Source organism: Sander vitreus, chromosome 5 (assembly GCF_031162955.1).
Source record: "Sander vitreus isolate 19-12246 chromosome 5, sanVit1, whole genome shotgun sequence".
NCBI lineage: Eukaryota > Metazoa > Chordata > Actinopteri > Perciformes > Percidae > Sander > Sander vitreus.
In genome coordinates, this window is record NC_135859.1 from 24,213,549 (window position 1) to 24,499,337 (window position 285,789).

A 285,789-nucleotide genomic window follows, 5' to 3' on the forward strand; every position below is an offset into this window, starting at 1 on the left:
GTGCCTTAAACCTGCATTCTATCTGATTTCCCCATTTCAGGGGGCAACTCCACTGGTTCCAAAAAAAAAGTCTGTATAGAAGTATATGGGAAAATGACCGTACTTCTCACTTGATTTATTGCCTCGATAAACATTTTCAAAATTAGCTGTTCTCAATCACTACTTTCAAGTCTTCTTCAATACAGCATGATGTTCATTTAGTAAATTACGGTCCCATTTATTTTAAAATAGACGATAAAGCAGGGGATGCTTTAGGGGCGTGGCTACACGCAGACCTGTCAATCAGGACAGAGGCTTAGCTTAATGCGTATCTATGGCACTGGGTCCATTAAAATAGCCGTTAACTTGTTTTTGGGTGTTGTCCATGTTTCCGTCTTAAAGTTTGACCATGAACTGTTAATATTAATGGACAAAGCATCCGGTTCGGCGAAGTGCTGCAAATGTGGAAGTGCCTTAAACCTGCATTCTATCTGAATTCCAGCAGGGGGCGATACGTGCGGTTGCAAAAGGAGGTCGGTTTCTGTCTAGAGTCTATGAGAAAGTGACCCACTTCTCACTTGATTTATTACCTCAGTAAACATTTTCATGATGAGTTTACGGTCTCAATCGCTAGTTTTAAGTCTTCTGCAATACAGAATGATGTTCATTTTTTGAATTATGGTCTCGTTGATTTTAAAATCGACGATAAAGCAGGGGGTGTTTTAGGGCGTGGCTATGATGTGATTGACAGTCCCCGGCCTGTCTTATATGTAATATAACTATGGGACAAAGATATATTTAAAACCTAGCGCACACATGCTCTGTCCATTAATATTAACAGTCTATGAGTTTGACCCTCTCACTGTGTGTTTTTACTTTGTCAAGGTTAATTGGAACAATTGTTCGTCTAAAAACATCTTGTTTAGCGTTATGCCAACCAAGATAGGCAGCTTCCGCTAGCGTTAGCTGTTAACTTAAGCGAAAGTTTGCCGATTTTCTGTACTGGCGTCCATGCAGATTAATAGTGGCAGTAGGCTACCCGGAGGTCCGTGTTTGCCCTCCGGTAAATCTCCACTGGATGACTCGCTTTAGAAGGGTTGAAAATCTGCAACTTTCCTCCTTTGGCGTTTACCTTAGCATCATTGCAACCATAAACAACACTAGCATGGACACGTCATCCTCCCCAGCTCCAACATAAAAAAATCGGCACATCAGGTTGCAAAAAAACAAGATGGCAACGCCCATATCGCCAAAATTGAGGCTTCAAAACAGTCCACAAACCAGTGGGTGATGTCACGGATGCCAAGTCCACTAATTTTTACAGTCTGTGGTTGGGCCATGCCTTCCCCATGCCTTTGCCATCCTAGGGAAAAAAATTGGCTTGCTTTAAGCAGTATTGCTGTCCATGGTGTGTGGTGCTGAATCGGCCTACTTTTAAACAATGGTAATGGAACGCCTCTGATTCACTGACTCCGTCAGAAACTATACTGCAAGGACTCGGTGATTAGGGAGTGTATGAAAATGAATAAATGGGACCGGAATAAATATGAAAGCCGTAAATTTGAAGAAAAAAAAAAAGTCAATATATATGTATGTATATTAAATAATTTTCTTTGCCACATAGTAGCCAATGTTGACTTTGGCAGGTTGTTTCTGATGTTGAACTGCAGTTTGCCTGTCTGAGAATCAAAAATTTTTTGGCCTGCAAATTAATACTGAAAGTTTTCTTTACTAGGCTTAATCAAAATGTTACACACTGTTCATAACTGTACTAATACAGAGAGCCCATGTAAATCCCAATGAAATCGATCTCATTACCGTAAAACAGCCTAAGCAATAAGCTACCTTTAATGTGATAACGGCATTACTGTGCCAGATGCTAAACCGATTGACACTAACCGAATTCAATTCAATTCACTTTTATTTATAGTATCAAATCATAACAAGAGTTATATCAAGACACTTTACAGCTAGAGTAGGTCTAGACCACACTCTATAACATACAAGGACCCAACAATTCTAGTAAATCCCCCAAGAGCAAGCATTTAGTGCGACAGTGGCGAGGAAAAACTCCCTATTAGAAAGAAACCTCACCCAGGCGGTGTCTGACGGTGCCGGTTGGGGGTGTGATGAATAGTGGCAATAACAGTCACAATAAAGATAATGGAACAGTGACTAGAAATAGTAGTTGTAGTAGTTCATGGCATAGCAGGGCACTGCAGGGCGTTACAGGACGTAGCAGGGCACAGCAGAGCATAGCAGGACGTAGCAGGACGTAGAAGGACATAGCAGGACACTGCAGGGCACAGCAGAGCGTAGCAGGGTGTAACAGGGCATAGCAGGGCGTGCATCAGGACCACGTCGACAGCTGCAATCATGATTTTTGTGCCACCCTAATCCAAGGAAACATGCTGGGCGAAAAAAAAAACATAAGGACTCCGGGGAATAAGCTCCCCAGAGCTAGGTTAGTAACAAGCATTTCTGGGACATGGATGCACACAGATGGAAAGAGAGAGGAGAGAGGAGCTCAGTGTGTCAAAGGAAGTCCCCCGGCAGTCTAAAACTATAACAGCATAACTAAGAGAGGCAGGTTAAGGAGAGGAGCCTGGTCGGGCTAGAACTCTCCCCAACCGGATCGGGCTGTACTGGCCTGCCTCCCTCTACTTTTATTATATTATTGATTATATGGTAGATGAATCCGACGACTATGACGAGAAGCAGGTGGGCCGGGCTAGGCGGACGCTGCAACTCCTCACTCCCTAACTATAAGTTTAATCGAAGAGGAGAGTTTTAAGTTTACTCTTAAATGTGGTGACGGTGTCTGCCTGCCGAACCCAGACCGGGAGCTGGTTCCACGAATGACACTAGGTCATTGCGGACAGCTTCTGGTGCTGAAGTTATGACTAATACGTAACCTAATGAATAACATAATAACAACAACATAATATGTGGCATTCTATTAAGTTGTCTTTATCAGGTTCAGTTGAAGCATGGACATATTTTCCAACAAAGATTGTGTTACAGCAATTAGTCAAGGAAACGTATCATATATAGGCTGATTACAACTAGGGCTGCACAATTAATCGCAATTTCATCCGCAGTATGCAGTGCGCAATATTTGTTAAAGGCAAAACATGTGTCAAACCATTCTGAATTAAGTATGGTGGTGCTGCAGACACGTCCCGGCCTACAAATCCTATCCTACAGACTAAAGAAAAAAAATCTTTGTTTGGTACAGATCCTCGCAAAAATCACACTATAATCATTTACATGTTTTTAAATTTAATATTTCTCAATGAAAATGAGAATGATACAAAAATGATCATCCCTTCCAATATCGTGAATCATATCGCAATTGCAATATCAGTCATAATAATCGCAATGAGATGCTTTCCTCATATTGTGTAGCCCTAATTACAACTAATTATTTTTATTTTGTTGCTGCATCAGGATGAAGGCCTATTGTTAAATTACAGCACAACAAAAAGCTGAGTAAACGGCTAATGTGCTGCAGGTGAGAAGAAATAATTAAACATAGGACTGTGTAGCCTAAATGGTCATGTCTTCAAAGGTTAAACTAAATTCCCTCCATGACTTCTGCATGAGGCTGGTGTTAAGGAAAAAAACAAACATTAGATCATAGCATCTCAAGGGATCAAGGATGGTTACTCCACAGTGTAGTTACTGTGTAGGTCTTGAATATAAAATAAGGGTTGCACTTAAGAACCATTTGTGCATGAACAATGCTCCCCTTCAACATCACAGACTCTATGACAGGAGTACCTCTATCGGTGGACTTTAACAATCCTGAAGATTATTTTATCTTTATTTTCCAGATTTTATTTGCAACAACTACTGTTCTCATAGCCGGACCTGTAGTCATTACCATATTGGCCACCAGAGCTCTCCGTCTCCAAAACAGGTTTATTTTCATGCTGAACACTAGCATTTGTGATACGTTTGTTGGGCTTTCTGTGTATTATCTCGGTCTGTTTGATGTTCAGGAGGGATATCCGTCTAGAAATGGAACGTATAACATTTTACCATCACTTCTAGGGGTCAATATTTTGACGTTTTTGTTTGCACAATTTGACCGGTATTTTGCTGTGTGCCATCCATTCATCTACAGTCGCTTCATAACAAGACAGTTTGTCATAGGCATTAACATCTACTGCTGGGTTTACAATGTTGCTCACTTGATCGCCAGGAATTTGTTGCCACTTTCCAAAGCCATACAAATGTATGTATTCAGCATTGTCATCCTTCAGCTAATCGTGCTCACCAAAGTGGTCATGACTATTAAACTGTATGTTATTGCAAGGTACCAGCTTAGCAGAGACCCTCCCAGCGCCAACAAAGACAGCAAGAAGGAGTCATTGAGAATCATTATTTTTGTTGTCATAAGCTTCTTGGTGTTGTGGTGTCCCTCTTTTATTAATATTATCATCAGACTTATGGTAGGAGGAGGGCTAACATTTAGGAACGAGGCCACCAATCTTTTCGCCATCATGGCTCGTTTTAACGCTGTGTGCACACCGTCTGTGTATATCTGGGGGAGTCCGGCTCTGAAGGAAGCCATGGTGAGGACAGTGTGGGGCAGACTGTGCCCAAGATGCAAGAGGAGGTAACGGGCATAAAAATTCAAAACGTAATACCATGTTCAATCTATTTATCCTATTTATTTACATACTGTGATTTCTATCCATTGATGAGGTCATTGCTCATTTAAATTGTCTATAACTCCTTTCTTCAGAGTGGGCTCCTGTCATGGGAAGGGAGATGCCAAAAAGTGATGGAAATACCAAGAACCTAAGGACTCCATACAGCACGTTATTCTTATCAACTGTGTGTTTTTGCCATCTCTCTCTCTCTCTGAATGAGTTTTCATGCAAACACCATTTTCTGAAATGTGTCCATCACTCGATCTTACCAGGTCATCTTAACGTTTCATCTGAATTAGCTGTTGATTCAGTGTCCTGATAATGATCCCACGCCCAAGCAGCTACTCATGTTAAATATCAAACTAGTAGTAGGCTGTACAGTAGCTTTTCTTCACGTGTGTTCGGGCATGGTATATTACCTATACGTTACTTTGTATGTTGCTATAAGCAGTGTCGCTGTCCATGTTGTGTGGTGCTGAATCGGCCTATTTTAAAAGTCAGTTTGAGGGGAAAAGGAATTAGGCATGTCTTGGAGGGTGCTAGCAAAGGTAACTTTTTTTTTTATTTCTTTATTTATGCGTATCATGGCTTTGTCGGAGGTGCCATTGTTCGGTACATGTGATAGTGTCACATCATTTTCTGTTGTGGGTTGGTTCGGGGGGGGCTTGTTTGTGCCTTATAGATACATGTCTGATACATCAGCAGGTCATTTTCTTCCATTTAACTTTAAACTCCAATTGTGCTGAAAATTAACCATGTGGGATATGAAAAAATATATATGAAGTTCCAGATAGAATCATGAAATGTGTCCTTTTTTGTGCTCTATTTTTCCAGATTAAATTTCAAAGAATCTTATTATTAATAGGCATATAGAACTAGGAAAGTGCACTCAGTAGAGTGCAGATCTCTGCAAGCTGTGTGCACATTGCCCGGTCGTGTTGAACAAAACATTACCCAGTGTATCGCCACCATCAATGATGCGTTAACCGACAAAGGCATTTCAGCAGCTGGCTGACATTATTGAAGGCTTTAAACGACCAGTACTGCTGTAATTGTGATTGAATGGATACAAACCACAATTATCTTGCCTTGGCGTGAAAATCTGGACAGGAACAATTTAACTCCAGCAATGTAAAATGCCAATTTAAAAGTGAAAATGCCAACAAAAGAATTTGCCGACACTAATGTGACCGCTATGTACGTTGTCCCTAGTGGAAAGATGATTCCAATCTTAAGCAGTTGTTGATCGCTTGCGGCCCCCACCCGGCCGGTTAAGAGGAGTCAGCAGTCAATGACGGTATAAAACAGAGCAGTCAATAAAGGAGTATCTTTTAAACATTGTGAATCACTGCAACTACATACAGTAAATGTATAAAAAATGTAAAATATGAGGCTGATGGGTCCGGTAGAATGAGAGTTTAGCTGCGTGCACACACACAATAGTAGAAGCAAAAACATAATATGATGGTGTGCAGGTGTATGCCATATACAATCCAAGATTAAGCATCATTTCTTTTTCATTGAATAGCTTCCACTAATGGTTGAAAACATATTGCTAAGGTCTATGCTCCTGCTTGTTCCTTTATTTCTAGCAGACTAGACTCTGACTTTGCTCTTAGATTAGTATATTTGCAATATAGCTGAGCTAAGCTGAGCTGAGCTAGCAGTTGCAATCTTTTCAACCTTCAATACGCAACATTATTTGCATCAAATACATGTTGAAGAGTCAAAGTACAAGAGAGACATGTCCCCTACACTGTGAAGTAGGCATGGGCCGGTATGAGATTCTGACGGTATGATAACCTTTTTATTTTTGAAATGTCTGGGTAAAAAAAAAACACACTGCACACTGGCAGGGAGAGGGATTTCTAAAGTGCACTTTCTGTCCTTGACAACTCATAAAAAACAGCTATACCTTAGGAACGGTTTGACAGAGAATGTTAGTGGTTTTTAAACCGTGGCTTTTTGAAACCGGTAACTGGCCCATGCCTAATGTGAAGTACATTGTGTCAATCCTGTTTATTCAAACTGTGCTTAACACATTTCCTGGATCAGGAGTATTAAAAATGACAGTAGCTATAAAGACAAAGTTAATGGGGGCAACACGTTATACTACTTAAAGTAGTCTGGGTGATTAGGCTTAAGCGGACAGAAAATGTGTGTAGAATCTTTAAAACTGTATAGATGTGTACCTCAGAAAGGCAATAAATGATAGTCTTTTATGCAACATAAATCATTTTACCAAATATTTAATAAACAGTAATTTATTATCATTTTTACAGTGTGATGACATTCCTGGTATTCTGTATTTTAGTGAAGTTAAATAAATGCTGTCAGGCCTTATTCTTCCCCCCCATTGTGGCCTTACGCAACAGCTTGTATTATATGACAAGGCAAAAGAATTGGTGCGCTTCAATCTGCATGTGTTCTATTAATGCATATCCAATTTTCCAGTTTTCCTACTGACTATTGACCAACAAATCATCTGCACCGACGTTCCTGGAGACTACTCAACTAGAAAACAGACTCAATATCTTCAAAATAACTGGCTAATTCATTCAACTTCAGCTGAGCACTGAGAATAAGCATGCATGTTTTTGCTGAGTTTGTCTGTCCTCACCCGGTTAAACGGCTCAGGCAAAGAGTTCATTTAATAACTTTGGCTGTGTGTTTAAGTGTGATATAATCATGCATACACATGTAAATTTGACTGATTCACCACTAGTGTGTGTAAATTTGTTTAACCACCAATGAAGAATTTTCCCGTGAGGCTGTGAGTTTATTCAGCTTGATGGTGTTTTTTGCCCCCAACGACTCCTTCCGAGCAGCGCTGCGACCGCTGCCTCCAAGGCACCTAACCCTAACCATAACCAGTGCCTAATCCTATTGCCTTCCAGGCAGCGCTGTCTGGAAGGAGCCGTTTGGGGCAAAAAACACCGATAAACGTTTTTTCACGGCTGACAGGATATGCAATGACAAAAGAATAATGTTTATTGAGTGGGGAAGTGCATTAAGTTGTGGATGCGTGTCATTTCTACCACAGTGTCCATGGGGGTTGCTTTAGTGGGAACGAGGCCAAAGAGGAAACATTGACAGGAATGGAAATGACAGCCCACGGCAGGGCCTGTCTCTGAAGAGATCGTCTGATCATCATCCTAGAACGCATGGAAAAGGGGGAAAATTGTAATTGTCCCGAGATGTATTGCATTAATGCTTATATAAAATAAAATGTGTGTCTGCGTCTGCCTTACCCATCACGTCCCAGCAGGAATAGAGCAGGAATGCTTGGTTTGGCAGTGCTTCCATCAGTGATCATATCAAGGTACTGACTGTCATTGTCCACTACATTATCAGCAATCAGAACAGCTTTGCCTCCTGCTTCCTCCACGTGTCGGGCCTTTTGTACAAAGGAGCAACCTCTGGAGCACACAGAAAAACAGAGAAAGAAGTGTGAGAAAATACAGTTGTGTTCAGAATAATAGCAGTGTGTTTAAAAAAGTGAATAATGCTCAAAATCCTTAGAATAGCTTTTAATTCCATAATATCAATGCATTGGGAACACTGCACATTCAATTCCAAATCAAAACATGACCAAAATTGATCAAGTTTGTGTTATACCTTTACAGAAAGTGAAGAAAAAGGAATATTAGGCTGTTCTTTACAAACTCAAACATTTACTGTATAAACTGAAAAATGTCTCAAGGGTTTGCTTTACCTTGAATCACTGCACTAATATTTAGTTGCATAACCATTATTTCTGAGAACTGCTTCACATCTGTGTTGCATGGAGTCTTCAGCATAAGGCAACATGACCTCTTCAAGTATTTAGATGTATTGAAACTGATCCATGATCCCTGGTATGCGATAAATAGGCCCAACACCACAGTATGAGAAACATCCCCATAACATGATTTTTGCACCACCATGCTTTACTGTCTTCACAGTGTACTGTGGCTGGAATTCAGTGCATGGGGGTCGTCGGACAAACTGTGGCCCCTAGACCCAAAAAGAACAATTTTGCTCTCAACAGTCCACTGAATGTTGCCCCATTTCTCCTTTGGTCAGTCAATGTGTCCTTTGGCAAATTTCAACCTATTCAGTACATGTCTTTTTTTCAGCAATGGGACTTTGCGGGGGCTTCTTCTGATCGTAACAGTACTCACAGGTAACTTTAAGTCTTCTTTGATTTTCCTGGAGCTGATCATTGGTTGAGCCTTTGCCATTTTGGCTATTCTTCGATCCATTGGAATGTTAGTTGACCGTTTTCTTTATATGTTTTCCCCTCTCCAATAAACTTTTTAATCAAAGTCCGCTGTTCCTCACAACAATATCTGGAACGACCCATTTTGCTGAGTATTTCAGTATGAAATTCACTATAACCAGTATGCACAACATTTGCTTCCTTCCTTCCTTAAATATGGGCCATAATTGACACCTGTTTCTTCACGGAAGCAATCACCTCACAAATTGAAAACAACACTGCTATTATTTTGAACATTCCCCTTTCAATTACAGATTCAATTACACAGAACGAACAGGATGCATGTCATGACTGTTGGTTTTCTATGACTCTACAACACTTACTAGTAAATTATTTGCCATGTAGAAATATCACTTCTACCAAAAAAAATTATTTATGAGGTTACGGATGATGGACTACTATTATTTTGAACAAAATTGTATAAAGGCAGGCACTAAAGACAGTGTGATTAGTTTGCAGTAAAACATTCCAAAAACATAATGGCTTCCCCATAACTTATATGTAGTAATGGTAATTATCTTCACACACAAATGCTGTGTATGACACCTGATACTAAGCACATGTTAAACTTTCTTTTGAACATTCACACCAGGCTATTGCATGTACTAACATGGAGGGAGTGGGGATTATGACCTATACTGCAGCCAGCCACCAGGGGGCGATCCAGATGTTTTGGCTTCACTTTTGGGGAGCTGTCAAGCCGTCCATCTTTATATACAGTCTATGATCTATCATAGTTCTCAACACAGGAGCACTGCAGGGTTGCTGCCTTTGTCCCTTACTCTATAGTCTGTTCACATATGACTGTGTTGTCAAATATCATAATAACAGCGTTGTGAAAGTTGCAGATGACACCACAGTGACTGAACTGATAAATGATAACAATGAGGATGCCTATATTTGAGGGACCTATGCATATGGTGTCAAGACAACAACCTCTCCCTTAATGTTGAAAAAACAAATGAGATAATTGTTAATTTTAGAAAGTCCAAAACAGCTCACGTCAACGATGCCCTTGTTGAAATTGTGAATAACAGATGCTGAGGCATCCAGATCGCAGACTCCCTCTCCTGGGTCTCTAAACACCAGTTGTGTTGTTAAGAAGGCACAGCAGAGACTATACTTTCTGTGATGCCTTAAAAATAGGGATTGCCCACAAAAACCCTGGTCAATTTCTATCAAGGCTATAGAAAGCATCCTTACTAGCATACCAGTGTGCTTTGGCAATCTGACTGTACAAGACTACAAACAACTAAGGACAGTTAAAACAGCTTCAAAACTCATGGGAACATCACTGACACAGATTTAGGACATTTACACCGCCTGCTGCAATGGGAAGTATTATGGAGGACACCAGTACTTGTACTTTTTGTATGACAATAAACTAAACTCGAGCTTGAGGCCTGCAACTGTAATTCTCAACAGATGACTTAATGTACATATTTTAATAGGGGTGTACGATTCAGAAAAGGTCACGATTGGATTCCGATTTTTAGGCTCACGACTTGATTCAATATCGATTTGATTCAAAACCAATTCTCGATTAAAAAAAACGATTTGCAGTATGTACATGTAGTTACTTTTCCCATGTGATTGCAGTAGACATACAATTAAAACACAACAAATTAAATGTAGTTTGATATTACTTTATATGTCTTCATACAAAAATAAAAACTTTTGCAACTAAAAACTGCAAAAGTGCCAAGCTTTTGGTCAGCTTTCAAATACATTTAATTCCTGAACACCTTCTTTAAGCCAAGTACCCCCTGACCAGCGCTAATCATTTTTGGTAGAAAAAAGGTCTATATAAGAGGAACAGTACAGCGCTGTCAGCGATAGATTTACTAAACAACAGCCTTGTAACTGAAAAAAACATTTAAATGCTAATGAGAAAAGGAAACAAAAACTGTAAAAAAAAAAGAAAAAGAAAAAAAAAAGAATAAAAAAGAAAAAAAAAGAAAAAAAAGAATAGAAGACAAAACCTTTGAAAAAAGATGGTAGAAAGAAGGAAGGCAGTAGCCAAAGGCAAGAATAGGTTGAAAATACTCGGAAAAAACCTTCAAAAACAGTGACATAACTTTGAAAAAAGCGAGAAACTTGTAAAAAGTAGGACAGTAGAAGGAAGGAAGGCAACACAAATGTTACATTTTTGGTAGGAAAAAAAGTCTACATAAAGAGGAACAATGTTCTGGACAACAGCCATGTAACTACTAAACAATTTGTTAAATATCTCACGTACCCCCTGCAGTCCTCCAAAGTACCCCTAGGGGTACACGTACCCCCATTTGAGAAACACTGTCTCAGGTTCATTTGCACTTACGTTTGTAGATTTGACAGCCTGAAAACTGTTATTAAAGGCTGTAGAAAGAATGTGAAATGGAAAGAGATCACTGATGCAGTGAACAGTGTTGCCATGGTAAATAGGACTCCAGCTGAAGTTTATTTAATTTATACATCCTTGACATATGTATGCTATAGTCCCCATAGTAATATACAGGCTTATATTGCAATCTCTTAGGCCTACATGGTTTACGTATATTTAAATAAACACACAGTAGTGGAGTTTATGCAGTGTCTATTATTTTACTTGTGTTTTTTTCATGAGTCAGAACCAGGCAACAGCTGTGAGGGAGAGCGCGTGTCCTCCGCCCCCGGTGCTGGACCACCACCCTGACCCTGTCTCCTGACAGCAGAGGGGCTGGAAAAACAAGCCGAAATAACTCGGTCAATGGCAGAAATAAATCGCCATTAACGACACTTTAAAAGAGAAACGAAAACCTGAAGAATAAATAAAAATGTTGTGCATCGTCATGTTTCCTGTATTGAGTAGGCTATCATTGCCAAACATAACACTATACCTTTTAAAAGTGAGGAATAATATCCTCTCTCATTCGTATAGCCCCACTTGGGGCTGTGCTGGACACTGCTCTCTGGGCATCGGTCATCTGGCTCCAGAACCCCACAGGCTAAAATAATGTTTCAGAATTTTTCTGCCGTGTATAGTAGGAACCCCCCGCTGATGCAAGACCATGAGCCATCTGCCCTTAATCAATCCGATGGGGCGCTCCACCGTGGCCCGTGCGCATACGTGTGCACTGTTGTACCGGCGAATAGAGGTCTTTTAAAAGAGCCAGATCTGCCATTGCTGATAAGTGATCAACTGATGACTTCTCCTTCTCCTGTTAAACTTTTTATATGCTGCACCGCAAGTCCACACTGACTCGAAAACTTGCGTACACGAGTTCAGACCAGACGTGAGATTTTATGCAGCCTACGCTCACGTTCAAATTGATAAATCCCTTGCTTTGCGTAGGAATCGGTGTACGCCCGTTTTTGGTCAAATGCACGTTTCATAAATGAGGGCCAGAAGAGCTAATTTTGGTTTCATTGACATTGTTCATACTGCTCAGAGCAATATATTAAAAAACACAAACCTCCGTTGCTTCTCTCCTACGCTGTAAACATTGCCTTACACTATTAATCTCGTACAATATACAGAATAACGATAGCACTGATACTTTACTAACATTAGCTTGCATATGTTTGGGAACCTGATACAAATAACATAACACTATTATTACACTGGAAGGAACACTCACGGACGAAGTCGTACTTCTTGGAATAATACGGCCACCGTAGGAGTTAAAACGCGCTCAGAATGGGAGGGGCTAGAAAGTAATATTCAGTTGGTTGTCATATACAATTTCACCGCTAGATGGGGGTTTGTGTTCACATCCTCTTTAGCGTATACAGGTGATGAGTGATGTGTACATACCCTCTTTCCATCAGGACTATTTGTCCCTGGATGATTGCTCTGTCCTCCAAGTCTGAGCAGCCATCTGCTGGGTCTGCTGGCACAAGGAAAATCTCATCATATGATGACGTCTGGGGACCAAAGGAAAGGAGAGGAATGTGATTAGATGGTGAGTGCACATGAGGCTTGATAATTATTTGGCCAACAAATGGAATCCAGAAAAGGGCAGGTACTAACAAAATCTCCTCCAAAGTCTTTAGCAGGCGCTGCACTGAAGATGTACCCTATGTCTTCTGGACTGATGACCCGGAAATAAAGCAGTTCATTGATCCCCAGACCTAAAGCAGTTCAAAAAAATAAACATTTACACGACTGACGTTAGCTAGCTTATGTTAGAGATGTGAACACCGGCATCATCAGTTTGAGGTCAGTGTTGGTAAACCAAGGCAGCAACAGCAGTCTGCATTGGAAGGAAATTCACAGGAAACATAAAACGGTAAAAACAAAGCCTTAGCAAGCTTCTGAAACACCAACCCGTTAGCTACATTAGCTGTTTACTAGCGTTTGAAAATTGCCTCCGCCCCTTAACGTTAACGTTACTCACCTGATGTGCGATTGAACTGCATTAAAACACTCCAGAGGTATAATATTAAAGCTGTCGTCCGGACAACCTTCGCCATGTTCAAGACATTTGTAGAGCTTCACAACGTTACATACACGATACTTTAGTGTGGCTTTCTATTTGAGAGCAGTATTTGTCCATATGTACTGTATGCTAGCGGCCGTTCTGTCAATAAACAACAGAGCAGCTAGCAATCACTTCCGCGCTTCTTTTAATGCGCATGCGTATGTTGCAAAACCGGATTAATCTGATAGGGTGCCGCGGGGCCATCATGGATGTATTAAGAGAGGCCATGTGGAGCTGTTTAGTTTGCTAATTCCACCCTGCTTTCATGCTACACTGGTTCAGAAAATCAGCCGAGCAAAAATGTCACTTATCTGGTGATAAGAATGTGCTTTCCTACACTGTGACAAAAGACAAACAATGCTAAAAGCAGGTGAAGCTAATCCAGAGTAGGTTGAGATGTTTCTGTTCGGAGGTCTGCACACAGACTTGTCCCAGTCCTGCTTTTCCAACATCTCGTTTTGACTTTAAACCCAGCAGCTTAATGGAATTCAGCCATCATTTATTATTTGTACCTGCGCATTTCCTACTGTGACAAGTCAAACTATCTTCAGTGGAAAAAGGCCAATTTAGAAATATGCACCGTATAAGTAGCCTATAATAATGCAAAGTAATACAGCAGGTCACAGGGATCCTATTCAAGACAGGGCATCAAACTTGGATGATGAACATTGCAAGGCACATATTAAGACAACAATTTATTTGTTACAAACCAGTAAACTCACAGATTAATGAAATGCACTATGAAAAAACAAACTCAACTACAATTATTCCTCTGTTTAGCAATAGTTCCCACTACATTTCAGTTTTCCAGCTGCTAAACATATAATAATGACAACCATGAATTCACCCTCCATGAATGGAATGCATAATTATAGTAATTAAATAAAATACAGTTTTAACAAAAACTGAACAATATTACTTAATGAAGATATAAATATATTGCAAGAGTATATGTGTGTCCTCTGCACCATCTCCAATGTTGAATCAAATGCAGTTTTAATTACTTTATATAAATACATCCAAATATTTCCCCACTGTTTTTAAATAAAAGGTGTTTGTACACAAGCACGATCCCAGTTACAATGCATGTTTGTATTAAGCATTTTCTTTTTAAGATGTCTGGCTCTGCTTAGTATGTATGTTCTTTTTTTTCTTCCGTCTCTTCTTGCAATTGTCCAAGAACCCAGATGGCAACTCTGGGCAGCAAGATCTTGCTGTGTTTTTGCATTTGCATCGGTTCCTTTTCCCTGTTATCACCTGCAATGAGTTAATGCGAGATTAGGGTCTAAAACGATGAGAATAAAATTAAATGAGCAATCCTTTAAGTCTTATAAACATTAATGTGCTAAATTCAATTAGTCTTCCCAAGTCATGGCTATGAATTCCAAGTGAAACTACTATTACAATACTTTAAGAGTAACTGTTTTGTCACTTTCACTGGCATGCAATATTACATTACATTACATTCACAGTGGAGCATGCTATTTCTGTGTATGTGTAATTTATTGCTCAAGTTTCAAGCTCAGCTCCAGGTGTATCTATGTAAGGCTCTCTGGAAAAGATTTTGTTTGCTTGTAACGGAGGTATCAGCAAATTATGATTGATATTACTTTTAGGATTTGGGAGTATCAAAACCAAATGTTGCATTTCTATTGGGCTTTCAGCATGCCCACCAATTTCAGTGAATAATAGATGCCAAAATGTACCTCCTAACCTGACAATGTTATAAACTATAGGAAGAAAAAGGAAATATGGAATTTCAGATATCAACTGATACCATAATTTTTGCTAGGTTTAAATGCATTTGTCATCTATAACAAATCTGGTTAGTAGGTTATGAAGAAATAAGACACACATTATTCTAACTTACTTGAGTATTGTAGTGATGAGTACCTAAAAGTATAGCATCTAATCTTGTTTCTGTTTAACTCAGTGACTTATGTTTCTAATATTTTGTCCACCCCCATGTACATATAGTACATAAATGTGGACACTGCATTACATTCAATGGGGATTTCTAATTTAAGTCAGTAGTTGTACACATGACATGAGCAACACATAAATGAAGAAGGAACATATATCAGGAAGGAAGCACAACGCTCTTTTAATAGCCATTTGTTTAACACAGTGCCAAACCACTAAAATACACAGAAACACCTTTTACGGAAATAAACAGGGCCAAGAAACATACCGTGCCAAAGTCTGTCTAAAGTGCAGACAGAACTAGACTCCTACAGTTATGATTCATGTTAAATTATGTAGATTTCCTTTGAATTTAATGAAAGGATCCTTAAATGGAAAAAACTGCTGGGACCAATTGTATAAGATTTGGTCCTATTAAACCCCTATCAGACATTTTTTGCTGGTAGATAAAACTTCATATTGAATCACCGAACCGTCTGTGTTGTGAGTTGGGAGGTAACTTTACCAATGTCTCTAGTGTCTTTATTTTCTACGGACTTCCATTTGCCCTCACAAGAACCTCTGGTGGTTACCAGACCCCAAATTGGGAAATAGTCCTTATGTTAGCAAGAAAGAATTTGCTTGGAAGTTCTTTTACATTTCACAGTAGGTCTGTAATTGTGTTTTCTTTTCTTCCTTTTTGTGTGTATGATTTTAAATAAGTAATAACTAATGCACAAATAAATAGACATAGTCATAAATAAAAATTAAAGTGTGCTGGATTGATCTATCATAAAGCAAACTCTTGATGTATTACTGAGCTTCTGGTGAGTGCTGTGTTATCTCTTGGCCAGCCAGAAACACATAGTGAAAACTAGCAGGTGAGAGGACATGAGAGGACATTGTAGGCACATAAGCGGAACAAAGAAAGAGTAGGAGCAGACAGTGTTGGGTTCAAATAATGTCATTGGGTTACATTTTTCCAGGGAGTCCACTGGCTCCAGGCTGAGAGCACCAGCGAGTCTCTGGAGCGAACCCTCAGCTTGCTGATCCCCTTCGGTATCAAATCAGATGAAGAACGTCCAGTCTAAAGTCAGACAGGTCGCACAATAAGAAAACCAAATGCAATGGAGAGAATGACAGACATGGAGACATTACCAGACGTGTGCGTACCTTGCCATCATCTTTGAACACGTATTCAATCTCGTGCTCCAGACTGAAGAAGCTGTGAGGAGTTGACCAGCTAGATGGTGCATCAATAATCACTTTCAGGTCATCTTTTCCCTCCTGACACTTGACAATTTGGGGACTATCGGGTTGAACTAGACAGAAGGAAAATCAACAAAACAGGAGTTAACGTGTGTCAGTAGGGAATCATTAAAATATATATGTAAATTAACAAATGTTTTTGCTGAAAAAAGTCCATTGATTTACAAAAAGGATTTACTTATGAGCGATGAAATGACTTTTTGAGTCAAGAATGAATTTTTTTGTACTTGGATTCTAATGTTGCATTTTTTTTGATAATGTGTAGAATATACCTTTTCACTTCGTCAGAAAGGTACTTTACTGAACAATGTATCATTGTTACCAAACACTAATCGTTAGTATTAACTTGTTTGATTTCCATCCTTCAAAATCAATTTCCTATCAACTGAATAATCTATTTTTGTACTTTGTGAACAACTCTGTCAGTGATTTTTTTGCAAAAGATGCTGTTTACTTCAAATCTTGATAACCTTTGGTTAAATGCCTCGTTTCACTCAGCTTACCAATGTTTCTGAGATAAAATCTCTTGGTTTTCCTGAGGATGGCGAAATTAACGATGGCCTCAGCAGTGAGTTCGAGCTTGGTGCTTTCCTCAGCGTAGGGTGAGAGGGAGTGGGACAGCTCAAACTGGAATCTCCCATCTACTAACCGATCACTGCTAACCCAATGACACAACTTCCTATGTTCGCTGCTACAGAGGCAAGCAGTAAAACAAGACAATGAGTAAAATATATGTAACTGAGAAATGTACACATCTGTCTGCTTCTTGGGTCCATCTTACTATAAACTATATGCTATACTTTTGGCTGCTTTACTGTAATTTGTCTTTACCAGTCATGGCCCAGTCCAAGGCGCACGGCTGTTTGTTCACTGTGGATCCAGTTACAGCTGAAGTTACAGTCAAAAGACTTTGCCCAACAACTGAAAGAGAGATTATCTATAAAGATACACAATGTAAGCGATTACAAGTTTAATGGAAAATGTTTGGACTTTGTCACATCAAAATATGGAGAGAAAATATCACTTAATGTAAGACATTTATGTTGAAAGTGCATCACAGAATGGTTCAGTATTTGTTAACTTTCAGTCTTATCCTCTAGAGAAAGAATGATTCACCCAGTCAGAAATGCAGCGAGTTTCAAGACTTTGGCTATTTTGGATGTAGGTTTGCACTGGATACGTTCCTCTATTTGAGAGACTTTTGACTGAATGAATGGAAAATTAAACCAGAGCATCTCACCCAACTCTTCTTCCTCCGCAGACTCCAACAGCAGATAAGTTGATGACAACATTTCTTTTCCTCTCCAGCAGCTGTATTTTCCCAACATGGGTGTATCTACCTCTGACACGGACAGATTTTGACCATTCTGCTGGACATTGTCCTCCAATTCGACATCGCTCTCTTTGTCTTCACCATGAAATTTCCATGTGACAGCTCCATCAGTTGCTGTACGGCAGGTCAGTGTGACTGGATTTGCATCATTCCTTTTTGCCACCACAACTACACAAACATAAATACACACACACACACACACACGTCAAGATGACCAGATTTAGAACCATTCAAGATATAGAAAAATGAATGATACCATAAATAAGACATACAATTTTCTGGAAAGCGGTTGATTCCATGTACTCCGGTGAGGCTGATGAACAGCAGCCCACACATCCACAGTGACAAACTCTTCTGGAGAATTGTGTGACAGCAAGAGGAGATTGTTGAAAATGATCCATTTCTACTTGCATTAAAACCTAAGTAATTACCCCTTTATTTGCTATAATTTTAATATTAGTATTTCCCATTTAATCTTCAATTGAGAAACTATTTTTTTTTTTTATCTGTTCATGGGACATTTCAATTGGCTGAATGATTTTTGTTGAGAATGTGTTATGTTAATGGAAAATGATTGCAGAGTCTATTCTCTAGCTATTCTATCATTTGCCATATACAATCAATTGCAACATTAACTGACCAGATAAGTATAATTTGAAAACACGTATATAAAGCATGTCCAATATTATCGAATAGTTATTTCTTACCATTTGGATGTGTAACTTACACCGAAGTGACGCTATTAGCAGAAGTTCAGTCGTGGTAATCTTGATGATTGTATGCTCCAACTGCTCACTGAGCTTCATTTTTATACCATTGCATACAGCATGCATCATCATCATCATCATCATCATCATTATCATCATCATCATCATCATCATGTCACCTTTGGAGGTGAAAAAGAAACGAACGCGATATAGTGAATTGATAAGAGCATATTGGCAGTGCATTTCCTCTCTACTGTTTTGCATATCAAATTTTGCAAAGAGATAAACTGTGAGTGTCAAATAAGGGACTGTTAAGTGTGGGTGTTCAGTTGGGTGGGGGGTTGCCCTTGGTTTTTAAAGTGAAATACTGCAGGATGACACCACATGTGAGATATACAGTTTCCTATTGCCAATACACACACACACACACACACACACACAAATGCACGCACGCACGCACGCACATGCACACCCACACACACACACACACACACTTTGTCTACAATAAGTGTTTTGAATTGTTGGTCGCACAAAACAAGCACTTTGAATATGTAAACTTGGGCTTTACAGAAATTGGGAGAGGCATTTATTACTATCTCCTCACACTTTATAGACCAAACGATTAATCGTTAATTGATTAATTGAAAAATGAATCATTAGATTCATCCATAACAAAAAATCATTAGTTGCAGCCATACAAGAGAGACTTACAGTAGGCTATATATAGTAAATAGTCTGCGCCTGTGTATCTTTTCATTAATGATAATAATTTTCTTAACCTTCATTCTAGACTTAGATCCCAGAAATAACCCAGTATTACCCTGGCCAAAAAGATGAAAGAAGAAATTTGTCTCCTTTTTCACCCCATCATAACATTATTGTGAGGACATGTGATGATCCCAAAGTTCAAGAGAATGCACACATGCATGTTCACGCACAGAAAAAAGAGAGAGGGAGGAAGACACACCAGGACTTCCCCTGCTCCATTAATCATGGCCCAATTTTGTCTGGCCAAATGTCAGCTATTTCACACTCGAAAAACACATTTTGGTCATGCATTTATCCTCACAGATAGGTAAATCATTAGATCCCGTCATGTGTTAACCTGTATGTGAAGTACTTTCATAGTAAACAAAGTTTTGCATTAGTACTTGGTGTTGTAATTCTTCTTTGTACTCATACAGTTAGGTGAGTACATACTGCATAGTTCATAAAAACTACCATCTACAGTATGACCACATTGTAACCACATTATGACTGAAAATTCTGTGAAACCTGTTTGGACAGCTGAACAGAAAATGTCGGTTTCAGATTTCAGTTCCTTAAAAGCCTAAATAGCATTGTTCATGTATCTGCTGAGAATAATTTAATGTGCTCAAATAACCTATCTCCTTGTCTGTATTGAGAGTCTTTAACTACAGTGACTGTGATAAATTCTCACATTATTGAAAATGTATAGCTCCAAAAAAATAGGTGTTGCAATTTGAAATGTTCACATCTAAAAAATCAGTTATCACAAGTCTTGCAAATGAATGCAGAGCAAGTAAATACATAAGTTGATCTACTTATTTCTCCGCAGCACTTTGGAGGTAGGTCTGGCAATGCAAGACTAACTTATTGAGGACAGAATGTGTCGTAAAGGTCTGATGTATGTGTTGTCAATGCTGGCTTGAAGAGCTGGTCTTGACTTGATGAGAATTGACCAGGAAGAGACACAACTATATATTGGTGGTAAGCACATTAAATATGTTGCTCTACCACTCACAACTTCAGTTAGTTATTTTAAAGTGGTTTCAATTTAAATTAGTAATGAATGTTTATATACTGTAATTTTCAGGTTTTGATTTAAGTGTGGCTGTGAGTACATTTTTCAAGTTCAAAGATAGTTTTTAGTCACCCAACATCTCTATTCCTCAATGTGAACAAAGCCAAAAAGTCCCAGACAGTTCAATGTGTTACTTGCATATGAATCTCAAAACTAAAGAACATTTTCATCTTTGAGTACTTTCAGCAGTATACCAGGCTATGAGGTCACTTCAGTCCAGATAATGAAACAACCCATAAGGCTGCCCAAGAAATGGGTCAACAACAGTTTCAACATCCACCCTACAAAAACACATTTAATCAATGTTATATACAAAGATATGAGTATCTCAGTGTAGATAGTATGACTTATTTTGTGCCCCTGGTTCTGAAACCCTTTTCAGTCTACATGGCCTCCTAATATGCTTGCACTTAGTCTCACATTGCCAGACCTTCCTCCACATCGCTGCAAAGGAAGGTCTGGCTAGTCCACACAGAATTTTGGGATAGGAGAAAAACGTTCTCTGGTTTATTGGGATTTCTATAAACCAATCACAATCGCCTTGGGCGCTAAGCCAGACGCAATAACGGTGCCTCTGCAAAATATGCCTGGGGAAGGAACTTGTTTTGGTGGAACGTGCTCGTTCAAGTTGTTTTAGTCGTGCAATAGAAAACTCAGATTGGACAGACAGTCTAGCTAGCTGTCTGGATTTACCCTGCAGAGATCTGAGGAGCAGTTTACCATAGTCCTCATAAATCTACCGGAGTTTAGAATGCCAGCACAAAGGAAGCAGAAGGTGAGCGACATCCAGTGGCACCGGAGCAATCCCCTAAAGGAATCGTCGTAAATATAGATTACACTACACGTTTAACCCTTGTGTTGACTTCGGGTCACATTGTCCCATTTTAAATTTTTGTTTTATATCAGAAAATATGGGACGTAGAAATAAGCGCTGAAAAAGTATAGAAGAAAAATTAAAAAATTTAAAACGTTGGAAAAAGCAAAAACAAATTGTGAAAAAAAGGCGTCAAAAAACGTTTTTTTCAAGGTTGAAAGGAAGACAACACAAGGGTTAACTGCAACCTGAAGGTTCTTATCAAGCTGCTATTGGTTTTTTCCCCACTTACACTCAAGAATATAAGATTGTGTGTTGGGCTGTGAAGTCTGTCAAATGCTTCTGATGGCACGGCAGTACTGCTGTAATCACAGGTCGACTGTGGCCTACACTCACTGACATGGTGCTTAGCTGCACAGCCAATGATGACAAAGAATTAAATGTTTAGTAGTTATTACTAATGATTTTAATTAGGGCTGCACGATATTGGAAAAAAACTGACATTGCGATATATTTTTTCTTGCAATATATATTGCGATATAAAAAAAGAAGACATTTTTACAAGATGACATAAATAGCTCTATTTGGAAATAAACCATTCTCAACTAATGGGGTGATTTTGTAGGGGACATAACGTCTACATAAAAAAAAATAGAAATGAAAAAGGAACTTTTCTTATGTGAACCAGTCTTTCTTGAACTTGCTTTACAAACACAAAAGCAAGTAGCGCTGCGACTACTCCTCTGAAGTGATTTTGGAGAGGGAAATTAGATAGTTCAATATACTGGTTGACTGACATGACACCATATTCATATAATACTATCAATCAAGGCTAACGTGGATATTAATAATGCATGCATGTTGCTTCCTCTAAATGTCATGTTGTGGTCGACTAACAGTGCCTGCTTTTGTTTGATAAATTGATTAACAATGATTGTGATTGGTGGTTTACTGTGCATGCAGAGCCTGCATGTCACGCACTGGCAACAAACTGTGTACCACTTAAATCAGTGGTAATTACGTTATATCAGACTTCTGTTGTAGATTAGTGTTGTTTCCAGCGTCGTGGCTCCGAACCGTAACGTTAGTTGGGACAGACCCCTTGATTTTTAAGGGGTCTTTAACTATTAGCTTAAGCCTGGCTGGTAGCAGCTTTCTGGCAACTGTGGTAAGAAGAAGGCCGGGAGACATCGTGATAACGTTGCTTTAATCAGGTGATTTACTTCGTCTTTGCAGCCAACATCAAACACTGACTGTACATTACCCATCGAAGAGCATCACTGTGTCTGCGACAGCTGCCGCTTACGGTGCTTTTCTACACACGGGAGAGCCTCACTTCCCATAAAGACAAACAACATTCCCACGTTGCCCACATAGCCACCTGTCTCTTAAAGGGGAAGGGTCGGCCGGTAACAATCATTTAAAGGAAAACGGTTAAAGTTTACATTACTATCAAGCAGCAGAATAATTGTAGCGTTAACATTGCACGTCCTGTGATAGGACTATCGCACATCGCGATGTAGACGATGAAACAAAATATCGTTCAGCCCTAATTTCAATTAGCTAATCCCCTGGGGACATTTAGAAATCTAGGACCATGAGTTTGAATATAATGAAACCAACAAAGTAAACATGTATTTCCATTAATTGTATAAAAAAATAAAAAGAGAAATTTAAATGTAATTTTTATTACATGATTAATTCCACCAATACATGTTTGATGTGTGGGCATCCCAATGCAGGAGAGGCAGCGTGTGAAAGGAAAAGGTTTGCACATTCCATTGAATTAAATAAGTTGACTTGTACTGCAGAATGAGGCAAATCAAACAAAAAGAGTAAGCTATGTGCCATTAAAAGTCAATTTTACTTGTTTTTGCCCAATTGTCAAAGTTACATTTAAAAAGCTACTTTTGTTTGTAGCCACAGAGGAATTAGGGAGATGAACAATTACAAAATGCTGCTGTGTCAAAGTACGGTAAGTCAAGATGACAAAATGTTGCTGGTGATCGTTAGTTTGCCTCGTCCTTTGAAGCCTCGTCAAAGTTTTCAACAAGATCTGAAAACGAAAACCGAGGGTAAGGTGGGGCGGATGACAGAAAACAGTGACAAATAAGGTAAGGACATTTCTCAATGAGCACAAGATTTAGCATACAAATAAAACTTAATTACTAAATATGAATCTAACAAAAAATATCAGCCCTCTGAATTCATCCATAAATATTGTCGTGACAAGAGACTTGTATGATATTCATAAATACACACCCAGATACACTGAAACGTAACTTTTTAGATATAATGAGATCACACGTTCCATGTGACAAGACATACTGTATATGCAAAGGTCAGCCTTTTCTGGACTGTTGATAATGTGAATATTTTAATACTACATTAAAGATTAAGATTAATAATAAACTAATGCAAATCTTGGTTTTAAAAGGGTATGTGTAAATTTGCTTACCTGGAACATCATCATCATCCTCCTCCTCTTCAGCAGCAACCATGGGGCCTTTGTTCTCTCCAGCTATTAGGGGGAAGAAGAACAAACAGCAAATTGTTTAAATACAGTACACAAAACTACTAATACATGCAAACAGATGAGTAAAGAGTGTTGTAGGTACCTGGTTTAGGCAGGGTCTCTGCTAATCTCCTGAGACTGGTAAGACTGTCGGCCCCCAGCTGGTTTAGGATTCCTGGGAGCATCTCTGTGAGCTGCTTGTTCTCAGCGTGTCCTGTGATCGTAAATGTGTTGGCAGCCAAGGAGGCCTGAACCTTTGGGTTATTGAAGTGGATCACTGTTCCCTGGTTTGTGAACATATTCACCTACAGTGAAACACAAACGGGAATTATGGGGGGGGAAAGGGAAGAGAGGTGTTCAAGGTCAGTCTCAGAGGATTATGCAACAAAATGAAACATACGTACTTTTTATGCCGTTTTCTTTGCAAATGAATTAACTTAATGCTTTAAATACATTTAACAGCAATTAAAGAACGCCATTTAATAAGAATCTAATCATTCATCCAGGCGTACTATTGTCAATTTCGGCCTCTTGTTTCATGTAATGTATTACTCAAATTTTGAAGTGCACAATCCAGTCCTAGGAGCATCAATGTCATGAAAACAGACCTGTCTGCGTACTTGTTGCTGTCCATTTCAGAAATAATTTGCTATACCTCCTCGATGCCAGAGATGTTGTTGACTCCCAGTTTCTTGAGGGAGAACTGCAGCTTCTTGTCATCTGCTGTTGCTGTTCTGTGCACCACCTTCTTCTTTCTGCGGGCTGACCCCTACAGTACACAAAAATGAGCTATAATACATAAACCAAAAACCCAATGACAAGAATTGAATAATAGACATTTGCCAGCATTTACCCGAACTCACCTTGCCGCCTATGCGGACCTGCGCCTGCAGTTTGGCGAGCTTCTCCTGGTTCATTATCGACTCCTTCATCTAACACGGGAAACAACACATACACATCATCAAATTTTATGTTTGCTCACAACTTTCAGACATTTGGAAAGTCGGGATCAACAGAAGTACATTTCCCGGATAAAGCAAATTATGTTTAACCATGGCTGCATCTCGTCTCTTATTTGATAGCTCCTCTGCTCAACCAGAAGTTGTTCTGTCCCTCCTCCGTGAAGGCCGTCTCATTTCTACTCTGAGGACCGAGCATCTAGGAGGGATCACCAAGGAGCTATAGGCAAGGATACATGAGAGCGGCCTTCCGGCAGTGCATCTCACTTTCTTTAAATTACATCCCTGACTCCTCCACTTGCCTCCCTTCCTCGCGTCTTAGTCCGTCCCACCGAGGAAGCGCTGGAGAGAGGCGAGGAAATCATGGGAAGAGAGAGGAAACGAGCAAATGGGTTTTAGGGGGATGAGACGTCCTTTCCTCTGATGTGTGACATTAACTTGTCAGCTGTTTGGATGGAGTTAGCAACCCTTTCAGCTGCACGGCTTCCGGGAACTAAGGTTGCTCTCGTGTTTCCTTGCCTATAGCTCCTCGATGCTCCATCCTCGGAGTGGAATTAAGGGCTTTGAGACGGCCTTTACCAACGAGGGACAGAACCCCTTCTGGTTCAACCGAGGATCTATCAAGGGTCATGGGATGTATCCCCACAAGGCGTGCAGCTGAAAGGGTTGCTAACTCTGCTGCATGTCATCCCCCTCTCTCTCTCCCCCCCACACACTTTTCTTACCTTAATCTGTCCTGTTAAATAAAGGCAATAAATCCCCCCTAAAAACTAATTATCACTAGACACAGAACTGGGAGCCATATGAAAGCACTAACAGTCATTACACATTAATTTCACACTCCAATACATCAATCCTGATTCTCATCTACGTGAATAACGTTACTAATAGTTTTGATCTTGCAAACAGAACCAATAATTGAGAAAAATGCAAAATGGTGTAATGTGACATGTCACATTTAATGACTAGCAAATTGGCAAATTATGAAACTGTAGCTAGATGAGTGATTTCAACAGTTTATTAGATACAGAAGTGCCAAAACAAAAAGTCCCCCAAATCCCCCGTCGTTTTGCCTTTTGACACAGCAAACGAGCAAGAATGCACAGCTGCCAGAAGCCCAAAAATAGATGCACACTTTTAAGTCTCGACTCAAGTTCTGCTTAAATCAGACAGAGGTGGTCAGCTAAATTTGGTTGCTAGCAAGGGAGCTCAGTTAGAACACTAACTTTAGAAGCTTACTTTTCCCAGTGTGCCCTTACGAGAAGATGTGCTGTGGGCTGATGTTTGACCTTTCAGCCACCGAAACTGGGAAGTGTATTTTATTAACCCGGGTTCTCAGAAAATATGACAACTGAACTGTCGGTTTGTAGGCTAGCCAAGCTAAATGGCTAGCTCGGGCCTCTTAAAACTGATGTAACGGGAGAATTATATTTGACCTTTTCATCCGCATCACGTAATGTGACTCAGGGAACTGTTCTTTTTTTGCGAACTCAAAATTATATGAGGCTGCGACAGCTTAAAAAGGCTACAGAGACGTGAACTGACCTGGGAGTGTGTAAACACGCGGGTCACACAGTCGATAGAAGCTCAGAGAAAGGAGTGAAGACCGGAAGTGATGTGCTCAGATCGATAACTTTCCGGATGTGCCCGCAGTTTTTCAGAATTTCTGCTTATAAATAAATGCGTCTTAGATCTTAATTTCTAGTGTTTTTCGAAATAATAAAATCTATCCGGTCAGGTGTTTGAAGACGAGCCGCACGAACCTGCTTTTTAAAACTGACTAAAAGTAGTGACCTCTTGAAACTTTTGAAAACAAAAGCATTTTTATTTGTACGGTAATAGCTATAAAAACGTTTTAACAACCACTTAACATATTATTAATAACCTTTTAATAAACTATAACTATTCACGACATAAACACACACAAATAGGTCAAATCAGTAGCATAGTTCAAAAAAGGAAAATAAATTAATGTGAATTTATTTTAAAAAAAAGTAGTTAAATTTATTAAATATATAGTCCTATTAAACATTTTAAATACTAGGATCGCCGCCAGTAGCATTTAAAATATAAAAAAATATGTAAAAAAGGTGTTCCTTTCAGTGAACAATAAAGCTATTCCATTCATAACGGAAGTAGTCACGTTGTAATCATGGCGTCCTCCAGTGCACCGAGAGGCAACGTGATAACTCCTTAAAATGAGAAACTTTTGGTTTACTGGGACGACAAACATCGGTATCATCTAATTTCAACTAATTATACTTTTAAAAAAAATACGTCTGCACTCACGGACGTTTTCGTTCAAAGGTGAGAATCATCAGAATGCACTTAAGTAGAAAATGCTAGGCGGCCAAAGCGTAACGTTAGTATGCTGAACACGTTGACTCAGGTTTCCTTTCTAATAAGCTGCTTTTGTTTTCGGACAAGTAACGTTAACAGTAGTGTAATTTTAACAATTAGGCAAAGGTTAACTAGCTTTCTTATTTTATTTTATTGAGCGCAATAATAAACCTTGGTGAAGAAATCGACTGTCGTGAAGCCGTTAGCTTAACGTTAGCTTTTACGAATTGCATAGTTTGGTGGGTTGTGATGCTGTTAGGTTAAAAAGTGTGAGTGTTGCCACTCAGCCCATGTTGTTGAATTTGATTACCTCTTTTTGCCGGTTGTTGGGATCAAAGCAATCTTGGCTAAGCTATTAACCCCTTAAGATCCATTTTTCCCCCACTGTTATTTTGAATTAAATAGCTTTAATGTTGTAAAAAAAAAAAAATCATCATGTTCTGTGTATGTTTGTTCCAGCTCATTATTGAAGCTATATCATGTTTACACGGAGTTTAATAATCAAAGGGTTGTTTTATCAACAAAAATGAAAAATACATTTGTCTGGGTTTGACCATTGTTGTGCTGCACATCAAGAGTTTGTATAAAAGTACATACCAGCAGGTCAGTAGGGTTAAGAGGTTAACAAGTGTCATATCTCTTGCTATATGGTAATATCCATGTTTTTATTTTCTGTATCTTACCAGACTGATTATTTTGTGATCAGCACAGAAATGGCTTCATTTAAACCTACTAAAGTCCAAGTCTATCCTAAACTTGGAGAGAAAGTCACACAAGACACACTGTACTGGAAAAACTACAAGGTGAGTCTCTTCTACTGTATACTAGGGCTGCACAATATATCTATTTTTTTATTGTCATCGCGATATCAACTGGCGCAATATAGACATCCCAAAAGGCTGCGACATATCGCGAAAAACATTCCCAAGATTTAGTGTTTTAGTTAAAAGAAAAAACTGCACTTAATAATGTAACTGTTATTCTTTTTTTAGTGGTGCCTTTGATATTCAATTCAATGTTCAATGTGTGCAATAGAAGAATGTTGGAAATGTCTTCCTTTCATTTTCTTTTAAATTCAACAAGCAATTTGTTGTATTTTAGCAGAATACTGAAGCAGAACTGAGCACACTTTAATGTCTGTTTATTTATCGCAAGTAATATCGTTATTGCGATATTCGACAAAGTTATCGCATATTTTCATATACTGTCTTAATATTACTGTGAGCTAGAAAAGCACATCCCTAACGTTGTTTCTCAATCTTTAAATCTCCTCTCACAGGCTCCGGTCCAGATAAAAGAATTTGGAGCAATCACAAACATAGACTTCTCCCCAGTGGCTCCGCATAACTTCGCGGTGACAGCATTCACAAGAGTATGTTGCTTTTCCTTGTGTGAATTCAGCATAGTTGTGTTTATTTAAATTGATCCGTGTTAACCTCCTATAAAACAATTCTAGATCCAGTCAGTCCTCTGAATAATTAAAGTGTAAGTATGCCATTTCCCATTCTAATTCTGGTTTCTCTACAGATCCACATTTACGGGCCGTTCTCCCAGGAGCCTGTTAAGACATTTACACGTTTTAAAGATACTGCATACTGTGGGAGGTTCAGGTCAGACGGTCAGCTGCTCGTGGCGGGATGTGAGGACTCTGTGGTCCGGCTGTTTGATGTCAGTGGCAAGGTGGCACTCAGGATGTTTAAAGGACACACAAAGTAGGTATTCCACGTGTCACCATCCGATAGTGTTTTAGTTGTGCTGTCCTGGCCTAATGAAAATAGACTTAATTTGAACATCGGAATTGTTGAATGATGATCTCTTGAGTGATCCATCGACTGAATTTTGTGATGATCTCAAGAATTCTGACAACCTTTAAAGTGGCTTACTGACTTAATGACATCTGGCTGTGAAAGTGCACACTGACGTGTGTGTGTGTGTGTGTGTGTCTCATTTTATTTCTGTTCAGGGCTGTACATATCACAGACTTTACCTCAGACCGTTACCAGATTCTCACAGGGTCCGACGACTACACCTGTCGACTTTGGGACATCCCAAATGCCACTGAGCTCAACGCCTACCAAGAACACACAGATTACATTCGCTGTGGCGTCACAAGCAAACTCAACAGAGATCTCTTCATTACTGGTGAGATGGAGGCAATTTGTGAAGTGAAAGTTAGGACAGTAAATTAACTTTAGCATCAATGTTTGGAGCATGCCATACTTTTTGGATCAGTAAACCTTTTCAATAGAACCACTAGGAACATCATCTGTCCCAGTGACTTTTAGATTAAACTGATTTAACACAGTCAAAATCGACCAACATTAGGCTTTTGACTAGTCTTTTAATTTTCTATTTAATGAATCTTTTTTTTTATTTTATTTTTTTTAAAAGAAGAGTAGAATAACTGAATAATGAATATGTTAAGTCAGTAGTAGTAGTAGTAGTAGTAGTAGTAAACTCCAAATTCTGCTATTGAGTTGTTAGACAGAGTGCCACTGCATATGAAAGTGTGAGGACCAGGATGAAAGTGATCTGTTTTTGCATGACTTGCAATTGATGTTTTTATCCTAGGATCTTATGACCACACGCTGAAACTGTTTGATGCCAGAGCGGATAAGAGTGTGATGACCATGGACCATGGCCAGCCAGTGGAGAGTCTGCTCCTCTATCCTTCTGAGGGACTCCTCGTCTCTGCAGGTAATCAGCCATTCTGATCATCGTGTTCAGTCAGCGCATCCAGAAAATGTGCCCACTGGTTTTCAGACCAAACACAGATTATGTTACTAGTGTTTAATGATTAGAATTTAAAGGTGCTGACACACGAGGAAGACCGTGACCCTAGTTTTTGCGGTGGGTCCCGCATTGTCGACCCTTTTCGGCTTTTTGTTTGTTTTATATAGAAACGGTGAGAAAGTGTTACTTGTTTCAGTCCTATCCATCTGGCAAATCATCTCTCCACAAGTGGACGCCTGGAGTCCCTGACCATTGGCGTCGGAGTCCCTCGGTGAGAGGAACCTCTCTGATTGGCTGTTCAGCTTAAGTGAATCGGTGCACAAGAAGAAAAGCGAAAGTTATGAAAGCAAGCAATCACAGGGCACACACAGAAGGCTCTTGTCATTTTTCATCTTCATCTGATCACTGGCCAAAAAGGATTTTTGAATATTCCTTCTAAAAAAACAGAGGTTCAAACTATTCTAATATCTAACAAAAAAACTACTTGTGTAGGTGTATTTATTTCAACATAAACATGTCTTTTAAAAGATCTACATATCTACACGTTACAAAATAAAGTCATAAAATAATTTACTGTATTGTAAATCTTACCGTACTACTTGAGACCTCTCTTCCTCTCTGCACCGTGGTTGGTGCTAGACTGAGAACTGAGCCCCCTAGCAAGCAAGATAGCTAGTAATAAATACTAGCTACTAATAACATTTAACAACCTAATGTTTTATTCACACACTCTTTTAACAGTGTAGGAAAGCACATTGCTATTGCCAGATAATGACAACTTAGTTTGGCTCATTTTCTGTAAAATGACCCATGCACATGAAGGCATGTTGGATGGAATTAGCAAGCTAGCCAACTAGCCAGCCATCCGCAGAGGGCTGCTCGGTCACAACGCTTCACAGAATGTACGTGCTAGTTAGCTGTCGACTGTAGTCTTTTTCAGTGTGTTCAGAGGCAGCTTTTTGGCCAAGAAACGGGCGCCGCGGGGCGACCTTCGTCACCACTAATTTGTCTAGTGTGTCAGCACTGAAAGGGTCCCTCGTGCCTTGTTCAGGTTGACACCGGTTGTTGTGTAGGACAAAGTCCATTGTATGCTTGGTTGTGACTTCAGTCAGGACAAAAAACACTATTGCCTCTCTGCAAACGACTGCACTCATACACACATGCTACATTATATTTACTAATGTTTATTTAGGACATTTAAAAAAAAATAAATAAATAAATAAAAAAATCTTTTCACTCTCTTTAGGGGGGCGCCATGTGAAAGTATGGGATCTGCTAAAAGGAGGCCAGCCTCTGGTGTCACTGAAGAACCATCACAAAACTGTCACCTGTTTGTGTCTCAGCAGCAGCGGACACAGACTGCTGTCAGCTTCTCTGGACAGGTACGAGGACAGGTGTATGTACAGCATGCGTGTCTGACATAGCACTCATCTGTTAGGACAGTTGCATACTTATTTGATAAGTATTTTTTATATACACCTGATTTTAATGGAGAGCCTCTGTTTGTATTTCAGGCATGTAAAGGTGTACAACACCACAAACTATAAAGTGGTCCACAACTTTGACTACGCTGCCTCCATCCTCAGTCTGGCTTTGGCTGTAAGAAATGACATTTTACCCTTTATCACTATTCTCTGATGTTCTGTGTTTTATTAGGTATAGAAAGGTGGGTTCCGATAAGTGAAGTAACATTTTTAATAATTGCACAATAGCTGATTACATCACCCGAGATGGGAAAACGCCTTATTTGGCTGACCTGGCCTATAAACATGCACATAAAAAAAAAAGAGAGATCAATTATTAGCTTGTATCTGAGGTGCACCATCAGAGGGAGCTGTGATTTGAGAGACCAGCTCTGAGACTGCGAGGTGACAGATTCAGTTTCTGCAGCAGGCAATAGAAATATCTAGTGTTGCCAGAGATTTTAATCGATTTAGAGATTAAACGGTACATCCTCTCCTCGGTAATGGCATGAGGGTGTAGGGTTTCCAGAACACAATGTGCAACCTCAGAGTGCTACACTCCTAAAAGGAAATGCTGTCCCAGCTGTAGCCATGGCCTATAAAAATGATTGTCTTCTGGAGCACTTTTGTATTAAAGGAATTGTTGAATGATGATCTCTTGAGTGATCCATCGACTGAATTTCATGATGATCTCAAGAATTCTGACAACCTTTTTAAACTATATTACAGACTTATCAACATCTAGTCATGAAAGTGAACTTATGTAGATTTTGTCTCATTTTATTTCTGCTCAGGGCTGGAATTCTTGACAGTAAAACTATCAATGTGTCTTTCTCCTCAGCCGGATGATGAGTCCATCGTTGTGGGTATGACCAATAGTATCCTGAGTATCAAACACAGGAAAAGCCTCGAAGAGTCGAAGGAACTCTCCGGCCAACAGAGACGACAGCCGTCATATCGTGTTTTTGTGAAAGGGAAGAACTACGTCCCTAAACAGGTATGTTTACATTTAGTTATCATGCAGTAGCTGAGGTCAACAGTCTGAGACATGATGTGATCATGTGTGATTATTCCCAAAAGAAATGTGCTGACTGAATCATACAAAAGACAATGTAAAACTGACCCTGGCTAACGCCTTTTATTTCTGCACACTGAGTCATTATATAAGGCTTTTCTTTCTCACCACACCATTGTTAATTGATTTCTTGGTTCTCCGTCTTTTCCCAGGATGATTATCTCGTCAGCAAGCCAGTGAAACAGCATTTGGCCAAATATGACAAGCAGCTCAAGAAATTTAATGTATCCAAGGCTTTGGATACAGCTCTGGAGGTATACATTTAATGTATTTATAACATTAGCAATAATAATAAATCAGTTGGCATCATTTTCTTGAGGTTCCTTCTATTTTCAAAGTTGTTCCATTTGCGGTATGATAGCTGTGACACATGCTACTTGTATTTATAGACGTGGACAAGACTGAGAAAGCCAGAGATCACAGTTGCCGTTATAAAGGAGCTGGATCGAAGAGGAACATTGAAGAATGCTCTGGCAGGAAGGGATGAACAGGGGCTCGCTCGGTTGCTCAACTTCCTCATAGGGTAAGAAGCAGATAAAACGGCATTACTCAAGTAGACTTTACCAAGTGTTGATATAAAGTGTTATTGGATGCATTGGATTTGGTAGCTTGTACATCCAAACGTGCAGAAATAGTTTGCAACATAAATACTTAGTTTTTTCTGTTTCTTCTCCAGGAACGTAGTTGACTCCAGGTTTGCTCCTGTCCTCGTAACAGCGGCTGAGATGATCCTGGACATTTATCAATCCGTAATCGGACAGTCGCCAGTTGTGGATCGGCAGCTGCTGCGTCTACAGGAGCTGCTGGAGAGAGAGATTGACTACCAGCAGGACCTCCTGGAGGTGCTGGGCATGTTGGACACGATGTTCGCCTCCTCCCTTCCTAGGAAGGACATGCCATGCCCTGGCGTCAGCAGGGCTAATGGCCTGGCTCAGGGAGAATCGAGTATCTCAAGACCACAGGTTCAGGCCACCTGAGGCTTGTAGCGGGGGGAGCGGCTTTAGACTGGGTTAGAGTGCCTTTACAACTCTAAAAACATCTTTTTGAAACATCAGACACAAACTACCGACATTACCAAACAAACATTTTGGTACAGGTTTTAAGAGACTTACAAACCCATGGGCTCACTCTGGTGTTTTAACTCTGCGTGACCGTAAACACAACAGGCAACACATAGAACATGCTTTACTGTATGAAGAATCTCTGGTTGTGTGAATGTGAAGTGAGGTTGTTTTTATTGGAAGTATTGTCATTACACTTTCAAAAGTAAATGTGGTGTGCATGCTTGTGTGTTTGAATGATTTAACTGTTAATGTCTGCTTTGTGTTTTCATAATATTTGGCATTGGCAAATGTTTTATAACCAGATAAAAATAAATCTTTGTAATACTGAAACTGTCTAATCATAACTGTGTTCAAATCGGCTCAAGTCTCTGATAATAAAACAGATTTCAAGATGTAGGGATGATGATGAAGTTGTATCCCCCTCCACTGGATGTCGCTGTAACCTCAAAGAAACGGTTAACTTTCACATGGAGGAATTTGCATTTGAGCTAGCGGAAGACAGAAAGCATCAACAGACAGAGGATGCTGTGGGTCAGTAGGGACTGCAGCTCAGACTGGAAACAGCAGTGGCACCGACTGAACGCCATTTCTCAACTTGTAGCTTTAAGACTGACACTTGAATTAGCAGTTAGCAAAAGGAGGATGTATGCGAGTTAGGTGTTCTTTTTTGCTAAATTAAAGCGGACTGTCTGGTTTCTTCTGCCGGAGTTTGAGCTCCTGTTAAGGTAGGTTCGTCAATAATCATTAACCTTTTTGTACTAGCTCTTGACTTTTTCAACGTGTCTGTTTCCTATGATATTATTGACAGTTTGCTAACGTGTCAACCCTGGTCAAATGGTAAAATGTAGCCTTGTAAAAAGAGCCTCAAATTTATTCTGCAGCTAAATAGGTCAAGAAGTATGAGTTCAGTTCATTTTAATTATTTAAAAAAAAAAAAAAGCACAAATGTTCCTAAAGCTAGACTGTCGTGTTAACAATAAAAATGCAATCTAGTGCCATTAATACCCCAACTCTTATGAGCACTCATAAAACTAGCACACTTACAAAATTACACTAAGTTCTCTCCTCTTGATTTTTTTTCATGCTTTGCCTTTGATCACTTTAATATTTGGATTATAAATACATAATTATGAATGTAAATGAAACGTATAATGTGACTGCACAGGAAACGATATCTTAAAAAAGGTTATGTCAAGACCTTGCTGTTGTGTCCAATTTAAGAAGTGGCCATTGATAAAGAACAGATCTAAACCCTGCAGCTCTGAAACTCAATCGATTTCCTACTTTAGTCCTCTCTCACACACACACACACACACATTTGGTGTTCTGATATTGTCTCCACTCCAAGGTAGAAAGCATCATTAAAATCATTATTTAAATACTTGATATCAAAAGATGATCCTGTCTCATTGGAGAACCTCTGACTCTGCTAGGCATGGATTAGGTTGGATAATCTCTAGGATCAGAGGAGCAGGCAGAATAACCGAAATAACCAAAAAAGTAATGAGGAGTCACGTGGCTACTGGTGTGTTTTCATTTCTGTTTAATGTCCATCTTTGCCTGCAGTTGCTGTGCAGATGGAGCTGAGCAGGAGGAAAGTGCCTCTGTATGTGAGTATGTGCTCCAGTTTGCAGTCAAGTTTGAGTTCTCCAATTAATGTCGAGTTATTTATCCCTTAGGAAAATCTCTGCAAATTGAGTTTGGAATGCAGTGAGGGATCGGTAGCCTCATTTATAAGAACCAAAAGTCTGTGGCAGAGATGTCATGCTCATGACCAAACCATTATGTGTAATGAAAATACATCAAGTGTATCTAAAAGGATACAGGTGTTTTCTGTTCATGCATCCATACAGTACATGTAATTTGATCAAGTTCACTAACGTCACTAATGTTACTGTACTAAATAGGATGAGGGCACCATGGTGACAGGAGACCGATGTTTTGGACTTTGAATGAAACATCTTTGGGTTTTGCTGTTGGACTATTTGAGCACTGAATCATATTTGGATAAGAAAACCGTAACCTTATCAATCAGCACAACGGCAATAGCAGCCTGGCATTTGTGTGTATAACTAGCAAATCAGTAACTGTGATTCATTCACAGTGATGTTTTTTGTTTACTTACTCAGAGTTGGAAAGGAACTTGTATTTTCTATCAGTTTGCCTTGTGATATCTCTGGTCGTGTTAAACTTTTGAATAAATCTGTTGTCTATGAAGTTAAGATGTAGTCAAACACTGCAGGACTGCGGTCAACTATCATTTTTATTGGTTTCAGTTTGGGAGCTTAACAATTTATGTAAACATTAATGAAAGCTAATGCATTTCTGAAGTTTAAATGGGGGATACATTGCTCACACTATTAATTTGACATGTTTTAATGCTGTTTTCCTTTTACTTGTGGTTAATAAAGGTTACCAAACTTGAAGTAGACGCACCATCTTGCCCGTTTCATGTAATGAAACACCTACTCCTCAGATACTTTGGTGCTTACGATAAAGGCCCACAAATAAATAAATGAACACAAATATGCAACAGCTAAATTTTAAAAGCAGGAAGAAAGAAAGAAAGTTGACCAGTGTTTTCACAAGACTATTCTAGAGCCCATTCCAGTGGCTCTGTGAGGCTTAGAGCAACATTCTAACATCAGCTTGCCAAGATGCTCACAATGACAATTCTCACATGCTGATGTTTAGCAGGGAATGTTTACTATGTTCATCATATTAGCCTGTCAGCATGCTAAAATTTGCTAACTGACACTAAACATAAAGTACAGCTGAATTTAATGGTAATTAGTTTTTGCTGGTATTTGGTCAAAAACCAAAGTTTATTCATGTGTGGTCAACATCTGATCAATCACACAGAGGTGAGGAGAAGCTGTGTAGACATTACAGAATTTGTGGTTAACCTGGTGCTCTCTCTGTCAATAAATAGACAACTGTGGATAAAGAAATGGATAAGTGAACCTGAAAGGGGAATTAGGTGAGACGGAAGGACATGGAGGCATGATTACTCAGTGTCTCTTTCTGAGACAGCGAGAGAAGCAAAGAGAAAAGCCTCCCAGTTTTATAGCGTTAGAAATTAGGTCAACTGTTGAGCTGATTTAATGTTGGTAGATTGGGAGAGAGAGACTACAAAAAAACAAACATCCTTACACTTAAACTCTTATACCATCCAATACTAATCTGTGATGTTCATTGCATTTCAAGTCAAGCCTTATAATTGAAATTTTTAGTGTACCTTTTTTTCTTCAACTTGTCTCCTCTACTCCTGCCTCAGTCAGTGGTTTGATATGTTTCCCAGAATAACCCACACAGTGTTTCTTGTGGCTGCATTGCTGTCTGGTCTATGGAGGCCACTGTAGGTGGACAACTTGATGTCTTCTACAATAGATTTCTTCCCCTGCGACTGGTGGATGTTGGTGGAAAACAGCGGGGTTTTTTTTTAAATTTATTCTGAGGGATTGAAACTATCAAATTCAGTTACAGTTGCATTAGAGATCTTACACACTGTAGCTATTTATCCACAGTAAAAAGTTAACAACCAAACAACACCATGGGCGCAGAAATGTTTAAAGCTGCACTATACATCAATAATGAGTTAAATGAGTTTGTGTTGTGTGAAAGGGGTCACTCATAGTTACACATTCACAGATACTTATTACCCAACACTGCAGTTCTCCTCAGCTCTACAAAGATTTTTATCGTCTTTGTTTTGGTTTTACGGCCTGCAGCTTTATTGTTTTTGGTTGAGGCTCTCATCAACCCCTGCTTTTTCACGAAAAAGCTCCGATAACCCCATAGTACAATCCCTGCCCAGCAACAAACAGCAGACTGGCAAAGTTATCAACCAGCTGTTGAACATAGAGGAGCATTTAGCTGCTGAAGAGCCAGATATTTCCCTCAGGAGTTGGTGGAGACCAAAACAGAGCTAGAGTGAATATTGGACATGTATCAGGTGGACACAAACATAAAAATGAGTGCTTATGTTGCTCCGTATCTGCTTGATGTGTAAATAGGCAACATGTTTGCCATATCAACTTTATAAGGGGATAATATGTTAGTGTTGTATTTACAACCTGTCCCCAAGTGGCCAAAAAAACAATAAATACCGCTTTAAATATTTTAATGTAGATTATCTTCAAAGGTCCAATATCCTGACAATCCTTTTATTGCCTCCTCCGTTGCATTGTTGGCTTACAGTGTAAGGAAAAGTTCATTCTGAAGGGCTGTCAGGTTTGTATTTTTTTGTAGTTTTGTATTTTTTTAATAGCTCAGTAAGGATTTTTATATATAAAACTCTTTTGCATGATATGTCTATGGCTGGGCTAACGATTGAAATATTTCTGTAGTATTGAAAATGTCAATACCAAAAGCATGTTTCACCGGCATCAAAGTGTTCTGGCCTGCTGGGATCAGGGCAGGTATTTGCAGTAGACACGACATTCCTGTTTTTATTGAGTGGGAATGTGTTATTGTACCCTCAAGAGGCATGCTGTCAGGGGATTTGGTGTACTTTACAAAAATGTAGAACACGGCGTCAGAATAGAGACTTACTCTAAAATCAGCCTGTATCTTTAGGAATAGAAATATGTTTTGCTCTCTAGCAGCTGTCTTTTTTATTTCCCCTCTCAACCTCTCTAACATTTCTTCATCTCAGGGCCAGGCAAAGGTATTTGCATTGCTGGAGGGTTTAGACTCGGTGCCTGAGGATGCAGAGGTCTACGTTGTTTTGGAAGGATCCACACTGGTCCATGTCACCATGGCTCAGAGTGATGTAATGCTCTGCTTTATAGTGCCTGGTATGTTCATGTGTATGCCTGTATGATGTGTTATTGTATGTACAGTATTTTGGGGTAATCTGTTATCAAAAAGGGAGAATGTATTTAGAAAACCATGTTCAGACATTAAACTGCATCCTGACAATCCTATGTTTTCCACTGCTGTCTGTGATATACTCCTGAACAGTATATCACTATTTGAATCTTCATGCACGCACACACGCACGCACGCACGCACGCACGCACGCACGCATGCATACACACACCACACGCACACGTACATACACAGTCTGTGACTTGAGGTCTGGAAAGGCACAGAATCTTATCAGCTTCCTCTCAGGAGGGAAACGGCTCCATAAACAATACGTCAACATTACTGAGCCTCTGTGTAGGTTGACACAGACAACAGGCAGTCCTGCAGGCTTGTGCACTCTACAATAGCTGAACTATTAAAAGCAGGTCTCCTTCTCCATCGAAAAAAGAAAAAGATGCCTATATCAGTTTACAAAGTGAAAATCTGAGAAACATTTTTTAACCACACTCGGGTTTTATATTTTTGGCTTGTTACCTACAAACTGTAGCTACAATTTAAATTGTTCTCATTTATTTATCACAGACTTCTTATTTTTAGATTTCTTTGCATGCAGGTGCCCATCAATTTTGGCTCATTTTATTACAGTGATTTGAAACTGCTAACAGTGACTAACCCTAACCCTTTGCGATAGGTGATCAATTATTTAGTTTGCTGTATTTTTGTTGCATGAGAAGGCGGTTGCAGCCAGTGCCTTATCATAGCATTAGGAATAAAATTAGATCTAAAGATGTATACCTGGGTCTCATACTGTATATAACTGCTGTTTTCCATACAAAGAGATCTTCCCTGAGCAAAGTCTGGCTTTTGCCATGTTGTGTCCTTCTTTAGGACATAACCTGGCTGAGGTGGTCTCTGTCCAGGCCTATCTGTGCTCTGAAACCACACCCCTCACCTGGGTGGGCGGAGCTTCATTGGAGTATGTCCAAGATGATGCTCAGGTAGGGAAGATACACAAATATGATCCTATGCAAACATGACCTCCTTGTCGGATGTAATTATCTCATCTCAGTTGCATAGAATTTGTTTTGGAATTGCTGTTTTTTTTTTTTTGCATTGCACACCATTTCTTACAGATTGTATCTTATTGATGACTGCTTTATTCTCAGGACCTGGCGGAGCACCTGGTGATCCACGGACATTGCCTGAGCTCCACAGATCACAAGGAGCTGAGCAGCCTCTTCAACCTGGGCCAGGAGAGCTCTCGCTGGGCTATAGATCATCACGTGGCCCTGGCCATGGCCAATCTGGATATCCCTCCAAACTGGAATGTACTGGGGAGCCACAGTGGAGACGGTGAGAGCAGGATCATCTTATCTTGGTGAACAGGCATTCCTGCAAAGAAATGTTGATCAAAAACACACCACATTTGTTTTTTATTATACAACAGTGTCTGTGAACATTTTGAAATTCTAAAATGTTTAAAACAGTACACATTAGATAGATAAAAGATGAATACATGCAACTTTGCAATGCAAATCAACAGATGAGGAACATTTAGGAACATTTTAATTGGGAGAAATTGGTGTAAAGACGCACATTTTTGTCTAAAGAGGGATTTACTATATTTTATTATTTACGTGTCAGTTCATGAACAAAAAGTCTTGTGGGCAGTTAGTGAGCAGAGATAGTTGACAGGTTTTGTCATAACCTCATCTCTCAGCATCGCACTGGAAACTTGGAGCCAGTGCTACCCAAGGAAGGTGAACTCTTCAACTCCCCTCCACCCCCCTTCTTCTCCACCATCATTCCCATTTTCCCTGCTTACTGAGCTGAAATCGGAAGTGATCCTGGTCACGTGTGCTTCTGTTAAATTCATCAAAGCCAATTAAGCAGCATGTAATGTGGTTAATAGAGCCTTTCCCTCTGGAAGTCGCCCTAGGCAGAGCTTAATAAATCCAAGGGGCAAGTGTGTTTATGGACGTATGTGTGTGTGCTGACCAGCATGTTTACTAGATGCCACCATCTGTTTCTATGGTCCGAGTGTTTGTGTAGGGCCACCTACATAAATAACAAACTAGATTTAGCATTAACATAGTTACGGCAGTCTGTTTCATCGCAGCGTCTCCCTCTAAATGTCTGCAGTTAATTTGATAACACTGCTTATGACATAATTCTACTGCCAATGCTGTATGCGACTGAATTATCAATCCCTTACTTTCCTTTGGTGCTTACCATTTGTTTATAGTACGTTCTGCATTTTCAAAGGGACTGGAAAAACTTAACAAAACCTCATTCTGTCACAACATCTGAGACGGCATTTGAGCGTGGAATCATTATGTTCGCTCTGGACTGAGTGCAGCCATAAACTATTTGAGCATTGACATTTTTAATACAGCTGGTTAAAGTGTTATCTGGTGAAATCTGTCTTTATAGCTCACAAAGGTCTGGACCCTGATGGGTTGTGGATGCAGACTATTCTTGGGCAAATACAAAAACTGAGTACTATAAATTAAACCTTTTGAACATAAAACTGAGTACTATAAAGTAACCTTTTGAATATAAAACTAAATTAATCTCTTTTAAAAGTAAATTAAAGTATTGTTTTGACGCACTGATTACCCTACAGTATGTAGGTGAAACATGCTTTTATTACCTGTCATCCTTAATGTTTGCTAACATTTTCTAATGCCCAGTACAATACAAAGGCAAACAGAAATATAATCTTTAAATAAGTGAAAAAAAATAAGTTAGTTTAGGTTCAATTTGAAAGTTCCCACATTAAGCCCACTTTGTAAAATTGCATCATTTTCAAAATAAACTGACCTACAGCACTTTGCAGTTAAATAGCCCCCTGCAGCAAATATCAATTGTGATGAGAGTTCTGTTTTTTTTATGATATTGACAGAGGTGTTGATTGTGTTTCATATTTGAGCCTATAGTTTGCGGTGCTACTGTTGCTAAGTAATATCCCATTAAAAGTCCTTCAGTCAGTGTTGTCAGTCTAGACCGTATGACCAGTGTTTCCATTTGCTAATGACTCTCTTGCCACATTATTGCAGTGTTAGCAACTGATTCACAATCAGTTCAGACAGCCTCTCTCTGGCCTCTTTGTACCTATGTGAGTTGCCTTGAAAATGTAATAATGAAAATGTTGACTATCAGACACTGCTTATTGTTATTACATTAAATGTGACTCACTTCTGCAGTTGCCTTTTATAATTGTGAATTATTTTTGTCAAAGTCTGAATTGCTGGTGAATCAGTCACAAATGCTGCAATGTTATAGGTGAAAGTCACAAAAATCGTGATGACGCATCCCAAGCACAACAAAACTGCATTAGCAGATAGGAGCAATGGTTACAGTAGACACTCACTTTCACTAAAAGACACTTATCCAGATATTTCATTACTAGTCAAAACAAAACATAAATATGATAAGCTTTACTAAATTGGTTTAGACTACAGAGGTATTATTATTATTATTATTATTATTATTATTATTATTATTATTATTATGTTGTCCAATCAGAGGGAGTTAGTTTGATGAGGATCTAACAAATTTCCCTTGACCAGGCTTTGTTTTCCTTTAAATAAAAATACTGTAAGATTATGGTGAATGTATGCTGCAGTTTAAAAAATGCAACAGTGCATTTCCAAGCTTACTAGCTGCTTGACTGCAGCTAATTTAATGCGGGCTAGTTACCTGGATACAGATCTTGTTGAACTAAGTTGAGTGGTGGGCACAGAAATAAGAAGCTGTCACCACTTTGTTGAAAAGCTTTTATTGCTTGAAAGTGGGTCAGTGGACCAGAGAGATCCTGTGCCGTGCAAGAGAAGAAATCAATTGTTGCCATTTAGGTTAATTTTCACGAAGAAGTGGTTACCAAGAGTAGATTCTTGACATGTTAGTTTCCTGCTGTTTATCTCACATTTCACCGTATACATTCTTATCTTACTGTTAATGTCACCTCCCCAGTCAGCTGCTGTCTCAGATCCCACTGCATCTTTTTATCTCTGCAGTTATATTTTTTATGTTATTATATTTCTCCCCTCATCTCCAGAGCACAGTCTCAGGGAGTCTCCCCTCCACCTGGCCGTGCGATGGGGTCTGTATCGGCTGGCAGAGCTGCTGCTTTGTCAGCCGGGGGGTCTGATGGCTGTCAGTCTGCCAAACGAAGAGGGAGTCACACCGCTGCAGCTGGCTCAGACAGCAGGCAGCACCGAGCTCCTGGAGCTGCTCACACAGTAAGATTATATGATCCATTAGGGAGGAACACAGGCAAATGAATCACTGTTTTGTAGTAACATTATGCGTTCAGTGCAGAGTTTTTCCACATGGCAAGGGAAAGCTTTTTCTTCAAATGAGAGCTAGCCACCCAGTTTTACACATGCTATCTCCCCATTCATCCATTAGTTATACCTGCTTATCCTGGCTTAATGGCTGACACATAGAGACGGACAACCATTTCAAGCTCACATTCACACCTTTGCGGGCAAAGTTAGAGTCACCATTTACATGTCTTTGGACTGTGATAGGAAACCAATAGAGCCAAGGGGAGAGCATGCAAACTCCACAAATTGCATTCTTTAGATCTTTCGAATACTGTAAATATAATGGTTGAAGTGTATTTTATGAACACATAAAATACTCAACACCTGTTAGTATCACCTGTCAAACTCAGGAATGTTTTGTGCTCAATCAGTCGGGCTCAATCTGGATCCATAAATCATTAGCACAGCTTTATACGTAGGCCAGTTTGGCTTGAAAAACTAGAAGACCATCATCTGCACTGAGTATTCTAATGCCTTTCTATCTATATTTTTAATGGTAAAAACGGTGTTCTCTTCGAATATCAACCATAATATTTTTTGTTTGTTTTTTAAAGTTGTGATTAAACTAATCCACCTGTTGTGCTGCAGCCCACCAAACCCTCTAGCCACGCCACCAGCAGGTCTGTCTCAGGTGTGGGCAGACCGGTCCCGCTTGCTGAGGTTCTGTCATGATACGGGGAACCTGACTTTGACCGTCCGACAGAACCTGAGGTGGAGCTCGGAGGAGAGCCGGCACGCTGACATCCTGCTTCTCAGAGACCGGCTCAGAGATGAGGACTTCCTTAGAGAGGTGAGTTTGAGTTATCAGTATTGTCTAGTGCTGGTAAGGCTACTGTATGTAAACACAGGATTAAAACACTGTCAATTGTGATCCGATATTCAAATAAACCTGTAATTTATGCAGTCAAATGATTGGACTTTTCTTGGGCGACCTTGCTCATAAACACAAACAATTCTAAACTGCAACTAATGCACCTGGAAGTGCCATCAAAATAAAGCCAGTTGTAAATTGTATAATTTCACATATGAGCATTCTCTTACCTAAACATCCCCTTTCGTCCCACAGCTCAAAGCTCTAAGGAGGGAACGGGTGGAGACCATCTTAGTGAAGAACGTGGAGAATGGTATCATACCCTTCCTAATCTGTTTTGTGGGATTTGAGAGGTCTGGTTAACCATCCAGTCTTAATCTCTTCTCTTTTATGTTGCAATGGTCTGCCATTTTTTGTTCTAGTGGTTTATGAGGATAGATACTGTGGCTTGAATCAGGCTACAATATTGATAGACTTTGACTGCCCTCCTGTGGGGTTTTGTGGTATTGCAAGTCTGTGAAAAAAGATGATAGTAGGGGATTTTTGTGGAGTAAGCTGTGCAAAGAGACGAAAGATAAAATCAAAAAGAAGTCTAGTATCTTATGTGAATTTGAACAGTACAGTGAAAGAAGGTCAGATGATCACAAGCAACCAAACATTTCTAATCTTTAATTTGAAGTTAAAGTATGAATCACTGTATTAATATAGTGCGCAAAATAGCAGCACAAGCACGCTATATGTTAATAAGTAGTACTAAAACGATGGGTTAAATAATAAAAGACAGGAAATGAATCAGGAAATAACATTTTACAGACAAACGCTTAATCAGAAAATGATTGAAACATGTACCGTCAACAGATAATTGATGATGGAAATAATCATACATTACGGCCCTATCTTGTGACAGTAGATTTTCATGGGTATATATGTTAAGACGTGCAATAAAAATGTGAATAGAAAATCAAGTTCATTCAGGATGAAAGTTGGAAGGTAACATTCTCTTTTGCAAGGTTGTTTCTTTATATCCTTTGTCTCTCTGTCTCGCTCCCTCTTGCTGTGGAGCCAGCTGGCATCACTCTATCAGACTTGAGTCAATGTGTTTTACGGTATCACACTGAGGCACAGAAAGACCTTTGTCAGATTGTTTAGTCTTTTCCTATACGTCACATCTACTCCTTTCTCAGCCTTTGCCGTTTGTTTCGCCTCCTCTCATGTATTTTTTTTGTCTCTGACTTTCTCTCCCAACCTCTATCCTTTATGGGTTGCTGCCACCTCTGTGGCATTCCTATGCCTTTAAATTTTTTACGTGACCCCAGGCTTCGTATCAAACCACCCAAACACTAATTTCTGTGCGTTGCTGCATTGTTTCTGGTAAGCAATCATACACAGTGTCCTTTGATCTGGGATGCACATGGTAGTTAAATGAAAAGAAAGGAGATCAGGGCCACACGGTTAAGATCTCCCCAGGTTATGTAAAATAAGACTTAACATGGTACACATCGTTAAAAAACGGACTAACATCTGTGCTTACTTGAGCCTCTTTTGAAGTTTAATGGCGGCTGTATGTCTGCATCTGAGTATGCTTTTTTTTTTCTTTCAGCAATGTATTCAGATATGAATGGAGCTGCTGTAGAAAAACATGTGAGTATTTGATGCATAATGTTTCACATGCTATGGACTAAAATATCACCAGCATATATTTAACTCTCATACTGTAAAAAACCATGTGTGTTTAAACAGCTTTAGCTGATGAGTTACCTGTTCTTCCAAAACATCCTAGACTAAGTTTGTGCCTTTAACTATTTTGCAACAACAGGTGTCGCTCCTGGATATCAAATTTTAAAACTCAAAGCTCCATTCAATCTCAGTGAACATCTGCATCAACCAGTGGCACTGACTGCCCCTCAATGCGCCACATTGTTTCACTCTTATTGTTCAGGTGTTGGAGTTGGCACCTTGCACACGCCACTGAATAGCCAACTTTGTGAGCGGCCAAGTGTGTATTTCATGTCTTGAGAGGTGTGGCGTGTGCACATGACTCCGGTCATCCAATAGGACCTTTTTTATGTGATACAGATGGTTACCTAATTGATCTTTCTCTGTCACACACCTAGGCACTCGCCAAACACTTGTGTTTTTGTACTTAGTTCTACTCTAGTTTTTGTGGTATGCTTGTAGCCTGATGAGAAAGTCTCACTGAGGAAATGTACGTGTTATTTGGTGAAAGATTCTCTGTTTCTTCAGGACTATGAGGAGCCGCTGATGTTTTGCCTGATTGAAGAGGACGAGGAGGACGATCCATCACAGTCTTACTCTGGTAAAGTATTTTTTAACTTCCCTCAGAGCAAGGTTACTTTCTCAGAAGCCTGTTTTTAGATATGGTTATAATGTTAGAGCTTGCGGTGCCTCAGCTGTAGATCATGTTTTGTGCAGACTGAAACTGATCATTGTTGTTTTAGGTGGCGTTATATTCATAGGAAGTTATCCAAGCTTCTAATCATTAAGTGAGTCCAACTGCAGGAAACGTTTCCTTTCCTGAACAGAACTTGGACGTCTAATCCTCGACAGTGGCTGTCTACCATCCCCACAGACTATAAGATCACATTTCAGCCCCCATGGCTTCTCTTGCCCCCCTCTCTCTGGAGTTTTTGGAGTCTTGTCACTCTGTGTTTACAGTGATTGTGGCACTGAGAAGGAATCTTCTTAATGCGACATGTAGAGAACTATCCTGAGTCACCCTTTTCCTGCCAGCTGTTATAGGGGGGCATCAATTAATCCTAACTATGTGACCGTTAGGTGGCTTCACTCTGATCTTCTTCTGGACGGGAAGGGAAGGATTTGAGAGTGGGAACATCCTGCGGGTAAATAATTGGCTTGTATTGCTGCAGAGCAGACTGATGCCTCAGTGTAAGAATGCTGTGGTTACAAGCTGAGGCTTCAGCCTTTATAACACTTGGCACTGGACATCTGCATTCTGAACTTCCTTTGGCTGGTGTTGTTTCCATGCTATATGCTTTAGCCATTTTGTGCCCTTTGTGCATATGTGTATTTGTGAGTGTGTGTGTTTGTTGGCCGGTTGAGGATTTTAACATTTTCTGGTCTTTGACCACCTGCCTGTGACCTTGATTGGTCGGTTTTCGTGGTTCAGAAAAATAACGCTGGTCACTTAAATCTGATTTTCTCCTCAGTTGCCCCTCAATGTCATGTTTAAAATAAAAATAAAAAGCTCAAATTAATAATGACTCTGGATTACACTGCATATTTGACCTTTGAGGAATTTCAATTCCTCATTAGACATTCCTAAGCTGTCGGGCATAACAAGTGACCGGCAGGTTTTTATTTTTTTTAACAAAGAAGTGAAGCATATAGTGCAATTCCAGTCTGTTTTTATCATTGAGCTAATGCGTCATCAAATAGACAGACTTCTGCAGCCAGAGCTTCAGCAGGGATGAGGAATTTTGAGCCTTGCTGTCATGTTCCCCCTGTCTTCTTGATGTCAGCTCTTTCCTCCCTCTGTAAACTACTGTAACTTCATTGGCATGCCTGTAATTACATACAGTATTGCCACAGCAGGTTGTACAAGGTTTACAAAGTGTAATAGTTAAAAACTTAAAAAAAGACAAGTGTCTCTCATGTCTTCCATCCTTCTGCCCCCCTCCACTTCCCCCCACCTCTGCCCTCCTAATGCCCCCTGAATTCAAATACCCCACCCAAAACACACACTTGCCCCCAAATACCTTTAAACACACACAAACAGACGGACTCATGCACCCATGCCCCTGGGTCCCATCCTCCCAGGTCAGCATTTTAATGTGACTTTAGTGAACAAACAGCAAATGGCACTTCATCCCGAGGAGGTCTGCTCTCCACAGCTGAAGAAAGGAAGAAGGTCGGTGTGTGTGTTGTCAGTGTTTGTGTGCACTCTTGTGTTTGAGAGGGAGATGCAGTGGGGAAGAGAGCTCTGAAGGGGGTATGGGGAAGTGAAAAAAGGCGGTGTTTGTGGCTGAATGGGGGTTGCCAGGGAAGTTTTCCAGCAGCTTGTTGAGATCAGGGAGAGGAGAGTGGAGGAGATTGTGTGTGTGTGTGTGTGTGTGTGTAATAGGGGGAAAAGAGAAGGGATTTATGATATGGATAGTTTGGCAGGGTGACAACAGACGATGAGTGTAACGCCAGGAACGCTAACAAGAATCTCCTACTCCGGCTCAGGGATCTAATTGGAGAACGGAAAAAAGGATTAAACCTCACACAGACCCCACAAAGGCAGCATTAATGTTCACTAGTACAGTGCCAACACCCCTCTACATGCACACACATACACACACACCCTCACCCACACAGAAACTACTTTCTTTAGTCTCAGTGTACCACTGTTTCCCTCCTCTGCATATATTCTGCCTACAAAACCCTCCTCGTCCCCCTTTTCTCTCTTTTTTTTTAATCACATTCCTTCATTTATGTGTATTTATAAACCTGTTTGTGCGCCTTTCCAGAATGCCATTGTCAGATTTGTCTCTTAACCCCTTTTTACCATCCCTTTCTGTCATTTTTACCACCTCTATCCAAACTTACTTTTATCCTTGCTGCTGTAAACGGAGCACTGTACTCCTGCAAGTTGGCAAAAGGAGAAAAGGGGGGGGGGGGAGACGCCATGGAAGAAGAAAACAGCAGCGGCTCTCACTGCTGTCTCCATGGTGAGGCTGCTGACCTGGCAGACTGCTCCCCCCACGCTCCGAACCCCTTTCCCCCTCAGCCTGGCTTTGACATGCTAAAATATAGAGAAAGAGACCTGGAGAATGGAGTGATTGAGAAGGACTCCTCCGACGTGGCATCAGGCATATCAGGGGGTGCATGGTTTATACCTTGGAGTGTGTGGAGTGTGCAGCTCCACAGCCTGGCATATGGCAATCATGAACATACAGGGTTAATGATTTCTCCCGTGTCTGAGACTCACCTCCGCTAAGCTCTCTGCCCTCATGTTTGTCTTTGCTGTAGGTTCTGAAGTCACTCCTATGTTTGACTTTTAGACTTTTGACTGTTTCTCTTTTTTTCTGTTTCTCTCCCTCCTTCAGTCACCCTTTCCGGCAGTCAATATACTCCTCCCCCCTGCTCCTGTCAGCATGTGTTGATCTCTCTCCCTCTCCCCCTGTGCTGTGTGTGGTAGACGAGTGACAGAGAAAGAATTAGAGACCCAAAGTTTGGCACAGATTTGAGAAGAGCAGTCAGAAACACAGGAAAAAGTGTTGAGAAAAGGAGCAGAGTAAGAAGACAGGGTTCGGTCGCGGCTCTCTCGGACAGTTGGTGCAGAGTTATTGAGGGGGAAGGGGAGGATTTTAGGGGGGGGGGTGGCTTGGGGGAGACAGAGGGGAACATGCTGGCTCACTCCTGAAGTGTCAGAGTGTCTACAGTGGGGCTCTGGAAAAAGGAGAGCGAACACTGCAGCTAGTCCGCAGTCTGTTCAGACACTGGAAAATGGATGTAAACTGAGGCACTGTTCATTTATTTATCATACATCTTGAGCTGTTTGGATGAAGATTTTCTTGAAGACAGCAAATCATGGATTCTGACTCGGACTCTCCTTTCAACTACTCCTGGCCCTCTTTTCCTAAGATGAGGATGCGCAAGAAGACGGGCAAAAAAGGTGATACTGAGTGGGACTGTAATTGATAGATTGTGGAGATTATTTATTTATGTATAGAAGCAATGTTTTTCCCACCCTGTCAAACTGACAGTTCTTTCTTGGTTGTATGAAAGTTGACAAGGTCACTTTTAATTTCACAGATAGTCAAATATGGTTGGAAAAGAGTAATAGAGTAGACAAAGTGTTACTGAGATGTTAATTGCTACAGTGTTTCGCATTAGATGCATGTGCTTTAATGTCAGTAAGAAAACTGATAACTTGTGTACACAGACTATTCAGTTTCCCTTTTTCAGTTGCATCTCTTTTCTTAAAGTTACAGCATTTACTGATGGAAAATGGAAGACGTTACCACAAACTGCCCTCCTGGCGCTGTTGACTGTGGAACAATACAGTTAAAATTAGACTGTTTCCATTACACATTCTTATTCACAGGCCTTCTCTGCAGTACAGAGTCAATCAGAGTGAGATAACTGCATGTTTGCCAGTGATGTAACCTGATATCTGACAGTATGTTGGGGAATGTCAGATGTCCACTCGAAGCTGATTGAGTGGTTTTGGGCTTTCGACATCCTCAGTCCAAACTGTTGTGTGTGCATGAATCGTGAACTCGTGTGACTGCTGGGGTCCATGAAGTGCAAAAGGGAGGCCCAATGCTTAATATGTGATTTCATATACTGGGCTCAGGCACCTGCAGTTCATAATCATAATGTCACTGGAGCTGAAGTTTAGTGTTTGTTATAGTTTATTATCAAGTTAATCCTGCTGCTTAAACTTGGCACACAAGTGTGTTGCTTCATCATTCGTTATGGGAGAGCTGAAGTGAATGCTTAAAATAGTGCAAAATCATTAGGTATTGCTTGTTGCCGTATTGCCACTGCCTGTGGAAGTTAGTGTGTGTTTGTGTGTGTGTGTGTGTGTGTGTGTTTGTTGGGAATAGAGAGAGAGAGTGAGAGAGAGAGTCACAGAGGAAGATCAAGTTACTGCCATTTCTGTGCCATGACTCAACTCTAGTCGTCTTTTCCTCATCTTTCACCATTAACCTCTGCAAGATTATCCAAGTTATTATATCCAAATTTTATACAATGCAATGCAGCTGATGAGCAAAAACAGCGGCACTATATAAACGTTTTATAAACTGACCATATATTCTCCAAGTGGATTTAAAAATCTGAAGTACCTGCTAAGTGAAATGTGATTTCAGGTGTGCGGAGCCACACGTTTATTTCTTCACTTTGAAGACTGATTGCTGTTCACTCTGAGTTTACCTCTAACTGGATCTCTTGGGCCGGGTGACGCACTGAAATGTAAACACAACGAGGAACGCACAATGTGATGCTTGGAGTGGGATGTTTGACCGCAGGTGTCATAACTCAGAGTGGGTTTGTGGATTTTGAATTGTTTTAATGATTTAAACGGCCCTCCATGAACACTGAAGTCAAACAATTATCTCTCCCCTCTTATAAGGTAATAACACCCTCTGTTTTGATTCTTTTAAACTTGGCTTGTTATTTTACTCTGCTCCTAATTTCTCCTAGCTCTCTCCAAAGTGACAATTGTTTGATGCGGTGCTTAAAAAGCGACTTACATCATAATAGAAGGGACGGCAGAGGCAAATAACCCCTTTATACTCAAAATAAACAAGCCTTGGTGTTTATGCAATTAACAATTATGATTCTCTGTTTGTCTTGAACATTTTATTCAGCACACCAGCAGCCTCCAAAGAGAATAAACCTTGAGAAAGAGCCCTTGTGACAGCCCTGCCTCCCCCCTCTCCATCCTGCCTTCCTCGATCTCTCTCTCCCAGGGGTGTGCATGGGTTGAAGGGTCACTCTCTGTGTTTAACTGCCCTGGTCTGGAAACCTTGCACTGACTGCTGTCTTTGTCTGGGTCTCTGTAAAGCTATAGTCTCTCTTTTTTCTCTCTGCTGCTGCTCCAGGTACTGCTACTGTATAGGGTTGACTCTCGCTCAGGGACATGCTGTGAATATCACATCACTCCAAATATACCTTCTTTGAGCAAAATCCAATCGCAGTAGCCCCACGCATTGCTCTGCATTCCTTAAAACCTTCTCTGACATGGCAATCTGCGGACAACAATGTCCGTCTCAGCAATAAAAACAGCTTCTCTGGAGAAAGATTGATTTTCTGCGGCACTAACCTGTCAAAAGTATGAACTCCCTGGTTCTCTGTTATTCCCCCAGTTAACTAATGTTAAACACAGATCGCAGCCCCTGACAGTAATGTTCACTGAGGCAGTGTTTATGGGTCAGAGGTGTGTGAATGATCGGGCCTGTGGCAGCCAGCTGTGACTTTGGACCTGGCCCAGAACCTTAACTATTAGGCCTGTCTGTCAAGTTCCTTAAGTGGGCTTGTATGAAACGGTATCTGCTTTCAAACAGTGGTTTGACCCACATCCAGAATCTGACCTCGTCTCTAGATTTAATGTTGGAGTCAAACTAATCCTACCATACATTGTAGAAGGTGGAGGTATTAGGTATCTGGAGTCAGGTTCATAAACAGTATAATGTTTTCAGGTGGAACTAAAAGGATCCAGAAGTTGTTTTTTTTAACCAGAAAACAGATGTTGTAGTTGTAGTATTTATATTTTGTCATTTTTTGCTCATTTCAGAATGTAGTAACTTTAAGTACATTTAAAGGTGCCCTGATTGCGAAGATCCAGGACTTAGCCAAAAAATGTGAACATCGACAACTTCTCAGTCCCTCCCCCCTTTCCGCTAAAGCCCAAAACGATCTCCTAAGCCCCTCCCCCCACAAGGGAGAATGAATGTGTGCAAATCACACTACAGGTTGTAGGTGGTGTCAGAGGAGCCAGATTTTTTTTTTTTTAAATTACCTGCTTCACGTAGTTCTACTCGAATGTAGGTTTCAGCAAATATGACAGAAAGTTAGTTTTATAAGTCTTACCTACTGCACCTTTAAGTTCTGGGAGATGTGATTCATTTTGAGAGATACTTCGTAACTTTAGGATTGATGTGGAGATGGCTCTGTATGTCCTGCAGTGGTTTATCTTGAGTCTATATCTTTACATTGGTTGTGGATGGAACAGGACTCATCTGGTGTCCTCATCAATGTCTGCTTGACTCCCTGTTGCCTCTCAGATTTATTGGACTAACCGCCTACAGGAAGCACAGCCAATTGTTGGTTTGATTTACTCTCTGCTACAAATGCTGGATGTCTGCTCCTACTCTGCGGGGTTGGCAGCTTGGAAACTATGGATAAACTATGTATTCCTTTTTTTAAAGGACTGTTGAGTCTTGGTTTAATATCTGCTTGATGAGTTTAGGTGGAAACAGCGGTGCCAAAGACATGTTTTTGCACCACTGGCATTGTTTCAGGCATGGCTTGGCCAGTGAAAGGTGAGACTGTCATTAGGAACATAATAATTTAACTGAGCAAATGAGGCTGTCTCTTCTGGTTAATGTGACGAGTAATGCATGGTTACCACCGATTACTAATGTGGTTCGAATTTTTTTTTTTTCTCCAGTGAAAGCTTCGCAGATTGTGTGTTTTCTTAGCTGCATTTGCCATGCATAATGCTGTCATACCTGTGAGCCGCTGAATTGTACCACAATCTATTTCTATGTGCTTACTTAGAAGTTCCAGTGGAGCACTAAGGGGGAGTTGTTAGATCTATAAAAGGTTGGGAGGTAAGTTCCTTGTAATTTGGTGGTGAGTTCCTTAGTCCTGTTCATGCTTGAAGGGTCAATGGTAAGCTATTTGAAGTTGGTGTCATTTCCACAAAATCAAAAACCAATGGCTTCTGTCTAGACTGGATCGTCCTACATTGTTTTGTGCAAATGTTCAGCAGTCATACAGCGAGAAAATCATCACTGAAAAGACAGACACACATTTTAACACTGATGTTAGACTCGTAGCAATAAAAAAATAGGAGTCAAAAAGTCAGTTGACCAAAATGCTGGTCCACGTTCAAGTGATTTTTGACAACATTCAAAATCAACCTTGTACAAATAACTAGGTTTCAGATGTAACATGCAGGCCACACAGTGAGTGTGGTGCTGAGATTTGACAAAGTTAGACAGAAAACTCAAACAATGTGATGTACTCTAACACGCAGTGGAAACTACTGCACATCTACAACTTCACATAAGTTTGAGCCTTTGAGTTTCAAAGTTTATACTTGACCTTGAAAACAGAAGTTAACAAAACAATTTCACCTCAAGGTCCATTTAGTAGCTGGTTTTGGAGCTTTCGATTCACATTATCTTCATCAGCAGTTGTCTTGGAAATGTAGATGTTCACATTTCAATTTTTATAAGCACTTAAACAACTTTTCGTCCTTGTTGGCTTTACAGTTCATTGTATCACATGATCCCAAACCTTCATTTTAAGTAGTTATTCCCACCAGTTTAAAGTTTATATTCAATTCAACTTTGTATTTTATTCAGGATTCAACAGGTTATGTACATCATGTACCTATACATATACTGTACACAGACATGCAGTATATACAGCGTGTGTACCATATACTGTATATACATTATGTATGGAATAATGTGGTCATTTTAATGTGTTTATTCATGCTTTACATTGACATTTACATGTTAAAATGCCCATATTATGAAAAAAAATCACTTTTTCTGGGATTTGGGGTGTTATTTTGTGTCTCTGGTGCTTCCACACGCATACAAACTTTGAAAAAAAAACATCCATGCTGTTTTGAGTGAGATACGGGTTTCTGAATGTAACCTGCCTTCAGTCTCCGGGTGAGCTGTTCAAAATCTGCAGGGTCACTAGGCTAGCCCCCTCGTTCTCAATGGCAAAACACTGCTACAACACACATGAGTTTATCATAATCTACAAAAGAACTACCTACATGTCCTTGTTCTGCAGGTATTCCACGCAAAGTTGGAAGTGCACCCTCGTTTAGAAGAAGTCTCCCGGCTAATCCTGCCTTGTACTGACTGAAGTTAGAGAAACAGCTAGCTAGCTGATGTGATCCTTACCTAGCTACTGCGCATGTGCGAATCCCAACAAAGATGGTACAGATGTGAGATGTCTCACTCAGTAGCTAAAACAGAGACCTGAACACACAGGGTGGAAAGAGGAGCTGCAGCAATGTGCAGTACAACAATAAATATGGTGTTTTTTGAAAATTAAACCATGTAGACCTATTCTGGTACAACCTCAAAATACAATTATGAACCTGAAAATGAGCATAATCTGGGCACTTTAATGAGTTGGAAGTTTAGTATATTAGTGTAAGTGTTATAGTGTTTCTTTTCTAATCTCACCTCCACAAATTGTTTCACTGTTTATTTTGTCACGTCTCATTACATTGTGCAAATAAGCTCAAACAATACTTAACTGTGTGGCATTCATGTCTCATCAAAGGTTTGCTTAAGTGAGTTCTGTGGTGAATAACGTTCAGCCTCTTTGTGTTTGTGCATACCTGCAGGTTGTTTTCTAACCAGAAATACTTTCAGAGAAATTGTGTTGTGGAGAAGCTGTGTTTTGTGCAGAGTAGCATCCCAGAGGGGTTGTGTGTGTTTTGAGAGCAGGAGTGTTTTCCCCTGTTTAACATCAGAGCCAGGCTACTGCTCACAGTGACTCTACTGTGTTGAAAGGGTTTCTCTCAATGCAACTGTGTGCTCACCGGGAGTTATTTCCACTCACCCGCTGTATCGAAGGCAGGGTGGGTGAAGAAACATGCCTTCAGATGCCCGGTCGCAACTTCATGCACACCCATTTACGTGTGTGTGCATAGAGCCATTCAGACAGACACGCACCCTCATAAGGGATTCTTGGTCCTGAACAATGACATGCAACTGCCCAGGATGTCTACATCACTTCCAGTGTTTGTGAGAAGTTATTTGGTGTTGCTGTGGAAACCAAATGTAATATTGAAAAAAATCCCCTTTCTCTCTCTCTCTCTCTCTCTCTCTCTCTCTCTGTGGCTCCCTCCCTTTCTGTAGAGAAAAGCCAGTCCATAAGGGAGAACCAGGCCCCATCCCCGACTCTGGCTGCAGCTACCAGACTGTCAGCGATGATACACGGCAAAGACAGAGTGTACGCTAATGCTATGCTGGTGGACCAGGTGAGTCGGCCTGAAATTAGTGTTTCTTTCTGTGTGAAGATATACAACTTACATACACTGTATAGTCAGTCAGAAACAGATTTGGCTCATATGATGTAAAATGTTCCATTACAGGAGTCAGACTGTTGGATCGTTCCTTCTCATCGCCTCCACTTTCTCACTTTTCTGTTCCAGGTGGATGACGCTGACATTAAATACCGCTCTCCAGGGGAGGAGGAGGTGAGCCCTGCACCCCATCTTGGCAGCCATAGCTGGGACTCCTTCTCCATGACTCCCCCTGACTCAGGGAACTGCTCCCACCGGCACCCACCATCACCCTATAATGGGGAGAGGGGAATCCAAGGCCCTGGCCTGGAGAATCACAAGGAGCCATCCCCTTGCATCTCCCCCCCCTCTCCCTTTGCTTCCTCCCCGTCTTTTCCTTCCTCCCCTTTGGCTTCCGCCTTCCGTTTGTTCGAGGGAGCACAGAGGCGTCCGACGCAGCCATTTCTGCCAGTTTCTCCTGCTTTGAACCGCAGAGGATACAGCTTAACTGAGGCGAGCCGGGGCCTGAGGTAGGACGCTATTGCTGTTAATTATTGAATAAAAAATGAAAGGCCCTCAAAGTATGACATATTATATTTAATTGCAGAACTTTTAACGTGACTGCCTCACAGCTGTTTTTTTTTTAAAGTGAGAGAACAGTGTGCTGCATTATGGCCAAGTTGAGTTCCTTGATTTAAAAAAAATAAAATCAGTGCACCAATTTAGAAACTTGTTGTGTGATCTTCCTGTGACTAACCCATTCTTAGACAACAAAGTATCAGTGGTTTGGAATTTCAGCAAAAGCATTTCTTGACATTTTGTTCGGTGATTGTAGTCAGTGAAGGTGCGGAAAGTGACAGGAAGCCTGGTCACAATTGAGCTGTTTGTGTGTTGAAGTCGCTGAACATTCCTTACAGTTTCCTCAGTGCTGCAGGATCTTCTCTGTGAGCACTAAAGCTGGCAAAATGCTACACAGTTTAAAGCCTGATTATAGATTATAGCATAATGACTGTCCATGGTGATTTTTAAGATCAAGATGATCTGCACTCATCTGTGCACAATGGTGGAGGTCGTTATGGATCTGAACACAGTTGTTTTTGTCTACAACTGTGTTGTATGATGCCTAGACCTTTGGCAGTCAATATGTTACCAGCTTAATCTTATCATGTAGACTGAAGAAGCAACAGTCTTTCACTGAATTGTGTGTGTGTGTGTGTGTGTGTGTGTGTGTGTGTGTGTGTGTGTGTGTGTGTGTGTGTGTGTGTGTGTGTGTGTGTGTGTGTGTGTGTAAACAGTCCTAGTCTCGAGTGTGACAGTGGAGAAGAAGACTTACTGGTACGCTCCTACCCCTGCTCATCTGCTCAGAAGCAGTCCATCCTGCGATCCAGCTCAGGAGAGGAGAGGGACTCTTTCGACACGTCACCAGACTTTAACCACACACACTCTGACAGCACGCACACGTCCAGCAAGGTACACCACCATGATACATTGTTGTATTAGATAGCCAACAGAGTTTTTCTCCATGTTTATGGAAACCCATGTGGCCTGAGACAGAACGACTGCAAAACTTCCATTCCTGGTTCTCTCAATAATTTATTCCAAACAATAAAACACTGTCTTTATGACTATATTGCCCTCTAGACAAGAAATGTAAAAGTTTGTGTTTATTCTTACTGATTGCCTACTTTCTATAAACTCATTAAATTGGTCGAGAGGCATACAACAGTTTGACTTGATACTTTAGTTGACAGATAAGCAGGTCACCTTTGTCAAAACTGTTTCCACTGTGAAATGAAGTGCTGAACGGACCTGATGCATCATTTCTTCATTCAATTATCTTTCTCTTTTTTTTAAATGTAGCAGGATTTATACATTACAATACATATGACAAGCACAACAACTCCCTAACAACTCAAAACATTAAATGCAAAGTAAAGCACTACATCAGACACAACCTTCCCTACAATCATCGATTCATAAGCCCAGACTGTCAACAGCTCAATCATGTGAACAGAAAGTGTGTATTGATGTATTGAGTGGATCTGTTGGCAATTTTCCTTTTCACAGAATTGAGCCTGCGAACTTCTGCTTACTGCTCTGCCTGATCTGTTCCTTCTGATCCACTTTCTCACCCAGAACCCAGAGGAAGCCGAGGTTCGCCTGCGCTCCTACTCCTACTCCTCCCCCAAGGCGAAGCCGTCACGGCCACTGCTAAACCGAGACGCAACCATCACTGACCTGGCAGAAGGTGAATAAACTTTGAACCCTTTGCCCCTGTGATCTTTCTGTTCCCAGTAGCCAGCTGAATAGACACATTTTGCCACATGTCTAAAAGGGGGGACGACCAGACAGGTGTCATGAATCAACTGAACCTCTATGAAGTATATGTGTGTTTAGTGTCAGCTCTGCTTTGATACAGCACCACTGGTCATATGCCAGTGTGCAGCATTAAGGCTGTGCTTTGTCCTGTGTAGACGGTGCATTCAGAAGCAGCAGCAGCAGCAGCCGTTCTCTGCTTCAAGCTTTATCTCTCTCTAAATCCCTCTCTCGTCTCAACCAAGTTAGTAAGTACAAAAACAGCTTCAATTAGCAACCTGGTTGGCCGGTGAATATATTTCAGTGTCTCTTTCTGGTGAACCATGGGATAAACTGGTGATTATCAAGAGCTGCACAATTAAATTAAAAAGCATATCTGGTATATTTCAAACGTTTTAGTTTATTTTAAAAGTATATTCATACAAGGTGGAAAAACTGGAGTAAAATTATTGAATTAGCCTTGTTTTAGGAAGAAAACAAATAACGTTGCTGCACATTTTGTTGTAAAAGGATTTTCCCAGATACTTTGATTTCACACAATTTTGCAAAATTCTGTTTCCCAAAGCTTGATGTCAAGACTTTTTTCTTAGTAATAAAACAACAGTCATCTAAACTCCACTCATTTACTGTATATGATAACGAATATGATGAAGTAGAGGTCTGAATCTTTAGGACTGTGCATTTTTTAATATTCCGAGGCTAGATCATTTGAAGGAGGAGTTGTTTCTACCCTGAGGGTTCTGTTCTGCTTCCATTTTTGTACATATTTTGTTTCCCTCTTGGTTTTGATTTTTCCATCTTTGGTGTCATCTGTTTTTTTTTTCAAAACAAAACTCTTGTCCTTGAAAACACTCTTGTGTTTGGTATTTCTCTAAAGGGGTTTGATGGATCCAGACTGTTTCGGGGATTCTTGTATTTGCTGCTAACTCAATTCCGATTGGGGATGATGGCTATTAACGCCCTGATTCACTGGCTGATTCACTTACAATCGGTTATAATGTCTTTAATTTTATTTACATTTATTTCTGGCTTACTCATTTGCCTGTCCTTGTTACTCTACTTTACAGAGCAGAGAGCATTCAGCCCGACTGAGTCTACCAGAGAAAAGAGGTAAAGCCAGCGTGTCATTTCATGAGCTCAGGAGCAATCCCCCCATTGCTCAGACGTTCCTCCCTTTTTAGACATCAGTCAGTACGTTTACATGCACACCAATATTCCACTATTATTCTGAAAATGACAATATTCCGAATTTGATACAGGTCATGTAAACAGCATATTCCTGTTGGATATATGGAAGAAGGCCTTTTTCCGAATATAGCATTTTCCGATCAAGATGTGGGATATTCCAGTATTATTCGCGTTTTAGAGGCATTGTGTGGACATGTATACAGCGCATTCGGAATATACTTCTCAATCGGGGGTTTTTACTGCAGGCTTATGGTCAGCTCTGTGCGTTGCTATGGTTTCTGTACACAAACCAACCAGCCATCAGTTTGCAAGGCTGGTGCCCCGATAAGAAGGAGAAACACAGCTACTTTTAAACATTATCAAAGACTTGGATATCAACAGGTTTTTGGATATGGGCACACATCGCTACGCTGACCTTTTCAAGAAGCTGGTTGAAGGAATGAAAGAAGGACGCTGTGTGCGCACGGTCCAAAAAGTCCGCCGCCGCTTGTAAACTTTGAAACAATCCTGTTTTTCACGGCTACATGTAAACGGGAATATTAGTGGAATACTCACTTTCATTAGCCATGTAAACAGCTTAGTCGGAATATCGTCTTTTTCGGAATTAGGGCAAAAACCAGAATTTTATGTGCATGTAACCCTACTGAGTGTTGACCAGTGGTTAGAGATTTGGCTTAAATATGCCAACATATGTGTGCGTTTTCATGTGTATATGTATCTCCTGTATTAAACCTGTGGTTGAGGTTTGAGTGTGCAGGATGCGACATACTTCCTGTTGCAAGACAGAGGCCAGAATACGCTCTGATTGCAACCTCAAAATAACCCTGAATGAACAGCAAAACTTTCCCGGACCTCAGAAACATCTTAGCTAATGTCTAGAACACATAAACGATACTTGTAGCATGTACATATTGTAGTATGTAGTTTGTATGTATTTTTTAACAGGCATACTTAATTGTCCTACCGTGACATTTTTTTTATTCATTTCATAAATCCCAAAATCCATATTAATTTTATAGTTTATTTCATCTCACTGCCTCATGAATGTATCATGCGCTAATACATTTAGTTTGATAATAACCATGCATTGCTAAAAGAGGAAACATTTTAGAAGATCATATTAGGCAATTAGATTATCTTATTACATCATAGGATTATTGTATTAGAATAGATCATATTAATACTACAATATTAACAACACCAGCCTTCATCAGAGTCACTAACCATTTATGTTCTTCATAATATCAGTATCCATCCATGTTAACAAAATATGGATGTTAGCTAATACATTATGTGGTGTACTAAATCACTATGTAGCACAAATACTGTATCCACGTGTAGTCATCTTACTTTTCCCTACACGGTTTATTAGGCCCAGAAATAGTTTGCAGTCTCTAATCTTAGACACCACATAGATTATTAACATTTTGAGTCTCCTGATGAGCCGAAACACAACAACCTGGTCTGAGGTGTGTTATATCCATGCAGGGTTTTGGGTTTCCGTAAGCGGGCCCAGTCAGCAGAGGAGGAGAGCAGCCCATTGCTCCAACACCTCACCCTCACAGAGTTCCTCAAAGAGTATGTTTTCACCAAAACGGCCTCACAGTCATGCATGTGTGGCTTAACTCAACCTAACCCCTTCATAAAACCATTCCCCGACTCATCCATTAACCACATGGATTCTTTGCAGCTGTCTGTGATCATATGTGAATCCTCAGAATTATATTAACACTTTTTATGTCAGGTCACAGTATATGTTTGTTGTGACATTGCATGTCTCTCTTCTTTACGTTGTGTAGCCTTTCGCCTAGAATGTGTAGTGTAAATAGCATAAGTTGCTGTAAATAGTTGACACATTATTAATTGCATCTTGCCAAGGTTGAACTATAAATAGCATCCACTAGAGTCCATAGTGACTTCCAAGCATGCTAAGCATGTTGTTATGAGTAATAGTCTGTAGACCAGGGGTCCTGGAAGACTGTCTGGACATTCTTTCATTCCAGCATGACACCAATGTACCTGGTTATTTAACTCTCCTTACTATATTATAGTGTATATAAGTACTTAAATAATGATGAGTTTTCTAAAGAGTATGCATGTTGGGCTTGAATGCTGCAGTCTTCCACTAGCCAAAATGATGGTATGAGTTGTGATGGTTGCTGACTGAAATGTTCACACTAAAACAGGATCGAGGATGAGGAGTTGGATAAATACATAATCCCGTCTAAGGTCGAATCAGAGAAGTACAAAGTCAGCCGGACCTTCAGCTTCCTCAAGAGCAGGATGTCCAGCACTCGCAACAAGACCAAGGTGAGGATGCACAGTGGAAAATATGATTCTTGCTGGCACCTACATGTGTTTAAAACATGATTGAGAAATCCCTATAGTTGAACTTTATATGTAAAAAGTCAGAGCTGAAAGGCCTCCCAAAGTAGTGCAGTAAAAGTTTTACCACCTCTCAGACAGGCCAGGTCAGAATTCCTGTGCTGGGGAGCCATTGTCTGTGTGCGATGCCTTTATTTGGCGGGGTGGGGGGGGGAATTCCCTCTCCTCAGGTCTTAGCAACGGGACACAGTGAAAATATCCTCTTACATAATGCGTAGACCCCGCCACCACACAGTGTGAGAAGCCAAAACACATTCCATAGTACACTCTCAGTCTCATAAACACGCGTGCATGTTTTCAAGAACATGCTTCCAAATATGTACACACACACACAATGCATATGAACAGTCAAAAAACAAACATACACTCTCTGACTTCCTTGTAAAGTTTGATAAGAAAATAAACATTGCATTATCACACACATGCACAGAGGAATCCCCCTAATGTCCCCCTAAGGATAAAGCCGTCCCCATGGACCTTAACAAAGTAAACAGAAAAGCTCACTCAGAGGACTCTTTATCTCAACTAACTCCACTTTAACAGGTGTGTTTCAGCAAGAAGATGACCGCTATATGCCTCTTTGTGCCTGCTGCTCAGAGTCATGTTATTTCTACTTTGGTGTTTTACATGATATTGTGGCATTAGCTGCAGTAAATGTCAGCTGAAGGAGTATGTTTAAAATATTTATGACTTTTGTTTCAGGTGAAGGGGAAAGAGGTGAAGGAGGGAAAGGAGAAGTCAGGAGCTGCTAATGGACACCAGTTTGTTCCTGTGTCTCCATCTGGTCTTGCTCTCTGTGTGGCATGCGATAAGTCAGTTTCTGGGAAGGAGCTGTTGCAGTGCTCCAGTAAGTATTATACTGTCAGTACTGTTGTTGTTTTATGTCCTGTGGTGGATGAACTGTTTAAATGTCTTTGCACGTGCTGCCTTGATGTTTTGTTTAGCACAAGACATGAAGTCAGTTTTCTTCCTTTCACAAAGTCAACATCGATTTTGAGGAGCAGGGTAGTTTTAAAGCCATCTGGACACTGAATCCAGAGATGTGGTCATTTTGTTTATTGTCAGTTAACTGATGAAATTAACTGGGATTTTTTTCTTTTTTTGTCTGCAGACTGTTTCCTGAATGTCCATAAAAACTGCAGAGAGTCTGTTACAGCCTGTGGAAAGGTAACCACCATCACCACGCGCTTAATTTAATCTAAAAACCAACAATTTATTTCAAAATTGTCATAATTATTTCAAATAATATTTTAAAGGACGAATTCCCTCCCTCAGAAAACAACCTAGATACAAACAATGTGGTGTCATATTAAAATATTTGCTAGAATGTCAAGAGTTTTTTTTTTTTAATCTTGCATGATTTCATGAGCCAAACAATCTCTCTGGGAGAAACTCTTTTTCCGCCATTAAAGGGCCTCTCCACCAATTATACACATATAGGTCAGAGTGAGCTCCACTCAGCCTAGAGACTATACATTTGTAACAAATATGCTATAGATGGCATTATGGGAAATGTGGGGGTCTAGCATTATTGTGTTGAGTGCATTTCCTTCCTCATAAAACATTTGCTAAGCTTGCAGTCTTCTTTTTCACTGCCTTTGCCTTTTATTGGCGCGTTTGTAAGTTTCTTGGCGCGATACCAACAGAATAGCATCAAACCACCACCTGCACACGCTCGCTCAATTGCATAGGCGTCTCTGTGCGTGTGCATGATGCAAACAAAATGGGGACACACTTGTAGAAACATTGCTCCATAGTGCTACCAGAGGTAAACAAAATTCAGGTTGCCTTTAAGTACACAATTAACACTTTCTGAACTAAAAATCGGTCACTCTAGCTCTATTAACTCTAGCTATTACTTTTGTTAATCAAACTCTCCACTCAGTGTTCTGAATCCAATGGGTTTACATATGATCTCAAAATCCATCTCTGGGAAATGATTGAAATTTGTAATTGTCAACCGACTATTTCCATTGGTCTGAGACGCGTGCTGTGTGGCAGCAACATCCCCAGTTCAAATCCAGCTTTTGTTGCAGGTCTTTCCCTCTGTCTCTCCCTGTGTTTCCTGTCACACTCGGCTGTGCTGTCTCATAAAGGCAAAATGCCAAAAAAAAAGAAATGAATCAGTTACTGAAGTAGAGGCAGGCTAAGAGGAAGCAACGGGAAGAGTAAATTCCAACACTTGGTGACAAAGGAACTCCTGGAATGTGTTGAACACAAACTGATGATGTATAACTAGAGTATCTGAGGGGTTCTCTTTAAAGTTTTTGTTTAGGCATACATTGACTCCAGTATTGACTTAACTTGTTGTGTTACAACCACAAGAAGTTAATATTTAAAACACAAACACTATGATTTACAGCTGAAGCTTGAAGTTGATATGATTTTGTGTTTCCTCAGAAGCCGCAGGAGAGGAATGCATTGCTGACTAAAAGCAAGACCTTGTCTCTCCCACACAGTGAGTCAGAAATTACAGCGTGTCCCCCCTGCTGTGGTATCCTCCTTTGGTCTTTGATTAAGTTTTTACCTGTCCTCCCTTGTTTCTCCTGTAGTAGTCATTGCCCCCACTCTCCCCTCTTCCCTGTTGTTCTTTCCCTGGTAAAAAAAAAAAGAAGAAGTTACATTTTAATCCATCTCAGTGGGGGATCTGGCCTGGGTTGTGTTTATGTGTGTTTGTGCATGCATACAGAGGTTGAGTGTTTCTCTTGCATAGACAGGATCATTTTTATTTCTTAATTTCTTCACTTAGTGTTTGACAAAGGTGTCAATCAGCTTTGATTACTGCCACATATTGTCACAACTGTATGCTGCATGCCCAGTTTACCAATGAACGATATCAACTGCAGACCTACTCACAGCTTTATTAGTTGGTTACTGTTACATTCAATGACTACGTAGATATAAACAAACCATGATGACAATTGAAGTATTTATTTGTGGAATGGGAAAGCCTCCACGGTGTGAGTGATTCCTCTTCCTGCTCCCTGTCCTGGTCTCTCTTCCAGACTTTGTGAAAGACAACTCTCCAGCCTCCATTTTCTCCTCTTCGTCTACACTCCCCACGACGACCAGAGAGAAGAGAGAAACAGTCGCCCCTCTCTCCAAAAGCCTCTCCATCTCGATAGACAGCAGGTAGCATGGCAGTGTTACCATCACAGTGTATACAGTATCAACCAATACATCCATTCCATCCATCAATCTTTAGGTGGTAGTGGCCCAGCAAAATTGATTTAATTAATCTGGAGTTCAGTAAGCTTTTGTATCTATGAATTCCGACTAAAACGCACGATACTCAAAAAACTTAAATATTGGCACAAAATATTAGCCAAATGCAACTTCAGTCTGCAAATACTGGATTATTTTTTGTACCGTGTTCAGATCAAACTTATTTTGTTTCCGTACAGACGGCTGAGTGATGCAGCAGGGGTCGACAGTGAGTGCAGTGCGACAGCTTGCGCTAACAGCTCATTGTCTGATGAGGGAACAGCGGTCTCAGCGACTCCCCCTTCAGCCGAGCCGCCAATCACCACACAGGGTGAGAAAGACAAGCTTGCATCATAATTTGTCACACCTACACACACATAACTCTGAGAATTACTGCAGAGTAAATCGGGATTCAGAAGAAAGACATTATTTCTGACTCTACAGATGCTGTTGATGCTCCTCTAATGAGCGACCTGTCAGCTGACCTGCTGGGACTTGAGGTGGAGTCATGGAGTCTGGCGGTCAGTCCAGAGTTTTGCAGGCAACACGACAGGCGCACCATTAAACGACAGGATGTTATTTATGGTGGGACAATTGTTCATAATACAGTAATTTATACACGTTTTGAAGGAAGTTGTTGAAATGAGTTACTGAAGCAGCTGTTCCACTGGAATTTAGCCAAATATTAGTTTGCCTTTATAGTAATACCATTATCCACTCTCAATGCCCGCATATAGAGCTGATGCAGACAGAGCTTCACCACATCCAAACCCTGACGGTCATGTCGGAGGTGTTCAGGAGAGGCATGCTGGAGGAGCTGCAGCTCGACTGGGACTGTGTGGCCCGGATCTTCCCCTGCTTGGACCCCCTGCTGCTGTTTCACAGAAACCTCTTTGGAGCACTGCAGGAACGCCGACAGGCTTCGACCCAACCGGAGAACCCCCGGAATTACCTCATCCATCAGATTGGAGATATTCTGCTTCAGCAGGTAAGTGGAGATTCATGCACATAAACACACACATATACATGTCTCTATAGACTTAATTCTAAATGGCACCAAGTAGGGCTGGGCGATATGGAGGAAATCAAATATCACGATATTTTTGACCAAACACCTCAATGTCGATATTGCAACGATATTGTAAGGTTGACTATTGGTGCTTTCACAAAATATCTTCCACATTTAGATTTTAGATAAATAACCATCATAATGTGGATATAATGACTAAGTGGTTAAAGGCAAATAATAGAACAGCTAGAACAGTCTGGTAAGTTCAGAAAATGACATCACTTTACTGTAATGAGGCCTTTAAAACCAGGAAAAGACTAAACTTACCATGTAACGATATTACAATTCTTCAAAATCTAAGACGATATCTAGTCTCATATCATGATATCAATATAATATTGATATATTGCCCAGCCCTAGCACCAAGTTGATTTCCTGTTTCAGTGTATGCGAATACCATCAACTGACAGGAAGTTAACAAGGGGCCAGGTTGTTGCATAGCAATGGAATTTCTCTTCTTATGGACTCTTCATCAGTTCTCAGATGAACATGCTGAGAAGATGAAGCAGGTGTATGGAGAGTTCTGCAGCCATCACACTGAGGCCGTCAATGTCTTCAAAGAGCTGCAGCAACAAAACAAAAAACTGCAAAATTTTGTCAAAGTAAGCTCCTGCTTTCTGTCTCTTGTGCTTTTTAATAATGGGTTTACAGTAAGATGTCTTAATTGAGCAGGTACTCATTTTGATGTTAACCTCTCTGCTCACAGCAACAGAGCAATAACACTCTGGTCAGACGGAGAGAGGTACCCGAATTTATCCTGCTGGTCACTCAGCGCATCACCAAGTACCCAGTGCTGCTAGAGAGGATATTACATTACACTCAGGGTACGTCAGCTCTACTGTAAACATATGCAACTCGTTTTTGTGTTGTTATAGCAACATGTTGGTAAAAATAGTTTCTAATCTAAATTTAGATCTAAATATTTGCTGCTGCAACAACAATGCATATTTTAGGCCAGACTGTTGCATGAAAAGTACTATCAAAGAATTTCTAATAAGGGAAGAAGTTCCACTCCCTCGTTACTTCCGGCTTCTGAACTGGTTGCAGTTCCACCAGAGTTCCATATAGGGGGCGCTCACAGGCCAGTGCAGAATGAATGGGACTCTATGGAGCTATACTCCTCAAAATCCACTTTTCTCAGGGTATCATTTTTTGTCTAGTAATTTGAATGTTGCATTCGAAAGGGGAGGCTAAGAAAATACACACTGCTGGGTGTTTTTAAAGTGGCTTTTTTGTTCTAAAAAGCCTTTTAAAATGTCAATGACGTCACATACACATATACGGCCAGAGATACTGCTTTACGGCAAGCTCTGAGTCGCTTCCTTTGTTCTCTCGAAGCATCGACAACACAGCTGACAGGTTAGGCTCTCCCTGTCAATACACGTGCTAGAAAGAGGTTTGCTAATGTTTTCAAGACCACGCCGAAATATTCACTCTGACATTCTGGTTCTGCTTTGGATGCCGTCAAGCGGGATCTCCGATCGTAATCAGTCCTTCACTGACCAATCAGCATTCATTAGCAGAATGCTAGCGTGTTATGGGCAACAACGACTCAACCTGTAAGAAATCAAAAGGACACAAGTACTCGTTCATTCAACTTTTGACCTATAATCCATGTTGAACTTGCAAAAACTACAATCAAGTCTGAGATTTCTCAACGACAATCAGGTGAAAGAGACACATTTAGCCGTCTAGCTCCATAGAGTCCCATTCATTTAGCACTGGACCGCGATCACCCCCAGTGGAACTCTGGTGGAACTGCAACCAAATTCGGTACAATGGGGCTGAATAGGGAGTGGAACGGCTTTCCGTAGACGGGCTTTGGTACTACTTTGCAATTAGATACTATATTAACTACAAATGAAGAAGTTATTCCCTGTGTCCACCATCAGAGGTCATACTAACTAAAATATTTTGTGCAAAGTGAGAGGATATTATACCTTTTGCATTCTTTTCTTTTTTTCCAGTGGTGGATGATGTTGCTGGTTTTAAATAGCCTGTTTCAGAATATTTTTATGACTAGCAGTTAATGGATCAAGAAAGCCAATTTGTTTTTGAACTGATATGTAAGCAGCTTTGGGTACCAGTGCTTTGTGTGGAATATATAAAGAGCCTAAATGTCTGAACTTTTTATTTTAACCTTGAGTCCGGTCTTATTGAAAAACAGTTTTGTACAGGCTAAAACATGATTTTAATGTGACCTCTCTGTTACCGCTTTACCCGCACAGAGGGAAGTCAGGAACACTCTGACCTGTCAAGTGCTGTGGCTCAGATCCGTGACGTCATTGCTGCTGTGGACCTGACTGTGAATAAGTATGAGAGGTGTCAGGAGATGCAGGAAGTGCTGGCCCGGCTGGAGAACAAGAGCTTTGCCAAGCTAAAAAACGACAAGGTGTTTCGCAAACAGGATCTGCATAGCAAACACAGGGAGCTGCATTATAAAGGGCTTGTCTACTGGAAGACTGCCACAGGACGTCTGAAAGGTGTGCATTAGATCATCTGTGCCTCAAGATCTTTTGAGTTTATAAGACAACCAATCTACATGTATTTCTACTCTTCTGTTTTCAGATACTTTGGCTCTCCTGCTTACAGATGTTCTGGTTTTCCTACAAGAGAAAGATCAACGCTTTGTATTTGCTGCTGTGGTAAGCCTTGGCCTGAAGAGCACTTTGAATTCAAACACATCTTGTCCAGCTGTCTATCCATTTCTCTCCATCATTTAACCCATCTTCATGGGTTTTATCTGCTTATTCAGGACCAGAAGCCTCCTGTAATCCCTCTACAGAAGCTCATTGTTAGAGAGGTAGCCAATGAGGAAAGAGGGATGTTCCTTATCTCCGCCTCCTCATTGGGACCAGAAATGTATGAAGTTCACACCACCACTAGAGACGAGAGGAATGCGTGGATGAGACACATACGTCAAGCTGTAGAGAGGTGTGTGTGCGCGTATGAGTGTCAATTCCATTCTACAGTTGTTTTTTTTCTGTGCAGGTATGCAAATGTCAGGGCTTCTACTTAGAATCTGTGTGTGTGTGTCTGTGTCTGTGTGTGTGTCTGTGTCTATGTGTGCCTGGTTAATTTGTGTGTGTCTGTTACTGATTACCCAACCTACTGGTCTACCTGGCAGTTGTCCTGAGGAAGAGGAGGAGGAGGAGCAGCGAAATGCTGAGACAGAGGAGGCCAGGAGAGTGGCAGAAGTGAGAGTTCAGAAGATCACCAAGTTCCAAGGTGAAAACATTTGTGGGCCCACATTCCAATTCTATCTGTTACCTGTTCTTCTTCGTGAAACATTGCATCATTCTCTGAAAGAACCATAAACAACAAGTCCTAATCTTAGTGTTTGTTTTGTATAGAGACACTGTTGGGTCAGGACCAGCAAATCTGCAACAGCCTTGAGGAGAAGTTACAGCTTTATGCAGAGCTTACAGAGTTAACTCTCCGTTCACCAGAACCTGTACCACATCGCCATCTGCTGGTACAAGCAGACACCGACAGTGAGACGCCACAGCAGGCCTCCTCACTGCTCACAGCTGCAGTCAGAGAAGGTAAAGAAAAGCTGCCATGAAGCTACTGAATGGTGAGGGCTGCATGATGCTGCAGTCATGCTGCATTTAGTTCCAGAACATATTTGACAAGCCTAATAATTGCTAATGATTATGACTAGTGACTAACGTCATAAAATGAATGCAGCATTGTGGCAGACTTTTCAGTCAATTATCACTTTCAACAGCATTTTCACAATTATTTTAAAATACAAAAAATTTATTTTGGGTGGGGGCAATTCTATTTTGGTGGGCAGCTTAAATAAAATCCATATGTGGGAAACACTTTGTCAAACACTTAATCTAATATAGCATTTTATACACAGGGGCTGACCCCTTGCTGAAAGGGGGGGGGGGGAGCTCTAAAAAGCCTGTTTTTATACTTATCCATGCATTTTTATTAATCTTAAACTAATTGTGTCCTTTTCTTAAAGCGCCTGGTACATAGCCATGGTACACCAACACTGGTATTTTTACTTATTTGGGGTGATTTTCAGGACTGTGTTCCCATGTGCAGATCATACTTCCTCACTCTCCTGTCCTAAATACCTTTTTCACAGCATACATGTTGACATGTCATGGCAGATAAAGCACCACTATAATTAGGAAAGCTAATGGTGGATGCAATCCATTGAGTTTTGCCATTTTCAGGTGCCTGTTCATCGGAAGGAATACTAACCATGTATGGCTTCCCGGGACACTTAAATAATGCCATCATAGCTTTAGTTAATTCTATTAGGCCTTTCCTGCTATAACAAAGTCAAAATGTCTGCAATAAAAACTTGCACCTTCATAATTTTTATCTCTATATTGACTTTGGTCATCAGTACTGCATTGGAACAAATAGATATTTATATATAGATATTTGTTTTAATTAGAATTGTGTATTAGATTTACAAATGTAATAGAATTACTCTGCAAATATCAATATGAATAAGACAGTCACATACAATATCGTAACAACATGAAAGTGCAACTAAATAATTAAACAAATGATTAAAAGTATACTTTATCACTTTATTGTATACTGTAGGTTTATGTTATTGTCACTGTTGGTTGGCATTTGGATAACAGAATAATCATGAGTTTTGCTACTGTGCAGCGGAGAACCTGATCACCATTCTGCAGGCTCGTGATGGCCTTACTGTAAAAGGTCCGAGCTCTCCGGTCCAAGGACCAGAGTGCTGCAGCTACAACAGCCACGGCAGCAGCATTCAGGAGTCTCCCTCTGAGCGTGAGTCACAGATATACGCTGGAATTCTGAATGTCATTTTGTGATGATTGTCCTTCAGTTAACACACTACTTGACCTTTAACGATGTGAGTGAATCACTTATTTTTTTGTTGCTACAGCAGATTATCTGAGCACGCTCAGTATGAGCTCCACCTCTCTTGGGTCAGACAGCGAGCTGACGGGGCTAGACAGCGTGTTGTGGAGCTCTGCTGTGGAGCTGAGACGAGGAGACACCAAAGGGACACTGTTAAAGGTCCAACCACCATAGTTTCCCATGAGTCGTGTTTGTTAATAAAATACATGTGCATTATTGTTCCCCTTTAATAACACCGTTTTCTGTAGGTGGCAGAGAGCGTTCAGAGTCTGACTCAGCTTCTCTATAGTCTGCAGGTGAGAAAAGACACAAGTTTCAGTATCTGTTGCTGAATGCATGAGTGAAAGTTAGGCTTTGTGAAAGGACAGGATTAGTAACTGGAGTGTGATCAGAGGCCTGTACTACGAAGCGAGATTTGGCGTTAACGAGCTAACTTCAGGTTCAACCCAGGGTTTTCTGTACTACGAAGGTGGATCACTTGTGATCGGGTTCAATCGCCGTGGTAACTTATGCTGAACGCCTAACCTGGTCGGGAGCAAGTTAAGTTGGAGATCAGAGATCAACTGGAGTAAAAGCACCTACTGACCAATCAATACTCGATTGATAACGGCGTCACGGTTCTTAGAAGATCAGGCGGAGCTCGGTGCGCAGAGAGAGAGAGAGAGAGAGAGAGAAAGAAAGAAAGGGGTGCGCACATAAAAGTTAAAACATTTAGAGACCGACAACCCCGTTAGCATTCCCTGATGTGTATATTTATGAAATATATAGATTGTAATGGGAGGGAATTACATATCGGCTCGGCTTCTTGAGCCGTGTGTTGCCAATCAGTTTGAATTATGTTTTTATATTTTTTATTTGCTCTTACGATCGCTTCCCACTGCCAGGGTTGCAACTGAAATACTAGGCTAAAGCAACGACAGTTTATGGAAAGTGCACAAGTGTAATTATGGTCAGATCTTGGTCCTGACTGATGGGGAAGTGATATTAATAAGCGTTGTGATTTACGCATCTACAGCGTTTCAGCTATTTTTTTTGCCAGCTTTCCTTCCTGCTTTAGGAAGCAGCGACTGTATTGCGTTTTGCCTGCAAAACCGTGTCTGTGTTATTCATATTTATGTAGAATTATAATTTCCTCTTCTTATGTAAAATATGCGGCTCTGGTAGATGTTTGCGATTGGTCGTGCTGTGCAAACAGCGCCTCTTTTATGTGAACGCGCGCGCCGCTGGACTGGGAAACCCTGGGTTGATTGAACTAGTTGTTAACCAGCGTCGTGACACAGGTTATGCGGGACCGCGGGTGTTAGGTTAGGTGAAGCCGGGTAACTGAAAGAAATCCAGGACATGTTGATCTCGCTTCGTAGTACAGGCCTCAGGTGTCTCCTCCTTGTGTTGGCAGGCTGCTGTGACCCTCCAGGACAGCTGCTATGAAGTCCAGAAACTCCTTCTTCAGGAGGGAGAAAGACCTCCGCTCCGAACCCTCACTTCTCTTCAAAACAGTCTGGTATGAGTTACATGATATTCATGTTAAAATAAATTATTTTTTGCAACATGCATACCAGTGGTCAATGTTTTAGGAAGTTAGACTAGAATTCCGTTGTTTCTTTTTGAAATAATGAAAGAAAATATTAAACCAGTTTCCGTTTTTTATCCAGGAGCAGGAGAAGCAGAGGAGCATCGATAAGAAGAAAGAGGAAGTAGAAAAGAAGGGTTTAGAGAGTAAGAAAGATAAGGTGGATGAGATGAAGAAACTCCATGTGAAGCTGAGACAGGAGCAGCAACGCTGGGACAAAGAGTGTCTGGCCAGAGAGAAACAACAAGTAAGCCTCATGCTGATGTTCTGAGTTAAATGGACTCTCATTTGTCTCACTTCTTTGGCTCTCCTGTCTCTTTCTGTTGTTCTCATCTGACAGCAGTTTGGCTTTAAACAAAAGAAAATGTTAGGTTAGGTTAGCATTGTGCACATTGAGGCCTCACCCATATCTTTCATCTGTTCCAGTTTCTGATCATATCACATCTCATAACCTTTTTACTTGTACCAAAGCGAGTCAAAAAGTCAAAAACACTACCAGTTGATATACTCTGCCTTTGACTAAATAATGAAATTAATAGAAACAGTCAGATTATAATTTAATTTCATCAACATGAAAAGTGAAGGCTGTCACATATAACAAACTCTATGAATTCGCCTCTCCCTGATCAGATGTTTTCAGATAGCCTGATCAGCACATTATGTGCAATGCTGTTCAGATGTTATTTTGTTGTGAAATGTTGTAACGTCCCTTGTTACAACCATTTTCGGATTGGGCAACACCAAAATGTGATGTTTTAGATTGTTGCAACATTTTCTATCAAGAGCTATTAATTGTGCTGTCATTACTTTTGCTTGTGTTTAACTAAGTGCAGGTTCAAGAAAAATACACAAACAAATAATACAAGTAACCCAGAAATAAAACATATATATCACTAAAAGCTGTTAAAATGTTCTTACCCTAATGTACTTACCCTAACCTTGTACAACCCTGTCCTAACTAACCCTGCATATCTAACACCCACTTTCCACATGAAGTTGCAGTAATTGTAGCAACTCTATTGTATCCACAGAAAAAGAGAGTGCCTCAACTTTCCGATGTGAATGTGCCCTATGTGTTTCCAGTGTGAACAGGACAGTGTGCTGGAGCAGCGGGAGCAGCAGTGTCTCCTGGAGGCCGAGCGTCTGCGCTGTGAGCGTGAGGAGCTGGACGCTCAGCTGCTGGAGTATCAGCAAAATCTGGACCGACTGAGGGAGGGCCAGAGGAGTGTTGAGAGGGAGAAGGAGAAGATCGAAGCACAGCAGCGGCTACTGCAGACCTGGAGACACAACCGCCAGAGCAGCCTGCCTGTTACGATACCAATGGATGGATACAAGGTAAGAAAGGGAAGAGGGGAGACAGGAAGGTGAAGGTACAGTAATGAAGAGAAAGATGAGAACCAGTGGAGTGGAGATGATAATGTTTGTGTGGATCTGATCAATCAAAAAGCAAAGATATGGGCACCTGGGTAGCTCCGCTGGTAGAGCATGCGCCCGTATACAGAGGCTCAGTCTTCAGTGCAGCGGCCGCGAGATTGGTTCCAACCTGCGGCCCTTTGCTGCATGTCATTCTCCTTTTTCTCTAGATATAAAACACTGCAACACTGCTAAGCAAACCATTTCACCTCTGCTTTTTCTGGGGTTGTTTCAATTTCCCAGGTGTCCAGCCACAGCCGCTCAGGCAGCCTGGATGCTAACTGTTCAGTGTACAAGAACGAGGTGGCTTTACTTGCCTCCCTCCAGCAGAACCACCGCCACCAGCCCGCCAACAACAACCAGCACCAGCCTCTACTCTCTGCTCCGATTAACAACCATGACAGCCCTCTGAACAGCTCCAGCTACACCGCTAACATCGGCCTTAGTGCCAGCCTCTACAACAGCCTCAACACCCTGCTGAGCCAGGCACACAGCAAACAGCCTCGGGATGGTCTGACATACCCAAACTACAGCAACAACCACGGCTGCCCCCGGCCTCTGAATGACACCATCCACCCCTTCAGCAGCAGGGTCACTGCACAGCCACAAAAGACCAACAACAGTAGGTGTACTTATATTCCTTCCAATGTATAGTAATGGACAGCAAACAACATGCAGCCATTTGTCAACGCCTCATATAGTATACTGTACTGTATGTCCATAATTTTTGCTGTAGGTTGGTCTCGCATTGCCAGACGTATCTCCACAGTGCTGCAAAGGAAGGTCTGGCTAGTTCAAACAACATTCCTGTATAGTAGAATAAACGGTCAGGGGTTGTTAGCATTTCTTTAAACCAATCACAATCGTCTTGGGCGGCGCTAAGCTCCAGATGCAGCGATGGTGACTCTGCAAAATGTTCTCGGAAAGGAACTCGATTTGGTGGAACATTTGCACCCTGCAAAAGAAAGCGCCTTATACAATACTAAATTAAGTTAACTGTTCACACAATACAGTAACGTGAGCTATTTTAAATTAGCTGAACACATGGTTAAACGTAATTTGCCGTGTGTTTTTTGTCCAAAGCAAATCCCCGCCAATTGGTCCCTAAACGTCCCAGTTAGATAGTAAATGCTGTAAACATATTCTTTGTAAATCTTTACAATCATTCCCCGAACGAACCAAGCAGGCCTGCCTTGTTGCACAAATCACGATCCAAATTTTCCTTAAAACTTGTTATTTTCAGCCTGTAACGTTGCTCTGAGGTTCCGGTTAATGTTGCTCGATGCGCCAGAGATTAAAGTTAACTCAAAGAAAGCGGAAATTGAGGGACATCCAGCTGAGTGTCCGGCGTCACCGAAACTATTCCGTAAATGAACCGTCATCGATATAGACTAGCTGTAGGTTAGTTTCAGCGAAAAAAACGTATCTCCCTGCAAAACATGATCTTCTTCTTAAGCATTTCTGTTGTTCTTCTAGCAGACTTCAGCCCGCCGTTGGACAGGCGATCCCTAGGTCCCTGGAGGTCAGAGGTCACAGGTCACAGACTTTATGAGAATGAGGATGTCTACTCCTCGTCTCTCTCTCTTACACCCCTCCTTCCCCCGCAGGCCTACCTCTCTCTTGAAGGACAGAACGGGGAGGAGGGAAGCGAGGAGAACATTGTTTATCTCTGAGAACCTTTACAGAGAAACGAACAATGCAAGCTGCCCGACATATAACTGGACCCAAAATAATATATCTGTTTCTTATATGTGTTTGTGTATATGTGTGTGTTTTTTTTCATTTTGAAAAACCTGATTAATCAAATAAGAGAATAGTTGCACGGAGGAAGTATACACAGATATATGTGCCTTTATCAGTGTGTCTGGTGGCCATTCATCATTCTCTTCCTGCATCATGAAGCCATTGTGCCTTTTTGCAAACAAATTCTTTGTAAATCAGCTTCGATACTGGTAGCCCAAGTTTTTACTTCTACCATGGTTGCACTTGTTTGATGGCTTGAAGTTTGAAGTTCATTTGTACCCCAAATACTGGGACCTAAAGTACCAGGATATCAGGACAAAATATTTATGTTATTTTCCCCTTAGCACTTAAAATGGAAATATTTGACAAGCCAATTGAGCCCTTCCCCAAACTATGTATGGATTTCTCCATGTTATCTTTTAATAATATTTATAGGGGATCTTGATCTAAAAGACAATAAAGGTCACTGACATTATTGTATAAATATTAAATATATGTATAGTTTTATGGAAAGGCTACCTATGCACACTATGTTGAAAGAGGAACTTATATTCCAATTGTTATTTTTCTCACTCAAGTGCCAAATATCTTGCTATCTGATACTGTAAGTGATTTCTGCAAAGAATTCCTGTATGTTTTCTGTTCATCTCCTTTTCTGATAATTTATTGTGTGTAAATTGCTTCATTTACTGTCCACATTAATAATATTTTTGTTTGATATGTGTTCTCTTGTAATCTCTGTAATCAGAATTGTGTTGTGCCATATTAATATTGTGCTGACTATAAAACTATTGGCAAACATCTGTGTGTTTAGTGTATTTAGATTTTTCCTTCCATAAAACACAACAAAGCAACATCAGTTTGACATTTACACACCTCCCATGGCTTCCGATGTTACATCATGACTCTTACAGTATGTGTAGGCAGGATGTATTTAACCATTGACTCATGGGATTTGCAGTTAGTACGTGCAGTGAATGGCCAGCATGTCACTCTGATTTTTCTGTATTAACAAGATGATAAGTTTCAGAATATCCTTGATTAACCTGGTTAGGTTCTATCTAATATTTTCTGAGGATTACAGTGGATGCTGCGAGGACACTGGTGAGTTTGGTTTATTTAAATATTAAAACTCCTCAAATATGTCCTGTAACTGTGTCATGTCCTGTGTGCCAGTTTGGCAGCCGCCATGTCCGAGCACCATTCATTTGCAGGCTATCAGTGACAAGCAAAGCCTCTTGGTGAGCTGGCGGGTTAACCACAGCAGCTTCCTGGGCGACATTTATGAGATCCAGATCAGCCGCACTGAAAACTATAACGTCATTTACAATGTGAGTACTGAAGGATTTGTGGTCTGGGTTTTGTGTTGTTTAGGCTCTCTATAGTTGCATCCTGGTATTATCCTACATGTAAGAGCATTTACTGTTGTGATATTATGCATAAACACAAGTTCGTGTGCAATTAATGTACAATGTTTCCCTGTTTTTGTTATTCTAGAGAAATCTGAGTTTAATCTCTGTGGATTCAGGTGAATACACATGGACATGGACCTCTGATGTGCCTCTGGAATGCGTCGATCACTCAGTCAGAATACGATATTTCTATAATCAGTCTGTCCCGAGTCCCTGGAGCGACTGGATAACCAACCATGGTGAGATGATGCTATGGTTTTGAATTGTACATGAGTAAAGCTAACATAAAAGTTTCTTGTGTGCACGGTTCCACTGATAAAATCATGACATTAAATAAGCAATAGTTTCTGTCTCTTCCGTTTCACCAATCTTTATATCAGTGTTTCTCAACTGTTGCAGTTATTGCAAATGTCTGTTTCAATGCACTACTACTCAAAGCCTTTTCACAATAAACTTGGATTGGTTACTTTTTTGTTGTTTATATTTTGTGGAGGTGATACAGTAGTGTAATTTTCTGCTTTTGCTTTAATGATATATAAGGTTTTTCACTGGGGGGGTGATGAGAGTCCCTACCAGGGATTATAGAAACATCACCCCTGCTTGTACACACTGCTGTGCTAGATGCTCATGAGACTGTGCTAGAACTCTGCTCTGTGACCGGTAGGAGCCCGGGAGAAGGTTAAGACCAAGATCTTCCCCCTCCAGCGGCTGATGAAAGAGCACACCAGTGCCATGTTCTGCTGTGTTCCCCCAAGAGGAGTCAATATTACTAGCATGATCTTCAACAACAACAACTACCCTCTTATCAGCATTGGAGCCGGAGTCAAGGCTATCGCTGTAGATAACCTGACCATCCCAACAGCATACATTAAACGTCTTTCACTCTCTTGCAATAATGCAACAGGCAAGATCGCTCATGCCTGGAACTACATCAGTTGTAAGTTTGTATTATTATTTTTTTTATTTACATTCTTGACATTTCTTCAACGTTATTTTTCCAAAGAACATTTACATATATGTATGACTGTGTGGCTGCTGTAGTTCCTCCCCAGAAGCCCAGAAACCTCAGCTGTGTGACCTCAGACATGACAACTGTCATTTGCACCTGGGAATCAGGCAGAAAACGAGACACGTTCGATCGCAACAAGCAAACACACACTGTCCACATAGAGTAAGTGCACACATTACCAAAAATTTTTTTCCACCTCCCTCTTTCACATGTGTATGAACTCAAATGTTTACCACATTTCTATGTTGCTCTGCTATGAAGTTAAATAGGAAATAAATCATAATTAGACTGTTGCTCGTTCTGTAAACAGATGAAAAGGCAACACTATATATAGGACAGAGCTTCTCAGCATCATGGTGGGACACACTGTGCAGACAGGCCCAAAGGAGATTTCTTTGATACAGCATGTTGATATATTTAATAAAGGTAAACGATGAGATTTCAAGTATAAAATGGATGTTTAATTCATTTGGAGCTGCCCTTAAAACAAGACTACAAACATATACCATACCATCTGCTTGACAACACTCCAGAAAAGGTTGGTTGTTCTTTAACCAATCCCAAAACAAACAGTTCTGGTGGATGTCTCATAAGTCTCTTCCCATTCCCTTCTTTGCTGTTGAAAACACAGGAACTCCGACCAGGCTCCCATCAACTGCGAGCCGTCATCTTGTACTTTCCCGGCCGTCCCGCAGTTGGAAGAGTACAACATCAGTTTGGTGGTGAAGGACCAGCTGGGAGAGGAGACAGAGAGCTATAGCTTCAACATCTCTGACAGAGGTCAGAAGTGACTCAAACATATAAACTGAATATGGAATATACAGTATATGCCCTCAACAATGTAGTGAAATTAGTGCTGGTTTCGTCGTGTTGTTTCAATGTTCACTGCACAACCACCTTGAGATGAACTTTGATCATATCACCTGTGAATTGTATGTATGTGTGTGTGTGTGTGTGTGTGTGTGTGTGTGTGTGTGTGTGTGTGTGTGTGTTACCGTTAGTGTTTCCTGTTGTGGAGGTGAACAGAGTGAGCCCTGGGTCGACACACACCACTGTTTCCTGGATCGTCCCGGGAAACTTGACCCAACTGAACCTCCACTGTCAAGTCACTACAGACTCAGACAGCACCACTGAGGTGACTTTAATCCGGTTTAACTAAAATATTCACACTGCAAAATTGAAAGTTGAAAATGCATTTTCTTTTTTTTCTTTTTTTTACCTTCCGTCTGTGTATTTGTAACAGCTGAGTTGCAGTAATGCGAGTGGTCTCTGCCAAGTCAAACTGGAACATCTGCTTCCCAACACGCACTACTCTACCAGGGTACGCTGCTCTGCCAATGGCAGGCTCTGGGGAGATTGGACACAGCCCATATCCTTCATAACCTGTGAGTACAAAAAGGGTGTATTACCTGGAAAGTGTGGTGTATACAAGGGTGTGGTCAAGTCCGAGTTCAATTAAGTTTGAGTCAAGACCATGCTCAGACCAAGTTAAAATTAAAATGTCATCCTATTTCAGGCTAGGACTAAATCAGGCAATAAATGAACCTGAACATTTATGAACCCTGACATCCTGGTTGCATGATATCCAACTTTGCTCACACAACCACAAGGAAAGTTAATTTTCCTCAGCCAATTCTTTTTTTTCTTCTTTATATACACTTTGTTTTAATCAGACAATAAACAGTTGAGCCAAGGTCAGGTTATTAACTACTGGTAGTACTATAGTCTTAGGACATACAAGTAGTATACTGGTATTGAACACATAATGTTCATGTGATCTCCTCAGATCCGTTGGTGACCATGGATGTATGGAGGAGAATAAAGCAGCTGTCCGACCCGATGAGTCGTCAAGTTACTCTATTGTGGACTCCAGTAAGACTCTATGCTCGTCTATTATTTTATTTTTTTGGCACAAATACTGGCGTAATAGCACACAAACTCTTTGTCTGGTTTAGGGCATATATGTCACGACAGCATGAACTTTTACCAACTTCCATGACCACCTTTGTTCCCAGCATGTTCCTGGGTCAGCAGTCACAGTGAACATCCAAGGCTACGTAGTTCAGTGGTCGCAGGAAGGCCAAAACTGGACCGAGTGGAAGGACAGTGGACAAACCCAGGCAGAGGTCTCCATCGATCTGGGACAGTATGACTTCAGTGTCCAGGCTGTTCTCCACACCGGCTCCACCATCCCTGCTCACATCACCATCCCACAGGGGGACGATGGAGGTAAGCAACGCATGTGGAATCAGCTGAGATTCTCTTAGTTCAGTGTTGGTGGTTTTCAGTCCGAGTCTACAAGTGTCCCAAAGTAGATTTTTAGTTTAATATTGTTTTTTGAATTTACCCTCACTAATACCTGGCAATTCTGGCAAATGCCAGAGCGGTCAGATTTTTTTTTTGAAATATACAAATACATTGTCTTTATAGGCCGACAGCGCATAGGACGGGTTTTTATCGCCTCCACTATTTCACTATGGTCATATTAATAATAATTATATTAATAATAATAATAATAATAATAATAATAATAATAAATATTAAGCATTTGGCAAGTCGGCAACGGTCGGCCTGGTCCCGAGATGGGCCAACCGACCCATCAAGAGGTACTCAAACTGGGACGTTCAGTCAAAATCTAGCACGTCACCTTCAAACGGAATCTCCGTTTACAGGGTTCAGGCTGTACCGGACTCTCCCGGTGATCATGCTGCTCTGGGGGACCGGCTGCGCAGCGAGAAGCCGCTGCTGACGGGCGCAGAGCTTCGCCGGAGCTCCGACTGCGGTCTGTCCGCGCGGCCGTCTGACGGTATCCGTATTAAATTGAGACAGTTTCATTACCGGTTAACAACGTCTCGTTGTCGCGTTAAATAGTAGTCTAATTCTATGTTTTGGTACAGTTGGTTTTAACGCCTGATGCGAAGTGTAGGCCTTTAGGAGTACACATGACAACCCTGAACCAGCAGCGTCGTTCTGCTCCGTCTTTCTGCTGTGCCCCATTCACGTAGTGTTTAGTTTTACACTATGTAGGTTAACCTCTGCAATTAATCCGCGGTTCACATGTAGGCCTATGCATGAACTGTGATGGTCCGTTACACTGTAGGCTATATTCAACATCACTGATCATTTTTGATCAATAGAATGTAGAAAACATTACACTAACATGATTGTGCCTATGTAAGTCAATCCTACATTTTTCAACTTGGGAGCAAAACGTGCTCCTTGGGGGGGGGGAAAAAAAGTGACCATAAAGCCCTGTTCATGCTATTTTAAACAACTGGACTTTGGGGTCAAGTGTTGTTGTACGGCCCATGTCCCAGATGTGAAAGCCCCCTTACTGGACTACTGAATATAATAATATTCTATTATATTTTGTATTTTGAATTGTTACCTGCCACCAGAATTTTGTGATTTCCTTGCCATAAATATAGACGTTTTTACCATAAATTGGTGCCTAAAAATGTATCAGAATGCAGGAATGGAAGTCTTTTATCCTCAAAATTTCCAAAAGGCCAATTCGGAGCAAGGAAAAGCCCTAAAGTATAATCACAGACAGCCATGAAAACATTTAAATTGCAGAGTTAGAGAGTTAAAAACAGATGAAAAGATGGAGAACCAGACAGACAATATGTACAGTGTCAACGGAGAGATACACAGACAATCGAACAGACAGACAGTGACAACAAAGAACATACTGTACAGAATAACAGCAACAGCATACAAACGGCATAAACAGGCAGTGTGTGTAAATTTGTTATAAACGTGTGCTCTTTAAAAAGTAGTAAGCATTGTTTGCCAGTTACATTAAATGTTTAAAAATCTGTTACATAAGGTACTGCCTATATTATTTCACCATCTGTACACAAATGTAATTAGGTAATGCACGTGTCCGTGGGTGGGGCTGCATGGGCGTGGTGATGTGGGCTGCTGTGGCTACAGTACCAGGGCTGAATTTTTGTCCCAGTCCGCCCCTGCCCTTTGGGTTGCAACATCACAGTCTGAAATTTGTGTCTCTGTCCAGAAATCCTCCCAGTAAAGAAGCGGTTGAGCAGCAGCACAGCTGCTGGTTTTAATCTGTCCTGGGTGGAGCAGGACTCTGCCATCTGTGGCTATACAGTGGAGTGGTGCATCCTGGGAAACACAGTGCCTTGCACTCTGCAATGGCTGAAGGTGCCAGAGGGAAACAACACATTGTTCCTTCCTGCTAGTAAGTTTCTGTTTTGTTGTTTTCCTTTAGTGTAAATGCACCCTTTAAGTTTTTCCTATGTTGGCATTGAATGTCATACACTTTTATTTTGCAGGAAATTTCAAAGCAGGTTGTAGGTATACATTTAAAATCTACGGATGCACAGAAAATGGACACCGACTACTTGAGGTACAGACTGGATACTCACAAGAGCTCAGTGAGTGGTATTACTGATTAATCATTTGTACTGGAAATGTGTGTGGCTGTGTTCTTGTATTTGTGTGGATCTGTCAACAGTATTTCTTCAAGAGGTTAATCAGGTGTTTTGCTGGTTGAGTAGAGGGGTTTCAGGTATGTTCCAGAGGACGGTAAGACATACTGCAGAAGAGATGAGGTCTGGAGCACATGGTTGAAAATGAAATATTAAATAAGGTGTAACAGCTAGTTTTGACACCGGATATTTTGATCAGAGACTCTAATGAGGACAGTCTCCAGATATCATCTTTACACAAACACCATCTTACCAGATATGCAGAGAGGTGGAAGAAGGGACAAGAAGGTGTGCAAATTAAAGTGCGATCAAACCGAAGCTTTTGCAGCAGATTCTGACAGATAAAAAGTCTCTGTAGCTTAATATGATTTGGAAGTTGCATTATTGTCTAAATTCTGTTGCTTTAACACTACTTCCGTCCTCAAAACCCCCTTTTCCATAGAATCTGTACAGTCCCCGAGTCTGGTTGAACCTTTTCAGAGTACTAGCTCATCTGTGACGCTGGAGTGGAGTTACGATGAGGACGATCCGGCTCATTCTGCATTTATCACTGGTTACCTGGTTACAACACAGACAGTAGGATCTGGTACGCTGCTAGGTCATGCTGCAAGTAGGTGCAGATGAAAGCTTCCGCTGTTAATAATTCTTGATGAAAATGTGCAAAATATGACTGTAAAACAACACACACAAAAACAGAAACGAGTCTTTGATAATCTTGTGTGAATCTAGATCTGTTTAACGTGTCGGTGGCAGACCCTCGGAGGAAGTCTGTGACCATAGAGGGTCTGGAGCAGAACCAAGAGTATGCTTTCTCTGTGAGCGCTCTCACTAAGGAGGGGCCTGGACAACCAACCAACATCACTATCAGGACCAGAACCAACTGTGAGCTCCATAACATCCCGTGCAATCATAGAGATACAACATCATTTATTTATTTTACTTTTTTGTTTTTTTCTCTTTCTTTAAAAGTTGTCAGATTCCAGTACACAGACTTGGATTTTACTGGTTGATTGTGTAAACTCCTCACCTTCTGTTCTGGTAGACTCTGCTCACCTGGCCAAGATACTGACTCCCATCTTGTTACTGCTGGGCTGCATCATTCTACTGTGGCCTCAAAGAAAAATGTGAGCAACTTTATCTTTAAAGTGCTCATATTATGCTCAATTGTATTTAGAGGTTGTACCAGGATAGGTTTACATGGTTTAATTGTCAAAAAACACCATATTTTTGTTGTACTGCACATTGCTGCAGCTCCTCTTTTCACCCTGTGTGTTGAGCTCTCTGTTTTAGCTACAAAGTGAGGCATCTCACTTCTGTTCCATCTTTGTTGGGAGTCGTACATGCGCAGTAGCTAGGTAAGGACTACTGTACTAACTAGCCATTGCAGAGTATGAGGGCGTGCCATGCTAGCAGCTAGGCGAGCATTATAACGTGTGTTACAAAGTGACGCACGTTCGTCACGGAAGTAAAGGCTGGACTACAATAGAGCTGTTTGGAGCAGTTTGTGAACAGTGTTTTCTGTTGGAGATGGTAAGGCCCTTTGGGGTGGACTTTGGGCTTTTTCACTTTGTAAACCTACAACATGCACAAAAAAGATATATAACACAATAAAGGAAAGGGAAAAAGCCAAAAAGCATAATATGAGCACTTTACTTAAACATTCATTCCTGCAGAAGGTGACCTGGGGCTCCTCTCTCGTCCATCTTCTTTGTTGTTCTGTTTCTCTTCCAGACTGAAGAGTGTGCTGAAGGAGATCTTTACTTATCCTGCTGGTATGAACATCAAAACTCCTGAGTTTGACAGCTTCCTGCATGAGGTATGGACAAACCAAAATAGTCAAATCATAGAGAGGAAACAACTGCTATGTGCTAACCATAACGTGTTTAATACGTAAATATGTTTTATTCTTTTTGGAGAGCATGTAAATAATAAACTATTTTAACAAACTGAATTTGATCAGGTCCTCCCTCCAGTGGTTTCAAAAAGGGATTCATTGTTTGTTTTGAGTTTATAATAGATTTAACACTTGTTCAAAGGGATTCAGGTGACCCACATTACTTGCGTTTTAATCAATAATTGTCTTATTTCACTTCATAAGCAAATTACATCCAATAACTGAATTTCCTGCTTAGTGTTTTGCAGATTAATTCAAATATGCACACACACCATTCCGTGCACATTAGGCCCTCTGCTTTTATTATCTGAAATCATGTGTGGTTATGTGCCTTACATCATTATAATCCCCTCTGAATGTTCGTACAGATAGGTGAGCGGCTGCAGTCTCAGAAGGTGGAGGAGTGCAGCTGCTGTGACATTGAGATCCTGAATACCAGACCTCTTCTGGATGAAACAACGGCACTGAGAGATGCTGAACCCATGAACACACTGCCCTCTCCTGGTTCCCAGCCCTTTCCTTCAGCCTTGTCACTCTCCTGTGTGCCACTCCAAACAGAATACTGTCCACAGTCAGTCAAACAAACATGCATCTCAAACAAGACTTATTTGCACACCAATGAGGAGGATTTGTCTGAGGCACAACAAGTCATGTTAACTGACATCAAATCAAGTTTGGAATCTTCTGAAAGTCTTCAGGAATCAAGTTGTGTTATATATGGTTATATCGTCAGTGAGACTTTATAAAGTCAAAGACCAGGCCCAAAACATCTGTCATATGTTTTCAATAGTTAAATTTCTGTAAATAGATGCTTTGTTTATTAGACATAATGTGAATCTGCAGCTTTCTAATGTAAATACGTGAAGCTTTTGTATTTATGCCACACTTTAACATACTACTGTATATGCAAAACACACATCAGACAGACAATCTGGAGAGTATTTTAGACCTAATACAAAACTTAACTTAAACTACTTATGAAGCTCAGCGCAAATTCTTTCAGGAAGACTTCTAATAACTTCAATCACCGCTCTCTCTTACTAAAACTATTCAGCTGTTTAGAGGCGTTTACTTTTCAGTAAACCAACCAGAATTGGCCACGAAATTCATGATCCAATCACAGCATGACATCCCTGCTTTAAATCTGTTTTTCTCTCTGCTGCTGTCAGCTGTCATTTCAGGCAAAGCGTGCAACCCTCCTCCCCATTCACCTCCAGTCACCATCACACGTGTGTCTAGACTCCATTGGGGGAATATGTCTTGGCTTCTCTACCCCTTTAAAAAAAATGATTTTATAACGACGGAGCCTAATCCCCAAAGACTCTGTACATTTCATATTATGCATATGTACAATAAATCTTTGCATATCTGCAACGAAGTCTCTCCTGATTTGAAATAGCTTCTGCAGCAATACAGTCCAAAGTGAAAGTGTATACAATATCAGAAGAGGAAGTGAAGTGTGAAGCAACTAGACATGTTATCTGGATGAAACTGATAGCACGGACAGCTGAACATCTAAAAACACCTGCATCTTTTTTTAACTTTGTTTTATATTACTTGTATGGCATTATCAAAATGTATTATTGATTATCAAACACTGTATTGAATGATCCGGTAGGAGGTAGTATACCATATTGATGTAATAGCTAAAAGAAGATAGAAGGAAGAAAGAAAAATAAGAGGAAAGAGTTATTGGTCAGTATTTGTTTCTGCAGCTGCCCATCAGTGACTAGTGGGTAAGAAGTCTGTTTTTACTGTGATGAGCGTCTGACTCAAATATCAAAACTTACTGGACTCTTACACGTAAACTCTCTCTACATGTTAAAACAGGCCACCCAGTAATTTCTGACTGTGTCCATTTATTCAGGCTGTGTCCATCTGGCACGGGTGAAAGACGCATGTCTTTCCTCAGTCCATGCTTAAGGTAAATAAGAAATACACCATGAAACTAAAGGAAGAACAAGGGATTAAGTCTGATTTGAAGTTTGACCTAATTGTGACTCAGTCATAGATCTTAGCATTTATTCATTTTCACATTCCACTTAAAAAGTCACAGGTTATTTTAGAGTCAAAAGTCATACAGTAGTTACAACATCCATGAATTTCAAAGAAGACAACAGAGGACAAATAGAAAATAAAATCCATTTTGGATTTCCACAGCAAATACTGTCCAAATACTCGGAGCAGAGGTGATTGGCTGATTGTCCTGAACACCCTGGCAGCTTTAGGAATTTCCCCTAAAAATCTTTAAAAAGCGGGGACAGAAATTTGACGTAAATGGAACCAACTGATGCCATTATGTACTGTAAAATAAAATATATAAAGAAATACAATGCCAGAAGAGAGGACATGCTTAAAATACAACTGTCAATTTGGTGCAGGTATAAAACATGCACACAAAGATCTATCTCTCAGACACACAGCTTATTGGTGCTGTGTCGTCCCTCAGTAGTGCAGAGTTCACAGAAAAAAGCAGCATGATCCGACCTGCCAAACAAGTGCTATACCTCAACATGGAGCTTTGAGTCAACAGGAGCACAAGCAGGCAGTAGAGCTGAAACAGGTGACACATCCACTCAGTTAAATCCGTTTTTTTGTGGTTTGATCTTTGGATCTATTAGGAGGATGTTCTTCAGTGGCATATTGTTTCTCGGGTGCTTTTCTCTGACTGGGAGCAAAGTCTTTAGTGCACACCATTGAGATCCAAAATGACCTGCTGAACAGGTGCAAGACATTCTCAACCTGGAAGCCATTCTTCACACAGACGTCCTCTGTTTTACTCTCATCCTCACCTTGCTGCGCTTTCTGAAAGGGAAACAAGAGTTTGTTCACATGGCAACTACAAGAAAAACAGTAACACAATTCAAAATGAAGTGGAAAAGTGCAGTGAGGTGATTTGTCTCTCTTTAATGAGCTAGGATACAAAGTTCAGACATGTGACGCTAAAAGGCAGCTGAATGAATGGCTGTTTGCAAGATCGCTGTGTCAACAAAATGAAATTGAAGCTCCAGCAAAGTCAAGTTGGGGCTTGCGTTTGTCCTTTACCGTTGTGGTGGCGACACCATGCACTTCCAGAGGACAGCGTAGAGAGCAAGTAAAAAGGCAATGAACACTGTCGCTGCAATTGCACCTAAAAGCACAAAAATATACACACATGTATGTTAAAGCACAACTACATGTGCCAATACATGAGGACACACGCATGCACCAAGTTCAGTATAGCACAATCCACTGTTGCATCTAGAGCTGCAAAGATGAATCAATTAGTTGTCAACTACTAAATGAATCAGCAACTATTTTGATAATCAATTCATTTAAAAAAAAAAGAAAAACAAAATTCTGATTCCAGCTTCCTAAACGTGAATTATTTTCTAGTTTCTTCACACTGATCAACATTTTTCACCATTTTATGGAAAAACAACTAATCTATTAATCACAAAAACAGATTAATCAAGTCAGTTGCATCCCTTTTTTTTTTTTTTTATTAAAACCTCTATATCCATATATATCTATATCCAGGTAAGTCGATTGAGAACAAATTCTCATTTGCAATGACGACCTGTCACATTCACACAGTTACACATTCATACCTGGAAGCTGCCCAGTACAACCAGTCTGATCGGCTGGCCACTGAGCAGCTCGACTGGAGCAGTTGGGGTTAAGGGCCTTGCTCAAGGGCACCTTAGCGGTGGTAATGTTGTAGTGGTGGGACAAACGCTGCTCTTTCACTTTCCCCACCAAGATTTTTTTCCTGTCAGAACCGACGACCTCCCGGTCCCAAGCTCGCTTCTTAACCTCTAGGCCACCACTGCCCTATCTTCTGTAGGGAGTACTCATCCTATTAACCTGAATAAACCTCTTCCTCCACATAAACAAAAACTGTTTTATGACTGTGTCTGCTCATATGCAAGTGTGTGCTCCTCATTTTCCTATCCATCTTCACATAAAATAATAATAATTTACATTGCGCTTTATCATAGACACTCTTATCAAGGACTACTCTCTAACACCACCAATGTGTAGCACCCACCTGGGTGATGCACGGCAGCCTTACGATGCCAGACGCTCACCACACATCTGCTTGGTAAAGAGGGAGGGGAACATATTTTTAGTGGTGGGGAAAACCGGAGCACCCGAAGAAAACCCACGCAGACACGGGGAGAACATGCAAACTCCACACAGAAAGGCCCAGGATGACCAGGGTTCAAACCCAGTACCTTCTTGCTATGAGGCCACAGTGCTAACCATTGGGCCACCATGCTGCACGTCATACGTATCATATATCAAGAGAACTACTGGAATATCTTTTCGGGGATTTTGGAATTTCTTCCTTCCTGTGAGAGGCTTGTAAATGTCATCTTTCAGAGCTCTGCAGACTGTCATCCCGCATTCGTAATATAACTGAGACCCGAGGAATTTCACTGCCCTTTACAAGTTTCTAGTCTGGTGAACTGACACTGTTATGTGAGCGTTATATTTTTCAATGTGTATGACAAAAACCACCAGTCTCAGCAGTAGGTATTTTTGGAAAATAATAAAAATTAAAAAAATAAAACCCAGCAATTTGATGAATGACAAGACGTCCGTTGTTTTGCAGTGATATTCCAAAAAGAACTACCATATAAAAGTTTTTTTTTTTTTTTTTTTATTAAAAAGCTCGCTGACTGTTGTTGCAACTTCATTTCCCTTTATTTGTGGGTCTTGGCCCTCTGAGTAGAAAATATTTGTTGTTAGCTGTTGACTTAGGGTGGTACATCTTACACACAGATGGTTTTTCCCTGAAACAGATCTTACAGGGCCTGCAAAGATTTTAGTCAAAGTGGGGCTCACCAGGGATGATTCCACTGCTGCTGGTTAAAGAGTCCTCTGTGAGAGCAGGATGAGTGGCAGCTGCAGTTGAACCTTCACGGGTAAAAAATAAATACTTGACAATGCTAATATTAAAATGTGTGTGTGTGATACAGTTGCCTACATAACTGATTCATTAATGAGACCATATGGTATTTAAATTTTAAACAAAACTATCCCCTTTTTCCTCCCCTCTCTGGTAAACTAATTTGAATGTATGTAAAACATTCATCAACACCCATTTCCTCAGTTGCAGTTAGTGGTTTTGTCTGCAGCAACTACAGTGTTTCATATAATATGTTTGAAAATGTTCCCCTTGCCAAATTGAATCAATTGCATGTTTGTGATCACTGCACCTTCATTTTGGACGGAGACTACTCAGCCTCTTTGCTATTTATCATGTGTTGCTCTGAATTATAAATAGTATTGGTTGCAAATCATCTAGTAAGTGGACATATTACTTTAGTGGATTTCCCCATTTATCTGACACTTTAAATCTGATTTAGGTTGTGGGAGTGGACATACAAGTAGTTCAGGTTTTCACTATAATAATAAAAAAATTAAAGAAAAAAAAAAAAAAAGAGAGAAAAAGCTCACCGTTTCTCTGTTGAACAGTGTGTGAAAGCTGTCGTGTCAGATCTAGGTCACCCATCTGAAAATGCAACAAAACATCGGTTGCACGCACAAAAATGTGGAGCATAGGACACACAGCCACTCCAGCTCGGATACTTGTCTTGTGCACGTTAAAAATAAGTCACTTAATACAATTACAAGTGAGGTGCAGGCTGGATCTGAAACTTGCTGCAGGAAGTCCAACAATGTGGAGAAATCAGACCGCGTCGCGCAACGCCACAGCAAAGATAAGAAAACGTGCAAGATAAGTAACTATAAGAAACCCCCACATATTTCCAAAACATTTGGGTCAAGACACTTCCTGAAACTGGGTGTAAAACAGCTTCCAGTCGAGCATTGCTAAAACACTACTCACTGATGGCGTGTACATAAGTAGACTAAATCAGTTATGGCAGATTTTAACCGTCGTAAAGTAGAACGAGAGAGGCTAACTTTTGGATCAACAGACTTGTTTTGGAACATTGCTCTCTTCAGAAAGAGACAAAACAGTGCGTTTCCCCGTTTAGCTTCTTACCTTCGAGCTGTTCCCGTTGCCGATGATAGTCTTGCTCTTGTTTTTCACCTCCGTCCACATTTTTGAGGTTGTGCGGCCAGACTTCTTCAGTTTGTTTTGTTTTCTTCTCACCTGAGATGTGCGCTGAGGCGGTGCGCCTCTCGTGCTGCATTCAAGTGCCTGTTTTGAACTCGTACTTCATAATTAGCATAAACAAGAACTCCGGGCCATGTTGTGGGCTATTACCCTTCCTCCCATCGAAAAACGTAATAGTAAAATGTTAATTTAGTTGTTTAAATTATATATTTTAAGATCAGTCTTTCAGGCGTGTACTCAATGTATAGGCCTATTCCAGAGGGTAAAATCGATTTTTGAAAATTAATGCTTTTTGTTTACATTTGTTGAATAGGCCTCCATGGTAGCCAATTCTTATTTGGATAATTTACTAATTGTATTACCTAAGTACACTTTGGGGTATTTTATGGATTCCGTTCCTATCAAGAAATGACATTTCCCACTACACTTAAAAGGGTGCATCCGCACCCCACAGCCCCAGTTTGCTGATTTCAGATATGGATATTAGAGATAGGACTGTTGATTTTCAGACACTGCACATGACAAGTTTACTTCACATTGTTTTACAGGATTTCCTGAGACATCTCAACGCCACCTCGAAAGATACTTCCAGGATGTCCTAAAATACCACTAGAACACCAGAATCAATCGTTTGTGTTTATCTAAGCAAGATTTCATGTTCCGTAAACAATCAGCGTTCCGAAAACAAAATGTTAATACAGACAGAAGAGAACAGTTTATTATCTGAAGTCTTTGTTCTAAGTTTGAAGACCACATCTGGATCAGAATGTTTTTAACGCAGCCTGTTTCACACACCCATTTTCAAATTTAGCACATGACTTGGAAATTTTGAAAAGAAGAAATTAAAATAATCTCAGAAACAACCCTTGACACACTTCGCATGGGAATTAGTCATAAGAGTAGTATTATACAAAAGGTCAATTTACGGTCCTTTGAGAAATATTTCCATTTATTCTCTCCATTATAAAGAGAGACATACACCAACAGTCTGCAGAGATATTGCACAAAAGTTTACACTGTAAAAGCAGAAAGAGCAATTTGAATCACACACACACACGTCCTCCAACACAGGCACTCAACATTAATGCAGCCTGCATATGTTGTAAATGAGCAAATCATACACTCATACAGCGAAAAGAGAGCAGAGAAACCTCTAAAATACACAACCAAAGGCATCTCTTTATCTTAAACTGATCAACCGTTCTTGGTGAAAGACATGTCTGCATACAAAGCAAACCGTGCTGACAGTTAAAAATAAATAAAGACAGCCGTGGAGTGTCTTAAAATAAGAGTGGGATGTGAGATCACTCAATTTAGGTCTGTCCTCTTTTCAAACGTTAAACACATTTTAGGAGAAACTTGACTAGCGCAAAAAGAAGCCAGAATTGCAACAGCGCCTGAGGTTTCACAGAATCACCTCAGTCACAATAAATGATGAGAGGTACAGATGAGCCCCTGACTGCAGAGGTCTGTGTGAGCTTTTGGACTCTAAAAACCTGCTTAAGTGTCACGTATGTTGGCTACCAGAGTGAAAAACATGGCTACAATACATAAAGTAAAAGAGAATAGCTTACAAGTCCTGTCCTTCATATAAGACGACGTCATCTCTAAACAGGACAGGGGGTTACATGTTAGCCACACTGCAATAAGGCTGCGTCTATGAAGAAACATCTCTCTACATTTCACATCTATTCTCCCACTTCTCATCAGCTTTAAGATCACTCAACAACACACTCACCAAAAGTGGGAATGTTTAAGGTTTCATTTAACACTATAAGACAGAGAAGAAAAAGAAAAAAAATCAAATAAGTCATGTAACCAGTCTAGCAAAGACGTTTCAAAATAATTGTAAAATTTGGTGAGATTTTTAAATCACGCGCCCAAGAAGCCACTTGCAGTCTTGGCTCACAGAGTTTTTACATTTGCCTCAATGCTGAGGCTCATTGGAGCAATAAAGTAAATAAACAGGGCCACCTAGTGGGCAACAAAGGTTACACCTGCAAGAAAAACAGTTTGGGTTTTGAAGAATTGAACCGAAACGCTGAAATCACAAGATAAGACTGTGAGATTGTCAGAGTTGCCTTGAAGCAGAAGCATCATTGTGGTTAATACTCTTTTGAGAATGTTAAGAGCTGAAATCAAACTATCAAGATCTGATTCAATCTGAATAACATTAAATGGTTTGAAGACGTTTCAACAACACATCACCGATACACAACGTCACACTATTATGTTTGCAGCTGGTATTGAAACACCACACAGATGTTTACCCTTTGAAAGGTTAAAAATAAATCAAATGTTACTTCTTCCCCCGACCAAACCCCATCACTCCTTCAGCCCCCATCAGTCACAATCCGGACAGGTCACACTTAAGACTGGCCACCACCTTCCACCCTCTGTGCTCTCATCCCGGCACGCCATCCCGGATTAGACAGCGTCTGTTCTGTCCTTTGTGTTGAGAGCTGGTGGCTGGTGCGTGATGGGAGTTGTAGGAAAAGCAGAAAGGCAGAGAGAGGCGTGTCCACGAGGACAAGGCAGCGGCATCACATGATTTCACAGCATGAGTTCTGTTTTCGTGCCTGCAGAGTTGACATGAACACACATGTCATGCGCACAGTCAGGCATTTAAACAGTGAATGGCCATTATAGACTTTCAGTCCGGTGTTAACAAGGCGAGTACTCACAGTCTTGTAGAAGGCTTTGGACTGGTTTCCCAGGTGCTCTGACTTTGCCACAAGATCATCCAGTTTCTCTCCTCTCTCCAACAGACTTTCCATGGTGTTGTGCTACAGAAACAATATTTGTTCATGAAATATTGTGCAGTGTAAAGATTTTGACTCGACAAACGCTCTGGAATAGCAACATATTTCCATACAATTTGGTCAATAAGAGCGATGGACAGGGTTCCTACACCTCCTTAAAGCCGCTGAACACCCACACAGGCGTTTTCAGTTATTCTGGCTGATCTTTTCAGGTTGAAGGTGGGCCGGAGCTTTGATGGGAACTTATTAGGTCACAAATTCTTTTACCAATAAGGACGACAAAGGTGTCATTTGTCCCGCCCTTACAGGTGCAACAACACTGATGGCGCGTTCATGCCACCTCGGAATAACAGGGACCGCCCCCGTGATTACGTCGTTTTTCCGACTACCAGCGTTCACATGGTTAGGATGGTCGGGATGCGTGTTCTTCTTCTTCTGTTATATTGGCGTTTGGCATAACAACTTGTTGCATGACTGCCACCAACTGTTGGCCGTAGCCTAGAGCATCAGGTGTGTGAAAACATAAGAGGCCACAATAATTTGCTGCCGTTTTCTTATGCGAGCATACAAACAGCACATCGTCAGGCGTTTGCAAACGGGAAAGGACACGGATAGTGTTTTTTTTATTTTATATACATAGACCTATTTATGACTAATTTGAAACATATTATGTCTGTGTATGTTTCTCAGCAGAGGCGTTTGTCCACAATAAATAAGTTTGTCATTGAAATATGTTCAGTGAACCAAATTCGCCTACATCAAACGTCAGTTGTCAACAACGCGTCACCAACTGGGAAACTCGGTTAGCGAAATCTGGCCAGAGTTTTCCACCTCCGATTCCCACAGGAAGGGACGTGAATGATGACATTTTCACTCGGAAAAACGTTTTTCCGATGTCCATGAACGCACGGTAACAGTGGACTCAGGAAGATGTCAATCGCTCAGTCTAACCACACCCACACAGTCCTGAAAAAGGTCCAATCAGCCACATTGACTATAAACACCTGTGTGGGTGTTCAGGGCCTTTATGGACTTTACATACTCTTGGACATATTTTCACATCACTCACTTATATTTGAGGCAATCGGGCAAGGAAAGTCCTTGTATTGAGTCTCAGCTTAGGGAGTTATCTTACCAAAATGATCTTTGTCTCATCCAGCTCTGCCTGCACTTTGGTCATTGCATCTGCTTCCCTGGGGTTCTGGAAAAACAAACCAAAAAAACAACAAGGTGTCACGTACACTGCTATTGCATGGTAATCATTTAGCAACATTTCATAAAGAAGAAAAAAAGAAAGAAAAAAAGCCCTTTAATCAGCCAAATTTCATATCCATGCATCCATCTATAGGTTTCAATACTATCTAGCAAACAGTGTAAAATGACATAAGAAATTTGGCAACTATTAAGGCACCCAAGGGAATCCGATATTGTTCTCAGTACACAATCATAGTCTAGTCATACTCATAGGCTATCACAGGGTTTTTCTTGCATGGAGGAATTTTTGGCACGACCCAGAGGTTTTAGCCAGCGGCAAAGGAAAATCTCCAGCGTCAAAAACGTCTTTGACTTCCAGCAGTCAACTCCCTTCTCATCCACAGCCGATATGTTTTTCACACGCAGCTGGTGCTGATAAGCTAGCTAAACTGCATTGTTTTTGACTGGATCTGAACGCTCCGCTGTGAAGCTAGCGCTAACGGGACATCAGTTTTACCGTCCAGAGTCAGGCTGTACCGGACCCCGGTGACGCAGCGAGGTGAAGCTCTGCTCCTGGCCAGGGGAGGAGCCACCGCTGTCGGACGCAGAGCTCTCAGCCCCCCGCCGGAGCTCCAACTGCAGGTCCAAGGTGGCAGCGAAGCCGGATGTGGGTCTGTCCGAGGGAGGCTGCACTGCCGCCGGATATAGTGGCATCAGTATCAAACTGAGATGGTTTCATAACCGGTTAAAAACTCCTCGTAGTCAGGGTGCCAGGTAAGCTCACCTGGTTGAGTGTGCGGCCCCATGTACAGAGGCTCAGTCCTTGTCGCAGCGGCCGCGGGTTCACTTCTGACCTGCGGCCCTTTGCTGCATGTCATTGCCAATCTCTCTCCCACTTTCCTGTCTTAATCTGTCCTATCAATAAAAGGCAATAAAGGCCAAACAAATAATTTTGTCATGTCATCATGTCACCTGTCTCCTGAATTTTGTGTTTTTCTTCACATACATAAAAGACATTTCCAACATAACTTGGTGCATAAAGATGAATTAGAATGCAGGAAATGAAGTGTTTAATCAAAATGTCCTGGGGGAGGACAACCAGACCCCCTGCTATGTGTCCCCCAAACATATTTTTATGACACATTCTGATAAACAGATAACAAACTGACCTGGTATTTAGAAAGGTGAATGTCCAGGGCTTTGTAGTTTATGGTTTCAGGATTACCAGAGGGCCAGTCTATACTGTCCACTTGCCTGGAGAACTCCTCTAATACCTAAAAACAACCAGACAGCAATCTCAGTATTGACGTTGACAGCAAAGTGCAATAAATGTGTGTCATTTTTTACATGTTTTTGCACCCACCTTGTCTAGCAATGTGAAACAGACTCTCTGTGGGTATTCAGTGTCTGCAATGACTACAGCGCTCAGGTTGTCATTTCGTACATACACGTGGCACAGGTACTCTAAAAGAAAGAGAAACCATGTATGGTATGATCAAAACAGAACTGTGATTAAAAAAAAAATGGCAGTTCCTGGTCTTATGGTACGGGTTAACCCAAAGCAAGTTGCCACATGTCACTTTGTTAAAAAAAGCGATTTTAAAAGTGATAGCTTTTCAAACAAATGTTTGGAACAGCACAGCCACAATGCATGATGTTTGCATATCAGTCATCGTACATTGTGCTGACCATAGGCTTTATGAAACGTGTTGGTGCACATTTTTATTATTTTGATGAGTATGACTTGTAATACGCTGTACATCTTAACCACTCGGCCACCAGCATGCCCCTTGTATTGTAAATGTTATGCATCTGCTTCACACCAAACACAAAGTTGGTACTGTCATATAGGCTGGGTGGCACCAGACCTAGTGAGAACTAGATAAGTGTTGATCGACACTGAAACAGTTATGACAATTTTAAATTAAATTATTAGATTGGGCTGAACCTGCTCATTTTTACCTTGTTCTTTGACAGAGGCACGACTTCCTTGTGATGTCCGTTCAACAATCAAGGCACTGGTGAAGGTCATGAACTCCTGAACACTAAAAAAACCAAAACAATAATAGTCACTGGTGGAAGCACAGTATGGTCAGGCAACATTATTTAGACTAAACACTGTCAATCATTTTAATGTCAAAATATCATGTTGTGTTTGGTGCAGTGACCATCTAATGTAAACACGCCCCTGCAAAACATGGGGTGACATCATTATACTGAAGATGTCATTGTGCTGTACCAGAAACAAAGATTTATTTTGTCACCAAGACTGTATTGTGGCTTGTGATCAACTATAACATATCCTACAAAACCAAACCAACTAACTTAAGACAGATCACAATGTTACTAATTGCACACCCTCTGCGATCTACACATAGAAAATTAAAAACAACACATAACATTTTTTTTTTTTACTCAGTCAGATACTGGTTATATCGAGTCGACCCACCTGGATCGCTGAAAGAAGCTGAAGGATGAGAGGTCATAGGCCGATTTAAGGAGGTTGGCTTTGGTCGCTCCTTTATGGTGGATACTGAGGCTGTAGAGCTTCATGCTGCCGCCGTGTGAGTTCTGGTCAGTCAGTCACAGCAGATACGATCCCACAGCCCTGAGGATCTAATTTGAAGGATGACACAATCAGAATCACATGAGAGCAATAGTTCTTATCGAGCTCAGCCCGCTAGCTTCTCTGCTAACAATAACGCAGCTAAATAAACTTGAGTAACGTTAGCACAGCTGACAAGTGCTAGCCGCCTTATTATTAGCTACCAAGCTAACCAACTATTGTTGTATTAGTCATGCTCCGCTTGAGTAAATCTTTTTTCTACAGGCCATTGGTTAACTGAAATTAAGTAGTACAAACTTATCAAATGCTAGTATTTATGTAAATGCCATTTAAAACCTGCAAAGCTATGTTACATTTCTGAAATCAAATCAAGCATACTGCTAGCTAGCTACAGATGCTATCTGGTCTTCGTGAGGCCTCAGCTTACTTACCAGACAAATCAGCAGGAAATTGTTTTATTCCCGTCAAAACAACCTAATAAACTTTTTATTCCAGAAAAACTAAAACTCGTTAATGTATATAGCAGACGTCCAGCGGCTTAATCACAATGTAGTTACCGCTAACTAGCTAGCTAAGTAGTTTTCAATATACAGTTAAGTGACCAATCACCACGTCACAAGATCCTCAGACGATTCAACGGGATATTTGCTCCGGAGGAAACAAACACGCCGGTATGGTCATAGTTCCGACTGGATACAAGATACATTTTGTTTAAAGTATGTAATGCTAGAGTCAATCAGTGGAGGATCTTGCACTTTTAAATAATTTTCAAATTGAGACGGATAATATTAACTTTTCCTCAAACGTACAATAAAATAAAATACATGTTTTAACTGTCGGCTGCAGCGAGACCTCAGCATAACAACGTAGGGGAGAGCCGCACTTTTTAATTAAACGTAATTTACAAAGCGATCGTATCGCACTGAAAGATAATATTGTGTCACTAGCAACCTACACCTGTCATTTGTCAAATACAGTTACATTTTCAGCTTTGAACAAAACCGTTCACGAATTATTACAGCAAAAGTGCCATTTGTATAGCTAGAACAGTACGTTTTCCCATTTATATCATGTTTCTATTGTGGAAAATGTCGTTTCACTAGGTTTTTACGTGGGTTAGGCCACTGCACATCCAAATAAGTGCCCTTAACGACCCACAGCCCGTCAGTCCCCATAGGATAACATGGGAAAACTCGACCCCCTACCTGGTGGGCCCAAATATATTTATATATATCTTTCTAAAACTGATTTTCCATGTCTCACCTCCATAAAATATTTTATAAACACAGATATTTGTGCATTTACTTAAAATACATGCAGTTACAGCCTGGTCATAGACATATGTATAGCCTGTTTTGCTTTCCATGTAAGCATGCAATATGAAAGTCTGGGATTGTGGAGAACACTAAATGGTCTACTGAATAAGCATGTAGTCGAACCTTTAAATGAAAAACACTCATTAATAATCGAAAAAATATAACCGCTAATGAAGTTTACTTTCGACCATCAAAACTTGTTTATCGCTTTTAACTCCGTGATAAAAGGAAATAACAGGAAGATATTTGGCTGATAGAAGGAACATGCTTTATGTTTTGACCAAAGGAAGTCTGTCTGTCATCAATGCACTCAGAGAAAACTGGAATGTTTCATTCGTCCCGCGTTTCAATCGTCCCGGCTTTCCTCTAGTTTTCTTTTAAGCACAGCCTTCATTCATTATTCTTTATTTTTTTGATGACAATCTGTAGCCTACACTATGGGGTGCCGAATGTAAAAGTTCGGTTACAATCTTTTAGCTGATACATTTTCAACATTTAGCTCACTTTCCTCACATTTAAGACAGAAATTATATATATATATATATATATATATATATATATATATATATATATATATATATAATCTAAATGTTAAATGTTAAATCTAAATGTTATATCTAAATCTAAATCTTAAATATTACATTACCATATTTTATTAACCTGAATTATGTTGCTATATTAGCTTGTGAAGGAGCTATCCGTTGCTAACGCTACTTTATCTCAAAAAGCAGAAACGTTAGCTAACTACTGCCAAGATATGATTTCACTAGAGACCAGAGAGGTGTTGTAAGACTCGTCAAGTGTTGTCATGTGTTTACACTGTCTTACAATGAAACCATATCTTGCAGTAACATTAGTTAGCTACTGCTTTTTGACATAAATTAACTAGCTAACGTTAGCGTTAGCAAGGGATAGCTACTTTGCAAGCCAATAAAATATAGCCTTGGCAAACAGAATTAAGGTTAATAAAACACGATAACTAGCTATGTAACCAGTATTACAAACTTCTTACAAGTGGCTGGATTGTGACATTTTAGTTGTGTTCGGATGAATATGTTGGATGCATAGCTGGACTTTATCCATGCTGGGCTAATGTTAGATTGCTTGGGAAGGATGACGTTAGTCACACACGGAGATATGTAATTCAAACAACGGTATTGTGATTAACACAACTATTAAGGCATGTCTGTAATATACCGGTCGGTCAATAATATAAAATACTGTAGATCAGTGCTTTCCAACCCTTCTGGTCTGAGGTTCCCCCCACAGCCCTGTCATATAAACTCACATACCCCGCCCTATCAATTCCCAATGTGTTCACACTATTTATCATATTAAAGTGAATATTCTGACATTTTCATGCAATTGAACTGTAAACATTTAGGTTGGTTTGGTCAGAAATTCTACTAACTAGACCTTTTACTTGAAGTGTGGTTAATGTTTCAAAAGTCATCCATTACTTTTAGCTAATCATTTCAACTGTTAGCTAAGTCAGTAGGCCACTTTTAGCTATTTTTTTCTACCATTGATTACTTCGCTATATGTTTTAACATATGTGTTGAGCTGTTTTAGCTGATATATTGTTTTAAATCAATCATAATTCAATTATTATTTTGATTAGTTAAGCCGCTCCACAATCTTTCCAAGTACCCACTGGCTACAGCAGAGATACCCCTTGCTGGGGAATCACTGGGTGCAGCCACCGCAGTGGGCGTGGTTTCCTTGGGGATTTGAATATTTTCTAAATATTTAGCTTTACACTTGGCAACACATTTAGATATAACATTTAGATTTAACATTTAACATGTGGGGGGACTTTCTTCCTTGGGGATAATACCATTAGCCATTTAGATGAGCTGCGCGCTGATTGGTTTGAGCAAATCCCATAGAAACACATTGGAGACGAGGCAGCAGGTCTCATATTTCAGACACTGCAAAGTTATACATTGTTTGTCAGGCTATTTCGTTGTTAAATTCTGAGACTTTTTTAAGCGAGAAATCAACTATATAAAGCTCAAATATGGGCTGTTTTATGAAAATTGGCTAATTGCAAATTTGGTAAGACGTGTCGGACTTTAGCTAGGAGCTCCACACAGTCTGACGAGAAAGCGGCAACCTCCATACCTAGTGAAAGTCACTGTTTCCCTGGGTACTGGACTACTGGAATACTCCTGGCTGGCTGCCAGCTGCCGGCATAACTAGAGTAGCTATATTTACAGTTTGAATTTTGTCACGCCACTTATATAACATCTACCCCAAGGTCTTATAAAGATAACAATGGTGTCCGATTTCAATTTAATGATTTTTTGTGAACATTAGGGGTTTCATTAGCTGCGACTGTCCCTTCAATCCTATGTGTACAGATCGCAGCTAGTTAGCTTCATTTTCGGTGTAATTAGAGTATATTTTCAGTTTGAATTTAATCACGCCACTTATATAACATCTACCCCAAGGTCTTATAAAGCTAACAATGGTGTCCGATTTCAATTTAATGCATTTATGTGAATTTCAGAGGAATTCTAAGAGGAGGCTAGCTAGCTCTCATTGATAGAGCTCCATCCAGCCGCAGGCTCTATCAATGAGACTCGCGGACAAGAGGCGTTTATTTCCCCGATCGTTTGTTTAAATAACTCAACACATTATAATTACACACATTATAAGATTAACTGGAACCTGTGGTAAGAGATTGCTGGCGTAACAAGCTCACTGACCGTGGGCTGCCGTGAGTGCCGTGGGCTGCCAGCCGTGACAGAGCTCCATCTACCTCACAGCAGGCCGGGGTCTGTGAAGGAAGGCAGGCCGCTGAACTCCGACAAACAGTCGGACAAAATTTGCAATTAGACATCAATTTTCGTAAAACAACCCATATTTGACCTCTACATAGTTGATTTCTTGCATAAAAAAGTATCAGAAGTGAATTTAGTGGTAAAATAGCAGATGAACAATGTGTACAATTTCTGAGATCTGCGCGACCTATTCAGAAGACTAAGCTGACCTCAGATCAGTGGTGTAGCCTACGTTTGGGCATGACAAAGACAGAGACTAGAGCCAAATGAGGAGGAGCCGCCGAGTCAACTCGGCTCGTTGAGATATGCCAAGGGGGTAAGCGTCTCCTCACAACCCGAACCTCCTATGGTGCCATTTTGATGGTAATAAGCACTCACGCCCCCCGTTAGCATTCCATTGACTGCCATTCATTTTGACGTCACTTTGACAGCGAATAACTTTACATCTGAAGCGTTTAAAGACTTTATTTGTCCATTGTTTATTTCTAAAGAAACACAACAATGTATGAAAAAGGCTCCATTACCTTGTACCTCACGTTATGGCTCCATAGCAGACGTTTTTGTAAAAATAGGCTAACGATTGTGTCATAACCACGGGACTTACTGTCGCATAGCAGAGGAAATAACGTATAGTACAGGAGAAGCTCGCAGACAGTTTCGACTTACATTAGCTGTTTAAGTTTAATTACTAATGTTAACTAGCATTTTAGTTAGCAATAATTAGCCTGTGTCTATGTTATCTCCTTACATATACCTACGCTCTCCGTCTCTTCAAGATTCAGAATGATTGAGATTTCTCTTGGCACAGTTACCAGAAGACTTACAACTTTCAGACAGGTTGCTCACGTCACATTTACGTCGTGTCTCTCAGTTGGAGGCTGCGCAGTAACGCTCGGCGCTCACGGGAAAAGTGCTTCTAATGGCCTTCACTGGTCTCCGTCCAGAGCAACGGGATCTATTGGTCCATTCTTATATACTGTCTATGAGATTTGCCCGTTTTCAGAGGCAGTTTCAAATTGTGAGATTTGCATAGGAAAGAGGTGTCAATGGGATTTTGAGGTTCTATGTATGTCCTAGTTACCCACTAAACTGTCATTATTCAACTATGACAAGGTACAATCGGTTTTGCATTCAATCACCCCTTTAAAGCCAGACAATGAAAGCCTTTCAATAAAATTAGGATCTTGGAAATACTGGACCTATGTAGGCTATAAGATATTGATATGGATCTGATGATGATGAATCACTGTCACTATATATATTGCTCAAAAATGTAATTCAAAAAGTTTGACTCATTTCAATGTGATTTTGTATCATTTTAGATCTTTGTCGATAATAATAATAATAATAATAATAATAATAATAATAATAATAATAATGATAATAATAATAATAATTATAATGATAATGGGTTTAAAGTTTTAAACAGCTTGGTGGCCCTGCGAGTCTAAGTTTTTACCAAAAACGTGGCACCCCCAATTGATGTTTTCTCTGGTGATCTTGCTCCATTTAACAATTTCCTCCTGGCTACTTAACTCAGTGGTAAGTGTTTTCCATGGCAGAAGTGTGCCGGTAATTCATTTCCAAGGCAACGCATTGAAATCATTTTGGCATAGAAACCGCTAAGCCTTTAGGTGCATACGTTGACAGGACAGCTGCACCAGCCAGGCATCCTTTCCTGGAACTAGTTTTGGTTGCGTTAAGATATTGCGGTAACATGGTCATTAAGCCCAGCTTACTGGAGGTTTGCCTAATATTTTTCTGCTCTAAATTGTAAGGCTTACATCTCTGGAATGAAGTTTTGGAGAGGAAATCCAATGTTTTAATCTATTTTTCTTTTTGCATGCCTGTTGGAGCAGATGGCACATCCAGTGCGCCGATCCGGATGTTAACTGGACCTGTTAACTGCAAGAATGAAGACAAATCCAAAGGTTTTTACATAATAGGGGGAAGAAGGTTATCTATAGCTCTTCTACACTGCTTTCCCAAAGATCTACACTGCTTTCCCAAAGATTTCCTTTCACTGTTCACTAGATAGGCCTTGAAAATACTGCAGATATGTAAATGTGTTTGAGACTAGCTGCTGAACATTATGTAGATCAGACGTGCTGGAAATATAATAACGTTTCCCATAAAAGGATAACATTTTCTTTGCACGGACGGGCAGTTAAAACACCATAACAGCAGAAACTTGGGAATCTCCAAAACTGGGACGAACAACGGAATTTCCACTGCAGACCACTGATGGTCGGTGGGCCATTTAGGATTTAATCCTCGTCGTGGTACGATGGATAAGGTAAATTAGTTAATGATATGATTTTTTTAATCATTGTTATTATTTTAATTGTCAGGTTTTTGTCACAGGTTAACGTGATACAGGCTTTGACTTTGACAGGATATCTAGCCAAGGCTAATTTGCAACACCTGTGCCTGGTTAGGCTTTTTCTACTTAAAAAGGTCATAACATATTACCAAAAGAGCAATAGTTAAATTGAGCAAACATTATAAATAGTGGCATTCTTATAGGCTTGTATAGGCTACAATTACAATATTTACATCAGATTACAATAATTGTACATAGTGCATGTGTGTAGGCTATGTTCCCTCATTCCTGGCAATAGCCTATGTGCACGCAAAGTCTTTATGAGAAGGTATGTTTATCTATGTGTATCTCTGTGTGTAGCCTATACGTGACCAGGTCTGGTGTTGTTTCACCTTTTCTTTAAACATTTTCAGATCAGTTTGTGTCTTTATTTCCGATGGTAGAGCATTCCAAAAATGTATTTCTTTTACTTAAAAAGATGTCTGACTGAAAGTAGTTTTGCGCTGTGTCACCCTGCAGTTGCCATATGCTAATTCCCTAGTAGCTATTGCTATTTGTTTTTGTGACATTTGGACAAAGTACAGCTGGGGCAAGATTGTTCAGACATTTAAAAACCAGATCTATAAAAGTAATCTTGATAAAGCTCTCAAACTGTAACAGAGCAACTTGTACTTTTTAGAATTATACTATATATATAATATACAACTGCAAAAAAAAGCAATTGCATCAGTAAAAGACATGGCATCTTCTGTTTAAAGATTTTATTCATTATTACAGTAAGTGACATGAAGCTTGATGTGATGTTGTCAAAAGAATCAAAACATTTTTTTTCTCCAAACAAGCTACTTAAGAGGTAATTTACACATTTAAGCGGTATATTACATGCTAGAGTGTATACATTATGAGCAGTATATTGAATTCTTTTACATAATGTATGTGTCTTTAGCCCAGTGTGACTTAGAAATCCTACTATCAGGGCACTGGGGGAGAAGGTCACTGTCACCCCACAGCCAGAGGTCAGAGCTAAAAAAAGCTCTGGCCTCTGGTCAGGTAAACTACTGGAGCTGATAAGCACAGGCAGCCTTCACCTGCAGCATGCTATTGTTAGTTTTAGAGGTCATTCATCTCTTACTGATGCTAATTTTAGACATGTTACTAATTTTACAAATATATAACTCTTTTAGACCTCTGAGGTTCCCTGATTGAGCAACCTTGTGGCATTGGATTGGATTAGACTGCTCTTCTAAATAAAAAGAGCTAAATTCACAGGGTTCATGTTCAAGTTTATTTGATTTGTCTTAAGTGAGCACTGGGTCACAGGTTATACCTTGCCACATGAAAGCAAAGAATGATTTACCAAATGTATCTGAACTCTTCATTGCTAGGTTAAAATGCCATCTGAGATACCCTAACAGTAATTGGTATTCAGTTCTTCACACTGCGAAATCAAAGTGATTTTTTGAGATTATGATGTTGTGTTTTTTTTGTTCATATAACCTTAAAACCAACATAACCTCACTGGGCTGAAAAGTTTCTTTTTCAAGAGTTGTCCTGGCAAAATTGCAGTAATTAAACTGAATAACAGACAAACAACCTAAGGTAGGGTACATAAACCATATATCACAAGATCAAGAATATTTAGCAAAAGGTTTAATGGTCAACATTTGTAAAACTATTAAGAATGTCAAATCATATAGTTCAGAATGTAATTTATTGTGAGTATAGAGCATGCATTTAATAGGTCAGCATATTTCTTAGTTATTAACATTTGTTTTATCAAGAAAGGATAGGGAATAATTGTGTATATTCAATCATGATAGAGCTTCATGATTTTTGAACAGAGGCTATACTTCTGTGTGTGTGTGTGTGTGTGTGTGTGTGTGTGTGTGTGTGTGTGTGTGTGTGTGTGTGTGTGTGTGTGTGTGTGTGTGTGTGTGTGTGTTTGATTCCTGATGGCCAGATGGGGTGAGTCTGGGAAAGGATTGGCATTTACGTCTGGTGTGGCCAGCCCACTTCAGCTGAGCATAAAAACAGCTGAGGTTCTCATTGAGTGCTACCCACACTTCACTGACTCTGCACACACACAGGGAGGACACACTCACCACACACCTAGAAACACACACAGAGGCTCATTTAGTTAAACCTGTGAAGATGCTTTGTGTCAGCTCTCATCTTGACCAGATGGTGAAGATGCCTTGTAGCTACAGCTCAGTGGTTGATAAGATCCTCATGGTAAGATTCACTTCTCTGTCCAGTAAGACTTTGTCGAGGTTTAAGTAATTTGTAACTTTAGTATTGCTGTGGATGATTGCTTTCATCCCATGTGACTGTTACAAGAATTAACCATAGTCTTTACATACAGACTGTGCCATGTTGTTTCAAAAGAAACTCTGGGTGAGGAGCTTGATTGTATTAGATGTTCAGATGCTACTTTGTTCTGTACTTTACTGAAAATATGGTTGTATGTGGGAAGTCTGAAGCAGAACATAGAGTCCTCTGCACTTTCATTTCATCATTTTGTATTGTAAAGAAGTGTTTTTTTTTATTTCTGTAGCATTTCATTTGTCTGTGCTCTGATTCCTTTTTTTTATTTTGCTGTTACTTCTTCTGATTTTCCTTATTGTTTTCAAAAGTGAAACCTCACTTCTCTTTTTCTTTGTAGTTACCCTACATAATAAGTCCCTGTGCAGCTCCTGACCTGCTCTTCTCTCCTCTCGTTGCAGGTTGATCAGATCCTGTCAGAGTTCAGGCTGAATAAGGAGGAGCTAAAAGAAGTCATGAAGAGGATGCAGCGCGAGATGGACAGAGGACTGCGTTTAGAGACGCATGAAGAGGCCAGTGTCAAAATGCTTCCAACTTATGTCTGCTCCACCCCTGAAGGATCAGGTAGATACTCATTCTTCCATCCTAAGATTATCAATTTTTTTTTTTGGTAAAGTCACACAGACGTCACCAAGATGTAATGTAATGATTATCACCTGTGCAGGTAAAGCCAGTACGTGCACGTTCAGATGTAGTGTGTGTTTTGACAGAGGTGGGAGATTTCCTGGCTCTGGACCTGGGGGGGACAAACTTCCGTGTGATGCTTGTGAAGGTGGGTGAAGATGAGGAGAGGAGCTGGAAGGTGGAGACCAAGAACCAGATGTACTCCATTCCTGAAGATGCCATGACAGGCACTGCTGAAATGGTAAGCTGTTCATCTTTTATTTACAAAGCAATTTGTTTTGCGATATCAGTGCTTTTATTTGTAGTTTCACTTGTATGTGACTGTTCAAAACTATCTTAGAGTAGCAAAGAAAATTCTTTGTGTTTTTCTGTAAACAATGTTGTAGCGTTCTCGGAATAAAATTAGCACTAATTATAGTGCAGTTCCTCCACATCTCATATCATCTCTTTCACTCTCTCTGCAGCTATTTGACTACATAGCAGAGTGTATGTCAGACTTTTTGGACAAACATCATATCAAGCACAAGAAGCTTCCTCTGGGTTTTACCTTCTCCTTTCCTGTACGGCATGAGGACATTGACAAGGTAGGAAGTCATACTTTACACTGGACATACTAAGATCGCTCAAGATGGCTCTTTTTGATTCACTTTATTTGCCAGATTTATACAAGTTTTGTTTGTATTATAAGGTTTATATATTTAAGGTTTGTATTTTTTCTTTCCACAGGGTATCCTGCTTAACTGGACCAAAGGCTTCAAGGCTTCTGGGGCAGAAGGGAACAATGTTGTGGGTTTACTCAGGGATGCTATCAAGAGACGAGGGGTGAGTTACTGCATATTAGAATCTCTGCTTTCTTAATAGACAACACAAGACTCATTTGTAACACCTGGTTACAGCTGGATGACTCTAAATGCATTCTGATTTGGCGTTTTCATTTAGGAATTTGAGATGGATGTGGTTGCCATGGTGAATGACACAGTAGCCACCATGATTTCCTGCTATTATGAGGATCGTAGCTGCGAAGTCGGGATGATTGTTGGTAAGTAGTTATAAACACACACAAGCATGAAGGTGCTACTGAAATGCACTCGTGTCTGTGCAGAGACATGCGGACTTAAGCACACCTAAGGTGCATATTTTTGCTTTTTGTTTACCAGGCACTGGTTGTAATGCGTGTTACATGGAGGAGATGAGGACTGTGGAGCTGGTAGAAGGGGAGGAGGGCCGCATGTGTGTGAACACAGAGTGGGGGGCGTTCGGAAACAACGGGGAGCTGGAGGAGTTCAGACTGGAGTACGACAGAGTGGTGGACGAGACCTCGATTAACCCTGGAAAGCAGCTGTAAGTGCATGCAGTCCAATTCACACATAGGAAAGCTTTTTCTGACCCAACTCTATATGTCTTTCAACTTCATCTACTGTATGCACTCAAGTGTTCGAGTTTATCGTAGTATGTTATTAAAGGTGCTGGGAGTGAGAGATTCACACTGTAATTTAAAAATGTGCCACACACTCCCTCCCTTATTCTTTTATTATTGTTTTTATGAATTAATCATCCTTCTGTGGCAATGCTCTCACCTGAGGTCTTTGTGTAGTTGCTAGGCTACCAGTTGTTTTTCCTGAAGATGTTTGTAAATGGCTAGAGCCCTCTTAACGTCAGTGGTCAGTCAGCGTGTAGGGGTGTCAGATTAATGACCCCTCTCCGCTGCTTGCCATAGTGCCTGTCAGCCTAATGACTGTTTATCTTTTGCACTGGCAGCCCCTTAACACAGACAACTGCTGGGCCCAGCCTCATTGAGCCTCTTTAGCATTGACGTTGGCATCCTTGTCTTCTCTCCTTCTTTGAAAGAAGAGAAAGTTGTTTGCTCATGTGTTTTGTGACGTACATATCCTTACTGTTTCTTTCGCCATTTAAACATCCTCTCTTGAGATCATGTTTCTCCTTCCCATGTGCCCTTCCTTTGACTTTGACAGTCCTCTCCTTCCTCAATATTTATTTAAAGTTACTCGTCACGTCTTTTGTTCTTGCCTCCTATACTGTAGATATGAGAAGCTGATCAGTGGGAAGTATATGGGTGAGCTGGTCAGACTTGTTCTGATGAAGCTGGTGAATGAAGACCTTCTGTTTAACGGTGAAGCCTCAGAGCTGCTGAAGACACGCGGCAGCTTTGAGACACGCTACGTCTCACAGATGGAGAGGTGAGAACCATTGAATCTTAACCTGGCTGCAGTTGTCCACCCACTTAAGAGACAACAATTCTTGTTTAAATATATGTTGCCTATAGACAATCAGACAAAAGATGACTAATGATGAAATTGATAGACATTATTCATGTATATATACAATCATTGCATTTTCATAAGCACAGAGGGGGAAAAGCACAAAAACAAATAATAATGTAAAGCCTGTTGTGCTATGTGCATGCTGATGACATAAGCTTATATAACTGGGTTGATGGGGAATATGGGGAAGCAATTTGGTTACCTACCTGCAGTAACAAGGTACTTCTATTATATATCAACATAGTAGTAATATCAGTATTTATGTATTATGAACATAGTGGGTCTAGAAACTATGGCTCTTTTTAATTTTGCCATTTGCCATTTTGTCTTCAGTGACACTGGGGACAGAAAACAAATCTACAACATCCTGTCCTCACTGGGTGTTCTGCCATCAGAGCTAGACTGTGACATTGTGCGTCTGGTCTGTGAGAGTGTTTCCACTCGCTCTGCTCATATGTGCGGCGCAGGGCTTGCTGGTGTGATCAACCTGATGCGGGAGCGACGCAGCCAGGAAGCCCTGAAGATCACAGTGGGGGTTGATGGATCTGTCTACAAGCTGCACCCATGGTGAGTAATGCTCCATGTTTTAGAATATCTTAGATTTCTGAATATATGTAAGTACTTAGCAAAGGAAATACATGCTTATGTGGTAAGATTTGCCCAAAATGCAGTGCTTTGAAATTTTCTTAACTGTGGGACAGATGGAGATTTGACTTATTCTGTACATTAAACATGTTGTTTCTCTATCTCAGTTTCCGTGACAGGTTCCACAAAATAGTCAGGGACCTCACACCTCACAGTGAAATCACCTTCATCCAGTCGGAGGAGGGGAGCGGTCGTGGAGCCGCCCTTATCTCAGCAGTGGCCTGTAAGATGGCAGCATGCATGCTGACACAGTAAAGGGAGCTGTGTGAACTGAGCTGTCTCCCGGCAGAAGAGCGGTGAAGCAAGCCTGAACTCTAATCTGAGAACATTGATGACATGTTCGGCAGCTTTGGCCTTTTTCGGGCTCTGAAGGATGTGTGTCAGCAAACTGGATGGCTGGAAGATGTACAGACAAGAAAGCAACTTGTATTATACTGTATTTGGTAAACTGTAACAAGAAAACTGTGAAATTTACAGAAACTTGCTGGCAGCAATTAGCAAGCAAGTTGCTGTAGTCCATTTCACAGTATGCTTACTGTAAATTTAATCACCGTATGTACAATACTGTAATTGTTATTACAATAATAATCTTAATACTGCAACTCTTATCACAGTAATAAGGTTATTTTTACTGTAACAGGTGTTAATGCATTCATTTTAGTACTGTAAATATGTAACGGTAAAATAATTACATACTGTAAAATGAAGTTTTTCACACTCAAAAAATAATTTATTGTATCACTTCATTCAACATTCATTCATCATTTGAATTTACATTTATTTTGTATTTTTCATTTTGTAAACATGTTTCATTTTGTAAACAACAAAATTACTTTCCTCAAGATACAACTCTTTCCTCTTTGTTCAAGTCACCCTGACTGTAAACTGGAAGCCCTGGAATTATTTTGTTTATCTTGAATGCATATTTCAAGAGTTTCAACATGATTAATGTATTGTTTTATTATTTGAGGAGATATACTTAATTTGACTGCACTTGTAGAGACACATAAAAAAAGAAAAATAGTAATAATAACGGAGTTGTTAATCATAAAGATGTGTGCAAGTCCTCTATTGCTTTACATTTGCTTTCTGAGACTTGTTTCCCAGTAATATTGATTAAATGTGAAAAAACACAAAAGCATCACATTGTACTAAACTGTGACACAAGATATTTTCAAGTATTTCTTTTACAAACAAAAGAGTAAATCCAAGCACTGGAAGCAATTAAAATGTTCAGTTAAAAGTGGAAATGTATAAAAACATGGAAATGAAATACACACCAAAAACAATAGAATTTTAAACAATAAAATGTATAAGACTTAATGTATTGTTTCTGAACTGGATACTTCTGCCTGGGCTGGGTTCTTCTTCTCTGCAGTGGAAAGAGAAAAAGGAATTATTTACAGATGTAGACATTTTTAGACTGATGGCCCTATGACCATTTTTGTTGACAACACTAAATAAAGTATAGTAGCATAGTGCAAAATGTATCATAATTAAAGGCAGATTACTGTTTCTGTTGCTGAAAAAAATATCCCGTTAAAATGACTGAATTTCGATTCACAGGAAAAAGATATTTACTGTTTAATTCACCCGCCAATGAATTTTGACCATGATGCTTTGCAAATCTACATGCTGTATACATGTTCTATATACAGTATATACAGTAATAATGCTGTAAAAACTACATAGATTTGTTACAGTGTAGCAACAGACCAACCTGAGCAATTTCAATGTTTCTGAACTTGTGTATCACTGCCTGTTGATAGTGTTTGGGTAAGAACTGGCCCATTTCAAAAATGGCTGATGTATTATTGATGATATATTATAATAGCTGTGCAAACTTGTTCATACATAACACAAGGATTTTTTTGTGAATGCTGTTGTAAACTATGACTAAATCAAATTCATTGCGTTGTTGTGTAGTATTTTCAGGTTTGTGAGCAATGAAATATTTCTTGGTATTGTATATTTAAATGTTATGTTTACAACTCTGTGTTTTAGCCAGTAGGTTGAAGTTTTTCATATATGATGAAATGTGCTTTGGATGTGAATAAGCTTAACTGTAAATTACATTGTTTAATTAAACTAAACTAAAACACTTTACATTTATGTTATTGTTTTTATCAATTGCCATATGACTGAGAATGGATTAGCAAATGTGTTTTAGGTTATGTGAACCTGTAAACAAATCTTGAAGTTGTGGTTCATTGTCACATCTATATAATGGAACATGAAACTGCAGTCCAAAGTAAATCGATAGAGTTTTAAGAGAAGTGTTATTTCACTTATAACACACCAGCTGCTATATTGTTAAGCTGGTTTTATTTGATCACAATCTTTTCATTTTCATTTAAACTGATTTTAAAATCAGAGTTATAACATAAGAATAGAATTTAGAAAAATATAAATAGAACTTTATTTGATTGAGTGCCTGTCAAACGTCAGAGGTCACGTTCCCCTGTCTCCTCTCTCCCTCTCTGCTCTTCGTATCTCCATTTTCTAGCCCAGAGGAATCCTGTCTGCTTTACCTCTTATCAGCTACCTTCAGCCATGGCCATGTAAGGGGCTGTGCTGCCCACCACAGGCTATTACAGGAAGGAAGAAGATAAGCTGGGCCATATATAAAAACCCACCCCAGCATCACACCTCGACTGGGAGTCCACGTACGATCATTCAGACATGGTAAGTCAGTCAGCGGTTTTGGTCTTTCCATACTTTGAGTCAGTGATGAAGAAAACCCACTTAAGGATTACTACTATTCTATCATATTGAGGTTGCTGTGTATTTAAGAGCACATTTTGTTATTGTCTATTGCAGTTGTTTTGTATACTTCTGCAGTCCAAACATATCAGTGTGTAAACCGAATGAGTTTGTGTCCTTGTATCTTCTCAGGCAAGTAAGAAGGCCTCCAATAAGAGACAGAGGGGAGCACAGAAGTCTTGCTCCAATGTCTTCTCCATGTTTGAGCAGTCCCAGATTCAGGAGTTCAAGGAGGTACAGTACTGCATCTTGCCCTGCCTCCAAACAGCTCCCTTTAAAACATCTCTTGGAGGAAATTTGCACAGTAACCTGTGATTTTTGATTTTCAAATCCATGCGAGGGAAGGGAAATGGATAGATTTAGGTTTAGATTTAGATAGGGTATTTTGAGTTAATAGCTTGATTCTTTAAAGCAGTTGTTCATTTTTGCACAACCTACATTTTGTAAATTTCAACAAAGAACAATGAAAATAGAATGAATGTTTCAAATTTTAAAGTTAATGTATGCCATAATTACCCAGGCTATTTTTTGTTGTTGAAAACAGCTCCTTGTACAAGAAGACTTATAAAAGATCAATGCAACAATTCCTTATTTTAATTTTCAAAAATTGTGAATGATGTAGAAGTTCCCTTGGAGATGCACAGATTGGAAAGAGCAAAAAAATGTTTACTATTCACTAATAATGCCTTTTATGAATAGTTTCACCTCTTTTGACCCTTGTCATTGAGAAGAAAGAAAAGCCTGAAATGCAACTCGAAGTACATTCTTACATCTGGTTATAAAATAAATGATTATTGTAAACTGTGCAGGGTGAAATATCTCCTTTTTAGTATTTCTAGCATTTTTAATCAGCCTGTCGCACTTGTGAAACCTTAATTCTGTATCATTATTATTTTTTGGACTTTGTCCCACAGGCTTTTGGCTGCATTGACCAAGACCGAGATGGTGTTATCAAAAAGCAGGACCTGAAGGAGACCTATGGACAGCTGGGTATTTTCTTTACCTTTATGTACAACTAAAAATAAAAAGGCTCCACTGATGTAACCTACTTATGTTATTATGTATGTGTGTGTGTGTGTGTGTGTGTGTGTGTGTGTGTGTGTGTGTGTGTGTGTGTGTGTGTGTGCATTTGTGCGTGCGTGCGTGTGTGTTTGATTCCTGATTGTGTACCAGGGAAACTTAATGTTAACGATGAGGAGCTGGATGCGATGTTGAATGAGGGGAAGGGTCCCATCAACTTCACCGTGTTTCTGTCTCTTTTTGGGGAGAAACTCAACGGTGAGAGCTTTTCACAGATTTTCAAACACACCTTTGAATTTTTTTTTTTTTTGATGAACTTTTAGAAGATGCTCGATGATGGTTTGTTTTCCTCCAGGCACCGATCCTGAAGACACCATACTTGCTGCCTTCAAACTTTTTGACCCCAATGGGACCGGCTTTGTTAATAAGGATGAGTGAGATAGATTTTATGAATTCTTTTTCATATTTTCCATAGCTGTAAAATTACAGTATCTTATTTAATCTCTCCTTTTACATTATTTGTGTCTTGTTTATCCAGGTTTAAACGGTTACTGATGAACCAGGCAGATAAATTCACAGCAGAGGAGGTTCGTGTTTTCTATCTTAACACAGACTCTCAAACCATTCTTTAAGACAATCATTTTCATTAGAAAAATTGTCATCTCATGAACCTCTAGGTGGATCAGGCCTTCGCTCTCGCCCCCATTGACCCAACTGGCAACATCGACTACAAGTCCCTCTGCTACACCATCACACATGGAGATGAGAAGGAAGAATCCTAACCAGGACTGTAGTCAGGTCATACAGGTCATCTAAACATGCAGATAGCTGTTTTTACACTGGCTGGTTATCATTCAGAAACACTAATTATTGATGGAATAATGTTGAAATATCTGATTCATTCAACCTCAACTAACGGTTATAAATGCTGCAGTTCTGTCGGTATAAACATTGCCTAATTTGTTTGTATGCTGTTGAGAATAAAGTGTTCCTCAAAAGCTTCTTTGTTGATTACAAATGCACATTTTGTGAAGCAACGCTGTATATGGAATAAGACTAAAAACACCTTACCATTGCTGTGATGCCAATGGAAAAAACATGAACATCACACAGAGAAAAAGTCCTATCTGTGATTATTTAACAAAGAAAAATAAATACGTTTAACTCAACTCATCAAAATATATGTTTAATAAGAATCATATTCACAGTGTACACAATGAATAACAAATAAATGAATAAAAAGTAAAGGAAAATGGCATAAAGACAGGAGAGAATTACATAATGGGTTTAACTCAAATGTTGTTGATTTTAATATTTTCACTTCAGTTTACAAATAATTGTTTTTGTAGTAATTACTTCCTTTCAGAGGCAAGTGGATGAGCCGACCAAGACAAAGGCTATTTTTCCTGGTTGGTAAACAGTTAAAAGGCATATTTACTATCAGGGACGTCACTAGGATTTAAAGACAGGGGGGGCTTAGCCCCCAGGGTATTTGTAACTTGCGTTTGCAAAATCTTTGCACTCACATCTTTCGTTACTGTATTAGAACTACACTTATGTCAACCACCAGTCAAGAAACCAATTTGTTAACAAGTCAAAAGTGACAGACATATCCTCTTCTTCCATTTCTACTCTGTTCCTTCTGTCTTATCCTTTAAGATAAAACAAAACCCTGATGCTAATTTCATGACTTCAAAATGAAAATTGGTCACATGAAACAACATCCAAAATGTCCAAAAACAGACAAACAGAGGCCAGACAGTTAATACGTTGGTAAGTTAAAGAAATATGACAAATAGCAGTACAAGAAAAAGAAAAAAATAGGCATCACATCATAGCGAGTTCAGACCAAAGAGTAGCGACGAGACGAGATGCAACGCGCCGGTCTGCAACGCTCTAAAAGCTGCCAGTTCACACCAATGCAACGAGACGCTGCGGTGCATCATCTTGATAGCACAACGACTCTCTACTTCTGTCTAACTTCCGACTTTTCGGCTATTTTTTTGTAGCTATATATATCATTTGTTGCGTCTAAATATCAATGAGGATGAATCAAATTGTTATTGTTGTTCTTATTATTATTTAGGGGGGCTTAGGAACATTTTGGGGTAGCTTCAGCCCCCCTAAAATAGGCCTAACGAAAGTAAAGTAAAGAAGATGTCAGTGGTTCCATCTATGGTTCCATCACATTCACAATGGCTTCATTGATGTTCCATTTTTTGGGAAAACTGTTGCCATGGATACAACAACAAACACCACCATAAACTCCCCGGCCACATTTCCCTGCTCACACAGCAAACAGCCAGTCAACAACAAGAGGACTAGGAAAATACTGCACGGCAAGCTCCACTTTCAGCCCATTTGCAACAGCAGAGTTCACCCAAATGATTGTGACTTTATTTTGGATTTCCTGAAATTTGTAATTTGTAGTTGTAACAGGCAGATATGCCTATTGCTTCTGGAGCTGCAGGCAGGGTGGGTGTAGTAACGCTAGTAGATACGAGTACGACACGGACATCAGATGGACTGAGGAGGAAGACCGAACCTGCCAACAGGAACTGTGACTCCTATCTGCAACGGTGGGTAGATCTAAGCAGCACAATTCAATTGTTTGCACTCAAACAGAAATTCTAAATCAACCAGGACTGAAATCATAAGGATTGCCACTTTAAATGATAAAATGGCGAATAAGTGATGGAAACTAACAAAATAACTAGCTACATTTAAAATCATAGTCTAAAATAAACACAATACATATAGTGTGATGAATCTAGGACTGCTCTGACCGTAGAAACCATCGTATTCAGTAAGGTAAAACCATAGGCGATTTGCCATGGAGCGGCTTTATTGGCTTTTATTACTAAGAGATACAAGCAGCTTAGTTTAAACACTGCCTGTCTGAATCAACAGCAACCTGTTTGTCATTTCAACTGTGCAGGACACAGATGCCAGATGTGAGGCACTATTTAGGCTCATACAATATTACACTATGTCATTTGTTTCTCCTGGCTGGAAGACACAGGAAGCCCCATTTTAAAGACACATTGGCTGTTCTCCACAACACAGTATTGTAAATAAATTACACTCAGCTGAGTTTCTTGGCAATCACGTGTAAACCTATTTTTGTTGTTGATATTTGCAGATATCAGGAACTCAAACAGAGAAAGAACAACAAAAGTAACTTGTTGCAGGTGAGTACTGTCATCAAGTAGAGGCTTGCAATTGATTGATTCAGAGGCTGTCACTGTGACTGTTGTTCACGTGATTAAGTGATGTTTGTTTTTACACAGGGCATCGAGGACAACACAGATCCGAGTGATAATGAGAATGATGGTGAGGACGCTAACAATTTGAAACAAAAGAAATATCAGGATTACGTCAAAATTCACAGTTACAGTGAGTGAGCTTTTTTTTTTTTTTTTTTAAACCTTCTTTAATTTGCTTTAAGGAGCCAAAGAGGAAACCCGAGAGGAAAATGGCAGCAGTGGGATTCCCTCTCCAGTACAACTACCAAGTGGAGAGAGATCCAGAAAGTCTAAGCTGTGTGTTATCCTCTAAGGCCGTCACATGTCATGCGGTCATTTAATGAACTATCTTTCACACTCAATATTATCAAGTATTATTTAAGTGCCAAACCATTGTGTCTCTTGCGCTAATGCTTTACCTTTGCAGTAATGTGAAAAAATGTGAGGGGGTCAAAGGTTACCAAAAACACTGCAAGTAGTTTCCTTTTTTGAATAACTATCAGTGTATCATGTCTATCAGTGTTAAATGCAATAACAGATGATTGTTCATCTTTTAAGTGAAAACTATGTTATAAATGTGCTTATCAGTGTTCATTATTTTGCAGTACATCACTGTAAGATCTACATAAAACCAATATTTAAATGTTTAATTCACAATGATCACAGTTTTTATCTCTTCAAATTGTTTATATTTTTAAAACACTGTCATGTTATGTTATAAAACAGCAAATCTACATAATACCTCCAAGTTATTTTTGCCATTGCATAATCAACAATGGGTATTCAAATTGTAAACTAAAACTTATCTTAAAAAACATCGAACAGCACATTGATGAGTCGACATGTCTGTGATACATTCATGAATCCAGTTTTTACAAGTGGCTTGTGCTGCAATCAGACATTTCATTCTAAGCTATTTTCTCAGCATTAACATTCAATTACAGCAGTAGCTACAGTATCTTCAGCAGCAGTAAAAACAGAGAGCTTTCCCTTCTCACAGTCACAGTCTGCTCCTCATAAAGTTCAATATTGCACTTTTCTGTGAATCACTGAGACTCTCCTTTTAGCTTTAACTGAGGTTTCATGGTGTGTCCACTTGGAAGTATTCCCTGTCAGGTCCAGCTAATGGGAACATACTCAAGGAGAGAGGCCTGTTTCCAGTGTATATTCTCTAGAACCATGGCAGGAATTTGTACAGCATACTGGTTGGGGATCTCAGTCACTGTTGCTGCTGCTGTCTTCTCCCACCACCATGCTGCTGTACTGCTTCTGCTGCTCCTCTTTAAATGACTCCTTCACCTTTGCTCTCTTCAGGCCTCCATCCCTGCAGAGGCAGCCAGGTGGAGACAGAACAAACTGAGAGTGGTGCTAATCATATGACAACATCTGTTCAATGTCAGTGAATATCACTGTCAAGCTAAAAATGACTATTCTCTGGTGTTTTTCATGTTTGACATTGACTTAAAGGAATGCATGTTCTTCTGTGGATTAAAAAACATTATATTTTCTTTGGAAACCTTTTCAAAAAGCCATTAAGTTGTTGTGATATAATGGTACAATTAAGAATGTGTGTGTGTTAAAACCATAGACTGTATATAATATGGATGTAGTCTCCGTGACGTCACCCATAGGTCTCTGAAGAACAAAAAAAAAATGCTTAAAGTGGGCGGCTTCCGGTAACTCCGGCCGCCACCATCTTGACAGTGCCTGACATCAGCTAATCCAAAAATGGGCAAGAGGTGGAGGCTGGAGCGTAAATGGAGATGAGGTGGGCTCAATAAAGCCTACAGTCTACGCTCGCTCCTGTGATGGCACTCAAAACAGAATGTCCTTAATTATGCATAACTTTATACCTGAATATAATTACGTAAAACAGGTGAGTTATATAAGAACCCCTCCACACACACACACACACACACACACACACACACACACACACACACACACACACACACACACACACACACACACACACACACACACACACACACACACACACACACACACACTTGTCATAAAGAGGGAACTTAGCTACAGAGACCAAAACTGTTTTTGTTTTTTTACCAGGCTTTAAACATGTTTATTTCTGCTGTAACGTTGGGGATTTTAACATGGGGGTTTATGGGGATTGACTCCCTTTTGGGGCTAGCCTCAAGATGGCACTTCATCATTGGCTTCATTTTTCAGCACCGGAGGTTTTTCGCTTGGGTAAAACACTATTCTTAGTCACAGATTGAGCCCTGACCAAACTTCATATATAAACGAGAAGAAAAATACTCCAGAACAAAGAAATAGCAATCAACTGAAGAAAGTAAAGAGGTTGAATCTTACCACTGTAGATCTACCAGTCCTCCCTGGTGAGCGATGGCCGATTTAACTCTGTTGGCAAAATGGACAGCATCTTCCCCCTCCTGTCATTTTTGAATGAACAATCTCAACTCAACAACTCAACATCTCAACAACTCTATCTACTGTTATGTGTGTGTGTGTGTGTGTGTGTGTGTGTGTGTGTGTGTGTGTGTGTGTGTGTATAATGTGGAGGGGTAGGGATGGCACACGTGGCTTTAAGCCGCCTACACATGATCTGCGGTAAAACCGCTCTGTGCTGGCCGTTCCATTGTTTTGCTATAGGGAGAGCAGTGCCGCCCAACTAGGTGCAGCGCTAACCCTGGCGCACCGCTCGGAATTGCCGCAGAGAGCTGCTCTCAAAGTTCAAATTATTTACACTTGCACCTCGTTGCCGCTGACCTTTCAAGGCGCAATCAATTCCAGAAGCAATGATGACGTACGTATACATGTGCTTTGTCTCTGTGCTCTGCTGCGCCCAACCTTGCAGTTTGCCGCGGATCATGTGTAGACAACTTAATGCATGTGTCTGCTCACGTGCTTCGGCACGTCATACACACCTGTTGGTGCATGGCTGGCAGGTACCAGACGTTACAGACGAGGGCCCAGCTGGTCATCATCCTCAGCAAGTAACTGACCATGCTATACTTGGAACTGTTCCAGAAAGCGTCGCCAAACTTTGGGTCGTACTGAGAAAAGTAAAAAAAATAAATAAATACATAGACGTGCAGTAAGGAACTGTACTTTAAAATATATGTGAGCCAGTAGGCCAGAAAACATCTGAATGAGGGATGACGATTGACAGACAGGACTGAAGTACCTTAATGGCTACTGGATATATCGTTGCTCCAATTTCAAAACTTCCCTTTTTAAACATCATGACAGATGTGTTGTTGACACAGGTTCCTGTGGAAACCAGACATCAGGAGATTAAAGGGGACAGAGTTGTGTGAGCTCTGTCCAAACCCACATGAAATAGCTGCTCATTTGTCACAGCTGAGTGGCCAGACTGCCATCAGGCACTGGGCTAAAATAACAACACTTACTGAGTCTTATCTTTGATGTTACAAAGACAAACATACAACTGCTGTGGATAACGTAACTATCTCTTTACATGGTCACACTTACCCTCAGGAAATATCAATATGGGAAGCTTTGTCTTGTCATTCACATGATCCTGCAATCTGGAATCAACACAAAGAGGTAATGGAAACCATTTCCTGTCTATAAAAATATCTACATATTGCACCTTTGAAGAGTGTTTTTTTCACATTTGGGACAATACATCAAACATCTGGAAGGAGTGTCTGGGTAAAGATGTGATATTATGAGATACTGGAATCCAAACTGTATGAGTCACTGTACAGGATACACTTTCCAAAACCTGTTCTTGTTTGGATAATAAGAGATTTTACTGCCAGGAAAATGCCAACCTCTCTGAAAGCCAGAGCAGCCTCTAAAAGAAAATACAGGCGAGAAAGACAAGCAATGACAAGCCTGCAAAGAGTGTTGGAGTTAAGGAGTGGAAAACTGACCTTTTGGTCACTAGGTGGCGATCTCTCATCTCTGCTCTCTCAAACCAGACATGAGGACAAGACCTCACCATGGCTCTCTGGAGGACTCCCATCAAACCTCCATGTACCTGACCCACCTGATAAACACATTTTGACAGTTTATGGCAGCATGTCAGAATTAAAAAAATGTTAAAATAAAAGAAGTTTTTGTACCATAGCATAACACCCATCGTTGCAGAGAATCACAACATCAATAGGAGAGGTGTGATTGGCCACACAGATTCCTCCTTTTTGGGGTTTATTTTCCCTGTTGTTGCAAGGTGAAGACATGGAGTCATTATCAGATGATAGTCCCGATCTGATTGTTAGAAAGTTAAATGGTGAGGAGGCTCACTTACCGGTTGTGATAGTGGATGGTGGCAGAGAGTCCTCGAGCACAGATCCTGTAGCACATCACATGGACCAATTCACTGAGCCAGAACTTTATCCTGAAAACACACATAGGCAAAGAAGCACACATGAGGAGGGAACCATCTCCATAGGAAAAAAGTTAGATATGGAATATGACTATTATTTGGATTGCTATAGTTTGTGGTCACCTCCAATTTGGAAGTAATCCAACTGCAGATGTTCCTATGACCAACCAGGTGAGGCCAATGAGGGCCAGCGTTATCCTTGAGAAAGTGGAACACATTTATTCCTCAATTATTCAGCAGAAAAAATAAAAACTCATGCACATAATAAAATACTGAATAGTTAGACACAAATTAAATAGGTGTATGAAGTTTTAGGTTTTTTTATTTGTAACTTAAATGAAAAATAAAAAATGCAAATTGAAACTAGCCTTCACAAAATACACAAGTAAGGTCTGATAGCAGGTTGTTAGAAAAATGGCGGGTTTTAATGTGCCAACAATGCTATTTATGAAGTTGAATCCAATAGCCAAACATCCAAAAATGTTGGTATAGGTCAAGCTTTAAAGGCACAGTAGGATTTTCCTAAAAAAACAATGTTTAGACTAATACAAAAAGAATCCCTATCAATCGTCACTTATAAGACCCTGCCCTCGGCCTGTGTTCTCTTATTTTGCTGTGTTTGGAACGTTTCTGGCTGTCAACCTCTATAAAAATGTAGTGACCAGGAGCCAGATAGTAAGCATGCATCCATGTGGAAGCTGCGAAAATGGCGGACACAGCGCCGAAAAAATGCAAATATAGCAAGGCAAAACGCCAAGCGGGCAAAGCTTGTTCCAAAACAAGAGTGAATCTGATTTTGATTTTGTATTTCCATGACTTGCATTTTTCAATGGGCTTCTATGTCAGCTTATACATCATATTTACCAGAACAAATGGTTCCACCCACTAAGGTTTGACTCAACCTCTGAGAATTATTTCTGTCTGGATGGCAACACTGCATTTGTATCACTACAGCTTAATTTTGCAGTCTCAGTATTGGTGTACCTGAGCGGGGCAAGGATGCAGTATCTCACAAAGATGCCGAGGCCATAGACAAGTGTTATCTTCAGACTGATGTACTGGAAATCTTTGTGGGAGCGAGTCAGTAAGTTCCAGGACACCAGCTCCTCTGAAGTGAACCGCTGGGTCACCTAAATTTAGAACTGAATGTAAAATAAGGCTAGCAAAACAAGGCCACTTATTACCATTTACATAATAAATTGTGTTCTTGCTAATAAAGTAAAAATTTACCTCATCCTCTACAATGCTCTCAATTCCTCTCCGGGTGAAGTAGAAACAGTCACTAAGTGTAAAATCACCGCCCACTGGTGGTTTGGGTCGACTGCGTCTAAGTTCCTCTAACTCTTTCTCCATAGAGCCATCTTCCCTCTGGATGAGACCTGACACACATACACACAGATTATTATTTTCTTAGTAGCAATCTGGAAAATGAGTCAGCCTTGCAATATCTTTTAAGATTGTGTTGATAGGGTCAGAAGATGAAATAGTTTCAGCCAACTAAGAAAATTTATCAAAGTTCATTCAGCAATGTGTTTCTTGGAAGGACATTGGATACTGTACTTGACAAGAATGACATAAAAATACAAAACTACAATAAATGATGACAATAAATCAAAACATTAAACCATTTCTAAAGCATGCAGAAAAAGAAAAATCAACAGCAACTTTGCTTCACATAAAGATGTACAACGTGTCATTTGGCATAATGAAGCGGATTTATCTCCAAATTTCAACATGAAATACTGGCACTGATAGATTAAGAGCCCTGAAGAGGTATTTCTTGGTAAGTCACAGCAGCGACTTACCAAGAAAAGTCACCTTAACCAACATCATGTGTCAACAAGCAAAACCTACATTTTGACCTGAAATACACAATAATAACAAGATAACTGAGTTATCCAGAGAGTTGTCTTAAATTGTACTGCATGGTATCTAACACTATCTACCTAACATTGTCAGAACAGTTAAGAGTTGGCCTCAGCTCAAACTCCACATTATCAGAAAACTCAGCAGGCAAAGTCCAAAACCTAGAGTAACAAACTCTTTCTTAAATATTCAATCCACAATTTCAGAACAATGTATGCCTTATCTTTGTTTATGATGCACTTTAACTTTTTGTATTCATCATCCATATTTTAAAAATGTACCACTGACATACTCCGGACTTTGCAGAAGCCATATTTAGCTGACATTACTATTGTCTTTATGTGTTGCAGTGGGGGATATCTCCCTCTGCAGCTTAGTCACCGATAAAGAGTTGAGTAATTGCTTCTTGTGAGACAGGCAGTTTCCAGTGCAACTTCACCTTGTTGCCTATCATACAAGTTCTCGATAACACTTTATAATACAGGGTAAGTCCTCTTAACTTATAGTTCAATATTGACGTATGAATCAGTACATACTTTCTACTGGTACTCTAATGTATCGGTACAGCGGAACAAAGGAGTAACAATTGGGACTTTTAGAGGAAAAGAGAAATTACTTATACTATAAATATTTATAGTATATAAATATAATAAGTATTTTAGTAAGTACTGGGTAGTTTTGAGGTATTTCAGAGAGTAAAGGAATAGTGACTTAATGTAAATATTTTAGTAAGTACTGGGTATGGGGTATTTTGGGGGTAAAGGATAAATTTACTTATTGCCAACTGTAGCCTCCAAGAAATAAAAAAAACACTGTAAATAATAAGACTCTCCACTGTAGCAGTCCTGTGTACATATTGACTTTAGACACAGGGGGATATAGTATCACCATCTCCGCTTGCTCAGAGGTCAAAGGGCAGAGGAAATACAGGAAGTAAACACATTGCGTTATTTTGCTGAGAACCACCACGATGGTTTTATTATAATGTTACATCCATGGGAACGACGATTGTGGCAGACCGTGAGAGGATTAATGCCTATTCACATATTGGTTAAGTGTTATTAAGCACAATACTTCAATTTGTTAGTTGAATATTATGTAATTGTTGAGTTTAGGTTTGGCGGTGGAATGAAAAGAATGTGTGCTTCTGGAGCTCGTTAGTTAGCTCTGCTAGCCACTAGGCTAATTTATGCTATGCAAGATGCATTGGGCTTATGCTTATAACGTTAGCATGTTGTATAGGGAAAACGTGACTAGGTAATTACAATTGTTTAGTCTGTGAACCCTGTGATTTATAATGTAGCAAATTTTGTAACGTAACTCTTAAAAGTTGTGAATCAATTTAAAGTAAACTTTACTGCACAAGTAAGCTTTTTCAGTTGTTTAGCCTCCCAGCTAACTCCAAGTATCATTAGCAGCACTTTCTAATTGCATAGATACATTTTATGTGTTGTATGTAAAACTAGTTATTTGTGAAGCAGCAAAATACTGTACTATGAAGTAGTGTTAAGGAAATCACATCTGAAAACTAAAATTATTCATTTGTTCTTCTTTTTTTGTCATGGCCAAAAGCCATACTGTAACAAAAAAGCCTTGACCTCTTCATCACTCACATCTTGGATGAGAAAAAGAAGAAGAGCAACAAAACAACAATAAAAAAGCAAGACCTAAGTATTATTTAATGGAAATAAATAATTATTAGGAAATGAATAACAGTTTAATTTCAATAATAGTGCTGGGATGATATGCTTTTGTCCCGATTTGATTCTTTCACAAAACATGGGTGCCGATTTGATTTATATTGCGATTTTCCTTTATTCTTTCCTTTATATTTCGATAGTATTGAGTATTGTGATTTTCTTTTCTTTAAATAAAAAAAAGTTGAATAATGCACTTCTAGAGAATCACATGTCAGTCAGACAGTTAGAACTGTGGATACTTCATAATCCAGCCGGCTCCGTTGATTTTACAGGGTACTACATGGTAAGAAGAACACAACAGTGCATACTCTGTTGTTACTGTGTACAGTACTGTGTTTTTACTGTATTGTGTTTTTGTCCTTCAATGACAATACAAGCCTTTCATAGCTGTGCACTTGAAAAAGGTAAGTTTGTTTTCTATTTCAGCCTAACTGATATGAGCTGCTACAGTAATGGATGAACATGCCTGCTACTGTAGGAACAATTTTTTTTAAATATAGACCCATTACAAAGTTCTTGGCTCATTATTATTCCAAATGAAGTAGAAGACAATAAAGAGTGCAGTAAACTGCCCTGAAAAGGGAAACATTTGTGTGTATTGTAGTTTATCCATTAGTATAATGTTTTGGTAGCACATTACAACTGTGAAAAAAATGATACCAAGATTACTTAAGATGTACCCTGTAGGTACCCAGTACCTACAATCAGGTTACTCTTTCAAAACTGGGCAATATAATTGCAACATGCTTGCCCAGACTTGTAAAGTGTCTTGTGAAATCCAGCATTGTCACTAAACTTCCATCTTTCACAATAAAGGATAGTATCAATGTTTCATTAGAAGAGTGCCCTTACACAATCTACTTATTAGTGAACATTTCCATACACATTTTTTTTTCTACTCACCATTAGATGCAGAGGCTTCCAGTTTTTCATTTGCATATCCCTTCTGTATCTTCAGAGTGGCCCACTGTGGAGGACAGACATGGCCATGTCTTTTATGTGGAGCACTGTATGAGAAGTATCTGTATTTCTTAAAAGCATGTACATCTGCGAGGAACAAAACGATATATAACAACAGTACCTCTAAGGTTTTCACCAGGATGGTCATGTAGGTCTCAGAGATGCCCAGTGAGAAGCCAAACATGGCTGGGATCATGATGAGGCTGATCACGAGGTACAGCCAAATCCTTAGTGCCCAAAGGGCAAATGCCCAGAAATCCTCCATCTCTACCTTATTCCGTAAGGTGTACAGTAGCCCTTTGGCTCGGATGTAGTGCAGTCCTGTATGTGGGGAAAACGTTCAAAACAACAAAACATTTTGTTGCCAAATACAGTAAATTCAACATTGTCACCTAAGTACAGACAAAAGATCCATCCTGTCAACAACAACAACCACAATGAGAAGGGGAGCTAACAAATGTAAATACAACGTTGACAGTTGAGTTAATCAGGAGTAGGCTAAAGCCGCAAGAAGTAACGTAGGCTACACTTTACAAAAACACAGCGCACAGACACACTGACGATCTGTGAATAACTGAGAGGACTTCTCTATATTTAGACTAGAAGACTGTAAAGGACTGTATTATATCTATTCTTTTCCTACAGTAACCAGCATTATTTTCAAGTTGCACTAGCTCATCTTACCTGTCACAGTCCTTCCTGAGGAATAACCGAAAAACTCAAAAGTCTGAGCACCGAGAGCAAACACGCCTATTTACTACTAGAACAAAGTTCACGGAGCAGCCATATGGTGCAGAGCCCAACAGCGCCCCGTGTGGACAGTAATGGGAGTGCATACACATGGCTAAGTACTCATGGTTGGTAGGGAAATAGCCTACTTGTTATTGTTTGTTCAAATTTAATTTTGTGATTGTTTCTGATGCTGTTTGTGTTTTATCTCAGTTCGTCTTCTGCTGTACTCAGGTCTCTCTTACAAGCTTAATCTTAATGAGATTACCTTTTTAAATACAGTTTATAATTATAGAATACAAGGAAATAAATACAAAATGTGAACTAGCTGGTTTATTCTTGACCTTGGAAATGGCAGAATAGCAAAATTATTATTACAAGGTCCAAATATTAGTTTTTTCTGGAGTTTTCCGTGGAAGCAATTTGCTCTGAGTTAACTCTGTCCACTGAGAAGACCACAGAATATGACTGAAAGCTCCGGAAATAGCTCAGGAACAACAACTATTACTATACTATTTCTGTAGAACATTTGTATATATATATATATATATATCATTGATCAACTTTATGTAGTGGGTTACACTGATGCATCAACTTTTCAATTTCATTGATTTTTTTTTTTTGAGTGATAGGATGATTACTGACCTGAACTGATGCATTTTGGGAAACAATAGATCTACTACATTGAAATGCCGCCGATCTCTCAGACATGTTGTCACCATAACACAGGGAAGCCTTGATGAGGAATGTGGCCAAAGTTTCTCTGTGTAAATTAAAAGCCTCTCTCTCCCACCTAAGACAAAACAAAACAAAAGGTCCTGATTAGTTTTCCAGGTTGGACATTTCACAGTCTGTTGCACATTACTGTAACAGGGGACTGGGGAGGGGGGTTCAGTTAGGGTAATGTCTGTGGGAATGATAAGAAGGTGGATACTTGGATACTTGGCAAAGATGCATTTTGTTTAAGATTATTTTTTGGGCATTTTAAGCCTTTATCCTGATAGGACAGCAGAAGACGTGAAAGGGTAGAGAGAGGGGGGAATGACATGCAGCAAAGGGCCGCTGCGTCGAAGAGTAAAGATGCATTTTCAAAAGAAAACTGCCTGCCAAGGTAACATACTTTGTGAGTTTGTGAGCAATTAAGTGTTATATCTTCATCCATTGTTGATCAATCAGGCAAAATGCCCAGAGCCTGCAATTTTACTCCAGGTAGACGTTCCAGATGTGTACTAAAACACACAACACACTATTTGTCCTTTACTGTTAGAGTGTGTTCTCTCCAGTAAGGCAATGCGTGTTAGTTCTAAAATAACGGGTTTTTTTTTTATCTTAACACCTTAACACAAACACAACAACTCATACAACAGCATACAACACTGCTTCTATCCCATGCTTTTATTGAGCCCAGTTGGGGGAAAACCCCAAGTGTGGCCTATTAGTGTTGTTATTGTTGCTGTATCGTCGACTGAAGCCAACTCAAAGCTCAATTGTCATAATCTGTGTGGAACTGTGTGCAATCAGTGGTTTACTAAGTTATTTTTAGCATTGGCCCTTCATGTTCAAAAATGATCTTCCCTGTTCTCCAAAAAAATTCTGAGAGATTGAGAAAATCTAACAAACACTTCACCGTTTAAAAGCCACTGCCCCATTATCCAGCAACTTCTAGCTAAATCCTTTGTATGAAAAATAATTATAAATCTCAGGTGCCATTAAACTCCACAGTTTAATGAGCTCACTGCATTGTCTACCTCAGTGTCTCTAATGGACCGAGACAATGAAGGAGGGACACACATTAATCTGCTCACGGGATAAATATTAGACAACTGAACCCCAGCAGTATTTACCAAGAGGGGTTACAGCTATCAGAGGATAGGCTTCAGAAAAGCATTTTACGCTGAGCTACAGATGTATGTCATGGTTCATAGGGGCTTTAAATCTTCTCTGGAAATAATAATTAATGTCCTACAGGGGGGTATTCCACAGTGCACCACTAATATCAGACCTGCTTGTCTACTTTAATAGTGGAACTCAATGGAGGCTGTATAGCCAATATAAGGTATTGAAGTGAAGGTCCTAGTGTCCAGTTTCTCTGAACCCAAACACTCCAGCACACTGGAATCTAATTCCTGGGTAATGCAAACGGATATCAACCCTGTTAGCAAAAAGGCATGTCTCTATAGAAATCATTGTTGGAAAGCATTAGCAGCAATATGGAATGAACAAATATGTATCCCTTTACCTCAACTAAAACTAAAGAATGCATGTGTTTGCACAGAATTGGTCTATTGTTTGACTTAATACCATTTCATCTTCATCGAACTAAGAGATTTAATAAACCCTTTTTCCCCTGACCCTCACTTGATGCCTGAGACTTTTGCCCCCCCTCAACCTCCCCTGATCCCCCTTAGCCCTCTTGCCCCACCCTTTAAAAATATCCTGTGCAAAGGGAAGAACTGCAAGCAATATTACTTGTGAATTTGAAAGGGATGTGTAGAAAGGTGCATTATACATATATGAAAAAGCCCACATAACGCACACATAACGAAAAAAAAAACCCACAGATGACAATTTAAAATAAGTCAAAAATATATTGGAAAGTATGTTGTTGTGTGTCATTGCGCATTTTTAAGTGGCTTTATGGAAATCCTGGAGCTTACACGCAGTAGCCTACTTATACTTGCGTATCACGTAGACTACACCACTGCTCTAGTCTCCCGTTCCTGCAAGGAAAGTAGACGCTGGCCCAAAGTACACTCCTCCCCTCCTTCCTCCACAGAGTCGGAGCTTTCTCTCCCAATAACCGTGATCAGGCTCCCAGTCTTCCCTCGGTGCATGTTTGCCTTCGTGAAAGGAGATTTGTGAGCGTGTTCATGTCATGACACAGTGCAGCTCAGGATCGAAGTGGTCGCCTCTAACTGAAACCCAATGTCCAGGACTCTTTTGCAGTGGTTTGTGTTTGGTTACATGAAATATGCGATGTTCGCAGGACTGCCCGGTTCTTTTTCTGCTACACTTTGTTTTCATTTTGGCAGCCGGCCACAAAGAGCTCTCCGACTCTGGCAGACTCTTCTCCCTCATTGCAGAACAAGGTCAGTGTGGTGCAGTTATGATAAAAACTGCCTTTCTGTGCATGTGTGAATTAAATGCATGACTGGAAACGTTTGTATGGTTAAGTGCATAGTAATATCAATATACTCTAAAGGTAAAACAAAATCTCTGTAATCACAACCCTGTTTCAATTGTGTTGTATTTTATTCTGCAGGTCAGTTGTCCCAGTCAGATCTGTCCACTGTCCACCCAGTGAAAACCAACGCTAATGGAGAGTTTATCTCCCACTCTCTGGCTCACCACTTTAAGGGTGGACGAGTCAGGCGTGACCTACGACCACTTGGTTTGGATGGACAGGTTTATTACAAGGTCAACTACAAGGGTCGCACTTTAATGTTTAATTTGACTGCAAACAATCACTTGGTTTCAAGTGACTACATCCTAGAGAGGAGGAACGGCAGTGCCAACAGGACTGAGCATCGTCGCTCTGAGGGGAACTCTTGTCACCTCATTGGCACTGTGGAAGCCTCTGATGTACGAGGAGCTGCTGCCATCAGCTCCTGTAAAGGACTGGTAAGGAATCACATTGTTTTACATACATAACAGGGCATAAAGGTCAATTTAAACCTCTGTCTCATTCATAAATTGAATCCTCCCTATTCCCTCCCTGTCATATCTCTTTGAGAAAATCTAGTTGCTTTTGGCAGGCAGATTTTTTTTTAATAGGGGGAAGGGGAGCATCACTCTGGGGGAGCTGGTATGTGGTTTAGGCAGTCATAGGCTGTTGAGCAAACCCTTCCATCTGACAGTGCCCTGTGTGTTAGTTTGCCCTTCAAAGACTTCCTGACACTATTTGAAGAACGACTGTGCTGCCGACTGGCTGACGGCTGCTGCTTCTCGGCCAACCATGACATCTTTTCCGTCTTCATTGTCTTTCAGATGGTTTCCTCTGTACTTTCACTCTCACTCATTCATTCACTCACATTGCTGTCTGTTCCTGCAGAAACTCTCTGCAACCCCCACCCTTGGACTAGCAGTGTTACTTTGTTCTACGCTGAGATAGAGCTTCAGTGATAGATTTTGGCACATTTTTTTTATACTGGAACAATAGAGTTTGACAGATGGAGAGACAGGAAATAGGGCCATATGTTTTGTTCAGAGAATTTGTACTTTTTTTTATTTATTTTTTTTGGCTGAAATGTTTCTAATCAAATCAATAGTTCCACTACAAAGGCTAGAAGACAGCTGGACCACATATAGACAAGGGAGCAGCTCAACATATGAAGGATTTTATTTCAGAAGTGATATGTGCCATATGAACATTTCTGGAGAATACTATGGTTGCTCATTGCTAAGAATTTGAGTTTTTAAGTCCTTTATTCACCAAAAAAATACTTCAGCATTTGTGAAATCATAACTGATTCATTTGATTAACACCAATATTTTGATACAACCAAATAGGAAGAGGTGGTGGAAAAAGAGGATCTCTCCAGCTCTGAAATGTCACAGCTGGAATGCCTCTCCTGCAGGGTCATGCCTCCTGTTTCTCTGTTATGTTTGTGTGGGTTGCACTGCCTCTTCCTGCCAAATCTTGTAAATGCAGTTTATTTGAAAAGTGTTAGGTCACTCTAAAGAGTGAGCAATATTTACTTTAGAAGTGATCATGTCTTTACAAAGTTCAGCTTACCTTTCACCTTTACTATTTACTGTACACATGAAACCATGAGGACCAGAGTAATTGGATGGAGGTTGCTGTCTGTGTCCCTTTTTTTGTTTCCCTGAGAAAACTGTATATTGGTATTTTTCTCACTTAAATGCATGTTTCCTCGCATATGCAGATGAAAAATGATAATGTCTTTGACCTCTGAGAAAGAAGTTAGCTCACAGGCAGAATTATCCTGTGAAGTAAACACAGTAACAACATAAAGGCAAGTAAGTGTAGTGAAACCGGTAATGATCAAGAAACAGTTTTGTAAGAATAAATGCACGTTTGTTATGCAGAAAATTGTTGTGATTGATCATATTGCAGTAATGAGCACCATCCGCTCCCACCTCTCCTTGTGTCCCACTAATCACTGCTGAGGCCACAGGCTGTATAACAGCAAAGACTTTATTCCAGACCCAGTTGGCCAGCACTACAAAACCCACAGAAGCAGGAAACAGAAGTAAAGCAGTTCCACATGGCCAATGTATTTAGAACACAGACCTGTGTTATGGTAACCTCCCCTGGCTCTGGCACCTCACACCCAAACACGCTTCCTTTAGGTCAGAGGAGGGGGATTAATGGAGAGGAGGAGGAGGAGAAGGGCAGGAGGTGGCAGAGGGAGAAGAGGTGGCGAAAGTGAACTTCTGACCAACTCTGTTTTAGCTGGCGGAGCATTTGGGATTTAGAGCAAAAACTGTTGCAGAATAATCCCCCAGTTTTGCTCAAATGGAAAACAAAGTCCTAGTTGGTATCCTTATAAGATGTCTTTGTCTATTGAGTACCTACATCACACAGGATCTGTACATGGTCATTTAAGGATCACAAGTAATACCATAACCACACTGTACAAGCCAAGCCTTGCCGGCTGCGTTGCAGGACTGCAATTGGTATGTAGATCATACTGATCATGTTGGCAAGGGTCTGAATGTTTGGATGGGCCTCACTGTAGCATTCCTTCCTGGATGATCTGCACTCCACCACCTGCTTCTCGCTGCTGGGACTCACTTGGAAGTTTAACGCTCAGGAAAACATATAGGAGATGGCAGGGAGGCATAATAACAAGAATCCGTCCTTATGCGTATCATACACCTTTGTATTTGTTTTGTTTTGCAGTGGCAAATGCAAAAACAAATCTTAATCTAGTAATATGTTAATCTGGGCAAATATAGTGTGTGGGTGAGATCCAGAGCATTGGTGAAATGTGTGTTTTCTGCACTAGGAAGCTTTCTCAGCTGACCACAGACATACTGTATATCAGCCTGCATGCTTTTTGGATGAGACATCACAACTTAGGGACCCCTGGCTGAAGGCCACACACTGAGTCAGTGGAAAACCCTTTCTCAATACTTTATTTAATCTGTTTAAAAAAAAAAGAACTTGCAACGTTATTGTTATTCCTCTGGTGGTTTTACATGAACAAAATAAGCCTGAGCAGCTTAGTTGTGTCCTACAAAGTTTCTGTTCCAGTTTGTGGACACTCTATCCTATGTTACAAGGTTCAGTGTAACAGGTGGAGTAATATAGTCTTAGAGTGCTTCTCTAGATTTGTACTTTTGAAATTAGATACTCAGTCAGAGCTCTGCAGACTGCTGAATGAATGTAGTTGAAACGCATGTCCCAAGAAACACATAAAAACATATCAGGATGACCCAGAAGGCTGAATAGTGAGTAACTGCAGTAAACAGCAGGGTAGAACCTTGGGACCACAACTGGCCGAACCTAATTTTCCACATCTGCCTTTGGCTCCTCAAACTCTGAGAAGAGATACAAGAATCAGATGCAACAATCATTTTCTTTCGTTTCTTTCGTTGGTCTTGTTGGACTCAATACATGTGCATGTCAAGTTTTTTTTAATATCCTTGATAGATTTATTCATGTGCATGCACATTTTAACATGTAAAATAATGTGTTTGGCTCTTGAAAGAATTATGCATCCCTCTCTCATTCTGTCAATTTCGAAGTTGGTTTAGGGTTAAAGGGAGGGGTTCAGCCGGGAACAGCCTGGGCTTGTTTTGGCACACACACACACACACACACACACACACACACACACACACACACACATACACATACACATACACACACACACACACACGCACGCGCACACACACAATCAACTTAATGATGAGAACTTGCAAACAGTTAGTGGGAGGGAAAACATTCATATTGCGTGTTTACAAGGAAAATTCAAGATTTGACAGAAGCGTCTTTTGTGTGTTTTCATGTAGGTGTGTTTGTGTGTGTGGGGGGGTGTGTATCTATGTCAGTCTCAACAGCAGACCTCACCGATCAGCAAATGAATAGTCTGCACCAGTAAGAACATGCATGGCATACTTAGGAAAAAGTCTTTGTGTTGCTGCTGCAGCAGACAGAGAATGTGCCTCAGGGAAGGAGAAAGGTTCATATTCAGATCTGTTGACTAATGATGGATTCTAACCAGATAGAAATTACTGAGTAATGGCCCTTTCAGCATGCTTTCTCACGTTTGTCTTCTCATGTTTAATTTATTTGGTGATTTGTTGTTGCACTCGTAAAAGTTATAAAACAAAAGCATGCTAGGTACTAGGCTGTAACTTTTCTGTTTAAGTCACAGTCTGAGAATGCATTACATTACAAAAGAGACTTAAAACTGCATTAGGCAAGATTTTGGGATAAAATAAATAATCTTTTTAATCTTAATTAACAGTTGGGAGCTGTGACAGCAGTGAGCATAACTAATACTTGAGATAATAGATTTGCTCTATTTTCAGATTTGGGTATCTATAACTTTTCTGTGCACAGGAAGTATTTGACCAAAATCTTAACTTCCTCACTCATTTCTACTCAATGCATCTTCATCAATGTCATTTTTCTTTTCCTCAGAGAGGCTTCTTTTCCCTGCCAGAGGGACACTACTTTATCGAACCTTTCCAGAAATCTCCTGATAGTCCTGCAGGGACTCCAGAGCCCCATATTGTCTATCCAAGATTTACAACAGAAAGCCAGAGAAAAAAACGCAGTTTTGAGTCCAAAGAGACACCCAGCCCCTGTGGAGTTCAAGGTGTGTATCTGAATGTGTGTGTATGTGTATGGAACGGCAGATGTTTGTGTAAATATACATACTGTAAATGAGCATTTTCTTCTCTGTCTGCGCCTGTGTCAAGCAAGGATAAGTCACAAGTGTACTGCAAGTGAAGTCTTCCATTATCCACGCTTTAGATGCTCCAAGTGACTCTGTCCAGGTGGAGAGAGAGAGGGAGGAATGGGAGAGGGAGCAGCAGAGGGGGGAGGATCAGGCTCAGTCCCGCTCGCAGCGCTCAGTCAGCAGAGAGCGGTGGGTCGAGACCATGGTGGTAGCTGACGCCAAACTTATAGAATACCACGGCACTGATAATGTGGAGTCCTACATCTTCACCATCATGAACATGGTGAGGAGTTAGAATTTGATTATACTGTTTACATACAAGTTTACGCACAGACTACGGTTACGTTTTTATGTCATTTTAGTGGTGAATGATCTCTATGTTAACAGGTGGCAGGGATCTTTCATGATGCCAGTATTGGGAATGCCATCCATGTAATCTTGGTTCGCCTCATTCTACTCCAGGGAGAAGAGGTAACACTTGCCCAAACAAGTTTTGTTAAGAAACTTTAATGTGATTTCTTTCTTTGACAATGCATATATTAAAGTTGGAACAAGAAAACCACATGTACATCTATGAAGCATTCCTCAGTGGGGTAGTTAGGAGGTGAAAGCTTTAGTAAGTAACTTTTTGATATTGTAGAACGTCCGTTACATTCAAGCCATTGCCAAATTAGTTGCTACAAAGCTAATTAAGACTATCAGCTCCACACAACTCTCTCTGTATTTCTCAGTATGGCTATGTTCAGAAGATTGTGGTGTCCGGTGATTTCACGCGCAGAAACTCGAGTGAAGATAATTATGCCTTTTCTGAAGAGTCCATCATGTGTTTTTAATCCTCTGTGTCCTCCTTGGCTATTAGCAACTGCATGGAGGAGGGGGAGGTTGGTGCGCAGTCATGGAAGGCTTGTATCATGTGGACGTGCCGACAGTTTTGTTGTCATTACTTAGAATTCCTCATGGGGGCAGCAGAAACTACGCTCTGTAGTTTGAAGTAAACTGGAAGACTCCTTCATTTGGCTGTGGTTCAAACTCCATGCACACTGAGTATCTACCTGAAGATTCAAGACCCATTGAACAGCATGTACTCACCTTGGTTTACATCAGACCTCCACATATAGCTACAAATGTGAAAAACTGAAAAACCAATTCAAACTAAATTCAACAAGAACCTGGACCGATCACGAAAAACAATCAAAATCATGTTTGTTCAGCAGAAACTTCTTGGCTTCCATTGGAAAAAAAATCCCTGTTATCGCTAGTGTAATACAGAACTGTTTAGAAAATAAAGTGAATGAAGGTGAGCTAGTTAAAGTAAAGTTATGTCCATTAAAAAATATAAACTACCTCTACAGGTTACTGCTCTGCAACTGACACTGCACCAGTGTTAATTTTGACAGCAAATTCTGATTTAGTCTTAGTCTTTTGAATAACACACCATTTAGTTTTAGTCTTATTTTAGTCATCTGAACTCTTTTAGTCTTAGTCTAGTTTTAGTCGACTAAATATCATAAGAGTTTTAGTCTTAGTCTAGTCTTAAGTCTTTTAGTCTTAGTCTAGTTTTAGTAGACCAAATATTAGCAGATTTTAGTCGACTAAATCTACAGTGGATTTAGTTGACTAAATGTTTCTCCAGAATTTTTGGTCATTGGAAGTATCCATCAGTCTGTTATGGAATGGTATTAAGGTTTGAATATGCAATACAGACACAGATTTAACGGTTCGTCCTAGACCTAGCTCTGACATTTCTGTTGTTCATGAGACATGTCGTTGCCCTCGGACCGGGTGCACTGCAAAACGTTAGCATGTTGCTAACGAGCGAAGTCAACTGAAATCAGCCAAAGCTGTGTAACTAAGACTGTGCAACTAAACACAACTAAGTATAATGTAAACAACCTAACTGTTGTGAAAACGTCCTCGAAACTGTGCAAAGTTCTGCAAACTCATCCTCCTGTGTAACTGCTGCTGCGTTTGTTTAGCTGTTGCGCCTGCATTTGCCGTGGCTTTTTAAAATGGCTCTGCTGCTTCCGCATAAATCCACCTACCCTCAAAGATTTGCTCTGATTGGATTTCTTCCCAACCTGTCCCACAAAAAAGAGTGGTTCTGATTGGATCTCTTCTCCATTCGTCCCTCCCTAACATTTTTGTCTCATTTTTATTTGTTGACTAAAGTGTCTGTTATATTTCTTCACAGTCTTCGTCATCATATCTGACTTTTTATTTAGTTTTTATTTCGTTTTCGTCTGTGAAAAAGGTTCATTGACGAATATTTTTTGTCATAGTCTTCGTCAACGAAATGAACACTGCACTGCACTCTGTAAATTTCCTGTGAAAAGATGGAAACAAACATTTTTCTTCAGGGTCAAAATATAATTAAATGTTTTATGTTTTCAAATGACAAGATGTAAAAAAAAAAGAAAAAAAAAAAGAAAGCCAAATGATGACAAACGTGCATTTGTGCGTTTGTTGCAGAAAGAGTTGAAGATTGTTCACCATGCAGACGCCACTTTGTCCAGTTTCTGTGCTTGGCAGAAAAACCTCAATCCCCAGAGTGACACACATCCAGCCCATCATGATGTGGCTGTGTTGGTCACTAGGCAAGTGACACACACATATACATTTGTAGGTCAGCTATATCAATAGATAACTTAAACAAAATGAATAAATGATATGCTCTGATGCTAGGCCCGCTTATGATGGAGATATGACATCTACATAATGTGCCTGTGTTTCGCCCCCCAGGAAAGACATCTGTGCTGGAATGAACCAGCCCTGTGAGACCCTGGGTCTGTCTCATCTGTCTGGGATGTGTCAACCGCACCGCAGCTGCAACATCAATGAGGATTCAGGACTACCAGTTGCCTTCACCATCGCTCATGAAATGGGCCACAGGTCTGTGTGTGTTTGATTGTGTGTGTGTGTGTGTGTGTGTGTGTGTGTTGATTTGTAATTGTTGTGAAACCCTGAATAATAGAGTATGATAACAATGGGCCGTGTGACAAATAAAGCATCTTGTTCCCATGATCGGTTACTAAAGAGGAATATACAGTTGCATCATTAGGGAATGGGCTAATGCAAATAATGGTTAGTATCTGGTAAACGGACAAAAGATTGATACCTGAGATTGATGTGATTTGGGCGGAGATCATTTAGTAACAGTAAAAAGAAAAGGGCAGAAAAGTTTGAGTTGTTTTCATTTTTGGATTACTGTGACACAGAAAACCACAATTATCTTTAATCCCAGTTGGCGCCACTGTGTTCAGTTAACATCTGATCATGAGGACTGTATGAATGAAGTGGATGTAGGGAAGAGTGGTCCTTCAAATTTGAAATAGAGGATAGCAGGAAAAATATGTAAGAGCCAAGAGGCATATGGTTTAAAGGTTCAGTAGGTTCAGTAGGTTTTTTTAAATAACGTTTTGTCATATTTGCTCAAACTGTCACTGAATCCTTACAGTAGCACATTAGGCAGACAATCTGTAAAACAAAATTCATGTTCCTCTGCCTCCCCCTAGTTCTCCTATTGGCATATGCAAGTTTCCACCGCGCCCAAAAGTTAACAACCATTAAGAGCAGAGGAGTCTCTACGCAGTGTCAATCACTGCTCATGAACTGTGATTCACGTGATCTTGCCTCAAATGTTTTCAGAAACATATTTTAGTGTACCTGTTGAGCTGAAAACTGAGAATGTTTGTGACCAAGTCGAGCCAAAACCAAGCACCGCCCACCGGCCAGAGCAAACATTTTTCATTTTTCAGCTAAAGTTAACGTTTACACCTGAGCTGAGATTAAATTCCACACTGTATGTGCTATTATAATGTATACATTTTGTACAAATCTTTACAGTATTCTATTTGGGCAATAAATGAATGTGTTTTATTGCTTTGTACTAACAGGAAATGATGTTGCGCAAACAAAAGTTATCAAATGACTTTGGATTGGATTTCAAATTTTAAAACAAATGTGTTATTTGCATGTATCACAGGACTGGGACACATCACTGTAGAAATCTATTGAGATTAGAAAGTTGTTCAGGGGCACAATCATGTTTTTGCAGATCCAAGAGCTGAAGCTCATGTATTCTTGTGAAACATTTATTTGCGTAAAGATAATATCATAATTGTTCGTGTTGGTTGTGTTTGAACGCAGCTTTGGAATTCATCATGACGGTCAGGGGAATGACTGTGAGCTGGAAGGGAGGCACCCATTCATCATGTCCAGACAGCTGATGTACGACAGCTCGCCTCTCACTTGGTCCTCCTGCTCCAAAGAATATATCACACGCTTCCTCGAGTAAGGCTGAATTTATACCTTATTCTGAAGCAATTAATCATAAAATTATAACATGATTCACTCAGTTTTAGTACTGTTTTTGTCTGTGGGGAACACACAAGAGGTCTGCAAATTGTGTGAATCGCCAGAGTTATGAAATCATTGTGAAAATGCGACTAAAACAGTCACTCTTCCTGGATGCAGATAAAGTGAATATGCTGGTGCAGATTTGAAGGGAGGCAGTGGAAAGCCTAAGGGTCATTAGAGGGCGGTCACACTTGCACAAATGACTCAACCACCACACCTTGTGCACTCTTTTTCTTTTTCATCTTTTTCAAAAGATCACACATTCAATATCAAATCTTTGTTTGTTTCAGTCGAGGCTGGGGTTTCTGTCTTGATGACCGCCCTTCCAAGAGGGACCTAACCACCCCGCTGGCTCGCCTCGGTGTCCGTTACACCACACACCACCAGTGCCAGCTCCAGTATGGCCCAAATGCTACCTTCTGCCATGAGGTTGATGTGAGTACTGTGCATCTAAGCACCAACAAAAAATGTCAGAAATCTTAGTAAAAAGTCTCATTGTTTGTGGATTACGTCTTTCTTTCAGAACATTTGCCAGATTCTTTGGTGTTCAGTCAACGGCTCCTGTCGTTCCAAACTGGACTCGCCTATAGATGGCACTCGCTGTGGACCAGAGAAGGTGGGTGGTGCTAGAGACATAGAGTGCCAGTTGCTTTGTCTTGTTAGGGTGTGGATTTCATTAGCCTGAGGATGAGGATAGTTAGCACTACAGATATGAGGGTGATTCTGGTGCAGAGCCTTGAGTATTAATTGTGTCATATTACTAGTGTTATTTGTGACATTTTCTCCTGCAGTGGTGTATCTCAGGAGAGTGTGTGATTGTGGGTAAACTGCCAGAGACGGTGAACGGAGGCTGGGGACAGTGGAGTACCTGGTCTCACTGCTCCAGGACCTGTGGAACTGGAGTTCAGTCAGCAGAGAGGGAATGTAACAACCCCAAGTAAGATCTGACTCCAGATCTGCCATTGAAATATTTCTCACACTCTTTTTAGAATCAAACTTGTCTTGGTTCTTCAAAAAGAAATGACACGCTGAAACTGGTCACATGGTTGATTTAAAGTGTGCTACTGTGTTTCCACAGACCAGAGTTCGGGGGCAAGTACTGCACTGGGGAAAGGAAGCGTTATCGGACCTGTAATACCAAACCCTGTCAGAAGAATAAACCAACCTTTCGAGAGATGCTGTGCAGTGAGTTTGACACTGTGTCCTACCACAATGAGCTTTACAAGTGGATTCCTGTGGCTAACCCAGGTAAGTGATCAAAGCCTCAAAATGTGATTAGATACTACAGATAGACAGATACACATACAGTATGCTAGTAGCCCTCTGTTCATATCACAGAAGAGCTGTAGCTGCGATTTTGTATGTCACCCAACAGAGGGCAGCATTACACTAGAAAGCCCTCAGTGATGTAGCTACCCCATCTACTGTATCTTAGCAGGGGCATACAATGTTACAGTACAGTTCAGTGCAGTAATTGTCCGTGCTAAAGTATGCACGCATTCTTTTTTTGTGCTTTGTGTCATTTCCTAAATTCAAATCACTGTTTCTGCATAATAAATGTAATTTTTATTGGGCTCGTGAGGTTGTATGTTTGTTAGAAAAGATCCAAAAATGTCTTGTCATCAATGAAAAGTATGCTTCATCAACCGTTCCTGATAGTTGGGCTTGACATTAGTAGACTGGACTCAAGAGTCGGCAATTCACTGGAATTAAACTAAATTAAACTCCTCTTTCCCCTACCTTCATCCATCTTTAGTAAACCCCTGTGAGCTGCACTGTCGACCAGTCATTGAGTATTTTTCGGAGAAGATGCTCGACGCCGTGACAGACGGGACACCGTGCTTCATGAACAACAAGTCCAGAAACATCTGCGTCAACGGAGTGTGCAAGGTAGTGTGGCTGGGTAAGAGACTAAAAAAGACAGGGGGGGGGGGATTGTAGTGGAGCCGGATGAGACAAGCTGCAGTGTAATGATAGTACACGATAGGAGGGTGGAGTTTTTCTGTGCAAACACATCTTATGTGATTCTGTAATGTGTCTCGTTGTATATTAATGGGTTTGTGCATGTGTTTCTTCTGTAGGCAGTTGGCTGTGACTATGGCATTGACTCAAACGCTGTGGAGGATCGTTGTGGAGTCTGTTTGGGTGATGGCACAAGCTGTGAGACAGTCTATAAGTCTTTTGATGAAGGAGATGGCTTTGGTGAGTTTAACACAAAGGATATTTGAGCAGCTGGAAACAAATTGAATTATCCAGACATAAGAATTGATCCAATTATAAAATTGTACTAACACAAAACAGACAACCTATAAATGAGGAGAAGCTTTGATGTACCCACCAGAAGAGTGTGAAAAAGCACAGAATTTAAATTGATGTCTACAGGCAGAAAGTCATTTCAGGACAGTTCATTAGCATTACGCCATTGTGTTGATACTTTGTTGTCATGGCAGCCTTCTTGTCCACACTGTGCAGCTGTTTGTCCTGCTGTACTAGGCTGATGTGTGTGTGTGTGTGTGTGTGTGTGTGTGTGTGTGTGTGTGTGTGTGTGTATGTGTGTGCGCCTGCAGCCCCATGTTTGTATTTGTCTAAAGACAGACATGTCTTTGGCGTATTTTACTGTGCTTGGAAAAGTATAACTCACATGCAGAGTCACGGCAAAGACAGATTAATAGAGAAAGAGGCTCTCTGTCTGTGTGTGTTTGCCCCGCACAGCATCCTTTCCAGATAACCAGCCCAGATGTGTTAGACTTCAAAAGGCTTAGACCAAGGGCAGACCTCCCCCTCCTTTGCACAAACACAGAAACACACACACCTTCCCACAAACATCATTAAACTCCAGAAACCTACTCATAGCTGCTTTAGTCCCCATCCAGCCCCCCCATCCACACACAATAAAAAACAGAGACAGGGCAGTGCCCCCCACGCAGAATACACACACGTACGCTCACACACACACATGCCAACCACCCCCACAGACTGAACCCACCCTCTATTAAAGATCAGAGAGAAACTGTCTGGTAGTCTGGATGTGAGTGTGGCAGCAGCCATGGTGGGCCATCCATTACTTCGCTGTGACTCTGACTCCCCTCTCGACTCTCCCAGGGTACGTGGACGTGGGTGTGATACCTGAGGGGGCGCGGGACATCCTGGTAAAGGAAGTGGAGGAGGCAGGTAACTTCCTGGCTCTAAAGAGCGAGACGTCGGAGGAGTACTTCCTCAACGGCAACTTCATCATCCAGTGGAACGGGGAGTACGAGGCCGGCGGGACGACGTTCTACTACGAACGCAGCGGGAACATGGAGAACCTCACCGCTCCTGGACCCACCAAACAGCCAGTCATGCTGCAGGTAGGCCATCATAATATACAGAGTTTTAATGTGTTTGAAAGGATTTTACAGTTTTTTAAAATGTTTTCAGTATTCTGAGATGTATAGAAGTAATCAGTAATTTACATTTTTACCCAGTGTCTGTGTAGGGGGATTTCAACCAATAAGGGATAGAGAAAAGCGACTTTAAAGATAGCCAACCAATCACAGCATGCAAACGTTACATGTTTTCCAAAGCGGCCTACACATTTCTGAGTGAATGAAAAGATAATAATAAAATGTCTCTAAGCAATTGTTTTCTCATCTGTTTAAAGACACCATATACTGGAAACAAATTGATTTAGAAATTGAAAATGTGTTTTTTTATATATGTCAACTATTTAATGTTAAAATGATGCATCATAATTCATGTGGCTGTCCAGTTACTATTTCAGGAGAAGAACCTAGGTATAAAGTATGAGTACACCATCAAGAAGACCAAAGAGACAGGAAATGAGGTCATTGAACCCATTTACAGTTGGAGGCATGGGGCATGGACAGACTGCAGCACCACCTGTGGCTTAGGTTGGTTTTGCATTTAACAAGGACAAATATTATTCCATAAATGTATGGTAGTTGGAGGATTTCAGTGACATTTTAAGTTATGACCTGGTCATCTGCTTTCTGACTTCCTGGCTGTTTTAGGGGAGCAGTACCAGCCTGTGCGGTGTTTTGAAATGGACGTGGGTGTAGTGGATGAGTCTTTGTGTGACCCAGACAGCCGTCCAGAAGGGAGATACCGAAAATGCAAGAATATGGATTGTCCTGCAAGGTCCTTAACTCTCAAGCGCTCTTTAACTGTTTTTCTGTCACTGTCAGTATTATTGTGCCTTGAAACATATTGTACTGTGGTTTTAGTTATATAACTATTGTTTGATGAACATTGCATTCATAATATTGGAGAGTCTGAAAGTAAAGTAAAAGGCAGTATTTCACTGCCTAATCTAGATTTTTTAGGATTTTAGGATTACTTAGTCGCATGAAATAATATTGTGTTCTCTCCCCCTTGCCCCTGGGTTTCACTGTAATAACAAACAATTTAGAAATTCAACCAATGGAACGAATTATTTTAATAACTGATATTTTCATCTTTAAGGCTGGTTATGGAACAATAATACATTTTTTGGTAACAAATAAAATGTGTTTGTAGAACATATTTAAAACTGTCGAGTAGGCTACTAAAAGTTGGCATCAATGGCCTAGTTAGATTTATAGTCTTGTTTACTTATTCTAAAATCAATATTTGCCTGTTTTGAACTGTATTTTAATAAGTCAAAGTTCTTGCACAGTTGCTTATGTTTTGAGAATATATAAAAGAAAATGTGTAGAAAAATGTGTTTTCCTTAAAGCAAGGTATTTAAAAAAAAGTTTTAGTTTCAGTACCAAAACTCTGGCAATAGTATCAAACATTTTCAATTGATACCCAGGCCTGTTCATTATAAGAAGATGACAAAGTTGTCTGCATGCCATATGCTCCTCATGTATTGTTTTTGAATGCCATCAAATCAGTTCTATCAGCAGTCTCTTTTTTTAACCTCTTTTCCTGTCTATCCCCTCTTCTTCAGGTGGTGGGTGGGCGGCTGGCAGCAGTGTTCAGCCACCTGTGGATTAGAAGGGGCACGCAAGCGAACAGTTCTCTGTGTTCGGACAGTTTCAGGGGAGGAAAGGGTGCTCCACCCTGTTGAATGCAAGCATCTGCTTAAACCCAAACCTGTGGTGCCATGCAACAGAGATGTACCCTGTGGACAGGACTGGGCTGTTGGCAACTGGGAAGAGGCACATTCATTTCCATTTTACTTCCATTTTGCTTCTCTGTAGCTTTTCTCTTTCTGACTTTGATCTTACAGATCACTACCTTGTCTTTAATGTGTCATTTGTGTTCTTCCTCTTCTGCAGTGCCCAGTTACATGTGGAGGAGGTGTTCGCTCACGTACAGTCACATGTGCACTATTACCCAAGAAGACTTGCAACCTCTCAACCAAACCTCGGTCGAGATCACTGTGTGCCCTTCAGAGCTGCCCTAAGTCAAGTCTTCGTAGACGACCTGGGCCTCCTCCTAAGTACCGCAGCATCTACCCACCTAAGAGCCACCCCAACAAGCATCCTACACCTACACCTTACTGGGCTCCCACGAGCACCACAGCCACAGCTGCACCCACCCCTGCTATCACTGTGAGAAAGAAAACAACCACCAAAGAAACTACAACTGCTTTCATCCCAACCACCACTTCCCTTTTAACCCCTAAAACCACAATCCCTGAAAGCATAGGCACAGATGAGTTAGAGTTCAATGTTAAAGTGAGGAAAAATGAGTTTAAGAGAGGCAAGGTTTTCCCATCTAAAGCCAATTCTGCTGAAAAGGACAGAAATTCAACTGGCGTGGAAAAGGTAGAAGAGAGGGAGGAGGGAGAGGAGGGAAGCACGCCAAATGTGGTGATGTACACTCCAGGATATGATTATGTTGTTAAGGATAGGAAAACAGAGCAGGAGGGGATTATTGACCTGGATGTTACCACATCTACATCCCTCAAAAATCCTCTTAAATTAACCACACTAACACCACATATACTCATTACACCCACTTTACAAACAAGTCCACCTACAATGCATACAACCAGCACCCACCGCCAAGCACCCACGGCCACCTACTCCACCCTACACACCAGTACTAAAACATGGGCAAAGACCAATCACCACTATCCCTTCTCCAACCCCCACACCACCCCTCGTATCAATCCATACTGGCCCTGGACACACAGGGTTCCCCTTACCACTCCCATGTACAATGCAGTCCCATCGAAAGCTGGCTTTCACACCACACAAGCTCCTCCCACAACTGCAAGACAGCCATTCACCACTGCAGCATCACCCCAGTCCACAGTGAATATCATAAAACTAAAGAAGCCTGCGGTGACACCCAAAAGAAACAGTTCTGTATCTCGTGCTAAAAAGCCCTCTTCCTGGTCCAAAGGCAGTCCCTCCAACAATCAAAACCAGCGACTAGAACATCCCACGAGTAGCTCCGTCAGTGACCAAAGCAACCTGAAGGCCAGAGAGCCGGTCAGCAAGGATATATTCTGGGTTGTAGGAAACTGGAGCGAGGTGGGTACAGACATTTTATGACCGTTTTATCCACAAGAACTAAAAGAAAGTAGTACATTTGTAGCCCAAATACAAGACATGAAAGCTGTGGTAGACACTTTATTTTGGCGTTGTTGGGCGACAATTCCATAATAATCTTTCAGCATATTGTAATTCAAGTGGTCTGAGAGAAAACTAGACTTCTGCACCTCCTCTTGGCTCTGTAATCAGGCTTTAGATAAACTAGATGTGACCGTCAATCACAGGTTATTTCAAAGAGAGAGAGCGTTTCTATTGGCTGTTCTGAACATGCATTGCCTGTGCAACAAAGAGGGGAGTGGGAGAGCTGCAGGAAGCTCACTCTTCTACAAATTCTGGAGTTTTTTTGCTTTCTACCCACTGCAGCTTTAATGCTGTCCATTTTCCATGGCATACCTTATAACTTATGGATCCTCCTTTCCAGACATGCGATGACTGCTATGAAATTGAAAGTTCTGTAAATTGACCTCCAGGGACTTAAAATGTAAATAATCTATCACAGTGAACATTTAGTTGCCTTCTTTTTAAATTGTTTAAACGAGACATTTCATGAAAAACTCACTTTTTCAGTGCTTGTGCACATAGATTTGAGTATCTGGAGTGCCTACCAACCTACAAACTGAAATAAGACAACCAGTCGTTTTTTTGAAGAGTTTCTTTTTTTTAAACATGCTGCTTGCAACTGCAAGGAAGGTGGTTTAAAAGCAACAGACAACTGGTTGGTGGGTTAGCTAGCTGCACTTTAATGTTCATGGTCTAGTGAAAAGTTATTTCCAATGGCTTTTGGTGTTAGCAATAGGAAATCAAATAATGTAAGATTTAGAAAATGGTTAAAGGATTTGCTTCTGGCTAGAACATGTACAACCTCAGGCACAGAATTTAACTGGGTGGTTGTTGTTTCTCAGCTTCTTAAAATGTCTACTTTACAATATTATTGCCTGGCATGTCACTTTAATCAGTTTGTCACAAGTATACGCATAAACTCAAGCGAGTTTTAATCAGAAAATACCTCTTTCTCCCCAGTGTTCAACAACATGTGGGATTGGAGCAATATGGAGGATGGTAGAGTGCAGCTCCCAGAATGATGAGGACTGTGCCAAAATGAAGAGACCTGAGCCTGCACGCACATGTCACTTGCAGCCTTGCGCCACCTGGCACAGTGGCAGCTGGAGCAAGGTGAGTAACGTTAGATTTCCTCCAGTCACTGAATTTGATAATTACACTCAATACTTAATTATAATTCCACTTATTATCCATTTCTTTTCCATATGATGAAATGGGTTTGTTTCTGTCGCAGTTCTCACTTGCCATGCCTGAGCCATTTATTGCACTGTGATGTTCTCCACAGTGTCCAGATTACTGTACAGGGGTGGGAAGGAGGTACCGTGATGTCCAGTGTGTCGATTCTCAGAGTAAACGTCCCCTCAGACCTTTCCATTGTCAAGATGTGTCCAGCAGACCCCTCAGCACCTTGACATGCCCCCACAAACCCTGTATGAACTGGAGTATATCACCCTGGGGACCGGTAGGAGCATTATACACATCAAATCTCTATATGTTCAATTTTGGGCATCATTTGGTATAGCTTTAAAGAATTATACATGTTTATTTGGGGGAAGTGACCCTTTAATGTTGAAAATTATAAATCACTGTTTAGGGCTGTAACGATACACCAAACCCACGATTCGGTTCATATCACGATTTGTGACCCACGATTCGATACAAACCTAAATTCTTTTGGGGGGGGTTGGAGGAGAGTTATACTCAGTAAACGTAATACAACTTTTTTTCTGCCACATGGCATCATTTTGTCATTGATTACATGCCACTTTGCAACACAGTAATACAACAGAGACCATATTTATTGATATTGATTGATTTCAATATTGATCGATCCAACACCAAAGATTCTTTTGTACCTTAAAATAATGTTTCCAAAATCGTTTCAGTGATTCCTTAACTCGTTCGAATGAGACATAAGAATAATGGTAACAGTAATGGACAATTCCGCTTCCAACCTGTAGGGGGACCGAAGAGGAAAAGTGCTTTGGTGCCTACCAAGGGGGTAAGCTTCTTCTCGGAACGCGTAGCTCCTATAGCGCCATTTTGATGCTAACAAGCCATCACCTCCCGTTAGCATTCCATTGACTGCCATTCATTTTGGCGCCACTTTGACAGCGAATAACTTTACATCTGAAGCGTTTAAAGACTTTATTTGTCCATTGTTTATTTCTAAAGAAACACGACAATGTATAAAATGCTCCATTACCTTGTACCTCACATTATGGCTCTGTAGCAGGCGTTTTTGTAAAAATAGGCTAAGGATTGTGTCAAAACCACACGACTTACTGTCGCACAGTAGAGAAATTACCGTACAGTACAGGAGAAGCTCGCAGGCAGTTTCGACTTACATTAGCTGTTTAAGTTTAATTACTAATGTTAACTAGCATTTTAGTTAGCAATAATTAGCCTGTGCCTATGTTATCTCCTTACATATACCTACGCTCTCCGTCTCTGCAAGATTCGGAATGATTGAGATTTCTCTTGGCACAGCTACCAGAAGACTTACAACTTTCAGACAGGTTGCTCACGTCACATCTACGTCTTCGAGCTCAGTTGGAGGCTGCACAGTATTGCTCAGCCATCACTGGAAAAGTGCTTCTAGTATCCTTCACTGGTCTCCGTCCAGAGCAACGGGATCTGTTGGTCCATTTTATATATGTCAATGGTACCTACTGTAAAGGTGCTGTTGACAAGTAGCTAATGCTAATGCTTACGCAAGTTGGTTCAACCGGACGGTCGTAGGTTGGCCTACCGAGTTAATAGATTCGGTCACCGGTTTGTGTGCCCGGGGGGTAGGGGGCAGTGATCGCGCGTTTACTTCCCCCGCCAGGAACCAAGACGTCCACTTGATTACATAATGCCGCGTTCCATCGATAATGTAGCCTATGAATTTCTATGTACACAAGCATCTAAGATGCACGAGAAATAAAGGCTTCTGGGATCAGTTGATAACTCAAACTTGCCGAGAACCTAGACACCCGTTTGAATATAGACTCATGCAGTACCCTCGGTTACGGTCCTTATGGTCTCGTTCAGTAGTCTGGTGTGCGGTCTAGGCCATTTCCTGATTGATTCTACCACCACTCCAGTGGAGGCGCTAATGAGCTAGATTACTACACACACAGTAGCAGAAGAATACTAGCTACACATACACATTCGCTACGCACGAATGAGGTAAAAAAACAGGAGTGAGTCGGTTCACTGACGTATGGTACTCGATTCTCCCGGTTCAGTGACACGAGTCGGGTTAATTAACCTGCTCTTCGGTCAATTCGTCAACACTAGTAACATACGATTATGACATCGTTCAACACGCTCAGTTATTTTCAGTATGATTGTTTTGACCACGGTCAACAACTCTGGGCTAACTCACGAATTCATCAGTAACGTTAACTGTATAGATAGACGACTAATCTAATGGTAATTTAGCCAGCTAGCACACCCCTGTCTGTCTGCCTCAGTCTCCCGGCGCTGCAAGGCTTCAGTCGGGATGAGAGCTGACAACAGCCCCTGGGGACACATACACAGTCAGCCCCCAGCCAGCTAGCAGCCAGCCAGCCACTATTATTACAGCAATCCAAACCCGGTCAGCACCCGTAACTCTAGTTTTCACAACCTTCTGCCTGTGAAAGTGCCCTGGAACGGCAGTCAAACCCGTAACTTGCTAAAGAAAGTAAATAAAGAAAAACAAAATATGTCCCAATATATGTTAATAGGGGATAAGTTATCCCCCTTTTGTCAGCTAAATTTAGTAAGGCACCAAAACGACTAATACTAATAGTAATTTAAAGATGTGGTAGCATTGGATCTGGACAGGAAGGATAACTCTGGGAGTTGGAAGGGGTGTGTCGCGATTCTGCCTTCTCACTTCGTGAAACAGGTTCGTGGATCTGAGTGTTGCGATTTTGGTTTCATGTTGCATATCGTTACAGCCCTATCACTGTTAAATGTTACAAAAATTGCCTTTTTTTTTTTTTTAAACCTTTTGATAACTAATCTGCTGTATGCGAATAATTGGTTATTTAGATGGATTTCATCCCATTTTCTAGTAACCATTTCCACCAAGGTTTACAATTATTGCTGTTCTATTGCAAGACGTAGCCTCTACTATATCGCATTGAGGATTTAGGATTTCACCTGTGTAGTCACACCCAGCTCCACAAATTTGTGAATATTGTCACATTCATGTCCCATATTATACAAGTGTAGGGAGATTGAATTTCTCCTCCAATTCGATATGCCCTAATCTATATCCACAACATTCCACTTCCGGGATTGTTCAGGTTCTGCTGGAAATTCTGCAGTATGTCTTTCAGGAGACAGCTAGCTCTATCGACTCTGAGTTTTCTGTTGCATGACTAAAACACCCTTTGAACGTACACATGTTCCACCCAAACAAGTTCCTTCCAGAGGTTATTTTGCAGAGGCGCCGTTGCTTTTTCTCCTATCCCGGAATGTTGTGTGGACTCGGCAGACCCTCCTCCGCAGGAAGGTCTGGCAATGCGAGACTAGTTACCCCCCTAAATCCTTGTGTTTTCTTCAGTGCTCTGGCAGCTGTGGTGAAGGTGTCAGGGAGAGGCTGGTGTCCTGCCCCGAGCCTCATCGCTGTAGCGCCACACTGAGGCCAAACAGCACAGAGCCGTGCAGTCTAAAGCCCTGCACTCGCTGGAAGGCTAAGGACTGGGAGGAGGTCAGTCACATGTGATTGACATTTCCTCAAAGCATTGAGGGCATTTCTAAATGTTGTTTTGCAATACAAAGTTGTAGGAGAGCTATTAGTGGTCTAAATTATCACTCTGTTTGTGTATGACTTTGCAGTGCCATGTGAGTTGTGGTGGGGGTCAGCAGCAGCGTGAAGTCAACTGTGTGAGTGAGCAGGATTTGGCCGTGCTGCCAAACAGTCTCTGTGAGAATATTTCCAAACCAGAAACACTCAGGAAGTGCAATATGCAGGAATGCAAGACCAACACAGGTTTGTATGCAACGCTCAATCTGTATGTCTGTTAGTCTGGCCTTGCAGATTCAATATCAACACACAAACGCAATGTCTATGGCATTACAGTATGTCTGTTGTTTTTTGGTGACAAACCTCTTGGTTAAAAATCACTCTTAATAAACAAAATATTATCTGTACTGCCGTGTTTCATGGCATTTGACCTCTGTGTTGTGTTCCCTCTTATGCAGGTCCAGTTTGCAGGAAGAACACCATGTCTTCTTTCTTCTGTGACAAGCTGAAGCTGTTGGGTCGCTGCTCTCTCAGGTCGGTCCAAAGACAGTGTTGTGTCGCCTGTGGGTCATAGCTAGGGTTATACACACACTTAAATTACAATGGACACATCCCAACTACAGTAATACTTACTGTATCCTCTTGCAATACTGACAAAAGCCATGCTATCCACAAACTGACACGTCCAAACCAAAGTGTGTATGACCACAACCAGCACATATTAATAATCAGCACAACCAAACCTGGGTTTATAATATATAATATATATATATATATATATATATATATATATATATATATATATATATATATATATTAGGGCTGTCAAAATAACGCGTTAATTTCGATTAATTAATCTGAGGAAAAATAACGCGTTAATACGCAGATTAATCCATTCCATATTGACGTTTGCATACAGACGAAAATCTGGTGCCACTGATATGTCTGCGCTTCTCTCTGATGCTCTGAAACGTTACAGGAAACACAAACCCCGCTGCATGTGACGCTAGTTAACACTACACTCAACAGCAGCTAACGTTAGCCTACCGCTAGCTAGTAGCTGGATTAAACACGGTTACAATGCTGACAGCTAACGCTAAACGGTGTAAAGTTTGACTGTGTTTTACTGTAGAGGATTCAACACCGGTATGTAACAATCTGTAGCTGCCATCGGAGAAACAACACAGACGGTGCGTTCAATGAAACTGGTAAACTACAGCCTCGTGGTGCATTTGAAGTTATTGTAAATGTCCCTTTCCTATCTGGTTGTTGTTTTTGTCGTTCAACAGCAATTTACTAGTGAAATAAGTTATTGTTATACATTATTATTAAATCATTTAATTTTGACCATATGGCCTTAGCAACAAACAAGCCGTTCTTTAATGTCACCAACTGTTGTTTAGTACCCTTTTTTTTCTTTTCTTTTTTTACTTTCTTAAAAAGTATCGGTTCAGGCACCGTTAATTATGTATGCGATTCATTTCGATTAATTAATCACAGAGTATGTAATTAATTAGATTACATTTTTTAATTGATTGACAGCCCTAATATAAATATATATATATATAAAGATTATTATTATTATTATTATTATTATTATTATTATTATATATATATATATATATATATATATAATTCTTTTTTTTTTTTTTTTTTAAGTCTTTGTAACTTTTTTCAAATGAACAGCCTAAACACTGATGATGAATACACATGTGGACTGTTACAAATGTTAGAGCTTAATGTTCATGGAGCCATGTTAAGGTGGGAAGAAATGCTTATCAGAATTAAAATATTTCTTTTGTTAAAAAAATGTTTAATGATGTTTAAGGACAGCATGCAAAATCCTCCATATATAAAAGTATAGTCAGATTACTAATTAAAAAAATAATCAAGAAGCACAATTCAAAAGTTACAAAAGCTCAAGCCAGTACAACAGTGACGCCAGTTGTGATAAATTAATTAATAACACAAGCATACAGTACAGTGTGCACCTTCTTTATTAGTAAACAAATTCACTTATGACCTGCAATACAGTACATATCTTTCTGGTCCAAAGATGCTTTTATAATCATGGTGCTGATGATTTACAGCTCAACAGTCGAGTTACCAGTTATATTTTTATATCAAAGTGAACTGGTAAAAACAGAATGTAAATAAAGATTTTTTTGAGACTTCTATTAAATTGTTTATAGTTATAATAATCTGTTTTTTAAACTCATATATTTTGCTTTTTTCTGCTTCAATTGTGGTTTTGTCCTCAGAGCTGGCACTGTGTGTTTACATTTTCCTGGGTACAAGTTCCTGCTTTAGTCATTTTTGTTTCGATTGTCAATAATAATTAAATCGGCTGCAGAACGTGTACAGTTCTGTAGTCGAACCTGTGGTGCTCCTCCTCTGGTGTGAGATTGACCAATGAGAAAGAGGTGTTGCAGGTCATCCCTCTCAGGTCCCTCTAAAGATGGCTGCTGTGTTTGTATGATATTGTACAGGGCAGGCATTACCATTGTACATGCATATGGTATATCACCTTGACTGATTTGTACTTCACATGTCTCCATCAGTAATGTGACGATAAAAGATGTTCTTGACAAAACTGCTTTGTAACTTAGACATGAAATTAAAAAAATCTTAAGTATCTTTAATATGTGTGTATTATGCATGAAGGCTAGTCTGGGTGATTTCCATCCATCCCAACATTTAAAGTAAAATCCAGTATCCTATTCAGGTTTGAAGCCAGGTACACATTGAATGTACACTTGTTCAAAACAAGAAACAAAGTTCCTTCCCGAGGCTATTTTGCAGCGGCACCGCGGCTTTTCCCGGGGTGCATAGCGCCGCCCAAGATGATTGTGATTGGTTTAAAGAAATGCCAATAAACCAATAATCCTCCGCAGCGCTGTGGAGGTCTGGCAAAGTGAGACTACAACAGTAATAACCCTCCATTGCATCATTGTCTTCTGCGTTATGACCTTTTATGTCAACAAGGTCCTTCTCGCCTGAGAGTGCCAGATGCTGCTGGATGTGTATTGTAACACCAGAATCAGCAGCACCAGGCTCTGTTTCAGGGATCGGGTTCAGCTGGCCCAAATTTCCCAGGCTCCTTTGTGCCAAATAACTTGACACGGACGGACGCTGCCCTGCTCCATGCACCCTGCTGCTATCATTCAAGCTAGAGACCAAGAGTTAGTCAGCAGTAATGGAACGAGTAACACAATACTGGGTCAATGTGGAGCATGATATCCTAAAAAACCAGCAGTGTGTGTATGTGTTTGTGTGTTATCATGACGAGGCAAACACCATCCGCATGTATTACCTAACCACATCTCTCATTCTGTTACATCACTGTGTGTTGCTTCATTTGAAGAGTTGCACAATGGAAAGAAAAGATTGAGCTCATATCAGGAAATGCCTGAACATATCAGATTCTGACTTCACAGTGGCTTTAGCCTTCTTAGTACATTTTTTTTAAAGCTTATTTAAGATTTAGAAATTTACTTACCAGTGTTCTAGATATCTTTCCTAACTGAATCCTGGATGGTTAACAGTAGATATACTGTGGAGCAGAGCAAACTAAACAAAAGTCAGTGAGCAAGTCATGTGTATAAAAGAATGAAATAATAGTTCATTCACATTTAAAAAAATATTGTCATCTTTACTCATCAAAAACAAATCACTAAAGTGCAGATGTCAGTGTAACAAACAGTGAATTACCTGGCACAGCTCATTTCAGCTGTAAACAACATTATCATACAGTAAGTGGCTCATGACAAAAAGGTCAAGAATGGCCATAAAAAATATTTTTAACAGCTTGTGCAACACATTGCAAGTCTTCTAAAGCCAAACAATTGTGGTTTTGGATTCAATAGTTAAGGGTCTACTTCATTGTTTGTGATGTTCAGACTTTCTCTGCACAATGTAGTAAACAGGTATTGCATTTAAGGTTTGGGGCACATTATAATAATGGTTAGAGCATGCCCGATTGGCAGGTAAGTAGTAAATGCTAAATCTAACTGTTAAGGTGTGTAATTCTGTTGTTGCAGCAACGAGTGTGTTCCATTTTTTTTTTTTTTTTAAACAAGTATGAAGAAAATTGCTTGTGTTTGTTTCTTTTTATTTCTGACAAAAAAGTACATTGCAACCAAACCAATATCAAATAGATAACATCACTAGACAGGATTGTCTTCTTTTTAAATTAAATACCTGATAACATGCAAAAAAATACTAGAAATCCTCTTTTTCCATAAAGCAGTCCTGCTCATTAATTCACCTAATACACCCAGACATATCAAAGGGACAGCTGCCACAGTATAAACAGTATGGCTAAATTGTTGACAAATATAGTACATTCCCTCATAGTATATATTGTCATATTTCCTATAATTATACTAGCAAAGTTTTGTGGTAAAATGTCACCTCATATTGCACCGAGAAAGACAAGACAGTTCAGTGCACATCAGTTGATCCAGTGTCTGACCTGTAAATAAATTCCTCTGCCCTGCTGAAATGGACACTCAGCAGAGGAGGATGATGTAAGTGCCTGTTCAGGACGGGGAAGATAACATGACAAACATCTACTGATTGCCGTAAAGGAGGAAACAGCAACCTCATCTTGTAGGTTACCAGACACTCCCCAACACAACGGCCAGGAACACATTAAATATTTACATTTGATGACCAACAGAAGAAAAGAGGCCTCCAGCGTGAGCCGAGCATATGTTTGCATGTTATGTATTTTTGGAACATGAGGTAACACATTTTCCTGTGATCTATGAAGAACTTTAAAGTACCATTAAAGGAGAATGTTACTTTAATCTGGTGGTTTACCCCACAAATCCCAATGTAAACCGAGAGAGAGGCTTGAAGAAGAAGGCAGTGGAACGTAATCCATGCACCAACTGGCTGTTGGTTTGGAGGAAGAAGTCCGGTCTGGTGGCTCTCATCTGGACCCCATCAGGTTGCATGTCCCCAGGCAGTCAGACTGGCATCCCTGTACCAGGCCTGTTCCTTTATTAAAGCCTCGGCCTCCTCTGACCCAGCACACACAGAGCGGGCCCCAGGGAACGCAGACAGACACACACATGGTTCCCATAGGTCAGTTTGGTTGTTTGTGAGTTGTGCGTTTGACTCCCTCATAGGCCACATATGGATTTGTGTTTAAGTGACTGGGAGTGAGGTGCTGTTCTTCGTAAAACATCTGCTTAATGATAGTGTACCAAAAGGGAGGGGGCATTATACTCACAATGAGGCCAAGCAAAATCAGAGACACATGACATGAATAACATGAATTTCCACAGTTCAACTTGCTAATGCGATACAGTATGTTCAGCAGACAGAACAGCAGATTGCATGGTACTCGGTGCTGGATCCACCTGCTGCCACAAGGATCAAGATTTAACAAACAAGCCAAAATGTAACTTTAGAAACAAACCAAAACTAAGTTGGATGTGGATCAGTGCCTGAATTGGACCAAAAAAATGGCAGTACCCTAATCCTCATCCGCAGTTGCATGACGTGATCATTGCATGCATGTTGGATATATTTAAATTCATATGTATTTCTTGTAGGGGTGACCCCGAATAGTCGACTATTCAATCTAAGGAGCCTGATTCGACTGCCAATCTCATAGTCAAATCATTGCAGTGTCTGAAAATGTGGTTATGAAACAAAGGATCATTCACTGGGCTATATCGGGGTTACTTGGTTTCTCCCAATAAATCATGATATATAGTATGTACTGTGTATACAGTCTATGATATCAGCCTATTAATAATACTGTTTATAACAATTAGAAGTATGGATACTCAAAAATCAAAAGTGCTGATACTCTGTACTGATGAGTACTGGCCCATTTCAGGCACTGATGTGGATTCACTTTGTATGTCACATTTAAAGGAGAGCTTGTATGTTGGAATAAATGCAAAGTTTCAGTAATAATCAGACATTTTCATGTATGGCTTTGGTTAATATATTGACTGATTCAACCTAATCCCAGTTCATGAAACTCTTTGTAAACATTTGAGGACAAGCAGGTCTTTATCAAGAAAATAGGGCAGAAGTTAAAAAAGAACAAGTTTGTCTGAGCAACAATGCAATCATGGCTTTACAGGAAGAGAAAGTAATGCCAACCAAAGAAAATTCCCCAACAGATATCACAGTTAGTAGGTTGTGTGATAGATCACACAATTACGGTATGTATGCTTTCAAAATAAAAAACAATCAACAACATTGATAATAAGTAATTTTATTTTTATAGTGCATTTTATAAACCGGGGTTAAAAGGTGCCTCACAGGTGCACACCAAATATAATACCATAAAACACAAGACTTTCAGTGAATGGTATAACTGTCCTAAAATGTGGTCTTTGCACTGATAACATAAGTATTGAGTTAAGGTCATTGTAAAAGTCTACTAATCTGAATACAACAAAACCAACACCTGATGGTTTTACTATTTTGTCAAAGACAAATGTGGAAAAATCGAGTTTGCTTTTGTGAAACTTACTGACATTACACACTAAAAGGAAAAAAGGGAATCTTTCCATGTGTTTCGCCTTGATTCATTTTTCTTTTTGGCAATTGGTACTGTGTGAAATCAAATCTCCACTGACGCGTATAAATTTCCGGTATTTGACTTTTCATTGGCTTTATTGTAATTATGTTTCTTAGAGTAGCATAAGAACCCAGCTAGAGCCACAGCCTGTAGGGATGGATCAGAAGCACATTGTCTGTTCTATTGCCTATTGTTTTGCTTTGAAATGCAATTCAAGGAGATAGATCTATAAAGATACACTAAATGCTGAAGCTGTAGAGCAGGGAGGGAGATGAGACTCCAGACCTTGCAAATCTCACTTATATTGCGTTTAGAAGAAAAAACAAAGGCATGGTTACGTTTACAAAGAATTTGCTCCTTGGACTCTACAGAAATCCTGCAAATCTTGCAAGTCTGTCAGCATCATTGCAGGTTTACATCCCTCTGAGGCACTTCAGAGGACATTACTGTCTTAGTGGAAAGAACACTAAGAGCTGAGGGTATATCTGCACAGTTTTAGACTCTTCAGTCTCTGAACCGTGATCTGAAAATCTGACACATGGCTTCAATGTGAAATCATTTCAAATGCAAATCTGATTTATTGAACTGAGTGCAACACTCTGGTCCGAGCTGTCCCTTGAGCCATGTTACGGTATAAAGTATAGGGTTTGTATCCAAAACATTATTTTAATTTTTTTAAACATGGTTATTTACTTTAAAAAATCAAAGTGCACTGGGAATTGGCATAAATAAAGTATTTAACCTCAGTGGGAATTTTTTAAAGAAGAGAAATAAAATACAATTACTTCCCTAGATTTAAGTACTTAAAACAGACATTTGTGCATTTGGTACTAATGTGTTTAGTGTTTATTTTCACAGTATAACTAGAGGTGTTGCAGACAAATGGCAGACTGTAAAATTTGAAAAAAACATATTGTTCTTATTTAACAAAAATAAGTTATAAACCTTGAATATAGTTCAAGAAATCTACATTCAAATTCAAATTTAGATTCAATAATTCATAGTGGACAAGTCCAATACCATTTAGGTTACGTGGAGGCTATTTTAGGTACTGTAATGCAAGTAAATCTAAAAAGACTTACTCCACTATTATTGCTGCAACAATAATCAATATGAATGATGCATGCTCCTCCCAGCTCTGTTTCCTCTGCACTGATTCAGGTTATCACAGTGGGAAGGGACACCACAAAGGAAGCGATGATAAGATAGCTTTGTTTGTATCCCCAGATGCCATGCCAAGACCAGAGTTAAGACCGGACTGCTCTGGCCGTAGATCGTTGACAGACATTAAAGCAGGCACTAAAACCAGGACTTAGGAGAAGGAAAGCAAAGAACAGGACAGACCCCAACATTAAAGACACAAGGATCACGGAGGATAGATAAGACCGCCAGCACATGCTATGTTTATCACAGTGGATTGGTAGAAATGTCACTCTATGGCCCTTGATCATTGTTAACATCTTAATAAGCCTCTAAATAACTTACTGGTGTCGGTTTTTTCGAACTTCTTGTGTGTATCAGTGTTGATTTAATAAGGAAAATCAGTTAAACCAATAAGAGATAAAGATTTAATCTGGCTTTGCCTCGTCATTGTACTTCGTGAGAACAGTGACTATTCGTAATATTTTGCACATTCACTGCACATACTGTACATTGCTGTCTAGTCACTATGACATTGTCCATCCTGTGCCTGCCTTGCCTTGAGGAGCAAATTATGCATGGTTCGTAAAAGAGAGTCTCATGGGCCAAGAGACACCTGAGTCACAGAGGAAGGCAGAGGTCTGGTGAGTGAAACTGGAGAGCTTCATTGCATTACAGCGCTGCAGGAAAGATAACACATGATAAAGTGCCATGAGGGAAAGAGAGAGGACAGAAGATGGCCATGATAAGGCAACTTCCAGACTGGAACCGGCAATAGTAACTCAATATGATTTTTATCTGAAGAGATAGAGGAAGATGCCCACTTGTCAGGATTATCACATCGTAATGAGTAATAAGTGGATCCATTTCAATATGTCACACTTATTCCCTTCATGCTCAACCATACAGGCACGTTTATGTACTGGAAAACATGACATATACTGCGTGGAAAATACAATTAGACACAATTTTTAGCAACCATAGACAGTAAAAACAAAACCACTCTTTGATAATTCAATACAGCAATCATCAGTACAATCTGTAGCCATAGGGACCGATCCAATACTACCAAACAGCTTCCTCTTGCTCTGCTGCATCTACTTAGATAAACCCTGCTATCACCTCTCACACACTCTCATACAATGTGCTTGTATGTAGGCACACACACACACACACACACACACACACACACACACACACACACACACACACACACACACACACACACACACACACACACATACACATGTAGAACAGTACTTGCTCCCATATGTGAGAGGGGAAGTTGAGTAGAGGAGGGTGGGATCAAATAACTAACAGAGTCACACAGCTACACACAACACACCACAGTCATTTTCTGTGATCACCATTCAGGTGAGGAGATCACACCAGGACTCCTCATATCAAGGACCTAATGAACAGGAGGCGAACAAATCTAAATTAACCCTGAGAAAGAGAGAAAGACCTCCTCAGACCGTTACCTCGATGCTGCATGAAGGTGGAGTCTTTTGGGGGTAAAGAGAGAAAGAGAGAGAAAAAGAGAGAGAGAGAGAGAGAGAGAGAGAGAGAGAGAGAGAGAGAGAGAGAGATGAGGAGAGAGAGAGAGGAGCAGAGCAACAGAAGAAGACAGATGGATTATCTGACATGCGCCTGGATTGACCAGCGTTCTTCTTTAAGTCTTGATTCCTGTTTTTCCACCTCAGAGGGAAATCTGAAAATGCTTTCCTGCACATGTGGAGTGTAGCAGCTATCGGACAGGTAGATTGTGTGATGCACCTTTTTTAATTTCCACTGGAACTAAGGAATTTTACACATGGCAAACTTTCTACCTGGACATCAGTGAACTTCATATTTTTTTCTTTTCTTTCCTTTTGTTCTTAAATTGAGCAACTGCCTGGAAATACTAGGGGCACACTGGAGCAGCCAAGAACAATAGTCAGAATTTCACAAACAATTTATAATGAATTAGAAAACAGAAGATAAGTGGAAAAACAGATTTTGTTACTGGAATACTAGTTACTAGAAAATAGTAATTGGTGTGTCGTTTTTTTTTTTACGTAATCTTTGTTCATTCAGACCGATTTTTTTTCCAAAACAGACTTTCTGATCATCAGCCTAAAACAGTGGAGAAGAGAACTCAGTGGAATATCAGCTTGAGACACAGTGACTTGTTGAACAGTCATTACACTGTCAAACATTATTCAGAGGGACATCTAAGAATTTCATCCAGGTGCTAAATAATTTGGATTCTGCAGGAGAACCATCTCACCCAGTCTGGACTGTGGAGGGCTCCCCTCCCTGCCCTCCCAGCCTATCCTCGCCCCCAGCAGCATGTCCCAGGCTCTGAGGCTGCCTCTAGTCCTCCACACAGCACACTACCATGATCAGATGGGCTGCTGGAGGGAGTAAGGCTGCCTCTGCCTCGTACTGCTCCAGGGCTGGGTTCGGGGCTCTTTTTGGAAGTGCAACCAGCTCCAGACTAAGGCCATCATCAACACTGCTTTCCTCCCTGTCTTTGCCTCTCCTGCTTGCCCTGGTGTTTTTTTCCTTCTCCCTACCCGAGGCGGCCTGCCATCAGCTCCGCAGAGACAGACTGAGGCTCGCCAACCCACGGACTCTCAGGCTTCCACTGAACATTTCTGAGACTGAGGTCGTCTCAAGGCCCAGGGCCACTGGGGTCCCCCTGGGTCGGACTGGGGGGCCGCAGGGTAGGCATGTGCGCAGCTACAATCATCTCCAAGGGGACATGCGGAGGAGGAAGCTCTTCTCCTTCCAGAAGTTTTTCCTGAGGATCGATAAGAACGGAAAGGTCAATGGAACCAAGAGCAAGGATGACCCCCTCAGTAAGTAACTCACTGTGTTGATTAATCTACAAAAGTAGACAAAAAAAGAAGGAATCAGAATACAAATAGTGATCTGAGCCTGTGATGGCTGCAAAATGAAATGGGACCTACAGTAAATCAATGCTCATTTGAGCTAAAACACCAGTTTTAACCTTTCAAATTGCCAGTGTAAAATCAAAGCTTTTCACCTCTGCAACCAGCAGAATTTCTGACTTTGTCTGGATTTCAAGGCATTAGTATATTACGCATAACAAAAAGCACCTGTTGATTGCTTTAAGTCAGGGACATTTCTGGCACCAAGAAACCCTAAATGTTTGGTTTTGATAAATCAAGTGTTCATTCTTTTAGGGAAAAAAAAGCTTGTCTTACCCCCAAAAAAGTTACAGAGCACCAACACAAATATATTAACTGATGTATATCTTGCCGTAAACATGATATGAATTTAAATTAAAAAAAGAGACTGCCAGCCTGCCCATTGGTTGGTAGTTTGAATGAAAAAATCCCCAATTAGAGTCGTATTTGTGTTTTAAACCAGACATCCCACTGATATCTCTCCTGTCCAAACACTCAGCACAATGATGGTAGCTCTCAGATGGCTTAAAAAGGAGCAGGGGCAGATAACCAGGCCAGTATCAGGCAGTCTTCACAGCCCTGGGTAAACAGCACTGATAACAACCACAGAAGAACAGGGCTTGGAGGGGGGGGGGTGAAGGATATAGATGTCTGTCTCACTGATGCTTTTAGACCCTCATGCTGCCTCTCCATGTCTGTGTCTCTCTCACTCTCCCACTCAGATTGCCCGCCTGCCAGCTAACGTCGAGCAAATTACATACCCTCAGTGACAGATCAGACGTTTGTTTAAAGCAGTTTGACGTGCTCACTCGGAGAAACAAGTCTTTAAAGTGATTACATGTTGTATGTTTTGGGATATCAGTCAGTATTCTCATTAGTCTCCCAGCATTCCCACCGAGCTACGTGTGTGTGCCTATCAGCCAGTGGGCACTCACATGCTCCAGTGGGTGTGTGATCATATAGCAGCCGACGTAGACACATGTGCTCGCTTATTACTGAGACACATACACACACACACACACACACACACACACACACACACACACACACACACACACACACACACACACACACACATATGCATCTCTCACTTGCTCTTTTTCTCCCTCTCTCTCCCTCTCTCTATCTCTCTCTCTTTCTCTATCTATCTCTCTCTCTCTGTGTCCCACAACCCCATAGCGAGTCAGTGTATGTGGAACCTTTTAATGTTCCTCTTGGGAGAGCTAAACCACACATTCAATCAAAGTGACTTAGGGGAAATGGCACGGGGAGGCAGAGTGTCAGGGGAGATGTTTGTTTTGACAAGGTCATGACAGAGGCAACTTTATTTACTGACCGTATTACATCGTGATGCCTTTACAGCCACCTTTGATAGTAGCAGTAGTAGTTTCTTTTAAGATGTAAAACTGAAGTGGCGAAAGGAAGTCTGACTCCATTTATCATAATAGTGGTGTGTTAATTCACCTTAAACTTTATGTATGTTTGGAGGATGATTTACCCCGCTGTCTTGTTTTTTTATTGACTCGCAACGTCTCATTTTTAAGAGTGTGTTGCCTTTTTCAAAAGTCAGTTTGAGTCAGTGCAGATTGAGAATTGGGGAGGGAGGTGAAAGGGAGCACAGGGGACTCTCTAGAGGTACAAGTTCATGAATGACATGGCTGAACATCATTGTGGCCACATCAAAGCCGCGCTTCTTCTGTATCAATGGTGGTGCCATCAAAAAGCTGTGTCCTGAGGGGGTCTGAGGACACTGTGTGTGGATTATGTACCCTTATATCAGGTTCTCACGGTAAAGGATACTACACAACAGCAGCTTCAGTCTTTGCTCTGGCCCCTAGGGCTAGACATGATCCGAGGGCTGACGTCCTTTGTAGACCCTCGATGGTCCCTTGAAGTAATAAAATATCAAGTTTTTTTTGGCTTGCCTTTTCCTGAGCCAGAAGTTTCAGGGCAAAGTCACACTTCATTTACATTTTACAATGGATGAATTTATATATTTATAATGCGTTGTCAAAGAGGTGTATAGGACGGGTAGGCTTTGGTTTTGGGTGCTGCCTGTGGTCCTGCGAGGACCCGGCTCACTGTCTGTTAAAAAGCCAGTATCCAGCCTCCCACAGATTTATGGGGATGCCAGCGCAAAACTGTCCCACATGGCTTTCCAACCCGCTGGGAGCCTGTGCTGAGGTTACAGAGAGACAGAGAGAAAGGGAGGGAGATTATGTTAAAGTCAGCTAAGTAGCCATCTGCATGGTCTAATTAAAATATCTATGATTCTCAGCTGAGTTCTCTTGAATTTATAGACAACTAGTAGCTCTGAGTGAAACATTGCTAAATAACACTAAAGACAAAAGCTTTGTGGTAAAAGAGTTTGGGTAATTATCCACGGCTGTGATGGTGTGAGAGGTTGAGCCTGTCAAGATCATGTGTGTAAATGTGTGTGTGTGTATTTGTGTCGGGCCACCAGTTGTGTTTCTGTGCTGTAGGGGCCATGCCATGTGTGCAAGATGCTTCTGGACATGGCTCAAGACGTACATGCGTACATGTACAGAGTATGTGAATGTGTGTGTTGGTGTGTATCTTTGTGCACATTCATCTCCTTTACAGTTTTTCTTTCGATTGCTAAACGACAGTGGGCACAACTGGAGTAACGTGCAAAACTCTAACTACAGTCTGCACAACAGCAGTTCATGTGGACCAAACTATAGTTCATTTTTCATTGATTGAACACAGTTTTCAAAACTCTACACACTTATCCCATGACTTTAACCACAACATGCACAACACTGTAGATTTACATACATGCACAAATGCTAACACACTGCTGTCAAAACTGTTAACCACACATTCAAAACAGAATAGATTTCAGTCTGGTGCCTATCAAACACTGCTGATTGCAATTTTAGTTGAAAGCCTAAGCAGGTGTCTTGTTTTAGACTAGTTAGTGAACATATACAGTATTTATACAGAGGAAGCTCAGAAAGCCTTTTTTTTGTATACAAACACCAAATAAGAATGAAACAATTATACACTGTACCATTTGAGAGAAACGGGTAAAAGAGCAAAGATACCAATATGTCCAGGTAAGATGTCTGAGGTTACATACACAGTTATAAAAAAAAATTGTGAAAAACACTATATCTTCATGATAGTAAAACTGCATTCTGTTTTTTCAGAAAGTAATGGAGGTGAAAGCAATGGAAACTCCACATTCATTTGTATTTAGAGATGATGCAGACATCCAATGTGATGACAACTCTTTGTTACTGTTATGTACCTTCAGTTTTTTTTCCAGTAATTCCATAAATTACAAGAGACAAAATACTATATTGAAGCAAATTGCTGATTTTAATTCCTTCTTGTTTACCTTACATAAAAATTGGTATATTATAAAATCTATATCTTTTCTTTAAAGAAACTATTGAGTAGTGTGAAGTCACTCAAACTGTAAAGATGAAAAGTTTGTGATTTCTGTACTGGTGTTTGACGCTAGTGTTTGTACTCTCAGTGTGTTCTGAGTGACAGTGTGTGTTATCTCAGTGAGGATTGTTCATAGTGTTTGGCTGCACTGAGCCTGTTTTGAGACGTGTGTTAAGAGTTGTGTTGCTTGGAATGAGTTTTGCAGGTGATGTGAACTGTTTAGCTCAGGTGACTGTTGGTAGTGCAGACTGTAGTTTGAGTTTTGCACATGTGGCTTCAGTTGTGCCCACTGTCGTTTAGCAATCAAAAAAAACTGTAATCAAAGCAACAGCCTTTTGCGTGGGCAAATAAAACAGATGGTGCTCTTATGGAGGTTTGAGGAGAGATGTATAACTTTTCTCTGAGGTGGGGAAGAGGATGGATATCCCTTCTGTGTAAATACACTCAGTGTGGTCCTTATCAAGTGTTATTACTATATATCCTGATTTACGCCTCGCTCCACACCATTTTTCTGCATGGGAATTGCACCAATCGACATTAACATTATAATTTATCTGTCCAAAGGTTATTTTGTCGGGCTGCTGAACATTAATTTAAAAAAAGGGGTGAAGTAAGAGTGAGAAAAAATAACAATGCAAGCTGCAAAGCACATGGTTTTTGGCATCCCACTGTGGAAAATCCACCTTTAATTCTCACTGGCATTGTCTGCTTCCATTCCACAACCAACGCACCATTTACTGTTGTAACTCCAAACAGAGCGTATCAAATAAGCCACACAAAAAAAGCAAACAGCATGCAAAGGAAAAACGGCTGTCTCCCCACATAAATCGCTGAACTTGGCTGACTTAAGACTACATTTTTCATATGTGGTTTGTAAGAAATGTACCCCATACAAAGCATTGGTGTCACATTTAAGACCTAATGTTGTAATCTAGATGACGCTAATGGCTTTTTCCTATACTCGCAGCCGTAAACTCATTACTTTTCACTTGTGGGCCAAGCTGAGCATTCATCAGAGAGCAGTGAATGGAGATTTTGTAGTTTCACAGCCAGGTAGCGTTTGCAAGTTGTGTGCAAGTGCACATTCACCTGTTACAATATCATCTCTGTATATGTGTGTGTGTATGCACGTGTGTGTGTTTGCGTGCGTGTGTGTGTGTGTGTGTGTGTGTGTGTGTGTGTGTGTGCGCACATGTGTGTATATACAACCTGTCTCGCCCCTGCCTCCGGTGGCTGACTTTGATCAGTGATCATTACAGTCTTACTAATCCTCACTCCACCCCCAGTCTCACTGTCATGGCTCCTCTGTCCTCCTCTGTTCTCCTTCCTTTCATCCCTCCCATGTTTACAGAGCAGCCAGAGACTGCCATAGATTGTCTTACATCCTCACTCCATACCTGACACTCGATCCCATAGAGAAACCAGCTCCTCTCAGATCTTCAATGGCCGTTGTGTCGCAGTCACCACCACCGCCTTGCCACTTCAGGCCTCACTGCCCTGAGGTGCCACTGTTTGAACTAGAAACTGATACAGTCAAGACCTCATGGACGAGGAGAGAAGCTGCTGTGTTTTTAGGAGGGGGATTGTTCTTTGGGGGCACACCTGCATCCTCCACTGGCCCCCCCAGCCACCGGAGAGTGGGTCTGACAGTGGAGCAGGCTGCCACACAAACAGTCATCAGACAGAGGGGGGCTGCTGATCTGATCAAAGGATGTCGTCGACTCTCTGGAGTTCACACCCCACGCTGAAGTGTGTGTCTGAATGTATGTGTGCATACAAACCGTGTGTGCTTATCGGGATAAAATAACGACAGCTCACAGGAAGTGGGGAAAGGAAGTCAGGGAGGGAGGCATGAAATAAAACATGTCATGGGAACAGGGGAGGTTAACACACACATCAGCATAAGACAAGACAAGTGGGTTCTGTGGTCAAAGGACACATTAGGAAGTTATATCTCTCTGACCTCTGATACTTAGACTACACAAGTAACGACAGCTGTCTGCGGCAAAAGCAAGCCTTTGTTAACTTGGGTATAAATTAGCCACTCAAATAGCCTATAAGAAACCTGAATTGCTTGCATAGGGACTTGGAAACCTAAATTCCAAACAGAACATAAACAACCTAAGAATCTCTGTGGTACACACCTATTAATTTTCAAACTAAATGGCCTGTGCAGCTGGAATCTGTTACACAGGTGTAGGTTGTAAAGTAACTTTATAATATCACTGAAATGATAAATGTGCTCAAGGAATAATTGTGGCCTCACGCAAAATTCCCACACTGTGTGTTCTTACATGTCCTGGAATGAGCATGCAATCTTTTTATCCATTAGTTACTCTCACTGATGTCTGTTAAACTTTATGTATTTATCCCAGAGTATAAATTCTTCTTTAATCTTATCTACAGTAACTATGAGTCGGGAAAACATGTTATCACTTTCACTTCCTCTGTTTTCTATTTGTTTCTCTGAACTAAAAACATTTTAAAGGTTGTTTTTTCTCTGTCAGTTCAGCTCAAACTGCTTAGAAACACATGCCTGGAAAATCACTTTACTTGCACAAATGATGGAAGATCTTATGCTCACTCCGAATGTTGACACATATTGATATAACCATCTTTTTGCTGAATCCTAGGTATTCTGGAAATCACATCGGTGGACGTGGGAGTGGTGGCCATCAAAGGGCTAAACAGCAACTACTATCTGGCTATCAGCAGGAAGGGAGAGCTGTACGGAGCGGTTAGTATCTGGGTCAGGGGTCAATCTAAAAGCTCCAGAGAGAGAGAGATAGATAGTTTTCGATTTTTCTGTCCTTATCAAAAGAGGCCTTATCGTTACTTCCCTAACTGCTGGGTCAACTCTGAATCACAACCAGGCCAGTGCACACATGTTAACCTCTAACTGTACAATTTTCAAAGTGCACACTAGTTTCTACACAGGCACACAAAGCAAAAAAATGTGATGTAGATTAAGGAGTAGTAAATAAACAAGGTGCCATGAGCAACCACAATGGATTTGCACAAGAAAATGATCTGTGTTTTGCCTTAACTTCATATGCTGGGGTTATAACAGTGAAACATGATACCTACTGTTTTTCCAGAGAGAGTTTGGTGTCGACTGCACCCTGAAGGAGCGGATTGAGGAGAATGGCTACAACACGTATGCATCAGCTGAGTGGAGGAACAAGAAGAGGCAGATGTTTGTGGGTCTGAATGTCCACGGGAAGCCACTGAGAGGGAAGAAAACCCGCAGGAAGAACACGGCCACCCACTTCCTTCCAATTATGGTGTGAACTGGAGGACTCAACTGGAGAAGGAGGATATGCAGCACTGGACAGAGAGGTTCTCAATACTGAAAAAGCTGTAAAATAAAGACATTTAGTGAGAAATCTCTCATTTGGAAACAAGGCACTAACACTGTTACACACAAATATGGTCTCTGCTCCTGACTTTGACTGAAATCATGTATTTTATTTAGTGGGAGAAGATGATATCTGTGTTTTCTGTGGCACGGGAGGCAATATCTATCCTTTTTTTCTGTGCCAAACAGTTTGCAACTGGAGGATTTGTGTAATGTGGACAACACAGAAGATACTGTCCCAGCTAATGTAGATGCAGACAATGTTATTTATAATGCATATTCTCCTCTGAGACACCAGATAATCTGCAACATAAAGGTGAGCAATAGAAATGGATAAGGTGAGGGAAATAATCAGTCAGTTTATCACGACAGCATTAAATAATAGAGGATACAACACATTTAAAGCAAATGTTTGATACTTAACCACTGTGTTTTGACTGCATTGTATTGATTTATTTATTTTGTGAAATATTTAACTGGAGGGGAACACTTACAAGGCAAGCATTCCTTTGCATTCTTTACTTTTTATAGGAACTCTATTATGTGAAAATAAAATACCACTTTCTCCTCTGCAATGCTGTTGTCTTACTCCCTCAATTTACAAAAACTGACTTTACTGATGGGGAACTGCAAATAGTGAGAAACCCTGGTGAACGTTCAGGTCACGGTAAGTCTATTCTTATCTGGCCCTCTGAGGTAGGAAGGGACAAAAAGCAACCATTAATGCCTAGCCAGATATTCCATGTGGCAACCATTGCACTAATGATTAGTTCCCAAACAAACGGGAAACATACAGACCAACCACAACAAAATGGGAGGGAGGTAACTTCCGTGGCATGGCCTGTAGATGCTGACATCATTTCCTAATATCACCCCATTACTCTAGAGCTGCAACATTCCCAGATAGCAGGAGGGCTTGAAAAGTAAAGTTGCTGATAATACTAGCAGAAAATATGAACGTTGTCATGTTGGTCTTCATCACTACTGCCAATAGATTTCTGGAGGATTTGAATGTGTGTGGAGGCAGAAATGTGAATGAGAGAGAAAGAGAGATATGACCTGTGTCTGACCACCCACTTCCCTCAGTAATCATCTACAAACACACTAATCAATGACAGCTGCCCTGATGCCAGATCAAAAGACCACGGGGAGAACATTAGCACCACAGGCTTCCGGGCCTCATGTTCTCTTATCCCGCCTCTCTGAACATCCATCTCAGCAAAGGCATGAAAAATTGGGAGAGTTGACAAATTTATCCAAGTTGGCCCGTGACTGTGACTCCAGATTGGAAACAACAAAAGTAATGTGAACTATAGGAATACAGAGTCCAGGAAACCATCAGCTTTAGGCTACAGTATATTGTCTTTTAATGGTCGTTTAAGGAATAACCGTGATGAATGATTAATACCGAGGAACGCTGCAGTGCATTCCATCATGACAGTCAGGGCCAATGGCAACATATGGAACACTATTTCATGACCATCTCTGCACCATACACAGGCTACACAGTACTGTATTACATTTTCTCCGCTCTCTTTAGGGTAAGGAAGTTTAACTCAGGGGCTACTGGGTGCAATTCCTGCATGAATTCAAATGAAATCATTAAGAAGTATGTCTTTGGACTAAACTTTTTTGTTTTCCTTTACTTAAATTTCTAAACTAAAGTTACAAGAAAAAGAAAACACAACAGGGCGTTTATTTTGGTCTCTTGAAACTACACCATATCCAGTAGCACTGTATTTTCCTAGAATTGTCTTTAATATGTATGTATGTAACCTCATGATGGAGTCAATAAATCACATGAGATATTATCTACATAATGTGCACTTTTTTACATTTAAAACGTGCAGTGATGTGGTGATGAGTATGCATATGATCCCCCCTCAACACCAATCCTAGTCATTTGTCACCTTGTGCATTCCAGAGATTTGTGAATGTTTGGACTCCCTCCAAGACACTGGGGGGAGCAATAACAGCAAATAGGGTCAGTAATCACTTTATCAAAGTGGGTCTCCACAATTCTGGCACAGGAATTCTCTGTGGCATAATGCGATCCAGCTTTGAGAAACAAGTGGAAAATGACTGGAGGCTAAAACAACTAATGAATACTTACACTGAGAGGTCTGGTGCAACACATGTTTGTAGTGGGCAGCTACTGAGAGAATTTGGGGAGAAAGGCACAGGTCCAGAATCTGCTCTGTGAATCAGTTAAATATCATTTTAATTTAATTTTAATTTTGCTTTGGCAAATATTTAACCCATTCAACTACACATTACGCACTCATGTTGTGCAGACAACCACTGCCTATAAACCCACAAACAGAGCAGTAGCTAACACTGCAGTGCAGACCCTGAAGTCAGGTCCTCAATATATATTTTTTTTTAAAGTACACAGCCTAACCAGGAGTTTACATCAAATCAAAAATTTTACACAGGGATTTTAGGGCAAAACCAGACCATTGTTTTTCAATAAATGTGACTGTGACAGAAGGCAAAACAAGTTAAAATAAAATCAAGAGATCCAGAATTCCTTAGACAGATCATGTTACAGATAACATGTATAATTAAAACTGAACAGTTGAATCAATAAATATCATGTGAACAAATTTCTTTTTTTCCCCAATGTTTTTAAATTATTAAAAAATTTAAATTTTCATGTCAAGTGACATACAGCACAGGCCATGGTGAACAAAGCATAGTGAAAAACAGTGTGTCACTTCCCTTTAATTCCCCTACCCACCCATAAACCAACCCAGTTCAGGTCCAAAACAGATGGGGACACACAATACAGACCCACGCACACTGACAAACACATACCAGTAAGGGCACACAACATCTGGCGTCAAGAGGAGCAGTCCAGAAGGAGCTCAGTCCTCCAAGTCAGGAGATAAGCTGAGGGAGTCAACAAGTTCTAGGAAATGGTTCCATGTCTCTGGGAATGTCGAGATAGAGAGTTTCAGTGAAGATCTAAGCTTCTCAAGCTTAAATTTGTTGAGACCCTCTTTAATCCAACGGTTGTGTGTAGGGGGGCGGGAGAGCCTCCAGTTGAGCAAGATCAGTCTCCGAGCTAGCAGAGATCTAAACGCCAGGGCCTGCCTTAGTGCAACAGGGAGGTCAACGTCAGTGGAAAGTTTGGAAAGTGGGGAAATGTCTTCTTGACAAAGTCCCTAATCTGGAAAAAGTGAAAGAGGTGTAACTTTGGCAAATCATAAAGGGAAGCGAGCTCTGTGAAGGATGCAAATATGCCATCTTTATATAGGTCTTTGATGCAGATGACAGCATTATTGTGCCAGGCCCTGAATGCAAGGTCTGAACTTGAGTCTGAACTTAAAGACATGGTTTTTAAGCAGTGGGGTCAAGACGGAAGGGCCCTGTAAACCAAAGTTTTTCCTAACTTGACTCCAGATCTTGAGCGAGAGGGATACAATCGGGCATGCGCCCACAGATGTTAAAGGCAGAGGGAGCTGAGAGCAGAAGACCAACCGCAGCGGAAGGCGCAATCGAGACCTTTTCCAAATGTACCCAGATGGGTAGAGAGGCACAGTCGTCGCTCATCCAGTACAGGAGTTTTTGCAAGTTAGCTGCCCAGTAGTATCGCCTGAAGTTAGGGAGCGCCAGACCCCCCTCAGCCTTCGGAGACTGTAATATAGCCTTTTGAATCCTAGCAGGTTTGCTGCCCCATAGAAATTTAGATATTTCCCTGTCCAGCTTGTCGAAAAAAGATTTAACGATAGGTACAGGGATGTGCTGGAAAAGATAAAGAAATTTGGGGAGGACCACCATCTTAATCAAATTTATCCGGCCCACGAGGGAGAGTGGTAGGACCGACCAGCGGTCAAATCACTTTCAATTTTTTCAACCAGAGGTAAGAAGTTTTTGCGGAACATGTCTGATACGGCCCAAGTAGCGAAATCCGTCCTCTGCCCAATTAAATGACGATAAAGAGTGAAGGAGCTGCATAGCCAGAGAATTTATCAGTAGGAGTTCGCTTTTCTGATAGTTGAGCTTGTAGCCCGGAACACGCACCGAACCGTTCCAGAATGTTTAAAATCATAGGGAGCGAGACGGCTGGGTTAGAAATGTAAAGAAGCAGGTTGTCCGCATACAGTGAGACTTTATGAGTTGTGCCAGATCATGTGATGCCTTCGAAACCTTCTCCAAGCGAAGCCAAACGGCCAGAGCTTCTATCACGATGGCGAACAGAAGTGGCGACAGAGGGCAGCCCTGCCTGGTACCTCTCCGGAGTGAGAAAAGGGGTGACAACTAACTAAAGTTAGTTTGAACTGAGGCCATCAGGGAGGAATATAATAATCTGACCCAGAGGATAAAATTGCCGCCCAGGCCGAACCTGGCCATTGCCTGATATAGGTATCCCCATTCGACCCTGTCGAAGGCCTTTTCAGCATCGAGGGACACCACGATTTCCGGGGTATAATTTCTTGACGAGTCAGTGATGTTAAGTAGGCGTTTAGTGTTGTGGGAAGACTGTCAGCATGGCATGAACCCTGTCTGATCTAGCGAGATAATGGAGGGCATCACCTGTTGAAGACAGAGTGCACGAACCTTTGAGAGAATTTTGAGGTACACATTGAGGAGTGAGATTGGTCTATAACTGCCGCAAAAGCAGGGGATCTTACCCCTTCTTAAGAATTAGGGAGATAGTGGCATTCGACAGGGTGTCCGGCAGTCGACGAAAGGCCTTGTTGTACACATCTCTTAGAACTGGCGCGAGGAGAGCGGAAAATGTTTTGTAGTACTCTACAGTGAAGCCATCCTGCCCCAGGGATTTATCGCTCTCTAACGAGTTAATGGCTACTTGAACCTCGGCAGTGGTTATAAGACCACCCAAGTCATTTGCGGATTCGGTGTCTATTTGGGGGAAGATTATATCATTAAGCGTGTCGTCTGCAATAGGAGGGCAGTCGGAGGTATACAGTTCAACATAGAATTTGGCAAATATTTCATTAATGATGACAGGATCAGTTTGGCTCTCGCCTGAGTTAGCTTTAATGGCAGGGATTAACTGTGAGGTTGCCTCAGCTCTGGCCTGATGAGCCAGAAGCTTCCCAGCTTTATCCCCTGACTCAAAAAAGCGCTGTCTAGATTTGAGCAGACGAAGTTTAGATTTATTCGTAGATAAGAGGTCAAAGTCTGTTTGCAGCCTAAGACGTTCTATGTAAAGGGTTTTTGATTTACAGATGTTCATAGGGAGCTGGGATTTTGCTGGAGGAATTTGGACTCATGACCCCTGTATTTCTAAAATCCCACCAACAGCAGCTTAAATTGAATAATAGTCAGGAACCACACACACTTGAGTATTCCAATTGTACGCTGCTTTATACTTCTATTCCACTACATTTCAGGGTGAAATATTGTACTTTTTACTCTATTGCATCTGACATTAAACATTTTATAACATGAACTAACTTAGTTAAAATTAGCACTAACACCTACAGTAAAATGCTATACTTACACATGTAAGCATCAGTAATAATGATCCAATAATCCAATGTTTAATAATAACACTCAGGGGCATTTTTTTGCGGCGAGTGACACTTTCCTGCTAATACTTCATTATATAATTCATTCATTGGACCCTCCCCTACTTTAATCCATTTTTTTTCACAATCATTTTTAAAAGGAAAGATAAATCTGGGAGTAAACCTAACAATTTGTGTACAGTACTGGAGTAAAATGATGAATGCGGGACGTTTACTTATAAAATAATGTCTTACGTGCAGTTTAGTGTTATGGTTATGGTTATGGTTATGGTTAGGGTAGGCACAGGTGGTTTAGCAGGTTCATAATTAATTAAGGACATTGTATGGGGAATTTGGGACACTAAACTGCACGTATACCTAAAATAATAATATGTATGCATATTTAATTGTGATATGTCTAAAATTACTTAAGAATCTGAATAATCTTACAATCACTGATAATACCGTGCTGTATTCTGAATTTGCACCATGCACCATTTATGGCTGAGCTTCCACTCCAAGCCACTAGAGGGAGACCGTTTTCTTCCACATCACACACTGTTATGGATAGCGACAGCGAGTTTGTTGTTAAAGGAAGTGGCCAAAAAAAAAGTTGTGTATGATACTAGCCCATAGAGAAAAAAGCCATCATGAAAGAGAGATAGGTTGTGTTTTGTTGTGATAAAACATAAGCAAGCAATTGCTGCTACGCAAAACAAAAAGCAGTGGACAGCATTTCTTCTTTTAATGCTGCTTTGAGAGTCAAGAGAGCAGACATGAACGACAGTTTCGACCGAGCTCCCGGAGCAGGGAGAACCCGAAATCTACCCGCGGACCCCGGGCTTGCGGAAAGCGCCGCCGGGGATTGTGACACCAAAACAACGCTTTTCAACCAAAGGGAACCATTGAGACAGCCGCGAACATCCCCGCCTTTTGCCGAGAGCAACATTAGCACGGCCAACGTCGTGGGTGGTGGAGGTAAGGAGCTGTCAATTAACGTTAGCTAACGACAACTGAGCTAATTTAGCTAGCTACTTTTAGATTCGAGTTCATGTAAATGAAACTCGCATAGCTACATGATCACGGAAGGCCAGAACTGTGTTTGCATATATTTAATAGTAGCCACACAAATTACCTCCGACTTGAAAGTTCCTCTGAGAAGCCTATGGGGGTTAAGTTACTCGTTTAACATGGTATTAATCTTGTGCTGTAACGTTAATTAGCTAGCTAGCTGCTAAATACCATTAATGTTCGCTAGCCTCATTTTGGCGTTGCGAAATGCACCTGTTAGATTGTTCTTTCACGTGAAGCAACGCAGCGTCTAAATAAAGCTCCCACTCAGATGTCACGTAGTTGATTAGTTACGTGCCACATGTAAAGCTGTCTACCCAGCTAACACTTCGAAGAGCAAACGTTATAATAGTCATATAAAAATATAATAGTTATGTTCTAGCTATACTATACTGACGTTACACTAATGTGCCTCCCTCACTTTATCATAATGTACATATTATACTACATTATGTTATTATGTTACGTTGACTCTTGCACTATATTCTAATATATTAATGCAGACAAACACTTGAGTTCCATTACTTAACCACATCAGTCTGATGTACTCTGTTTACGGAGACCGGTTTACTCTGCTGCTATTAATCACACCACTGTCACTTTATTATATAATTTGTCCCCAAATACTCTTGGATAGTTTTTATTCTCTTTTAGTTTTTGTACCTATAGATGTAACCTTATTCTTTGTGTTTTAGCTATAAAACGCTGTATTGGAATGAGTACTATGTTGGACAATTGGATGCCCTATTGTGATCTTTTTCTAAAGGACTCTGTATGGTCATGATGACATAGGCAGGTCTGAAAAGCACAACCTGTGTTAAACTGCATGCATATTGAAAGTCTCTTAAAAGTGCATTATTATCAACCAGTATGGTGAAAATGTGTTTGTATTTCCTTCTGAAAAAAATGATTGAAATGAAATATCACTTCATCACTACAGTTCATAGCCAGCATGATCCAGTACTAATTTCTGGGATGACAGCCAGCCAACCAACTACAGATATTGCTTCACTATGTTGATGTGCACTGTACTTTAGCAGCCCTTACAGTATAAACTGTAACAGATAAGTCTGGGAGACAGGGCCTGCGACCAGCACACATGCATCAGTTGCAGCACTGGTGGGCGGGTGTACACACACACTATCTTGCCATTAGTCCGCATGAAACTCTTATTACTGACACAGCAGCACTATCATACATATTAGAAAGTAATAGTAAGTGATGCGTCTTTGCACTCAACATAAGTTTATAAGCACACAACTGTATAAGCACTTCATTACAGTGTTACAGTCTTTTATGTCCTGTTTATTGTTTTGTTTTTACTGTGTGTATCTTTTTATTGTGTTTTACATTTTGTGCCCACATTGCAAATCAATTTCCATCTGGGATAATGTCACCCATGAAAAGACTAAAACCAACAAATAATTATCCAAGGACTGATATAGCATAGCAAGGTTTGCTAAATAAGTCAGTCTTTTTACAAAAGGAAATATATATTTATTTGGACACCCGTTTTGAAGGATTAACATTTTTTGAATTAATAGATCACAACAGTAACAATGGGATGAATAGTGTCACATATAACAAAGACTGAAAACATCTTTCTTCTTCCTCTTTCAGATTTTAAAAGACAGAGCAAACCCCAACAAAGTACAAATGCCAACAGCACGTCTGCCTTCCCAGGTTGTAATGAAGTGGATTCTTTGGTCAAGTCATCAAAGCTTTCAGCCAGTGCCCCAGAGTTTGTCCCCTCTGGAATCAACCCATATGAAGTAAGAGGAATTTTCACACCATCACTGCCTTTATTCTGACACTATTATCCCTATTTTTTATAGTGTTTTTTTTTTTTTTTCTTTCTTCCAAGTAGGAGTCGGGAAGTGTGTCAGTAGCGCATCCAGCATTACTATCTTGTGAATTTTGAGTTTTTTTTATTTGAATATGCTAGGCTACTCAATTATTTTGCATTGGTGTTTTTTATTTCGTTTGTATTGTGATTTTTGTGTAGGACCCCTCTTTTTATGATGACGACGACAGCTATTACGGTGAACCAACCTTGGCTGATACAGTCACAGACTTCCTGGCCCACCTGAGCTCCTCACCAGGATCCTTTGAGTCGGATGTTGAACACATAACTGGCATGCTCAATTCCTGGGTTACTACTGAAGAGTTGTTGAAGGAGCTGGTGGAACTGATCTACACACAGGTTTGGAGAGACACATTCAGTCTTCATTTTGCTTTGTATACATTTGAAATATTATGATTTTACACCAAACCTGCCTAAACACAGCATACACATTAAATATAAATGCATGTTTCTGACAAAACAAACAATTGTATAAGGTACCTTACTGAGTATTAAGTTTTCTTTTCATTGCAGTCTACTGCCATTCCAAACTTCTCTTACACGGGTGCCAGGCTCTGTAACTACCTGTCCCATCACCTCATTGTCAGTCCACCAAGTGGCAACTATCGTCAGCTGCTCCTGCAAAGGTGATTTATTTCAGTTTTTATTGTATTTACTGTGGGTTCATATCAGGGGTAGTAGATCTTATGGTTAAAAAAAACCCCTTTCATTCAATACAATTTCTTGATAATTAGATTGATTAAAAAGGATCTTTTTTTTTATTAGACGATGTCGAAGCAGCAACAAATGTTTGTATCACAAAAGCGGTACTAGAAGTTGAAGTATTTTTACTGACTAGCTATTGGGCGAGAATTAATAAGGGCAATATGGAAAGCAACTGTCATTGTTCAGTCAAATTAACATTAAAAGGGAAGAACGTTTTCTTCCGTAGATGTCGAAAAGAGTATGAACAGAGGGATGTAGCGGTTCAAGGAGACCCAGAGACTCAGAAGAAATTCCACTCCTTTGTGCTCTTTCTTGGAGAGCTCTATCTTAACCTGGAGGTAAGACAGCGTTATATTATCATTCCTAAAGTGGTGTAAATGCATGTATTAAATCACTCTGTTTCAAGTTACACGACACTATGTTGACTTGAATGCTTATACTGCATGTTGTGAGCTTGTTGGGGGGGCCTACATGCTCCCGAATGGCACTGGGGAACACTTTGCTTCGACTTGCTAAGTGTACTTGCTAATTTGTCAGAAAGCAATTCATTCATATAAAAAAACAGACCAAGCTAAATACACTTGTATTATGCATATTTGTATCAACTTGTCACTCATGCCCTGTTTGAATTGCTGCCAGACATTTAGGATGTCTGGTGCTGCTGCTGCTGCTGGCACATTCCGTTGTATTGTGGTCAACTTTATAAATGTTGTAGATCTTAGGCGAGGGGTCAACTTTGCAAGTTGGGTTCATAAGCTACCAACACCAGAATACTACTTGGCATGCCTTCAATCTTCTCATTGCGTCAGTCATGCGTTATTTGTGCCAATCTTCTTTTGTTTGTTTAGATAAAGAAAGCAAAAGGACCTCCAAATCGAGCAAATATCCTCCTCACTGCGCTGAAAGACCTGTTAATCAGTCTGTTCTCCAAGCCTGTGGATGCAAATCTCATCTGCGCTGTCAAACTGCTTAAGGTTTCAAATGTCAATGAGATATGTTTACAGATTTGTATCAAAAGCTTTCCAGGTAGTTCTACTGTGTGGGACGGTAATAAGAATGTGTTTTAAATTTACAGCTGACAGGCTCGGTCCTGGATGACGCGTGGAAAGAGAGTGGAAAACCACACATGGAGGAATTGATCCAAAGAATAGAAACTATTCTACTGGATGCCACCTGCAGCAGGTGTGTATATCAATGTGGTCTTTTGTGCGCAGCTGCTACTCAACGCCTACGCTTAAGATAACCTTAGATATAAAAAGCTTGAAATATGCCTAGACATCTGAGATGCTGCAGACTTGCAGGGATATTCGCAGAGGTGTCTGCCAACATAGTTGCACCTAATGATCATGTGTGTCCCAGGTGGCAGTGTTGAAGACAGTCATCCATAATCAAACACTTTGGAAGAATAGATATTCTGTCACAAAAAATGAAGTCATCGAGTATATCATGTTTTTATTAAGTTTCAGAAACAACCAAAGAAACCAGCGTGTACCAAAGAGTTTTAGCTTTTTAACACACACACACATGGCACTGGGAACATGTAGCATCATTCAGAAGTCAGCCATAAACTGGCAAAAGGCTGAAGTGCCAAAAAGAAGAACATTTCCGAGTTAAACCCTCATAGACACTGTGTAAAACTTTCTGATATGAGCATGTCTGTCCTCAGGGATGTCAGACAGATGCTTCTTAAACTAGTGGAGTTGAGATCTAGTGATTGGGGCAGAGTCCGTGCTGCCGCAGCAGCCAGCAACGCCACGCCAGACAACGACCCTAACTACTTCATGGTGAGCGTCCACTGTACTATACTCCCCATTTTTCTTTTCTTTTTAATTCTACATTTCTTTCTCCACATTTCTGTTTTTCATGGATTTGTTTTTCTCCTCTCAGAATGAACCTACATTCTACACAGAAGATGGTACTCCTTTTACAGCAGCAGACCCAGGTGAGACTATGTACACGTTTGTGATAGATCAGGAGCGGGCAACACAGGTTTGCCGTCTACCAGGTTTTCATTTGTGTTCAGTCAATCACAGGCACAGTGGACATGTAAGATCTGGTCGGTTACGGAGATATAAAAACCCACAAGAATAATGTTAAGTGGTTTCTGTATAGTTTATGCACACAAATGAAAAGTCTAGAAGACAAAAAAAAATTTCACAAGGCAACGTTTCTTCAATTTTTAAAGATTATATTTTTTGGGCATTTTTAGACCTTTTATTTTTCATAGGACAGATGAAGACATGAAAGGGGAGAGAGAGGGGGAATGACAGGTCGGCAAGGGGCCGCAGGTCGGAGTCGAACCCGCGGCCACTGCGTTGAGGAGTAAACCTCTTTATATGTGCGCCTGCTCTACCCACTGATTCAACCCGGCTACATTTCTTCAATTTTTAAATTACACGCTCAAGCTTCTGATATCTAATTTTAGATACAAATAGTTGTAATAAATATGCATCTTGGCTTAACTCATCCTGGTTACTCTCCTCAGCCTAATCATTGAATAAGTCCTTTAAATGGTAGAAAGACGCAGTCCTTCCTAATTTAAATAGAAAAAAAATGTAATTGTGTTGCTTCCTCTTATGTGCCTTAACGTCGGCCTCTCTGTTTTTACAGAATATGCTGAGAAATACCAAGAGATCCTGGACAGGCAGGACTATTTCCATGATCTTGATGGAGAAAATGGAAATGAAATGTAAGTACATCTCATAGGGATGAAAACATATAGATGGGTCATGCACACCTTTCTTTTACGTCACAGCCACCTACTTTACTGTGGGCCTGAATGTACCATTCAAAGAAATAACTATCACATCCTAAGCCATAATCAGAATACCTTAAATCAATGCCAGTCACAGCTTTGTGATGTTTTTTTTTAGATTGGTTGTATAGTGGAAACTCTGAGCAGGCAGCTACAATAAATTCAGTGCAAGGTATTCCAAATAGAGACATAATTATGTGATTCAAAAAGAAAGTCAATTGTGTTGTGTAAATTGAAACAAAGTGATTGAATACATGCGTTTACACCACTTTAGGAATGATAGTATAATGCTGTTCTACCTAATGCATAACATTAGTTAAGATTAACCAATTAATTATCTCCACCTGCTGCGTACAATGACTAGTATGTAGAATTTAGGGCAATCTATTGGCAGAAACGGAATATAATATTAATAACTATGTTCATTAGTGCATGATAACCTGAAAATAAGAATCATGTTTCCGTTACCTTAGAATGGGCTGTTTTTATCTACATACAGAGCGGATTGTCTTCCACAGAGTCCGCCATGTTGCACCGCCATGTTTCTTCAGTAGCCCAGAACGGACAAACCGAACTCCGGTTCTAGGTCGGGCCATTCGCGTTTTCGCGTCGGCCACTGTAGCTCTCCCACACGCTGGCACACAGGAGAAGTTTCAGTTGGTTGCAATCTGCAACCTCACCACTAGATGGCACTAAATCTTACACACTGAACCTTTAACCCTTGTGTTGTCTTCCCTTCAACCTTGAAAAAACGTTTTTGACGCCTTTTTTCACAGTTTGTTTTTGCTTTTTCCAACGTTTTAAATTTTTTAATTTTTCTTCTACACATTTTCAGCGCTGATTTCTACGTCCCATATTTTCTGATATAAAACAAAAATTTAAAACGGGTCAATGTGACCCGGAGTCAACACAAGGGTTAAGGTTGTCAAAAGAATACTTTGGTACTTCTTCGATACCACGTGTTTAAAACGATGTGATCTACGTTCATTTTACATTTGATAGTATCGAAAGTACCAAAGCTCTTAAAAAAAATAATAAAAAAAACAGATGTGCAATCAGAAACAACGGGGAAGAAAATCAACTGGTCCTCAACCTGTGGCTGTTACGGCATTCTCTACAGCAATGAACCCAGCGCGTGTCAGAGCAGCCAGCCACCTGTCATTGGTATTCAAAAAGCAAGCTAGAGTTAGCTGTGGCAACTGACTTTTTTTTTTTGCATCGGTATCGAAAGAGACATTGAGTAACTAGAATTGTATCTAAGTTGAAAATTCTGGTATCGTGACAACCGTTATATTCAGTGAACGAACAAGTTACTGACGTGGCTTAATTATTTTTCTTGTTTATTTCAATATATTCTATTGGTTTTGTAGGCAAACAGGCATCTAAAGTACAAATAACGTGGATGTCATCAAAGTAATGAGTTGGGATCATTTTAGTACTCGCATTGCATTTTTTAAATGAGATGTTCTGGTAACTGATGCTACAGTAATTATCTGGGTTATTCAACACTAGATCATGGTTCTATTTAGACCCAAATCTTTAAAAGTTCAACAGTAGCACCGTGCTGCTGGCACATCTTCGTTTATGTGTCTGCATAATGGCTTCACACAGGTCATATGACCACGACTGACCTGTGGGCCCCTGAGCTTGGTGAATGTGTTTGACTGGCCCACAATGCAACATGGTCAACCATTGCCTCAGATTCAGTTTAGTCAGCAGTTAGGTATGAAAGAGGGCTTAGTTCGCGCCTATCCTCTCTCTCAGAACTGTGTTAGTGTTTGGCTGTGAGCTTGTGTTTTTGTGTCATTTAAATGTCAGTTTCTTACACAAATTGTTGGTAATGTAATATTAGTTACACACACCATTATATATTAAATAGCACATTTGTCTTGAAGATCTAAAAAAAAAAAAAAAAATCACTTGTTTTGTTGTGTTTACAGATACGACTCTGAAGATGAGATGGAGCCTGAGATAGAAGAAGCTTTTGAGAATTTTTGTTTAGAAGCAGAGAGGAAACGACAGCAATGACGCAAGAGTGAGAATCTGTAAGACTCAACAGGCACATACTGTACTTTTCCCACTCAGCTTTCTGGAATGTTGAAAAGCAAAGGAAACTAGAATCAGATAGGTTCAAATTTTCATTTTACTGCAAACAAGCATTTTAAAATAAGAGCTGTTCATAGTTGCACTTCTGACACTTTTTTCCGTCAGTGTTGATTAGGAAATGGGGACAATCAACAGGGTTAATTGTTCGAAATATTGAGGTATTACGTGTTTTTTTTTTTTTTTGGACATGAAAGTTCTTTCTTTGTTATTTTGAATAATTTCATGAACGTATTTCCTAAATGCCTAAACTAAAATGCCAAGAGGGAAATAGTTTGCTGTGGATTTTTTTGGAGTTCTTTTCTGAAAGGCAGATACGTTTCATCAGAGGTGTGCATACTTTTTTAAATACTAATTAATGCCCCATGCATTACGTATAGGCCAAAAAGTTGTGCACTTTGGAAAATGCATTATAGCTCTAAAAAAAATTATAATTCACAAATTGGAAAGTGAGTATAGATAAAACTTTTTTACATATATATATCTCTGGGGCTAAAGACAGCATTTAAAAAAAATACTAAGTAAAATATTAAACATTTTGAGAATCAGCGGTCAGTGTGACATAAAAAGGAAGAATTGTTATCCCAAGACTGAAAGACTGTTTACCAGCCATCCATGGAGCCCCCAAGGAATGTTGTTCTGTAGTTTGTAAATATTATTTATGGTATTGTTTGCCTGCAATAAACTCTTTATAATGTGAGATTTTATTTGCTTGATTTGTCTTTGAGCCTTTTTGAGGTTGAAGAAGATAAACGCAGATATGCATCATCTATTTGGTACGCCTACATTAATGTTTGGTGTTTCAAAGAAAGCACCAATACCCTCTGTATAGATGTTACCTATAAGTTGTCCCTCTAGTCTAAGACTCCATCACTCCATACTAAATATCTAGTATAATCTAGATTATTTTTGATCGTAACCTCTCCTACTCTCCTTCTCTCTCCTGTGTAATGATTACAGAAATATTTCCCAACTAGAGTCAGTCTGAACCAACTCTGCCATCATCTGGTGACTTTGTGTTTGATGAGACCTACGAACATCACCTCACCTCATAGTCAAATTACATCTGATTGTTTAAGTCATTGCTATCGGGACAGCAAAGTATTTGCTTTGGAAGTGTATTCTGTGTCATTACCGTATCTGTCGGTCAGATGACAGAATTTACAGTTCTGTGGGAGATATGTGCAGAGATACTCTGGCGTGCTGATTTACAGTTGACTAGTAAGTGGAATGAGAAGGCTGATTAAATTCACAGGTTTCAGACTGGCAAATGGCCCTGTGAGCTATTGTTTTGTGCATTATGCAAACCTTAATGTATCTGGTTCATCAGGAACAATAACAATTGGAATATTGATAGTTATTGATGATATGTGATTGACATGAATACAAGTTAGTTGCTTTATATTTGAAGAGTGAATTAGTCATAGCTCACCACTTGTTTCAGCCAGACATTCAGGGTTTGGAGACACAACAAAACACCATCCCACTCTAATAATTTCATCTTCGTGTTGACTTGATTTTAATGTATGGCAGTTTGTAATTTTGTGTATTAAGTTGTTCATAATTGATTGTGAGGAGTATGTGTAAATATACATTGCTTATGTACATACAGTACAGTCATTTTTTATTGCTGAATACTAGGGGTGCTCAATTCAGAAAATGTCACGATTCAATTCAATATTGATTTTTAGGCTCAAGATTTGATTCAAAATCGATTTTTGATTCAAAAATGATTCTCGATTAACAGTATGTAAATGTAGAATGTAGATGTAGAATCGCGATATGACTGTGAATCGATTTTTGCACACCCCTACTGAATACATTATTTTCTTGATTGCACATACTATTTTGGTTTTACACTTAACTTTATCCATGTTTGCAGCATTTCCACTGCATAGTGGGTGAACATTGACAGTGTTTAAATGAAATTGTAATATTCAGGTTTAAAGTGCTTTAGGCTCACAAAGACCCATTTTACCAAAGGGTTAAAAAAAAAGGATCAAGATACAGAATAAGATGACGATGGTTACTGGGAATCTAATACAAATTCTGACAAATGAACACCAGTTACTAAGGAAGATCATGTTAAAATCGGTCTACGTGCACATTTGCACCACCTGGTGACCAAGTTGAGTAACGTTATAACAATTTGCACAAGTCGTCGCAAGTTATTTAACTCAGGACTTATGGTACCAAGTAAAATTCTGGAGAAAAAAATACTTTAAATTGAGCATTATTTTCACAGTGCTGATGTTAGGTTAGTGTAAATAAAGTCTTGCCATCAACACTTGAAGCAACACCATATACACCATACTTCACACGCTCTATTACAACTGAGACAATCACATCATGTACAGTAGGTCAGTTGCAGGAAGCATATGATGGTAAACCCCAGAGATTTAAACATTCAAGATTACACCCTCCTAGTCTCAAGCCCTTCAAGTTTTTCTTACCAGCACATCTTCTAATCGTCACACCATTAATATTGTTCAAATTATGCAAGCTTCTGCCCTTTCTTTGGCTCATACAGGCACCTTTATCGTACAAAGAAAAGATAAGGAACATATTGCCATGTCAGAAATTTGTCGTATGTGTTCATATTGGCCTGGAAAATTCTTAGTGGTGGCCTGAGCTCAGAGGAAAATGACAAACAGACATACCATGACATTGCCTTACCCTCAATGACACACCACAGCTATTTTCCTTGCTACAATAAAGTAGCTCTTTTGTACTTTGTAACTCCCAGCACCAAGCATGCATGTATGTTGAAATTATAAGACTCACATCTTGGATTACATCTAAGAATATTGCATTTTTCTCTGTGATACAGTCTATGTTTCTTTCATGTCTGTCAGGGGTACAGTATACTGAGGCATCCTGGTGACACAGCAGTGTAAGATGATGCATGCCATATAACCACAACAATTCTGGTTCCAGCATTGCTTGTGGTGTTTGTTGCATGTCACCCCCTCTTACACCGGGTGTCAAAAACAAAAATCAGTCATGGGACATCGCTTGAAGCTAGGTAGCATACTTTAATGTGGTTGTCCCATCATATTTTAAATGCAAGATATTGTTTTTAAAGCATTTTGTTTCACTGTACTGTTTTTGTACTGTATCAACGATGCCTCACAGCGAGTTTATGTAAATTGTTAGCATCTGCCAATTGTTACTACTGTAGACCTTTGTTCAAATTGAAACACTCTCCCACAAGTCTGTCTCCAATTTATTACCAACAAGCCGTTGTGGCACTTAAATAGACCAAGGACAGATCATTGCACGCTGTTTTACTGTAAATGTTTTATACTGTATCTGGTCGTTTCATTATCTGGGAAAACAAAAATAATATAATGAATTTGCATGAGAGTGCATTTTTAATGTGTGTGAGGCTGTTGAGGAAGCACATTGCACACAGCTGATATCTTAATCTGCAAAACACTGACTGCCAACGCATGATTTGGCATAAAATAATGCATCATCTTGCTCAGATGAACTGCATTCATCACTTTTTTGCTTCTCTTGAGGATTGTTGAAAATGCACCTGTACAAATCTAAAGAAAAAAAGAATAATTTTTTGGTCATGTGAAAGGACGGTAGCTTCACCCACAAGTCACATTACCACAGTGTCTGTGTGCGGTCATTGACTCGTGAGCCCTCTGAGCCTGCTGGATGTGACTGTCTGGCTCACAATGGAAACAGGGAAAACTGGGTCCTTAAATTCCCATTGGTCAGCAGACGGGCGTGAAAGAGGGATTAGCTTTGTACGACAGTCCACTCACCCAGACCTCTCTCTGTGTGTGTTTCTGTATTTGTATTAATTTCTCTGCATACTGTATGTTGCATAATGTGGTTTTAAAACAGGAATTGGTGACAAAATCACTAAAACAGCAATGTTTTTCTTCCTGGGTATTTGCCTGAGAGCTATCCTATGTTGCCTGAGATGGAGTCTAGGGCTAAAGTCTGAATATCTGTAAAATGTAATGCCATAGCCCTGCAATGACCAACACCTTTGTAAGCCTTGTGTTTTGACAATGTAAGAGAGGTGTTGATTCAACTTGGAAACAAGTTTAGACAAATTGCCTTACGCAAAACCACACACTACCAAAGTAAAGACCTCTCCATGAACAGTTTTCATCGGTACTATTTCTCTGGTAGAAAGTAGCTCCAATGAAAAATGTTGACAGCGTTTGTTTGTTTTTTGTGTGGATTATCCAGAGTAGTGTTTGAGCAACACAAATAAAAATTTAAAATGGTCTCCAGACATCCAGGCTAACTTCAAATGATTCATGGTCTTCCTCAGTGGGGATTTTTAATGACATGCCACGCGACATGTCCACACTGCTCTATTATGACGGGGCCTTGACAGGAAAATAAACCACCTGCTTTGCTGTTTAATATCCTTCCTTTGATTGTTCAACATAATTTAACAGAGTAAGCTGCCTAAAACTCTGCACTGTTGTCTGAAATAATGTATACAAATGAAGGAATGCAGTATCCTGTTAAAGGGAGAAAGATATAACAGATGTAGTTTGCTTTGTGTAAAATCACAACTTTTTTTCCACTTCTGTGAAAAGGTAATGGTCCAGTTTGTCAAAGTCTTGGCAACATAACAAATCTGAAAGGAAGATTAGCCTTTCCAGGAACCGTGTCGTGTCACTACCCCACAAATGATTGAACTGGATCATTTTGAATTCTCAAAGTGCTCCGGCTCACCAGATGACTAACACACGAGGCATGACTGTAACCAACAGGATGAGTGTAGGGGTTCAGCTTCTGAATAAGGTTGTACATTGCGTCTTCCAGGCTACAGGAACCTGTTGAATTGACTTAACTGAATCACAGGGTCGTTGCCTCCCCAAAGACGACATTGAATTCTGATACATTGTATCAGGAATTCCAGAAAACTGTATTTTTCAGTATTTTTATCCAATTTAATTTGCCTCCTAACTCTCTGCGCTGCTTGTGTGAAATAAAGAAGTTGGCAGGCTGATTTTGAAGACCAGAGTGAGAGCCTTTAACACATTTTTGTGGTTGATGATATGAAAGCCTAAAGTTTGACAACTTATAGGGTACGCCTAAGTTCATAACTGTGATTTAAGATTTGACCGAAGGGTGGAGATAGCTAATGATGTTGAACTTTGTTATTAGTCAGTAATTTCATTGGTCTAAGCAAGGACAGCAACACAGAAGCACCAAAACGCATCTAGGCAAAAGAAAGAGGGTAGGGTAATACTATTAGCCTACTGTATGGAATAAGTTCAATGTAATTAGACAACCTAATTAAGTCTTTAAGTTGCCTTGGACTCCCTGTATGTATTTTACACCAAAAACTGTTGCTGTGCTTCTTTGCTCTGACTGTCATCACTTTTCCAACTAGCTGTGTCCAAGTCAAGGGGAGGTAATAAGACTTTGATTAGTAGAACTGTTAGCCTATTAGGACACCAGTGACCTTTCAAAGCAATACCACACTGTGTTCAATAACTAAATGGCATCATTATAACCACTAGTGTTGTCCTGTAAAAGGAGTGTTGCATGATGTTAAAAATGGTTGAACAGGGGATTTAAAGAGGCCTTTTACTCCCAACTGCTCTAGTCGAACTGCTCAGTGGCCAACAGATCAGACTGTAGTGGGCAGCTTCCTGGTGTAACTGTGTGAGTGTGATTCCTGCAAGACAGCTTGACTCTCTGTGAAGTAAGTGAAGGTTACATTTTAAAAATCGTATAGCAGTTGAGGCCGAGATATCCAGAATGTTACTCCCTTTTATGTGTCAAGCTCAAAAAGTGCTGGATCCTATATTTCCCATAATGCAACCAATTTAGCATCTTTTAGTTTGACCCTTCCTGCCTGCTAAGTGCCCACATCTTTCAAATTCCACAACCCCATTTCACAATGCAGGCTTTCTGTTAAAAAGCTGTAGCTGAGATGATGATGTCATCATCAGGGTCTTTTTTTTCAGACTTCCTCCAGAGCCACAGAAACCATCATACAATAGTTTTCACAGGCTGAGTCCCACCTCCAATGACTAAACTTTATGTCTAGAATCAGTGGAGTTTCCCTTTTAATGATAATATTGAATTGAAAACTACATCTTAAATTATTTGCTAACCAAACAATATGACGTCAGATGGTGTAATAATTATTAAGTATTAAGCAACAAACACCAGCTATTCTTTCCAAAATGCATTCATTGAAAATGAAATATACTTCAACTCATTCACCATCCTGCCCATTTCCTTTACACTCTTTTTGAGCACATATGAAAGGTCTTACATCATTGTTTTCCAGTGAAGGAAAAAGGCTTTGGTCATTCTTCTAACATCTCTCATAATAGACTTTCTATTGTTTGGGCTTCAGTTTATAGTTTCTTCATATTCTAAATGTGTTATTATTCTTGTCTCAACCATAAGTCTCTGCTCTGCAATGAGTTGTAAATACAGAAAGTAGGCTATAGGGTTCAGGATGATTAGAGATGAGACAACTAGTCTCGAATTGTTGAACGTTACTTGATGATGTGTATTTTTTATTTGACATCTGTTGATTTAAGTGTTGTTTGGCCACTCGTGATGTGGCTTTGGAATGACGATTAAAAGAGATTTAAATTAAGGCTGATGGGTGTGGACTTCTTATTATTTTTTGCTTCAATTTTAATTTAGATTAGAGTTTACCTTAAGCAGTAACATTACATGATTTGGACTTTAAACTTGACAGATGATGACATTCATCTGTCTGAGGCTCTTTTTCAGTTCTGATCTTAACTGGATTTCAAGCTACAGGATGTGTCCCAATCGCCTTTGCCCAGTTAGACGTTATTACACACGTCACTTCACACCCTATGACAATATTGGGTCAAAGTTTGGATCAGCAGGTAAGAGGCAGAGCCCGCAAGTCCTTATTTAGAAAGCGTGTCCGGTGCGTCATCGCTGAGTCTCCGCGCTGCGCAGCCACAACTTCAACAAGTGCGGCGGCTTCATTTAATCACCTCATACAAATGGAATAAAGACAACGATGGAGATCTTCTGGGGGCATTTCTTCTTCACTATAGTAGTCATTAGTAAGTATTGAACATGTTATTTGGACTTTGAACGTGTTAGTTCTTTTACCATTCTCTCACGCAAAGAGTAAAACGATATATCTTTTCGCCACAAATAGCGAGAGTTTTATATCGTTTTCATAAGAGTGGAGTAGGTAAGGTTTATAAGTCGTTCGTTATAGCTTTTAATGTTATTGTTAAATGTTTTCTTACACCTTAAACACGCCCGAAGAGCAGCAGATAGAGTGTTTTACTTAATGAATCTGCCAGAAGTGCTTTTGTTTTGAAATAGATTTCTCATCACCCTGCAGCGTTTCTTCCTCTGCCAACGATGCATGATCCAAAGTCGACCCACATGGATTAAATAGGACCAGATAGATTGTTTTACTGTGCATCACAGGTTTCTGCTCAGTAACCTGTGGAAGCTTTTAAACAGCAGCCAGCCAGAGACTTTGAATTATTCTCCTACAGCATATGCACATTTACCCCATTTTTGAAATGTTAATGTGTTCTGGGATTTGCAAAGCCCAAGAGGAGGCAAATTGCTACTTTGTGCTGCAGGTAAACAGGCGTGGCAGCAGGAGGCTGTGCAAGTGAATGTCTGTCGAATCCAGTACCTATCCACATTCCTCTGCCTGCTAATAGAGGTTCCCCTCAGGCTCGGCCTGTATGGGCTTGTGGCTCTGATTCTGCAGGAAGACAAGCAAATTCCATGTCCTGAGGGGACTCAAAAGGACTGTGTTTGAGGGTGGATTGTGGATAAACAGTGTTTCGGGAGCAATGACTATTAACTTTGTGAATAGAATGACCTTCATGTACTGTAAAGCTTTTTAGTGAGTTGCCTTGACTTCATGAGTCAAGCTGATGTGGTTTATAAACGTATATGATTCAGCCACAAAAAAACACCCAGTTGACTCGAAGAAGGAAGTCAGGATGGCTTAAATTGTTACTGGAGATAAAATATCGAACCCCTCTCCCATAAACAAGCAGAGTCAGGATAATAATTTTAGATACACAAATAAAAAAAATGCAAAACAAAGATGATATAATTGGAAGTGTTTATAGTAGGTATAGTAGGTACAACTGTTTGATTATCGATTATTATCAGTAAAGAGATTTATATGACGTTGATCAGTGTCACTGTCATGCAACTTCATCTTTCTCCTTCACCAGCTGACAGAATCTGTAACTCACAGGCCTTCAACGTCGGCACTGCAGGTGCCAAGATTTTCAGCGGACCAGCTGCGGAAGAGTTTGGCTACACAGTCCAGCAAGCGACAAACCATGAAGGCAAATGGTATTGATTTAAGTGTTTCATTGTCTTAGAGTCCTAGACTACATTGTTTGTATCATGTCTCCATCACAAACTGTGTCCTGTCCGTTCAGGTGCTGTAGCTTTCAAGTGGTGTCATTTATTTAGTTGATATTTCTTTGCCACCTCTTTAAAATAGCAATACATTTGAGGAAGATAATGACATAACATCCCCAGCATATTTACATATGATGCAGAGAGCAGTTAACTCTAGAGGAAATAAGCTGCAGATACACATTCAGTGGGCCACTTTTATAGATACACTTCCTTAGTACAAGCCTGTACACCAGAACGGGCTGAATTCCAGGTTCAATAAGGTGCCTGACATGCTCGATCTTGGTCCATACTGACTGAGTTTCAAACAGTTGTGTGCATGACAGCTGAGCTGTGTAGCCTACACCAACTGTCATATTACTGAATTTTTTAAATGATATGTGCATTTGTGTCACGTCAGGGAGAATTTTCCTGAAGTATCAATAGTGCAAATGAAGGCCTGTTGCTGTATAGAGATGACGCTGATTATCAGTAGTGTCTAGGTATTCTGTGGCATGTAATCAACTGTCCTTACTGTTACACTACCACCACTACCAGCCTGTGCTGTTTACAACATAGAGCCCAGGTTTCATTCTCTTTCCAAATTGTGACCTAGTCACTGGTTTGTTGCAACAGACACCATGATTAAACAAACCCATCACACTTCATTCGTGGCCAATTCAGCTGTATCATTTTGTGTTTTTACTGAAGGGAATGAAAATTGCATGGGTTTTTGCTTGATGTGTCTGCTAAACACTGTTGTACACCACCTGTTTTTAGCTGGCTCTGGGGATAGCAATGTTGATCTGTCAGTCGGCTGCTCAGTCCACATTGGTCCAGACAGGAACAGATATATCATCCATTGCCTTTTCCTCTAGCACTACCACGAGGTTGACATTTGTGGTTTTTACTGAATTGTGAACATGTTAGCATACCGTTGTTAGCATTTACTGTACGTCAAAGCACCAGTGTGCCTGAGTACAGCCTCACAGAGCCGCTAGCATGGCATGCAAAGTCCTCCAACCTCTCTCATTTACAAGACTGTCAGGAAATGGATTTAGTCCGTTAAATCAGTTAAGTTTAGCACAACCAATACTAATATTTAGGAGTTTAAAAAAAAAATCTATTTTATCTAGCTCTACTGACAAGTTGATAATGCAATACATTGTTGAATCTTCTAACACCATCCTGGGTAAATTGTAGAAACTGTAGTCTTAAAAATCCCTTGGTGCTCATTTTTTTGAGGTTCTACACTCTGCATGATTGTGTCACACAAAAAATCCTGTCCTGTTTAGAGCCTCTTAGCCATTTGTAACATGTAGTTAAATAGTAACTAGGCTTCTCAGTGATGTCTGGATGTTATGCACTCTGAGTCACAGTAGAGTTGACATAGAGTAACATGGAGTTACTCACTGTCCTGTCTGGAGGAGTTTCCCGTTTGCGTAACTGGAGGAAGTGATCTGATAGTGGTATCTGACTTTATATTCCACATTACTAGAGGAAGAAACACTGATTCATCCTGTGTCCTGTGCCTTAACTAATGAAGAACAATGTTGTGTCCCACTTCTCGTGCCTTGTTTGACACTGTGGGGGAAATGACACTGTCTTGAAGTTGGGTCGAAGTCCGGGGTCAGCCTTATAGCAGTACTGGGATTTACATATTTATATTACTGCTGGTTCTGGTTTTAACAGCTTCAAGCATCTGAATTCTATTAATTGGGAAAAGGTGTTTGAAGTTTTATTTGATCTGTGTGAACTCGTAGAATCTTGTTTGCTGTTTCTTAAAACGTTAGAGGAATGACTCTACTGTCTTGTTGGCACTTGCTCAGAAGAACAAGACCACACAAATGTATACTGTTACAGACTGATGTGTATTTTGTATTGCTTTTGTATTACAATTCACCCATAGATTACTGAAGTAAAGTTTGGTTCCTATATTATTTTAACATTTACATAAAGTTGTAGAATTACTTTTGTTTTTGTTATTACAACAAGTTAAAATATAGAGAGAGCATCAAACTAATTGGATGAGTCTCATTTAACTACTGTATGTAAAGCTGGTCCTGCACTTTACACCAACACATTTAGAGATGACTCTTATTCCATGTGTATGAGAATGGGGAAGAGATGGATATTATTGTTTTCTGTAGGCTCCTCGTTAGTGCCCCATGGAGTGGTTTCAGTGGAAACAGGAAGGGGGATGTTTACAAGTGTCCAGTCTCAGGGTCCAGAAACAGCTGTGACAAGCTCAATCTTCAAGGTAAGGTTTGGTGTTTTATTGTTTAACTGTTGACCTATCTGCCAAACATTGGCCATGTACTTAAAATTCCTAAACAGAACTGAAAAGATGTGTCGTCTTAAAACATCCAGGAGATCTCCAGACATTTAGCTTTTTTCTGTTTTGAAAATTAAATTGTAGATACAAATGATAGCAGTGTACAGCAAAGCATTTATTTTATTCATACATTGAGCTTAGGAGAATTGTATCAACAATAGTAACACAAGTAAAAAGTAACAACTAATATCAGAACTTTAATGTACAGTAAGCGCTCATTTGTTTTCTTTGCCACTTTATCCACAGATTCTGTTAGTATTCCAGATGTTAAAAACATCAATGACAACATGTGCCTGGGTTTGACTCTTACCCGGATGCCTACAGGTTTGATGGTATGTGTGTTTGCGTGTTGCGTGGGTTTTTATACTAAGGGTAGAAAGGAAATCATGCTATTTCAGAGACTTGCAGATTACATCTTTGCTTTTTAACCTGAAATAGTACATATTTCTCATAAATCTATTTCTTGTCTTTATTTTTGGTAATTTATTATGTTACTTGCATTAATGGAGTCTTCATAATGTTATATAATAGTCATATTCATAAAAATACATGTTTAGTAACACAGCCTTAAAGTCCTGTCTGAAATATTGTAATCAAAAGATGAGCATACTTTGATTAGTTAGTAACCGGTGAAGTCCTATTTTCCTTTGAAATTTACATACAAATCTTATATATAGGTGGAAGGAAGTGTGTCAGTGGCTTAGCTACGGTAAATTAATTACTGCAGCAGGAAGTAGTGCCAATCCACTGAACAACTACTTGTGTTGCAGGTTTCACATTTTTGTTTTTTAACACTACAAACAGTTTAATATGAGTTAAATTTAATTCATAATTAGTTATTAACAACAATTTCATTCACTATTAAACTCAGACATAAGTCTTTATTGGGAGCTTTTAAAGGCAGTGACAAACTTTCCATGAAGTCTCCTCTCATCTGATACAGATGTGCGGTCCTCTTTGGGGACAGCTCTGTGGCGATCAGGACTTCTACCCAGGAATATGTGCAAAAATGAGCCCCCTCTTTCAACCTCAACCTGCCTTCTCTCCTGCCGTCCAGAGTAAGATCTGTCTTCTTTTTTTTAATACAATAGCAAATATATATCAAATATATTTTGAGCTGTATATAGTAAGATATCTTTCATGACAGGCTTCAGTTCATATCAGAATAGTATAAATCACAGTGACTTACAGTCAGTTACAGTTACAATGTATATGTGTTCATGCCATCATGCCACCATCATTAGAGTTGGCTTAGAAACAGCAACAATTCTAATGCAAGACCTGGCCAAGTTTGAATTATTCTTTCCAATTTTAGTTATTATATGTCTGCTGAGTGTAGATTGTTTTAATAACATGGCTCATCAATGCTCTGCCTTTCATCAGCATTCTTTTAATTCCTAAATGTTGGAGCTTTCTTGAACCCACCAAGAAGAAAGTGTCTCTGCTTGCAGCCATTTTACCATATGATAATCTAATTTTAACAAAAGAAAAAGGCAACTAACTAAAATGCTATATATGTCCTATTTTAGGCAAGATTTAAGACTGCAAAATTGTAAAAATGTATTTCTGTGCTACAGGGAAGGGAGGAAATATACTGACATCAGTTCTATTCATAACTTCTGCTTAAATGTATAATTATGTCCACTCTCATGACATTTCTAGCATGTGGAGGGCCTATGGACATCGTGATTGTTTTGGACGGCTCCAACAGCATTTATCCTTGGGATCCAATGGTCTCCTTCCTCAAGAAATTAATACCTGCACTTGACATCGGGCCCAAAAACACACAGGTGACAACATGTTTCAAAAGCCAAAAAAGGAAATGAAAGCAGAGATAAAGCAGGGGATGATCTTGTGGTCATTACTGACAGCTTTCTGCTTTATCACTCCATTTCTTGTGCCAGGTCAGCGTCATTCAGTATGCTGTTGATCCCAAGATTCAAATCAGACTAAACGAGTATAAAACCAAAGCTACGTTGATCGATGCAACGTCCAGAATCACACAAATGTATGGTCAGTCTACCAATACCTTCCATGCGATCCAATATGCCAGGTTGGTGTTATAGTAAAACTGCCTTTTATGCATATCTGTTTATTTATTTACTTATATGTTTGATGTTTTGATTGATAGCTTTATTATTAAGGCCCGAGCACCAACATCATTTGTTATTATTGTTAACCCAAATGAATGAATGAAGGAACCCATTTTTGAGGGGCTAAACATGCTCAAACAGTTATGAGACTTTGCACACTTATCAGAAGTGATGGAAATTTACATATCATGGGGGTCTTGGGTGTGGCAAATTAGCTTGATAGCGCCCCCTACAAAATTTAAATAAGGTAGCCCCTGCTGTTAGTTTGACCTAGATGTAAGAGATTTGGCATATGTATCATGACTAGTCTTACAAAAAAGCTTCTTGGAGCCATACCCTACTTCCAACAGGAAGTCAGCCATTTTGAATTGAAAATGCATTTTGTTGGACGTTTTTGACCATTTGCAGGCCTTGTACTTAAAAAAAAAACAAATGTTCAGTACATAAGTTTTTCTTATAATTTGTCTGTTACTCTGTCTGTCTGTTTCATTATTACCTGATTGAAGTTATACTGATGTTTTATTATAAAACCACAAACAGTACTGTGTCTGCTCGCTTCAGTCAGTGGGGATTCCATCAAAGTAACGGCGGTCGATCAGGTGCTGCCAAGGTGTTGGTGGTCGTCACTGATGGGGAGTCTCACGACGAGGATATCCGAGATACAGTTATTGGCGAATGTGAGAGACAAGGCATCACCCGTTTCGGTATCGCTGTAAGTAATGATCTGCCACTTACTACCAATTACTTACTATTTCATAATTTTTAGTTATCATTGTAGATGTGAATGATGCCTGCTGATTGCATACAGTAGCATTGGATGGCCTTGTTAAATTCTCACATGCTCTCAAATTTAGAGATTTGGTGGACTTTAAAACTGCACAATAAATGTATAAAGAAAAATAAGATGCTTCCAGACTGTATTCAGAATTTTTTCCAAATTAGAATGAGTCAGTATGAACTAGGAGGATTTTGCATGTTTACAATAAAAAATATTAAAACCAATGCAAAATAAATAACATTCGTCAAAGGACGTAATTTGTGGAATAGTTTAAAAAAGTAACAGAAAATGTGTAATACAAAAATATGATGATTAACAAATATTCAACTGAGGTATGAACACTAGTATGTAAATTAATCCTTGATTGGGGCTTTTGTGGTATGTATAATATACATGTATTTTTGTATAAATCTAAAGGGAGCTGTACAAACTTATTGTAATAAAAATATAATGTAAAAAGGGTAGGGATAATAAGCTAAAGGCTGATTTATGGTTCTGCGGAAGCTCCACGTAGAGCTTTCGCCGTAGCCTACGAAAGTGGACTGAAGTTTATATTTGTGAGTTGGTGTGTGCGCTGATCTCTTTAAGAGAAAAGCGGGGCCGGCATGTGTTTGTGCATGGGGAGTGTGTGGTAGAGCAAGTGAGAGAGTGATTAGCTCAACTAAAATGACTATGCCTAAAGCTTATATTGCATACATTTCTGATTGAGTTGCAGTTTGATGTGCCAGTGTAATTACCTAGACCTCTTTTTCCTCTTTGCAATCCTGATTTTGTGGTGTTTTCTAGGTCCTGGGTTATTATACCAGAAACAACATCAACACAGACAACCTGATAAAAGAAATCAAATCCATTGCCAGTCTGCCCACAGAGAAATACTTCTTCAATGTGTCGGAAGAGGCGGCCCTCTCCACCATTGCTGGAACACTGGGGAGCCGCATCTTCAACATAGAAGGTGCATATTATTCTTTTTCCCTTCATGTTGTTGCACAGGCTGTATGTGTAATTTACTTGACACTACATGTTCATTCATACACTCTTTCCAACAAACGTATTCAAGCTTGTCACAACTTGTCTGTCATAGCTGAAGATCCCAAGAGAGATCAAAGAGAAAATGTGTTTTTTTATACACATCTTGTGTTTTGTGTGATTCTTGATCTGCTCCATTGTTTTTTATTCTTGTTTTAACATGATGCTCTGTTCCCACACAGGCACTGGAAAAGGGATGGGCAACTTCGAGATGGAGATGTCCCAGGTTGGATTCAGTGCTCACTACTCCAGCAAACAGGTAGCAAGCACTGTCTTATACTGTCTTTTCAATTGTGACAAAGCAAGTTGACATGTTTTTTTACACTCAAACTTGCAAAATACTGCAGCAGAACATGTAATGGTTGTGTGTTGCTTGTGGCAGTGTGAAATAAGATAAAGGAAATCCAGGTTGAAGGCTCATCCGATGGTACTTCTTTGAGAGAATTTTTACAAATCTGGAAAGATATTACAGCAGCAATATTCTTGCTAAATGGTATTCTACAGTACAGTGCCTGCTTTGTGCGCTCGCATGTACTGTCTTTGGCCAAAGCAGTGTGTTGATGGATGGCCACCAGTTTCAACTATCAAAGCTATGAATATATTTATGATAATAACTAAATGCAGTAAAGTAGCCCTTATTCATAACAGCTATCAAAATACCATATGTGAACATAGTTTGAAGTGACAATGGTGACTGGTGAATAATAGGAACCAACAACCCCTTCACCACAGCCTTCCTGCTGTGCCAACGCAGCGTGCTCACTAAAAAGAAAGCAGAAGCTGCATTTTTCTATACCAGTCTGATTTGGTAACTTAGGCGGTTGCCTTTTTCGACATTTAGAATCTGTTCTGTTCTCAGACAAAATATGAATGCTGTGATCTACAGTAGTATTTGGTATCTGTTGACTGGTCTTTGACCTGTGCTTTTTAAGGATGTGATGATGCTGGGAGCAGTGGGAGCCTACGCTTGGAGCGGGACTGTCGTCCATCAAACAGGGTCAAAAGTAGACATTCTCCCTTTCTCAGCCTTTGAGGGAACCCTTCAAGACAGAAACCACAGCTCATTACTGGGTATGAGTTTACAGTTGTCCTCTGCATTTATCTGACCAAGTTTTGATTCTGTTACTTTAAATCTTTGCATGAAACAATTCATGAATAGGAGTAAAGGATGTTGATCATTCTATACTGAGTAGCAGATGCTACATAGTTAAAGGCAGTATGTTTCCTTTGCCCTGATAACTGAAATTTAGAAATAAGTCGACCTTATCAGATAGTTCACATTTAGAGTACTTTTAACATCACACCATATCTCCCTTTCCTGTCCTGATATATTTAATGATTTTAGTATTTTAGTAATTATACCTTTCAAATAAATGTATGGAGTAAAAAGTAAAATATTTCCTTCTGAAATAGTAAAAGTAGCAAAAAATAATCAAATACTCTACAGCAGAGTACAGTTCTTGAGTAAGTCAAGGCGCCAAAGTCAAAGCATTTATTGTCACTTTCACGGTTAAAAACAAGTTTCCTTGTACAATGAAATTAAATGTACTTAGTTCAGATGTATGTCAACTAGTGAAATGCGTTATTTGTTGTCATTTCCAGGTTATTCTGTCACCACACTGAGCGATGGGCCTACAGAATACTTTGTGGCTGGTGCACCTCGCTCCAACCACTCTGGACAAGTTATCGTGTACACCGTCAATGCCCAGAAGCAATCTGCCATCATAGACTCAGAAAGAGGAAAACAGGTAGTGATATTAGATTATGTGGTATTCACATTTTCCCCAGAAACACATGTAGAAACAAATTTAACTCGTCATCAGTAAACAGCTGGCAATTGTCCTAGATTGGGTCATACTTTGGAAGTGTCCTGTGCCCCCTGGACGTGGACAGAGACGGGGTGACGGACCTCCTGCTGGTTGGTGCGCCCATGTTCATGAGCGATCTGAAGAGAGAGGAAGGCAGGGTCTTCCTCTTCTCTGTCACCAAGGTAAACATGAGGAACATGTTACACACTGACGGTACTGTAAGAAAAGTTAAAGAGATATTCTCAAAACTGGATTACATTTGTAGTTTTCATGAATTTAAAGGAAGTGTAGCATGACGTGTAGCTCCACCAGCCACATATGTTCCCTGTCTTATGATCTGAAGGGTATACTGAATGAGCAAGGATTCCTCAACGGTCCGCCCCCAACTGAGAACGCACGTTTTGGGATGGCCATCTCTGCCGTTCCTGACCTGGACCTCGACGGTTACAATGATGTTGTAGTAGGAGCCCCACTAGAAGACACAGGAAAAGGTGTCATCTACATCTACAACGGGCAGCTGAAGGCATTAAACAAACAGTTCTCACAGGTACGGAGAGAAATGAATAACTGACTGTCTCTCAATAATGAATGTATATCAATTAGTTCATTAAACTCTGTAATAATGAGAGTGATCATCATTGTTGATCATCTGTTTCAGAGAATCTCTGGCTCCAAACTGGATCCTCAATTGCAGTATTTTGGAAGGTCCCTGGATAGCTACATGGATCTGAATGATGATACTCTCCCTGATATTTCCATTGGTGCATATGGCAAAGTGGTGCAGCTCTGGTAAGTAAGGCAATGTGTAATAAATTGTGAATGATTAAACATTATGTAATGATTTACCACATTGTATTATTTTTATCAAGTTCAGTAAATTACCCCATTATTTATAGAATCTGCAAGGCTGGTGATAATTTAAAGTTCCACTTGGTTTCCAGGTCCAGAGGTGTGGCGTCTGTCTCGGCTAAAGCTTCTTTCAACCCCAATAAAATCAACATTTTCAACAAACCCTGTGACATTAATGGACGCAAGCTTTCATGTTTCAGCACTAGCCTCTGTTTCAGTGCTGCATTCAGGCCCAAGAACCCTGTTGGACCCATTGGTAAATCTGATTAGCTGTTAGGCTTCTCAAGAATAAGTACATTCCTGTTACTTAAAGTAATAGTTTTTGGGAAATGCGCTTTGCTTTGTTTGCTTTCTTGCAGTGAGTTGATGAGAAGACCAATACCACTCTCATGCCTGGGAGGGGTATCAATCTTCTCATCTAACTCTCGACAAGAAATATTTTTTTCCCCAAAATGTCATACTATTCCTGAAAGATGTTCAAAAACACTCTTAATAGTTCTTACAAAAAAAAAAAAAAAAAAAGTTGTACTCTTCTTCTTTTAGATATATCCTACACTTTGACTCTGGATGCGGACTTGCAGGCTTCACGAGTGACGTCAAGAGGACTGTTCACTAAAAACAACGAACGCTTCCTCACAGAAAAGGCAAAAATATCATCTGTGTCCCTGTGTCGGGACTACCAGATTTATGTTCAGGTAATGGATGAAAATCATTTGTTTTGCAGTCTTCAATGATGAGGCTTGTAGAGAAATTACTTCATATTTACGTATTTTTCCATGTGTTGGTTTTTCAACAGGAGGCACCAGACTTTGTCAATTCCCTCAGTCTGAAAGTAGAAATCGAGCAGCAGAATGCAGATGTGAACCCCGTCCTCAATGTGTTTTCTGAAAGTGCCTGGGAATTCTTTGTAAGTGACTGATACAATACATGGTATCTCTGAATCTGGGTTTATTGGTTTATAGTCTTTTTCCTTCAAAGATCTACAGGAAACAGATTAGGTGACGCAAGCTCTCAGATTTACACACTGTGTGGTTTTCACCAACAAGATTAAAGTTCACCAAATGCAGTAAAATATAATACATTTCCTTTATGTATAGATATTCTAGAAGAATAGGCATCTGCTGAAAATACAGCCTTTAAAGAATGTTATGTTTTTGTACAATGTCAACATAATTATAGTATATAGATAGTATAGTATAGTAATGTTATTGTTTCAGATCCCCTTCACAAAAGACTGCGGCTCTGATGACGTGTGTGTCAGTGATCTGGTGCTGAGTGTGAAGACAGACACAAAGGCGTCCAGGTGAGAATCACTGACCTGTTTGTGTGTAGAACAAGATGTAACATGTCATACCTGCTGTCCGTTACACATACAACATACAGTTTATATGTATAATATACTCTTTAGAAGATATGCTCTGTTTCATGGTTTCACTTAACGTGTGATGGTATCCTCAGGATAAAGAATGTTGTTGTTGTTCATTCAGGGATAATGTTGAGAGTAGAAATAATGATGTGCGTGAGAGAATAAGCTCTGGCAAGACAATGTCTTTCTATACTATGAGTCATTTGTGAAACCAGGATAGGCGTTTATCTTACAGGCCCTGAGGACCTATTTTCTCAATCTGCTTCTTACTCTAAGCAATGAGGCCTTAAAAACCAGTCTTTTGATTCTTTTACATGATATATTTCTGTATTTATGTTTTAATCTGTGCTATTCTCACAAGTTTGAGCTGGGTAGAGCTCTTTTGATGAAAGGTGAAGTTATGTTGTACGTCCGTCAACCAGTAAGAATGTAATAATATTTTAATCAGAAGCTGACGACAGTTGGGTGGTGCAGCTCTGAAAAAGACAATGAAGTAACCAAGGTTTTATGTGTTAAACTCTTGATATATAAAACTAGAGAGAATAAAGTATGTTTTTTTCTGAACTTTAACTTTTGATTGTTGGACCTGAATATGTAATGTTATGAAGACTTACCTTTCTGGGGCTTGAATCTTTTGATGTGAAGTTGTGAAACTGATTCTTACAGTCAAAGTCAATGACTATAATGATAATTCTCATCTATTTGTTTCTATCACATGTGTTTAAACAGGACTATGTACCTCTAGCCCCTCTAGCAGCTTGTGGGGGCTGTACTCAGCACTACCGTCTACACTACCATCCTCAAAGCCCTGTATTTTCCTAGCAGGGCTATAAATCATGACGACAAGTGTGAAATTGTTATAGTGTCACATAAAGGCAGCGTGTAAATAAAGGCAGGCATAGTGTACACATTTATATAACAGAGAGAAAGGAATTGTGTGAAGACAAAATTGGCTAAATATATCTATATAATATTATGCCCTGGTAACTCCTAACAACCATTACACTATTTTCTATTTTCTCTGTTTTATGAGTCTCTCTTAATTGCCAATAGCTGCAAAAAATTAGAGTTTTTCAGTTTACACAGGAACTTTATAGCCCATAAAATGGTCGGGTCAGAATTGTGAGCTTGGAAAGAACTTATAAGTTTAGGTGATATGTGCCTAAAGAATGAACTTAGATGAAAGGATATGAACAAGCACTTTTCAGAGACTTTAAACACTTTCACACACATTTGATCTTTTGTGGTTTTGCAGCTGCTATTAATTTTCACATTTGTAGACTTGGGGGTATGCTTCTGTTTTTGCTTCTCAATCTTAAGGAATGCCATGTGATCCATTCCTATATAAAGACTGTATTGTGCATTTTAAGGTGGAGGTAGATTCAATAGTGTTTATCTAGATAACTTCACATTGAGGTACTGTATGCCTTTACTGTATTTGTAGATGTTACGGGGAAAAAAAGAGAAAGATCTTTTAAACAATATAAATAAATTCCTCTTTTCATTAGACAACACTCCTACTGTGAGTATGCACCTTTAATCTGTGACACACACAAATGAAATTATGTGAATGCAGAGTACAGTAATTTGAGCTCTTGTGTTACAGCTCAGCTCCCGTTCTGGTCAGCGCTAATAACCGAGAACTGTCATTTGAAGTCGTCGTGAAGAACAAAAAGGAGAACGCGTACAACACTCAGGTCTTGGCCACTTACTCCGGCAACCTCTACTACTCCTCCGTCTTTCCTCCTGTGAGTAAAAGAGTCTTCAATGAAAACTGTTTAAGTTGACATGATGCTAATGATAATAGAGTTTTTAGGCAGTTTGCAACATAACAGTCACCAAATCACACTTACACTAAATAAATGCATCATTATCATATCATTAAACAATTTTAATTAATCCAACCCGTTATTACTTACTAAAACGAGTTTCTGTACTTTTCTGTTATTATTTGAATAACACTAAAAGATGTTCAGCGTTATGGTAATGTATTGTTAGTGTAATAAAGCCATATAGCAGTTATGTACTATTCTGAATTGTGACATTTACAGACGGATGATGTCAAATGCACTTCAACACAAACACAAGCCGTCACCTGCCAAGTGGGATACCCAGTAATAAAACAAAACCAAGAGGTAAGTGCAAAAAAAAAAAAGATCTTCACGCATATCATCTATTTTGGACTGATTTGCCTATACAAAATTCTTTGTTTGACTAATTATGGTAAATAATGCAAACATCCTATTATTTATTTCCAGGTGAATTTTCGGATTAATTTTGATTACAATCTTGATCAGTTGCAAAACCGAGCTGAGGTGAAGTTTGAGGCCAAGAGGTACACTGAATGAATTAGAAATTCAATGAAAAATTGTGGCTCTTAATGAAATGATCGAGATGTAATAACGTTCTGTACCTTTTTTTTCTTTACAGTGATGGTAAAGAGGAAATACCTGCAGACAACAAAGTGGACATATCCATTCCTGTTCAATATGATGCAGGGATTGTTTTATCTAGGTGATTTTATTATTTTGTCACCTTAACATAATTTTTTCAAATTTTAATCGCACTCTAAAATTGACAATTGAAGATGGCAAATGCGTTAAAGTGTTGATTTTTATGGTGTCTTTGTCCTAGGCAGTCAAATATCGATTTCTACGTGGCAGATGCTGCAGTTCCTGTGGTAACAACGGTGGCGCGTCTAGATGACATCGGCCCAGAGTTTAACTTTACAGTGAAGGTGCAATACATAAGAGATTAGAAAAGATAAAACTTCATTGTCTGTTCACACCAAACATTTTCTTGCATCATCTGCAACAATCAACAAATAACTATAATAATTAAAAATCACAAAAACAAAAAAACATCTGTATGGTCACCCTACAAACATCTGACACACCTTTCCGTCTCACACACACACACACACACACACACACACACACACACACACACACACACACACACACACACACACACACGCACGCACATGAACACACTATTTATGATTGTCCCGCAATAATAACACAGATCATGTGGGGAGAAAGGGGTGGATTAAATCTGCCTTAAAGAAATCATCATCTAATTTCTTATTATATATATATTTAAAACGTATTAAAACAAATTGTATTTAAAGGTTTCAACGAGTAACTTCCCCGTCAACCTCGTGTATCTGAACATTGCTCTGCCAGTGACCACTAAACGTGGAAATCAGCTCCTCTATGTTACTAGTGTGGACACACAAACTGTGAGTACTCAGTTGCTTTTTACTGTATGATTCAGAGTGTGTCAATTATCGATAGAATAAATGACCCAAGGCTTCTCCACCTGTAGGGAGGTGCTGTCAGCTGTGATTCCAGCGGCTTGGTTGATCCTCTGAAGATCGGAGAGAAGAGCCACAAAGTGTCCTTCTCTGAGGAGAGTCTCAGAGGCATGGAGAAACTGGTCAGTCATTTAATGTTTTGCATATTTTTCTCTTTATACATGTCAACTTTCTGAGATGTTTCTTTGGAGACAGCTTCCCGTGTAACATTTTAACATGCATCTTAGAGAAGCTAGTCATGCACTAGTCTCACATTGCCAGTCCTATCTCCACAGCGCTGTGGAGTAAAGTCTGGTTCCACCACACATACATTCTGAGATAGGAGAAATGTTTTTTTTAAACCAATCACAATCGTCTTGGGCGGTGCTAAGCTCCGGACGCAACGACGATGGCTCTGCAAGGACCTTGTTTTGGTGGAACATTTGCACCCCGTTAGAGAAAACGCCACATAAAAAAATAAGTGAAGTTTTACTGTTTACACAATACAATAACGTCAGCTATTTAAATTAACTGGATACATTGTTAATCGTAATTTGCTCTTACCAGTGTATTGCCGTGTGTACGTCGTCCACAACAGTTCCCACCAATCGGTCCCAAAACGTCCCAGTTAGAGACTAAATGCCGTAAACACATTCATTGTAAATCTTTACAATCATTCCCCGAAAGAACCAAGCAGGCCTGCCATTTTCAGCGTATAGCGCGAAGTTTGTTGTTGTTTCCCGAAGCAAACGGAGTTTGAGAACAGCAACACACAGAGATGGGAAAGTGAGGGACATTCCTGCGCCTGAAACACGCATTGGATGTTAGGCAATTATCCTGGAAATGTACTTCTGTTGATCCAGACTAGTGATGCACTAATCTAAATCTCCACAATGAGGTACCTAATATAGCCTAGATTATTCAGCATATAATATAATAACGTAATAAATAGTTTCATTTTCTCATGTATTTGTGATTTGATGCATAATTCATGTAGTTTTATATTTTTTATAAAGCTACAAACTGCATAAACAGATGTTAACTTTTTTGTGTGTTAAATAGAACATAACAACTTGAATGTATATTGTACTGTACTTTGTACCTCTAAATCAGCTAACTCATATCATTTTGACTATCTATAGCAGAATATAATTGTTTTGTTTGTTTTCAAATATCCCAAATGCAGAAGAAATTTTAAGTAATTTAAATATTAAATATATACATTTATTCCTTTTGTTTATGTTGTTTTTTTAACTGACAGGACTGCAAGAGCGCAAAATGCGAGTATATAAAATGCATCCTCAAGGACACTGAAGTCAAAAGTGACTACTTTGTGAAAGTTAAAACAAGGATCTGGAGTGGCACATTTATTTCGGTAAATATGTTCACTAATAATTCATTTTATAATACTGGTCTGCTGGTTTTGTCTGCTTTTATTACCATTAATTCTCTTATATGTTGCTGATGAATGAATTCACACCGATGCTTTTCATTTGTATAAATCTGTCATGATAGGCCACCTATCAGACCATCGAGCTGACCTCCACTGTTGATGTCGAGACCGCCGACCCCGACCTGCTCATTATCAGCCTCAAACACTTGCCAGTAAGATTTGGATTTAATGTCTCACATAAATTAATTGAAGAAGGAAGAGACTTGTGATATTGAACACATTTGATCTGTAACGTTCACCATTGTGATATTTCAGTTTTTTCTGAAAACTTATTGTGACTGCATCAAAAGTATGACCTGTTTTTTTTCCAAATTCATTTGGCATAGTCTGAAGTGTCTGTTTATTTTTTGTTAATCATGCCATATCTGAGTGGGACAGACCATGTAATGACCTCTACTGTCCCGCTGCTGCTGTCCAGGTGGTGGTGACAGTCAGTAAACCTGGAGAGAAAGGTGACGTTCCAGTGGGAGTGGTAGTTGGCAGCGTCATTGCTGGACTGCTGCTGTTGGCTCTGGCTGTTGGACTGCTGTGGAAGGTAACTGTCTGTTTACAATATGGTGAAAGTAAGAGCAACATGGAGAGGAACATCAGTAGATACTTTTTTATAGCTTAGGCATGAACAGTTTACCTCTGCCAAGTTGAGAAAGGGGAATAAACCTGATTTGTTATCATAGAAATGTGCATCTGGATAGATTGACAGGATAACTTGATTTGCTTATCACCTACTATGCAACATAATGTATATACAGTATGCATTTTGGATACAAGAAAATAGGCTACGTAATGTGCATTATGGATATATTCTTACAGAAAATTGACAATATACTGGAATCTCTTGTAAAATACTTGCACATGTTTTATTGATTATGTTTTTTTTTTTTTTTTTTATAAAACTACTATAAATGTGTCTAAACTGAATCTGTTTACTTTCTAGTTTGGGTTTTTCAAAAGAAAGTACCAGCAGCTTCAGAGGGAGGCCGATGACGACGCGCAGAGCCACGCACATGTTGACGAAGTGCTGTGAACTGAAGCGAAAACCTGCTGCCTTTTCTCTTCACTGGAATGTTTCCAGTGTGGATACTGGTACTTGTCACTGGTTCTCGTAAAGTAAAAATGGACTACAGTTCAATCACTGGAAGTTGGACATTTGAATAAAATGGAAGCTGTTCAGTTTGAGGATAACTGGGATTCGATATTTTTAGAGAGGATTATTGTTGTTAGTCTTTATTTTTAAGCTTTGTGCCCTGTACATTGACTACTTGCTGTTATGCACTGACTTTGAATAATTGTAAGAACTGTATTTTTTCCTAACATGACAGAACCATATACAATACCTGTTCTGAAATTGATTTTGAGTTTTACACTGTAAAGCGATCTAATTCATCCATTGCTTTTTGTTTTGACAACTTCTGGGCAAAATGATCGAACGATCTTGTATTGAATATAGCTCATTTGTCAAAACATTGACCTTTTATCAGACAGTCTGTAGCATAAACTGCCTTGAGATTAACTGTCACTTCTGGCCCTTTCTTGCATTAAGACTATTGCTAACAGGAAACAATAACTATCCTGGAAAGAGTGAAATCTGTCATTCCTCTGTTCCATTGTGTTTGTACTGTATATACTGTAATATAAAATGATCTTTCATTTTGGGTTTAATACATGAAAAGATTAGGCGATATGGGTCCATGGACTAGCTAATTGTGTTGTTGTTGTTGTTATTGTTATTGATGATTTTTGTGATATTGATGATATTTTTTTTACCACTAGTGGAACAGTTTGTCAGGTATGAATATTTTAGTAGCATATTGTGTTTTTTATAATATGCTGGTTATTTGTTGAGTCATCGATTTATGGTTTTGCCCATTCAATTTCACAAAATAGTTTTTTAAAAATCAGTTTCCTGGTTCCAAAGTGAATTATTTCAAATTGGTTGTTGTTTGTTGTCCAAACCCTACATTACTGCCATATTGCCAATTGATGATCAAAATAGTTGCAGATACATTTTCTGTTAATCAACTAATTGATTCAGTTCTAATAATGTTTATCTGTAGGCCAAAAGGACACAGTGCCCCATTTGCAAGTATTGTTCACTACAGAGAAAAAGAGTCATAGATGGTGCATGATGGTTGCCAAAACACCAACCAGGTTAATTTACTCCCTAAAAACACCTAATCTGTACCTTTGTTTCTTTCTTACAGTAGGCAGTTTGAGAGAGTGAAGTGAATCCTGCAGGATCTAAATGTGTATTGGCACAGCTTTGCCACTAGATGGTAGCATGATATAGATGACATGTTGGCACTGTTGAGTATTTTCTCACTGCTCTGTTGATGACTTAAACACTACATACCCCTATCAATTAATGCACCCGAATTTATGACCCATTTTGGATTGTGTTTCTCCTCTTCTCTCCTCTCTGGTCCCCTCTCCTAACCTGACCCAGCAAGGAACCCTACTTGGACCACTTCCTTCCAAACGTCAGTACAATTGAAGTTTTCCCTCAAAGTTGATTAATTTCCTCTCACATTTTTGACTGTCATGTTCTCCCACAGTCAGGTTAGTTTTTCCCTTGACTATGTTGGAATGTGTTTCTGAATATTTTTTCTTTGAATGAGCCAAGTAGCTCCAGCACCCAGCAGAGTCTTTAGCATTCATTTCTCTGGATCTGGCGAGGTGGAATATGCTATTTGTCTCTCATAAGTAGCATATTTTTTGGGGAGCCTGGGCTCGAGCTTTTCTTGTTGGAGGGAATATAGAATTTGATGATTGAAATGCTCTATTTCACAATTACTGATGCACTACGGTGTTGTGAAATAGCCTTTTGATTATATATATATATATATATATATGTATGTATATGTGCAGGGAGCTTTGTGGAAATGGTCGATGAAATGTGATACAATGGAAGTGTTTGAACACATTTGTAGATTCATCCGTCTTGGGTTCCAGCTAAACAACTGACCCATGCCACAATGGGATGATTGCTCACAAATTGCTGCAATGTTGTTGTAAATCAAAAATGATGTCATAGCAAATTATTTTATATCTGTTTGCCTTGTTTTGCACTTTGAAAGACCTTTGGTGTTACCTATCGGTTTCATTGTAACTACTTTTAAGACTTTTTACTTTTCCTTCTATTGTCATTAACTTGACAGGTCCTGAATTTTACATTTGTTTGATTTGATAATAAAAACTTGGAACATTTTGTTACGCATGTTCGGAGTCGATTGGAGTAGCTACAGCCTAAACCTTTTTTTAGACTTTTTTAATACAACAAATCTGTTTCAAAGTAAAACAAAACAATTGTCATTCCCAATGGCATCAGGGGTGTGTGCAACCAATCAGTGCTGTATTATAATCTGTGACAGTGATTTTACTTATAGTTGGGAACAGATCCTATCAGTGCTAATCATTCGCTGCATGGATAGGTTTCAACCAAATTCAGCTCAGAGCCTGGGACAGGGAGCACTGGTTGTCCCCCTGCTGATGCCATTAATGGCTTCAGGAGAACAGCCAGCACTTTAAAGTTGATACAGCAGGGCAGAAATGTTCTCGCATGTCAGGAAGTATTTTGGAAGCTTCTGCTCTTCAAAGACTCTGATATCACAAATCACACACACCACACGCTGAAGGATTTGCCAAACATAACTCAACATCAAATAAACATTTTCAGATTTGTTGAAAGAAGTAATCGCCAGAAAAACAAGTGACATGAAAACTTGCAGGTTTATGCAGCTTTCGGTTGGCTCAGAAATGGTCATGTTCACTAATTTGAGAGACATTCAATTGTTGTGACATTAGTGAGATTCTTAATTCACTATAAGGGATTAATGGGCAACATGGAAAAAAACATAGTGGTTTACTCTGCTTGATAAGATAATGAAAAAATTAGCTTAATAAAGGAGTAGACATCCTCAAGTGTGGCATTTAAGTATGAGTCTAGTGAAGATGTGCCCCTCAGACAGATACATTTACGGACTGGCTTCTCACATCAAAACACTGTTTAGTCTAAATCCGGAAATGTGAAATTTCTTAAATTGTATAATGTCTAATTGATTCATAAAATAATGTTAATAGGCATGTTCTGCTGTCAAAAGATCACTCCAGATACTTTGGAAGTACAGTATAGCTGCAATTTACCACTAAGAAAGGAGGGCAAAATGTAAAACATATTCGCCACAAAGAATCAAAAAAGTAGCTGGTAAGTACTGGAGAGAATGTGTGTTAATAGTTTCATATTCTGGGTATTTAAGACCTTTAAAAAAAAGATTGCATCCTTGATTTGAGCCAACTGACTGCTGTTTGAGGTTATATGTGATATGATAGCTGTCCTGTAATTTGAGGATTAATGCATCTTCTTTCTCTTCTGTTTCTTCTTCTTGAGCACAGCTGTCTGTCTGAATCACTGGATCACAAAAAAAGGACACGCCATAAATAATACTGCAAGAACTTCTTTTTTATAGCCATAAAATTAGTCACTATCACTTCAAATCAAACATTCTCCCTTTGGTGTTGAAAGTGGGTGGTCTGAATGAACAATATGTAACAGGAGAATATGATTGCAACATGTATTAGACTGTCTGATTATCTTTATATTTGTAAATAATGTGTGTTTTTGTAGAATTGACATTTTTATTGTAAAACCACTTTCTTTCCTGTTTCAGTTATGGCTTTTACAGTAATCCTCTGTGTTAATGATCATTTGTAATAACATCAATAGGCCTAATAAAACGTTAAAAAAAAAAAAAAAAAAGTTATTGCCTAGGGCTGTAGTAATATTTTAGGATCATATTGATGGTTGTAGGACATACATTTATAAAGCATACTGTTTTCAGTAAAGCTCCACTTCTGCTCATCTTGCGCCTCTTTCCAGGCCCACAGTAAACATTACAGCTCTGGATGTATGGGAATATTGTAGAGTTTGTATTGCATGTATTCTCATTTTGTGGATCAACGACACCTAAGTGGTATTGAATAATAAAAAAAAAAAAGGATTACAGTGTCTTCTTCCTGGCCGACAGATAATGAACTCTCTGGTGTCTGATTCCCACAGCAGACACTTTGCTCTGGAGAGCGGTAACCAGAGTTCCGCTGAAGAGGTCGCGCAAGGACTTCTGACGGAGTCCAGCCTGTGCGTCAGTGAGTGGAGAGCTGTGTGTGTGTGTGTGTGTGTGTGTGTGTGTGTGTGTGTGTGTGTGTGTGTGTGTGTGTGTGTGTGTGTGTGTGTGTGTGTGTGTGTGTGTGTGTGTTTCATTCAATGAAATGCAACACCCCGCTCCTCTGTCTGAAGCCTCTTCGGAAACAGGTTTGATTATATTTAAAAGCTTGACCCGGGAGAAACCCAAACAACTGTCTGTTCTAATATTAGCAGTGTGGCTGCAGACTACATATATGAATTCTATTATTGTCTGGGCTCGGATATATTCCAAAAGGCAACTCTCACCAAAAGATTAACACGTTTGTCTGCAGTTGGTGGAAAATATATCAATTACCAACAAGTAGTACCCTTAATTTGAAAGACTGATTGTATGCCCGGATAGGCATGTTGGCTGTGGGCCTGTTTGATTATGTACAGTGATAAAGACCTTGATTTATGACTAGCATGACCTTTATTATTATTATTATTATTATTATTATTATTATTATTATTATTATTATTATTATTATTATTATTATTATTATTATATTGTTTTTTATTATTATTATTGTTATTATTATTTTTATAGCTCTAACTATGCATACCCCTAGCCATGCGTAAAACAGAGCTGTCGGCATCATAATGATATAATGTGATGAAAAAACTAAAACCATTCAAATTAAACAATAATAATATTATTCTTCATCATCAATACACAAATTCATATCAGATGAAACATTTTGCCTGATCTGCTGTGTTTTGCGTTTGTTTCGTGGTGTGGTGTTTGCACAAATTCAGACATATCTTTATATTCTTTGATTTTTCTGGCAAGGGAAAGTTGCTTGTAACCATGTCACCTGATTAGGATTGAAAGAACTTTGGTAAGAAAAAAAAATCTCCCCACCCCCACAGAAGAGGAGACCGCCCACCAGAGACAGTCAACCCGAGACCCCTTATAGATTTAAAAAGAGAGGCTGCATTCTCAGACTGACACTTATTCAACACTGCCACCTTAAGCAGATTACTTTTGCGCTGCCTGTGTCAAATACGTAGTTCACTTTGCCTCTCCATCATGTTTAGGATGCTGAAACACCACCTTCACCCGGGCTTTTTTCTCTTGTTCATATGGCTTTGTCACCTCATGGAACATCAAAAAGTTCAAGGTAAGCTCCCTTCATCAGTTTTCTTTTATTCTTTCCGTTTTTGATCAACTTCAGCATGCTGTCAGCCACAAAACGCGCCCGAGTGTCCGATACTTGCTGCAACAGAGAAACTTTTCAAAGTGAGTTTGCTTTTTTCCCCGCTGATAAAACTCTCTCTGCATCAGACAGTGCTCGCGTAAAGCGTCCATAAAACAGGTGCCATATGGGTCACTTCAAAGTGCGACTATATGGCAAGTTTTGCAGCCCTCGCCAGGCGCAAAGCCGCAACGCCGTGCTACTGGCAGCGCCAGCTTTCCATAATACCTGAACATATTCTAATACTTTTGTATGAGCGTTTAGTGTCTCACGATGGTGTCAAACCTGTAAAAAAAACTTCAGAATATGCCCCGTGAGTTAATGTGCGTGTTATTTAGCCTAGGCTATATATTTTCCGTACACATCCACTCAGCATTGTGTGCAAAAATGGATTTGTTTGGTCGCAATTTGACATATTTAGTTCTGACAGATGAATAAAGCTGGAGACATTTGCAATAATTTGATTCGGGAGCTTATAGTTGAAATCAGTCTTCAATTTAAGAAAAAACACCAGTTCATAAACACTTCATGTCATGATTGCCTGTGTCGGTTTAAAGGATATTTTTGTTCCACAATAATAGGATAACTATTCTGCCTTTATATTTGGATATGTTTGGGGGGAAAAGCATTAGGCTACACTGGTTTGTTAATAAGCAAGGCATAGTCTGGTGGGTCTGGGATATTGTTCTGAGGCGTTGGTGTGACGGTGGTTTGTTTGGCTAATGACCGTGGTTTTCTGAAGGAGATTGGCTGCTATTTAACGCTGTCTAGACGCCTCACTTCATGTCCACTGATAACAAGAAGGCTATAGGAATAAAGGACAACCCCCCCTCCAAAGATTCTTCTTACTTTTTTGGTTTGTGGCAAGATTGGAAGGGTTGTCAGTCACAGACGGGATAGGCAAGTGTTAACAGTCTCGCAAAAAAACAAAAAAACAAAACAGACAAAATACTGCCATGAGGTCGAAAGGGAGGGAGAGAGCGTCTCGGATAATACGGGCTGCGTGTGTGTCTAGTGCGTCTGGGTCAGCGGTTTCAGACATTCAACATGCGACGTTTGAGCTTTTTTTTTGTTTTCCTGTTTACAGCTGGGAACTGCTGGTTGCAGCAGGGGAAGAACGGTAGGTGCCAGGTGCTCTACATGCCCGGGATGAGCAGGGAGGAGTGCTGTCGGAGTGGAAGACTGGGGACGTCCTGGACTGAGGAGGACGTCCCCAACAGCACGCTCTTTAGGTGGATGATCTTCAATGGCGGAGCTCCCAATTGCATACCTTGCAAAGGTGGAGGTGCACTCATTTCCCTTGGTTTTCTCATAATTCACATCATCAGCCATTTCGTTTAATAAATCCTCGTGATGATCTGATTTACGCCTACAAAAGTGCGTACACTATAGTGTGTACTTTATGCACATGAGTAGGTTTACGCACAAGGCCAAAATCCTCACCAGCATCACCTAACACAGACCTTTTATTTTAGAAACCTGCGATAATGTTGACTGTGGGCCTGGAAAGAGATGCAAGATGAACAGAAGAAGCAAGCCGCGCTGCGTGTGCGCACCAGACTGCTCCAACATCACCTGGAAAGGACCAGTGTGTGGCTCAGATGGGAAGACCTACAAAGACGAATGCGCATTGCTGAAGGCTAAATGTAAAGGCCACCCCGACCTGGACGTGCAGTACCAGGGAAAGTGCAAGAGTAAGTAAATATTATTTTTATATTCTGCCCACTTATGAGATTCTGCATTCCTTAAAGTGCATGTGCCGATAATCCAACGATTTGCTCTTATTGTTATTATATTTCGTGTCATGTCTCGACATGTCATGTCTTTGTCTCGACAGAAACGTGCCGTGACGTCTTGTGCCCCGGCAGCTCCACATGCGTCGTGGACCAGACAAATAACGCATATTGTGTCACGTGTAATCGGATTTGCCCCGAACTGACGTCGCCTGAGCAGTACCTGTGTGGAAACGACGGGATCATGTACGCCAGTGCGTGTCACCTGAGAAGAGCTACGTGTCTCCTCGGCAGATCTATTGGAGTGGCATATGAGGGAAAATGCATCAGTAAGTCTGCAACTAGAGACGTGAGAGTGCGAGACCTTACTCCCTGAAAGCGCCTCCAGCCACTGACTTTGAATATAGTTTGAGTGCATTTTCATCCAGGCCAGCTCTGCAGTTATTCACTGTTCGTTTTTGCCAACATTCCATTGAGGAGGGGGTCTTAGAGAGCGAGTATGTTTGGTAGTTGCTTGTGTTTGCTCAAGAAATGATAGACATCTTATTATTTCCTGATGTTGGCAGCACTATCCCATATGGGAGAGAGGGAAATAGAGGGGGAGGGAGAAATAGAGCCAAACAGGAGAGTGCTGGGGGCCATGAAGACATGCTTCAAGTTAATATTTGAGTCAGATGGATTCTTATCCAGAAAGCAGTCAATCTGAGTCTTGAATGAAAACTAAAACATGACTTTAATGTTCCCCGCCCCAAGACCCTAACCTTATAAAACAGGATTTAATTTTTATTCCTAGCTTAGTTCTCCAAAAAACTCAGCAGTCATCTGATCCTGCTTGAAAGACATTCATGATAATCCAACTAATCAAAGATTTCCCCTGTGCTAACTTCTTCTTCTCTCCTATTAGAGGCCAAGTCATGTGAGGACATCCAGTGCAGCACAGGGAAAAAGTGTCTGTGGGATGCTCGGATGAGTCGGGGACGCTGCTCGCTGTGTGATGAGACCTGTCCAGAGAGCAGGACGGATGAAGCGGTGTGTGCCAGCGACAACACCACATATTCCAGTGAATGTGCCATGAAGCAAGCTGCTTGTTCTATGGGGGTGCTGCTGGAAGTCAAGCACTCGGGATCTTGCAACTGTAAGTAAATAACAAAAGCAAAATATGAAAAAAAAACACCCTCCCCCCCTCACCAAACAAAAGACAATATTCCATGTTGCTTTCCCAACAAGAATCTCCCCTGAACGTGCCCCCCATCCCAACTTTCCCCAAACTCCCACCCCAGCCACACCACCAAGCACAGCTTAAGCAAGCAGAAAGGACTTGGGAATAGAAGAACTTGCATGACGTCTTTGTCGCTGGCTTTTGTTCTTGTGTTCTTGTTGGTTTTTTTAATTTTACTTATTTTCAATTTTTCTGCAAAACAAAATAACAGAGAGGTGAATGAAAAAAACATAGCTATATATCAGCAGACTCCATGTAAGAGTCTTGAAAAAGCTAACTCCATTAAACTAACACAAATAATAAAGGAGACTAATTTTGTTTGCAGTGGAACAATCCTGATATTTAAAGTCTAAGTTTATGCAGGAGCAGGTTGCCTGAAATCTCATGCAGTTTTTTTTTGTTTTTTTTCAGTAATGGTTTATTTTTATGATAGTGTTTATATATTTACAGCTTGTAAATTCCATGGTCACATTGCTAATTTCATGGTAATGGTGTATCTGTTTTTTGTATTTTCTTTTCTTTTTGTTGCTTTTGGCTGTAATCAATCAATTCAAAATGCACTGCCTCTTGTGACATACACCACACTGCCAACATGTCAATAAGAACAGAATACTTTTGAATATACTCATATGATGTGCATAAGGTGATTGTAATATTGGTGCCATGTTAGTGATAATGACAATGGGTTTTAACTTTAACTATCTGTAGACCAGAGTGAGCCATTCACACGCTCACAAATCTGGAGGTAAACCATCAAATTGAACAATAGCCTCACGGGAGTATCAGATTTACATTCCAAGTTGCTCTGTTAAAGAGTGTCTCCTTGTTAGTTTCTCTTTCCTGACTGAGTACCTTAATGGGATGTGCCTAAGGTATGCAATGGAATCCGGGGACCAACTTTATGATCACCTCATGAGCTAAATCTAAATGTGATACTTTACAGTGTGCAGGTTAAACATCAGAAGCTTGTAGAACCACGCTCTCTACTTCTCATCTCATCCTTAGAAAAAAAGTTAACATTTACCAGCTAACTTTTATTGTACATTCTGTTTCCAGTGAATGTGTTGTCTACCAAAATATGTATCAGAAATGACAAATCTATTTGGATTAATGAGGGACTGTCTGTTTTTGTGTTTTTGTTGTTGTTGTATCGTCACTCTTGCTCTCGCTTGTGTGCTTTTTTTTAACATGTCCGATGTAAATCTCTTCTGTAAAAAGAAAAGAAAATACCTCAGAACTGTATTGATGATCTCTGACCTGCTTGCTAAGGCCAGGCTGTGACACAGAGTCCTCCCTCCCTGTATGTTTGAGCCAGAAAATAATAATCAGAAAACTCGCAAATCCGAGGAACACAAGAGCACTTTTCTGTGTTATGTGTGTCTCCTTGCAGGAATCTGACCAAAAGAGACCCGAGCCACTGGAACAATCAGCCCTCAGCCCCAGTGCCCCCATGCCCACCACCCAGCCCCCCTAACCCACCTTGTGCCCCCCCCCAACCTCAAATGCACCTCTCTTTTCCATCATCCCACTTTATTCTCTTGTTGCAGCCCTGACTTGCTAGATTATGTAAATGGCAGTTGCATAATTGAGGATGCCACAGTGATTATTTATGCCAAGTCACACACACACACACACACACACACACACACACACACACACACACACACACACACACACACACACACACACACACACACACACACACACACACACACACACACACACACACACACACACACACACACACACACAGATGCATACACACAAACATAAACATGTACACACAAAATAAGAAACAAAAGGGAGGCTGTGTGCCAGTGGCTTTGATGTGAGCTTTTATCAGTGATATTCTGCGCTGTTGTGGTCCATATTCATACAACAGCTACTATATATTCTCTCATATAGCCATTACAGAAGACCAGGAGGAGGATGAGGAAGATGAGGACTCAGACTACATGGCCTATGTCCATATTTCTTCTATACTGGATGGATAGGCCCCCATCACTAGGGGAACAGTCCTAGGGCATGGAATCATGTCCATACTGTACATTATGTGTATGCTTATTTATTTTTTAAAGAAAAAGGAAGTATACATATAGTTCAGTCTGCTAGATGTTTATTTATACTTTTTTGTGTTTTATAATTTATACATTTACAATGTCAGGCTTACTATCTACCATGATATATTGTGTTACCACACCATTTCCCCCTTTTTTGTTGTTGTCCCTTTTACTTTCTTTTTTTTTTTTATCATGAAGAACTATATTTGTCCAAAGAGAAGCAGTGTTATTTATTTGTCATGTTACCGTGTAAGTATAAGTCCTCTACAAGCTGTAAATTGCATTCCCTGAGCTGTAAAAATCTGCTTGTTTCTGTCAAATCTCTATCACAGATGTTTATGTCACACATACGTAAATGCATGTTTAGGCTGTGTGTTTATTTATTGGGAATATATCAATCATTTTATGTACAGAAGTGTTTCTGGTTTGTTTACAACTCATATACTCTCATCAATAACTGACCAAAGGGATTATCTCAATGGTTTTTCAAAAGAGCACTGTAAAAGTTGCAACACAGCAGTGATGTAATAGAAGAGAAAAAAAAGAGCCATTTGTTTTTCTTTTCTTGGTTACTCATTTTAGCCCTTTAGATTTGTTTCCACACAGAGACAACAACTTTAGACATCATTCAATAGCATTTATTTTGTCTCACCACATTAGAGCAGAGATAACTTTTGGACGATACTTGATTATTTTGGAAACAATGTGCCATTAACATTTGTGTACTGTCTTCTTGCCAATGTGCTCCATATTGCTCTCGCAGAGCTAAAATAGGACTAACGTACTGCGGTTCTTGACAATATCAGACTTCATCACTTTGTTTCTTTTTGTTTTTCTCAGAATGCATTTTTATTTTCAAACATCACAAGAGAAATACAAAATTCTGTTATGAATATATAGTTTTGTATTTTTTATGTAAATGTCATATGTACATACAAAGTTTGATGGTATTTGTACAGATATGAAGAGTGAAACAATAAAAGTTTTTTTTCCTTATACTTTTCCTGATTCTGCTGCATTATTGATTTGTAAATAACAGTTAAACATGTCAAAATGTCAATGCATCTGTTTACTTCAAAGGAAAAGTTGAACCTAAATCACACTTTTAGACTACAGTACATACAGTATTGGGTTGAGCGATGTGATTATATACCGTATACTGTGAGATAAGATACATTTATCTAGCATGAGAGATTTTACAAATCCTATGTATACTGTGGAATCAATCCTTTTATATATATGGGTGTATTAGGGTATTGTGGGAATAGATTCACATCAACATGATAAAGTATTTAATTAATTGGGATGAGCCAAAAACAGACATTGCTAACAATTCGGTGGTTTTGTTCATAAACAGTTTCTCAACTGATATGCCAGAAACTTTACTATATCATCAATATTGTTACAGAAAATTACATATGCCTTAATAAAGGATTTTTATTTGTATGTTCCAATAAAAACACTGATTAAACAGCCTACACAAATGATCTTGCATGTTGTACTGCAGAATGTTTAGTACATTAAATAATAGACAGTCAATCATTCCATAAACTGTGAATATGCATTTAAAATGTCATAAGGTAGTTACAAAACCAGATGGAAGAACCCGTTCATTTAATTAAACTCGATTAAAACCAATGAAATAGGAATAACAATATGGTAAAGCTCATATTTCTTTTGAAAATGAACCATGTTTCACAGTTTGGCTAATTAATGATCTTATCAAGCAAACGGAAGAAAATAATAAAAAGAAGGGAAACGACTTTCTAGAAGTATGAAGCAAATTGTATTCCTCTGGCTGTGCTGAGTTTCTTTCCATTAACACCATCCCCATCGTTATTTGTGATATGAAACAAACATCCGCGGCGTAAATAGACGCTAGATATGCCTGGACATGTCTCGCTGTATGTAACGCATCCATATAAAGTAATTTTAGCCGCTGGCATCAGTCCTCCATCTCTTTGCCAGCTGTCTTCGTCACCAGCTCCTCGTACTGTTTGTTCCTTCGCGGACTCCGTACGTCATTGTTGACAACAATCATGGCGTCCTCAATGTCACTTCTCGGCTTGGGGCGTTTATCTGCGGTCAATGCAGCTTATAAATTGGTGTTAAATCCTATCAGGTAATTTCATATATATTGTTCATGCTCGCATATTTAGCCTTTGAAGTGATTAGGGTGTTAGCTGATGTCAATGATATCCCGTGTCCTTCCAGCACTCGGCTAGCCAGCTAACTAGCTAGCTAACGTTAATGCTAGGTCTAGCTAGAAATCAGTTTAAGAGCTAACGCAATTAAACGTTGCTCATTGTTCCACACGTGCTGCATACCAGAACGAATATATTCAGCGAGACAGGAATTTTATTTGAAAAACAGACCTCACTGGAAAGGTCAATGTCTCTGGCTGTTTTACTACAGCTAACTTCAACTCAACAGCTAACCTTACAGTCAAATGTAGGATGTTGCAAGGAAGCTAACAACTAGCATCAAAATAACACGACACAGTCAACGCTTGTTATGTTTAGACACAATGCGTGTTCTTATAATACATCCATGGTTTTTTGCAGTAAGAGACACGCCCCTGCATTATTTGTCACAGTTAGTTTTATATAATATATAACATTACTGGGCATATTCTGTTCCTTTCTATGTTATTCATTGTGTAATGTGCACTTAAAATGACAGTACACTACTGTACAAATAATAATGCTCCAGCAAAATGCTTGAAATTACATCTGTTCATAGTAATGTTTCCTGTACAAATGTATCCAGTGCTGCTTCAAAAAATGTACCCACAGTAATCAAAAAAGTCTTATCTAATATAAAATTTTATATAAAAAAAACGTTATTTAATCAAAAGTTATGCCAACCACCCAGAAGTCAGCTGCAGTAAATGAGTTGGTGACAAGAATAAAAACTTGCCTTTAAATTTTTTTTAGGTACATTATAGGAATGTGCGTTATCTGGGGTTGGTGTAGAGTAGGGAAATACACCCTATAACATTTGATACAATTATATGACAGTAGATATTGTCTGTGACTTTGGGAAACAGATGTTATGTGTTTTCCTGGCAGCAAGGCCAGTTAAATGATGGTTTTCTAATCAGATTTGACTCATTTTACAAGCTTAATGAGATAATCAGTGATTGCTTGGCTATCATATCAACACAGATTTAGTTTGCAGTCCACATTATAATTCTTTAATCTAAACAAAATATTGGAGAACCACTAGCACCAATAGCAATAACATTAGCCACAATATTCTCATATTATATTAAGGTATTGAATGAAGAATATTAACAATATTTTATTTTGTCAGTATATCTCAGCTCAAAGCATGTGGCCTGGCAGACATCCGTTGGTGTCAGCTGACATATACCTTCATGGATTATAAACCTGCCTGCCACTGTTGAATTATTAAGGCCCTGTTTATACGACAACGCTCGCGGGTGAAAACGACAAAATATTTTATCAGATGTGCCTTTCGTTTAGACGACGACGGCATTTTTGGGGCTTAAAAACGCAAAAAAAGTGAAACCACCCTCCAGAGTGGAAATCTTAAAAACGCTCCACCGTCGCGTTCCCGTCTAAAGGGTAAAAAGAGGGAGAGAAGTAGAAGGAAGGTTCTACGCAGGCACGTGGACTTTGTGCTGTTGTGTGGCAGTGCTTCAGACTACCACCTAGCCGCCTGGTGTGCATACTACATCGAATTTCACACGCTTTTGCGTCACCATATGCATGCAGATTTCCCCCCCAAAACGCTCTTCTAAACGCGGAATAAAAAGTGAGAACGCCACTTTTGCATTTTCTCTTCAGATCGTTTCCATCTAAACATAGGCTTATACTAATTGTATTATATTATAATAAGTTCTATATTTTTTAAACATTTCAAGCTTAAAGTGGCTCTTCGTCATGTACAGAGCTTCCTTAAATAGTGAACATTTAGGCAGGGCAGTTTTTGTTACTTTTAGGGTTTGTTTTGCCTCACAGAATGAAACGGAACAGAATGTGAGGCTTTCTCTTTACACAGCTTTTTTTTTTTTTTTTTACCTCAGCTTTTATAATTAGACATTGACCTCCTCTTGCACAAAATGAGGTAGGCTAATTGAATAATAGATGCCAGGTTTAATTGCATTGCTTAACCAAAAGATACATGGTGTTGTCCAATGGTTGTCATGGCCTTAATGTGAGTTCATAAAGATACTCATGGTAAGAAATGGATGCCTTTATTTGATGAGACAGTTTGTTGGCTAAGAAAGTTGGCTTTTGAAACAAAATGTCTTTAGTGAAGTAAGGCCAAAGGCAGATCAATAGAAAATATTTTAACAAACTGTTGCATGTGGTCCCTATTTAAAGAGTAATACAACTAAAAACTATTTTCATGACTGACTGATCAGTCAATTCTTCTTTGACCTTTGAACAGTTGCTTTGTAAAATATTAAGTAACCATGTATAATGATACACTTCATCCTATCATCAGCCAAAAGCTCCAAGCATTTAATTTATAAAAGAAGTAGACCACCGCTCAAATTGTTTTCTTCATGTTTTAATTGAAATATGAGATTATGTAGAGGTGATTCTAAATGTTAAAGTCATACATTTGAAATAAATGTAAAATTGCAATTATCAAGGCATTATCTGGAATGTGATTATCTGGAATAGCCCTTCGCTGTCTGAGCTTTGACCGCACGTTGCCGTGACAGGACACGACTGCACATTCACAAAGAGCTGCACAGTCCTCGCCTGACAGTTGACCACAGCCAACATTAAGCACGTCCTGTCATTAGGATGAGAGCGAGAGTCTGCCAGAGATTCACCAGACAGAACTAATAGGTGGCGGGGGGGTTCCCTTCTTGTCTTGTCTCTTCCTTTTCACTGTATCCGCACCCCACCACTTTCTCTAAGATAGTCAATGATTGCAGAGTACAACTTGTTTGTGTAATTTACTTCTTTGTTTCTTGTCTGCCTTTGGCGGTTTGTGCTCTGCGTGTAACGTCTATCTAATGGTTTTCAGGTCTACAAGCACATCGACATCGAGGCTGGCAGGGAAACCAGGACAAGACACGCAACTTATTACCGTTGATGAGAAATTGGTAAGGATCCCTCCATGGTCAACGTGACACAGAGATTGATGTTTGTCTGGAAAAATTGTAACAACCCCCCCGCTCCTAATCCGCTGCCAAAATGAGCTCGTATTAGACAGTAGGCTTTTGTAACAATAAGATGGTAATGGCATAAGTTATCGTTTTGTTTTTTTTGTGTTCTCGCCAGCTCCAGTTTATCCTCTCTTCGCACTCCTCCCAACTTTTGATGTTGATGTTGAAGTTATTAAAGAAGTTACTCCAACTACTAAACAGTTTACTAAATGTAGTTCAGGTAAAAAACTAGTTTAATATGATGGTTTTGGGGCCACTGAAATTCAGATCAGCTTTAATTTAAATTCAAAAAGCAACATAATTTGCGGTATGGACCAACATAACCGTTTCATTATCAGTAACGAATGCATACCCATATTGTACATTTTATGGCTCCACTGGCCAAAGACCACCAGTTACGTACCAATATACACAATCAGGTTACAGTGTTTATGATGGTTTTTGTTTTCTTATATTTATTCCCCCCCATCTGAGGATACACTTAATGTTATAAAACACCCGTCTATGTAATGCAATACTTTTTAACAATACCCCAAACTACAGCCTCCAAAATGATCATGAAGTTGAACCATCCCCAAAACATTTTCAACAAAAACTAAAAAAAAATGAATCTTGTGTAACCTTCAGCATTTGGTTTGGAATTTTTAATTACCGTATTGGTCCGAATATAAGACGGTTGCTATGGTTCCGACGGGCTCTGGGCTGCCTTCAGCAGCTAGCTGGCTTTTCAGACAATGTACTGTAAAGTTACTGACACAACAATGGCTTCTCCTCAAAGTGGTACGCACAGTTTTCTTGGTTGGAATACAGCGTAAATAAGGACGCGCTTTTCCGCAGCATGTGCAGACATTTCCACAGCGGAGCTGACAGCCCATCAGCGAGAGAGGAGTTTGTGTTCTTTCTTAATTCAAAGAAAACAAAAACCCCGGCACTCACAGGTAAGTAAGTAATCTTCCTGTTTAGTAAGAAAAATCGTGAACGCTGATGACGGTTTCTAACTGAAACACCACATTAAATAAGAAGATAACTTATCTGTGAGTGACAGAGTTTTTGTTTTCTTTGATCCTTGTCACTGCCGTGCAGCAAATACACTGTCTAAGATTTGGAGCTGTGCGGGCTACTTTTCATTATATCTTTCTTAATGCAAACAATGCTCGGCGGGAAGTTTTCATTCTTTGATTTGCTTTTACTGCTTTTACACTGATTTGTGTAAAAAGCTGTAAGCACATTTGCTGCTTGTGAGCTGACCATAGTACTGAACCAACAATGCTGTAATGAATGCACGAGGGATATCTTACAGGTGCGATTTCTGTCTGATGTATGCTATGTCATGCAGTATGTTAACACCTCGGCTGTTTGGGTTTATGTTTAGTTGCCACTTTGTGGAATAAAATGGTTAATTATCAACAGTGCTGTGCACTGTAAAGAAGATGCTACTGGTTCTGCCAGTCTAAATATATTTTAGCCTGAATAGGATATAATAGACAAGTCTTTTTTTAAGAGTTAAGATGTATTTGTTTGATTAGGACAATGCACATTAATCAACATTTCTGTAAATGTTGTAAGCCAGCTAATTTTCAACTGTAGTCCCAGTTACCTAGCATGCATGCATGTCCGGAGGAAACCCACGCAAACACAAGAAGAAATGCAAACTCCACACAGAAAGGCCCTGCCCGGACGGGGATCGAACTCTGCCCAGATCGGTGATCGAACTCTGCGGTGCCAACTTGCTGTGAGGCAGACGTGCTAACCACTGAGCCACCGTGCTGCTTTTCTGGGAAAAGATGGCCCACTCACTTTGTACTGGCCCACCCAAATTACAATTTCTGCATATGCCATTGGTCTGATAGCCGGTTAACGTTACATGATTTCCCACAGCGGGTTGACGTTGGGTTGCTTTTTTTCCAAAAGTTGAATCAGACTCAACTTTCTGCCGCAGGCATTCAAAACAAACGTAAATACCTGCGTTTTTGCCGGACTGTCTGACAAGTGACAACTGACGCAGTGTGTGTGAATGAATGCTAAGCCAGCCAGTGCCTGACTATATTGGCATTATGCACAGCCATACTATCTTTATCTTTTTATTAAATCGCCTAAAAAAAGACACCAGGCTGCTACAGTATAACCATACAGACCTCTACAAACTTCAGACTGCTTGCTTGAAAGTCAACATTCCTCCGTTCTTGGCTGAGATGGATGACATAGTGCTGCATAAATTAGGCAGCAGCTAGCGTGCATTTAAGAAGCAGCTTAATCCTGACAAAACACCACAGTATAACTCTTTTAAAAAAAAAAAAGAATATTCAAATCCCAAAATTGAAAATCAAATACCCATTGAACAAATATTCGGATCCAGCCCTAGACATAGCTTGCATACTGTACAGGTCTTATCCAGCTGGGTTTTGTCCCCTTCATAAAATTACATAGGGTCCACAATGTCACTTTTACAGTAAATTAGACCGCACAGATTGGAATTAGTTATCTGCTCCATTGTCCTTGAGGCAGCATACATTTTTTAGCTTAATCTTACATTTGGGGCTCTTATTATCTAGTTTACTTGGTGATTTTGTCCAGAATTATTAGTTATATTTCGTATAGGCTTCGCCCTCTAAGCTACGCTACTGGGTTTATCCCTTCGCGCATGCACAGTCGTGAAGATTTCTTTCCCGCCCTTGCGTCCAGCACGGGCTTTCAACTATGTCCTCAGAAACTGTATATAAACAGAGCGGACCCGTTGATCATCTCCCACTTTCGACTTCCAGCGGTGTTCGCCTCTGCCCCACCTGCCGGACCGGCTACATCCTGCCGCCGGACCTCCATCCCCGCTGCGAGACCTGCCTTGGCGCCGCTCACACCAGCCTGGCTCTCACCCCCGACGTCTCCTGCCAGTTCTGCGCCCGCCTGCCATCTAAAGAGCTTAACCGGCGGGCGGAAGCTTTTCTGGAGTGTCAGGCTAGCGGGGAAGGGGATGGCAGCTGGGCAGACAGACGGCAATCGGACGGATAATGATTTAGCTCCGTCTACAGTCAAAGCCTACGCGGCAGCTATCTCGTCCTGCCACGAAGGCTATGGAGAGAGGACGGTTTTTGCACACCCCCCGGTGAAGCGTTTTCTGAAGGGGGTCAGGCGTCAGAAACCCGCCGTGCGCTCTCTCACACCCCAATGGGCTCTAGCCCTGGTGCTTTGGGGAAGCCTCCTTTCGAGCCTCTGGCACAAGCCTCTCTCAGGTTGCTATCACTAAAAACGGCACTTCTCCTTGCCCTGACGTCAGCCAAGAGAGTGAGCGACTTATGTGTGCTGTCAGTCTCGCCGTCCTGCCTCTCCATTAGAGGGGACAGGAGCACAGCCACCTTACACCCTAACCCCTCATTCACACCGAAAGTTCTGACAAATTCCTTTCGGTCAAGAATGTTTTCCCTCGAAGGGTTTTTCCCCCTGCCTCATAACAACGGTGCGGAGGCAGCTTCTCACCGCTTGTGTCCGGTGCGTGCGCTATCACAGTACATTTTACGCACGGCGGACATAAGACACAGCAGCTGTTTGTACATTATAGGGAACACTCCCAAGGAGCGGCCCTTTCAAAACAGCGTCTGTCTCACTGGCTGTGCGAGGCTATCATCCAGGCTTATAACACGGAGGGGGCGGAGCCCCCCTAGGGCATCCGGGCACATTCTACGAGGGCATTGTCGGCGTCCGCCGCCTTATTCAGAGGCATGACCGTAGCCGACATCTGCACAGCGGTCTCCTGGGCATCCCCATGCCCATTCATCTGTTTCTATCTGCGTGATATGTCTGAGCCCTCCATGACCCACTCGATCCTGTCCACACTCAACGACAAATGATGCGCCGTTGAATGTGTGTTTTTCCTTGCTGTCCTCACCCCGCCTGCACTGGGTGCTGGGTGGAACATGGGTGTCCCCATAATTATCAGTCATGATACAATTCTCACTAACCATGCACGCCTTCAATCTGGAATGATGTGCCGCTGCATGTGTACTCGTCTACGGTCCTCACCCCCCCCACCACCACGTTGGGTGTCTGGGAGGAACACGGGCGCCCCATATTTGTCAATCATGTACTTTTCGCACTAATCATGCATGCCTACACTCATGGCTTGGGCCTTGCAGCCAGCTAGGCCAAGTCATTGCCATGGCAGGCTCTCTTATCAGAATAACGGTTTATCTGATACAATCTCCTGTCAGTGCATTAGTGAAAGAAGTTAGTCTATGTTCTGCTTGTGGGCTCTGTGTCGCAGGTGGCATAGACTACATCAGCTTCGCCCTAACCCAGTAGCTGGTTGGGAGATGATCAACGGGTCCGCTCTGTTTATATACAGTTTTTGCGGACGTAGTTGAAAAGGGCGGGAAAGAAATCTTCACGACTGCGCTTTCACGAAGGGATAAACCCAGTAGTGTAGCTTAGAGGGCTGCGCCTATACTCATAGAATCTGGAGTTACAATAACGTAACTATCGTTCTCCTTATCTTTAGTATCGTAGCTATTCTTTTGATTTGTGTACACTCAATGATGAAATATGATCAAAAGAGTACTCCACGGCACTTCTATGAAATTGTTGGTCTCACGGTTAACTTGACTGTTGACATTTTGGTCAGAGGTTCAGGTGAGTAATGCTATTAGCCTCAAGCTGCTAGCGTCAAGCAGAGATGAGAGCGGGCTACAGAAGTCTGGTAACCTCACTTTTTGAAAATTAGTTTAATTTTCAAACTTGTGGTCTTCAGCCCCAACCGAAGTTACATCACTTGAAGCAATTTCTCAGACTTAACACAGCTCCCTCTGTAGCCACAAAAGGCTTTACACAACTTTTTTTTCACATATGTGGTTGAACTACCCAAGACAGTGATTTGTATATTGATGCTAAATTGTTATAAAAATATTTTTCCCCACCCATATCAAAAAGGGTTACCATTTTTATACCCATCTTGTGAGGGCAGATAAATTTGTGTGTTACACAGGATATTGGGTAATGTGTTTACATGCACTGTAGTAACCTGGTTAACCTGGTTTTAATGTGGGTATTTCCTGCTTTTCTCTCTTATATCATATTAAACTGAATATCTTTAGTTTTGGGACTGACAAAATAAGTTATGTAAAGACATCACATTGGACCTTGACAAAGTGGGATGGACATTTTTCCGAAGTTTTATAAATAAATAAAGATTTTTTTTAAAGCAGCGGCGCTAATCCTCTAGTTGAATGCATATAGGGGAAACACTGTTATGTGTATGAAAATAACTGGATAAAGCCGACTGTCACCACTTATTTAAGTCCATGTAAATGTACCGAATGATAACATTTTTGATTTTGACACAAATTCCTATGAAGCTAAAATTCTGTATTTTTGTCCATTTACATAGCAGTTGGAGACAACATCTGTGGCTTTGTTTCATGACTTTCGGAGAGTAGTCTTACAACTGGTATGGCTTGGGCACAGCGTAGCTCCAAAAGCACTTGAGGCACAAGTTTCAATTAAAAATGTGTAATCAAAGCTATTTCACACGTCAATGGGTGACTATGAAGCCATTGTTCTGAAATACCTTTCAAATGAATTATGTGGCACAGCTGTATTTAGCTTTATTTTTCATTTCCTTGGTGCCTCTTTTCATTAGAGGAAGCGCTAAAGCACAGCCTTAACAGCAATAAGCATGCATTTGAAGTGACCATGGTTAGCAATGTACCAACTGCACAAAACAAAGAAGGATCTTTGAAGTGAATGCTTTGTCATTAAAAGAAGACGGAGATAGGAGATAACAGAGAAAAAGGGAGTTTGGGGAGAATGTGGGAGTCTGTTGTGGACTTGTTTGGGGGGGTTTGCTGTGTGTGGGCAGCGTCAGTGCGCTTTTGTTCCAGAGCAAAGCTGACCATACTGGCAGACAAACCTTTGGCTGGGCGGAGTGTCTGTCTCTGTCCTCTCAGTAGGGGCCACTGAGAGGAACAGCAGAGGAAAGGAAAAAAAGGGCCTCTAAAAAATGGGGAGGGGGTGAAAGAAAAGAAGCTTGCATGGAAAAAAGTTTGTGAGACACCCTGAGACTCACGAAAAAGACAGTGGCCACTTCAGTGTTGTCGGCCACAGAGGTTCCTTTGTGGCATGCTGTTGCTGGCGACGGCGGGAAGTACTCTAATTCTCACCCGGACAGACCAATAAGAGAGGCCCTCAGCTGTTTACAGTACAGTGGTCTCCGTCTCACATGGAAGAGGGCAATGAGAGCACTCTCCCTTTTGGGAATTCAGCGTATGTCGGCACGCTAGTCATTCATCAGGCTGTCAATAAGTGTAAATTGCTTTCTGGTTAGACCAATCAAAGATCTCGATCCACTGAGATAGGTAATGCTCAAGCAGCACGAGGAGAATGTGGTGTGCTGCTTGTTGTACAGTGAACATTTCTAAATAACCTAATTTAGATGAGGTTGCATTTTGGCCTGGGTAAATTATATTTTGAATTCACTCCAAAAAAAACTGTCTGAATGTTTGTGTGTCACTAATATTGGTGTCCTTATTTCTCGTCTGTCCCAAAAAATGCAAACCTTGCAGGAACTTGCGTCTCTACAGTTTGTTTGGTCCTCTCTATTACAGGCAAATTTAGGCTATGGAGGGCAAGAATCTCCTGTAGGTCAAAAATGTGAACAAATCAAGTGAAGAGGATTTTAATGGAATTTGTGAACAATATTTCAGGAGGCTACAGACACAATGGGCAACTGTTGTCATTAAAGGGTCTTTACATGTTTTTATATTAGCAATAGATGAAATGACTGTTGCTCGTAGTGATATAAATACAGAGAAGTATCACCCAACTCAAACAGCGTCAAAGAAACAGATTTATAACGTGAAACCGCTTCATTCCGTGTTCTTAACGTTTTAAATCACTGGGTGTGTTTGTTTCGGAAAGGAGGAGACCTCTGCGCATAGTTCAGCTCCCAGTAAAAACCTCCTGAACGATGACCACTAAAGGATTCTAACTGGGAGAGAAACTGACTGCAATGGGGGCATTGCTCTGTCTTTTTGTATTTGATTGAGAGACCCCTAGCAGCAGAAAATTATTTAAGTATCTTTGGGTTTTGGACTGTTTGTCAGAAAAAAAACACACAACTTGATGATGTCACCATAGACTTTAGTGATGACCATTTTTTACTATTTCCTGACATTTTATTGACAGAACAATTGATAGATTATTAACATCGCAGACAGCAGATAAAAATAACAACAATGGGACAATCGTTTATAGCAGCCCTACTGCGGTTCTCAACAGTTTTTTTCTCCCTTGTTAAAGCTCACACGAATGACAAACCCATCTTAAGTTTGATATTTGTCTGAGCAAAACTTTAAAGGCATTATCTCAATTTCAGATATAATCCTGAATAAAAATACCTGCGTGATGGAGCTCCACTGCCTAAAGCGGTTCCCTACAGTGCCCACTACTTTCATTTGTAATTACTGTTTGATTAAGCATGCTGGGCAGCTCCCAGGGTCCGGCTGGCTGGCCACTGATACACGGCTTTACACGGAATGTCTGCGACCTCCTTCAATTAGAGTCAGGCCTTCGCCTTACTCTCTGGCCTTTTGCAGAAACAACTGCGGTTAAAACCTTAGCAGCTGCTTCAATATGCGATAATAAAACATCTCCCACTTATGCCTGAACATCTACTCCTGCTTCAGCTGTGGCCAAGTGCACTCCCTCTCTCGACATAAAGACAACACCATAATCTTAAAGGGCTTGTGAAGCCTTGTTATAGAGTTCTCTAAAGGCACTAGGGTTTTACGAGACAGAGGAGGACAGTTATTAGACTGCGGGGAAGGAGGGAGGTAGACGGGGGAGAGGAAGAGAGTATTACATTTGTAGGACCATTTGATCCTTGGCATGTTAAATTTGCTAATCTGAAATCTTTGTTTTTGTGCATATTTAGAGCACAATGCTTGCTTGACGAGTAACATCACATCTGGACAAAAGATGTCGGGTTTGATTGTGGTAACGTCGTGGAGTTTGAAGCCAGGTTGTTGTTGTTTGTTGTTTTTAAAGACCTAAATTGAAATCAGATTAAAAGAGCCTGACTTTGTCAGTCAAGATTTATCATGCAAAGGTATCAGAAACTTCCCTGATACAGAAGTCACTCAAAGGAAGCTGGTAAACATAAGATCATCTCCCTCTTAGAGCTATTCAGTTGGATTTGCAGTTTGCTTAGTGACACTCAATTTCAGCAGAATTAAATGTGTTTTTAGAGTGTCATTGGGCAAAGCACCCTCAACCACTGCCACTTCTGACAGGTATTTGCTTTCACTTTTGGCAATTGCAATAAAATAAGCATGTAGGACAACGAAGACACAGAACCACAATAAAATCCAGCTATCCCAACTATGAGGATATATTTAGCACAAGCAGTTTAAGTCTGCACTACCGGAGTGTATATTCTCTAAGCCTGTCTAGCCTCAGACACAGAGTGACCTACAGTGGAGCAGACCACATTCACCACCCCACCCCCTTTCCCTCTCATCCTCCTCCCACCCTTTCTCCCTCCTTCGCACATAGACAACTTAAGTGTCTGTTTTGTCTGGTTGCCCTCTTATACGGCGCTTGTGCAAAAAATCTCCCGGCTCAAGTTTGGAGTAGTGGGTCAGAGGATGTTGGTCTTTGAAGAGTGCCAGACAAGAGGCTTTATTATGTATCATCCACTAAATAGTATTTCATTCATTAACACTCTCTTCCATAGAGATTAAGCCTCTTAAGAGGACTCTAGCCCTGTCAACGCTGGGTAGTTTTAGGAAGTGTCTAGCTGTTAAGTGTTGTGTTTGCAGAGCAGATAAAGGAAGGCTTGCTACTTCAGTTTGCCTACATTTCCATTTATTCATGCTAGTGGTGTAAACTGGTTTCTAATGTTTCTAAAGTAAACTTTTTATTGTAGGTTATCATAACAACAAAAAGCTAATGTAATAATTCCTTACAATACAGATATTTAATTTCACAACATAACAAGTGTACTAAAGCTAGAACAATTAGCCAATGCATTGATTAGTTGTAAGGGGATTTTGTTGTCTGTGATATTACACTAAATATCTTTTTGGTTTTGTACCGTTGGTCAGACAACAAAAAAGACACCATCATGGGCTCTGGGAACTTGAGATGTATTGATGTTTTGCTATTTGCTGTCATTCTATAGCACAAAGAATTAATTGACAAATTGGTAGAATAGTTGGTAGATTAATGAACAAAGAGAATAATTGTTAGTAACAGCCTTAATGTGCACTACTAAGTAAATGTGTACTATCATTGCACTGCTATCCAATGCTTATTTTCATTATCAATTATTATGTCAACTATTTCTTTTAATTAATCATTTAGAAAATAAAATGTAAAAATAAAGTGACAAATCTTTATATTGCTTGCTTTGTCTGACTAACAGTCCAAAACTCAAAGATATTCAGCTTACAATGATATAAAACGGAGAAAAGCAGCACATCCTCAATTTTGAAAAGCTGAACCCTGAGAATGTTTGGCATTTTTGCTTGATACGTTATGATAGTTTGGGGTTATTTATAAAGCATTTTATAAAAAATAAAAAAAAAGAAGACATAACTGGTGTCTTTTGCAATGCTGTACAACACACAAACAAACAAGTGTGTCTGCATCCAACATATTCATAAATGACCCCCTTCTCTGTCCTTTCCGATCCTCGCTGGTATGTGTAATGTGAGATTCGAGATGACCCTCATGCCAGCTGCTTCTCGTTCTCCAGTGTTGAACCACTCCCACACATGAGGAAGCAACATAATATTTGTTTCTATTAGAGACGCCGCCTCTGTCCAATCAGTAATTGGCACGCTTTCTCCACTTCAAAGATGTCTGAAGGTGGGAACTGGCGGAGGCTGATGAGTGAGCCTCTTGGTCTGGTTATTGCCTGGACAGTGGGGGGGTTAAGGGTGATGTGTTTGGGCTTTCACCACATGCTGACTCAACATGATTCAGCTCGGCTGACCTTATGACCCTTCCTGGCTGCCGAGCTGCAGTTTTGGCATACGGGTGTTTGTGCTAAGATAGGCTACACTGTACTTGTGTCACAGCTGTCGCGGTGTTCACCATTACCCAAAACAATGTGGTAGTAGTTTTGTCTGAACCAGTCATGCACAGACATCCTTTGTTTGTTTATTTGTAGTACTGTTTGGTTACTGTACTAACAGGGAAATACACTCTGTACCTCAGTTTAGATTTGTAAACTCTCAAAAATAGGACCACCTGTACCAATGAGTAGACAATTTCACCCTGTATCTGGGCTATACTTCTATAACTAACGATTGCTTTCATTATTATATAGATTAATCTGTTGATTATGTTTTCAATTCATTGATTATTTGGTTTGTCTAAAAAAAGAAAAGAAATTGTGATAAAACGTCGCCTTAACCCATGGTGATGTCTTTTAAAAGTTTTCTTCTGCCCTAACAGCAGTCCAAAACCCAAAGATATTTGTTTCCAACAATATGAAATCAGCAAACCCTCACATTGGAGAAGCTGTAACCAGAGAATGTTTTTGCTTCATGAACTGACTTAAACAATTAATGAGTTAATAAAAGTAAATAAAGTAACTTAATGTCTGCCTCACACAGTCTCACTTCTCTGGTTTATTGGGGAGTTAATCATAGTTGAGCCGTCCAGGATCATTGAAAGAACAGATGTGAATTTTCTTTTTAATGGTTTATTTTAGGTTTGAAATGATCCTCTTTTTCTAAATAGGCGCAAAGGGAATATCAGGTGATTGACTGAAAAAGACAGGGCTATTCAATTCACTAAGTGAATGAACAGTAATGTATTCAGAAGACCAGGTCCTGATATCCGCCTTTTTTCAAGTCCTCGTCTACGTTTTGCCAAACCCCAGGATGCTCAAGTACCCCGGTATGAACCGTTATCCTCACCTCTCCATGCAATCAATATTTTCAGCAAAATTGTCTGGTTGAAACGCTCATGGGATTTCTTTCAATGATGCATCATTATTTAGGGACATGTTTTTACTGGCAAACCACTTTTTAACTGCAGCAAATGTAAATATTCACCTGCAAATCATCTGAATTTGACCAGATGTATTAAACGATTTGGGTACAGTAGTGGCTAGAAGACACATACAGTTCTAGAGGAAGATGATTTCTATTTGCCTGGTTTCAGCCCAATTTGGTCGTGTGTTGTGCTCACTGACAGCTGTTTCTCTGGTTTGACAAACAAGAGCCAATGAGGTTTGTAGGCGGGGTTAAGAATAGAGATGTCACCCTCCTGTGCCCCCTATTTTTGTCCAGCATGGATGAGATTGACGCAGCTATACAGGTTGTTGGTTGACTTAGTGAAACAACAGTGGGTTGCCTGGCAACCTCACTATGACAACTAGACTCCTTACCAGAAGTTACTGCTCCCAGCCGAGAAATAGCCCAACACAAAACTCCCTGTGGAACCACAACCTGTTGTTTTTATGCGAGCCGTCGTTTGGTTTTAATAACTAAGATGTAACATGTTAATTATTGAGCTTTAAAGCTGTATTTTTTAAACTTTGCATAGAGCTGTTTCCAGTCTCTATACAGCTTAGCTAACCGTTTCCTGGCTGTAGTTTCATATTTAACGGTATCAGTGATATTAATCATCTCATCTAACTCTAGCCTAGAAAGCCAACAAATGCATTTCACAAAATGTATATCAGCATATTTCTTTTACTGATGTGATGGGAAATATTCGTCATCCACTACTTATTGGTAACAACCCAAACAGAAAAAAGCTAGGACGTTATGCTGAATAATTAAGTGAAACAAAATAGTAATTTTGTCTGATTATAGCATTATAGCTTTCTCTTATGGTTTTTCAAATATTTTAAATGGATTCTACCAAGTGGAATAAGATGGATATCACATATTGTAATCAGTTTAATTGATTTTCCTGATCTACACCAGAGCTTATATGAAGGAAACTTCTGTAAGTGGAGAAATTAATACCAAGATGGAAAAGTTGAAAAAGTTCTGTTTCATTCACATTATTCCGAATACAGTTCCTTCCACAAATGTTTTGATTTAGAGGCAACCAAGCAAAAGAAAAATATTCCCTATACTTTCCTTTCTTTTTGATATCTTGTTATTTCCTTCAGTTTTCACCACTTAAGCATATCGAGGTCTTTGAATCTTGTTTACACCGAAATCTTCTGTCCCAGGTCTCTGTTGGAGCATTAGGGGTACCAGCTTTCAGCATTCTGGTGGGCCCAGCGGCCCCGCAGCGACAAGCCCCTATGCTCTTTATTTGGCACGTAGCCTGGAGGTGTCAGAAATATCGACACGCTTTCACGTGACGGAGACTTTGCCAGCCTTTTTCCCCCCCTTTCTTAAGCCCAGCATTCTGCCTGCCCAGCCAGGTATTGTAGGGCCCCGTGAAGGCCCTGTGAATAGTGTCAAACTTGATAGTTCTCATTTTGCTTCCTGTACATGGCAGAAGAAAAAGTGCCCACCGAGTGGGTTTTCCTTTTGTGATGGCCCTCTCTAGTCTTCCTGGGAACACACCACATTCCAGCCCCAATCATTCCCTTTGTGAATCCGGGTATTGTGGGTGAGTCTGTTATGCCGATAACCCTCCTAGCTTTCAGTGTAATGCATGCAAGTATCATAGAAGTCTAGACTCGTATTTTTGCAAACAATGCCAGATAATGAGCAGAGTGTTTTCAGTTTTCAGAGCTTTTGTTTTGACACATCCTCTCTCATTCATGAGGAACCTTTTGTGCTCATCCACGCCTAAGATGTGATTTAAGGTCTGCTACATCTGGACAAATTATTGCGGCAGTTTACCATACATGGGCCTCATGTGTCAGTTATGGTTTATGTAACGTACATACGCGTAACCATAGTCTGGCCTGCTAATCCCAAGGGTATAATTTCTAATGTGTCTCGGAGAGGGGATTTTCATGCATATATCCCCCAGAACACACCAGACCACAGAACTGTTGAATGTTTCTGACTGCAAATTTGATTTACCTAAACTCAAACGGTCCTTTTGGTACATGATCTTTTCCCCCTCCAATAGTGTTATGGTTCACTGTCTACAAAGTATTTTAATTGTTCTTGTCTTTTTCTCCAAAACTCTCCAGGAAGTTTTTTCTTACCTCTCAAGTACAGATCTTTTTAACATTATCCATTAAAAATAAAAACTTATATCCTGCAGAAAGTAATGTTTCAAAACATTTTTGGTCACCTGCTGCACCTCCAAGATGAACACCCTTTGATTTAGTTGCTCTCTCACACTGTCCTGTGTGTTATTGTGTCATGAACCGTCCACCATTACCCCCTTTGGGTGAAGAGAGCATGTTTTCCTCCTCTCTGTGACAAGAAGGAATTGTTAAGGTTAAGTAGATAGGGCAGCCGGAAATAATTACCAAGCACTTGTGAAGTTTCCCCCCCCTCTTTGTTCGTCTTTTCCCTTTCATTTTAACAGTCTTTTCAATGTGCAGATCTTGTTTATGATTAAATTCAGTCTGGTCTTACCTCTGAGCATGGCAAAAGAGGTTTCAGTGAAACAAGCAGTAGTTTAGCAGTTGGACCTGTAATTTACTAGGCTTAAATAGCAGTGGAAGCTCCTTTGCCAAAGGAAAGGTGGGCTTTTGTGTGGAGTTCATGCAAAACGACCCCCTTTCTACAAATCAACTGGCAGATGACAGACAATGATGAAAATTTGATTCTTTGAAGTTGTAATGGCCATTGAAATGTGTAAAATTCTTGTATTGAAAGGAGAGCGCCCTGGAAAGCCCTCAGTCTTGGGTGGCTGGTGCCTGCGTGCTGGGAGGTTGGTCTGTGTTTTGTCGCCGACTTCCCATTGCTTGTTTGCTAATTCCCTGAAGAATTGGACCAGATCCTTGATAGGAGCCTGAAGGGGCTCCAGTTGCTCAGGAATATGCATTTAGTATGCCCGAAGGCCCCTCCTCCTTCTCTTGCCGCGTTGGCCTACTTTCTGATGGTCTGGAATAAATCACCTCAAGTATTAGGCATTAATTTCATCCACCTCGATGCAAGACAGTATGAATAACGGCATAAAGATGGCTATTATGTTATATTTGTTTTCTGAATCCAGTATCAACCCTTTCACATATGTAATCTATGATTCTTAACTTGGGTTTCAGTTATACTAAAATTGTAAACTAAAAACTAAACTAAATCATAGCAAAATTCTGACAGGTTAAAAAAAGCACAGGAAAGTATTTGTACTATACTAGTATATTTATTTGTATTTGTAGTTGCAACAGTTGTGTTGGCAGTGACAAAAATTAACACCAGATCTCAAAAACAATAAAAATACAATCCAAGCTCTTAGTGTATTTTAAAGTACCCATAAAAAGTACTTCTCTAAGATGTATTAGAGCTATTTTTGACCCCTACAGATTGATGTGAAGTACAAAAATATAAAATATAAAGTACTTTTTATAGCCACTAAACATTTTCCTAACTCCATTTTTCTACACTGAGAACCTGTCGCCAGAGCTTCAAGTTGTATTTTGTAACACCTGCAAGCTGTCAGATGACCTTTCTCAACAAACACACACATATATCTTTACATGAACTCTTTGTAGAGGAAGAAAAAGACCAAGATCAGTCACAAAGTCAAATGAAAGTCTGAATGGTTCTGAAAGACCGCCGGCTGCTCTGCAACCAAAAACATGTCAATTTGTTATTTTCATACACATGGTAGCATAAATAGGATGCTTTGACTGCTTTTGGTTTTTGTTTTGTTTTTGAGTTAAATTCCATGTTTTATTGCTTACAAAGGGGTGGCACTGATTAATTCTCCGTAAATCATTTACTTAATATACATTTTATAATCATTATTCTCTGTAGTGTTAATGATCTTTACTGGACAATAATATCTTTACTTGCATAGTAGGGCTGGGCAATATATCAATATTATATCTATCGTGATATGAGACTAGCTATCGTCTTAGATTTTGGATATCCTGATATGACATAAGTGTTGTCGTTTACTGGTTTTAAAGGCTGCATTACAGTACAGTGATGTACTTTTCTGAACCTACCAGTACTAGCTGTTTTAATATTTGCCTTTATTATTATTATCTAAATTATTTATTTATCTAAAATCTAAGTGTGAAGATATTTTGTTAAAGCACCAATTGTCAACCCTAGAATGTTGCCGCAATATCGATATTGAGGTATTTGGTCAATAATATCGTGATATCTGATTTCCTCCGTATCACCCAGCCTTATTGCATAGCACCTTTAAAAACGTTTACTTTGCTTTGACAGAAGAAAGAAAAGCACATACAAATCAATACACATACTGTATATACACATCATTGTAATAGTGAAAATAGAGGATGGGGCAGCTTTAAAGGACAAAAACGACAATTAATGAAATGAAATTAACAGGTGATAGGGTAAATGGACAATTATTAGTATTAATTAGTTTTTAAAGTTTTCATTCAGTCCTTTGTCCGCATGTTTGCGACTCCGTAGCTGGACTCACATCGCATCAGCATGAACGTGTTTGTAGCATTAAAGTGCTCATATTATGCTCATTTTCAGGTTCATAATTGTAGTTAGAGGTTGTACCAGAATAGGTTTATGTGGTTTAATTTTCAGAAAAAAACATATTTGTTGTACTGCACGTTGCTGCAGCTCCTCTTTTCACCCTGTGTGTTGAGCTCTCTGTTTTAGCTACAGAGTGAGACATCTCACTTCCATACTATCTTAGTTGGGAGTCGCACATGCGCAGTAAGTACTGCTAGCTTGTCAGTTGCAGAGTATGAGGGCGTGCCACGCTAGCAGCTAGGCGAGCATTATAACGTGTGTTACAAAGTGACGTACGTTCGTCACGGAAATAAAGGCTGGACTACAATAGAGCTGTTTGCGAACAGTGTTTTCTGTTGGAGATGGTAAGTCCCTTTGGGGTGGACTTTGGGCTTTTTTACTTTGTAAACCTACAACATGCACAAAAAGATATATAACACAATAAAGGAAAAGGGAAAAGCCCAAAGCATAATATGAGCACTTTAAGTGCGATCGAATGAGGTCACACTTGGTTCTAGGTCCTTTCTATAAATGAGGTAATTCCCATCAGCTCTGTTACTGACAGTACGGTGTTCTTTGTTCCTGTCTGTCCCTCAGGACATCACAAGTCTGACAGGAGTCCCAGAGGAGCACATCAAAACACGCAAGGTCCACATCTTTGTTCCCACCAAAACAGCCATGCAGTCAGGAGTCAATGGCACCAAAAAGTGGAAGATGGACTTTGACACCAGAGAGCGCTGGGAGAACCCGCTGATGGGCTGGGCCTCAACGTAAGAACTACCTGCACCTGACAACTTCTACAGCACATACGCTGAAATGAGATTATTTCTCTTTTCTGTGCCTTTCTGTGTTCTTTTTTTTCATCATACTTTTACCAAATGATTTTTGTTATCAAGTCAAGTTTAGTTATATTGCCCAAACTCTCAAATTAACCTCAACGCGTTTTACAATCTACAACATACGACAGCCTCTATCCTTAGACCCTCTGTATAAAGTCTGTACATTTATAAAACATTTCTAATGATATTTGCCTCCAAATATTTCCTTTGTGTGGTTAACAGCTCTTTCTGCCTTTCAGGGCGGATCCCTTATCCAACATGATGCTCTCCTTCTCCTCCAAGGAAGATGCCATTGCTTTCGCTGAGAAAAATGGTAAAATTAATTTTCTTCTTCCAATATTTTACATGGAAAAGCATGCCTTTTGTATAAAACAAAATATAACCGTGAATGCAATGCCTTCAATAATAATGGCTAATCGGTTCAGTATAAAAAAACGACACACACAATAATGACACGCACGCACGCACGCACACACTCACTCCTTGGACTTCAGTGGAAAGATAGACTGTTAGCCAGACAGTAAGTAAACGTTTAAATAAACACAATTTAAGGTATTTTAAAGATTTTTAATTAAAATGAGTTGTATTAGTAGTACTATAAGAAGTAGTCGTAGGAGGTACCATTGTTAGTAGGAGGATTGGGATGCTGATAAGTTTTTTCACATTGACTGCATCAGAGAGTGACTTGGTTGGTGCAGGAGACTAGATTTAATCTGGATTAATGTGCACTTTGATCCCATCGTACATCATTCATAATCTTCCATCCATTTTATTATTTATATATATATATATATATATATATATATATATACATACATACAGTATTTCAACGGTCAAGCTTACATTATTGTTTATAAAAATTATATACATATAATATATGCATACAATATAAGAATGTTTACAATGTATTTGTATATATCAATGGATAAACGTATAATTGAAAATGGAAGAAATTCAGTTTTGGAAACCAGGTATGTGATTCTGGAAAACAGAATCTATCTTTTAACCCTCTAAATGATGAAGTTTATTCTCAGGAAAGATACATGCGTATCTGATTTTTTTGGGGGCCTTTCCACCTTTTAATTGACAGGACAGCTAGATGAGAAAGGGGGGAGAGAGGGGGAAGACATGCAGGAAATAATCACAGGTCGGACTCGAACCCTGGACCTCTGTGTCAAGGCATAAACCTCTAAGTATATGTTCGCCTGCTCTACCCACTGACCCAACCCGGCCACACGTAATCAGATTCTTGAAGATAAACTCAACTCTTTTTGCCAGAGACTAGCAGAGACCATCATACTCTTAAGATATTGATTGATATTATTTTTTCCACAGCTTATTAAGTCTTTCAAACCAGCATTGACATCAGGTGATGGTGATAAAATACCTTTATTGCAACCAAGATGTCTGATGACAGCGTGTGGGCCTCACAAGAACTCAAGTAACAAAACATTAAGAGATCAAGATCATAAGACCATTCTAAACAGTCCTCTTGCGTTAGGAAAAGTTTAGAACAGTTGATGTAGTTTTCAGTCTTGCATATCGAACAGAAAGTTCACTTTGACTCAGAGAACTGAACCATCTGGGAAAGTTTGTTGAAACTAAGCAAAGGAAAACTGGCTTACTCTGTTGATTGCACCATGAAAGTGATTAGTGCAGTTCTGACTACACACAGCCTGTTGATGTCTACAAAACACCTCATCGTGTTTGGAACTCATCCAAAGTGAATATACGTGACATTCTCTCCCCCATCACCTACTCTGATGTTTTTCCTTCAGGTTGGAGCTACGATATAACGGAGAAGAGGAGCGCAAAGCCCCGGGTCAAATCCTACGGAGCAAACTTCTCCTGGAACAAGAGGACCAGGAGGTCTGCTAAGTAAACTGAAGACACCCATCTGTTAGTTGGCTTGACCTCAGTTTGTCCCACAGCAGATCTGTATCATTATTGTCAATAAATTAATAATTGTATACGTGTAAACCAAACTTTTGGGTCATTATTGTTTTATTCGTCAAACATTCACCTCATTACTGACTACCAAATGTAGTCTACCAAATTAATGAAGTGTTTGTTCTCTGAGTCGAGTTGTGCAACAGCAAAACAAAGGGGAACATATTACAATTAGAACGTGTTTAAACACAGGGATACATATATCTGGAGGCCAAAACCAATGAGTGTTTGTTTCCATCCGGTTACCTGAATTGTTTCAGTGTTTTGAGAGCTGCATAACTGGAATTATTATTCGTCGCTACCTTTTTTTAACTTCCGACATTAACATTTTGATTTCTTTGGTATTGCTGGAACTATAATGCCTATGATTAACAATTACTTTCACTATAGATTAATCTGCTGATTATTTTCTTGAATAATGTATTGTTTGGTCTATAAAATGTCAATAAATAAGAAAAAAAAAGTTTCATAAAGCCCAACGTGACATCTTCAAATTAGTTTTGTTTTCCGACCAACAGTTCAAAATCCCAATATATTCAGTTATAGATAGATAGATAGATAGATAGATAGATAGATACTTTATTGATCCCCAAGGGGAAATTCATGGTCTTGAGACATCACACACAACATTCACATACATCACAAACAGGATGATAAAAAAGCAAATCCACATGAATAGCATGGACAATAAAATAAAAAAAATAAAAAATAAAATAAAAAATCTACATGAATGTACTAAGGGATGTATGCATGAGACGCCTGCAGTGACAGGGCAGGGACTGACCCTGTGATTCAGTATGAGAGTGTGTGTCGTGGTGGTAGTGCAAATAGGTCCAATAGTGCAAGGATAAAGTCTAGAGACCAGCATTAAATATGGACAATATAAAAGAATAATGTAGACATGGTAATATTAAAAACTATAGCAGTGCTAAGTTAAAAAAAGACAGCATTAAATATGGGCATTATAAGCATTAAGCATTAAATATGGGAATTAATGTCACGTATGACAAAGAAAAGCAACATTTTGCTTAAAAAATAACAATCTTTGCCAATTAATTTTCTGCCACTCAGCTGATGCTAAAACATATTTTCTGGAGCTCTACATTATACCATCAAATGAAATAAAAAAAACAGTTAATTTAAGCTATATTGGTCAGGTCAGGTTCAAAGTGACTCCAACCACCCTTTTTCACATACAGTATTTCAGGTTTATTGCCAAATTCCTAATGGTGAAGAAAATAGTAAGATTTGTAATACAGGATAATGCATCTTTTATATGAAGCACATACTGATTTCCATTCTCAGTTTGAAACAAAAAAGAAAAAAACTAACTTTGTCAATAAGCAAATAAAAGTTAACTATGTTCCTCTCCCTATTGACATCAAGTTGAGATCTTTGGGAAAGCCATACATTCTTTGAAATGCCCAGCTATTCACACATGGCAGTGTACTTGCTGCCAGCGCTTGTTTACGGTCTTTGTGTTCAGTAAACAGTGGTGTTACTCTGCGCCGAGTCCCAAACTGCGTGACTGAACTGATATTCACACACCAATCATGGGCGCCTAATTGGTATAGCCCTTCGTTAATTAACACACTGCATTGCAAAGCTTTCACAGACTTGCGCTCGCTATTTATTTTGTTCTGTCACTCGGCACATCAAAAGCTCCGATCCATTTGAATGGCAGGACATGAATGACAGCATGTGTTGCTTTTCCCTTTGAAATCCCTTTGGAGAGAAGCAGTGGGGAAAAAACGCTCTTGGCACAACTTTGTATCATAAAAGTTGAAAGCATTCCGCCCATCTTGGCCTATAAGCACAATCATGTATGTGAAATGAGAATAGTGGAGCAGTGGCATTGTTCAAAATCATCATTACAACGCAAACATCAGCGATACAACTGCTCTGATCAGTCAGGACATAAACATTGGCTTAAAGTGTTAAGCGCTACACAGTCCTAATAGTTTAATAGTCATGGAAGCAATGTGATCCAGTGTTGGCAGGGAATTAGACAAGATTTCATGTCTAATTTATTTGTAATAAATTCAGAATCACCATACGTAAAGGGTGAAAATTGTGGGCTCATACCATCATTTTATTTGTCTAGAGTTTTAGATATCTGTCTCCGACATTTCTGCTGCCACCCCAATACAATGAAGGCGGAAGTCATTGTTTGTGGCACTCACAGCATTGAAAAAATTACATTTAAAAACAAATAAACAGCAACATCTTTTTCCAGAATCAGTGTTAATGTTACTTTGGATAATCCACAGACCTCGCTATGAGCAGTTTTCAGTTTCAGTTATAAAAATAAAAACAGTTGACAGCCTGTTCAGTGGATCATCCAGAGAAACAACGGTTTCTGACCACATGTGCAAGAGCTAATAGTTTGTGAAGGTAGAGCGCAACATGAAGAGCAGCACATAATCCAACTAAGCAGCAGGAATTCAGAGTTCTGGACAGTTTAATTGTGAATGCATAACTACCGCCTACTGTCACTTACAGAATCCCATCCCAAGAGATGTTACTGATACATTTTTTTAATGTAATTTTTTCTACGCTGTGAGCACCACCAACAATATCCTGTTAACTTGCACTGAGAAGAAGTGGCAATTGTATGTAACCTGCCAGCTAATCAACACATATGAACAAGATTAAAGAAGACAGTTAATTCATGTTTGATATATTTACAATTGGCACATAGATTGCATATATGCTGGATGCAACCTACACTATAGCATACACTGTAATGACACCTGCTCGTTATAACAGTGTTTTCAGTCACTAACAGTGTCATAAGTGCTTTATTGTTTTATGAGTTAGGTAAGAATTGGCCTCACCAGCTGGAAGATACAATAAAAAAAACTATGCAGCGGGTGATGCTGGAGCAAATTACAATCTGTGTTACACTTCATTCCCTCATGCGTTCAGATTTTATAGCGCTGACAGTGAAATGTGGCTCACAGACGGTAAATGTTTCTGCAAAAAGTCACTTAAAAAACAAAAAAGTAAAAACCAGATAGTAAGCAAAGGGATTCCTGCATAACAATGGTGTTTTCTATTAGGGACGAAATCCTTATCAGTCATGAATTGTTTTTATTTCTGTCCTCAAGAGAGTTCAGCCTACTGTCATTAAAAAAACACAAGCCAAAAGCATGCAGGCCATTATCGAGCTGTGCATCCTGATTTGCCTCTGCAGCTGGACAGAAAACCTGATGTGAAAGTTTGAACGTGTGCCAAGAAGTTATTTGTTAAAAAGAGCTTCTCTAAATAACACAGACACCTTCACTCATGCACACCGCTCACTGGCCCACGATGACCCAATGATCACTGCTGCCTGTGGTCGCTCACTACTGAGAACTCCCCAACCCTGGCGATGAGGCACGCAACCCTCGTCTGCAGCCAAAGACCTGCTTGTGTGTGTGTGTGTGTGTGTGTGTGTGTGTGTGTGTGTGTGTGTGTGTGTGTGTGTGTGTGTGTGTGTGTTTGTTTTCAGCACACTGTGTGGACTGCTTGTTTTGAAGGGCACAGATCACAGATTAATGATGACTTCTAGTTATCCAAACAAAAGCTCATAGCAAGCAACGCTGAAAAGAACCTGTTTACCCAAAGTGTACTGTTTACTATTATTGCATCATTTATTATCCTCTGTACAGTGAGACAACAAAAACAGCGAAGCCATATTATCTTTTCAGATTTTAATGTCATGTTTTTTTTCATTTTTATTTCATAAACTGAATTTTCTCCAAAACTAATCACAGCGCGCTTTCCGACTTTGTTAAAGGGTCAATATGATGATTTATAATATACTTTTTTTTTTTTTTTACCAGAAGAGATTTTGCCATAGTGTTTACTGGTACCATTTACTTTAATATCTCTGGGTGCACAAGGTCTTTGCCGGCAACAATACAAATCAATAAGCTGGACTGCTTTATGGCTTTTTGGATGATTTTTACATCAATGTGATGATGTATCTAACTTGATAGGTATTTAATTCAATTAGATAAAAAGAAACATACACTCATTGCTGGTTATTTTATCAAACATTTTCTCAATAGATTTTCCAGAAACTTGTCATTGGATGTATTAATATAAAAGTCAGTATAACCATGATATTCCCCACCCCTAAGTGGTGTCAATCCATGAAGATTTGATTCGCTACATTCACTTCTTAGATTTTTTCTTAGACGTTAAAGGTCATTTAAAAAATAAATAAACAACTTTCATCGGACAGTTTTTATAAGAACAGTTTCTACAGTTGACAGTGGTCTGGATTATCCTAAAAAAATTGGGACATTGTTTATGAAAGAGATTAAAGAGATATTCATTTTGAATTTTAAAGAGTTTTTGGATGGTGTGGGCACAACAAAACAAAATTCCTTTCACCTCCACTGTGTTGGAGAAACCTCAGAGACAGATCCCTAAAATCCTGGGCTAATAAAAAATAAAACAAAATAATCTGCATAGCTAGATATGAAAGAAAGTCAGAAAATAAAATAAAAGTTTTGATATTTGTAAAAAGACCAAAACCAACATGTTAGTCCACTCTTAATGCTTTCTGACTTCCCTGTCCGTCTGTGTTACTCATCCCCATAGCCAATAGTTCATACTGAAGACGTACATTTAACAAAAGGGGTACCTGAACTAAAACAAGATGATTTTTAATGTTTTTTTAAAGCTGGGTGCTGTAGTTTTTATCAAACAGGAGTAAATAGTGCATTTGTTGGGGACTATTTTCAGATGTGGATTAATACACATTTGGTGCTAGTGAGTATTAACGGCAGCAGGACGATGTTTGTGGGATTGAATTAAAAAAAAACAACTGCAGGGCCCATGTTCATCGTAATGAAGAAACATGTCACCTCGTGCAGCAGCGTGGCTCACTGATGTGTTTTTAATAGTGTCTACAGCACTGAGGGTTAAGATATGTTAGGCTTCGGCTACTTAAAATAGAACCAGACTTATCTTTAAAAGTGGATATATTCCAATAGATTGGGTTTCCAGCCATGTGCAAAGAGTCTCACCGAAAACTAGCAGAAAGTATTTGAGGCATGCTGCTGGATTTCAGCACTGCTCTATTCAAAGGAACACTCTTAGATGGCGTGACTTCCCCCTTTGCTTCTCAGGTCTCGGGCCGAAGAAAGGTTGAGGTTAGGAAGGCCCTCTCCTGGGACTGAAGGCATCCACAGCATAACACACAAGTGTTCCGCTATTTATCCACTGCTGTATTCATCTTTTCTGTTTTCAGGATAACTCCCACCACACACAAACACACCATAGAGTTGTTAGGGTTAGCTGAGATTGTTAAAGTAGCTCAGTTAGTGTGCTGATCCCTCAATGTCTATTTCAGCAGCCCTCTGATGTTCAAGAAAAATTCCATTGCTGAATATTGTTGAACATCTTGGTAATGGGTGAAACAGACCAAAAATTGTCTCTACAGCCCTCGACAGACAAGTTAAATTTAGTTTTCTCAGGCATAAATCCCTTTAAAGCAGAATTTTTAGTGCAATTTCTGCCTCATATGTCTTTTTGGAGGACTTTGGGTCGATTACGAATTGAACTTATGTCGACACTAATCTCCTTGTTGCCAAATTAAAGGCAAGTTTTTTTTTTTTTTAAATGTCTGGAAAAGTAATTCATTTTGCAAGTGTTTAAAGTTGTCTGGCACATGGCGGGTGACGATGAATTGTCCCTCAAAGAGTTAATTGATGGAGAGGAGAAATCCTTCAGGGAGGGAAAAGTTCAGTTTTGTACCTCCCTGTCCTGTTTGAAGGAGATGTGAGTTGGCAGTGCAGGAGAGGCTTGAAGATTAATGTTGCAAAAGGGGGCTCTGACAGCCTCTCCACTGGTTGCGGTTCTCTTGGGTGGCCCGATTGGTCTTGGATGTCACTTTTGCTACTTAATCTTGTGTATGTGAACCAGGCAGATTCAGAGGGTCTGGGGGTGGGGGTGGCGAAGGGGAATGCAAGAATATCACTCCTTTAACTTTCAGCAGCTCATTTCTGTTTACTTTGTCCAGGTGAAAGAAATAACGCCATCAAAGTATTAAATTCAATTTCCAAATTTTGATTCTTCATTGTGCTAGCTTGTTGCGCATTTATAACAGATTTTACAGTTGTGATTTGTTATTCATTTTTGTTGCTGATATGGCAGACAGGTTGTTAATGACTGTTTCAAGTATAATTCAATGATATAAGTTATATAAATAGCCTTTAAGGATTTATGGAACTAAATGATGGCAAATGTAATTAATTTGTTTGTATTGACAAAAATATAATGTACACAACACTGTATCCATGTTACTTTTTTGCTAATTAGTGGTGGAAGAAATATTCAGATCCTCTGCATAAGTAAAGGTAGCGATACCATACTGTGAAAATACTCCTGTAGTGGAGTAAAAAGTACAATATTTCCCTCTGAAATGTAGTGGAGTAAAAGTAGAAAGTGGCATGAAAAGAAAAGACTCAAGTAAAGTACAAATACCTCAAATTTTTACTTAAGTACAGCACTTGAGTAAATATACTTAGTTACATTCCACCACTGGTAGTGATAGTGATGCACCGTGTGAGTGTTTTACAGTGCTATTATGTGTTATATTATTGTATCATTATTAGTGATGTAGTTGGCCGAGATTTATATTTTTGTTGGTATTCTTTTTACCCACTTAAATCCCACTATTGGTCTGAATTTTAAAATGTGTATAAATTGATGCACAAAACATCAAGAATAGTATTTGATGGAATGATGCAGCCAATTGGGTTTGAGTATTTCAATCAGTGATAGTATCCGGAAGTGTGGAGTAATTTGATTTCTTTCAACCTTAAAGCTAGCCTGACAAACCAGACCCACATCAAGATGTTGGGTCTGGGAACTCACCATTGGCAGGGCTCAATCCGAGGGGTGGGATAAACGGTCGTCATTTCAAATTCCCTGTGCACTCATAGCCAACCAGAGCAACGCTAGTTGATAGATTAAACTTTTGTCATAGCCGATCGGCAAAACTCCGAACAAATCTTCCTTTTTTAAGAATGACTTCAGTGTTTAACTCCAAGTCTTCCAGAGTCACGGCTAAAGCCTGTTTCGAAAGACCGTTGTTCGCCAGCAGCAGCAGCCATCTTCTTTGTTTTCAAGTAGCAAGCAAGGAATTCACGCGGAACCGTCGCAACTGTGCCATCCTTATGTTAAGCCTGCCCACCGACTCTATACACGATGTGATTTGCCTGACCAGAATTTGGGTTTTCCAGCTCGCAAGCCAACGGAGAGTTTCTAGACTAACCCTGGCTGCAAATTACATTTGCTGCCGCTAGGGTGCATCTAGATTTCTAGGCTACCTTAAAGCTACCTAAAGGGGAAATTAAAGGCCTTGAAAACTTGTTTTTCTCTTGTTTTCCCCCAGAAAGGGGCGTGGTGATGAGAGCCTCCCCCGAGTGACGTATTGCCAATTTGATGTTCTAAAGCACTGGTTCCCAATTTTTTTCACATCAAGGACCCCTAAACCGACAGAAATTAGACCACCGCCCCCATTTGATAAGATTTTTGCTTTTCAGGTGGTTTATTATAGAAAGTGTATGAAACCTATGACAGCTCAATTTTGTCATTGTTTTACTTATGGATGGATTTATAGTGAAAATAAATGATTCCCCTTTTTGCTGATGACCCCCTGGAACCCCCTCAAGGACTGCTGGGGGTCCCCGGCCCCCACTTTGGGAACCACTGTATTAGAGGATGTTTAGGCTCAATCCTCAGAACAACAGTAAACAGAGAGGACGCAGTGCCAAAAACATTTAAGAACTGATGTCATGTGGAGAATGTTTTTTTACTATACATTTGCTTCATCTGTTTTGGTAAAATAACTAATATGTTTAATACAGATCTGTGGGCTTTATCGCTGTGGATTTTTCTTTACATTAAGTCAAAATGAAATGTTTCAGAATGAATGAATTGTCCCTACATTTTCACATCCGTTTACGAACGGCTACACTGAGATTTATTTGGGAATGAATTTGTTTAAAACAAAGGAGGCAGGGATCAGGTTAGTCAACATTATATGGTAAACACACTGCATACCATTGGTTACTGTAAAAGTATAGAAAGACACTCTAATGGCCCGTTGACCAATTGTTCAGCAAGCTCCTTCCAGCTAACCTCTCTTAAGACCATCTAAACTGGTCTCTTACTTGACCTTTCTGACATTTAACCCTAATCCTCAACACCTTAAACCCTATTTCTGGCTTTAGCTCTAAGCTTATTCCCACTATCTAACCCGTTTGTGTCTGCAGCCTGCAGAGCTGAATCATCTCAGCCCCATGCTGTGCACCTTCTCCTGTTTCTGTTGTTCACTCAGATCTTATTTGTGAATGACTTTGCAGTTTCCTGCCTGAGTCAGGATGCGTTCTGTCATCGCTGTAAGGGCAACATTAAATTTGCACTCGACCAAATATGGCTCCCGGCAGTGAACAAACTGCTCCGTGCCAAAACTTTGGTAAAACACAGGTGTTCTCTCTCTGCGCAGCGACCGTGTTTACTAGATTGTTCCTGTGAAAGACTCACTTTTTCTCCTTTTTTCGCTTTCACACGGAACGTTTGTTTTTTGAGAGCTGCAAGCTGCCCACATAGTGTCGTCACTGGAACTGCTTTCGCCATAAACTGTTTGGATTCAATGAGCTAATCCACCTACGGTGTTTGGCCTGGTGCCATGCAGCACACCAAACAGACCATAATGTATAAAAAAGCTAAATTTATAGGCAACAATTAAATATTTACGAAGTATTAGCGACTGATTAATCACCTGTGGCTTCTTATGAAACATTCCCAGTGTCAGCTCATTATGGGAGTTGTCAGAGGCCAAGGCTCATAAAAACTATGATTAAAGACAGTGAATAAAGTAAATGCTACTTGTTTTAATGTAAATAATGTCACTCAGGGCAAAACTCTTACTTAGTATCAGCTGGTCTCATTTCAACATTCCCTTTAACAACTTTTCAGCCAGATCAGCCCTTCCTCCTGCTGGTACTTCATGTTGATATTTATTTTAAGCTGGCATCTGCACATCAGGATAGCCTCACCACCTTCTCAGAGTGCAGCCAAACCACAGCTGTACTCTGCACGTTCATCTGACTCTCCTGCTGAGAGAGGCAGTGCATGTCAGAACCCTCCTCTTGGTTATTCTGTTTTTCAGAGCCGTGACAGTAAATTCTACAAAGTCCACAAAAAGGATGGTCAAAGCGTCACGCCTGTCCTTCTTCAAAGAGTTATGACAAGAGAGAATCACTAGTCAAAAGTGAAAAGTCTGATAGCCATCAGTGGGAAGGGGACTCTAGTAAACGGAGCACTGAGTCTAGACCACTCGAGACGGGCATGTTAAGGTCACGCTCATAAAAGTCCCTTAGACACAGGCTCCTTATAGGCCTGGAGGGGACGAGCCGGAGCAGGAATCACCTGCACAGATGGGTCAGGAGCTGCTCCGCTGCGAGCTGCTACTGGGACCCCATCACACGGCCTGAGAGAGCAATAGGTTTCATATGCGGCACGTCGTGAATCAGGCACAGCGTCAAATAACTCACAGTAGACTAAACTGGGCTGTGTGCGGTAGATATGCAGAGAGGACAGGGCAGTTATCTTCAAAACATGGACTGCAACGTGACAGAGGTGTCATCATCAGAGGGATTTAAAACGGAGAAGAAGAATTACCCGAGGAGGAAGAACATAAATCTGTAACTGGATTGAAAAGAAGATTTTTAAATAGTCTTCTTCTTAACAGATCCTTCAGTGGCCACCACTAATTGACCTCTTGAAGGAATGCAACGCCTTCTCCTTGACTGACATTTGCTTTTAGCGGCTCCTGTGGGATGGGGCGGTGAGCTGGTGGAAGGCGATAGCGGGGGAGATCCTCTGGAGATAAACCGCCATGCCCCCTGTCCCTCAGACAACAAAGAAAGTGAGTGATGTTTGTCTGAAAACCAAGAGCCGCGATCCCTCTTGTTTTGATGTGTGGGCCACCTGGGATGCGGGTCTCCATCAGCACTCGGGCCGAGGAGAGAGGAAGAGAAACAGGACTCACACAGATCTCGTCCCCAGGACAAACAATCTGAGTGACAAGCCTGCTGGAATCCCACGGAAGTCACCCAACAGACGAGGCATTCAAACAGAAAAAACAAGAGGCGTTTAGGTGGCCACAAAGGGAAGGAGTAGAATTGCACAGCGTGATTTCCTCAATTTTTCGAAGACAAAAGTTTAAGTCCTTTAGTATCCAAACATATGCAGGAAACCTATGAGGATCGTATTAATTTAATTTAAATTGTGTTAATGTTAATTACTAATGTGTTTCCTTTTCATGCCATTTTATGCCAGTTAATACTGCAACAATTCAGAGGCAATTTTTGTACCCACTAGTCCACAACATTTATTTGAGAACTATATATACAAGTTAGATAAAGGTCAATGTTTTACATACAAACTATATGACACCTCATAAAATATGATGCATTGTTGTAGATTAAACCACCCAACACAATATTGAGTAGTTTAAATGAACTGATTAAACCAGCTACAACATAAAATACTGCATACACAATAATAATCCAATAACATAACTCTTCAGTACTTCAGCGTAAGTAAGACTTTGAAAGCAAGACTTTTACTTTGTTAGAGGAAGAGAGTTAGAGTAATTCTACCTTGAGGTATTGTTACTTCTACTGAAGTACAAACTCTGTATATTTCTTCCACCACTGTTTAAAGGTAGACATCTTCAGTCAGTTTATTTGTTGAGGGACCAACAAGTCAATCGAAGCCCAGCTGATTTATTTGTTTTTACAGCAGTGATCATGCAGAACTACATGCTATCGTTTAATTATTATTATTATTTATTTTTTTTTTCATTATTCAAATGGATGATCAGAAGTAGCAAACAGATGCAGAAGTTCTACACCACATAAAAAGACTTAGGTCACTGTCATCTGTGAAACGTCACATCTTCTAAGATTTACCTGCTGTGGATCAGCTGCAGAGGGAGGTTTTCAGACTTTGTGAATCTGTGAAGATCCTGATTCACAAATCTGAGGCAGTGAATGAAGGCAGAACTCACAAGTTTCAGCAGGCCAAATCTGTTCCAAAAATAGACACATTTGTGAGGGTTTATGCATTCTCACATTAAGAAAAATCTAATGTAAAGTGATGATGAGTAGGTCTGAGCTACGTCCTATCCTAGACTAGTGTGAATAAGGCCTTCCTTGTCCAAATAAGATTGACAGGAAAAAAAAATGACTGTGGCAGCTGTCCAATATCCTCAATTTCCTTTCTTTTTTTTTTTTTTTTAGATATATTTAGACTAATATAATATACTCATGATCTTTACATCAGATGGAATGAAACGGAAAAAGTCTGCAGGGACAAGTATAGTGACTCATAAAGCACCATAAAGTAAAAATCCAATTGAATATTAATTAGTGGTAATAATGGTTGTGGCATGTTGCTGCAAAGTGCGCTCACTCCCTGCTTGGCAGGGGTGTAACTCGTTAAGATTCTATCAGCTTTGAGCCGTTCATTAGTTTTACAGCTCAACCACAAACCTGCAATTCCTGCGCCTTAACATTCAGCGCCAGGGACGTCAGCTCTGAGGAATCTCCTGCTGCACATCTGAAAACACAAAGCTGGTTAAAATAAAAATCAAACACCTGTGGGTCACTTGCAAATCATTGAATATTTTCAACGTTTTGCCAAAGTAAAACAAAAAGTGAAGCCGTTTTTTTTTTTTTTGCTTTGGTAAAGAAGAAAAAAGTCCATATCAGGCAAGTTTTTAATTCATTTCACAAATATTTTACTGGATTTTGCTTAGTTACTGAAAGCACTATACATGTTTTGAGCTCCTGTGAATGTTTCTTTTTTTATATAATTGTATAACTGTCTAATAACCTTTAGATTCTACAAAAGTAGATTCATATTAATTTAAAATAATCAAAATCCCTCATCTTGGCTCAAGAGGTAGGTCCTAACCATGTGGTGCTCCATTACTGTTTCACACCAATATGGTTTGGCCACTTAGAAATGCAACTATTTATCCTGTCTATTAATTCATCAAATTAAAATAAAATTGACATGTGACGTTGACACAAACTGCACAACTTGGCTCTCACACCTTTAGCATTGACAAAACTACCGGTTTCCTGTCAATTTAACTAATTAAAAATATGTTGAGTGACGCCAGTCCGAATGTCACAGTGCTGCACATTTTGTGACTCTTTGAAAACATCTTCTCACGTATCTGGAAATGATTATTTGGTCCAGGGAACATTTCCTCACTAGCTTACATCATGTTGATGCATTTCCGTCATTTGTGTTTGTTTTTCAAAGGGGTGTGTGTGTGTGTGAGAGAGAGTCATGAAGACAGGAGAGTGTTGAAACAAAGAGGAAACACCTCTAATGAACTCAGAGGTCCTGTCTGATAACTGACACACACACACACACACACACACACACGTACCATGAATGAAAGCAGCTTAAAGACTGATCTCTGTGCTGTGTCACTGCTCGAGGATCCCGAGGAGGGGAGCAGCCCTCTCACTGTGAAGGGGCCGGGAATGTGGGGTGTCCTGAGTGGAGCATCGGCTGTGGGAGGAAGAGCAGGGGTACAAGGCCCAGATGGATGTCAGGGCAACATCTGTTCCACCTCCTAGCAGGGTCTTATCAGTAGAAATGCTGCCACACACACTGGACACGAGAAGGGAGAAGACAGAGAAAAGAGCATTCTTTGCAGAGTTTAAGAAAACATGCATTTTGTTTGTCTTGTAAACGAAAGTTAGGTTCCCTGTCGGGTCGCGCATTTGCATTTCACTAAGCTCACAGGGTTCATTTTGTTGTGTGTGACTGCATTTGTTTATACTTCTGGTAGGTCGTTATAATGTATGTGGCACATTTCTGCCCTTATATACTATACCGAACGTCAAACTATATAAAAATACAATGAATCGTATTTACATGAATGCTTCCCAACCAAAGGGGCCAATACAATTTTAAGCTCTGTCACTTAAATTCTTTGCTCTAAAAAGCTTTAATCACTGTATTCTGTCACAAGGTTGGATTAAACCTTTTTGTCAAGTAAAAATAAATACAAATTCACAGTATTGGTACATGCGATTTCACTCACTCACAGCTGAAACTCCAGCTGTTCATATATTTAATTACATATATTGCAGATACTTTTGTTTTGTTGATATTTTACTTCTGTTTTTTACCTTGAGTGATCAACAGATGCTACTTGAAATACAGATAGCAGATAATACATGATGCTTACTTTATCCCGTTTAAAAAGCATTTGTGATTATTTGAGGGAAGAAAAGTGAACAGTAGTAAAAACACTCAGGCAGCTACTTCACTGTTTACGAAGTTGTGCTGAAAAAGACATGTAAGGATATTTAAAACTTAAAATGTAATATTAAACCTCCATGGCTTCATTCATTCTGTGGTCGGTATACACTGTAAGACCATAACGGTTCATTTTCAGCCCATGTTTAAATCCAATCCACACTCGATGGAAGACTTCCGGTGATCTCACTGACTGTAATGTGTTTGTACTGTTCACAATGTAACCAAGCTGTTAATGCAAAGAAGACTAGTAATGGCATGAATGTAGCAGAGCTCTTTGTGTCAGAAAATCCAAACCAAAACGACAAATGATAAGTAAACTATGCTGGAGGCTGCAGCTTTGCACGTTGGGAGAAATGTTTCTGGTAAGTGCTTTTGTGTGGTGTCTTGCTCAGTCATTCTTTACATGCAAAATCTTAAAAGCATCCCTCTGGCATTTCTGTATGTTTCACCCTTTTGTTACAAATCGCACCTTCACTTTATATGACTGCCAACAATTAGGCTTGCTATAGTTTGTCAGTGTTTTTCCTCCCTTCCAGGCAGCCATAAATCACCATTCATTTGAGTGAATTATAAAAATCAACTTGCAGAGACTTGAGATACTGTATCCATCACAGTAAACATCATGTCTCCGTTATTGTTGCTTGGTAATGCACAGACCGATTCAAAAAGGCTGGACTGCATTACCACACAACAACAATAATAACACTTTACAGGTTCTTATCTGTAAGCCACACTGAAGGTCGGCTGTCAACAAGGACGAGAAAAAACTCTTAACAGAACAGCCAGACACCAGCAATTAAACAGGTAGAGCAGGTAAAGGTTCAGTGTGGGAGGAGAAGGTAGACCGCGTCTTTTTCAGCAGAATAAAATCAACTGTGCAGACAGAAAGAGATTGAGGAGGAGTGGAAGAGAGAGAGGTCTCCCTGTCTCTCTTTTTTTTTTTCCTCCCGGGAGGGCTGCTTCGCTGAGGTCCTGGCCTCTTCCCTTCTCCTGGATGCCCATGCTGAGGGAGGGCTGCTTTGGCGTGACCAAAGGGAAGCAGAGCGAGTAAGAGAAAGACAGAGAGATGGAGAGAACCTGAGAGAGAGAAAAAAACAGTAAGGAGAGAGAGATAGTGAGGACTCAAAAAACAGAGAGAAAGTGAGAGCGATAGGAAGAAAAGGGGGGAGCGAGACGAGCGCCGCAGCCCATGGTTTGTCTCAGGGCTGCAGCAGCTTCCAGAGCTGGTGTGCAGCAGACTGAAGAGAAGCACGTCTGCCCCAGAGGCAGAGACTGGAAAACAGGATCAAAGAGTCGCCAGGGCAACCTGCATGACACACATTGTATTAAAGCCACACGGTTAATTTGAAAGAGAGGGAAGAAGGGCAAAAGGAGAAGAAAAGGGGAGGCAGAGGTAGCAGAGTAGATTATATTTATTAGGAACTCCTGTCTCACTCAGTTAACTTTCCACTCAAAACTTTCTTCAACTGCACCACTTTGACGGATTTTTTTATTTTTATTTTTAAACTTTGGCTCGACCTCAACCGGCTCATCTGCGTTCTCCCAATTATCTTCCAGTGTCTCAGATTTCCACAGGTCACCTTAAATCACAAATCAAAGACATTGTGAAGAAAATGTTTTCAGATACTTACGCAAACATTCAACTCATTACACTTTTCATCCTGATACATGAAGTACGAATGTTAAATTGTACGAACAGACCTAAGGATCTAGTCTCCAAATTCATACCTGGTCTTTCACAAACAGAAAAAACATTACAATCATGTGCTACACAGTTCAGTTAGTATTCTGTGAAAGCAGAATGCAGAAATATTTATACTGCTTAACAAACCTAGAAACTGTCATCCATAGTCCCATTATAAGGTTACACATTAAAAATAAAGAGACATTTATGTGACACTCAGAGGTGTAAAATATCAAATATTTCACTTTGACATTTTAACAAGCAAAAGTAATCAAAAAGTAAATAACAACTAAGACGTTATTTCAATTTTTAAAACTTTAATTACCATTTTAGACAAAACCCATGATTGGAAAAACAGACTGCAGTGAAGACTTTGAAAACTAGGTGTGATCAGATGGTATGCAAAGTCCAATTCATTTTGCATTCAAGAGATTGAATGCACCAATCCATCCAGATTGTAAAAAAAACTACCTGGCAGATCTCACAAAGTCTGGTACAAAAAGTGATTCAATCTCCTAAAGCCTGACAAAATACTTAATGAACAGCAATGGAAATACAAAGCATGCAGGAAGGAGGTGTGAACATTACTGAGGCAAACACCTGTGGCACAATGAATACGACTCATTCTGGAGGTGTGTAGTCCACACAAGGGCAGCCGGGCTGAAAAACAAACAAACAGAGAGCAGTAATGGGGACAGGGAGCAGAGCTGGAGTGGAGGGGTAGTGTTGGTTAGAACGGGTTGGGATGAGGTGGGGCGGGGGTCCACGATAAACAGCAGACAGGGAGGGGTCTTCACAGACAGTTGGAAGGCATTAGGGTGTCGGACAGGGACTTGTCAGATGCAGCTGTTGCTGTGGCTGATTGATAGAGTTTGTATTTCACCCTGATGGGAGACTGGAGTCGCTAGCCAGTGTTGAGAGGGATTATGTCAAATTCAAAAGGAAAAAGAAAAACTGTAAAAATGTAGAAAAACTAAAACAAACATGACATTTGCTAAACACTGAAATGAAACTAAATCCATCACATTTCTCTACCAGCCCTGTCAATCATGGTGGTTGTTTTGTTGTCTTTTTTTTTCCTTTGATTTGAAAGAATTCATAAGTGTGGTATGACATATAAAAAATGTGATTCTGATTTATAAAAGCATTCAGACTTGTTCCCGCTTCCTCCAAATGGTCTATAAAAGGTCACCTAGCACTTAGTTACATAATTAGTAGTACCTGTGTATGGCTGCACAGGAGGGTACACAGCAATATGCCTGTTGCATGTACATAATACTCAGACTACACTATTCGGATTAGATATTTAGACACGGTGTGACACACTGATATGTAACTACCATACATAACACAAGGCTTTGGACTCCAATCACACAACGGCATTCGTTGTTACCGAGTCAAACAGAAAAGCACACTTGACAGCCATACAGTACTTCTCAGTGGAAAGAACATCAACCGAGCCCACCCAAACATCCTGTAAAGTAATTACTGGAGATGTTAAACATATCTACAGACAACCTGGGCTCCACTTTGTGTGTGGCAGCATGTGTTTGTGTAAGAGTGAGAATGTGTGTGTTGATGTCCAATGATGACTGAAGGAATGCCATATGTCCCACATGCCATTGGTTTAATCACAATGGCACAGACAGTAGTAAACAAGATTTCCATTTCTGACAAAGTTCAATGAGTTTTCTTGACAAACTGCTTTACATTGGGTGGGTTTAATGGCAGCTTTCCTCTGTTGGGTTGTAGTGGCTGACTTGTGCACACACTCTTCCAATTTGAAAAATGAGAGCGCAGGGAAGGGAGGATAACATACAATCCACTTCTCAAAGAGAGAGGCCAACAGCTGCTGCATTTTCTTGTGTGTGCATGTTTGTGTCTCTGCATGAGTGTATGTACATGGGCACCAGCAGGATGCGGTGTTTCTTTGTCGTTAACCGCTAATGTCTCTTAGCATTAGCAGTGTTAGCATCATATCCTTGCAGGCTCTGTGTCTTTGTCCTCCAACAGGCTAATGAACTGCCCAAAGCTGTCCTTCACCGCCTCCAAGTTGTCGGTGGTGCTGCCCTCCAGGATCCAGCGCTTCCCTCTGGCCAGTGGCTCCAACTCAAAGTACTTCTTGACCTGCCGGCAGAAACAGAATGTGGTCAGCCAAAACATTCAGTATTTTCAATAACTAAAAACACCTCCACACATGTTGGGGAAAGTAGCCAATATTATCGTGTGCTTTAGTAAGGAGTGGGACTGAAAACCTGCACATTCGTTGCCTTCCATTGTAAAGCTTTGGGATGTTTTTAGTCCAGTGTATGGTCAGTTCATGACTCAGCTAGAAGTAAGGACTAATGATAAAGTATGACAAAGACTAATGATAAAGTAAGGATTATCATTTTGTATGTATATTCACAGTGTACGAAAAATCTGGGTTTAACAGTTGGATTACTGTTTTCAGAGGCCACACTCTTTGTTTTCTGAGGCTAAGAACATTAATAGGGAAAAACAAGAGCCCAGAGAATCATTTCTATCCACACAACCACTGGTTTTCCATGCAAGTGCATTTTCTTCACATAAGCACTCACAAATACATGAAGGCACAACTATGAAACTTCCCAAACACAGCTATGCATCCATAATGAACCCAAAGTTAATAATAAGATAAAGTAAAATATAATATAATAAAACTAAATAATATTAAAATATTTTCTCTAGGAAATATGTTGGCTTGGCAATGCTCTTTGTAAGAGTTGATTATAAAGTTCGTATGTTGGCTTTTGGCTGCTCATGACAGTGGGGGGTTGGGAGGAGAACCACAACCAGCTGTTATGTAAAAACAAATCTCAACAGAGGGAAACAATGTCTTAGACCTCCACTCGAGGTACTGCAGGTTGTTAGGGTTTCTGACATTTTCAAGCTGAGAGTAATGGAAGCAATTTTGTTTGCCCGATGAGAACAAAGTTCAGCCATCTCCTCCCGGTTGTCTGATAGCCAGTGAAGAACATACAAAGACAAATGTGTATCGTCAGCAGCTCTCAGATTTCTTTGAAATGCTATTAATGTCACTGATGCAATTAAACTACATTTTCCACCATGTCAGTTTCATGTTTAGTTTGACACTTTTATGTTTGTTTAAAGAAACATGTCTCTCACACTTATCAAGTTACAACATGTATCATCATCCGTAGTATTCATAACTCCTTTAAAAATGTAATAGAAAAATAATCTAAAAGGCTTTTTCCTCAGTTACATTTACTTGTTAAAATATGAGAGCTTGACTATACTATACAGTAAAGAAGAAAAAATAGTTTTTCTTGGTTTCTTGTATGAATTATTGTTTATTGTCTAGCCATTATGATTTTAATCACAATCTGTTCAGATACTATTTGTAAATTTCTGCAAATATGAAACAAAGATTGACGATTGAACAAATTCTTACAATCAAAATAGCAGATAACCTCAGTATTTTCCAATACAAAAAGAGAAATACATATGTGCACCCTGTAAACTGCACCAAATCCACACAGGTGCCCGTCACACAGTCAAATGACTTTTCAACTTCAAGTGAAATTGCTTTTGTCTAGACTGTGCTGGGCTGTCTAGCTGTGCCATGGTGTGTGGCATGAAGAGGATAGGGAGGGGGGTATTCTTTGTGTCTGCTCAAATCCAGCCAGCCATGCCAGTGAGTAGGAGAGTGAGCGCTGTCTCTGCCCCTGAGCTGAGTCTCTGTCCGGGTGTAATGTGAGTTTAATGACAGATTAAGTCACCTCAGCCGCGTTTGGCTCAGAGGCCTGGCTAGAAAGCCGAGCGGACCCAAACAGTGTTAACAAATCTGTCTGGGTAACTTGAGCTGCCGTAGTCCAGGCTCTAGCCCCAGACCTAGACTACAGACGATGCGGCTGGCTGCCTGTCTGGCTGGCTGGCTCACTTGTCTGCCTGTGGCCAAGGCCCTCTTCTGGAAGACTCTGGCCCCTGCACTGGAAGACAGTCAAAAGGCCAGCAGTGACCTGTGTGCAAGTGCAGACAGGCTCAGCTTCTCTCACTTCACCTTGTTGTCTTGCAGGCCAACAGAACACGCCCAGGGGCATCTCACAGTGCGGCAAATGCCTTCTATCCTTAGAATGATCAGACAACTGATCTTACCAATGATACCAGATGGCTGATTAAGTTTTCAGTGCAGCTTTACAGTTAAAACACGAGTATTCTGAGATAGCAAATAATCCCCCATTTACTTAATACCTAGGTGGTATGAACACCTTCATACGGGCCACATTTCATTGAAAGGGCACATCCAATCCAGAGATTTCAATCATGAAACAGGCAGATGGGATATATTGCCAAAAACACTGCCTCAGGGTTACATGACTGTACATGACTGGGGTGGCAGTACTTGGGGACTTGTTTAAAAATCGAAGGGTTGCTGGTTCAAATCCCCGTACAGACCAAGTACGGAGTGTAGACTGGAAGCTGGAGAGATGCCAGTTCACCTCCTGGGCACTGCCAAGGTGCCCTTGAGCAAGGCACTGATCCCCCAACCACTCTGGGTGTCTGTCCATGGGCAGCTCCCTCGCTCTGACATCTATCTATTAATGCATGTGTATAGGTCATGTTTGTGTGTGTGTATATTTTGGGCCTGTGTCTCTAATATGTAAAAAAACAAAAAACAGAGTGAAAACTTTTTATTTCCCCTCAGGGATCAATAAAGTATGTCTTCTTCTTGTGAAGGAACCCCATGACCTAACGGTGCACCCACACTGGCAGTTAACAGTGTGGCACAAACCAGTTACTCTGAGATTAAGTCCTCCTAAGCACACTTATGCTTGCTTAAGGAATTGCGTGAGGCAGTGGGAAGGGTAAGCCACACAAGACATGGGTTGCCAGATGGCTCCTAGGATGACCACTGGGTCATCCAGTCTAGCTTCTTCTAGGTCATACAGACCGGGGGCCTGGCCTTGTGCATGGGAGAAAGCGGCTTATAGATGCATAAGGGTGTCAAAAAATATTTAATCACCTGTGTCTGTGTCAACGGAATTTCTGCTGCTGGAATCCAGCCATGTTAACCACCAGGGTATTCTGTTGTGGGGAGAGCCATAAAACTTCTGAGCCTGACTAGTTGCGGAGTGGACGGTGCAATGATTGAGAACATGCATGAGCTGGATTTTATATTTTATTCTTAGGAAATGATTTATTACAGACAGTTATATTTAGAATTACTGTAGTATTCTATTTTTAAAATAATCGATTAACATGAAATTTATAACCAATTTTTGCAAGGTGGAAGAGTGGTCAATTTCTCCTACCCAGCATACTGTATCGTGTTTAAAACAGCCAAAGCATGGTGATTTGCTGATAGCTATTGGTCCATCTTCCTTTTCAAAAAGCCACAACTCTGTATTAGATGGCCCGATTATCTTTGTGTAACAAATGGTCATGTTATGGTCATTAAAAAAAATACAAAAATAAAGATCTGACACATTCTTGCACAAAGAAGGTAATATTTTAGTAGAAAACAGTTCTATAAATAATGGCTTGCAGTTGTTTTTAACATTTACTTAGATTCAGAAATATGTAAGTAAAGTTTGATGATAGATTGATTGATGATGAAAAACAAATTAGTCTTCAAGTATGCAACTGATTTAATGATTAAATGAGGGAGAGGTGATGGACAATTAAGTATCTATTGGAAATCAGTATCTAGGCTATTTGTGGGACAGAAAGCAAAATAAACTTGGCCAACAAGACTAAGCTTCCTCTAGACAGAATCAATGTTTTCTAACTTTCAGCTTAAATTGCACATGTTGATTAGAAGAGACAATTTGGCTATTCATTTTTTGGAAAATAAGTTTAGAGGAAGTGTAATGTAAATGGACTGTTCTTATATAGCGCTTTTCTAGTCTTAACGACTACTCAAAGCGCTTTAACATAGTACAGGAACCATTCACACACACTGTGGCCGAGGCTGCCGTACAAGGTGCCACCTGCTCATCAGATAAATGTTCACACACATTTACACTTGGGGTTCAGTGTCTTGCCCAAGGACACAGGGAGTGCCAGGGATCGAACCACCAACCAACCGATTGGCAGGCGACCGCTCTACCACTGAGCCACAGCTGCCCACTTCATTGTCACCTCATCAAAGATAGATCGTTAGGTTTGACAATTTTTGACAGTGTCTGCAGGGAGTGGATGCACAGCTAGTCAGCTAAGATTAAGCTCCAACCCTAGCAACCCTACTTCAGGCTCATTTTACAATGCATGGGCATGCATGGCACACGCATCCAGCTGCTCCCTGACCAAAGCCAGATTTTCTAAATGTGATGGTCACTGTTGGCATCATGTCATGTAAAGAGGATATCCTGGTAGAATAAAAAGAGCTTTGGCGGCTGTCTACTGCCAGCAGAGCCCTACTCTGACCAACTAAACACACCAGGGAAGCAGAGGCAAAAACAAAAAAAGACTAACTGGACAAGAGAGAAGAGAAAGATGCCTGAGGCCAAGTTCTAGTCATGGAGGTGCATAATGTTGGCTGCTTAGAATATATCTGAGAACCCCCCTGACACATCTGTAGCCCTCACAAATTTCTATACTAAACAAATATAGGATTCAAACTAGAAAGCAGGTGGTATTGTTCTTAAATGCCTATCTTCTTAAATACTAGGTTGTACTGAAAAACCAAACAAAAGAATCAATCTCTGCTTCTCTATCAAGGTGCCCAGCAGTCCAGCTACTAGATGAATGAACAGAATGAAGGTATTAATTTATTCATAGTAAAGCTTAAGATTTAACCTGTTATAGGTCGTACCACCAGCATCATTGTGGGGGGCAACAACCAACAACAGCTCATTGTACGTCTATCGGTTAAATATATATATATTACATTTTTGAGAGAAACTGAATTTGTGACAACACATGCCAAACAGTGAAAAACTGCCTTGCTGCAAACAATATCACAGACACTTACGGTGTACCCTGTATGTTTCCTGTAGTCATTTCTGCATTCACTTTTGTGCAGAGTAATTCAGATTAAGTGCCTTTCTCAAGGGTGTGATGGCAGAGGTCCAAGGCAACAGAATGCACTCAGTTTACATGCCATGTTCAGGATCATTCTGATAAAAAGAGTTGCTGTGGTTCAATGGTCTTGCACTATGCACATGTATTTGGGAACTCTAAAGTGAGTTCTAGCATTCTTGCAGAGGTTAACAGCAAAGCCAGATGTAACAGACGCAGGTTTGTTGGATACACTCCTATACCAGATCAGTATCGTAAAAGAAATTTAAATGACCTGCGCTGTCAACTCTCAATTTCTCATCTAGGGCAAGTTTTTTTGTCGAGTCTGGCTCTTGCAGTTGCCTCAGGATCCAAAAGTCTGAGAAAAACTAAATTCAATAATATCAAATATTACTAATAATCGCTTCCTGTTTAAGTAATAAGAGCATAATAGAAAGAAAGGAAAACGTTCACTTGAGAAGATTTTGCCTTTCAGCGATGTTCAAAAAATACAAAACAGAAAGACAAGCTGATAAAAAGACTTACTCAAACAGATAAGTGATCCTTCAAACACTGCTTTCCTGCAGGCAACTATCAAAACTCCTCTGTGGAGCAAGGAGAGCTTTACTCAATCAACTCATTGAAGAACCAATGATTTTAGCCTTGAGGTTTTCATTTGGATAACCTTCAGCTAGTTTAGAGCATGTGTGCATAAAGTGACATATGGGAAAGACAGCAGAAAGCACATCTTTATATGTATTTAGCTAATAAGAATTTAAAAAAAATGTAGCTTTAAAATAACTGCCTTATAAAATAGAAGATATGGCCTCCAATGCCCTTGTTCTAAAATGTACCATGACCACACGTCTATCCTGCTTCACTGTCATGTGTCAAAACCTAACCACATGAGTAAGCCATATAACTGGATAAGGAAGCATTAGCGGTCTCTGAACTAGGGAAAGTGGCATACTCAAATATCCAAGACAATCAATTACACCATCCCTTGACATGTTGGCCCCTGTGAAAATATCAGTCACTTGGAAAGTGGCCCACACTGGTGACTGCATTGAAATGGGAGGGTAATGTGAGATCCACTTACCATATAATAGATATGCCTTTGTTTGCTTTTCCGGCTTACCTAAAGAGCCTTAAAGACATGCGAAAGCCCGGAGGTCCCCATGAGAGGAACACTTGGGAAGCCTGTGAAAAAACAAACATTGCACCACAAACTCTGATAGGTGTCAAATGCAGGCCCAGTGGCCAACAAATAAAACCTAAAGCCTATAGCAAGGCTGTAACAACTAGGGCATCTGAGTAGATTACTGTCCCAGAGCCTTACCCAAGGTAGATAATGACCTGATCATCTCTTAAGTGAAAGTATCACCTGTGTGTGGGGGGCACAGGACACTACCACCTTTGTTTCCAGATTACATGAAGTGAGGACCACTAAATTTTGTTTCAGCTAACCGGTACAGTAGCACAGCACAGAGAGAGGATTATAAAGGGCTTAGCATGGTGCCCATGGCGAACCCTACACCATCTCATGTCAGCAACAATTCATGTACATACTTGTACTCTCATCCTTGCGGGCAATGTCATCGCTCTTCAACACTGTAATGGGTGCTGTGGACAAATCTACAGCAAGTACACAGAAAGGTTTCTTTTGAAGTCAACAAAAGCAGGAAATGTCTTACAATGGCAGCACGTTGCTGTTGCCTAGCATGTGTTGTTGTTTCCTACTTGCTTCCTCACTCTTTTTGTCTTTAAAAATACATTGGCTATCTGGTGGCTGGCGTACTTTTGGAGGAGGCATAGAGAAAACAATTGGCTCAGACTAACAAGCCAATCATCAATAAGCAGTGGTGCACAGTTTTCACAGTTAAAAGACCACGTTTAAATTGTAATTGTGGCACTAGCCACAATTGCGGTGGTTTGTGGGTGCCCATGCTGAACCATTAAGGAGGTCTTTGCAGCAAATGCAGAAACAAATGCATGTACAAGTTTAAAGGGATCCACACTCAATAACAAATTATAAAACAAGGACCATAAACCTAAAGTCTGAGTATGGAGAAAGGGAGTGGGAAAAATACAGAAAGATATGGACTTTCACTTTAGTCCCTTCATTTGCTGTGGAAACAATCCAGGCCTAGCCAGCACATAAAAGCGTTGAGGCCACCCTGGAACCAGGCCACAGTTGTAGAACTGTTGGACCGGGAGATTCGACAGGCAACAAATTAAGACTCAAGTCCCCATGTCACAGTGCAAAAACTGAGCTGCTTTTAGATTTACTGTCCTGTTTCACTCAGGTGGGACCATGGGTCTCCCTCAGGCTCAATGCAGGATCAAAGTGATTCACTTGCGGTGCACTTCTCTTCAAAGCCAACTGACCACTGCCAGATCAGAGCCATCCTCAGAGGCGCTGTAAATCTAAGCAAGACTGCACAGAGGACATTCTTCCCAACCCCTTTCAGTAGCACAGAGGAATTTATTTTTTTATTTTTCTTGCAGCAGATCAGATGACTTCCACAAAGACTGGCTGCTGTTACCTGGGTAAATGACCCATGCCTCAAGTCTGGTAGTGGAAACAACAGATGCAATGTGTTTGCAGACCACAAATTCAAATATACTTAAACACTGGGGATTGGGGATGGGTGATGATGCAATAATGTTTATCTACTTTCAGCAGAATCATACTGTGATGTTATTCTACAAAATTCTGTTTTCCAAATCAATAATTCTGAGCAAGCCGTCAAATACAAAAAAAATTGGTTATGTTTTACAAAAGTTTGTAGTTTAATGTAATACACAACAGCGAAACAGTTTATTGCTCTTAACAACAGTTTGATTATTTTATTTGATATATATATATATATATATATATATATATATATATATATATATATTCATTCAACAGTATTTTGGGTTCCAACCATATCGCCACGCTCTACTTGAAACTGGATCAGTTATAGACAGTCTGGGAACAGACGAGCAACTGGACCCTCAGACAAATGTCATAAGTTTCTGTTAAACCATAAGATCTCAAAATAAATTTCTCTTTGGGTCAGGTCCCTGAATGAGACCAAGGACTTAAAGTCAGAAACCCATTTTCTAGGGGGCAAAGGGGATGGAAAACATCCGTTTCTTCTATATGTTGGAAAATAATTGGCAGGTTCAGTAGGTGGGACATGGTCCCTTCACCAGGGGTTGACCTGTAGGACACCAAGAAAAGTCTGTTAGAACAGAATATCTAGGATGTGTGTGTAGTGGGGGAGGTGGAGTGCCCATGTTTGCCTTGCCTTATTACAGATTTACAGTAACTCAATTTATTAAAGGCCAAGAGCTCCCTGACAAGGAACATCTGGTATGTGGGACTTGAACGGGTGAGCTGGCGTCCTGCCCATGCTCCCCGCTGCAGGGGCCAATGCACCTTCCCTCAAGCCTGCCCTCCCTCTTCTTCTTGTGAAGAGGGCCGCCTTGCTGTAGCAGCCCACACAGAGGGCCCTCAAAGCCCAGGAGGTCCGTTACAAGCCACCCCTCCTCCTCCAGGACCCTTCACCCCTTTCACTCTGGGGCCCCCCTTTCACGCTCCAGTCCTGACAGTTGACCAGCTTTAAAGCTGCAGCAGGCCCCCGCTTTAGCACACAGCACGCAGCATTACAATCAAAGTGCCCCCCTTCTGCAAAAGATTTAAACCATGCGTCAAGTTGGAGTCTGCACACTCACTCACACATATTCACCCTTTCTCACATAAACAAACTGGGACACACACACTCTCATATACCATGGGACCATCATACTTGAAATTCAAGGTTCCTGGGTTTTCTTACCTTTTCTGCCTTGCATTCCTAGTCGTAATTATGACCACATATTCACATTGTTTCTATATATATGTGTGTGTGTGTGTGTACACATTTGTTTGCGTGTGTTTTGTTTCAGATACGTACTGTACGATCGTACAGTAGATGGCAACAAAGCAGAAAATGGGACAAAAGACTTAAACAAAGGATATACTGAAAGCAAGACTTATTTGTTCAAAACACACAACACACATTCCACTGACCTTTTCCAGCTGTTTAAAGTCTGTCTTTAACTTTTATTAATAATGGTGTACAACACTTTATCAAACTGAAATTTGTTAATTCCACAGGGCACTGGTGTCTCTGCGTATATGCATAGTTGCAGTGGTCCCTGGGCTCAGCATTAAAAGTGAGATTTTATGTACTTTATGCACTATTAATTCCTTCTGTTACAGAATGGCTCATGGCTGGGTTTTAACCACTATCAGGAAATCAGGAGTGTACAGCTAATGATGTGGCCCAGCCCAAGCAAAAGCAGCCCCAGCCACAGCATTAACAAACATTTTGATACCACAACAGTTGAGGATTAAAGCTGTCCCATGTGCTCCTTCTTTTCAAGTTAATTATCCTTAAACTCAATAAAGACTATCGAGAGTGAGATATTTAAGAAGTGAGCCCTTGATGAACCTTTTCCAGGAGTCCCACATTTGTAAAACATTGCTGTGCCATCAAGGAAACTTTTAGAAAAACCTTTAGTCATTTCGAGTTTTGTCAAAAGGGTAAGTTTCAATGGATGAAAAACTCCATGGAAGAGAACCCCCAGAGATTCCCAGCGTTTGATCCCTGTGAGTCAGCAAAGGAACCTTGGGGTCAAGTCACATGTTGAATAGGCTTTTCGGAAGTCTTGTCCTGGCTAGTGGCGGCCGGTCGTCCGACCCTACTTGACCATCAGACAAAGGGAAGGCACTGACCACAATTGGGATGGGGGGGGGAGAGAGAGAGAGAGAGAGAGAGAGAGAGAGAGATTCTTTTCTCCTCCAATGGAAAGTCTGGTCCTGAATAGGGTCTGTCTGGCTGAATTGCGTTCCACACCGGTTTTGAGAGTGAGGACCCACTGGGGTCAGGGTTCAGCAGCATTTGACGCAGGCTGTGGGAAAAGGCAAGCACGGTGCCCGCACAACCTGCCGACTGCCCTCTCACCCATGGTGCCCCTTAACCTCCCAAAAAGACAGACCACCAGCCCAGGGATGACAGGACGAGAAAGGCTGTATGGGTGGGTTAATGAAAGAAAGAGGAGATGAAGGTGGGCGGGAGGGCTGCACTGGCGGGATTGACAAAGATGTAAGAGAGATAAACCATCAAAGAAACGAGAAGTTTCTAAGTAGCTTCACATATTGCGCTTCGAAGGTCTAGCACATTCTCTAGAGGGTAATCAATGTGTGCTACTTGACTGGTTTTCCAACCCTTGCCTCCCAAGGGGAAATGAATGAAGCAGTGGGTACACGTCTCTACAGACAGAGATCTCTACTGACACTGAGGGTCTGCAGTCCTTTTTTTTGTTATCACACACACCACACATGCAAACGGAGGTTAATAGACGCTATGGAAATGTATGCTATGGTACCTCTAAAAGTTGCTCACCATTTACAAAAGACTCAGATATATTTACTAGCTTTAACATCTGGACTCACAACTCTCTTTTTAATAGTGCAGCCTGACATGAGGCCACCAAGCAAGACTGCATGGAAATATAAATGTAATATTTTACCATGCACTTTGACTCTGTCCTGTTTTCAAATGTAATAATTGGTGACTGACCGTTGAGAACACTTTTTGGTCGCCATCAGTAAAAGTGACAACCTTCCTGCTACTTCATTTCCAGAAGATTTGATAACCAGACAGGAGTCAGGCACTTCCACATGCAAAATGCAAAGGTGTTGCTCACTTTTACAATTACTGGAATTGTTGGGTATTTGTATATTATAGAATGTGGTCTAGACCTACTCTATCTGTAAAGTGTCTTGAGACAACTCTTGTTATGATTTGATACTATAAATAAAATTTAATTGAATTGAATTTCCAGCCACCACTTGTTAAGAAACAGACTCTGTGGGATGAGAGACAGATAATGTGTGCTTTAACAATTTCGGTTTATCAACCTCACACCGACAAGAAATACTGTACTGGTGATACCAGTGGCATTACACACATTACCCTGAGGTTATAGAAAGCTCAAGAACTGCAGACCTGACAGGATTTGTCAGGATGAAACTGCTTTCAAACATCTCTGCATTAAGTTACATTATTAAATGATTAAATCACACAATGAAGAGCAATGACAAGGTAAAGTGTAACACAAGATTGAAAGACAGACTCTGGCATTTAAAGACAGCTTAATTGTAACAGTTTAATGTTCTGCTGGAATTAAGCTGTCAATGCTGTGTTTTACCAGGGATGATAGAGTCATCTTACTGCACATGGCAGGGCCAATGGCTGGCTGGAGACACCTCTTAAAAAAAGTATCACGCGCTGCTTTACATGGAATGTCACACTTCAGGCACACAGTACACCTCATCAACTGACTGGAGGGAACCAAAAACACACTCACAAACTACAATGCATCTTTTGCAGTTTGTGTAAATTGTTTGGGAATATCTCTGTGGAAGATTAAATTATTAATTTGGTGCAAGTAGTAAGGCAAGGCAAGGCAGCTTTATTTGTATAGCACATTTCAGAAACAGTGCAATTCAAAGTGCTTTACATGAAAATAGATAAAAAAATCCAAAACAGATAAAATATGAGAAAAAAAGTTACAGTGCAGTATAAGAAATTAAACATTGAAGAGCAGTTAAAACAGTTAAATATATAAAAGCAGATAAAATAGGAATTTGTCTTTATATCCTTATATAGATTGTTATACAGTATCAACAATGCAGCTTCAGTATAAGAAATGAACAGTTATTTGAAAGGCAACATCAAAAAGATAGGTCTTCAGCCTTGATTTAAAATAACAGAGTTGCAGCAGACTTGCAGTTTTCTGGGAGTTTGTTCCAGATATGTGGAGCATAAAAACTAAACGCTGCTTCCCCCTGTTTAGTTCTGACTCTGGGGACAACAAGCAGACCTGTCCCAGACGACCTGAGAGGTCTGGGTGGTTCATAGTGTAGTAGCAGATCAAAAATGTAATTTGGCCCTAAACCGGCAAAAGTATTTTGAAATCAATTCTTTGAGGCACTGGAAGCCAGTGTAGAGACTTCAGAACTGGAGTGATGTGATCCACTCTCTTGGTCTTAGTGAGGACTCGAGCAGCAGCGTTCTGAATCAGCTGCAGCTGTCTGATTGATTTTTTAGGGAGACCTGTAAAGACACCATTACAGTAGTCAAGTCTACTGAAGATAAAAGCATGGACACGTTTTTCCAAATCCTGCTGAGACATAAGTCCTTCAACCCTTGATATATTTTTAAGGTGGTAATAGGCTGACTTTGTAATTGTCTTAATGTGGCTGTTAAAATTCAGGTCTGAGTCCATGACTACACCAAGATTTCTGGCTTTGTCTGTTGTTTTTAACATTATCGTTTGAAGCTGAGTGCTGACTTTTAATCGTTCCTCCTTTGCTCCAAAAACAACCATTTTTTTCATCATTTAATTTAAGAAAGTTCTGGCACATCCAGTCGTTAATTTGTTCAATGCACTTAGTCAGTTGTTGTATTGAACTATAGTCCCCTGGCGATAAGGTTATATAAATTTGTGTGTCATCCGCATAACTATGGTAACTTATTTTATTGTGTTTCCATAATTTGAGCCAGTGGAAGCATGTAGATGTTAAACAGGAGAGGCTCCAGAACGGAGCCTTGGGGAACTCTGCACGTCATATTTGTATGCTCAGATGTATAATTCCCTATAGACACAAAGTAGTCCCTATTCTTTAAATAAGACTCAAACCACTTTAGTACTGAGCCAGAAATGCCAACCCAGTTTTCTAATCAGTCTAGTAATATGTCATGGTCGACCGTATCAAATGCAGCACTGAGATCAAGTAATACCAAGACTGAAATTTTGCCACTATCTGTGTTTAAGTGGATGTCATTAAAGACTTTAACAAGAGCTGTCTCAGTGCTGTGGTGTGGTCGAAAACCCGACTGGAAGGCATCAAAACTGTTGTTTAGTGACAAGAAAAGGTTGAGTTGTTGAGAAACCGTTTTTTTCAATGATTTTACTTAAAAATGGAAGGTTTGATATCGGCCTATAGTTGCTCATTAGTGACGTGTTCTTTTTTAAGAGTGGCTTAATGACTGCAGTTTTTAGGGCTTGTGGGAAGATACCTGAGAGAAGAGACGTGTTTACAATCTGTAGAAGATCTGTAGCCAAACAATTCTAAACATTTTTGAAAAGGCCCGTTGGTAGAATATCAAGGCAGCAGGAGGAGGTTTTCAGATGTTGTATAATGTCCTCCAGGTTTTTACGGTTAATCATATGAAATTGGGTCATATTGGAATTTGTTTTGCCTGGACACTGTGACAACACATAACCTGTACTCGATATGGAAGCACTGATTGTCTAATTTTGTCTTTGAAGAAGGTGGCAAAATCATTGCAGGCCTTGGTGGATAAAAGTTCAGATGCTACTGGTACTGGAGGGTTTGTTAACCTATCAACAGTAGCAAACAAAGCACGTGAGTTATTATTGTTTTTGGCAATAATGACCAAGAAGAAGGACCGCCTTGCATTCCTCAGTGACTGAGACCCCTGAGAGGGTGGGTGTGGATGAGAAAAGCTGAATGAATGTTTCACTGGTGTTGTCAGTGATATACCGTTTTCTTATTAACTTTGTTTGGACACTTTTGTGCACAGAGATAATGCGATTAAAGAAAACACAGGAATGATCAGAGAGAGCAGCATCAGTCACCAAAACCTTGGAAATGTTCAAACCCTTCGAGATAATCAAGTCCAGAGTGTGCCCCTTGTTGTGCGTGGGCTCCGTCACATGCTGAGTCAGTCCATAGTTCTCAAAAATGCAAGCAGTTCTTTTGTCCCTCTATCCTGGGGGTTGTCAACATGAATGTTGAAATCACCAGCAATAACTACACAGTCAATGTTAATACAGATTATAGACAGCAGTTCACTAAAGTTGTCAAAGAAGGATGCACAGTATTTAGGTGGCCTGTAGATAATTAGAAATATAGGTCGAGACGGGGACCTTAGCTGAAGAGCCACATATTCAAAAGAAGCAAAGTTTCCATAAGATATTTGAGTACATTGGAACGAGTCATTAAACAAAATGGCGACTCCACCCCCTTTCTTATTCGCTCTATTCTCACTCATAAAATTGAAGTTAGGGGGAGCTGACTCTATAAGAACAGCATCACTGTTATTATAGTCTAACCAGGTTTCAGTTAAAAAACATGAGGTCAAGATTGTGCTTAATAATAAAATCATTGATTAAAAAATGATTTACCCGCCAAAGACCTGACGTTTAGTAAGGCTAATGTTAGTGTGTTAAAATAATTATCTGTCTCGTTTTTTTGGGACAGGCTGTGGCTGACGAGGAATGGATGCTAAATTTGCTAAGTTGGCAGTTAAGTGCTTCTTTTTCTTACTTAGCGGATTCACCATTCTTTTTTCTATTACCTATCACAACATTCATTGACGAAGAATTGAATACACAGGGCCCAGGCTTGTCCTGGAAAGAGTCATGAGTGCCACTAGGCATGCAGCCTGGGCCCAGCACATATCAAGTAAAGCTTGGTTCATTTTGTACACAAGCATACTTATCAGTCTGGTGAGAAGGAGTTCGCTGCCGCCCTTGAGGGGGCAGAGGTGCCTGGCGTTTTACTTTCAGCAGTTCAGTCAAAACAGGGTCAGTTTGATGCTGGGGGCGAATGATGGGAGAAGGTAGTGGGGCAAACTTGATTCCAGCATCTACCAGCTGCTCCATCCGGTCAGTGAACCCCAACATGTGGCAGGGGGAAACAGGGGAAAAGGCGGATGGGGAGAGCGATGAATCCTCAAAGGCGTCGGTGTTGGTAAGGGGTTTTGAGGAGTGTTGGATGGGTGAAAAGGGGGGTTGAGATTTCTCGTTTCCATTCTGTGGTCCTCCATGGTCAAATCTTTGCTCAGGTGGGGGCTGTGGTGGATCACTGCCGCACTTTGTTGTGTCTTCCTCTTGTTTTGTTTGTGTTTGTGTTGTGTTTGTGTCCTTGGCCGAGGGAGTAGATGCGTGGTGTAGAAAGTAAAGTAGGCTAGAGGTAAACAGCTTTACTCCTGGCTTGTTAAGAAAAAGTCCATCTGCTTTAAAAAGATGTCTGCGGTCCCAGAAAATGTTAAAATTGTCAATGAACCGCAGAGAGTGGACGCTACATGCAGTTGAAAGCCATCTGTTCAGTGCCAACAGTCTGCTGAATCTCTCAGCTCCTCTTCTGACTGGCGGTATAGGGCCACTGATAAACACCTTCGCGGTTAGGGAGCTAACTGTGTTCAGCAGATTCATAAAGTCATGATTCAGCACTTCAGACTCTTGCTTTACAACATCATGTGACCCTATATGCAGTATAATGTTCTTCACAGTTGGGTGTACTGCCACGATATACGGGATTCTTTGGGCCAAGTCAGACACCATGTCTTTGTGAAAACATGAGTATTTTGGTGTTTTTACTGCTTTTTATGTCTTTTACAGCAGAAATGTGAAATATGAAATATGGCAATAGCCTACTATGTCTACAAAAAATATATAGTCCAGTGATTTATAAGTATCCAAGAGCCGCTGCTCATAGTTTCTCTCAAAGGAAAAGCAAGATTATCAGCAGAAATATGCAAGCAGAGGCAGGAGCAAGCAGCAAAGCGTCTGCACTGTAAGAAGCAGGAAGAAAAAGCCTAGATACTGTATATACAGTATTATTTTACTATTAACAGTAAAGAAAATAATATACTGGCAAGAATAATGTGGGGTCTTTACTCAGTGCTAATATAACATGGGAGCTGTGCAATGCAAAAGTGTTTTTCTTTTACAATTCTGAGCTGATTCATACTGTAGGTTTCCCAACCAAATGATTTGTTTGTGCACTGTGAAATAATATGAACCACAATTATGACAAGCATGCGTAAAGTAAATCAGTTAGTAGCTACTGGATCCAAAACAGGAAGTTAAAAATGACTTATAAAACCAAACATCAAAAGAGTAAAAGGCAGTAGAGTGAGAAGTTCACTCCGACACTGGCATTAGAATTTTATCTGGTGTGTCTGCCCTTGTTTAAAAGGCTAACACCTTGCAAAGAAAAAGAGGCACTGGTCTGATTTATCTTGGTTATATGTAAACAGCAGTACACTGTCATACATTTTATATTCATGTGCTGAAAATAATAATTTTATGTATTCAGACGAGGAGTTAAACACAAAATAAATCACACATCAGCGATGAACATTCGTATCAGTGACTATTTCCTAGAATATTACAGTGAAAGAACACCTCTTTCCCACTGTTGACATGTCAAGGGCCAACTTGAGCTTGGCTTTCAGTACATTGTTTCAATGTTGTCAATATTGTTTACATAATGTGGCCATTGAGTCAGTTTGCACTTGGCTAGGAATGAGGGACAGAACGCAGCAAGGTCACCTGCTCCTTATCCATTTTCCACTGTAGCCAGCAACTCAGAAGTCGGGGGTTGGGGAGGGGAGCTGGGGGTGGGGAGGGTCGGTTGCTGACCGGCTTCAGTCTAGACGGCTCAATACGCAGTTGACTTTTTAAACCCGCTTGTCTGGAAAAAGAGCAGACGTGAGGTAAGAGGGGGGTGAGCTGCAGCAGAGAGGTGGTGGTGCATTTTGGCTGCCACAACCAGCAGGCTCGACTTGCTACGAGCAAGCAGGGGACAGAGGATGAGAGGAAAAGGGAAAGGGAGGAAGAGAGAGAAAGTGAGAGATAAACAGACAGCGAGAGAGACACTATCGGAGAGAGCTATCCGAGTCGCTGGCTGTGGCTCCATTGTCAAGGTCAGTGAGCCGCGGAGTAAAAAGTCACGCCACCTGACCCCCCCCCCGCCTGTCTGCTTTCCTGCTGTTCATCCTGTCCTCCCCCTCAGTACCTCCATCAGTCTCGTCTGCTCACTCAGCATACACGGGGAGATAATCTCATCTCTGTTATTGCACAAATATTCTATAGTTACACCATCCGTCATCAGACGAGAGGTATTTTACATTTCCTTTTGGTATGTAGTTTGATAGGGAGATTACAGAATCATCAAAAATAGTTAAAAGAACCAACCAGCTGCATATGATGTTGTTGAACATCTGAATGCTTCCCTTTCTCTCATAAAATCTTTAGAGAAACACTATAGTAGTCTCTCTGCTGACGCTGTGTCTAAACTCTGCACCAGAACTATTTAAAGTTCAGAGCACTTTCATCTTCATTTGGCATCCTGAATAAACGGTTTTAATGGGAAATTAGACTTTAGACTTTAGAATTCAAACTAAATGTCTGTTAGAAATGCTGACTGCAATCAATTTGCAGTTTTCATTAGTGCCAATCTTTGGCAGTCTAGCTAATACAAAATATTTGACATTGCACAATGATCTCATCTTTACAAGACTGGCAATGAGCCCTTTTGAAAGTCCTCTTGATTATTATTCTGCAGAGAGAAGAAAGATTATATTGGCTCACTTACTTTTGCAACATTACTTAACTCTCTTAAGGCAAAAGCAACCCAGTGAAGGATATGGACATCTGCTAAATCATTTGACAGGGCTGCAGCATAACATTACTGATTGTCTGCTGGGTCTGAATGCTTACTAATGATGATTAAATCTAGATGAAAAGACTAAGAGAGGTTATAGCTCACAGACTGCCCTTGTGATGATTAAGCACTGACCGGAGCTTTTTCCGGCAATGAGGTATGTGAAAAAACAAAGGGCAAGCCAATGCAACAGTGACATGCTGTGCAGTGTTAAGCATAGCATCACTTTTGTCGTGAGCATCAGTGTTTATGGACTACATAACATGCCCCCCCTCCAGGCCTTTTAATATCACCAGCCTTTCCTTTCCTATGAAAAGAAATCAGCCTGCGACAATTAAGAACAAGCATAGGGAGGGCAGAACACAACCACCACGACTTGTGGTGATAAAGACAATCAACAGGTATCTGACATGACATCATACACAATAGCCCCACGCACTCATGGCTAGATCAACATTTTCCCTTTCAAAAGGGCTGTGTTGATGTCATATCATAGGTAGCTGTCAGAGTTGTGTGAAAACAACAATTTCTGGTGAGACACTGACAATAATTTGTTTTAGAAGATGCTGTTTTGCTCATTGTTAACAGCAAAGCATTCTGTTTAATTATCATACTTTGTTTGACCTGTCCCCTCTAAGAAATAACCTGCAAAGACCCCAAACTTATTATGAACCTCCACTTCTAATAAAGCACATTTTATCTAAACATGATTGAATTCTGCTAAGTTACCAAGACCTTATTCTACTGCAATTACAATGACTGATTTACCATTTTACTGCAGTAGATTTTGCAGTAACAAACCTTTAATTTTGGATGTTTTTAGAGAGCTCTATTATTGTTTTAGATGCTGTTTGTATGTGCTTGTGTGTGACTGGTTTTGTTTTGTTGTGTGTCTTATCTCTGTTTTTGTGTCTTCTGCTGTACTCTCTTGCAAAAGAGCTCTTGATCTCAATGGCATTATCTGATTAAATTAAAGTTATAATAAAAATCTCCTATTTTCTGACATCAATGAGGTCAACCTGGCAACATTTGTATAGTCCTGTTAAAAAGCAATTAACGGAAGGGAGTATTTCCAAAATACTTCAAAAACTAAATATCACTAAACTTTCTTATTTGTGACTTGATTATTCTAAATGAGCTGGCAATAATAAGTAAGCCATTTCCACTCAGTAATGACGCAAGTGCATGGTATTGTAAGGGTGATCTTAACAAGTTAGTTAGAGACATTTGGTAACGTAGTTGCTCACACTGTGTTGTTTCCTTCTTAAGTTTCATTGATTGGCCCTTACCTGTGCCTCATCTTCTCCACAACCAATCAGCAGCCACTGGGGAATTTTGAGCCACCAGCGTCACAGGCTACAATGACACACACAAACACACCATGTGCCAGACGTTTGACGAAAGTTTCAGACACTGGGCGCCACATGAGTCATTGGGCACAGCCACCACCCAATGTGTGCCAAGACCTGCAAGTTCACCATGTGCAAAATGTGACAGAGGACAGTGGTTGACTAGCCACTTCCGTCTTGGACTATTCCCAACACAGTTTCATCAAAAGTTATCTTTCCGCAATGTCAAGTGACTGCAATAGACACTGAAAATAGAATTAATGTCCCAGCTAACATAAGGAATCCAAAACCTATGGCATTTCTTTGGGCAAGTAGGGTTCTTAAACAGCTGAACAGAGCAACATCAGCACAATCTTATTCTGAGCACAAGAAACTAGTATTTAGTAGATTCAACAACAGCCCTCACCTCCCACTCCTGCTTTTTTAAATTATTTAAAGAGCAGATTATTTTCTTTGAATCAATTTCTCTGGGCCCCCAGGCTGTCATTTTTTTTTAAACGTGCTATAAACTGTTTATGGATAAGTAAACTTCTGAAATGCTAGTAGAGTATTTAAACCTATTTGGGATAACAATCAAGCCCCTTGGCAGATTAAAGCAACCCAAGCAGCAATGCATTACTTACTTCGCAGTGTAACTACCTACATGCTACATGCTGAAAGAACTTATAAACTAATTAATGACTAAGAGCAAATGGTCTATCGGATGTAACATTCAAGTAGCCATCTGGATCAGGTCTACCACCTGTCGAGTGTAAGTAAGAACATTATGTTGCCAGGTGAGATATGTATCATGTTTCAAACAAAAAGTCAGTTGATTTTACTAACTTTGTCCATTACTAGAATATTTAAAGAGCATGTATGATCGATCTATCTATCTATCTATCTATCTATCTATCTATCTATCTATCTATCTATCTATCTATCTATCTATCAATGAATCCATTCACCCAGCTATCATCAATGTCTGTCTAGACTTAGTCATGATCTCAATTCATGCACAGACTGAGATACATTAATCTTATGCATCTAGACAGATTTTTAAGCAACACAATGTTATGTTAACATTTGTGACAGCCTGCTGTTCATAATACATATAAAGAAGTTTAAATGGCTAAACAGGAAAGAATTCTCAGGACTACAGAGACAATTTGGGAATTCATTGCCATCATAGGATTTTACTTTTTTTAAATGTAAATATACAGTATATTCACCAAACAACATTGTGTTTATTGACTTCTACAGTGAGTGCAGTTATTAATGTATCTTTAGGCTTGTTTTAGGTAAAAGAACTGATCAACGTGTTAAAGACAGAACACAGTCGGCACACAAGCAAAGAGTACGCAGCGCCAAGTCTGTGTTTTCTTTGAGTCAGGGGCAAAGGGGGACATGTGGCATGTGTGTGTCACACTCGCAGACAGGCAGAGAGAGATAGAGATCATTTGATAAAACATGAGAGAGTCACAATGAAAGCCGGAACAACAGTGATTATTATTAGATGATAAAATGTCAGGTTAATAACACAGAAGCCCAATACAAGCTATTGGAACTGATGCGCCCAGCGTGTTACTTGAGTACATGAGTCGTCACACCACAAATCTATAGTATACATTAATCTGTTATTTCCTGTCTCAATTTCTAAGAAACTGTGGGGTTTCCCTGACCAAGAGCTAGAACACACATTAGCTAAACTAAACTGAATAAATAAATAAAACATAATATAATCAAGACATGGCTTGAAAAAATGAGTTTGTGTATTGCTATGTTTAATTTATTTCTGGACTTCACAATATATTTATGTGCTGGTAGTTTGTTTGGTCAAGGAGTGCTATAGCAACACCTAAATGTAAGACATTTCATTAACATGCTTGGTTTAGTTTGGGTTCATGTTTCTTACAGAAACAGAAACAAATGTGGTAAAGTGTACAGAGCTGAGATTCTGTCCAGGATTAGTTAAATTACCTGGAATTACAGACTTTGCATCCCTAATTGCATGCAGAACCCCACTATGGTAACATCAAACAATTCAGTGGAAATCTGGGGCCTCTCTAAAATTTCTGTATGATGGTGGCACTCATTTTTGAAAAAGCACATCCTGAAATTGCATGATACAATGCATACGTGCATATATGCTCCAATATACTGTAGAACAATGGTACGGCACCCCTGAGGAAAGCATAGGCGATGCTCTGAAAGCCGAGCGAACTTCTACATGATGACAGCGAGAATGTCTGTTTGTAGTCCACTGTATTAATGAACGATTGAGTCAAACAAATGTCTAAACTAAAAGAGATCATTATACTATCACTTCATTAAGATTTCCGTTAGAAACACAAACTGTCACTGACTGTCAGAGCTTTGCTGGGAAGCATAAAATCATTATCGCCAAACCCCAAGGATCTTGGAAACTTGTTTAAACAATCGTCCTGAATGTGTATTAAACAAAAGAAAACAGGGGAGCCATCTATGATATATTGCGATAAGACTGAACCATTATTTTGTTTATTTGCGTTCAACCAGTTTTAAGTGCTGAACTGCTGCAGGAAAAAACTAACCATTAAGTAGTGTTCAATGACATTCATGAAAGTAAAAAAACAAACATTTTCTTTGACCATGATGTTCACACCTAGAGTCAATTCATTAAATGCACAACTTCTCTATCAAATGACTCCCATCCGATTAATCCGGCACTCATGGAGGTAACGAATTGCCTCTGAGAGCAGAGGTTATCAGTTGAAGGTAACTGAATATAGTATATTGTTGTGCAACATTTACAGTACGTAAAACCTTCTCAGAGCCTTGAGAAAGAGCTCTTTTCTAGTGTTATTGGCAAATTACCTCAGAGTGATTAAGTGAAGCCGTCATCGTGGGGAGTATATTTGTACATTTTGGATGAGAGTCAAATGAACATAGAATTACTAAATCAAAGTCAAATCAAATCAAAGCAGATAAAGCATAGTTTGCTGACTGAGCATTGTTGTGGTAGTTGGACCTGTTCCAAAACTTGGCAGTGGCTTGTTTAGTTGCACAAAGAGCCGTTCATTTTCATTGTCTGCCTGCCTTTCCAATGCTTTCATCTTTTTTTATTAAGACCCTTTGGGTCTGTCTGTTCAGACCAATTGGACTGTACAAAAAGTACCACAGGGGTATCACGAGCATCTTTCTGACACTGTTGAAAATATATATGGCTCAATGAGATGCTTTGTGGTGGTTAAAAGGATGGATGACAACTAAGTACATTTACAAAATCACTGTTCCTAAGTATAAAAAATGCAGAATTGTACTTTATACTTTTACTTAACTACATTTCAGAGGAAAATACTGTAATTTTTACACCACTACCATTATTTGGTACCTGTAGCTACTTTGCAGATTTTAAAAATATATAATGAGCATAAAAAATACAAAGCATTATTATACAGTGAATTAAACCACCCAACAGTTTAAAAAATGAGTAAGATTAGGTATATATTACATACACATAACATGTCAATGATAATCTAATAGTATAATATATAATAATGTTACAATGACACAGCTCATTTTGGATGCATAGTAAGTACTTCTAATTTTATACTTTAAGTATATTTTCTTGATAATACATACTTTTAATTAAGTAATATTTAGTATGCAGGAGTTTAATTTGTAACAGTATTTTAAATTGGGTATTGCTAGTTCACTTAAGTAAAAGATCTTAATACTTCTTCCACCATTGATGCTTTGAGGGGAAGCGGCTCCACTGGAGGGGTTAGCATGAACTGTTTGGTGTGCATGTCAAGTAAACAATAACGGCCCTCAACAGCCATGCATTACTTCAAAAGGCCTCAATTACAAGAGATTATTACACATAAACGTTTCCGTTAAACAAGCCATTGTACGGATGTATACAGTTTTCAGCAGTAATTGTGAGAGTTGGAATGCCATCCTCTCCATTGTCAGTGACTGGCAGTTCATCTCCACAGGTGAAAAACAGACTCTTTCCACAGGCTACGATTACCAAAGAAAATAGGAAACAATATTATAAATGTTGTAGAGCGGAAAGCCCCTTGTGCACAACAGACACTAAAGGAGTAATTTAAATAGAGCAGGAAGGAGTAACAATAAAATTAAAGATTGCTGGCCATTTCCCAGAATAAAAGCAAAGGACATGTATCCTGTTTGTGCATTCACATCCTTAGAAAGCTGAGCCTCCCCAGCCTTCATCTGAAGGCTATGACACAACTGCTTCTCAAACACCCCAAATCATTTGATTCACTTCCAGACGGTAAGTGCCCGAATCTAATCAGCAGAAACACAGTGTTCTGAAATGATGTCAGTGCTGCTGAGGACTGGTCATGCCGCAGGGTGCAGCCATTAGGCAGACTAGCTGCAAGCTAACCCCACGTAGGGTCATTCTTGTCATATCACATCAGAGATCTTTAATATTTCACCATTAGCCCCCTTTAGGTCTTAGCGGGCTTAGTCATATCCCAAGACATTTCGTTCATTCCCTTGCAAACGCTGGTGAAACCTGAGGGGTGGTGACTAGACTTCAAGACTGACATATCACGCCACATGCAAGGAGAATGCATGCAGCGATACAGATTCACTGATCTAACGTAAACTGCTTTTGTAATTCGGTGTTAAATAAACAGATAGTGGGAATTAACACATTTTTATTTAAATATAATAAAGTTAACACTTTTATGTGCCTGCTTCTAAAATTGCCTCCACACTGCCAACCAACACCAAAAACAAGCCATACAACCAGCCCACAATTCCTTCATGGTATAATGCAACATGGCACACCGGGGGAAATGCTTTAAATCGGTGCTCACATATCCACAAAGATAAAAAAAAAGGATGAATAGGTGGTTTTGCAAATCTGGTACATGTACCAGAGAGAATTATGTGCTATTGCCACAGTTTAAGAGGCAACATTGAGAACAATTACCACCACCCACTTGGGAACTGGAAAAAATAATGTTCTATGTGGGAAACGAGACAGATTTCTTATATTTGCACTTAGCAACAGGACAAACTGCATACTGGGCATGACAAAACATGTGCTACCAAAAACAAACACATCATTAGGAATTTGACTCTGATATACATTATGGTAGCTCAGCAATACTTTGATCACATTTTGGATGAGGGGGTAATTATGAAAAAAACTAAGTTAAACTCAAAATGACCTATTTAACACCAATGCAGATGCATTCGGGGAAATTTGCACATCCCCAGCAAGTTAACTATGTAGTGTAGATCCATGTAAGCTTTTTCCAAAATAACTGGATTAAGGTATGTAGGTAAGGTATAAATCACCACACAGTTACTTTAAATGGGCTTTAAATAGGCTAAATGGACTTGTGTTATACTTGCAGTATGTTATTTAAAGTGCTCATATTATGCTCATTTTCAGGTTCATAATTGTATTTAGAGGTTGTACCAGAATAAGTTTATGTGGTTTCATTTAAAAAAAAAAAAAACATATTTTTGTCATACTGCACTTTGCTGCAGCTCCTCTTTTCACCCTGTGTGTTGAGCTCTCCGTTTTAGCTACAGAGTGAGGCATCGCACTTCTATTACATCTTTGTTGGGAGTCGCACATGTGCAGGACCTAGGTAAGGACTACCAGCCAGTAAGAAGCAGAGTATGAGGGCGTGCCACGCTAGCAGCTAGGCGAGCATTATAACGTGTGTTACAAAATGACGAGCTTTAGTCACGGAAGTAAATGCTGGACTACAATAGAGCAGTTTGGAGCAGTTTGTGAACAGTGTTTTCTGTTGGAGATGGTAAGTCCCTTTGGGCTGGACTTTGGGCTTTTTCACTTTGTAAACCTATAACGTGCACAAAAAGATATATAACACAATAAAGGAAAGGGAAAAAGCCAAAAAGCATAATATGACCACTTTAACAAAAGATCAATCCATTTTAACCATCTCCAAACTTGACTTCAGTTGTTTTAGAAAATATAAAACATGGGACATGTGTGTTATGGGAGTATCAACTACAATGTTTTTAGTGCATACAGACAAGATTTTGGCTTCTGGAAGAATTGTTTTTCAGGTCATAATTTTACTCTTTCAATTTAAAAAACAAAGATTGTGATTGAAGATTGATTGCAGATTACTCCTTTCTTCATTCTTTCGGTTCAGCCGAGGAAACTCTCCCTGGTCATACCTTTTCGCCCACTTTCTCTGTTGTTTCTTGTTTGTCAAGTTGACAGATGCCACTAGCTTCCCTGAAAAGTTGAAATCTGATGTAGAGAAGATCTAGAAAACTAGGATATAGAAAAAATATTTAAAGCTTTAGTGCATAACCTTTTGATATTAATGAACGTCCGTTACATTCAAGCCATTGCCAAATGAGTTGATACAAAGCTAATTAAGACTATCAGCTCCACACAACTCTCTCTGTATTTCTCAGTATGGCTATGTTCAGAAGATTGTGTCATCCAGTGACTTTCCCGCGCAGAAACTCAAGTGAAGATAATGACCTCTTCTGAAGAGTCCATCATGTTTTTTTTTAATCCTCTGTGTCCTCCTTGGCTGCTAGCAACTGCATGGAGGAGGGGTGGGGGTGTGTGTGCGATCACATAAGGCTTGTATCATGTGGACGCGCGGACAGTTTTGTTGTCAATACTTAGAATTCCTCATGGGGGTGACAGAAACTACGCACTATAGCTTTAAGTACTACATTGATCAAACACACTGCAGAGCTGGGTTACAATAGACCTTTCCACAGCTTTTGTGTTTGAGTTAGAAGATGTTTGCATATAAGAGTAGAACTGAGGTTCAGGTGCAGGGCCCCAGGCTCAACTAATCCTACTTGAAGTGCCCGTCCCATTAGACCGTGTAATCAGGAATGTGCTGCAAAGCAGGTGTGTTAATAATGCTTATTAAACAAACGCTGTCTGCTTTGGATACCTGATGTCGGTGATGTCATGACAGACATGAGATGGGGGGTGGGGGGAAGAGGTAAGGCTAGTGAGGAGTATTTTCACAGACTGCCGAGTCCAGACAGAGAGGCTCAGCGAAAATAGCTCAAGGGGCAAACAAGGTTACCTTTTTCAAAAGAAGCTTCAGGGGGTGTCTGCCAAGTCCCACACAATGCTGTCTGCAGTGAATGTCTGTGTTGCACTTGTACTGCACTGCAGAACAAAATATTTTAAAATGTCTGAGTGCATAATCAGATCAGATCTACTGAAACGGTCCAAAGCTGTTCGTCTGAATGCAAAAAATGCATCACAATGTGATGTGTAGCTTAATATGTTCCTTACAAAAGTATACATTGTGCCCAGAGTGATGTTGTTAAAGAGCCTTATAACTGGAATTACCTGTGAATCCATATTGGCCTGACAATGAACCCTACCTGAGCATTCCAATTAAAATACAGAATATAATAATCTAATTGCAACAAAAGATCAGTGGACTACCTATTACAAAAAAACACTGAATAATGCTAGTGGTGCATGCAAACAGATAAGACATAAAAAGTACAAAAACAGTATGAAGCATTGGTTTGCTACTTTAATACCGTCTTATTACCGCAATTACACTTGTGTAATACACTAATGTGCAGAACCAAACCTACTTTGGGCTATAAAGTACCATTATTATCAATCATTTAGTTGAATTGTGGCATCACATGCACTCATCAGTCACTGCAGAGGGAAACATATATCAAAGTACTTCATGAAGTTGTTTCTGTTTCATTATAGCTATTGTTTATTCCACTTCTGCTACTTAATTTTTATCATTACTACTGCATCTCTCTTTTGTGATGCACAGTAGTTTGGGCCACTTTTATCACCTGTAATGATATACCTCATGGACAGATCAAGGAAATGAGAAGCAACATCAATATCTTCCTACATGTCATGAGATCATAATGCAAATATAGAGGAATGCAGACCCTACACTCCCTGCTGATGCCCTGGATTAAGCCGGGCACATAAACATGTTGCACTGATGTCATGGAAATCTCTTGTGTTCATGACATCATAACCACAGAATAAGCCATGAATACCTAGTACGGGGCTATAATCAGATCTCCTACATGGTAACTGTTGTTAAGAATAAGGGCCAAAGGATAAAACTGACAAATTTACTTGAAAGATGAGCATATCCATTCTAAGACATCTCCATGATTCACAGGGAAGGCCCCTGTTGTTGAGAGGGGGGTTTAAGGCAAGTCTAGACACACCCATGCCAGTCGGGACATGCCCATCAAGGGGCCACTTGGTTCTAAAAGTGGAGAGAGATGGGACATGGGGATCAAAGGGCCATTTGTTTACAAGGTGTTTGCCCACTTACATAGAAAAGAACTCAAGGGACAAAAAAGCAGGTGATGCCATAGACTGTAAAAAATAATGGACATAGTATCAGAGCCAGAAGTGAACATATTTGGGCAAGAGGACGGAGCTAGGACAGATGATAAGCTATGTGCTAAGCTAAATGTTAAAGAAGGAAAATTGCCAATGTTCAGCCAGCGGACGTGAGTCATCCAAAGGAGTTTTGCTGGTGGTTAAACGGGGACCTCCAAGCACTAGCACTATGCACAGAGCCATTAAAAATCAACAAACTTTCCCTTAAGCTTCCAGCTAATGCTAGCTAGCTAGCTTTTGTTGGCAAGGTGCTACTGAACAAGACATTTTTAGGCAACCAAAATGAGAAAATTAGGGGGAAAATACGAAATCCTGTAATTTGGTTTATTTTAATTAACTTAATGGTGTTTTAGGTTTTCTAAGAAGCCTGGGACAGAATGTTAAGCAAAATTAAGGTGTTGCTAAAGTCACAGGAAGCTTTCCAAAAAATAACTCATAGACTTGTCTTTGATTGTTTAACCACACAAGTACTAACATTGAAATAGCCAAGGGTCAAGCACTTGTTGAGGATGTTACGTGGGTCCAATAAACAAATGAAAAAAAGCCCAGAAATGACTGAAGGGAATGATGTGTGGAAGCAGGAGCGGTGGATTTAAGTGCTACAAAGTGACTGGCTATGCCCTCTCTTTGTGTCCTAAGGGCAGAGTGCATCCTCTATGAGTCCCCTGACGTTCTCAGGACTCATTCATGGGTAATGTACCAGACAGAGCAGATTACTCCTTTCTTCATTTTCTCCGTTCAGCCGAGGAAGCTCTCCCTGGTCATACCTTTTCGCCCACTTTCTCTGTTGTTCTGTTTGTCAAGTTGACAGACTTAATATTTAAAGCATTAGTGCGTAACTTTTTCATATTAATGAACATCCGTTACATTCAAGCCGTTGCCAAATAAGTTGATACAAAGCTAATTAAGACTATCAGCTTCACACAACTCTCTCTGTATTTCTCAGTATGGCTATGTTCAGAAGATTGTGTCGTCCAGTGACTTTCCCGCGCAGAAACTCGAGTGAAGATAATTACCTCTTCTGAAGAGTCCATGTTTTTTTAATCCTCCGTGTCCTCCTTGGCTGCTAGCAACTGCATGGAGGAGGGGTGGGGGTGCGTGTGCGGTCACGTAAGGCTTTAAGTACTACGTTGGTGTTTCAGTCACAAAAAGTCTCCATCATCATCAGATCCTACACTTTTTTAAACTGGGATTTTTGAAAACTTAGTTTTACCTGAGGTCCAAGTCATATAAATAGTCTAGAATGTGTACCTTTTGCTTCATAAAGGACTAATAGGTCCATGCAATTCAACCAATTGTTTAAGAAACAATAAGTAATAAAACTTAAATAAAAAAGGATAGAACAGATTTTTCAGTGAGTTGCTCCATTACTTCTGCTCACTGTTACTCTAAGTCAGTGGTTCTAAAACTGTTTTCAATAATGTACCCCTTTTGAATTGTTTCTTTAAGCCAAGTACCCCCTGACCAACGCTAATAATTTTTGGTAGAAAAAAAGTCTATATAAAGAGGAACAGATTTACTAAACAACAGCCTTGTAACTGAAAAATTTAAATTAGCATTTAAATGCTAATGAGAAAAGAAGACAAAAACTGTAAAAAAAAAACAAAACCTTGGAAAAAGATGGTAGAAAGAAGGAAGTAAGGCAAGAATAGGTCAAAAATAGTATCAAAAAGTTCAAAAACAGTGACATAACTAAAAAAGCGAGAAATTTGTAAAAAGTAGAAGGACAGTAGAAGGAAGGAAGGCAAGAGGTCCAAAGAAAACGACACAAATGTCACATTTTTGGTAGGAAAAAAAAAGTATACATAAAGAGGAACAATGTTCTGGACAACAGCCCTGTAACTAATAAACATTTTGTTAAATATCTCACGTACCCCCTGCAGTCCTCCAAAGTACCCCTAGGGGTACACGTACCCCCATTTGAAAAACACTGCTCTAAGTGAACAATTTGACATCAAGGATTGTTTGAAGTGATGGTTACAACCGGATCTCTGAGACTGAGTGATTGCTATCAGCGACTTGTGTTTCCTTTAAGTCCTTCAAGAGCCATCTGAAGATTTCCGCAATGGTTCTGCACTGTGAGCAGTGCTGGGACCCTATGCAGTGTTTACATACACTCACTCATCCATCTCAAACACAACGGTGATGGAGGAGTGTTGGCAATGAGGCATTCACGTGTAACCCATGGCCTATTTGTCTTCAATGAGCAGTGTCTGCCCATATGCAAATAGCTGAAAAATATATATTTCCCCTCTTGTGTCTCAGATCTCTCCAGTAGGAAATACCACCATTGTACAAATGGAAAAAATCCAATAGATGAGTTTTGACAATGATAATAAGGTGTAGATAAGGTATATAATAAGGTGAAAATCATGATACAGGAGCTATGACTCATTATTTTGGATTTCTTTTTCATGAGAAATAAATAGAATTATGTATGTAACATATGCATGCATTTTTAATATATACAACTGCTAAAGCCCAGGGGAAAACTAAATTATAAAAGTGCCATATCCATTTTGTCAAATGGTCAAATTAGAAAATGATATATACTGCCCAAACACAATGTTATGTTATGCTTCTTAATCTCATTTTACCAGAACAAATGTAAAATGTTATTGTTGTAAAATAAACCCAATTGATGGGCAGTGTCTGTTTTGTGGATTTAGGACATAAGACTTCTGTATCCTTGGTATTAGTGTTGGGATGTATATAATATATACAGATCACATATCTCTAAAAAAAATCTAACTTACAATATGATATGAACTTCTGCCTAAATAAACCCAGAATTAACTCAAAAAGAGGCATTAAAATATGTAAATGCCAGTAGCCATTGTAGCATAGCAAACAAACTGAGACCGAAGCTTGCCTTCAAAGCAAAATGGTACAAAACTGGGTGTGCTAAATTTGTGCTTAGAGAGGCGAAATCAGTGTTCCAAGCTTCAACACTGCCAACTCCATAACAAAAACTTGAAGAAGCATAATGCAAAATATTATAATGACATTGTACAAGCGCCTTACTGTAGCAAGTAACAGTGTTAAAAAAGAAGCATGAGAAACTTACAACCAGACAGCAACAAAGTAAAGCTATTAGTGAAGCAAATGGTAACATTCCAAATGTGTGATTTTGCACTTACTAAACATTTCGAATCACTTAAATCCCGCCTTGAAACTCACTTGTATTCCCTGGCTTTTAACCCAGCATGAGAACTGTGTGGTCTTATGTTGTTTTAATGTGTGGTCTTATGTTGTTTTAATGGTGTTCTTTGTGTTTTATATGTGTTTCTATGTTGTTCAGCACTTTGTAAACCTTTGTTTTTTAAATGTGCTATATAAATTAAATGGATTGGATTTC

The 285,789-nt window shown here is 40.0% G+C and overlaps 19 protein-coding genes across 35 annotated transcripts in view; 12 read left to right on the forward strand and 7 right to left on the reverse strand.

The window, feature by feature from the left end:
• Positions 1-6,876: 6,876 nt before the first annotated feature.
• Positions 6,877-13,486, reverse strand: LOC144518452 (protease-associated domain-containing protein 1-like). Its single transcript, XM_078251153.1, has 5 exons — positions 13,260-13,486; positions 12,893-12,993; positions 12,677-12,786; positions 7,892-8,059; positions 6,877-7,795 (listed from the first exon to the last, which is right to left on the reverse strand). The coding sequence occupies exons 1-5, from the start codon at positions 13,333-13,335 to the stop codon at positions 7,675-7,677; spliced, it is 576 nt and encodes a 191-aa protein (XP_078107279.1). The 5' UTR covers positions 13,336-13,486; the 3' UTR covers positions 6,877-7,674.
• Positions 13,487-14,025: 539 nt separating this feature from the next.
• Positions 14,026-18,804, reverse strand: il12b2 (interleukin 12B 2). Its single transcript, XM_078251160.1, has 8 exons — positions 18,555-18,804; positions 18,120-18,201; positions 17,755-18,015; positions 17,346-17,451; positions 17,018-17,205; positions 16,419-16,567; positions 16,222-16,332; positions 14,026-14,600 (listed from the first exon to the last, which is right to left on the reverse strand). The coding sequence occupies exons 1-8, from the start codon at positions 18,795-18,797 to the stop codon at positions 14,454-14,456; spliced, it is 1,287 nt and encodes a 428-aa protein (XP_078107286.1). The 5' UTR covers positions 18,798-18,804; the 3' UTR covers positions 14,026-14,453.
• Positions 18,805-22,865: 4,061 nt separating this feature from the next.
• On the reverse strand, positions 22,866-26,319 carry LOC144518453 (transcription factor BTF3-like). 3 transcript variants are annotated; one of them, XM_078251155.1, is made up of 6 exons: positions 26,213-26,319; positions 24,572-24,640; positions 24,364-24,477; positions 23,812-24,013; positions 23,652-23,714; positions 22,866-23,249 (listed from the first exon to the last, which is right to left on the reverse strand). In XM_078251155.1, the coding sequence occupies exons 2-6, from the start codon at positions 24,638-24,640 to the stop codon at positions 23,203-23,205; spliced, it is 495 nt and encodes a 164-aa protein (XP_078107281.1). In that variant the 5' UTR covers positions 26,213-26,319; the 3' UTR covers positions 22,866-23,202. The 3 variants fall into 3 exon arrangements, with proteins under 3 accessions (XP_078107281.1, XP_078107282.1, XP_078107280.1); XM_078251156.1 differs by lacking the exon at positions 26,213-26,319 and adding an exon at positions 25,907-26,134; XM_078251154.1 differs by lacking the exon at positions 26,213-26,319 and adding an exon at positions 24,970-25,047.
• Positions 26,320-26,808: 489 nt separating this feature from the next.
• Positions 26,809-33,672, forward strand: utp15 (UTP15 small subunit processome component). Of its 3 annotated transcripts, none has more exons than XM_078251157.1 (12): positions 26,809-26,974; positions 27,694-27,810; positions 28,287-28,379; positions 28,535-28,719; positions 28,971-29,149; positions 29,579-29,704; positions 30,987-31,122; positions 31,255-31,339; positions 32,045-32,200; positions 32,431-32,532; positions 32,668-32,801; positions 32,955-33,672. In XM_078251157.1, the coding sequence occupies exons 2-12, from the start codon at positions 27,721-27,723 to the stop codon at positions 33,253-33,255; spliced, it is 1,587 nt and encodes a 528-aa protein (XP_078107283.1). In that variant the 5' UTR covers positions 26,809-26,974; positions 27,694-27,720; the 3' UTR covers positions 33,256-33,672. The 3 variants fall into 3 exon arrangements, with proteins under 3 accessions (XP_078107283.1, XP_078107284.1, XP_078107285.1); XM_078251158.1 differs by having other exon boundaries at positions 27,714-27,810; XM_078251159.1 differs by having other exon boundaries at positions 27,719-27,810.
• A 159-nt stretch (positions 33,673-33,831) lies between these two features.
• LOC144518457 (rho guanine nucleotide exchange factor 28-like) lies at positions 33,832-75,585 on the forward strand. Of its 5 annotated transcripts, XM_078251164.1 has the most exons (40): positions 33,832-34,067; positions 34,909-34,952; positions 38,000-38,141; positions 39,043-39,152; positions 39,321-39,507; positions 42,215-42,398; positions 43,074-43,275; positions 43,552-43,609; positions 44,897-44,937; positions 45,541-45,613; positions 54,888-55,009; positions 55,184-55,563; positions 56,329-56,503; positions 57,170-57,281; positions 57,508-57,597; positions 58,417-58,459; positions 60,026-60,115; positions 60,724-60,847; positions 61,625-61,769; positions 62,034-62,089; positions 63,323-63,380; positions 63,928-64,054; positions 64,327-64,457; positions 64,571-64,711; positions 64,864-65,114; positions 65,672-65,797; positions 65,902-66,019; positions 67,424-67,678; positions 67,764-67,840; positions 67,951-68,129; positions 68,323-68,423; positions 68,549-68,740; positions 69,840-69,971; positions 70,090-70,223; positions 70,313-70,360; positions 71,461-71,565; positions 71,717-71,881; positions 72,718-72,969; positions 73,291-73,669; positions 74,524-75,585. In XM_078251164.1, the coding sequence occupies exons 2-40, from the start codon at positions 34,920-34,922 to the stop codon at positions 74,718-74,720; spliced, it is 5,535 nt and encodes a 1,844-aa protein (XP_078107290.1). In that variant the 5' UTR covers positions 33,832-34,067; positions 34,909-34,919; the 3' UTR covers positions 74,721-75,585. The 5 variants fall into 5 exon arrangements, with proteins under 5 accessions (XP_078107290.1, XP_078107288.1, XP_078107289.1 ...); XM_078251162.1 differs by lacking the exons at positions 33,832-34,067; positions 34,909-34,952; positions 38,000-38,141; ... (4 more) ...; positions 43,552-43,609; positions 57,508-57,597 and having other exon boundaries at positions 44,872-44,937; XM_078251161.1 differs by lacking the exons at positions 33,832-34,067; positions 34,909-34,952; positions 38,000-38,141; ... (5 more) ...; positions 44,897-44,937; positions 45,541-45,613 and adding an exon at positions 48,663-48,934.
• Positions 75,586-75,752: 167 nt separating this feature from the next.
• Positions 75,753-85,619, forward strand: osmr (oncostatin M receptor). 4 transcript variants are annotated; one of them, XM_078251167.1, is made up of 17 exons: positions 75,753-75,894; positions 75,967-76,121; positions 76,288-76,441; positions 76,867-77,139; positions 77,244-77,373; positions 77,843-77,991; positions 78,213-78,346; positions 78,455-78,596; positions 78,998-79,083; positions 79,227-79,440; positions 81,230-81,415; positions 81,510-81,611; positions 82,108-82,275; positions 82,395-82,547; positions 82,708-82,789; positions 83,397-83,481; positions 83,928-85,619. In XM_078251167.1, exons 1-17 carry the CDS (start codon positions 75,807-75,809, stop codon positions 84,303-84,305), a joined length of 2,679 nt encoding a protein of 892 aa, XP_078107293.1. In that variant the 5' UTR covers positions 75,753-75,806; the 3' UTR covers positions 84,306-85,619. The 4 variants fall into 4 exon arrangements, with proteins under 4 accessions (XP_078107293.1, XP_078107294.1, XP_078107296.1 ...); XM_078251168.1 differs by having other exon boundaries at positions 82,108-82,251; XM_078251169.1 differs by lacking the exon at positions 75,753-75,894 and having other exon boundaries at positions 76,044-76,121; positions 76,319-76,441.
• Positions 85,568-89,712, reverse strand: LOC144518461 (uncharacterized). Its single transcript, XM_078251172.1, has 5 exons — positions 89,555-89,712; positions 89,005-89,059; positions 88,390-88,461; positions 86,605-86,689; positions 85,568-86,364 (listed from the first exon to the last, which is right to left on the reverse strand). Exons 1-5 carry the CDS (start codon positions 89,612-89,614, stop codon positions 86,316-86,318), a joined length of 321 nt encoding a protein of 106 aa, XP_078107298.1. The 5' UTR covers positions 89,615-89,712; the 3' UTR covers positions 85,568-86,315.
• A 539-nt stretch (positions 89,713-90,251) lies between these two features.
• Positions 90,252-96,799, reverse strand: ykt6 (YKT6 v-SNARE homolog (S. cerevisiae)). The gene is made up of 8 exons (XM_078251171.1): positions 96,583-96,799; positions 96,035-96,201; positions 95,548-95,630; positions 94,949-95,049; positions 94,755-94,859; positions 93,527-93,592; positions 92,314-92,415; positions 90,252-92,208 (listed from the first exon to the last, which is right to left on the reverse strand). The coding sequence occupies exons 2-8, from the start codon at positions 96,136-96,138 to the stop codon at positions 92,173-92,175; spliced, it is 597 nt and encodes a 198-aa protein (XP_078107297.1). The 5' UTR covers positions 96,139-96,201; positions 96,583-96,799; the 3' UTR covers positions 90,252-92,172.
• Positions 96,800-101,735: 4,936 nt separating this feature from the next.
• Positions 101,736-108,704, forward strand: gck (glucokinase (hexokinase 4)). 2 transcript variants are annotated; one of them, XM_078249770.1, is made up of 10 exons: positions 101,736-101,795; positions 105,300-105,462; positions 105,594-105,763; positions 105,987-106,106; positions 106,249-106,344; positions 106,462-106,561; positions 106,680-106,863; positions 107,565-107,720; positions 108,138-108,371; positions 108,557-108,704. In XM_078249770.1, exons 1-10 carry the CDS (start codon positions 101,736-101,738, stop codon positions 108,702-108,704), a joined length of 1,431 nt encoding a protein of 476 aa, XP_078105896.1. The 2 variants fall into 2 exon arrangements, with proteins under 2 accessions (XP_078105896.1, XP_078105895.1); XM_078249769.1 differs by lacking the exon at positions 101,736-101,795 and adding an exon at positions 104,699-104,808 and having other exon boundaries at positions 105,609-105,763.
• A 2,634-nt stretch (positions 108,705-111,338) lies between these two features.
• On the forward strand, positions 111,339-113,014 carry myl7 (myosin, light chain 7, regulatory). The gene is made up of 6 exons (XM_078249771.1): positions 111,339-111,446; positions 112,127-112,202; positions 112,386-112,490; positions 112,588-112,666; positions 112,771-112,819; positions 112,910-113,014. The coding sequence occupies exons 1-6, from the start codon at positions 111,411-111,413 to the stop codon at positions 113,012-113,014; spliced, it is 450 nt and encodes a 149-aa protein (XP_078105897.1). The 5' UTR covers positions 111,339-111,410.
• A 1,186-nt stretch (positions 113,015-114,200) lies between these two features.
• Positions 114,201-116,026, forward strand: LOC144518464 (uncharacterized). The gene is made up of 4 exons (XM_078251174.1): positions 114,201-114,811; positions 115,375-115,423; positions 115,523-115,565; positions 115,681-116,026. Exons 1-4 carry the CDS (start codon positions 114,678-114,680, stop codon positions 115,788-115,790), a joined length of 336 nt encoding a protein of 111 aa, XP_078107300.1. The 5' UTR covers positions 114,201-114,677; the 3' UTR covers positions 115,791-116,026.
• An 83-nt stretch (positions 116,027-116,109) lies between these two features.
• Positions 116,110-125,105, reverse strand: agpat9l (1-acylglycerol-3-phosphate O-acyltransferase 9, like). The gene is made up of 14 exons (XM_078251173.1): positions 125,024-125,105; positions 124,461-124,660; positions 124,283-124,346; positions 121,044-121,192; positions 120,798-120,943; positions 119,937-120,011; positions 119,736-119,825; positions 119,551-119,644; positions 119,359-119,474; positions 118,952-119,007; positions 118,644-118,729; positions 118,384-118,512; positions 117,809-117,888; positions 116,110-116,801 (listed from the first exon to the last, which is right to left on the reverse strand). Exons 2-14 carry the CDS (start codon positions 124,602-124,604, stop codon positions 116,693-116,695), a joined length of 1,338 nt encoding a protein of 445 aa, XP_078107299.1. The 5' UTR covers positions 124,605-124,660; positions 125,024-125,105; the 3' UTR covers positions 116,110-116,692.
• Positions 125,106-127,862: 2,757 nt separating this feature from the next.
• On the forward strand, positions 127,863-149,330 carry LOC144518465 (A disintegrin and metalloproteinase with thrombospondin motifs 12-like). Its single transcript, XM_078251175.1, has 24 exons — positions 127,863-128,157; positions 128,331-128,689; positions 132,684-132,861; positions 133,020-133,228; positions 133,333-133,416; positions 135,415-135,539; positions 135,685-135,834; positions 137,092-137,235; positions 137,592-137,736; positions 137,825-137,917; positions 138,093-138,238; positions 138,380-138,549; positions 139,058-139,191; positions 139,383-139,503; positions 140,404-140,648; positions 141,050-141,191; positions 141,312-141,438; positions 142,232-142,442; positions 142,563-143,768; positions 144,810-144,962; positions 145,135-145,311; positions 148,393-148,539; positions 148,668-148,821; positions 149,034-149,330. Exons 1-24 carry the CDS (start codon positions 128,040-128,042, stop codon positions 149,147-149,149), a joined length of 4,854 nt encoding a protein of 1,617 aa, XP_078107301.1. The 5' UTR covers positions 127,863-128,039; the 3' UTR covers positions 149,150-149,330.
• Positions 149,331-157,635: 8,305 nt separating this feature from the next.
• Positions 157,636-166,530, forward strand: LOC144517664 (fibroblast growth factor 10-like). The gene is made up of 3 exons (XM_078249772.1): positions 157,636-159,108; positions 165,231-165,334; positions 165,696-166,530. Exons 1-3 carry the CDS (start codon positions 158,646-158,648, stop codon positions 165,885-165,887), a joined length of 759 nt encoding a protein of 252 aa, XP_078105898.1. The 5' UTR covers positions 157,636-158,645; the 3' UTR covers positions 165,888-166,530.
• Positions 166,531-172,014: 5,484 nt separating this feature from the next.
• paip1 (poly(A) binding protein interacting protein 1) lies at positions 172,015-180,633 on the forward strand. 3 transcript variants are annotated; one of them, XM_078251176.1, is made up of 11 exons: positions 172,015-172,413; positions 174,127-174,278; positions 174,512-174,709; positions 174,884-174,996; positions 175,302-175,413; positions 175,924-176,058; positions 176,151-176,257; positions 176,742-176,859; positions 176,963-177,017; positions 177,686-177,764; positions 179,771-180,633. In XM_078251176.1, exons 1-11 carry the CDS (start codon positions 172,212-172,214, stop codon positions 179,856-179,858), a joined length of 1,359 nt encoding a protein of 452 aa, XP_078107302.1. In that variant the 5' UTR covers positions 172,015-172,211; the 3' UTR covers positions 179,859-180,633. The 3 variants fall into 3 exon arrangements, with proteins under 3 accessions (XP_078107302.1, XP_078107305.1, XP_078107303.1); XM_078251177.1 differs by having other exon boundaries at positions 172,016-172,413; positions 175,924-176,049; XM_078251179.1 differs by lacking the exon at positions 175,924-176,058.
• Positions 180,634-186,848: 6,215 nt separating this feature from the next.
• Positions 186,849-206,517, forward strand: itga2.2 (integrin, alpha 2 (CD49B, alpha 2 subunit of VLA-2 receptor), tandem duplicate 2). The gene is made up of 30 exons (XM_078251180.1): positions 186,849-186,985; positions 188,138-188,261; positions 190,460-190,569; positions 190,891-190,976; positions 191,588-191,702; positions 192,307-192,434; positions 192,549-192,697; positions 193,299-193,449; positions 194,302-194,467; positions 194,724-194,800; positions 195,474-195,612; positions 196,144-196,289; positions 196,388-196,531; positions 196,693-196,896; positions 197,008-197,138; positions 197,291-197,454; positions 197,742-197,893; positions 197,995-198,105; positions 198,416-198,501; positions 200,171-200,312; positions 200,616-200,699; positions 200,823-200,899; positions 200,995-201,078; positions 201,199-201,301; positions 201,695-201,805; positions 201,892-202,002; positions 203,121-203,234; positions 203,375-203,464; positions 203,731-203,847; positions 204,247-206,517. The coding sequence occupies exons 1-30, from the start codon at positions 186,940-186,942 to the stop codon at positions 204,334-204,336; spliced, it is 3,552 nt and encodes a 1,183-aa protein (XP_078107306.1). The 5' UTR covers positions 186,849-186,939; the 3' UTR covers positions 204,337-206,517.
• Positions 206,518-209,410: 2,893 nt separating this feature from the next.
• Positions 209,411-215,697, forward strand: fsta (follistatin a). 2 transcript variants are annotated; one of them, XM_078251181.1, is made up of 6 exons: positions 209,411-209,612; positions 210,775-210,972; positions 211,163-211,381; positions 211,525-211,749; positions 212,325-212,555; positions 214,545-215,697. In XM_078251181.1, the coding sequence occupies exons 1-6, from the start codon at positions 209,522-209,524 to the stop codon at positions 214,631-214,633; spliced, it is 1,053 nt and encodes a 350-aa protein (XP_078107307.1). In that variant the 5' UTR covers positions 209,411-209,521; the 3' UTR covers positions 214,634-215,697. The 2 variants fall into 2 exon arrangements, with proteins under 2 accessions (XP_078107307.1, XP_078107308.1); XM_078251182.1 differs by having other exon boundaries at positions 210,775-210,966.
• A 1,007-nt stretch (positions 215,698-216,704) lies between these two features.
• ndufs4 (NADH:ubiquinone oxidoreductase subunit S4) lies at positions 216,705-238,208 on the forward strand. Its single transcript, XM_078251183.1, has 5 exons — positions 216,705-216,821; positions 219,710-219,788; positions 235,982-236,154; positions 236,463-236,536; positions 238,002-238,208. Exons 1-5 carry the CDS (start codon positions 216,739-216,741, stop codon positions 238,103-238,105), a joined length of 513 nt encoding a protein of 170 aa, XP_078107309.1. The 5' UTR covers positions 216,705-216,738; the 3' UTR covers positions 238,106-238,208.
• Positions 238,209-253,572: 15,364 nt separating this feature from the next.
• arl15a (ADP-ribosylation factor-like 15a) overlaps positions 253,573-285,789 on the reverse strand; it is a 120,963-nt gene continuing 88,746 nt past the window's right edge. For both annotated transcript variants that reach the window (XM_078251185.1, XM_078251187.1), the window contains one exon: positions 253,573-255,343. In XM_078251185.1, coding sequence (XP_078107311.1) covers positions 255,191-255,343 — 153 coding nt within the window. In that variant the 3' untranslated portion in view covers positions 253,573-255,190. The remainder of the gene's footprint in view (positions 255,344-285,789) is intronic.

Coding starts and splice junctions, on each gene's coding strand:
- paip1 (XM_078251176.1), top strand. CDS start 172,212: ATGAACGACAGTTTCGACCGAGCTCCCGGAGCAGGGAGAACCCGAAAT. Junction 172,414..174,126: donor CAACGTCGTGGGTGGTGGAG/GTAAGGAGCTGT, acceptor TTCCTCTTTCAG/ATTTTAAAAGACAGAGCAAA. Junction 175,414..175,923: donor AGCTCTATCTTAACCTGGAG/GTAAGACAGCGT, acceptor TTGTTTGTTTAG/ATAAAGAAAGCAAAAGGACC.
- LOC144518464 (XM_078251174.1), top strand. CDS start 114,678: ATGCCTATTGCTTCTGGAGCTGCAGGCAGGGTGGGTGTAGTAACGCTA. Junction 114,812..115,374: donor TGTGACTCCTATCTGCAACG/GTGGGTAGATCT, acceptor TGATATTTGCAG/ATATCAGGAACTCAAACAGA. Junction 115,424..115,522: donor ACAAAAGTAACTTGTTGCAG/GTGAGTACTGTC, acceptor GTTTTTACACAG/GGCATCGAGGACAACACAGA.
- agpat9l (XM_078251173.1), bottom strand. CDS start 124,604: ATGGAGGATTTCTGGGCATTTGCCCTTTGGGCACTAAGGATTTGGCTG. Junction 124,347..124,460: donor TCCTGGTGAAAACCTTAGAG/GTACTGTTGTTA, acceptor TGTCCTCCACAG/TGGGCCACTCTGAAGATACA. Junction 119,008..119,358: donor CGCCACCTAGTGACCAAAAG/GTCAGTTTTCCA, acceptor TGTTGATTCCAG/ATTGCAGGATCATGTGAATG.
- fsta (XM_078251181.1), top strand. CDS start 209,522: ATGTTTAGGATGCTGAAACACCACCTTCACCCGGGCTTTTTTCTCTTG. Junction 210,973..211,162: donor CATACCTTGCAAAGGTGGAG/GTGCACTCATTT, acceptor CTTTTATTTTAG/AAACCTGCGATAATGTTGAC. Junction 211,750..212,324: donor ATATGAGGGAAAATGCATCA/GTAAGTCTGCAA, acceptor CTCTCCTATTAG/AGGCCAAGTCATGTGAGGAC.
- utp15 (XM_078251157.1), top strand. CDS start 27,721: ATGGCTTCATTTAAACCTACTAAAGTCCAAGTCTATCCTAAACTTGGA. Junction 28,720..28,970: donor ATGTTTAAAGGACACACAAA/GTAGGTATTCCA, acceptor ATTTCTGTTCAG/GGCTGTACATATCACAGACT. Junction 32,802..32,954: donor TTGCTCAACTTCCTCATAGG/GTAAGAAGCAGA, acceptor TTTCTTCTCCAG/GAACGTAGTTGACTCCAGGT.
- myl7 (XM_078249771.1), top strand. CDS start 111,411: ATGTTTGAGCAGTCCCAGATTCAGGAGTTCAAGGAG. Junction 111,447..112,126: donor AGATTCAGGAGTTCAAGGAG/GTACAGTACTGC, acceptor TTTGTCCCACAG/GCTTTTGGCTGCATTGACCA. Junction 112,667..112,770: donor GGCTTTGTTAATAAGGATGA/GTGAGATAGATT, acceptor TTGTTTATCCAG/GTTTAAACGGTTACTGATGA.
- ndufs4 (XM_078251183.1), top strand. CDS start 216,739: ATGGCGTCCTCAATGTCACTTCTCGGCTTGGGGCGTTTATCTGCGGTC. Junction 219,789..235,981: donor TTACCGTTGATGAGAAATTG/GTAAGGATCCCT, acceptor TCTGTCCCTCAG/GACATCACAAGTCTGACAGG. Junction 236,155..236,462: donor CTGATGGGCTGGGCCTCAAC/GTAAGAACTACC, acceptor TCTGCCTTTCAG/GGCGGATCCCTTATCCAACA.
- gck (XM_078249769.1), top strand. CDS start 104,728: ATGCTTTGTGTCAGCTCTCATCTTGACCAGATGGTGAAGATGCCTTGT. Junction 106,345..106,461: donor ATGCTATCAAGAGACGAGGG/GTGAGTTACTGC, acceptor GTTTTCATTTAG/GAATTTGAGATGGATGTGGT. Junction 107,721..108,137: donor TACGTCTCACAGATGGAGAG/GTGAGAACCATT, acceptor TTTTGTCTTCAG/TGACACTGGGGACAGAAAAC.
- LOC144517664 (XM_078249772.1), top strand. CDS start 158,646: ATGATCAGATGGGCTGCTGGAGGGAGTAAGGCTGCCTCTGCCTCGTAC. Junction 159,109..165,230: donor GAGCAAGGATGACCCCCTCA/GTAAGTAACTCA, acceptor GCTGAATCCTAG/GTATTCTGGAAATCACATCG. Junction 165,335..165,695: donor AGGGAGAGCTGTACGGAGCG/GTTAGTATCTGG, acceptor CTGTTTTTCCAG/AGAGAGTTTGGTGTCGACTG.
- LOC144518461 (XM_078251172.1), bottom strand. CDS start 89,614: ATGTGGACGGAGGTGAAAAACAAGAGCAAGACTATCATCGGCAACGGG. Junction 89,060..89,554: donor GCAACGGGAACAGCTCGAAG/GTAAGAAGCTAA, acceptor TTGCATTTTCAG/ATGGGTGACCTAGATCTGAC. Junction 88,462..89,004: donor CACTGTTCAACAGAGAAACG/GTGAGCTTTTTC, acceptor TTACCCGTGAAG/GTTCAACTGCAGCTGCCACT.
- LOC144518457 (XM_078251164.1), top strand. CDS start 34,920: ATGGAGCTGAGCAGGAGGAAAGTGCCTCTGTAT. Junction 56,504..57,169: donor GCACGCACACGTCCAGCAAG/GTACACCACCAT, acceptor TTTCTCACCCAG/AACCCAGAGGAAGCCGAGGT. Junction 70,224..70,312: donor CCAAAGGGACACTGTTAAAG/GTCCAACCACCA, acceptor CGTTTTCTGTAG/GTGGCAGAGAGCGTTCAGAG.
- ykt6 (XM_078251171.1), bottom strand. CDS start 96,138: ATGAAGCTCTACAGCCTCAGTATCCACCATAAAGGAGCGACCAAAGCC. Junction 93,593..94,754: donor TTCACCTTTCTAAATACCAG/GTCAGTTTGTTA, acceptor TTGTTTTTCCAG/AACCCCAGGGAAGCAGATGC. Junction 92,416..93,526: donor ATGAGACAAAGATCATTTTG/GTAAGATAACTC, acceptor TTGTTTCTGTAG/CACAACACCATGGAAAGTCT.
- LOC144518452 (XM_078251153.1), bottom strand. CDS start 13,335: ATGGCGAAGGTTGTCCGGACGACAGCTTTAATATTATACCTCTGGAGT. Junction 12,994..13,259: donor GCAGTTCAATCGCACATCAG/GTGAGTAACGTT, acceptor GAACTGCTTTAG/GTCTGGGGATCAATGAACTG. Junction 8,060..12,676: donor ATAGTCCTGATGGAAAGAGG/GTATGTACACAT, acceptor TGTGTGCTCCAG/AGGTTGCTCCTTTGTACAAA.
- itga2.2 (XM_078251180.1), top strand. CDS start 186,940: ATGGAGATCTTCTGGGGGCATTTCTTCTTCACTATAGTAGTCATTA. Junction 188,262..190,459: donor ACAAACCATGAAGGCAAATG/GTATTGATTTAA, acceptor TGTTTTCTGTAG/GCTCCTCGTTAGTGCCCCAT. Junction 193,450..194,301: donor TCACCCGTTTCGGTATCGCT/GTAAGTAATGAT, acceptor GGTGTTTTCTAG/GTCCTGGGTTATTATACCAG.
- osmr (XM_078251167.1), top strand. CDS start 75,807: ATGATAAGTTTCAGAATATCCTTGATTAACCTGGTTAGGTTCTATCTA. Junction 76,442..76,866: donor CGACTGGATAACCAACCATG/GTGAGATGATGC, acceptor TGTGACCGGTAG/GAGCCCGGGAGAAGGTTAAG. Junction 82,548..82,707: donor TATCAGGACCAGAACCAACT/GTGAGCTCCATA, acceptor CTGTTCTGGTAG/ACTCTGCTCACCTGGCCAAG.
- LOC144518465 (XM_078251175.1), top strand. CDS start 128,040: ATGCGATGTTCGCAGGACTGCCCGGTTCTTTTTCTGCTACACTTTGTT. Junction 138,550..139,057: donor GATTCCTGTGGCTAACCCAG/GTAAGTGATCAA, acceptor ATCCATCTTTAG/TAAACCCCTGTGAGCTGCAC. Junction 142,443..142,562: donor CTGTTGGCAACTGGGAAGAG/GCACATTCATTT, acceptor CCTCTTCTGCAG/TGCCCAGTTACATGTGGAGG.
- LOC144518453 (XM_078251154.1), bottom strand. CDS start 25,032: ATGATTTCCTCGCCTCTCTCCAGCGCTTCCTCGGTGGGACGGACTAAG. Junction 24,478..24,571: donor AGGTCCGCATAGGCGGCAAG/GTGAGTTCGGGT, acceptor TGTGTACTGTAG/GGGTCAGCCCGCAGAAAGAA. Junction 23,715..23,811: donor AGAGACCCTGCCTAAACCAG/GTACCTACAACA, acceptor TCCCCCTAATAG/CTGGAGAGAACAAAGGCCCC.
- il12b2 (XM_078251160.1), bottom strand. CDS start 18,797: ATGCACTGCCAATATGCTCTTATCAATTCACTATATCGCGTTCGTTTC. Junction 18,202..18,554: donor GTAAGTTACACATCCAAATG/GTAAGAAATAAC, acceptor ACAATTCTCCAG/AAGAGTTTGTCACTGTGGAT. Junction 17,206..17,345: donor CTTGGACTGGGCCATGACTG/GTAAAGACAAAT, acceptor TTGCCTCTGTAG/CAGCGAACATAGGAAGTTGT.